A 288358-nucleotide genomic window follows, 5' to 3' on the forward strand; every position below is an offset into this window, starting at 1 on the left:
CCGCACATTGACGTTTCTCTCTCTCTCTCTTTCTCCATCCCTTCCCTCTCTAAAAATAAATAAATAATTTTTTTAAAAAAAATCTCTCAATTTACATGCTTGCAAATAGAAAATTGCTATAACAAAAAAGCCGCATATGTCACTGCTACAAGTTGAACCTGCAAGTTGAAACAGAAAACTATTTAAAATTGAAAGGGCCTCAAAAATATTCTTGGTGAGGGTTTGAAAGACAAGGAATAAATATAAGAGAGAAATTAGTAGCTAATTGTTCTGAGAAAGAGTACAATAGAGTAACCATGTAAAGAATAAATCTGAGTCTGACTTAGATAACAACCTACTGGAACTTGAAGCTGCTGCCATTGATGGGAAGATCTAAGGATCTTAAGAAGAGGTGCGTGTATTTTGTATATTGTGGAATGCATGTAGAGGTCAAAGGGCATACATAGGAAATATAATGATAGTCACAATTTCACTGACATTCTGGCCATCAAGACACAAACTGCCAGTATATTTCCCCAGATCTGCATGGACTCTGTAACTGCTATGACCAACAAAATATAGTAAAAATAATGTTGTATCAGTTTCCCAACCCAGACCTTGAGTCTTCTCTTCTCTGTGTCTTTGAATATCTGCTCTCAGAGCACAACTTCCTTGCTGTGTAAACACCCAAGCAGCCCTATGGAGGGTATCTTATAGAGACACCCTGAGGCCCCTCATTGACAACCTGGATAAGTGCTCACCAAGAGCCAACCCTAACTTGTCAGCCATATGAGTAGTCCATGTTGTGGTATACCATCCAGGTCCCATCTATGTCAAATCATCATTGCGTGACATTCCTCAAACTGTATGAACAGGATATATTACCTTACATTTACTATATTTATATTTAATGTCTTATTGGCTAATGCACTAGTATTCATTAGAATTAAATATGAAGCATATTTTAATTTGTGAATGCTTTTCAAATAAAGTGTGTTTTATATATTTTATGCAGAAAATATTTGTTTCATGGAAACATTTATTGCCAATATATTTATCATTTCTTGCATTATTACTTTTTATTTAAAGGCCTGGGTATGCTCATAATTTTTCTAGCATTATTATATAGTAATATGTCTCTTGTAGGAAACAAAAAAATGTGGGGTCTTAAGCACATATGAAAAGAGATACCTTAAATCTGTCTACCTTATAAAAAGATAAGCTATGAGAGCTCCTGAAACCCAGTAAGTTTTGTTTATATAAGATACATATGTTCTAGAGACCTGCTATACAACACTGCTTATATTTAACAATATGGTATTTATTGTGCACTTAAAAAATTTTGTAAAGAGGATTGTTCTCATGTTAAGTGTCTCTAACTTAGTTTTCAAAAGAAACCTAATTCAAATCTTACCTACTGCAAGAAATCTTTTTTGACTGATTTAGTTTCTGTGATTATATAATACTTATATATTACTCAAGTGGTTTAATTTGATACATTATTAAAAATATCCTTCAGGAATTTACTTTGTATTTCTAGTTCTTATGTTCTTCAGATTTTTAAACTTGAAGATAATGACAATACTGGCTTTTAAAATTTCATTTATGAATAAATATATATTGACCAGAATATACTAATCATAAATGGAAAAATCCATTTAAAATATTAAAGGGCCACTTTATTTTCATTTTTTCAAAAACTCTAATCAATGAAATCTATCCAATGATTCAATGATGAAGTTTACCCATGTGGGGGTGACAAAATATTCTAAAATTCATTTCAATGGTTGCAAAATTCTGTGGATATTCTAAAAAATCATGTAATTTTGCTCTTTAAATATAACCAAAATATGATATATGAATTTTATAGCAATAAAGCTGTTATTTTTATAAATGCATACACATTCCTCTGGCAGGTGGCAGAAGAGAAAATAAGAGACACAGTAGTTTGGGGGGCATTTGACAGACTACCTGTGGATGGAAGGGGGCACATGAGAATGAAAAGAAGGGACCTTTAGGAGTAAGGAATGAACCCTGACTGGCAGCCAGAATGGAAATAGAAACCTGAATTGAACCACCTTCATCTCACACAACTGACCACAACTGAGTCAATCACTTGCATGAGCTTAAAGGAGGATTCTTTCCCACACCTCCAGATAAGACCCTGGCCTGGCCAAAACCTTGATTTTGAACTTGAGACACCCTCATCAGAGACTCATTTAAGATTGCTTTAAATTTTAAGTTATGAAACTATAAGATTTAAAAAATGGAAGATGCTACAAATTGCCAAAATGTGGCAATTTGTTAGGTAGCAACAGAATAATTAAACACAATAATAAACAAAAAGGTTCTATGGTCCCAAACTACAGTAATTACTTGCATAATCATCTAAGTTTAAGAGACAACATACTAAGGGATGTTTATTTTATTGTCTTGCACAAATTAGAAAAGAAATTAAAATCTGAGTGAATTCCTAAAACATATTATAATTATTATCAATATTTTGTATGTAGGATAAGAAGAATCTATTATAATCTTTTGTTCATTTCCCTCTAAAAAAGAAAAGAAGGACTTTAATTTTTAAAGGGTAAAGCTAACATTACTAAAAGATCAAAGGTAAGATGTGATGAGAAAATATAAGAATATATCTAACTGCTTTATATTAGTTCTAAGGATTTTGCTTCAATAAATTATCCAATAAAAATTCTGAGAATATATCAAAGTGAGGTTGTTGAGCTACATCAAGATCTGAATCAAGAAAAAACAAGACATTTCTTAGAAAAGAGAAACACATTTTATCTGCTTAAATTAGTTCATGAAGACATTGGTGAATGGTTGAAATCAATCCCAGAAAGATTTCAAAACAAAAAATAAAAGTGTCATTAGTATTATAAGAGAGATTGGTGACCTCTACATTCTATTAATTACTAGTTATTTTACGTAAAGTATGTAGGATATTAGTGTTCCATTAATTGGTGGTTATATTGTTTTTCTCAAAGGCCTACTGAAAGGTTAAAACTAAATATATTTTTATAAAATGTCTCTAAGTGTATTACAGATAAAAGCAATTAGTGTGAATATGATATAATAACTGAAATACAAAATGACTACAAGACTTCAAAATCAGTTAAATAAGAGAGAGTGATATATTCAAATATCTTACTAACCTACTTACACGGCTCTGGTGAATACACTGTGCCTGGACATTAAAGCCTTTAGAATACAACATAGAGAAAATAAACTGAACGTATAGCTAAAATTTGGACTCCCATCTCAAACAAAAAATATTACCAATTTTAATTGTTATTTCCAAAAACCAAGGTAGGTAGAATGAGATTGATTCACAGGCCATATTGAACATAATACATAATATTCAAAAGCTTCTACACAGCAAAAGAAACAATCAAGATAATGAAAAAGCAACTGAAGAAATGGGAGAAAATATTTGCAAGTTATATAGTTGATAAGAGATTAATATCCAAAATGTGTAAAGAAATCATATAACTAAAAGGCAAAAAAATTAAAAATGGACAAAAACTGAATAAATGTTTTTGAAGGAAACATCCAAATCGTCAACAGGTACAAGAGAAGGTACTTGATATCACCAATCATCAGAGAAATACGAATCACAACCGCAATGAGATATCACCATGCATCTGTAAAATTTGGTGGGATATACCATGTGCAATCATTCATAGATACAGAGGACAGATTGACAGCTCTCAGAGGGGAAAAGAAAGGTGAAGGGATTAAGCAAAAATAAAATAAAATAAAACTCAGACACAGAAAAGAGTGTGGTGATTACCAGATGGAGAGGAGTTTGGAGGGAGGTAGAAGAGGGTAAAGAGGGTGATGGAAGGAGTCTGGACTTGGCATGGTGAACACACAGTACAATATACAGATAATGTGTTATGGAATTGTAAGCCTAAACCCTATATAACCTTATTAACCAATGTCACCCCAATAAGTTATTGAATTTATTAATTTATTAATTTAATAATATCCATTCAATATTATTATTCAAATGTTAAAAAAGTATGGAAGTCCTCAAAAATTAAAAATAGAAATATAATATAATCCAACAATCTTACTTCTGGATATGCAACTAAATGAAATAAAATCAGGATCTAAAAGAGACATCTGTTCTCCCATATTCATTGAAGTATCAGTCACAATAGCTAAGACATGGAAACCGCCTAAGTACTCATTAATGAATACATGGATTAAAAATGTGTGAGACAGACATGTGTATATATACACAGACACAATGGATTCTCATTCAGCCTTAAGAAAGAAGGAAATTTGGCCATTTGCAACAGTATATATGCATCCTGAATGCATTATGTTAAGTGAAATTAGAAAAATCAAATACTGCTTGGTTATTACTTATGTTTGGATTGTAAAAGCCAAACTCATAGAAACAGAGTAGAATTGTGATTACCCAAGGCTGGGGGTGTGGGACATGGAAAGATATTGGTCAAAGGGTAATAATTTCCAGTGATAACATAAATGAAGTACGAATGATATAAAGTATAGTGTGGTGATTGTAATTAATGATACTCTATTATATATTTGAAAGTTGCTGAGAGAGTATGTCTCAAATGGACTTTTATTATATATACACACAAGATAATTATGTGAAATGATGGAAGTGTTAGAAAACTTTATATTAAGCATTTCCTAACATGTATTAGATCAACATGTTATAAACCTTAAACTTACACTAGGTTATATGTCAATGTTACCTCAGTGAAGCTGAAAAAATACAGAAAAGATCTCAGAGACAGTTTTCAGGGAAAAAAATTTGTCATTGATAATCAAACATAAAATTTAATTCAAACATTGATATTAATGGGCTAGGCAGTTATGCGGACAGCAGATAAAAAAGCATGCATAAAATGTCAAAGGTGGTAGAAAAGGCAGCTAGATTAGGAAAAGAAGGTAAGAAGCAACTTCACGGGAGAGGCAGGGCCTGAAAAGATTTTCTGCAGTGCAGGAGAGCAGCCCCTGCTCACGTTTGCTGAGATGCCACATCACAGGCCTGATGCAACCTCACCAACATTCCCCTGCTGTTGTGGCTGGGAGGAGACTTTAGTAAGCCTAACTGAGACTGTCTAGGAGAAGCCAAGTTTTTGTTGCTTCTAAAGCCAGTATTACTTTGAGGTTTTTTTTTTTTTTTTTTTAAGAAGAAGAATACTGACATTTTCAATGCAAAATGAGATATAGACTGATCTGCTCCTGGCAGTGAATCATTTTTGCAAGACTGCTTTATCGGTATTGAACCAAAGAGAGTAAAATGGCAGTGCTGGCCATTTACTTGATACTGAGAGAGGATGTGGAAAATGGATATTTCTCTGTGTGACTGTCACATGGTCTCAGAACTTATTTCTTCACTGAAAAGCATTGCATGTATCTTCAGTGTGTTCTAACTTTTGTATATATTCTACAGGACTGAATTTTTATGCTTGGTGGATTTCAGGGCTTTTTAATGCTTTCCATTATGTGCCAGGCTCTGTCAATCTCCAGAAAGGGTTTAAGAGAGCAGAACTGATTCCAAAAAATTGATGGAACTAATTGTGCAAGAAGAGAAATTGGTTATTCTGAGCTTAAGCAACAATCAAAATCTTTCATGCCCACGTTGTGAGATTATGACAAATGAGTCCACCAAAGAAAAAATGAAAGAAAAAGTAAATTTTCAAGTTTTTTGGGGCTGTTAAAAAATAACTGCCATTCTGTCAAGACCACTGACTGCATCTGGCACGAAGAGCTGTGGAATTTAATAATCTAACTTGCTAATTATACATAGTCACTGAATAGTAGCAACTTATGTTTATTTTATTGAGCACCTATTCTTTAACAGGTGCTCTTTCAAGGGTTGTAGGAGGAAAAAAATGGAAAGTCCCTGTATTTATGACACTAACAAGGAGAGAGAAAGAATAAATGAGTTAGTAAGCTAAGTATCTACCAAGGCCAATAGTTATAGTTTCATTCAAGAAAAATAGAGCAGGAAAGAAAAATGGAGAGATCTGGAGACAGGTAATGTATGTGTTACAGTTTCAAAAACTAGATCAGAAAAGGCTCTACTGAGGGCACAGAATTTGCAAAAGGCTTGAAGAAACAGAAGGAATGCCTCTCGCAGATATTGAGAAGGAAGAGTTTCTGACTATCAAAAACAGGGACTACAGACAGCAAGGACCAAAGCTTCAGTTATCAGGTCAGTAATAGCACTGATAAATCTTACCTTTAACTCCTGCTTTGTGGCTGACAAGAGCTAAGCCTGTCATCATTCATCAGGGTTTGTAATCGTTCATTTACTTGTATGCAATTTCTACACTTCTTGAAGCCGGTAGTTTTTATATTTTCTTAAAATTTACTCTTTATTATTATATTTTTCCATTACCATTTAGTCCCCGTATACCCCCATCACCCCAGCAATCACCACACTGTTGTTCATGTCAATGAGCCCTTTTTCCATTTTGCTCAGTCCCTCCTCCCTTCACCACCCCCCACCAGCTGTCATCCTGTTCTCTACCTATGGGTCTGTCTCTGTTTTGCCTGTTAGTTCACTTTCTTCATTAGATTCTACATATGAGTGAAGTCATATAGTATTTGTCTTTCTTTGACTAGCTTATTTCACTTAGCATAATGTTTTCTGGGTATATCCACACTGTCACAATGGGTAATTTTTTTCCCTTTTTTTACTGCCAAGTAGTATTCCACAGTGCAAATGCCTCAAAGTTATTTTACCCACTTGTCTACTGAAAGATGCTGAATTTTACCAACAATGAGAGAACTAATATCTCTCCTTCTCAAACTATATTTCATAAAAGTCAAGAAGAGGGAAGGCTCTCAAGCTCATTTTACCAGGTCCTAATTCTAAAACTGGATAAAGACATGACAAAGAAAATCATAGGCCAATACCCTGATAAACATAGATGTTAAAATTCTCAACTAAATATTAGTGAACCAAATAGAGCAGCACATCAAAAAGATCATGCAGCATGGCTGAGTGTGATTTACACCAGTAATGCAAGGTTGGTATAACATTTGCAAATCAAAAAATGTGATTCACCACATAAACAAAATGGAGGATAAGAACCACATGATCATATCAATAGATGCAGAAAAAGTATTTGATAAAATGCAGCACCCATATATGATAAAAAAAACTCTCAACAAAATGAAATTAGAAGGAACATAACTAAACATAATAAAATCCATATATGACAAACCCACTGCCAGCATCATACTCAATGGGCAGAAATTACAAATGTTCCCCTTAGGTTTAGGAACAAGACAAAGGTGCCAGCTTTCACCTCTCATATTCAACACAGCACTGGAAGTCCTAGCTACAACAATCAGACAAGAAGAGAAATAAAAACCATCCAAATTGGAAAGGAAGAAGTAAAACTGTCATTATGTGCAGATTTCATGATATGATACATAGAAAAACCCATAGATTCCAACAAGAAACTATTAGTAAATGATAAGTAGTAAACTACTGACAAATGAACTAGTAGAACTACTAGTAGTTCTACTAGTTCTAAATGAACTAGTAGTTCTACTAGAACTGATAAATGAATTCAGAAAAGTAGCAGGATACAAAATTGATATCCAGAAATCAGTTGCCCTTTTGTATGCCAATAACAAACTAATAGACAGGAAAATTAAGAAAACAGTCTCATTCACAATTGCTACAAAAAATAAAATACCTAGTTATAAACTAACCAAGGGTATGAAAGACCTGTACTCAGAAAATTATAAGACACTGATGAAAGAAATTGAGAAAGATACAAATAAGTGGAAGCACATACTGTGCTCATGGATAGGGAGAATTCACATCATTAAAATGTACATACTACTCAAAGTGATCTATAGATTCAAGTGCAATTCCTATCACAATTCCAGTGACATATTTTAAAGAACTAGAACAAATATTTCAAAAGTTATAAGAAACCACATAACAACAATAATCCAACAACAAAAAGAATAGTTGGAAGAATCACACTACCAAATATCGAACTATACTACAAGGCCATCGTAATCAAAACAACATAGTCCTGGCATAAGAACAGACACATAGATCAATGGAACAGAACAGAAAGCCCAGAAATAAGCCCACACTTTTATAGTCAATTAATATTTGAAAGAGAAAGCAAGCACATACAATGGGCAAAGATAATTTATTCAACAAATGGTGTTGGGAAAACTGACCGATACATGCAGAGAAGTGAAAATAAGCCACCTTCTTATACCACACACAAGAGTAAATTCAAATGGATCAAAGACTTAATGTTAGACTTGAAACCATAAAAATCATGGAAGAAACTATAGGCAGCAAAATCTCTGACATTGCTCATAGCAATACTTTATTGGATATATCTCCCCAGGCAAGAGAAACAAAAGAAAAAATAAACAAATGAGACTACATCAAATTAAAAAGATTTTGCACAGGAAAGCAAATCATCAACAAAATAAAAGGACAACCACAGAATGGGAGAACATATTTGCCAATACATCTGATAAAGGGTTTATATCCAAAATTGATAAAAAAAACTTACAAAACTCAACGCATATACATACACATGCACACAAAACAATCCAGTTAAAAAATGGGCAAAGGACCTGAATAGACACTTCTCCAAAGAGGACATACAAATGGCCAATAGACATATGAAAAGATGCTCAATGTCACTAATCATCAGATAAATGCAAATTAAAACCACAATGAGATATCAGCTCTCACCTGTCAGAGTGGCTGTCATCAACATATCAACAAACAAGTGCTGGTGAAGTTGTGAAGGAAGGAGAACCCTGGAGCACTCTTGGTGAGGATGCAGACTGGTGTAGCCACTGTGGAAAGTGGTATGGAGACACTTCAAAAAATTAAAAATGGATTTTCCTTTTGATCCAGTGATCCCACTTCTGGGACTATATCTGAAGGAACCCAAAACACTAATTTGAAAGAACCTAAGCACCTTGTTTTCATTGCAGTGTTATTTACAACCTCCAGGATATGGAAGCAGCCCAGCTGATGGTTTTTACTCTCCCTATCTTCACCGTCTTTCACAGTTCACCTTGGGTCCCATATAAATAATTGGTGTATATTGTAGGTGTTTCAGCAGTTCCTATAAATGTAGGTCTATGTTTTTCCATTGTCTTCTCCAGTCAGTTTTTACTCCATCACTTTGCTCAGAATTATTAAGTTGTATGCTATAAACCTATCTCTACGCACCACCTGCTCTGCCTATCCCATACTGCTAAATCGGTCATGAACACTTGCACTTGAGGCTTAAAATGTATAATATCTGTAATATCTATATTATAATATCTATAATTAGCAATTAGAAAAATTAGTAGGTGTCTTTATTGTTTAAATACTAGTATATTTGAACAGTGACCCTATTCATATCCTGCTTAAAATTATTCAGAAATCTTATCACAAATAATCGTCTTCTCAAATATATTTCCCTGTGTGTATTGTGCATATTTTATAGTAATAAATTTCTATAAACTTGAATAACTAATCTATCAGCAGTAGTAAACATTTATCCTTTCTAAATACCAGGCTTAAGAATTTTCCTGTCCAGAATAATATGTTTGTTTGATGCTTTCGCTAGTATAAAACATCATGTCCAGAGGTCTGTAAAAGTTGAATATACAGCATTTAGGGCAACTTGCAAATAAACAACTAAAACAACAAAATATCCACCACAATTAATACATGTCTTTACAAAAATTTAATTTGAAGAATAAATGGACTCATAAAAGATATTTCACCTCTCTGAGATAACAACAGAAAAGCAAAACCTATTCCTGTCATTTCAAAACATTTACTCAGAAATTTGGGGAAGCAATCTTGACAAAACAGTTTCTATACAAATCTCTCTTAGTTTTTCTACTACAACTTCTGGTGATATAAATGGAGGCCACCAAAATAAGAAAATTTGCCTTAAGGGAATAAAACCTCAGGAATAAAACCTCATTAAAGTAGATAGATATTAGGTAAAAAGTGGGGGAAATATATGAATGCAGAGATGGGAGAAAAAATGATGCTAATTAACAAGAAATGTGATGGGAAAATAAAGATTTTTCTCAGAAATTAGCTGGCATACAATTTTTGGCTACTATACTATGCATTTTCAGGAAAAAAGAGAGGGGAACTAGGGAATAATTTAGTGTAAAGTAATTTTTTTAGTATAAATAAGAAATTTATTGGTAGTAGCTATCTTTGATTGAGGAGTATGTTTATAAGAAATGAAATTCTAAATTGCTTGCCTATTATGTATTAATTTTCATAACACCATGAGGTTGACATTATCTGCATTTGCTCTTGTGGTGAATATGTTATAATGAACAAAGACTACTTTTTAATGTATTCAATTTACTGTTAAGGAAAACAATACATTAAAGTCAAGGCACTGCTCAAGAAAAAGTTTAACAGTATTTTATAACATATAATAATTATAGACATAAAGGAATGACAAAAGAACAAAAAGAATATAAAGGACTAATAGAATTAACTATTGCAAATTTGTCACATGATGGCCATTTTTACTGTTTTAGTATTTATCTTATTATTTGAAGTGACACAATATTAAATATATATTATGATAATTTAAGGGTATATATATAATCCTTAGAGCAACCAGCAAAATCAAGAAAAAGCCCTAAAGGTTTTAAAAAGCAATGGCTCTAGTGGTAGAAAAAAATAAAATAAAATAAAATAAAATACTACATGCAGTTGTTAATGCAAAAAGAAAATTACACCATGGGGAATCCATGGATTAAAGAACAGAGAGAACAAATGGGAAACAAACCCTAACATAAGAGACTTAGAAAGGTATCAATAATTACATGAAATATTAATGGAGGACATTCTACAATGTTTCACAAATTTTTAAGGTGATTTTTGATTAAATAAAAAATGGGGGTAAAATTATCAAGGTACAGAGCTGTTTAAAGTAAAATAATGAAAAGAGATGTAACATAACACTAAACATAAGCAGCTTGTGAAGCTCCATTGTTAGCAGAAAATTAGTCAAGAAATAGTATAATTAGAAAATGTATAGCTTATGTTGTAATGTTTGAAAAGGATGGATTTATGTTTTTCAGCATATAGAAAAAGAAGGAATACTCATTAACTCATCTTACATTACCCTATATTACCCTACATTACCCTAAAACAAAACTAGACAAAAACATTACAGGTAATTAAAACTACAGACTAATATATGCAGTCTGATGGGAAAAAGTCCATCCATTGTTAATATAAGAACAGTTTGTGTGACATCAATATAACCTGGCAGCCAAGGAGAGAGGGCTGGAATGCACATGCGTGAACAATGACTTTCAGCTTCCCTGTACTAGTCAGTGGGGGTGGTAGATGCTGTTGAGTGAGCATGTGTACTGTGTGGCCATCATATTCAAAATGACTGAGTGAGTAGAGCAATGAATCTGTGTCAAATTTTGTGTTAAGCTTGAACATTACTCCACAGAAACTATTTGGGTGACTCAAAAGGCTATAGCTATGGACAACAGGTGATTGGCAGCTTCATCACAATAACACACCCACTCATGCATCATGTCTTGTGCAGAGATTTTTGGCGAAACATAAAATCACCCAGGTGATTCAGCATCCCTGTAGCCCAGGCTTTAAGCCCTGTGACTTCTGGCTTTCCCCAAAACTAAAATCACCTTTGAATGGGAAGAGATTTCAGGCCATCTATGACTTTCAGGAAAACATGACAGGACAGCTGATGGCAATTGGGAGAACTGTGTGAGGTCTCAAGCCATCTACTTTGAGGGGACTGAGGCATCATTGTCCTATGTACAATGTTTATTTTTTCATGTATTGTCTTCACTAAATGTCTCTATTTTCATATTACGTGACTGGATACCTTCTGGACAGACCTCATATCTAATGAACATGGATACAAAATTTTTCAAGGATATATTAACAAGTCAATTCAACAATATATAAAAAAGTAATTATATGACACACCCAAGATTTATCCCAAGTATGCAAAGCTAGTTTAATTTTTGAAAGGCAATTAATGTAATTTATCACATCAGCAGATTAAAATAGAAAAATTACAAGATCAGATCAACAGAAGCTATGAATGACCTGACAGAAACCAGTACTCATTCATGTTAAAATAAGAAAGTCTCAGTAAACTAGGAACAGAGGGTAATTTTCTCATTTTGAAAAAGAAAATTCTCCCATCCTGGTTGGGTGGCTCAGTTTGTTGGAATGCCATCCCATTCATTGGAATTGCATTGAGATGCAAATACGAAAAAATGTTCCACATCATATGTCATTGGGGAGATGCAAATTAAAACAGCAATGCAATATTTGTACACCCTTATTCAAATGAGCAAAACCCAGGACACTCACAACACTAAAATTCTTGCTAGGATGTGGAGCAACAACTATTCCCATTCAATCCTGGTGGAAACACAAAATGACACAAACACTTCGGAAAACTGTTTCTTGGCCTCTTACAAAACTAAATATTCTGTTACCCTATGATCCAGCAATCACTCAAAACCCAAAAGAATTGAAGACTATGTCCACTCAAAAATCTGCACAAGTTTTAAAGTGGTTTTATTCATAATTGCCAGAACTTGTGAGTAACCAGCCAAGATGTTCTTCTGGAGATGAATAAATAAATAAATAAACTGTTACACTAACATAATTGAATGTTATTTAACACTAAAAAGAAATGAGTTATCAAGTCATGAATTGACATGGGAGAACCTTAAGTGTGTATTACTAAGTGAAAGACACCAATCTATAAAAAGTCTGCATTCTTATAATTCAAATATAAAATATTCTGGAAAAGGCAAAACTATAGGGACAATCAAAAGAGATAATTGGTTGCCAGAAGTGGGAATGGGGAGAATGGACAAAGTGAGCACAGATTTTCAGGACATTGAAACTTATCTGTGTGATGGTATGATGTTGGATACATATCATTATACATTTATTCAAACCCATACAATGTACAACAGCAAGAGGAAACCCTAATGCAAACTTTAGACTCTTTGCGATAAGTGTGTGTCAGTCTAGATTCATCAGTTACGCTGCAGCAGTCCTGCAAATTATGTTGATAATGGAAGAGGTTAACCAGGTGCTGGAACAATAGTTACTATCTGCAAATTTTTCTCAATTGTGCTGTGAGTGAAAGGATTATAATTAGTGGAACAGGAAAAGTCAAGAAAGTTGAGCCCTTCACTCAATTTTCTTTCAGAACATCTTGAACCAAACCCCACGCAAACCTTTCTACTTGATTATGGAGTCCTGCTGGCCACGCCCATGGTTACTGAACTCCCTGGTCATGGAAACGGCTCAGGGTGCTTGTTCCACTAGGATGTTTATTAGTTGGACATGAAGTTTTTACCAGAGCTCAATAATAATAATTCAGATACTGACTCTCAACAGGTAGATGTACATCTGCATGTGAAGGCATAGATTTGTACAAAACCATCTCTGTTGAAGGAAGCAAGTGATTCTCGGAGTCCTCTGGGAAGCCAGTGTGAACCTCATCTGTTGGAAAGTCTGTGTCAGCCAAGTTACCTCTCGGCAACACCACAGCAGAGCGCTCACAAGCCACCAGAAATCTCACTTTAACCGTCTTCAAGGCTGGTGCCTACAACTGATGTAAAATAATATTGACTTCTCCTTCTCTTCTGCCTGAATACCATTATGCAAGACCTTTCACTGAAAGAACTTTCCCCAAAATCTAATCTGTAAGAGGATTCTAAAATGTAGTTCTAGACTTTGTCCTTGAAATTGGAGAAGTGGTGATAATGAGAATAGACAACTCAGGGAGTGCTGGGAACATCTAGATTATTGAACACCTTTTGTTGAAGGAGAATTATCACCTAATGTTTTCTATTCCTTTGAAATACCGAAATAGACAAATCCTCATTACCATAAGTGTGTCTTGAATGAGGTTTCTCTTTGAAATATTTCCTTTTACTTATTACTATAAGTAGTACATAACTTACTCCTTTAAGGTAGCTCATGTTTGAATTTTTAAATAATGGATTACAAATAACTTTAAAACATACTCAGTTTATTATACTACTACTAGTTTTTCTACTATGGCATCTCAGGTGAAAAGTCGAAAGAGATAACACTTCTATTATTACCTGAAGAAACTGTATACACTTTGAGTGGCATATAAATAAAATTGTTGTAATACTATGTTAGTCAGAATAGGTCAAGCCCCATGAAAATATAACTGATTTTAGTATATTTGCATAAAAAGCATATATAGTATACTATAATATTATAGTATTACATAACACAATGGAATGCTGAAATTACTGTCTAGTACAGGTTAATTGAATGTCGTTGGTGGGGCTTCTGTTTTTCCTTGTCTTGAAGCTCTCTCTTTCTCTCAATTTTAGGGGCTCTTTCCATTAAACAGACCACAGATAGAGAGTAAGGATGATGTGCCAGAGATGTTTTCATGAGATATCTGCAAGTTGTAATGCATCAAGTTTATCAAACATTCCATTAGGCTAAAATAAAGAACATAGCAAAACCTTAAAAACATGACTGGCAAAGATAAACAAACTTTGTATTTATGAAACAGAAAGTAGATATAAATATGGAAAAACTAGAAACAGATATTTATAGATTATTATTGAGCTATATATTGTTTTATGACAGTATGTACAATTATTAAAATAATGTAGATACCAATGCTCAAAGTCCACAATTTTTCTTACATGATTCATGTTTATGCATAATGCAAAATGATAACATGCATGCTGAATGTGAACCCTTTCACATAAATACATTTACAAACTGTTTTCTAAATCATTTCCTGCTCAGGTAATCAGTGGTTTCCAGCATATAAAAATAATTTTTAAGAAGTAAAATAAATGAATATGCATGATTTCTTTCATGTATATTTCAAAGGGAAAAGCTGATAATGCTACTTTGTAAAATAAGACTATCACAATTTATATTACATTCTTCTTATATACAATTTATATATTTACATATTTAAATTTTCTACATACATCAATCAATATATAAGATTTTAAAAGTTATAAGTAATGGTAAAATAAATAAGGAAATATGTCAATAAAAACTCTTATTCTTGGATGATTAACCAATGATTTAGATATCTAACTAATAAAAATGGTCACAACATAATACAGAGTTTAGGTTAAATTTTACAATAAAATGTGTTTTCAGTGAATCAGTATAGCATATGTATCTATTTATCTGACATTGACTTAAGAAAATGTATTCAAAGTGATAAAGCTCCCCTAGTTCTCAAAGAATTATGGCTATATCATAGTAGAAATTATGAATCAAGAGAGATAATAATGTGGAAGAAGTGTGAAGGGGATTTGCATATTATGAAAATAATCATATTTCTCTAAAAGACTGTAATGAAATTGCCTTCCTTGCATATATGTATGTTTTCATGTAATATTTTATCATTGTGAATGAATCCATGAAGTGTAAATCTCACTGTTGCCAGCCTTTTCACGACATAACATTCCTTAAGCTGTGATCTTGTGTTTAAATATTTTGAATTCTAGCTATGGAGCTACCTGTTTCAAACTTACTGAACACATTTTGATTGCCATTGAGGGGTTTCAATTAAAACAATGAAATAACCGTGCAGATTTTACTTTGTTCTCATAACAAATGTAATTAAATTAATATCAATAGTAGGTTATAGGAGAAGCATCAATTGATGATCTGAACATTTAATTCCTCAGATAGCAGGAAATTGATGGCACCAAATATACAGTAGAATGAGGAAGAAAAAGTATGTATGAGATATGGATGAGAGTCCTTCCTGTCTTTAGTGGATCGATGAACATTCTGTAGTCCATCCCTGCCTATCTGACACCTGTGGTATATCTGCCACCTATGGCCATATCCAATGTACATACTTAAGTGTATACTGTTACACTGTAAGTGTATACATTTGGGTTGCCTATGGCCTGGCCCAAGATAGAGAACAAGATGTGACCGATAGTTCAACTCCTCTGAATATTTTTCTGCAATTACTTATACAGTCAATTTCCCATTTACACTTTCAGTACGTTGACTTTGAGTTAGAACTCATTATTTTATCTACATGAATAATAGCATCTTTGTTCTGAGTATGTTTGGAACAAAATTTGTCTTGAGTTATTGAATTTTAAAACTCCCTTTATATTAAACTCAATGTGATCTCAAGATATTCCATGAAATTTTCTAGGGTGCTGATAATATTATTTTATCCTCTGTTAAATGTTTACAGAGTTATATTGAAAAAATAGTTTTTCAATATAACTCCGTAATAGTTTTGTTATGGGTTTGGAAATAAAGGGATGGGCAGAGGACCAGGCAAATGTGGACACTGGTTCATCTTGATTCAATATCAGATGCATATGTTGACAAAGATAAAATAAAAGTTAAGTTAAAAGGAATGCCATGTAGCATGTGTTTCTTATTATAGCTTCAGAGGCAGTTTTTGGAGATCTATGTTATGTTCATAAAGTATTACAGTGTGATTAAATTATTTGCCTCAAGTATTTATAACATCCTCTCTGTCTTTTATTTCCTGTCATTTAGTTCCAAACCAAAGTCAAAACCAACACTACCTGTTTCCAAGTGGGATTGTATTAGTTGTCATAAAAAGTAATTGGTAGTTCAGTTTCAGCTGATACTCACTGCTTGACCAGTTCCAGTACTGTACTTTGTATCTGAAAAGCAAATACTTGACTTATTATGTGGGTACACATTCCAGCCCCCTGCCTCATTATCAGTGTCTAAGTCTTTGTGTTACGTAGCATTGCTCTGCACTCTTTCTGATTTCCCTGCTGGACTTGCACTCAAAGGTCTATTTTTTATTGTTGTAGAATCAGAATGCCCTTTGCTAGTGTTTGAAACTCTAACTGTTATTTTTTCCTCAACTTCACTTACTTAAAAGCATCACTCTCTTGCAGAATTTATGATAGATTTTTTACCATCCAGTGACTCAATGCTTACTGCCATCCTCTGTTTATTTTGTCATATTATTTGCTATCATGTTCCCAGTAACTGATATTCCCCTGTATACTTTGATTCATAAATTATAGAAAAACTGTTTTTGGTGCATATCTCTGCTTATTCAGCCTTATTATGTCATCCTCTAATTATTTAATGGTATTCAAGACTAAAAATATATTATTAAATATTCTAATATTTTAAAAATACAAGTAATTGAAAAAATATACAAACATGCATGCACATTATATTCCATACATTTAAAATAATTATAATGTTTTATAATAAGATGTATTGTGTTTCTTGAAGCAAGAATTGCTGAAGAAAAATTTATAAGCTTTCTGTTAATTCAACAGATTAAAAACTGATATAATCAGATTCCATTCAAAATGTCTTCTTATATAAACTAGGGATTTATCTATTTTTCAGTCTAATTCTTCCCTTAACATTCAACCAGACAGTGCCTTCCTTCAGTCATAATTGATTTGATCTGGCTTACCCAGAATGGGTTTTATTTTTATTATCTTTTCTTTTGAAGTAACACAAAGTCTCTCTCTGAAGATAAAAATCTATTGCTGATTGAGTCAATGACCTTATTTTTCCTCATTTGCATAGTGGCTGTTCTACTCTGAGCATACTGTACTGTAATGTTACCTAGTCATGAAATGCATTTTTATGTAGCCAAAAAAAAAAAAACAAAGCATTTTTATTGTGGTAAGAACACCTAATATGAGTTCTACCCTCTGAGCAATTTTTTAAGTGCACAATCCAGTATTGTTAAATACAGACATTACATTCTCTAGAACTTACTCATCTTGTATAGCTGAAACTTTGTACCTCCACAACTTATCACTTATTTTATGGATACCAACAAGATATCAAACTCTTCTTTTGTTTTTAAACCTAATATTTATTTGTAGAGAGAGAGGAAGGGAGGGAGAAAGCGAGGGGAAAAAACACTGATATGAGTGAGACTCATTGATTTGTTGCCTGTCCAATGCATCCTGACAGGGGACTGAACCTGCAACGCAGGTGTGTGCCCTGACTGGGAATCAAATGCTAGACCTTCTGCCTCATGGATCCACACTCAACCACCTGAACCACATAGGTCAGAGCCAAACTCTTCTTAATAAGAGCTCATTGTTCCTCTGTGATTAATCCTTGAAGATCAGTGAAATTCTACTGCCTAAAAGAAGTCCCAGCCTAGCTGGTGTGGCTCAGTGGATTGAACACTGCAGTGCAAACCATAGGATTGCCAGTTTAATTCCCAGTCAGGACACATACCTGGGTGGCAGGCCAGGTCCCCAGTTGGGGGAGCACCTGAGAGGCAACTACACATTGATGTTTCTGTCCTTCTCTTTCTCCCTTCCTTACCCTCTCTAAAAACAAATACAATCTTAAAAAGAAAAAAAAAAGTCCCAGGTGCCCTCTAAGGAAGAGCTCAAAGCTTAGGTGATATTCACACATTAACTTTGAATAATGACCAAGGCAATCTTGTAAAACGTTGCAAATTGTGAAGAGACTCATGTTTTATGCTACATCTTAGCCTGTCAGTTGCATGAATGAGGACAGAAGACTTGAGACTCCTGGTCAGTTCTCACCATGATACACAGAGCATGACCTCTGTGATAATACCAGTTCCCTTGCACCTCAGAGGGTGAGGGTGGGGGTGGCATGCCCAGAATGACCAGGGTTAATGACATGCATGCCTTTGGTTTCAGTTGAAGAACCCCAAACTAAGGCTTTTGAATTTTTTATGATGGCTGCAAACAATTCTGCTTGACATTTGCACCAGAGGGAGCCATTGCCTTCATTATATTGAAGACTAAGCAATTCTTCCCTTGGCTCCACTGGAAACACAGTCCATGAAGATTCACTGTGCACACATGCTTGAAGAGCTAGATAGTCTGAAAAAAAGAAAAGACAGTTAATGCCATGCTTGGCTGACATGATGAAACACAAGAGGCTCAAGATGAACTGCCTTCCAACAGTGTGCATGTTTTCTGTGCTTCTACTGTAGCATATATTATCTTGTACTGTTCGTGTTCATTTATCTGTCTTCTTGATGCTAATGGATATCTATTCCATTATGGATTTTAAATCCTCGGCACTTAGAATTGAATCTTTTAAAGTGATCAATATTACTAAATGAACAAATGCAATTTTTCTAGTGAAATTAAAATGAGGAGCGAGAATATAATAATTTCATAATTCTAGTGGTTGACTAACCTAACTCTCTTCATCTAGAGTGAATCCTGGTCTGAAAGTACAAAGGAGTAGAAAAAAATAGTTTTTATATTAGAGTTGTGAATATGAGCAAACTTATTTAGATATAACAAAAGATCATGTGGATCTGAAAGTATGGGAAGTATGGAACAGCTACTGTTTGTAGCTGTTTTCATTCTGAAGACAGTGGTTGCTTCTGAAGCAGATGGGTAGCTGGTTGAGTGCTCTAATGACAGTGAGGTGTCATCCAACCATTTCCTGCATTTCAGGAGCAGGAGAGAGCCTACAGATGCTACAAATACCTAAACTGTATCCTCTCCGACAGGGGCACAGAGCTTTTCGCAGTCTTACCTTAACCTGACTAGATAGGCTTGTCTTCCGCCACTCCTCTCTATCTAATTGCCAGAGTTGAGTACATGCATCACGAATATAATATCCTTCATCTATGGCCTGACTCAGGCTTCTCCATTCACCTAACAAACTAACCTGTCTACCTCAAAAATCTAAATACTCCTAAAGGCTTAGTCAGAGGTAATATATATATTTATTCTAACTTCTCTGGAATTGATATATGAGTCCTTCTCACAGAGTATCTTAATACTGTCCTGAGTTATGAATATTTGTGTCATATTCTTATACATTAGGTGGCATATAGCAATGGTTCCAAAAATATGTAGTGAAAACTCCAGTAAAGTTATGCTCCAATTCAAAATATCTTCTTCTTTCTCCCACCTAACATAACACTAGGAAATGTATTCCAAGGAAATACCAAGGAAATGTGAAGAATCTGCCATCAACTCAATATTTAAAAAAATATTTGAATAAGCAGAAAAACACACCAGATTTGTAGGAAGCTAAAATGATAAAACTATAAATATAAACACTGTTAATTAAGCTAAATTATTCTATAACATTTTTGTGAATCCATTGAAAAACAGTACATTTTTGTAGCATTGTATCTAGAAAAAACAAGTTTAATGACTTTTAGAAAATAATAATCATTTAAGAAATGACACCTATTTTTGTCAACAGTGAAAAGCTATGGATTAGCCTTCCAGATATCTGAGTGTATTTATAAAGTACAATCATTTAAAAATTAAATGACATTTAACATTCATGGAGTCAGTATATTATATTGAGTTATTCAACAACTCAATAAATAATGATGCTTATTACATAATATTTAAATATATAAGAAATATTTATAGATAATAAGGTGGATTTCAGGTTAATTCATAGTACATAAATTGCTACTATTTGGAACTAATAGCAAAATAATGCTAAAGAATTACAATCCTATTAAATTCTTTACCACAAAATAAATTCCAGATGAATATTACATTTAAATATAAAATGTCTTTTTAAAGTAAGTCACATAATATATAATTCAAATGATGAAAAAATGTCTGTGTGAGGCACACATGTGTATACACACATGCATGTATACACCAAAAATAAGCCTTTGTGTTTTATAGGGAAAATACAATAAATTAAGAAATGACTGGGTACAGTGACAGCATATTTAAACAGGAACTCTTAAGGAATAGTGTTCAGAGCCAATACTACTGGGTTGTGTAATTAAAAATATGCTAAAAGGATAGCATATCTCTAATATAAACTCTTCTTATTAATAATCACAACAGCAGCAAATAAAGAGGGCGGGAGAAAAGTTTTGGAGGTGGTAGATGTGTGTACAGCATTGGTCGTGGTGGTTGCTTCCTGTACACTCAAGCTCATTAAGTTGGATTTGTTAAATATGTACAGCTTTTTGTATGTCAATCAAATATCAGTAAAGTGGATTTTTAATGGAGAAAATGATAAATGTCTCACAGTGCCAATCTGAGTTTCAAGAAGAGTTAGAAATCAGAGCTTAAGTTTCAGGGATGTAGCACACCCCAGATCTCAACCTGACAGGGGAGCTTGGTGTCTCTTTGTGATGCTCTCAGAGGGAACTTTCATATTTGGGACTAAGCAAATCCTCCAAGGGCCACATTCCCAGGAATCAGCTAGTGCAACTATGACATCCAAGAATCAATAAAAATATGTTTTATCCACTGTCTTATGCTGCAACTCTAGGTTACATCTTCAATAATCCCTGTCCTGGCATACTGGGGAGAAAGCCAAGAGATAAAGCTGTGTGTTAATAAGTGTGAGAGTTCTTCAAGTTTTCAGTGGCATTGATTTTTTGTTCACTAATCCAATATAAATATCTACTTGAGCTTTTAACATTCACAGGATGCTTATTTCGGTTCCATATGGCAGTGGTCAGAAACCACTTTCTCTGACCCCTCCTTATCGATTAGGAGGGTGGGAATCAGTGCTGTGTCTAAGTTATGGCTTAAAGAGAGTGCTAAAATGTATGGCTAACAAAGAATCACAACATTAGTCCTGTTTTCCTATAAATCAAGGGCCTCACACTCAAATGCAGGTAACAAAACAAGGCAGGCAGCATAAAATTAGTTCAGCAGATGATCCTTTATCTAAAGGAAGTTGGCACTGTTCAGCTCCAGCCAAATGTATCCAGAAAAACAATACAGGTCCAAAGTCACGAGATTGCCTTATGTTTGTTTGATCGTTTTGTTGTGTTCTTTGTGTAAAGGAGTGTTTTGCTTTGTTTTGTTTTGGAGATGCTTGACTTGAGCCTCACCAAGCACAAAAATGTTAGCCATACTCCTGGATTCTCATATATCTGCTAGATGAGTGCCTATAGACCTTCAGTGAATGCATAAAGTATCTAATAATAATGCTGTGAAAACAGAGACACTAATTCAGTTGACCTGGGGTGGCACTTAAGAGTCTGCATTTCTAACAAGATCCATCATGATGCCAATGTTGCTGGTCCATGGATTACATTTACAATTGCAAGGTACCAGTTCATCTAGAATTAATAAAATTACATTTCAACCTTCCACTTATAAAATGTAAGCTGTTATGTGACTAAAGATACATCTATCTGTTTAAAAATAAAGAGCAGAAAGGAGAATATTTTCTAGTTACTTGGCCAAGTATGTTATAATCTTATTGTATATCTATTTACAAAGCATATACTTACAACCATATATTTTATTTCTAATATGTCAATATTATTTTCTGGCCAAAATTCAACTTGAGTTTATATAGATTTAAAGAACACTCATATTGCTCAATACATAACCAAATAATAGAACAAATAGAATTTAGGGTGGTGCTTGATAAATAAACCAAAAACCACTGAATAATGTGTTAAACTGGATTGATCTGTTTCAGAATCACTAACCACATAAGCAGTTGTTGATGAGGGAGTGGGTATTGTTTCCAGTGTTCAGATACGTTGTATCCCGAAAGACTTATTTGTAGGATAGTCGAGCATCAAAGGCAGCAATGAGACCAGGGACATTAAAATTCCTCCTTGCAAATAAAAGTGGCTTGTGGACAGTGCCCATCTTTTTGTATGGAACTCTCATTCATGCTCCAGAGGCTCTGTTACAATATTATCAGGAGTCTTGGCTGTCCCTTTTAGGATGTCCACTGTTCAATTTGGTAAATCAATGAGTTTTCCTAAATGGTGACCGTAATATGTCAGGTTAGCATTTGAATACAAAATACTCCTTTCTACACATTTTTTCATTCCTAAAGTAAATGAAATGACTGGTTTCTCTTTTTGTATTCCTAACTCCTACTCCCATGAATTGTATAATTGTCTACCTGGTTAGGCGCATTTTGGAAAGAAAGGATTTTTGCTTGAGTGACTACTACTTAATTACACTTTGAAGACACATTCATTTCTTAGGAATCACATTCAATATAAATCCTCTAACTTTTGGCTTTTAAGAAATTAACAAAGTATAAGCAGATAATGATAGAGTCCTAAGAACACTTGCTTCAAAATAGCCTTTTCTGAAAACTGAAAAGCTTTCAAGACCCAAGGGATTAAATCGTAATGCCTATCATCATTTTAAGTGCTGTGCCTGAAATGAGGTGACGATACCGGGAAAGAGGCTACATGACGTGAAATACATATTTAAGACCAGAAAGCGCTCGCCTCAGGAAAACTGCTGCACGAGGTCTCCCTCTCTGCCGCTCCTAGCAGTGCCAACTGACTTCATTTGTGTTTTGTACACGATTTTAAGAATAAAATTAGCAATGAAATTGGGTTTTGTTACATGCTTTAAAGGAAAATTAGGAATGAAGATTAACATACTGATAATATATTTACATTTATCATTTAAATTTAACAAAAGTGACAGCTCAAATTAATGCCTTTAGTTGCTACCTAGTGAAAGCCTTTGGGATATCTATGAGAAATGGAAAATTAAAATGGAACACAGTTGAAAATTTAAAATTAGTACTAATTGGTAGTTACAAAATAAGCAGGGGTTTGCAAAGTAGAGAGCATAGGGAATATAGCTAACAATACTGTAATAACTGTCTTTTGTGCCAGGTGGGCACTTGAAGCATCAAAGGGAGCACTTTTTAATACATATGGATGCCTATCTGCTGTTCTGTATGCCTGAAACCAATACAAAGTGAGGTTGGATACAAAATGTAATCAAAATGGTCTAAATGGAATTCTATGCAGCAGAAAGAAAGAAGGAGCTCCTACCCTTTGCAGCAGCATGGATGCAACTGGAAAACATTATGCTAAGCGCAATAAGCCAGGCAGTGAAAGACAAATACCATATGATCTCACCTTTAACAGGAACCTAATCAACAAAACAAAGAAACAAGCAAAATATAGTCAAAGACATTGAAATAGAGGACAGGCTGACAGTGACCAGAGGGGAGAGGGGAGGGAATTTCAGGGGAATTTCAGGGGAATTTCAGGGGAGAATAGGGAGGGTTTACAGGAACAAATATAAAGGACACATGGACAAAAACTAGCGGGGAGTGGAAATGGGAGGGAGGTGGGGAGGGATGGGTGGGTGGGCTGGAATGGGAGTAAAGGACAGAAAACTGTACTTAAACAATGATTAAAATAAAATTAAAAAAGAAAAAAGAAATTAAAAATAGAAATAGATCATTTGAATTGTGTAATCAACCTAGTTTGTATTGTTTAAGTGTGACCTTAGAGAAGTCACACAGCGTTATCCATCTTACTGCTTTTGTCTGAGAATGATGATAATAGGAGGTATCATCCCTGAAATTGTTTTGAGGATTAAAGAGATAGTACAATAAAAAGAACCTTGCACTATATGTTATGTATTAACATTGTCATTATATAACACACATTAAGATAAATGCTCCCCTTACCTTATGATTAGTATATAATGCATTATGTACATACCACATATTTAAATATAACTATTATATTTTATATGTAACATATGATATATTTTTAAAATATTTATTTAATTACTTTTAGAGAGGAGAAGGGAGGGGGTAAGAGAGGGAGAGAAACATCCATGTGTGGTAACTTCTTTGCACCCCTCAACTGGGGACCTGGCCGACAAGCCAGGCATGTGCCTTGACTGGGAATCAAACTGGTGACCCTTTGGTTCACAGGCCTCAATCCACTAAGCTACACCAGCCAAGGCTGATATGTTTGGTTTTCTTTTATTTCATAGAAAAGAACATTGCCTGTCTGTTAGAAATCTTGTTCAGGAACACAAAATGAATAAATGATAGAGATACTATTATTGTCATTATAGCATCATCATAAATTATTACCTTAACTATTGTTGTTTGATGTATCATATATTATTTTATTGAGCATTTATTCAGCAACTATTGAGTGTACATTATGAGCTAGGTGCTGCTAATGTTAGTGCTAGAAATACATTAGTGAACTGGGCCATCACGTTGCTTACATACTGATAAGGAAAGACAGATACTTTATGATAGTCAATGTAATGCATCAATGCAACACATTGACTACTACATGTATTTGTTCCATGATGGTGCTAGATATTTTTCTGAATGCCACTCCATGCTTCTCCACCATGATCTTTGCACCAGGTGTCAGACCTGTACGAACTCATTCCACAATTCCCCTTAACCTTTTGGCTTCTGATAAAATTGAGTCAATGAGTAGCTCCTGCAGACACAAAGAAAGGATGAAGAACAGATAAGGCTTTTTATTAGAGATTCTCCCTCTGCGTCTGATTTCTTTACTCTGGCTATATCTTTTGATCAATAATCACTACTTCCACCAGCACAGTCTTCTCTACATGACTCTTGTCATAGATAAACAGAGACATGCTATTGATAGATACAGATATATAAATATAGACATAAAATAGGTGATGAAAAATGGGTGGTTAACAAAATTATTATTTTAATACTTAATGTATTTTAATATAGGTGTTTCTTATACATATTATACTTAATAAAATATCATTAGATTAAATGATGTCAAAACCAGCACAGCAGCTAGTGGTGTTCTTCTGTTTGGAAAACAAACAAACAAACAAAAAACTGAGGATGTGATAATGAGACCACTTTTAAATTCTTTTATATCTGAATATACTAAATTGCATATACTGGATGATTCACACACAGTTCTGATTTAACATGAACATTTTCAAATATGTATTTTATCTATTGATAAATGGCAACTAGCATGGATGTTTGATCTTGGTAAATCAGCAGTGGGGAGGCATTAACCTTGACAATGATAATATATACACATTATTACTTATTCCTGGTAGGCAGTAACCCTGTCTTTTGCATATTTGGATTTCTCAGGGATTTTCAAAGTAATTAGTTGATATCTTTAAAATGAAATCTAAATGAACTAAATTAATTCAACAAAAATTTATTGAATGCCTACTTTATGACATAAACTCTGCCAGGCAGCAGACATTCAACTGTAAAAATAACCAATATTTTTGCCTCAAGGTACCTTAATTAGGAGGAAACCCATGCATGCCATGCACTGGTATTGCATGTAACAGCTGCACAGAGTACTAGTAGAATGAGGTAACAGCCTTTTAAACCTGTGCTTTCAATGGAGTTGCAGCATGCAGGAGAGAATCAGGAGTTCATGAAGCAAGCAAAGGTCAAAGGACATTTCACAATGACTGGCTTGGAAGAAAGTGTGCCCAGTTTAAATCTAAAAGTATCATATTTGCTAAGGTACATTAGATAAAGAGAAAAATAAATGAGTCCAGAGCATAGAATCTTATAGGAACCTACATAATGTAAGTAGTAAAGATGTACAGCCTGGGCTTGGACATTACAGAAACCAAGACTTTCATCTGAAATTCTTGCTCACTCTCTTTGAATATTTATTTCAGTGTCTCCATTGCTAAATTGAAGATAAACCTTAGTGTATTGTGGCTTAAAGGACTAAATTTGCTATTAAGTGCATGGCTTTGTAAAGTGTCTTACTCAGACAAAAACCCAAAATTTATTTATTTTTAGTAATTTTAGCATAATTATTTTTGTTATCCCTTTAAAGTTCGTATACTAACAATTTGGACATTTTCTTCTAGAAAACATGAAGAAAGTTTCATGTAGAAATGGGGCAAGGATGGCTATATGTTTTCAATGCCAAAGATGCTTTTGGTGAAAAGAAACAGGAAATAGGTACATTTACAGGCTGTATCAGAAGATGAAAATGAAATTCTTTTCCAAAATAAGGTGAACTGTTTTTAAATAAATACAGATTCTTAAACTTAAGATTTTAAAAATTGTTGTAAAAATAATTTTGGGAAATTATTTGCAATTATAACATGATTCTAATAAAAAAGCTATAAAATGTATGACATCATTATTTCTTGTTTCACTTTCCTTTTATGCCTACTGCATAGTCATATTAGGTCTCTGAGGCTACACTGGAAAACCACTTTGTTCAGTGGATTATCTACTCTTCCCTTCAGCAATCTTCCACCTCTGAGTTGTCTTTTGTTTGATACTCAAACAATTTTTGTTCTACAGCATCATTTTGGCTTTGCCTCCCTGCCTACTGTAGCCAGACATGAAGCTTATTTAAAATATGACAAAATTTTGCTCCAGAAGTTTTGCTTTGAGACACTAAACTGCCACAGATAGTGAAGGTTGCTATCTGGTTTGAAGAACCCTGTGAGAGAGATCATGGACACAGCCAGACAAGTAGACCAACATACATACAAACAGATAAATTTGTACACAGAAAGTATATATGCAAAAGACAAAAGAATGATATGTTACTTCACATATATTTGTAGTTGTGTCTCTTTTTTCTATAATGTCTTTATTATATTTAGATAGGTATCTGAAAAATCAGTGGATTATTGATTGAATAGAAGGATGGAAGACAGATATTGGTATTTTCTCCAAGACTTGTACAGGACAAATATCCCAACATTTTAGCTATAAATCAGATTCTATAGCTAAATGTTTCACCACATGATATTTAAGTTTATGTTGGCATTTTAATATTTGTCAATCATAATGGTGTTTTAAATTATATTTTAACTTATAAAATAAAAGAGAACACACTATAAAAACTGATTAAAGTTATTATGATACTCCCCATTTTATTTTGCTCTTACAATTTACTAATCTAATGGACACATTCACATCAAACATTATGCTTATATAATGTCATATATTTATATTTTGTAATGATGTATTTAGTTATATGCACTTCATATAAAAAAATTCCCCAACTTTTTTATGAACATTTAATATTACTAAATATTGTACTATTAAAAGGTTATTTATATGTGCAGATTTGCTCACCATATGTATACACAACACATTACTTAGCAAACAAATATATCAGGTCTGTCCAGAATGTATCCAGCCATGCAATACGATAAACAGAGACATTTACTGAAGAAGATACAAGATACAAGAAACATTTTATATGGGACAGTGACGCCTCGGTCCCCTTCAAAGTAGGAACCTTGACAACTCACATAGTTTTCCCAGTTGCCATCAACTGCCCCATCGTGTTTTCCTGAATCTCACTGACAGTCTGAAATCTCTTCCCTTTCAAAGGTGATTTTAGTTTTGGGAAAAGCTAGAAGTCACCAAGCACCAAATCAGGGCTGTAGGGGGTTTAAGTCACCTGGGTGATTTGATGTTTCCCCCCAAAACTCTGCAGGAGAGGTGATGTATGGACAGGAACATTGTTGTGATGAAGCTGCCAATCACCAGTTGCCTGTAGCTGCAGCCTTCTGAATTGTCTGGAGAGTTTCCACAGCGGAATATTCAAACTTAATGCAAAATTTGATGCAGATTCATTGCTCTGGTCCCTCAGTCATTTTCAATGCAACAGCTACACAGTACACATGCTCACTCAATCACGTCTACTGTCCCCACTGACTAGTACAGTGAAGTCATCATTGTTCCTGTGTGCACATTCTAGTCCGCTCTCCTTGGCTGCCAGGTTACATCAATGTCACACAAACCACTCTCATTGTAGTAACAATGGCTGGACTTTTTCCAGACAGACCTCGTATTATTCATTGTGACCTCATGAATATACACTTGATTTGTGATAAAATTTATAATAATATTTTATCATATGTTTTCATAAAAAATATATGTATTACATGTATACTGTATATTATACTTTGTGCTAATTGCTTTCAAAAATAAAAAGTAACATAAAACATGAAACATCAGAAAAAATATCACATATATACTAACACAGACAAAAGACTAAATGAGAGTGTATATTAGTATAATATGGTGAAATAAGTGGATCAAAATCCTTCATGTTTTTAATCCAAATTTATTAAATTCATTACAACATATTTTTTCTTCACTGGCTATGAATAAATTCTTACTCATATATGATCATTTAAATCCATTATGACTACTAAATCTGGTTTATATAATCAATGCTGTTTAGAACAATTCATTTAATCCCTAAAATGTGAGTTTCTATTATCAATCACTTCTAAAGCATATTTCACTTGTAGGTTTATTTAATAACCATAATATTAATATATTTAAAGCTTGACAAGGAAAATATAAAAAATTATGGCACACAAGAGTTAGAAGCACAAATACATAAACTTAATCATTTGTAAAAATGTAAAACATATTCATAATATTAAAAATACCTTTAATTTATATTAATGCATTATTTAATTAACATTTTCCTGCACATCCTTTATATTATAGAAACTAATACAAGAGAAACAAATTATGCTTTGAAAAAATGTCAAATAAAGTTATCATTTGTTATGTTTTTTTGTAGGATTTCATCTCAGGGTAAGATAAATTACTCTATTGTGGCAAGAAACCATAATATGCTGGCTATCCTACAAAGAAAATTACACATTTGTATTTGTTCCTGACATCAAATAAGAAACATAACAAGAGTTCCTAGGGGAAAAAATGAGCAGGATGGTTATATCCAAGTCATTGCCGTCAGAATTCCAATTTCACTTCCTAATCTACTCATTGTTGTGTGGAGAGCTAATGTTCGATCCTAATCATCGTGTGACAGCCGTCCGGACATGAAAGGTTAGACACATAAAAGTTAAAGGGTAAATCAACCTTCAGATAATCTCTGTTCCAGGAGAGTCTTGGGTGAGACGACAAACCATGCTCTTGTTTTGTCTTCATTTTTGGCTTTAATTTTGTTTTCCTGTTGAACCGATATACTGTCTGTAATTGTCCAATACTTGAACATTTTATTAACATGAACAGAATGTTATTTTCATATTGATTTGGAGCACGTCACAGGTTTCCATGCATATAATGGTGCAATTTAAACCTCATCCATTTATTTGGTAATACAATTAGTATTTTCAAATGGAATTTACAGTATTTATTACTGTGTAATCCATAATAGTAGCATGTATTATTAAATATGTTTCCAGTTACTGTTTAAAAGTAATTACAGCTAAAAGCTATTTTAATTTTTATTTGTATATTGTCCATTATTTGTGAAATAATTCTTCAAATTAATTGAGACACCTGGCATTTTCTGTAACAGCATTGCTTTCAAATAAATATTTATAGTTATACTTACTTTACAAAGAAATATGTGTGCAGTAAGCAAAATATTCCAAAACTACTGAGTAATAAGTGGACATTTCTACTAAGGTAACAATAAAAACTAATTTTCTTTAATTGGTTTTACAAAATTACGCTCCAAATTAGCCATGGTTTGGAAATCACATACTCTCTGAATGTCTTTAATGGAAGTGTATAGATGCACAAATATTTGCAATATGCATATCTGTGAAAAAATCTACATATAATTTAATTTATGAGTTTAATAAAAAATAATTACTTTTTTAAAACACCTAAAAATATTACTAAACAGGATGTTTACTGCAGGGAAAATATATTTGCAGTTGAGAAGAGTTTTTGCTTGTCTGAGTGTCTGCTGAGAGAGGCTGGATGGGAAAGACCATGTGTAAAGGACAGTTGGGAATACAGCTAAAAATAAAACTGGATTCAGTGTAGCTTGTGAGTGAATGGGATGAACATGGGAAAGTGCAATACCTCTCCAACATAAAGAAGAGAGAAAGGACCTGATGGGCATGGATGCCAAGCACTGGGCAGATGAAGCGGAGTAGTCTGTCCATCCGATGCTTTATATTTGGTGTGTAATAGGTGGAGATGTCTTCTTTGTGAATAAGGAAGAAAGTAGAGTCGCCAAGTTTTGAAGGGAGTGGTATTGATTTCAAAAGCTATTTAGAAAGCTGAGTGTTGCGGGGAAGTGTCGCAGTGATTCAGGACGCTTTTCAGCGACCATTAGTGGTCAGTGTCTGTGAATTTATGATGGAGCCAATCCATGTAGATAGTGCTCAAAATCCTGCATGGTTAGAGATGGCAAATCATTTTATAAAGATTTCTGGCTTGCAAAGATATATGTTCTAAATAAAGAAGAATGCAGCAAGTTTCAGGATGCTATGGTGATAAAATTACAAATATTTGGAATCTAAGCTAAAAAGAAAGACACAAAAATGCAGAAATGTGACAGATAAGAGAACATAAGGGGCTTTTTTTTTTGTAAAATGATGGAGGAAATGAAAAAGCTTGTCCTAACAGCAAAGATAGTTTAGGAAAACTGGGATTTTCTATTATAGTATCCATGTATCAGTTCTCATAAATCTCTAGGTGGATGTTGAAAATATGCATTTCAAATAATTCAGTAGTACCTACAAGTTGAGGGTTAATTGTGAAGGATGGCCTAGTAATTTACTGTCCTGGGTATGTGTGTGGACCTCATCACTGTCGTTTGGCAGCATCTAGTAAACATAAGTTTTAAAATTTTGTGGTATAATGCTGGGTTGGTTTCTCTTTCAGGCAGTCTAAGAATGAAAGTAAAATTGTTTTCTCTTAAAATATCTGAGGGTTAAGAGAAGTGAGAAAGAAGTTGGTGAGCAGGCACCTCATTGACCAACAAACACTGGTGGGAAGAAACATTGTGTTTTGACTCCAATAATCTGCATCAAGACGAAAGACTGTTGCATTTATCTTGAGTTGGCAGCCCTAAATATTGCTGTTTCATGTTTGGGAAAAGCAGGTTCAATAAATTATGAGACTTCCACAGGAGGAGGATTTATGCAGACTTTAAAAAGTACATTTATAAATAGGTACTGACATGAAATAATGATGCACTGACATCAAATTATATTGTTATATTGTTAACCAGAAAAGAATGGATGAATAAGAGTATGTATTACATGATATAATTTTAAGAAAAAAATAATGATTTTAACAAAAGCAAAAAAACAAGATGTGTTAGTGTTGAGAGATATGTAGGGTTTAACAAGTAACCATCCTTTTCTTTACCCAAATTCAGAATTAGTTGTTAGACAGACAGACTATTTCCACAGTTGACAAATGAAAATATCAATGTTGCTACTGATAAAACAAAATGACAGATAGCCATAAATTTTCAGGGAGATTTGAGAAAAGAGACAAAGAGGAATGACGTTATAGGAGGAAAAAATATTTGTAAAAGGTCAAAACTGTGTGATATGTAGAAAAATACATGAGTTGTTTGTATTAGTAATAACTTATTTTCACCACAATAAGCAATTATGGAAGAAGTGAAAATGTCCTAAAATGATAGAGCATATTTGCAAACATATACACAACAGAGATTTAATATTCAAAGTATTTAAATAATTCCCAGAAAGCAGTAAGTACAGTATAAGATCCAACCAAAACACCTGGCTTCTAGTCATTCTAAGTAGACAATCCCATGGCTTTCAGTTGAATCTTAAAATATTCCTTAATTCAGTTATTATCAGGCATTTTAGGCTTCCATGCCTTTCAAATATGAAGTTTTCCAAATGATAGTTTCAGTCAAACCTGAAAAAAATTTTGCCAATGGACCCTCCCTAATGAAACTTCTAAATAAATGGCATACTTTAGGAGGGAAGGTATGCCGTAGAAAAAAAGCATTATTTCACGATTTCAAGAAACATAAAAGTGTAATTTTTAGATGTTTACATTGAATTTTTTCTTTAACTAGACTTGACAAAATTATGAATTCATTGATATCAAGGTTTGTGCCTTACTATTTTATCACCAGAGTCAGGAACATTGCTAGTATGAAGTGATTTGTTTTTTAAGATGTACCATTTTATATTGACACTTTTTGTCACAGCCTTCATAAATCACAGCTACTAAGAACTGTGGTAGTGGTCATTCAAGAGTAAAAGTTCTACTGAATTTAAAATGTTCATGTTAACCCATTCTCACCCTGTCCCCCCATTCTTAGTAATTAATATTTAAGCTAATTCAAAGCATGCTTTCTCCTTTAAAAGTTGTTTTAAATCCTTGCTACATTACTAGATAGAGGCTGATATCTATAAAAGATTTTACCCTAAGTGAAATACTACACAATATTCACTTAAGTTCTTTATTTATTTGTTTGATTTTATTTGTTTTAGTAAATGCAGTCATTAGTAATGAAAAGAAGCATTTGAAGTATTTGCTTGATAATTTTGGCAAAAAAAATTGTGAGGGCTCAGTATATTTCTTGAATATAGAAAGAATATAGGATGAAAATAGCGTTTTATTCCTATCAATAATAAACTTAGAGTCCAGAAGTGAAACAGAATTTAATTGTATAAGTTCAATGACATATTTTAAGTGCATTGTAAGGAAATAATTTCTTAGTCCTCTAAAGTCATCTACAAACTAAAATAACTTTTTGCTTTATATAGTATAATTAGATATAATCAACTTTGCCATTTTCTTCAACATCAGGGAGATTATGCCAACTCATTATTTCCAGAAAGTCAGCGCTCACTCAAAGGGTGTTTGCTTAAAACTGGAAAAACATATATTCTGCCAATTTTGCCATAAATGAAGGCAAAATTCTCCTTTAATGAAATTCAGTGACTACTTATCCTCTGCATGAAGGAATTTCAGAGAAGCTATGAAGTAATTCCTGATACAGCCACAATAACTGGATAAGGATTGAGAAACGCTTCATATTACTAAAGTGTATAAAAAATGTAAAACAATGTTGACTCAAATTCTTCAGTGTCATCAGATAGTTGCTGAGATTGCTGATTTTTTTAGATGAAAATAGGTGCCAAGAAAGAATTTTAGACATGTACGATTACTCGTTAAAACATGGATTAGGTGAGTGAATTCCAAACTCTCGGACAATTTATGGTAGAATTCCCAGGATACATTACACAGCACATCATTTGGCTTAGTTCCTCACTAAAACATCATTCACATTGCCACTGCTTCTCTTGCAATTGAGCTGTGAATTCATGAGATATCCCTGATGGAAGAATTTTGGACACTGTTTTCTAGTTTGTATCTGTTGTGGTTTCCGTGGTGGTAGTCTTGATTTTTTTTTAAGCGAATAACTACGGAAATAAACTAATCCGTCTCCTGAGTTGTCAATTGATGCATTTTGCAGGCGAAGGCTAGCAGTGCTGCAGCCGCCCTGATACCACTGGGAAGACCAAGATGAGAGTGGCTTAAACAGCATCCCTGTAAATACCAGTAGTACGCTGCGTGGAAACCTGCCAGGGCACCAGATTTAATGTTTGTGACTCACGTGCTTTAAGAACATTTAAACTAGGTTAAATATAACACCTGCTCATGTGTATTGACGTACTTTTATACCTCTGTTGTTCGCTGTCAAAGCATGCTAACAGGAATGTTTATGAGAAAATAGTGTTTAAAGGTCACTCTCAGGAGCCTAGTCTCTGGGGTCAGTTCATCTGAGGTCAGTCCCCTCCCCATCGTTTCAAGCTATGGGACCATTATCAAGTTGTCAATCTCTCTTCATTACCTGCACAATGAGACTTGTCAGGAAGATTAAATAAGGCAATTGCCGTGAAGCACTTTAAACACAGCTGAAAATATTGTAGGCAGTGTGTGTACATTAACTAATGACATCATTGTTGCAGATGTTATGTGCAGACTCAGGCACATGAAGATAACAGACACTGTGCACAAGTGCTACCTAAAGGTTTCCACAATATAAATATAGGGATTTAAAATTTATCAAATATAATTGCTGAGACCTTGTTTTTCATATCAACTAATCTATATATACTCAATGAAATATTTATGTTTATACATCTCCTCACTGGACTTGATAGTGTTCTATATAAAGGATTTCAAAAAAATCTTGGGAAAATTGTTCTTTAGACACATTAATTCACTAATAAAAAAGAAATGGTTGATTCTAGAACTGGAGCAGATGAAGTAGAAGATGAAACAGGAACACCTTGTGGTGCTAGAAAATAAGGAAAAGATCTTATAATGAATATGAATTTGAAGGAACAATCATCCAGATTGACTGAATTTTCAGTGTCCACATCTGGGAAAATTTGAGCAAAAATTATGTACAGATAATAACAGATTATAATACATAGATTAAAATAAATATTTTGAGTCTATACAGAAATAAACAGGCAACTGAATAAACAAATAAGGAAGATGATGAAAGAGCTCTTTCACATAGTAGAATTCATTACATAAATATAGAAATAATAACTGAAATAGAAATCAACATTAATCAACCACCAAAATAGTAATTGTTGTAGGCAAGGTTGATCAAAATTTGACAGTACATACTTCTCAGTGTAATATCCATGGATGAGCACATTACTTCAATCACTGTATTAGTTTCTTGGGCTTCCATACCAAAGTACCACAAACTAGAGGGATCGAAACAATAGAATTTTATCATCTCACAGCTACGGAGTCCAGGTGTCTGAAATTAAGGTGGCAGCAGAGCCATTTTCATCCTGATACCTGTAAGAGAAAATCCTTTCTTGCCTCTTCTTATCCTCTGGTTGGAGGCCATCAGTCTTTGGTATTCCTTAGCTTCAACTGCTTCACCCTAACCTCTGCCTTCAACTTCAGCTATCATTCTCCCTGTAAATCTGTTTATTTCCACAGTCTCCTTTGTCCCTTATAAGGACACCAGTAGTACTGGATTAAGACCTCCCCTTTAATAACTGCAACTTGAGTACATCCACAAAGACCCTATTTCAAATAAGGTTATATTCACAGGTAGCAGGAATTAGGACTTCTGCATTTAATTGCAATTTATAAAAGCTGTGTCCTTGACAAAAAGTACATATATTGAATGAAGCTAGAATGATATGATAAATAAATACAGTGTGAAAACCTGAATTGGGTAATAGAACTGTTGATGGTGAAAATTGGTTCTTGCAGCATTGCAAGAAAGGAATTTCAAAGGGCACGCATGTGGGAGAAGTTTAAGTGTCATGACAAGATTTATTGGGGAGCAGGGAAATAATATGTCCGTGGGGATGTAGAGGGCTGGAAAGCTGTGGTGGCAACTGCCCCGAGATCCTTGATAATCTTCCACATATTTTCATGGTTTTAGGGAATGAGCAGGCTTTCTCTCAAACTATCCAACCTACCCCCTTGGTTTTTCAGGGCTTGTCCTGGGCTCTCCCCCAACCAATTCCTTTCCTGGACCTTCCAGGGCTCAGCACCCTTATCCATTCTGATTCTTTTTCCAGAGTCTCCCAGACTTGACTCCACCATTTTATGTCCCATTTTGGCTCCTTCTCCTACTCCGTGTGCTTCATAGTGGAAGGTCCTTCCCCTGCGCCATCTCGGCTGTGCAGACTTTAGACTTTTGCCTCAGTATCGGCTTTCTGCTGCACGTGTACCTACCCACCCCTGCACCATCCTAGATTCTACCAGTCATGTGTCCAGCAGAGGAATTTCCCGTTATTGTTCATTCCTCTCCTGATGCAGGGGAGTAGACTGGTGTGTCCCCTGGGGGGGCTGGGAAGCTGACCCTTCATCCTTACAGCGGGGGAGATTCCCTTAGCAGGAACCCGGCTCTCCCCAGGAGTGTCTGAAGCTGTAACTTCCAGACTTCATCCTGATCAAGTGCAATTTACAGACTCAGTCAGGCCCAGCCAATTACTTCCCTAGCTGCCTATGTTGACAGAACCAGACAAAAGATGTTGGTGGAAAACTAATATTTGAAGTTTAGTTAATAGTATTATATCTATATTATTTTCCTCGTGTCTATAACTTTTGTTATGCTGCTGTAAGAGGAGAAGCTATGTGAAGAGTATGAGCGAGCTCTAACATTTTCAAGCCTTTATACATCTCAAATATCAGAAAATAAATAATTTTAAAGATCTTTGATTCAATAACTATTTCCTCAAAACAAACATGATCAGCATCTAAACTTGTAAATTGTCTGAAAACTAGTGGAAATTGGTATTATTGAGAAGGAAAAAAATGTGACCACTATAAAAATAATTGTTTGATTTCTCTGAGCAGATATAGAAAGATAAAATAGACTAAAGTCATAAAAAAGAAAATGATGCTTTATAACCACCATACTGTAGAGTTTTACTGCTGTAAAAATCATGTGTTTGTTCAAAGATCTACAAAGTACAAGAAATTGGCAGTGTAGGCCCCTGCATTGTTCAACTGACATTGAAAATAATCATGTGCTAAACAATTGACCTTACCCAAGATCAGACCTTTGTCCTTAGTTCCTGGGAGATAGTCCCTAAACCAGGGGTGTCAGACTCATTTTCACCGGGGGCCACATCAGCCTCTCGGTTGCCTTCAAAGGGCCAAGTGTAATTTTAGGACTGTGCAAATGTAACTACGCCTTAAAAGTTAAGCAGGAGCTCAGTGCTGCCACCAGGTAGACACAAGGTGCAGGGCTGGATAAAACAAGGTGGAGGGCTGGATTTGGCCCTTAGGCCACGTGTTTGCCACCTGTGCCCTAAGCCCTTGGAATAGCCTGACTGATAAGAGTATTTTGGGGGGGCAGGGGACCCCCCAAAATACTGGACCACCTCAGCTAGCCTATGATACAAAATTAAATAATTGAGAAAGCTTTGTGTAACATGGTATCAGCTCAACCAACAGACGGCTGGAGGCAGAGGTTGGCCATATAGGAGGTCAAGTATGTCTACATGAACAAGCCACAGTAAAAATTCTGAGCACGTGCATTCACATGAGCTACTCTGCTTAGCAATACCTTAATGTGCAATGCACGCACCACTGCTGGGAGAGAGGGGTGCTGTCCAGGATCTCGCTGTGAGAAGACCACTGGAAATTTTGTGTGTAGAAACCTTCCGGACACTTCTCCATGTGCCTCTTTCTGTGGCTGATTTTACGTGTATAATTTGACTGCAACAGACCAAAACTGTAAGCATGAGAGCTTCCAATGTGTTCCTCTAAGGTGTTACTCTGTCAGAAGTAAGGGTGATCTTGTAGATGTCCTATCTTTGTAATACACCACATTATTAAATAGTTTTAGAAGTTATTTTTTAAAACTTCTTTATAAGTTATTAACATGAATTTAATGAATAGATGCAATTGCAGTAAATTTATTAAAATTATGCTAAGATGATTATATATTTTAAAAGTTTAATACTCACAAGAAGCGTATTTAAATTCTAGGAAAAGAGAGTCATTTCAGAATGGCACAGTCAGAAATTTTGGCTACCATTTCCTCCATAAAACCAACAATACTATGAAATATTGTCCAAGTCAATATTTTCAGAACTCTGATAATGAACCAAAAGTTTACAAACATGAGAGGACAATTTATTCAATGAAAAGGGCAGAATATCAGAATGGACAGTGAAGTTTGTCATATTTTAATTTTTATTATTCCCACCCCCACTATTTTTTCCTCAGTCGCACAATAGCCTTGAAAACTAACAGCCTCATAACTAAGGAGCCGTAGATATTAGAAGTCTAACAGCCAGTAAGTGGCAAAAATGGGTTTGAAAGCTCCCAGATTCTCTAATCTTACAGAATCCTACATATGGTAATGTGTAACCTGTCAAGACAATCTTTGGAAATTTTTAATAAAAAGGCATATATGTATTTGAACAACTGAGAGCTCACTAAGTGTGAACAGTCTTTTTCCTGTGGAGGTTGTTTAATTCAAACAGCAGAAGTGAATTAACAATGCACTTGTCTGAGGCAGGGATAACAGCTGGGGAAAAAATAAGAAGCCAACTGAGAAATGTAAAGGAGGAAGCAAGGGAGTGAGATGCCTATAAGGTGCTTTGAAAAACTCTAACATCATCCTGAAAATGTAGAAGTCCACACATGTATGTACAGGGGTCTAAACATGCCCAGTAAACATCTGAGAAAACCCTTCTCTCTCCTCTGCCGCTGATCATGAGACTCCGCGCAAACAGAAAGTGAACACCAACGCAGACTTTGCAAGAGCATACAAAGAACTGGAGGGCATTATGCTGAGAGAAACAAGCCAGGCAGTGAGGGACAAATGCCATATGATCTCACTTTTAAGTGGAACCTAACCAACAAAACAAACAAGCAAGCCAAATACAACCAGAGACAGTGAGACTAAGAACAAATGGACAGTAACCAGAGGGGAGGTGAAAGGGGATGATGGAGGGAAAAGGGGGAAGGGTTTTCAGGAACATGTGTAAAGGACACATGGACAAAACCAAGGGGTATGGAATCAGGGGAGAGAGGTGGGGATGGCTGTGGTAGGGGGGAGTGGTGGGGAAAAAGGCAGACAACTGTGCTTGAACAACAATAAAATTAAATTAAAAACTTCAGAAAAACAAAAAGAAATTTCAGTTTTCAGTGCCTAAATTTGCACATGTTCTTGTCTATGCATTATCATATACATTATACTTTGAAAATTCATATTCAATGTATACATTGTTTTATTTTGTATTTTTACTTTGAGGAAGATTTGTCTTCTTCCAGAAATTGCTGTTTATTATGATATTGTATTAGTTATATACACGGCCAGCATCAAAAAAATTTGTTCCTAAATCTTCAAAATTTCCGTTACATGACATACATTATTATCCACTTAAGGGAAGTACAAGAATGTTGAATTAAAGCGAAGCTAAGTATTGAGAGCTTTGGAAAATGTCAAGTTGTTTTGAAGTAATATGCTCCTCACTAATGTTGTTTTATTCCCTACACCGCCATAGAACACAGTCAAGTTGTGGATGCTTTGCACAGTGAAATAAATAAATAACTACAAAACAAAAATACTGGCTTCATTTTTCGGTTACACAGTTTTAAATTTGTTTAGTATTTATTAAATATTTATTAAGGCAAACATTTCTTTTCCTTTGAATGTTGACCTATTATTTACAGAGACCTGTGTCTTATTAGTTCTTAATTCTCTGTAAACTGTAAGAGGAATCAGGATAATGCAAGTAAGAAAGATTAATGTTCATGATAAATCCAAACACTCATCAAACAAAACAAAACTGCACTTAGGTAAGCAGAGACTGCATTCAAAATCATAATAGCTAGCATGCTCAGACCCCAGAGTTTGCAAGCATCTCTAAATCAAACAGAAAGGGGCCTTCTTTAATAAAGCGAGAGAAGGAGACTGGCAGGAACATTGTGGGGAGTAGTGCAAGAGAGCAAGCAGGCTGAGCAGATGGGGAATAAAACGAAACAGGGCTTTTCCACAGGAGCTGCTTCTCTCTCGGGTCAGCCAGTTCCCAGGCTGAACTGTCACGTGGGCTGTTTTGCACCTCAGTGTTTGTTTAAAGTTCAGGTAGTCCCAATGCAAAGGCAGCGGCCTGTGAAGCATATAGTGGCCTCATTAAATTTCATCAATTCCCCAAATCAGTGGGTAAGTAGCGGATGATTGCCATCACTTGTTTGCTTTCAATTACGTTTGAAAGTAAATTGTGAAAGACAAACAAACATAGAAAAATAACAGTAGATATGCACTATTCCTTTGAGGCAATCTCTCCATTTATGTAACTGCACACACCCCAAAAAGTGATCTACATCTCTCTATTAAAATCTGCAAAATAAATTAGATGTTCTGTGGTTAATCTCCATAAGCTGACTTTTAAATTATCAATCTCTGTTTTATCACTGATGTATACTATGTATTCATCTAGTAATAATCACTATTATAGTCCTAAGAGTGTGAATTTGGAATTGAAAAGTCTATCTCTGTTCTGTTCAGTAAACATCATAAAAACTTTACATGCCTTGACTCAGAATCTCAGGCCCTAATTTCATAATTTTAAAATGACTTAACACATCTTTGATATAACACAAAAAGGTGAATTAAAAAACACACACAATATATTGGCCCTTAAAGAGAGAAAGACAAAGGACAAGACAGAGAAATTATAGCTTGCCCTTCCTTTTTTAGTCTTCATGAACAGCGAAGTCAGTATTTATTAAAGCAAACCCTGTGTTTACTTTGAATGTTATAGTCAAATAAGGAATTGCCACAGTGTGAAACAAGTACATACTCAAAGTGTTCATGATTTGTTTCTTTCTTTAAAAAATATGTTTATAATCTTTAAAGATTTTGAAAAAATATGTCCCAATACTTTAATCTTGAAAATTTAGTATTTTCATATTTAAATTTTCTGTAAAACATAGAGGAGTTAACATTGCTGCAAAATTAACAATAATTTGGTTTACGGTGTTATTATTTATTTTTTGCATGAGTTGAACAGTCCTGGAAAATAAAGTGTGTTGCTTCAAAATAAAGGGCTGACTTGCTTACTACCTTGAAGGATTAGAGATAATTGTATTTTTTTTCCAGAACAAAGGACCGTGACACGCACTTCCCACAGTATTTGGGTCGCTTAAGCCCAGGGTTCTTCTCCTGTAATCCCCACGGTGCACGCACAACGTTCACTTTGGCCCACATTCGTGGCCCTCCCTGGACTTTCATGTGGGAGAAATTGAAAAAGATACGTTGAATTTTATGTTTGTTCTGCAGTAATAAAGTCCTTTGTTTCTGTCCCCCGAGTCTAATGTATTCTAGCAGCATCTATAAAATTGTGTTAGGCTAACTCATTAGCTTTTAACTGAAAGGGTAAAATCTTGGAGGCTTCACAGTTCTTGACATTTACTAGCTCTGTGACTTTGGAAAGTGTACGACAGCCTAGGGCTGTCGTAAGGAAAGTACCATAAAATGGGTGACAGAAATTTATTCTTCCATTCTTCTGGAATCTGAAATGAAATTGTCAGCAGGGCCATGCCCCATGCTTCCTCTTCGACTCTAGGTCAAGTCCTTCTGAGCCCTCTTTGTAGCTTTTGGTGGTAGCTGTCCATCCTTAGCACTCCTTGGCTTTCAGTTATAGCACGTCCGTTTCCGCTTCCGACATCACAGGGCATTCTCCCTCTATGACTCTGGGCCACTGTTCAGGTTTGTCTCTTCTATCAGGACATTGGTCACGTGGGAGTAAAGCCCACCTGAGTCCAATGGGACTGCATTTCCGTTTAATTACATCTAAAACTACCCAGTGTCCACATATGGTCACATTCTCAGGTAGTGGGGGTCAGGCCTTCAACATATCCTTTTGAATTTTGAAGATAATGCAACCTGTTACAGACAGGTTATGGAGCTTCTCAGTACTTCAAGAGTCCTGTCTGTAAAGTGGGAATAATTATGATTCGTATGCTGGGATTAAATGAGTCATCGTAAGTAGAATTCTTGGAGGAGTACCTATGTTAGCTATTACAATTGCTGTTGTTATTGTGTAATAATCATTGTATACACATATAAACAGATAACTTTAAAAGAAACATTACCATTTCCTCATTTCAGAGGAGATAGTGAATGCTATAGTAATTTAGAATTTGAGTAAATGTTAATATATAAAGCTATCAACTGTATATTATCAATGTGATAACTTTGCATCATATCAATATTTTCACTTTCACTTAGTTCTGTTAAAACTATGCATGTACAAAGTGAAACCTCAGTATTTAACAACCTAAAAAGAAAATATGGTTTTTCAAGTCAAGTATGTTACCCATATGGGTAAGAATTCTGAGAGCTGTAGAAAATGTCAAGTTGCTACACATCGATTAAAAATTATTGATGTAGCTCTCGACAAAACACATATAGTAGCACTTGTCAAAACTCGTAAAATGTGTAATAAAACTCACAGTTATAGAAATGTATTCTGATGTCAGTATTACTTTAGAATTTTGTAAAGACATTACCTAGTATCTCTGAATGTTATGTAATGCCTGTTTCCAATTAATCATCACTGTAATCCCTGGGTCTCCTACCCCAGGCCTCGCCTTTTCCCCCATTTTAACAGCAAACCTGCATGCTATTCTGGAAGGGAAAAACCCTACTTTCCATACAGAGAACTTTTCCTAAAGGAATGCATATATTACCCTAGCACTCAATAAATGTTTGCCCAAAGTTCTGTTATGTCTTGAATTTCACTTTGGTTTTAAATATTATTATTTAATGAATTAAAGCATCGTCTGTTACATTTAAGGTGGTTATGATTCACAGATGACTTAAAATTGAAATATCAAGATATCCAAAAATATAATTATTTATTCACATTCCTGAGATAAATAATTGTGTATATCAAGATAGAATTCATTACCTGTATGTGTTGAATGGTTACAATTTTAATTCCATTAAATTTGTTAAAGGAAATCAATTAAATGATTTCTGACTACAGTAGGACTTTGGCAAATGAATTGTGTAGAGAAAATGTCACCCCCTAAATTTAATTAAAAAGAAATTGGGGTAAAATTTCAAACAGTCTTATCTATGTTATTGAACAAATGAATAAAATCCCTCCTTTAAGAGAGTTTCTTGTATCATATTCTGAAATTGGCCCTATACACAGCAACACCAATTATAACTCAATTATTTAATTAAATTTTTGTACATTTCTATTTCCAAATTTCTGTGGTTTTGTTTACTATTTATAAACAATCTTCCTTTCAGAAGTCTTTATTAATTGTATATATTTAAATTTTTGTTAATCTTTTTTATTGAACTGGATTATTTATTTTATTTATAGCTTCCTCTAAGATATATTTGCTGACTATTCTCTATGTGCCAGTCACTTCTTATTGCTGGGGTCACATGAGCCTGATTTATGGAACTTAAATTCTTGTTCTAACAGAACATAATAAAGAGGGAAAATAAACAATACAATCTCTTGCAATGGTCAGTGCTGTGAGGCAAAACAAATAATAGAATAAATAATTAGGGACACATGGAGAAGACCTGGTGTTTCTGATAATAATCACTAATTATCTTCTCAGGGGAGGTAACATTTAAACAAAAACTTAATTTGGGAATATCTGTAGTGAAAGCACGTCATGCCAGAAGGCAGCACGTACGAAGGTTCTCGGGTGACAGTAGTCTCGGCCTTTTCAAGGCAGAAATAGAAGCAGTGTGACTGTAGCTAATAGCACGTGGGAGAGATCCTTCTGAAGAGGGAGGTAAAGAAGATTCTAGCAACAACTTTAGGGACCCATGCAGTTTGTAAGATGCTAATCTAATGTGGCATGAAGGCATGGGAGGATTTTGATCAGAAGTGGGATGTGACCCGCACAACCCAGTATCACACACGTTGTTGCAGAGAACAGACTCTAAGGAAGGTAGAGGGGCTCCAGGGAAATAAATGACAACAAGGAATTGAAATACAAGTAAACAACCTGATCCAGATCAGAGATGCTGATGTTGTGAGGCTGATTTTTGCATTGGAGGTGGTGATAAAGTGTTAGATTGGGGAATGATTTTTAGTAAAACTGACAGAACTCACTGGTGGGCTGTGAAGTTAAAGAAATAAAAATCAGTGATGACTTCAAGGTTTAAGTTAGAGCATCAAGGTGAATGATAGTATTATGATTAAGAAGATACTGGAGAAAGAAGTTTGGGAGTGGACATGCCATACATTCTGCCTTGGTTGTGTTAAACTTATGATGTTTATTAAATAGGCAAATGGAGATGTTGATCAGTAGGTGATCAGGTAATCTACAATTGAAGCGTATGTTTGCAGATAGTTATATAGATTTTAAGGTCATTTGTACTTAGTATTGAAAGCTGCAGGAATGAATGAGATCACAGTGTTGCATCTGGAAAGACAGACAACCATGACGATTCTTTGCTTTGTCCATAGCATGCGATCATACATCATCAATTGAATCCACAATATCTTATATTCTTGCTGTCAACTTCCTTTTTTCTGCTGTGCTCTTTCTTCATTCCTTCGGCTGTCTGAAAGAATACTACCTGGATGATAATGCTTGATCTCAGGCTTTTCAAGCAGTGTTTGTTTTTTCTTATATACCACATATTACAAGTTTATGAGGAAAAAATAAACTTTAGTTTGTCTGTGATAAGTGTAAAAGAGGGTAATTACTGGGTGTTATGACAACTCTTTTTCATTTTAAAAGGAAATGCCAAACTATTTTTCAGAGTGGTTAATTATGTTACACTCCAATCAGCAATATATGAGAGAGCCAGTTTCTCTGATTTCTAACAAGCATTAATTATTACCACTACTTTTTAAAATTGATTAATTAATTATTTCCCCATCACCATTTATTCCCCCATACTGTCTTCTACCACCATGCACCCCCCCATAGGTGTGTAGTGACATCTCATTGTGATTTTGTTTACATTTCTCTACCTTTAGAGAAATAATGTTCAACATGTTTTTTTCTGTCCATATTGGCCAAACATATATACTCTTTGGTGAAATGCCTGTGTGTGTCTTCTATCCACATTCTGATTGATTACTCTTTTCCTGTTAAGATTTGAGAGATCTCCAGGTATTCTAGACACTTGTCTGCTATGTTCTGAATGTCGTATTCTTCCAAAATCCATATATTGAATCTGAATCCCCAAGGTAATGGCATTAGAAGGAGGGGCAGTTTGGAGGTGATTAGGTTATCAGGGCCTACTCAGAGATATTTGATAACATGATCCTGTTCTATTGGACAGGGTTTTCCTTTTCTGGGATCTAGTCAATGCTAACAGCCTTCAATTCACGTCTTTAGTGAGTCAATCAGAGTGCTCTCTCCAAGTGTTGAATATGCTGGTGTCAGAATTTAAAGAGGCCTGCAAAAACAAAAGTACTTCCTCTTCATTAGTAAAGGTTCAAATTATATTAATTTGTTCAAGACTTTGAAGGGATTAGTATCATGCTCCAAATCACAGTGCCCTTGAAAATACAACTGATGTTACAGTAAATGGTAAACCTTCTTAAGAGTAACAGCCCACCTTCTGGGGCCGTGAGCCCTACTAGGCCATTATACATGATGACACTGCTTTCTTATGCGGACAGATTAATATGACATCATCCCTTATTGGAGACCCATGTGATTTCTGGAGGATGTACAGAAACTCCAGGGTTTTTTGTACTAGACTGGGAAAGCAGAGTGATTAACATTTCCCTAGGGCCAAAATGTAAATCTGTACGCTTTCTTATTCCAAATGAATTTGAAATGTGTCTGTTACTCCTCTCTAATAGCAATGAGAAATAACAGATTACCCTGACCAATGGCCCCGTCCCATATTTCTAATGTCATGTCAGTCTGCTATAGATGCAAGTCAGCTATTACTTGGATATTAGAGGAACCATCTGGTTTTGTGGATTTGAGTACTGTGAATTAAATAGGAGTATAATGAGGAACACTCTTCATCTCTCCATTTCCAGTGAGATACATTTTTATGATTTTGAAGCACACTTTTGGTTGGGGTCGGGGTCTTCTGCCTGGCATTTGTCATTACAATAACTGTTAACCTGCAGACGAAAGATGCCAGTGGGAATCCTGCCGAGTACCAAATATACTTATTCTAATAACATAGCTTGTACAGTTCTTTGAACAATATGTGTCCTTTTCCCATCTTCTGCCATGACAGCACCAGAATTTCTACTTTATTTGGGGCAAGCCTTCTCTTTCACAAAGCATACAGGGGCCGTTTTGACTGTGAGTTAGCTCTGTCTCCTGGGGGTTTTGCATGTGTGTTGATAACTTTCGTGGAGAAATTCATGCACAGGAGTAAATACTTTCTTATCTAATCTTCAAGACCCTCCCTCAAGATTAAGTGTTACACACGATCTCCCAGGTCCTAAGGGTACACTGGCTAAGTCTTGCAGCTTCATCAGGGTGTAGTCCTTTTCCTCCTTTACTGGGTCCAGCAGGGCTGCAATCTTGCGTTAGTGGGGCCTAATCAGAGCTACTGATAAGAAAGAGAGGTAACAGTAGGTCTGGAGAGAGTGTGTGTTTCCGTACAAGGTACAGACATTTGTGGGGAAATGGTAATCTTTAACAGGTAGGAATAATTCACCTTTGTGAAAATAAATGGTTTGGAAAGATCTTGTTTCAAGGGTTTAAAGTGCACCAGCATCGGTTTCTTAATTGAAAGTTGCATAGACTCACTCCATCCCAATTAGGGTCAAAACCAACTGAGCCAATTGATATAATTAGTTCAAGTGGACAGAATTTACTCTTCTCTGGAGCTGTGCTACTTGTATAAATTACTTGTGCCTGATACTCCAATACTCCTTCATTCCATCTCTTCATAAGATGCCACAGCTTCCTGACTTTCACACTTAATCTTCTATTGGTAAATATTCCTCCTCGATCTTTCACTGTCTTTTCCAAGGCATTAATGGCACTCAGTATCAGGCATCTAAGTCCATTGAAGTGCAGATCATAAATAGTACACTTACCATAATGTATTTCTTCTACCTTCCATTAGTATTTCATACCAATTTACCAAAGTCGAATTTTTGAACAACTGCATTGCTCCTCTGTGTTAAGATATTTTGTTGATTCACCTACTACAGTCCACAGGATCCACGTTGCTACCACGCCGATGGGTGATCCAGCCTAAATTTTCGTCTAAGAGCCTGTTCTTTTCACATGCTGCTGGCAACCATTGTAATAAGCCTATCCCTAGGCAACAGGGACTGGAATAGCTATTTTGAACAGGAATTTTATTTCAGAGTGCCCTCAGTATCAACATTTATGTCTGAGAGGGAAAAAACAGTACAAGGCCGAATGAAAGTTTAGATTGCAATGTAGTAACTTTGTGGACAAGACAGTTTTCCCTTATGGAAACTGTCTGACTGTCCTCAACTGCAACACTCCCAGCGGCTAACAGAACATGTGTCTGAGGCCTGGAGTGCAGATATCCAGGTAAACCACTGCATTCACTCTCCCTATTTCTGTCCAGATCTTTTGTGCCTATTCATGGAGGATTTAGCCTCTTTCTCTCCACTCTTAGAACAGACATTATTCTGGGTTATCTCAGCATCTATGTTAACAACCCACTTGTTAATCAGGATGGTTCATGTCACACACAGTATGACCCAATTTCAGTGGCTTAAACAATTAAGGTCTTTCCTTTTATTTCTTATACTTGTCCATAATGGGTTGTTGGAGGCTTTCTCATCTTAATTATTTAAGGGCCCCAAATGAAAGAGAATTGTTTGCTTAGGATTAGGTTATTGTAACAGGAGGAGGTGGAAGATGGAGAATTGTGCATTGATTCTTAAAACTTCACTTTGAAATACAATGTGTTATCTTTGTATGCTTTTCATTGAACAAAATGACTTTCTCAGGGTGTAGAAATGACATCCTACATCCAAGAAATCATCCATGGATAGTCCAAATAACAGAAATACCATTTAACATCATTAGGACTAGAATCTAGTTTCAGTTTCTTTACCTTCTAATTTGCAATAATCTTTTCACCTCTTTAGTTTAACTGCTATCTTCCATGCCAAACATTCAAGTCCTCTTTGTCATTGATATTTGTATCACCTCCAAAACCTTGATTTTATCTCTTCATTTTTTTATACTACAACATTTTATCTTCAGTGCTCACATATTATGTGAGCACATCTCAGTATTCATTTACCCTATTTGGACGTCCAACTCTTTTAATCTAACTTCTTACCCAACTTGACTTACATGAAGTAAATCAATATTGTTTTTCTGGCATACAAACAACTATTTTGCTGCTGTTTTTTCACTAAAATCTCCTAGAAAAAAATACCATCTGCATTACTTTTCTAAAAGGGAAACTAAAGTTATTGTGTGAAAAAAAAGAACATTCAGAGTTCTTTTTATTTTAAAATATGACCACAAATTTCTATAAAACATATTTTTCTAAGCACTTTAAATATATAAACAAAATTTAATCATAACAAAAACATTATAATGTAGTTGCTTTTATTATTGTAAATTTACAGTGAGAGCAACTAGATATAGAAAAAATAAATAACTTCTTTCAGATAATAGTTAATGGAAAGGCCAAGATAAAAACACAATAGACTTCCCTCCAAAGTGAACAATCTAATCTTTAATCCTTTATCAACAATATATTTTCTTAATAAGTTCACTTTCATTTTCTAAATTCTACTTGTTGTTTTATTCTACTGTATTTATTGCCTTCTTTTGATTTTAACTTCTAACTTGCTGCTTCTTTCTGCAAGAAAGTAGATGTAATCATGTGAAAAAAACTGATATCAGATCTATGCAATTTATACGTGCTATTTGCTTCTGCACTGATGTTTATACATGCTCTTTACTCCTGCACTTACAGTGCATCTCCTATGTTGCTAATTATACAAGCCTTTTACCATCTATACCTAACCTTTCTTCAGTGAAATCTCATTCTCAATTCATAACTCAGGGAGCTTATTGCAGCATTTTCCTCCCTGTTTCTTATAATGAAATTATTTTTCACTTTACTAGATTATTCCATTTCAGCTTAAAAGTGAGCCCCAATATATCACATTAAAAGAAAAAGACATAGACATTTATCTTGATGATATATCCTTAAACAACTAACATATTATTTCTCCACTCTGATTTTCAGCAAATTATTAAAGCAGCTCTCTAAACCTATGACTTCCCAGTCTCAATATGCCAGGAAGGAAAAGCAAGAGCTGAGATGATTGTCCCTTTACGTTTTAGTAAGAAAATGAGCCTTTGTTTTCAAAAACATTAATAAAAGTTTTAAAGCCAATTCCCTTTATAAACATTTTCATACAATAATGATACAATTCTCTATCTCTTTATAAGTACAATTATAACATCGTTCCATGATCAAAAAAGTATTTAATAACATTATTATGAATACCATTCATTATGTTCAGAAAACATAAATTAAAAATGCCATTTTGTTTTCTAATCAAGATGCTTTTTATATCTTTTCCTTGGTGGGGGGGTATTATATCTTTTACATTTTGGTGTTATGACTTTGTAAATTTAAAATGGAAGTGAAGCGCCAGAATGAGAATAATAAAAACATCGAAAGAGAAATAGAAATAGAGATAATTATGACTCCTGGGTCCTGGAAGAAGTATATGCATGCCTGGGGGTGGCCACCCAAAGAGGTCAAGGCAGGATGCAAACAGGGAGAAGCCAGCACCCTGGGGCCCATGTCTTTATTAAGGTCCATAGGTGGTGTGCTTTGGAGTCCCTGGGCTAGGGCCAGATTGGTCAATTCGAACCAAAAAAGCAGTGTTTCAGTAAGCTCCACAGGGGTCTTATCTAAAGGGCATGCAAGGGGAACACTCTAGGAGATGGGGGACACTGTTACTCACATGGCTTTTGGGGACGTTCTCTCAGGAACTTCTGTTTGCTGGTGGCACTGTGGGCTGCTCTGCAGAGCATGTGTCCTCAAGGGGAGGCAAGGTCAGTCGTCTTGGCCAAATGAAATGGATGCCCTGAGAGCAATGCCATGGAGTAGTTTCGCTAAACTTTTGACAGTCGGAAAGACAGATCAAGCTACCACTTTGAAGAACATTAATTGCACCAAAGTTAATGAACATAGAATGAACCCACACTTTCAAAAGAGAATGAACAATTTTTTTGGATTCACGCATATAAGCAAGCAGTCAGTGGTCACTAAGCTCATCAGAAAAAAGATAAATCTGGATTAAAATCAACCAGATAAGACTGTGCACACAAAAGAATTTCAGTCCCTTTATTGGCACAGCCAATAAAGTTCATAAGACCATCAATCTTAGAAATAACATATTAGCACCTTAGAATAATTTATAATACTTGTATTCAAATAAGGGAAAGATAAATCCAAAGTGGCTAAGAAGAAGGACAATTATTTTTGCATACAAATTTAGTAGTGAAGCCAGTTATGTATTAAGCAGGAATCACAAGTTGGACAATCTTATTGTCTTATACTGTTTCAATTAATATATATAAATATGGACCAGGTTTAGATTTCTGAACATGTTGGGCATGGTAATCCCTAATTTAAGAACACATGTGGACATAGTCATGTGTAGTTAACTGGAGTAAATCAGCTGTTTTTAAAGTCAGCCCAGATTATGATTGACAGAATAGAATACAGGCAGATAGGCTGTGCTATCAAAGAAGCATATTCATATGTAACGATGATAAGACTTGAAATCAGACACAAGTTAACACTATATTTCAACTGAATATTTTTTTAAAACTTGAATATTGAACTAAAAAAAGGTACAGTATTTTAGCCAATTGGAGTCGACCTGGCATCACAAGGTAAGTGTAGCACTCCAGATAGAACAGGGCTGTGCTGCACTGTTAATGCTGGAGTTCGTGCCTGGTCTGCCTTTTGAAATGGCTTAATTTCTACTTTCAAGTGAGTCATTTTACTTTTAATGAATGGGTTTTCTTGTTCTCTTGGTAGGAAGACTGCTAAATTACATAATTGATTAGTTTTTTATAATTAAGAAATTATATCTGTAAATGTTTTAAAATCATCCTATCCATTCAACTCTTTACTTATTGATCATTTTATCTATACTGCCTTGGATTTCTTCAGACAGGTGATACTTATCTTTCCAACTAAATCCTAAGGTTTTTGAGAATGAAAATCTAATCATCTAGTCACGAGCCTACAACAAATACATGGTTATGCAGCACAGGCTTGAAAGCCAGGCTCTGAATTAGTTGCTGGGAACACAAGCTGAGACAGAGATATTAACTCTGCCTTTATTGGGACCACACAGAGGATACAGACACATAAACAAACAAGTAGCATGTGATACAGTACACAACATTGCAGAGTTGTGTGGGTGTGGGAAGGGAATCAGGTAAAGTTAGAATGGTTATAACATTTTGGAAAGATCCCTATGGATACATTGGGATGTGTCAGGTAGAAATTAAAAGTCTTAAACATTTTGTTATCTTTTATAATTCTCAGCATAGATTTTTTTTTCATTAGTCCTCACAAAGCACACAGCAATGGACAAAATATCTTTGTTATAAGTCATGGAGAAGAAGCAGATGCACACATTTCAAAATCCTGGCCTGTTTATCAACATCTTTAAAACATTAATGAAGATATAAATCACTCATGTGCCTGTACACAGCCATAGCCACTTACACATTTGCCTAAACATAAATTATCTTTCACTATGATTCCATTAGATAACACTAGTGTAGAGTTAAATTGTAAAATAGAATAAAATCAAGCAAAAGGTAATTTTATAAGTTATTCTAAGAAATTTTAGAAGCTTTTTTTCCTTATAAGAATGTGTTGTTGGCTAAACACCTGAAAAATGAGTGAAGATTTATATTGACCAAAGAAAATAAAATGTGATTTCTTATAAACCTGTCATATGCATTAAATATTTGATTTATAAAAACAAAACAAGCCCTGGCTTGCGTAGCTCAGTGGATTGAGCACGGGCTGCGAACCAAAGTGTCGCAGGTTCGATTCCCAGTCAGGGCACATGCCTGGGTTGCAGGCCACGGCCCTCAGCAACCGCACATTTATGGTTTTTTCTCTCTCTCTCTTCCTCCCTCCCTTCCTTCTCTAAAAATAAAATAAAATAAAATCTTAAAAAAAACAATAGAACAAACAAAGTTGACACAGCAAGTTAAAATGACAAGGTTGGCAAACATCTTTGTTTCCCAGCTGTATGTAACTTTTAAAAATCTGACCTACTCTTATTTTATTATATTTTTTATTTAAGGCATCAATATAAGTTTTATCTCTGAATGATAACACTAACTACTTTTATCTTATTGCTTCTGACAAAGTTTAATACTATTCAGGATAATAACTTTTTCTTTCTCACATAAATATAAATTGTGTTAAAGGCATAGCTAATAATTTGATGCTATTATTTGAGCCATTATTTATTTATGCTACAAAATAAATGGCTTCTTCATATATATTGTGGTCCTTAAAATATTAAACCATTTATATTTTAATTGCTTTTAAAAAAAGCTTCTTGAGAAAAATGTTACATTTTTTTACTCAGAAATACTTTCAAAGGCATTTAAAAATAGATGGTGAACTACCTATTTATCTGTTCCATATTTATTATTTTAATTTTATTTGAAATTTAATGATATAGATGAATAATTAAAAAGCAGTTTAGTTGGTATAGTTGATATTTGATCTATAAAACTTGACTGATGTTATGAATACTTCCATGTTATGCTGAAAATTTATATATCTATTTCATTGGCCGTTTAGTGAGGCTGAATTAAGGTGGGCCGTTATTACAGGAAATGATGACATAAAAGAACAAATCAAGGGGTGTGTATAAAAGGTCCATGGACAACGACAGTGGTGGGGAGATTGAATGTGGGAGGTAAGGGTGAGTAAGACAGAGGAGAGTAAGGGGGGGAAATGGGGACACCTGTAATTGAACAATAGTAAAAAAAAAAAAAAGAACCCAAATAAAAGCCAAACAAATAAACAGAACGTGAGGCCAGCTCCAGGAGTAAGGGGGCAGATACTGAGAAAACAAAGCAAAGACATTTTCTAATAGTTTAGAAATCAAGAGTAAAAGGAAGGAATTATGGCCAACTCACATCGTGGAGAAGTATCATAGGGAAATTTGCAGTCAGATATGTGGAGTTTGCAAGCTGAGCTCTAAGAGTGTATGCAAAAGATATGTAAATGATTCTTGGTTTCTCATCCAAAAATTATGTGTGATCGTTACCACTTCCTGAGCTATACCTTGCACAGTGCTGGATGCATGCTAAGTCTTCAATCACTGCTAATTATACCCATATCTTCACAACTGATGGTGCTGTACTCTTCAAAGGTTAAAAATAGTTGATACAATTTAAAAACCAGGTTTACTAGGAAGAAAAACATAGAAGGTATGAGTAAGATAGAATAAGGCTCTCAAAATTTAGGAGGGTAAAAGTAAAAAAAAATAATTGTGATGCTTACTCAAATGGTCCCAGATCAGAGATCTGGCTTTGATCTAGAGCAGTGCATAAGCATCTGCATTTTATTAGGCTATCAAGTGATTTTGCAGTATGTTTTTCAAGAAAATCACTCAGATACATACACAAGAAAAGCAACATTCAAGTTTTTTGGCTGTTGTAGCTCATGCTTCCTTGAAAGATCAAAACTTCACTCATAGGTGATGGAAAAGATTATTGTGTACAACAATCAAATATTTGACTGGACATAAATATTTCTCAATGATATCAATATCAATGTCTCTCATACTTAAATTACAAACATTTAAAACAAACATATTTTCTGAGAGTTTACCACCTCTATCCAAGATGGAGTATCAGTGACTAGATTTATTCTCCATATCAAATCACCCCAAAGCAACAGACTGTACCCTTATATCTGTATGACCTACATATACATCTGTATCTATAGCATCCATATCATCTATCTTTTTCTCCATCTATCCATGCCACCTGTATGAACATACACACTTGTTGTAAAGACACCAAATGAAAATGGGAAATGTTTTCTGAAAGATGGAAAATAAATATGGTACTTTCCTCACTGGCTGCTTAGAGAGAGTTCCCGGGCTGAGGCAGGGAAGAAGGACTCGAGACAAGAGGACAGGGAACTCCATGAGTTGAGGGGACAGAGCTGCTGAGAGGCCAAAGGAAAAAACTGTGGCTGGAGCTATAACATCTATTATGAAGAGATCTTCAAATAGATAACTGAATGTCTAAATAGTCTGAATAGTATTCAACAAAACTGTTTAAGTAACCTGCCAAAGGCTGAGTTTAAAAAAATCCAAAATTATTAGAGAACAGTGCTCTGTGTTCACAGGTCTGAGAAAGTGCCTGTTCCCACCAACCAGACCCCCCCCCAAAAAAAAACTATAATTTATAAGATATTGTATAGAATATCTAGGAATATCTTGTTTCAAAGGTTAGAAATAATATATCCTATATGGAGGGTTATTCTGGACACACCTAGAAAACCATAAAATCATGGTTACCCTAAACTCTAAATCAACTATATTCCAGGGTAAACCTCACAAATATTTATAGGAAAAAATCCTACTCAGACCCTAATAAGGTAAACTTCACATTTCTCATGTGACTTTTATTTATTCAAGTATCTGCCTCATTTTGTTCTTACAGAATTATCTGTGGCATCATGTAGAAGGTAGACATTTGATGTAATGAAGTAAATTGCATATTAATTATTCTTTCCAATTTTTTGCATGTATCAAGAGACAAATCTGTGTTCATTTTATGAAAGTGATTATAAATATGCTAAATACTGATATCACACAGACATAAATTGCATAGTGACTATCTAGATAATTATTCATAACATGTGTCTGTGAACATTGTCATCCAAATCAAAGCATACTTGGTCCTGCATGTTTAATAAATATAGCAACTATGGAAACCATCTGAGCAAGAAGTTAAAATAATCAGGAGATGTTTTTAGTGAAGAGAACTGTATAACCACTTCCGAGGACATAATGCTGTTTTTCAAGTGAAAGATGATGAGAACCTCATCTAAGAAATGGGCAATAGAGAAATTTTAACTTTTGAAGAGTGCTTGTAACTGTGACTCTTAGAGTGAGTGGTATAAGGGAAAGTTATTGTTTTAAAAGTAAAACTGATAAGTTCTTTCCTACACAAAGCAAAATGCTAAAATGATCAGTGTCTCCTTGATTTCTTCCCAAAGACATTTGGTGTGAAAAGTTAGTTGACTCAACTTCTTCTAGTGAGTTGTACCTCTGTACAAAATGTAGGAAGGCATGAAACACCATGTTTTTACACCAAGTATCACCAATGTGCAAATACTTAAACCCCACAGATGTAAGAAATGATCATGACCTTATTGGGTTATGAAAAAAAAACCCTAAATAGCCAGATAACAATCTAGTAAAAATAGGAAAAAAGGTCATCATCTAAAACAGAATAATGGGATGATTGGAGCACATGTTGAGCTATTTATAAGAAAGAAACAGAGGTACTAGTCATTAAAGAATATTAAAAGCTAACGAAGCAAACTTTAACCACCTGGTAGTTTTGGATGTGGTAATATGTAAATCAAATTAAATTAGCAATTGTAATAATAGTCTTGTCAAAATTTACAGAATATTTTTTAACTCTAAATTTGGTATAATAGGTAACTTGAATGAGATTCAAAACCACAATGGTATCTCCTGGAATGCTGCTGCTGTGTTAATCCCACTGGCCAGTTCGACTAAATGATATTGTCACCAAACTTCATGAATACAGCCAGTGTTTAAAGTACGGCCTTTATGCACTTAGTGTCTGTTATGTTAATATGAGCTTTATTAAGCTGCATACTGACAAGTTATTAAAATAAAATTATATAATATATATACACATATGTTTATATGCATACATATATATATCTGTTGATGTTGATGACAAGTGAGATTATGCTAAGTATATTGATAGTAATGTTGACCGGTGAATGCTAAGTATTTTGAACCAAACAATGAACAAGTTTTGACTGAAATACTGAAGAGCTTGACAGTTCTTTCAAGTAATATAGAACATTCTACTTTCTAGAATCAGAGGACAACATAAACATGATGCTTAAAGAAGGTTAAATATCCTAACATAGACAACATTGAGAAACTTGCATCATCAGTCAAGTGAAGTATACTTTCTTTTTCCTTTTAATCCACCAACCCTTTCCATAAAAGGAAACAATTTACACAGGCTATATGTTCTTCCTACTGGATGTAGAGTTATTTTGATCTGTAGGAAAGTGATGCACTTTTTTGATGATCCTGATAACTGGCTTGTGTAGTAATTTATTCAGAGGATGTACATGCTGTGACATGCTTATTGCCTGGAGTAACGGTAAGGAAACCAGATGCTTCAGGTATCTTGTACATCAAGAGGATTAAATATTTTCAAAGCTCAACAGAACTGCAGGGGTTTTGAAAAGTTTATAGCGTGTATGCATTTATTTTACTAAGAATCTTCAAATAACCACAAGCACACAGCAAGAGTCATAGACCTGAAATTATTTTTAAAATATGTTAATTATTGGATTACCTTTGTACCTTATTCATAACGCACTCGCAGCTGTGAGATGGCAGTATTTACCAACAAAGCCAATATATTTCTCCCCAGTTGAAATATAATGATCTTGTTTGGACCACCTGGTCATCTATCCAAGTCAGTATGCTGACTGTAAGATGTTCATATTTCCTATTATCAATACATTTTAAAATGTGCAAAAATGCAATACTTTAAGTTCTGAAAATGATGTCTGGCATCAATTCACAGACAGCTATGGATCCCGATGTCTTTAAAGACCAATCACTTTCACTATGAAATAATGGATAACATTGTTGATTAAGTATCAATTCAATGATGTCATTTGAGTATTCTTAACTATCACTCACTGAAGAATTCTGATAGAAGTTTCTTATAACATATCAATCTAATTATGATATATAAATCAGAGTCAGTCTCGATCCTTTGAAGTTAAAAATCTATTTTATGTGCCCAAAAGTTTATAATATAAGAGCATATGATAAGTGCTGCTTCAGTGGAGCAACTCCTGATGGCTCGTGTTTGGTCCCTGTTAAATATTCAATTGAGTTATTGTTTCAAAATATGACAGAAGGTTATGTAAATATCACAAAATATTTTGAAAAAGCCTAAAAATGTAAGTCATTAGAAATTTTTTTAAAAATGTAAGACTGGATTTAAGTTTCAAAAATGAGTGGGATTACTACTAGAAGATAACTCTGGAGAAAATTGAGGTAACCTTGTATGTGGTGATGACTTTTTCAATATAAAACCAAACACATAAATGATGAAAGAAATAATGAAAAATTTGGATTTTACTAAAACTAAAAACTTTTCCTCTTTAAAAGACAATGTCAAGAGAATTAGAGGACTAGCCACACTGGAAGAAAATACTACTAAAGATACATCTCAGTTAAAAAAAAAAGCAACTCATCAAAAACATACAAAGAACACTAAAAACTCAGCAATGGCCAAATGACTTGATTAAAATTGAAATTTGAAATTAACAAACATTTCAAAAAAGAAATGTGTGACAAATTAGTATGTGAAAAATGCTCAATATCATATGTCCTTAAAGAAATGAAAATTGAAACAAGATACCACTTCATACTAATCAAAGTGCCCAGAGAATGAAACCAGACAACCCCAAATGCTGACAAGGATGTGGGGCAATGCGGAATTTCATTCATGGCTTGTGGAACTGCAAAGTGATACAGGCACTCTGGAAGATTGGTAGTTTCCTACAAAGCTCAACATTCTTTTACCACATGACCTGGCAATTGCAGCCCATGGTATTTCCTGAAAGGAGCTGAAGCTTCTGTCCATGCAAAAAGCTACAGATGGATTTTATAGCAGTTTTGTTCATAATTGGCCCACTTATAAACAACTGATGTTTTTTGGTGGGTGAAGAGATAAATAAACTGTGGCACAACCAGAGAATGGACTGTTATTCAGTACTAAAAATGAGTTATTAAGCCATGAGAAAACTTAGAGGAACTTGAAAAGCTTAATTTTAATTGAAAGAATCCAGTCCGAAAATCAGGCTGCGTCCTGTGTGATTCCAAGTGTTTGACATTCTGGAGAAAAAACTATGAAGATAGTAAAAAAATCAGTGGTGGCCAGGGGCTAGGGAGGAGTGAGGGATGAGTAGGTGAAACACAGAGAATTTTTAGGTGAGTGAACATAGTCCTGTATGCTACCATAATGATTTCCACCTGCCATTATACATTCGTTCAAACCCATAGAATGCACAACACCGAAAGTCAAATGTAACCTATAGACTTTGGGTGATAATTATGAGACAATGGATGTTCACCAGTTGTGATAACCATCCCATTCTAATGTAAGGTATTGAAAATGGGGGCTGGGGGTATATGAGAAACCTCTACACTCACTTTTGTTTTGAACCTAAAACTTCACCAATAAAGTATGATTTTCTAAAAGTGCTCTAAATTAAAAATTGCACTTCTTTACTTGTTTCTGAAATATCTTTACTAAATTTTCAGTCATTTGTGCTCATATAATTATGATGAGGGCCTTCAGGGCAAAGACACAGTTTAAATTGCTTTCAGTTTATTAAGGCCAATTAATGAACACAGAAGGAAAGCAATTAATCATAATTAGGCTATTAGCAATTGAGACAACAGTGCAATTTACCTCAAATTATCAAATGGAGGCAAAAAAGGGAAAAATAAATAATCTAGTCCTAATTAATGATGACCAGAGTGACTTTTGTTAGTGTTGTGTTGTCTTATCTAGGACATAATTTCAGTACAGAATAGAGAACAAAACTCGACAGTGGTGTCAACAAAATTCACGTTAATTGTCACCAATGCAAGGTCCTGCCTTACTCTGCGTGGCCTCTTCAGCGTTTGTGAGAGGCCTCTGTGCTGAAACACAATCTAGTGCCCTGTCTCTTTCTGTCTCATTCATGCTTCGTGTTTACTGCAATGGCCACCCCAGCATTTTACAGAATAGGAGCATGTGAACCACAGTCCAGGAACTTGGGATAAAAAAAAGAGAGAAAAGAGTTCCAGTACTTTAATAAAAACAGCATGAAAAAGGTATATATTATTTCTGGCCACACCTTGGGTTGCCAGAGTAAGTAAATAATACAATGTAATGTAATATAATGTGTTGTAATAAATATAATTAATATAATATAATATGGTATCATGTATACTATATATGATTTCTATAAAATTATCTAAATTTCTATAGTTTGTCTGGCCATGTTACTCATATTCCATTAACCAGAATTTAGTTTAAAAATCACCTAGTTTTAAGGAAAATTAAGAAACGTGAGGTTACTTCAGGAGGTCTTGCAGCAAGCTAAAAACCTGTGGTTCTATTTTTATAGACATTGGAAACACAACTACAGTCTTCACACACAGTGCCTTCTAGGTCTGATATGGCCAATAGTATGTTCAGTCTTTTCTGTAACAAAAGGAAACAATTAATGATAAACGACAGAACCTACCCCCGAATACACCCATACTGATTATTGGTTTCCTATTTGAAAATCCCACATTTCTCAACAGTTACAGGTTCTGTCATGAGTTTCTCAAGGCTGGCAGCCAGTGAAGTTGCAATCATTTAATCCTGGAGGATTTAAAGGTGTTTCTCCTTTTTTTCATGATCACACTGGGCAAGTCTGGAACATAGATGATGGATTAGAGATAATAGATTCCCATCACACCTACTAAAAATTTAGTTTGTTATTCAATTTTAACAGATATTCTGTGGGGAACCACAAAAGTTCACTCAAACAGAGACCATAAGTCACTTTTAGTTTACCGAAATATAAGCAGAAAATGCAGAGTTCTCATAGTGTCTCCTCAGTCCCTGAGTATTCTCTCCCTCAATTTCTCCTATTTTTAACTTATTGTTATTGTGTGATACATTGATTACATTTGATAAGCCAATATTAGCACATTGTTATTAAATAATGCCCATAGGTTACTTACTATTCACTTTTTATATTTTACATTCTAAGAATTTTGACAAATGTAACTGGAATATATGGGTAACATATATCTAGTTACTCTCCCTCCATTTTAATTTTTTTCTCTTCTTTCATTTCTCCCACTAAGTATTTACTGGCTAGGAACTATGCCTTTAACAAAACATAAGCACTAAATAATAGTGACTAAGGCAACACCTGCACCAAACTAACTCTGATGTTTAGGTAGTACATAAACAGAAAGCAGACAATTCCATTTTGAAAAGTAAGCAGCATTTGTTATGGTAATATAATACAGGCAGTCAGCTATTTTTAGAAAGCTCAAGAGTTGATTTGGAAATGAGAAATTAGGGCATATCCCAGAAAGCACAAACAGTATTGACCATTCACTAGGAGGCGTTCTTATTGCTAGGAAGGGAGCAAGAGAAGCAGGGGCTATTCCTGCAGAGATGTGCGTCAGTGACGCTGAAAAGGATCGCATGTTAATGCCCAAAGTTTGGAGGTGGCTGAATTCCACACTGCTCAAGATGATTGGCTGGTGTTTTGGGTGAGAAACATAAAGTTTCAGTGCTTATAAATGTCGAAAAGCAAAAAGAAAAAGAGAAGTGTTTCTTTTGCCAAATCTTAAAAAATTTAGACAAATATGTGTAGAATTTATTTGAAGTCCCTGATCTCCTACTTAAAACTTGAAAATTCTGGTACATCTAATGTGAATGTAACATTTCAAACAAAAGCAATATTGCTTTCTGCTATGTTTATTAAGAATCTTATAAACAATTATCATTATACAGACCCTTTTTAATTAAAATTTGTAAGATATGTGTAACAGCCCTTTCAAGTAAACTGTTATGTCTTGTACTGCATTGCAGTTTGGGGAAATTTCCTTTCCCCTGCCTCAGATTGCCATGTGAAGAGGATTTGTTAGACTCAGCCTCTTGTTTCTGGTGCTGCATATTCAGTCTTCCCCGCTGTGTGACCTCACTGTGTGTGGTATGTGGTGTATTGTGTTTCTCTGTGTGGAACCAATCTATTACACAGTCACAAACACTGGAGATATTTTTCTTCTCTGTTCTTCCGCTACTCCACACTACTGTGAGAAAGCAAACTTACATAAATACATCCAGTCTTCCATGCCACTCTTTTCCTGGGATGGGCTGTCCTAAGTGTCAGGATGGAAGTGGGCATTTAGATCCTCAAATCTAGAACCACTTCCTCCAACTAGCCTTTGAAGGTGACACAATATGCCACTCCAAAATATTTCACTTCCCTGTAAGGATGATTTTGAGCTAAAAGCACTTGAGAAATAGTAGATGCAAGACAAGCATCCTAATCTCCCTTGTTCTTCCTGAAAGTAGGAGATAAAACTCCCAAGCGAAAGATACTCTCCGTGTACCAAGAGAAAAGAAACATTCTTCATTGCAGAGTTATAGCCAAGAGAAAATTGTGTACAAACAGACCTTGTTAAAATAATTATGTTCTTTTAGCCTCCTCACAGTTGACTTACTTTTCCATTAATGGCTTTCTCTGTTCAGCTTAGTATAAAAGCGTTTAGATTTTGCCATCTCTTGCATTATCATTTCCTTTCGAGGGCTCTCATGTCACATAAAACTTGAATTTGTATGCTTTTCTCCTATTAATGTCTTATGTCAATTAAATTCTCCAGCCCAGCAAACATCTAAAGAGGGAAGAAGTAAAAGTGGGCCTCTCCTACATCTATAGGCACAAAGCAGACATTTACATTTTTATCTCTGCTACCCACTCTCTGTCTACTTCATTTACAACTAAGAAGAGGAAGAAAGGGTTATTGGTCATTGAATCTCTAGAATACCATATTTTCTGGTGTGCTCATAAACATTATTTTTTGAAAGCTTACGGAAAGAGTACCCTTTGTTAGAATTTTTAATACATGCTTCAAGTCATACAGTTTTATTCCTTTTACTTTTAGCCTTGAAAATATTTAGGCTAATATAATGGAATATATAGCCATATATTTAGGCAGATGTAGTTCAGCTAATTTATTTATTTTTCTCCTTGATTTAGTATAGATGAAATGAAAAATAGATTGATATGCCATTCTGTCAAAACAAGAAACTGAATTTATATTTAAGAATTGGCTTACTAAAATATTTTATTATAGTGATATAAATACATAATTTCAGATCCAGAGAAATTCCTGGTAATCATCTGGAAGTCATCTACAGGTAATTTGAATGCCAGTAGAATTTGTGGCCTATCCTAACAGGGAGTAAAGATAGAGACTAAATGTTCAATCAAATCATAGAGACATGTTGCTGAAGGATTGTGTAAGTATAAAAAAGCTGATGGAATGATACCAAACTATTATTAGAAGCAAATAGAAAACTTTAAATTCTAACACTGGAAGATATCATATTTCTCCCAATTTAAAAAGATTATTCACTTATTTTAGTATATGTGTGTATTTGTGGGGGAGAGATTTAGACACACTTGTCTTCATATCCCAAACATAAGACTCAGGGACAGGGTTTTGAAGAGTAAGACAGCAACTGACTCAGTTAACTAGCAACTATGAAACATTGTGAGTGTGTATGTGTGCATGTTTGTATGAAAATTATTGCTCTTGAAATATTATCATCCTAACAAAATTACCTGTTAAATGAATAAACTTAGTAACCTAATCTGCTAACCTCTATTCCCTTGAGATAACTGCAATTTACATGAAATGTTGTAATTATATCCTTAAGATTGATTCTTTTTAACCCTGTATTTTAGATTAAAATACAGAGATTATAGAGTAAATTATACACAATAATATTTGGGGGCTAGGGATAATTTCTGTATTTGAAATTAATATGTACTGATTAAAATAATTATCTATATCAGAGGTTTTGAAATTTTGGTTTGGTAATTCTATTTAAAATGTGTAACTAAGTGATAGAATTCACCTGCTATATTTAAATTGAAAAGTTCTATGAAGATTTTACTGCCTGCCAAGAACATTAGAATTTTGGACAACTTGAGATGAAATCTATTTAAAAATAACTTTATTAGATTTACTTTTATGGATTAAATAATTAGGATTAAAGTTACAGTGATTGAGATTTAAGGAAGATACAGTGTTCATTAAGAAATACCAAAAGCTCTGGTCCTATAGAGTAAATGGTAGTAGTGTCTTACCCCTTTGGATAGTGTCATGTGATTCCTTTTTTTTTCCTGCCTGTGAATCCCATCCTCTTTCCCCCTTTTTTCTCAAAATAAAAGCCGGCATGTATGAAGTTGTATTCTATCTTAGGCTGTGCCCTGTGTTTGGCTGTGTCCATAGGGAAGTCACGGAATCTTTCAAAGCTCTAACTATATCACTTGCAAAATGAGATTTCTAAATCACATCTTTTTAAAAAAATTATTGTTGTTCAGCTACAGCTGTCCCATCTTTTTCCCCATTGCACTTTTAAGTGCCCATCCACTAAACATCAAAAACAACCAGACGAAAATGTGAAGATTATAATGCAAAGAATCAAATCTGTTAAAGGTCAAATTTAAGAAAAAAGATAAAATCATATGCTCACACATGGCTGAAAAGCGTTTGCTCTTAAAGAGATGAGAACGGAATGACAAACAGTTTGCAACGCTGGGAGTCCTTGGTGTCCCCACAAAACGAGGCAGGAGAGATCTCTCCAGGCACCTTAAGCATTCAACTGAGACCCCAGAAAGGCTACCCTTCACCTCACCTTTTTGTAGTTTGAAATGATTTCTTACAAGCGTATGCTGAACATTTTGAAGATTTATTCAGGCTGCATCTTTTTCAGATGGATTGTGATTGATTCACACTTCATTCCGTAAGGTAGATAAAATGGTCAATTTCCCCAGACTTTAGAACATTTAAGTGCCCATATCTGCAGCTGAGATTCTCTAACTTTACAAAAAAATTCTCTGTCCAAATGTGAATAATGATTTAGATGTATACATTATGTGTTATGTTTCTGAGAAGTTTTCAATTTAAATTATTACAGAAGATTTATTGCCACACTTTTAAAGGTATAAACTGAAGGTTAAAATTACAACTTAAAATCCATAAGCTAAAATAATATTTTACTACAATATTATAGGAAGTTTATATCAGTCACTGGAATGGTTTTAGTTTTACATCTTTGAGAAGCAAAAGAAAGCAATTACTCTTCAGGTTCAAACAAAACACACTCATACACTCAGGGACACAGTCATTACTGTTCATATTTCATGGGTCTGTGCGATCTAATATGAGTCCAAGTGTTTCAGGTTCCAAATGTGTAGGTAAGGCATTCTTTGGTGAGATTTCTCATTAATTTCAAGAGTATTTTTTCCTGAAAAGTAATGTATGCATTTTCAGCGTATTTACTGAAGAGAGCAGAGGTAAGTCCTCAAGTTTAGAGGGCCTATCGTCACCCCTCCAATTCTTTCCTCTTAAAATTCATGTTACTGTAACATTTTGCAATTTTTATTTCATTTCTATGGGTAATTTTTAATTTGCTAATTGTTAATATTTAAAAATAATATTGTTCCATAGTGATTTGCATTCATTTTAAACTATTTTTCAATATTTTATATCCCATTTTATAATAATTCATTTTTATTTCCTATATTTGAAAAATATATTCATTAAATCACCTGAAATTTGTGAGGAACCAGGAGATATTTATCTCCAATGAGACTTTTACAAAGAATAATAGCAGCTTCTCCGGTGTATCTTTGTTATATTTCAGATGTAGCTCAGATTTTTCACACTGGATTGAAGAAGAAACTATGCACAAGATAAATTGTCCCTGTGGCTTCCTGCAAGCACTTTCTTCATTAGCTTCCAACTGTCCGAACTACTTAAAATATAATTTGTCTTCATCGATCCATTTGGATGTGCTAAGTTGACTTTAGTCTGTGCTCTTTGGCAGAACATGCCTGCAATGCTGTGCAATTCTATGCCGGGCCATTTTTTTATGCTCCCTTACAGTGGTACCTATATTCGATTCCTATTGTGTTAAAACAAATTACTACAAATGCAGTAACTTGAAACAACACAAATTTCTTGTCTTATATTTCTGGAGATTAAAAGTCCAAAATTAGTTTCAGTGAACTAAAACCAACATGTCAACAGGACTGGTTGATCCTGAAGGCTCTGACGGAATAATCTGTTCCCTTGCCTTTTTCAGCTTCCAGATCGCTCCATTATCTGCCTCACAGGCCCTCCCCCCATCTTCAAAGTTCATAACTGCAGCCTGTGCCTCCACAACCCCATCACCTTTTCATCCCCTGCAGTTGGATCTCCCCTTGACTCCCTCTAATAAGGACAGGTGATTACATTTAGGAGGGCTGCCCGGAAACCCAGGATTTTCTCTACGTCAAGATGCTTAAAATATACCCTTTTTACATTTAAGGATGAAACAGGGATTATCATGATGAAGAAACCCAATCCTGGCCAGTACTCAGAGGTCTTGGCCAATGCTGTAAGGAAAGAAAATAAAAAACTAGTAAGTGTGTTAGGATGAGAAAGTGAGATAATCAGTCATTATTTGAAGAATGACTAAAACCAAGTACAGAATCAGTAATTTCCATTGCTATCTTTAAAATTAATAACAGTGTTCAAAGGATAATAGGTAAAAGATCAATTGTAAAATCAATATTATTTAACTTTATCATTAAAGAGCAAATGCAACATATATATACAAATTAGATACCGTAGTCACCTTTGTATTCAACCAACCTAACAAATTTGGGATCATATTTTGAAAAACTCCTACTTAGGTCTATAATATGCAAAATGATGATAGAAATTAGCATGAGATTTGGAAGGTTAAAGTGCCACTTTTTATGCTCTGAAATTTGGTGTCAGTATCCTCGCACAGTGATACCTCAAGCCCATAGTCAGTGATGTGCTGAATTACCTTGGTACTGTGGAGTGGCAGCCAGGCCCGCTGATACTCCAGCTACTGCTGCAACTCCTCCTATAGAATCTACGAGTCCTACACCAGGCGCATGGACATCTCCAGCTCCACAGCAAATGACAGCAGGATCTCTTGAATGTTACGTGTACCGTTGACATTGAAGGTAGTGAGAGACACATTCAGGTTTATATTTTCAGGTAAGTATGTTCTTCCTCAATCTTAAAAGCTTCATCTCAATCTTACTGCTTTTAGTTTGTCTTCATGAGTTTCAGTTTGTCTTCTTCTTCCCCGATTCACAACCATCCTTCCTTCACAGCTGCTCCCTGGGCTGACCTGTAGATGGTTCCAACCCAACACCACACGCAGAAGCAACAGCCACCTAGAGGCTTGTCACTCATCCCCCTAAATTTTGTAAAAGTCCATATGTACGATAAATCTCTTATTCTTTACCACTCATATTGGCTTTGATCTCTGATAAAGTTTTGATAGTCAAATATGCTACTTATTATTTTTATTATAGAACAAAAACAGTAAGAATCTAGAGCCTAAAAATTCACAATTACTCCATTGGGAAAACTCTAAAACATTTTTAAATAAAATACCAGAAAAACTGGATGACTGAAAAGATAGCCCCATGTTATTGAGTGGAATTACATGACATAATAAACATTCTATTCTTAAAAAGTAACTTTTAAATTCAATTATATTTAATAAAATTCAATTTGTATACATATTGAGAAAGTTGATATACCTTTTCTAAAATATATGTGGAAGAATGAAAATTCTCAAATATCCAGGTCAACTGTAGACATAAAATGTATTGGTAGGTAAGTTTTGTTTTGTTTTGTTTTTTTACCAGATTTCAAGACATTTCACAAAACCATAGCAATGAAAATGTGTTACCGATTCAGGATCACTGTAAAGACTTGATTGCCTGAATTTTGAGTCAAAGGAAAAGTGATGTGGACACTGTGTCTCATCAGTTTCACAAGACGGTTGCCCAATTTACATCTTCATAAAAATCCTATAGTCAGATATAGAGCAGTGATTGAGTTAACATAACATTATTAATCAGACCTAAAGTCAGTGTTTCTGATTTCATTCATTTTTATATTTAGTAGTTTTCATTGCTGCCATCTGAAACTACTATAAGCTTAGTACCTTCAAAAATCACAACTTACCATCTTACAGGTCTACAGAAGTCTGACATTGGTCTCAGTGGGCTAAAATCAAGGTTTAGGCAGTCCTGGGCTCTTTCTGGAGGTTTCTTGCCCTTTCCAGATGCTAGTGGTCACCTCATTCCTTCCCACACCTTCAAGGGCAGTGTCATTGCATCGCTCTCACCATTCCTCTGTAGTCACAGCTCTCTCTGCCCGTGGGCTCAGCCAGGGAATATTCTCCAATATGAATGATCCATGTGATTTGATTTAATCTCTTCAGACAATGCAAAACAATCCCCCCCTCCAATGTTCAAGATTTAATCCTATCTGCAGAGTCCCTCAGGGTCCAGGGATTAGACAAACATGTTTGGGGACTTTATTCTACCTAGCACAGACGTCGTCTATTCAAGTGGTAAAATGAGTGTGACTATATGAAAGGAAAACCACGTATAGAACATGCCCCGCTGCAATGCAAGTAGTGTTTTTACATCTCTAGATTTCCTCTCAGTGCAGGAGTTCATTCACTCTCTTGACCCTCCCAATATGTAAAGGTTAATACTTTTACTCAAGAGTGCAACCTTGTTTTGACCAAAACTCTTATGCCAGATGCCACCCAAAATTTTAATCCAGGCTGTATAGATTGATCACTGTAGTCTTATTTCCAGAAAATTTAAGGCCTAGTTGAGACTGATAATGAACAATTTAAGTTGCAGTTTTATTCCAGTTTATGAGATCTTGTTTTCTTTAGAAGCACCTTACTTCTTGCATATGGGTAAGACAGATGGTTGCCTTTTAATAGAGTTGATATAAAGATAGATGATAAAAGTGCAATATTTTGTGAGATAACCAAGTGTATTCAGAGTACATCAATAAAGGAGGCTCTTAAGAAGATAACCAAATAAATGGAGTTGATGATGGATAGGACATAACTAGCTATGTTAGAGGGTGGAAAACCTGATGAAGCACAGGAATAATTGAATGCAATGTACTCGAGTAAGCCTGCTGCAAGTGAAGAGGATGTTACTAGAAAATGGCTTGTTTGAGTTCGTGGATGGGAGAGATGACTCATGTTTAGATGATGAAACACCCTGACCCGAGGCTGCCTGTGGCTTATTGAAGTGGAATGGAAGAGATGCACTCTGACAGAGGGCCCGTTGACGTGGATATTTAAAGAGCATATATTAATGAGAGGAGTTTTCATACTGTAGAGGGAAGTAATGCAGGAGCTTAAGCTGTTAAAAGACTAGAGAGCTTTAACAGAGATAAATATATCATCTTTATTTGAAGGTTATGACAAAGCAATCAATACAAAACATGATACTCAGAGACAGCAGGATTTTTTACAAACAATAGAAATGCAGTATTTGGAAAGTGGTGTTTGGAAGCAAGGGTGGTGCCAGTGCCACCTCCATACACTGAGTTATATGTAGCATGGAGTAAAACTAACACTGTTGAGTAGTTTAAACATTAAAACCATAAGTGATAGTAATATCTCAATAAAAACAAGGAGTATTATTCAGAGGAGCATTTATTGACCAGATAGTAGTTTCAAAGAAAATTCTAGAAAAGTCAGACATTTGGAGGAAAAGGTGCTCTTAAGTAAGTCCAAATGTACAGATCATGATATAGGCAATTTATACTAAACACATAATTATTGACACTAGCATTGTACATGCACCAAACCATCAGAATAGATGCACACGAGATGTAACCACCAGAGCCACACCCATTGCTAGCAGCTAATCATCAGTGTCAGAGTTCTGCCCTACGGGTGACAGGTTGAAAGCACGCACTCAGGCAGTGTCATAGAAAGAAAGGGATGGCAGGCACAGCTGTTGTGGCAGAGAAGCGAACACGCAGGTGAGGGCCAATGAAATATGTATTAACTGCCATCCTGTGCTGCTGAGAGCTACAACGATGGGTGCCAATTCTGTCAGCAGCATGCAGACAGTAGAAACAAGTGGTTATCCGCTCTCGAGAAGCATTTGACAGGAATTCTAAATTAAACCAACCATACGTTTTTCTGGGAAAGCTATTCCAAGGGTTGTAGAAAGGGAACTTTCAAAGGCCTATTTATTAAATTATGGGGAGTCAGATCTGCTTCCATGATCAAAATAGGTGAGAGAATATCTTATCAGAAAAAAGAAGTGGGTATTTTCTTCAACAGAACCTCTTCTGTGTGGGTGTGTCTGTGTCAGAGAGAAAAACAGAGAGAAAGAGAGAAAAATACTGAGGGCATGTGTTGGGTGATTTTGTCTTGAGCTTTTTGTCTGATCAACATTGATTCTATATGCTCACACCTTTTATTTATATTCTTGGAATCAGCTATGATGACCTTCTGGTCCAAAAATGACATTCTGTACAGAAAATGACAGTCACTGTAAAGGTCAAGCCCTCAGAAGACAGTGGTGTTTTGGAAAAGTGCTTCTGGACTCTTCTATGTTTCTATTCTGTTTTGTGGGAAAGAAAAAGCAGCACGGATTTTCACCCTCAGGATGATACCTGTCCTCTATAATTTCACTGTTTTTAGAGAGCACATTTGAAGGAGGCGTCCTCAAAGGCAGGCACCCACTGAAAGCATAGCAAATGCAATTTGACCTATTACCTTTGATTCACTTCTGTTTCTTGGTCCTCACAGCTGGTGCCTGGGCCTGCCCCTGCTCCCAGGCAGAGTGAGGCTAGGAAAAATGAAGCTAAGTTTCGATTTACAATTTAGGACAACCCTGTATGGAGATAATCTTTACCGGATTCATTTATTTACAATTGGTATATGCTAAAATTGGCATATATCAGATGTTTGGTTAATAAAATGAGAGAAAATTACCCTTGAAAAATTCTAAAGTTTAATCAGCCTTGTGGTCTACCTTTTCTGCTCCAAGGGCAAAAAGTTAATAATGACTAGTGACTCCAGCGCCGCTGGATGATTTCAGAAGTGATTTCTAACCCAAGTAGGGCAATTAGAGCTATTCTTTACTCCTTTTGCTCTTTCCTGTATTTCCATGATGCTTGTGCATCTCTATTTTTCTGCTGATATGAGCACTTTCCTATGTAACTATGCTACTTCCTTTGAGAAAATGTAACCCATCGGGTAGGAACTTAAACAGTTTCAATATTTTTGCACTAAAGATGGATTCTCTGAACACACACCAACACACACTCACATGTGCACATGCATTCTCGACTCAGAGGACTGTCTCTTCTTTCCATGCCTCCCCTGATTTTCCGCATCCCGCCCATAACTATGCTCTTTAAAGCCTTTTCAATACTTTGGATCTACTGATATTTCATTGTTTAAGCTCATCTTGCAAGAAACTCAGGCTTTTCCCAAGAAAAACAACCCTCCCATATCTCTGTACCCTATTACAACTTTCTAGGAAATAGAAGGCATCATTTTATAATTTATTCTAACCTCTTAACATATTTCAATCTGAAGTCTTCTCTCTTCTCTCCGATAACATTTTCACAATGAAACCATTATGGATTTCAGGATTTGTCACTCCATTATCTACCTTTTTCTCTTACAGAAAAATACAGAATATGTTTTATGTTATCAATCATAGTCCCTGTACTGAATTCTTTTCTTCTTTAGATTCTTCCTAAACACATCTTACTGGTCCTATGCCTGCTTTTTTCACTTTCCTTCCAGATCGCTTATCAGAATCTTATTTAACACAACTCTTTGTCAGTCCTTCAATTTTTCTTCCTAAAATTCTACCCTCTATTTTTTTCTATACAGTTTCCCTAAGAAATTGATTTATTCTCATTGCTTCAACTGGACTTGTATTTCAAATGTGAACTAATCTCTAGATCTAGATTAGACTGACATTTTGCAGGCAAAAAGTTGAGATCATCACTGTCTTTTCATATCATATCTATCAGGATGTCTAATATAAAATAAGAATATTGTTATCTTTATCGAAAGTATTATTTCTACCTTCTTTTTATTGTTTTGTACATAGATCCACTTCAATCAACTTTAAAAAATCACTTTCAGTACTTTATTTTCTTCACTTTATTTCCAGGAATACTTGTCAGACAGGGTCAGCAAGCATACAAATCCCCAGCACAGTTTTCATAAATGTGCTTCAGGATCATATGCCCATGTTATTGCTGTGTAGCCCCGAGTATATTTATTTACCGCGAGCACTTTTGATTCTACACGTGCCTGCACCAAATCTGTCTTCTGTTCCATTCTCCATTTTTCAGCCTCTGTCTCTATCATTTTTCAATCTCTCAAGTCAGAAATTTATTTGTCTTTAACTCTTCCTTTTTTAAAACTTTTGGCATACAGTCAATTAGTAAGTCTTGCTTATATTGCTTCTTGTTAACCTCACCATCTGTGTTGGTTAACTTCATGTGTAGTAACAACCTAATACACCACCTGTCCTTAGTAACTGTGGTAAGTTTCTGTCTTGTCTGCTTTCCTCCAGTTTTTCCTCACTAGGTCAATTGATCTTGCTGCTAACAAAGTCTCTATATTAAACAAGTTCTGAGCAAGTTATTCCCAACTGGAAACTTCACTGGTTTTTCATTCCCTTTGTGATAAAATATATTCTTTTTAGTATGTTAAACTTGCGTCTACTTACATCTCTAATAGCTTATAAGTATATCTCTGTTTCTACACACATAATCATTATGTAACAGCATTTATATAATTTGCTTTCAAACACATACTGTCTGTGCCCTTTTAAAAAAAAATTGTCCTGTTTGTCTGACATCTCTTGTCCTGCCCTCAACTCACCCTGTAACTATTTTTTATTCCCTCTAGTTACAAGCATCCACATTATCCAAGGATAACTTACTGGGGTTCCTGTTGTGTGCTGAAGCAAAACAAATCATGACAAGCAAGTATCTTTAATAAAACTTATTAAATGTGTCTGTTCTAAATTTTTCTTTCAAGTAAGGACTCTGTCCCTTACCTGTAATGTCAGCATGCTTGTGAATGAGTTTTTTGTTGTTTGTGGGATTTGCGGTAAATATACAGGGTAAATCAATTGTCAAGTACAAAAGCAAAAACAGCCCAAAATATAGTGTCATCAAGTATATGAAAATGATCCTGAAGAATTGCTAAAAATCACAGTAAAAGAAAGAAAAAAATGTTGGAGAAAATGACAGGAGATGCAAGAAGTAAAATGGTGAAAACAGTTCTTTAGACAATGGAGGCATCTCCTGATTATTTTGGAGAAAAAGTTCCCTTATAACTTTGATGAAAAAATCAAATATGAAATGAAAGACTTGATAACATGGTATTATACTGAAGTGTTACAAAAAGTTCAAACAGATAATCACTACTAGATTCAGACTTTGATGCATATTTCATATACATACCAATCAATATAACCTATATTGTCAATAGTTTTTTACAATACTATTTAATTCATCTATTCATAATGATTGTTCAAATATATATTTTCACTATTTGTAATGAACTTCAGTTCCTCATTTTAGTTTACTTTAAAGAGTCTTTGTTTTTAGTTATCAGTAAGATTTGATACCCTCAAATTATATAGATATCATATATTTTTCTCAGTAAATGTGCTTTTCAGATAAGGTAATATTCTGTGTTCATGTACTGCCACCCCCTCAGATGCTCCATATATGTAAGCTTTTAGAAGATAAATTAATATTATAATTTTTCATTTTTTTTAAAACACAATTGACAAATACAGGACTTAGGACCCAAGAGCTAACTAAATAACATCCATGAGTGGTATCCAAAAATTCTGTATTCACAGAGTGACCAAGTTCAATAGTTGAGCTCATTTTCTAGTAGAGAAGAAAATGTTACAAAGAAAGTAGTATGTCACTCACCACTCACGTAACATGAGGACTTAAGAAAAATATAGTAAATGCTAAATATCAGGGAAATGGAAGAAATGGAAACAAACAATACCTTCCAGCAGGAGAAAAAGACATACACAAAGAAGGTTCAGTTGCTGATGAACATCATATTTTTGTTAATGGAGGGATATAGTATAGTCTATACTGCTTATAGACATCACATGTCTAGCTGAGTTACATTCAGAATACACATTCACATAAATGTGTATTGTATCAGATTTTTTCTTTTTTTAAGTATATTTTATTGATTATGCTATTACAGTTGTCCCATTTTTTTCTCCCCTTTATTCCCCTCTGCCCTGCACCTCCCACAACTAGTATTTCCCCCTTCTGAGTTTATGTCCATGGATCATACATACAAGTTTCTTGGCTTCTCCATTTCCTATACTATTCTTAACCTCCTCCTATCTATTTTTTTCTATTTTTTATTTTAATCATTGTTCAAGTACAGTTTTCTCCCTTTTTGTTGTATCAGATTTGATATGTTCATGAAATAACCATCTTCTTGAAAAAAGTTCCCATGGCATAAAATATTTTAATATTTAAGGTGCTGCAATGATTCCCAAAATAATGATATAAGAAATAATGAAGAAATTAACTTATTATTAACTTCTTATTAACTTATAAAACTATATGTTGAAATGTCTCAAACTTCACAATAAGTTAGGAAAAATTCCACAGAATGTTTATACAAAATTTAAAATCTCAATATAATAGTGGAACTATCTTTATGTATTAAATAACATGCTAATAAAGCCTATGTTTGCAATTTAGGAGACTAGAGATTTTCTTTCAAAGGATGATCATAAGCATAATAAATACCTGAATCATTTATGATAATATATCAATTGTAGTTATTGTATTTTTTATAATAAGCAATAATGGAAAATTCTTGTTGACACATGACTTAAGAATTTGACAGTGACACATCAGTGAACCATGTGTACTATGAACATAATTATGATGATAATGCTTCTTAAAATTATAGTAGTTACCTAGAGAGACAAGTACAATTATCATGTATTTTAGAAAAATGTCTATAATTATGATAAAAACCTTAGATTTTATCTAAAACACCAGACTCAGAAAAAAATAATCTATGTGAATAACTGAAGCCTTCAATTAAATGTTTGAATCTATTTGTAGTGTGCATATAACATATTTGTTCTAGAGATGATTTTCAGAAAAAAAGATCATACATTTGATGTCCTTAATTTTAATATCCACAACTATTTATAATGATCCACTTAAAATAAAAATAAATTTTTGAAATAATTATAAAACATAAAATGCATAAAATGTAAAGTTTTCACAATGTTTTTTCTCCTATAAATATTGAACTCAGATTAGGTTGACAATAATTTAACTACATTATTCAGGGGAAAGGAGGAAAGAGTAAAAGAAAGGGAAAGAAGGCAGGGGAGAGGAAAGGGGGAAGGAGGAAGAGAGAAAATTAGGAAGATGGGACAGGGAAGGGGAAGAGAGAGAGAGAGAGAGAGAGTGAGTGAGAGAGCGAGCGCCAGTTGGAGATGAAAGGAAGAGGAGGAGGTGGAGGAGAGTGAAAGGAGGGATGCTGGGAAGCCCCAGGAGAGAAAGAGAGAGGAAAGGAAGAAAGAAGAAAGAGCAAATCAAAACAGTTCTCAAGGTAGAGCACCTGGTGCAGAGAGTGGATGAATGTATTATTCACAAGCACTGATGAGCAGATTAGGATTCCTTCCTTGGGCATAGAATTTGAGAACTGAAATAAATGTTTCAGATTTTCAGTCACCATAACTCATGTCAGAAACACACTCAGACAATGTAGAAATGTCAAGTTGAACTTGTCTGTGTAAAACAGCTCCTTGGAAAGAGTTCATGTGAATTTCAAAGGTAAAGAATTTTTCTATTATATGCTTACAAAGAAAGTTTGGATCCATTCTATTATCCCTGAATATTTCTTCTACTAGTACTAAGTAAGGTAAGAGAAAGTCAGGCCCCAAGAATCAGTACTCCAATCTTTCATTCTATTGTCACTGCTGTCCTCTCCCCCCATTTCTCCCCTCTTCTTCTTCCCTTCTTTCCCTTAACCCTTCCCCTCACTTCTCCCCTGTAATAAGAGTTCTAAACTTTTATTTTGCAGGGGACCTTTTTGCAAGTATGGTGAAGCCAATGGACTTCTTTTCATAATGTTTCTAAAACCACAAAAATACATAGGATTGTAAAGAAAATATTCTGTTAACATGCAGGTATTAAAAATAATTACATGTAATATGGAAACCTATATGCTTCTATATTAGTATAGTTAATAACATATATGGTGTCATGTTAATAAAAAACTAATTTCAAAGTAGTGATAAGCACAAATGACTTTTAAAGGAAGTATGCAATAAGATAATATTTGTGATATCTCTTCTAAAAACATATTTGGTATTGCTCTTACTAATGAGGCACATGACCAAGATTCATACTTGAAATAAATGTTAAATTTCAATAAGAGGATGATAAAGATACAGAGGTATTTTTTTCTCATTCAAATGTATGAAATCTCCACATACTATCCAATAATCTCTTATAGGTGTTTGTGTGTCACGCTGGTAGCCAAAAGAGCAATACATATTCTATAGAGAAGAGCTGTGAGCCTTTAATTTGATCCCTCCTTGATTTGGAAATGGCCTTTGGGTAAAATCAAGTTGTCGTAAGTAAAGTTATGTAACATGGGGATGCAAAATTCAATTATCACAATGTTTACATGCATTGTTTTATTTTTATTGTTTAATATCGGGCTTGTATAATCCAGGTGTTTTCCCAGAGTACAGGTAACTAAAACAATCTCATGGCACTGAAATTCTGTTCTCCTTGCACTAATAAACACATAGTCTAAATAAAACATCAATTTGATATAATCAAAAGAGAAAAGTGTGAGAATTTAATGCTCATTCATTCTTAAATCAGTAGTGATTGAAAGAAGTAAAATACAATTACACACACACACAAATAAAGAAGCTAGATCAACTTGCCTTGAAATCACCTTAGTCATTGAACCTAAAACAGAATAAGAAAATATGTGTGTGTGTGTATTCCACATATCTGCTAATGTTTCCTTAATGCAATGTTTAATTTTATATACTTAAAATTGAGGAAAGCAATTCATTTTCATAGTACATATCATTGTTAACAGTCCACAATATCTGATGAATTCAGGTGAATGGAAAATAATAAAAATCACTAGATATATATGTCACTAGCAGCATAAACAGATTCAATCATACCCAGCCATGAAGTCTTCCTTGAACAACTGAAACCTCATAATCTTAGAGAAATAATTTCTGTCCATATTGTATTTGTACATTCTGCATCATTGTTTATCCCCATCATAGGGAGAATTCACTTCATTAGTGAACCTTGCCCTAGATTCATGATTAAAGGAAGACCTGTTTTGTTTTGTTTACACCTCTGCTCTGCCACCTGGATCTTGTCTCAAACCGTTCATCATCCCTGTCCCTTCAGGTTTAGATACAGGTTGTTCCACCCACTGAATCATGGCTGCATCCTTGCCTTCCCTCTGGGCCTTGATTCTGTTTCTCCCTGTGGCCTGGCTTGTTATTTTTAAACATTTAAAATAATATTTACTATTTAACCATTTCTGTGGGTCAACAATCCAGTCCTGGCTTAATTTGGTTCTTGAGGTTTCATCTGTGTGTTTGCTTTTGATTTTGTGTTTGTCTTTTTTAACTTTATTTGGAAGGAGCTCCCATTAGTGTTGCTAAAGTGCTACAGCCGTGTGAGCAGAGGCTGTCTGGTCTCTTCTCCTTGGTTGTCATGCATCCAAGCTACTGTCCTCTGAGTGGTCCGTCTTCTTATCTGGTTCTTCATGTTGTCATCAGCTCTGGAGTTTGCACATCCCCATCGTCTCCACATTTCTTTCATTCCAGCGTGTGCTGCAACATTCTGCTCATTCTGACTATATGACCTCTCCTTTTTCTGGCTTTTAGTTCCACACTCAGCCGACGAGAAAAAAGCACCTTTTTTTCCTCTTGTAAGGTGATACAGGGCTGTGCCTTCTTTCACTCCCTCTGCAGATACATTGAACATAACCTCTGTATGTAACCCACACTGTTTGTGCACTAGCTGGACACTCTTTCTTGTTAATGAAGTTCATCTCTTTTCTGGTACCTTACTGAGAACATGAGGTTTATCAAAACCACACTGAGCTTCTGGTCAAGACGGTGTAGTAAAAACATGCGGAACTCAACTCTTCCCACAATCACTTCAAAAATTAAAACTAACCTACAGAAAAACCATCCTGGAGACCTACCTGAAATCTAGCTGAACTAAAGTCCTACAACTAAGGATATACAGAAGAAGCCATATCAGACTGGTAGGAGGGGCTGAGGCACAGAACAGGCGGGCTCCACACCTACACGTGGCAGTTAAAAGTCAGGAGGGACATCTCGGCTGTGCATTTTCCCCCCTGAGTAATGAGGGGTCCAGCTCACACCAGCCTGCCTAGCTCAGGGTTCCAGGACTAGGAAGATAAGCCCCTATAACTTCTGGCTGTGAAAACCAGCAACAGTTATGGCTGAGTGAGGTGGAGATCTTCTGGAACCCCCAGGAATTACTCTTAAAGGGCCCACACATGGAATTATTCCCTGATGGACTTTCTAGCTCCAAATCTAGCACTGGGGAAGCAGCCAGAAAGACACCAGGGATATTCGAGGAAGAACTGAATTGTTTGGCTTTGAGTTAAGAGCTAAAGGTGCAGCTTTCTCCCAGACAGATGTGCTGGCAGAAGTCATTATCCTTTGCTAGGCTTTCCCTGTAGGCTGGCACCATATCAAAATTTCCAACAGCCTGGTTAAAACTGTTCACCCCACCCTGATAATACCCGAGAATGCACCCCACCTAAATTGCAGGCCCACTGGAGCCACTTCCAATAGCTTTTCTATATAAATCGTGTGTATAGGTTCATGCTCTGGACTTTCCTAAAATTTCTCCAAGGTTCACAAAACCAAACAAGTAGCATCTTGCTTCAGTGCCCTATATTTTTTCTTGCTGAGCACCTGCAACTCCTGCAGTAGCAGCAGCCGGCCTCAGTTCTAGCTTAGCTTCTTCCTGGAACCTCCAAGCCCATGACAAGTGGCGACCATCTGAAGATAACTCTGTATGTCTCCTACTAAGTGGTCCCAGTTAGGGCACGAGCAGCAGCTGACTTTAGTTTGTATCTCTCAACAAGAACCAGAACCAACAAACCCTTTGGCCAGCTACAGACCACAGCAAAGCACCACCTCCACAAGTGACATGCTCCTGTTCCAAGAGAAGAATTAGAAGGAGACAGAGCCGTGCTAAAACTAATCCTGCTACATAGGGCCATCCATTCACAGTGAAAGAGTTCTTCCACTGTAGACACAGCCAGTCCTTACAACCAATCAGCCTGATGATCAGTCTCTCTAAACAACAGTTGAGGCTCAACTACAATAGGGAGGCAAACAACCTACACAAAGGACATACCTGGAGCACCCAGTGTGATCAGTGAGACTCTGCCACTGGCCCAGTAGGACACCTACTATGTAATGCCACTATATCAAGACCAGAAAACATACCAGCGAATACTAGGTTTGAACACAAGGAGGCAGCCAAAATAGAGAGACAAAGGAATGTGCCCAAAGGGAAAAAACAAGATAAATTTCCAGAAAAAGAACTAAATTGATCGAAGGCAAGCAGCCTATCTGTTACAGAGTTCAAAGCAATGGTTATAAGTATGCTCAAGGAACTTAGTGATCATTTCAACAGCATAAATGAGGACATAGTAACAATAAAAAGGGCTAGTTAGAAATGAAGAATACAATATCTGAAATAAAGAATACATTCTGCATCAACAATAGATAAGGTAAAGCTGAGGATTGAATCAGTGATTTGAAAGATAAGGTAGCAAAAAACACCTAATCAGAATAGCAAAAATTTTAAAAAGAAAAAATGAGGATAGCTTAAGAAGCCTCTGGGACAACATCAATATACCAATATTTGTATCATAGTGGTATGAGAAAGAAAAGAGAGAGAACAAGAATTGAGAACATTTTTGAAGTAATAATGATAGAAAACTTTCCTAACCAGTGAAGGATCAGTAGACACATGAGCCCAGGAACCACAGAGAGTCCTGAAGAAAATGAATCCAAAGAGGCCCATACCAAGACACATCATAATTAAAATGCCAAATTTTAAGACTAAAACTCATTCTTAAAAGTGGCAAGAGAAAAGCAGTTAGTTACCTTCAAGGGAGCTCCCATGAGATTATCAGCTGATTTCCCCACAGTAACTTTGCAGACCAGAGGGACTGGCATGGAATTCAAAGTTATGTAAAGCAAGAACCTAAAGCCAAGATTACTCATTTAGAGTTATCAGTTAGAATCAAAGGAAAGATAAAGAGCTTCCCAAACCAGAAAAAGTTCACCACCACTAAACAAGTACTAGAAAAAATGTTAAAGGTACTTTTTTTAAGAAGAAGGAGAAAAACATCAAAAACATGAAAAATAAAATTGCAATAATTACATACTTATCAACAATTACCTTAAATGTAAATGGATTAAATGTTCTAATCAAAATACATATCGTGGCTGAATGGATAACAAAAGCAGACTCTTATGTATGCTGTCTAAAAGACACTCACTTCAGACTGAAAGACATACATAGAATGAAAGTAAAGGGATGGAAAAATGTGTTTCATGAAAATGGACACAAACAAGCTAGTGTAACAATTTTTTTTAAGATTCTATTTATTTTTATTTTTAGAGAGAGGGGAAAGGAAGGGGAAAGAGAGGGAGAGAAATATCAGTGTGTGGTTGCTTCTTACACACTCCCTACTGGGGATCTGGCTTGCAACCCAGGCACATGCCCTGACTGGGAATTGAACTCATAACCTTTTTGGTTTAGAGTCCATGCTCATCCATTGAGCTACACCAGCCAAGGCTGTAGCAATTTTTATATCAGAAAAATAGACTTTAAAACAAGGGCTACAGCAAGAAATAAAGAAGGACCCAGCAATTGCACATCTGGGTATTTATCTGAAGAAACCCAAAAGAGTCACTCAAAAAGTCATATGAACCCATATGTTCATTGCATCATTATTTACAATATCCAATATATGGAAGCGACTTAAGTTTCCATCAATAGATGAATTAAAGAAGTGATGCACATATACACTGGATTATGACTCAGCCGTAAATAAAAGAAGGAAATCTTGCCATCTGCAACAACATGAATGGACCTTGATTAAAATGCCATATGATTTTACTTATATGTGGAATTAAAAATAAATGTCACAAACAGAAACAAACACTTTGATACAGAGAACATTTTAATGGTTGCCAGATGGGAGGGCAATTGGGGGAATTGGTAAAAATGGTTAAGGGATTAAGAAGTACAAATTAGTAGTTATAGAATAGTTTTGGGATTGTAAAGTACAGTGTAGAGATTATAATCAATAGTATTGTAAAAACTATGTATGGGGCAGATGGGTACCAGATTAATTGGGATGATCACTTCATATGTTATATAAATGTGTAATCACGATATTGTACACCTGAAACTAATACAATATCATAAATCAAGTAATTAAAAAATAAAAATTATTAATAAAAAAACTTACCAACCAGATTTCCAAATAGGGGTCTTTTACTTGTACCACCTAAACTTTAGGAGCTTAGTGTGGAGATAAGGAAGCAGAAAGCACACTTCTGTTCAAGATCTACTGCAACATCAACGTGTTCTAATGTCCTACAAGACTTCTGTTCTCATTAAGATAAGAATTTTTCTCTTTTTAAAGCTACTTAGTGAGAGAGCAGGATGTCGAGGGAACTGTCTGATATATGAATTCTCCAGATTCTTAACGGTGGAGTATTAAAGGTCAAGAACTCACTTCTTTTATCCTCAAGTTACTGTCCTAAAGCATGAAAATCAATGTCCAAAAATTCTACTGATAGAGTAAAAAGAATTAATGAAAATGAAAAGCTTATTCATAGAGCTTAAGTTGTTAGATCAAAATCTTATTCCACTAATATGTCAAAGTAATTTGTGAACCCAAATTCGATATACACATAAACACTCTTACAGATGTACTGGACAAATAATATTTGCACTATTTATAGAATTACATATTACTTTCTAATTATTAAAAAGTACAATTAGTGGAAATTCTTTTCAGCAATCTTAACATTTAAAACATGTTTGTAAAATTCTAGTTTTTTAATTTAGATAAAACCTGTTTTTTTATAAAAAATTACCATGGTGTGAAGTTTATTGACTTTCTTATTTTATCTCCATAATTAATTATACTTCAACCACATATACACAATTAGAGCAATGAAATGATATTTAAATGCTATTTCAAAGAATAAAGACAAGCTTTGCATTCTTAACTGTTGCTAATAATATTTAGCAATGATGTCATTTTATTCAAATGTATAAACTGTCAAATAGATAATGAACAGATGTGATTGATTCTGTAAAAATGTAAAACTAAACAAGATATGTAAATATACCAAGTCCATAATAAAATATTATACCCATACAAAGTAGTAAAACAGAAACAAAATAATTACTTTCAATGCAATCTCATTTAATTGCAACTAAAGTGTCTATTTTATGATGCTGTAGTCTCATATTCCAATATGGAGAATGCCACAAAGTTAACATTTTATTATCCTTTGGACGTATATTTAGGTCAATCAAATTTTTGCATTGCCCTGACTATTTAAAACATCCATCTAAAGTTTTTGTGAGATGCCTCATTAATTTAATGAAAATTGGAAAATGTCCTAGACTAGACATCTGCTTCTTTAACTTACATTCTGGCAGCTGCTTTATTTCTAAAGAGAAAAATATCAGAATATTTAAATTGAGATTCTACCTTCCTTAGATATAAAACAGAACTCAGGAGATATGGTGCTTCCTGCAGAGATTGTACTCCACCCTTAATACAGTGCCCATGATTATCTCAGCAACAAATGGCTTCCTCCATGGCTAATTTGCAATTAAGGCCACGCTTCTTTGTAAGAGTAATCGCACTACATCCTGTGGAAGAGGACCATCATGTCCTAGGGAAAGAAGCTTGGACAGACAAGTAAAATTCACATAATTTACATTCCAAAATTCTATATGTGATACCGACTCACCACATTTTTTGGAGAAAATGTCATAGAGAATTACCGAAGTCCTTTTAACGGCAGCATATTATTACCCTTTATTATAATATTAGCTATAGTACAGCATTGTTTTAAAAATTAAACAATGTATTTATAAAATATCTAACAATAACTAATATTTAAGAGGTATGTAATATATTTAGCTTTCTTTCTTATTAATTTTCTTCTACTGATTTAAGTAACAAATTGTATCCTAAATGGGTAACAGTAGTTTCGAATGACAAAGTATTATTTCTAAAGGTCCAAAAGACAGAAAAGAGACATTCATATTTATGAGCACTTACTCTGTATTTGGCATTATTTCTTGCATTAAAATGGCCTTTTTTTTTCCTCCCTACTTTACCCATCACCAATTCTGAACCTCCTTCAGTCTTTGGGAACCAGGGGCCACATCTGCCTAGATGATGAATATAAAACTTCAGAGATGTCTTTTGTCCCTCTTTCCTTCTTCAACTGTGTCCCCTACCAACTAAGTTATCGATTCCTCACAAATCAATCCACCTTCATCTCCACCATGTAACTGCACGCAACAATTTAGGAGCATCCTTTGCCTGGACTATAACATCTATAACTACAGGTTTTTGTAAGGCAATCTTATAAAAAAACACTCAAGAAAGTGATTTTAAAAAATGCTTCAACATTTTTTTCTTAAAATTTAAACTCAGTTATCATACACAACAAGGCCTACAAGATCTGTGACCTGTCTGCTATGACTTTACTTCGTACCACTGCTCCCAACGTGAATAGGTGTTTCTGTTTGTGTGTATGTGATGTTGTCACTGACCAGCTCCCTCTCACATTCAGACCCTTTTGATTTTATGGTTTCTAGCCAGGGATGCCTTTCATTGAGTTTTTGAATGTCTGGTCATTCAGGTAGCGTATATTTTAGTTTAAATGTATACATGTACTCCTATGATGTACACAAATACTAATAGCAGCATTATTTACTGTTGTCTAAATTTACATAGATAAAACATACATTCATAAGATGAATAACTATACAGTAATAAAAATAAATAAAAACTGCTATAAATATACATGGGTGAAATTCACAAATGAATGAATTGAAGGAAGGCAGACATAAAATAATACACATTCTATGATTCAATTTCTGTAAAGCTCAAAGCTGGAAAAAGAGTATTAGGAGTTAGCATTGTGTCCATGAGAGAGAAGACAGAGCATAGTGAAGGGGAAGAGACACAAGGAGGTTTTATTGTTATGCAGCTGATGTTCTGTTGCTTGACTTGTATGGTGTTTATAATATGTTCACTTCGAGATAATTCATTGAGCTCATTTACCATGAGTGTGATTTTTCTGAACAAAGGTTTACTTCAATTTAAAAGGCTTATTAAAATAACTAGTGTGCAGGTAGTTAGCAAAGAGAATGAGGGTGTCAAGCTTGATCAAGAATACGCATGGCTTTGTAATTAGTCGATAGCTACAAAGTCCATGTAAAGGATAATAGGAGGACATATGTTTAATGAAAGCTGGGATGGGGTTGTGAAGAGCATGGAATTTTTAATTAGGGTAGAAGTTGTAGCCTACTCATGAAGAGCTACTGAACTTTTCATTCCATTTTGCTAGACTAAGGACATTATCTCAAACCCTAAGTTATTCCCTCCTATAGAAGATGGTTAAATAATTCAGAAATACGATTGATAAATTAATGATTATTTCAAAAGTCAATTATCAGGCCTGGTTTCCCTTTGCACAGGTGTCTCTGCTTCCCTCCCACCAGGGTAGGAAAATAGACAATTTCTGTTTCCACCTTTTACTAATTGGGAAAGTCGGCGCTGTGCATTCAATCTGAAATATGGCTTTTTCCCATTGCCACTCATGAGGAATTCCATGAGTTTTCCCACTCGGGGAATGAGCTACCGGCTCTCACTGTGTTGTGTTAAAGACTTTGTCCCCTTTTTATCAGCCTTTTATTTAATATATAGGATGCTCTCACGACTTTATCTTGATTGGAATCCCCCTAGATTCTCGGGGTTGCCCTCTCACCTCCTTTGCCACTTGTATTTCAACCAACCTCTTTCCAGGGACCTTCTCAGGACCCAGCGTGGAGTTCTTTTTTTCTCTTTGCACTTTCTGAGTCATCCCATCTATTCCTGTGAGTTTCACGCACAATTTCTATGTTGATCATCTCCCAGGTTTCTGGCTGATGCTTCACACTTGTAAAATTATAATCATAAGCTGTAAATATCTTTAATTTAGCCTTGATGAAATTTGATTAACACCATATGCCACATGCCAATAGCGGAAAACTTGACAGGGCACAAATGCTTTTGAGAATTCACAGCACTTAACAATTACTGTTTGTTTGGATAGAAAAAGGAAGAATATTAATGAATATCTACATACCAGTTACCATATAGTTTAATTTAAATTTAATTTTTGTCTGTTTTGACATCTAATATATATATATATGTATAATCTATTTTAAAAACAAAACAAACTATCCTATAATATCAATGTGTTCTTTTGTTTTTTTATGTGTAACTTTTTCTAAGAATTGTTGGTTTATAATCTTATAACAATAAATATTAATTTAGAGTTCACTTAGAATTGTATCTATTTACCTCACGGAAAATTTATTTTATTTACCAACATTATGGCAACAGTGCATTAAGTATAATCTTAAGAATCTATTGCTAATACAATTTTAAAAACGTATTAATTAAAATCAGTAACATTGCTTCAGAGAATTTGTCTTTTTAAAAATCCCAAATAAAATAAAATGGCCTGACTCATTAAATTCTATTCACAAGGACAGCTGTATATGTATACATGCTTCATATATGTGTGTGTTTATGTAGACATGCATTCACTTATACTTACGTGTATATATCCATTCAATAAATAAAAATATATTTTAAATATTTTATTTATTTATTTTTAAAGAGGGAAGGGAGGGAGAAAGAGAGAGAGAGAAACATCAACGTGCGGTTGCTGGGGGTCATGACCTACAACCCAGGCATGTTGCCCTGACTGGGAATCAAACCTGCAACACTTTGGTTCGCAGCCCGTGCTCAATCCACTGAGCTACGCCAGCCAGGCTCTAAATAACAATATTTTAATCTACATTCCCTCCAGCCCTAAAATAGTTAACCTATTAAAAATGGAAGTCTGCATTTTGTTCTCAGAACTGTTGTTTAGCAAATCTCACTCACATTAGTAAATTGCATTGGCATATATCCAATTAATTAAATTAAAAACTTAACAGTCACTCATAATTTCCCATTTTTCACCTCCCCCTATCCATTTCATTAGCAAGTCTTGTTGATCCATCTCATTTTTATTCAACCCTCTCCATTTTGCTGCGGTTAAACTAATTAAAACCATCGTATTTTCTCCAAAACTACTTTTATTCATTTTCCATCCGGCATTCCCCACATGCAAGCAATCATCTCAAAATGTTTATACTTGAAAATGTTACCCCTCTTACATCATTTGATGGTTTTCATTGTACTTTTTATAAAATCTGTATGCTACAACGTCTCTACAAATTTTCTGTTCTATGTTGAAAATATTATACAAGCCAGGGGCATAAGTTCCCACTTTGAATTACTTTTGCTTGGGTTTCTCCTGCATGAGGTGGACTGAATGTGTCAATAAACGGCCTTTGTTTTGTTCATGTATTTTTGCTAGAGAAGCTGCTGAAAACATAAGATGGGGGGAGGCAAAGTTTTGCCTTCCCCATAATATATGTAATAGTGTCTTACATCAGCTGTAAAAACAAACAAACAAACAAAAAAATGAATCCACAAATTTAGCAGCTTGAGATAAAACAACTTTATTACCTGATAATTTTAGAAGTCCACATATCTGGTTTTAGAAGTTCAAGATGTGTGGTAAAACCAAGGTGTCAGCAGGCAGGGCTGCCTTTTTTCTGGAGGCTCTAGGGAGAATCCATTCCCCAGACGCTTACAGCTTCAAGAGGTTGCACACATTCCTTGCTTCCTGCGTCCCATTTCTCCATCCACACAGCCAGCGACACTGAATGGAGTGTTCATCACAATGCCATCTCTCTGGTTCTTTCTCTTTTGCTTCTCTTCTACTTTTAAGGACCCCTGTGATCATAGTAGGCCCAGCTGGGTGATACTATCTCAAGGTCAACTAATTAGTAAAGTTAATTTCACCACAATCTTAACTCTGCATTGCAGTGTAGCTTTACAAATTCACATGTATTGAGAGTAAGATCCAAATATATTTGGTGCCCATGGGTCTGCCTACCAAAGGGAGTAATCATAAATATGTTGCTTTGTTTGTTTTTTCAATGCATGAATAAATTATCAATTTTATTTAAGCACCTGTCTTTAACTTATACTAAAGATGTCTGGGTAGGTGCTTTACGTGACATTGCACTACTCCTAAATATATATTCAGAATTAATAAAACATTTTTTTAGTTATGCATTTTGATTGGCAATACTCTCCCTCAAACAAGCAAACAGACACACACAACCAGAATTATCCTAACTACATAAAATAGCATATAGCTCTGGACACATTTGGGGTTTGGGGAAAAACAGCTGAAATTGAATTATGTCTCTAGAACTAATTGAAGTGATTGGTAAAATCATGGCCAACTTATATAACCTTTCCATTTCTAACTATTTCTTGATACACAACATAGGTGTGTTATGTTTTATACTTCAATTTATGGGAAGTATTTCTCTGAGGGTAGGTGTAAGTACTACTAATAGTTGCTGATGATATTTTGTAGTTATTATCATTGCAGAACACCTGCCTGCAGAAACATGTTCATAAGTTATAGATACAGTCATTAAGACTGTTAAGGTATTTCCACTCAGAGCAACGGTTTTCATACAGTCAGCGATTGGCAACTTGTGTCTGCCAAAAGTGGACTTGAAGGAAGGTCATGGAAAAGATTATTCCTGTTCTCTAATACCCATTCTTTCCCCCAAATGTTGGTTTCATTTCCCTTAAACATCTGCTCTGAAATAATTTACCATTTCAGCTCTGTTTTAACTTCCAGCATTTGTGATTCATTCTGCTTTCTTAATCACTTTCAGAAAAGTAGTCATAATCTTCCTCAATTGCACGGGGGAGAGGAAGCAGAACGCATTTAGTCCCTTTCATCGCTACTTCAACTGAGTGCAGCATTATGTTGAAAAGCGGATCACATCATGTTTATAAAAATAATGTTCAAATGACGACAGATTAAAACACTTATTTTCATATCTGCTCTCATGAGAATGCATTGAATCTATAAGGTATTGAAGATTTCAGCGAAACCAATGTTATAACAATTTCTATTACCCAATCCATTCTTCTTTGTTAGCCTTTCCGTGCGAGCCGTGAAACACCAGGAGTGCTGCAAGAATTGCTTTCCTGCATCGGCATGGATGCTTGCAACGCAAGTGGGCGTGTACATAGGTGTGTGTTTTCACTGAACCTACACATAAAGCTTATGTCACTTGATCTGTTCTAATCTTACTTATTTGATATCTCAGGCCCTCTCCTCAATTGTATTTTGAGTTTTGTTGTTTGATCAGTAAGTGTACATCATTTTTAAATCACACAGTGCTACGAGCTTATAAAAAACTAACTGTGGGAGTTGCGGGGCCTCTTCTTCTCTGAAAACCATCTCACTTCCCAGAGGCAGGACTTGTCATTCTTTCAACTGTTCTCATGCACGTTGCATCTTTATTTGCCATGTCAACCGTTATCATTTGGCTTCTTATGATAGAAGATGGGGGTTATAGTTTGCTTAGATTGCTTGCCTTTCCCCACCTTAAAATGTTAACATTTTTGCTTTAAAGGAAAATTGCTTCTTTCAATATTACCACTTAGTAAATAGTATTGACTTTTCATTCTCTTTATAGTATGATGTAAGTTGTTAAAGCTTGCCATTTACAAAATTTTTAAAAATATTTTGTTATAACACTGCTCACTCATCAACAATTTTCAGAAAGTTCTCAGATGGTCTGTCATCTCAATATTGGTTAAAGGTTTTAGGGACTTATATTTTTGTCTGTTTATTATATTAAAAAAAACTATTCTGAGCCATTTAGATTTCTCTCTCCAGTCATCTTGACTTTTGATAGGACTCCTGCACAGCCCTCATCTCACCACTTCCCAGGGCACACAGTGCTGAAGTTCTCTTATCTTAATGGTTGTATAGACACGCAACAAAGTATATAATAGCTGAATGGAAGCCTAAGTCCATGATTTCTTATTTTTTTCCTAAAAATAACCATATGCAGAATTTGCAAATCCATTTAAGGAACTTTATACTTTGTTGTTTTTATTTGAAATAGATATTGTTAACCATAGAACATCAACTTAATTATAAACTAGTAAATTAATTGCACATAATGATAGGTATTTCATAGACTGCATTCATGAGCAGGATTTAACCTGGTCACATTTTACCATTTTATAGTTAGAATCACCATGTGGCGTTGTTTTCAAATTCAAGTTTATGTAGTGTGTTATTTTCCATTTCCTTCAATAGCAAAACCAAATGTGCATAGAGGCAGTTCTTTCTATTAATCTTCTGAAGCAACTTCGAGTAAAAAGGACAAGTTGTTGCGCTACAATCTTACTTTATTGTCTAACTTCTTTCACACACCCGTTCTCTGACACAAACGTTTCACCTCCTCCCTTTTCAAGCCTTCAAAACCTCCTACCACCTCCCTTCTCCAAACCGCTGCCTTTACTCCTACTTCCTTCACTGAGATCCTTGGAGCCATGCAAGTGGCATTCCAGTACTTTACTCACCTGCCTCTGAACTATTTTGAAAAACTATGACTTTGTACCTAAAACTTTGTAAAATAAGTGGTTGCAAGTACACAACTATTTACATATTTTAAATATTAATGTAACAATATATTTTAATGTTTGGTGTTTTAATGCTATTCTCAAAGGGAAATGTAACAGAGTTTCATTTGGGATTGGTCAGAGGTACCCACTTTTATTAGAAAAGTAGAGGGTGATTGTGAAAGAGGAATTGGGACATTACAACCAGTGCAATTTCTCCATCATCACTGCATTTTAGATTCTTCAGTTTCAGGAAAACTATGATTCTGGATATATATTCCATCTTGTTATCCATACTACAGACATGTAGTGAAGTCTTGATAGACTTTCAGTGATATTTCTGTGCCAGCTTTTGAAAAAAGTAGTTCTGTAATATGGTGACTTCCTAGGGTCTAAAGAATGAGTAGTTTCTTGACTCAAACTGTTCAGGAAGAAGCGATGCCAGGAACAGAGTGCCAATAAAAGACGCCTTTGGTTACTCAACTTTGGGAAAATTTACCTGAAGTAGATGAAAAATTTTAAAAATGTCTGGGTTCCCAAACCTATCTATTAATATTATTATGGTCAATTCCTAGGTGGGCAATGATAACAAAGAAAAGTAAAGTATACACACAAAAGGTTTTAACAATCAGCTACTTTGTATTTTCCCAATTTTCCCAAAGCAGGAAATGGTTCCAGGTAGATGAGAAACAATACTGCATGATGTCAAGAGCAATATTTGGGCACTTCACTGCAAGGGCTTGATTTCTGCAGCAATAATGCAACAAGCAATTTTAACTTTCTATGTTAACAGGGTGAAAAAGAAATAGTATATAATGCCAAAGAGAATTTGATGAAACATTCTATTATTTCACCTTTTTTCACAAAAAAACACCTTTATTCTTATAAAGGGAATCAATAAAATAAATTCAACAAATAACATATTTCACAGTAAAACAAAAAACTGCCCTCTTAGTTCACAATCTTTGCATAATATCCATTTCTATTTAACACATTATTACAGATCCTAAGTAGTGTGAGAAAATGAGTAAAAGCAATAAAACACATAACATTGGAAAGGAGATAATAAAGCTGTCTCTGTCTATCTTGATTTGGCATACAGACTATTACATGCAAAAAATGCAGGTTAACAGAACCAATAGCTTAATTCAGCATGATTTTTAGATTGTATATTAATATACAAACATAAATTTTACATGTATATAGTGGTCTTTATGATTGTATTAAAACCATGTCAAAATATCAAATATTTATAAATAAAACTAATAATACGCCATGGTCATACTACTTTAAGTTGTCAATTCTTCTTAAGACAACATAGAGGTTTGAGGTTATCTTAACAAAAACTCCAACATTTACAAGTATATAAAAATGCAAATAATAGCCATGGCAAGCTTGAGACAGGAGAGAGTTGAAGCTATTTGCACAGTCATCTCTTGGTATCCGCAGAGGATGGTTTCTCGGACCCCCATGAATACCAAAATCAGTGGATGTTCAAGTCTCTTGTATAAAATGGGGTAGTATTTTCATATGACCTATGCATATTTTGAAATCAACCCTAGATTCCTTATAGTACCTAATACAGTGTTTATGCTACATAAGCCATTACACTGTATTTCTTAGGGAGTGATAAGAAAAGAATCTGAACATGTTCAGTAGAAATGCAACTACCATAGGTGTAACTACATAGTGCAAGTTGGCAACAATGTAGTATTTTTTCCAAATAGTTTCTCTCTGAGGTTGGTTGAATTCATGGGTGTGGAACATTTAAATATGCACTTGTTAATGATTTAAATACAAAGGACCTAATTATATCCACGTCTAAAACACATGGCATCTTCAGGTACAGTTGAAGAGATGCAGACTTAAAAGGTTTAGAAAACTTCCAGCTGTCATTGCAATAAGTGGTGGAAAGAGGAATTGAACAATGAATCATGAATCTCTCTGATTCTCTGGTGAAATTTTCTCAAAGTTTACACTGCTCTAATAAATAATTATGAATTATGGCTTAGAGCCTATGAAAAGTGGCCTCAAGATGAATAGTTTTGTGCTATAAAACATTCATGAAAATGAAAATGTCATAGAAACTATGATAAAGGCTTTAGGAATATAAAACACAATCATGAAACAATTTTAATAAAAATTTAAATTTTCTTTAAGTGTCTTTTGATTAAACAAGCAGATATATAACTTAAAATCTTACATTATAGGCTCATTTCACAGGCAAATTCTGAACTATTAAAGATATAAAGTAATATATATCTTAAATATAGTACATATGAAATATAGCTTAAATATGCTACATGGTACTATATATACACAATATATAGCTTAAATATAAGGGTATGGTGTTTTTAGCAAAAAATATACAGTAAAAATGATGCATAAAGCAAACTCATATATGGGTGGTCTGTTTACATCTCTGACTGATTTTGAATTTTCTGAACCAGTAGAGATAACTGAAAGTTCTGATTCAGTCCAATTCTGAGCAAATATCATTTTATTATACCCCAAGTCTGTGAGATGGGCCTTTTATGAATATTAATTCTTACTTTGTCTTCATTTATATTTCTCCCTGAAATTCAGGCACTAGATTAAAGGAAGCATTTAGTACCAATAAAAAAGCTAAGAATGAAAGAATTATACTCTACCTTTTTTCTTTTTTATTTTTATAAGATTTTTTAAAAGATTTTATTCATTTATTTTTAGAGAGGGAAGGGAGGGAGATAGAGAGAGAGAGAAACATCAATGTGTGGTTGCTGGGGGTCATGGCCTGCAACCCAGGCAGGCACCCTGGCTGGGAATCGAACCTGCGACACTTTGGTTTGCAGCCCGCGCTCAATCCACTGAGCTACACCAGCCAGGGTGAAGAATTATACCCTACCTTAATAGGCAGAAAAAAAATATGTCCTGAAATGTATGATATAAATTATAATTAAATGAAAAAATATATATATGAAAGAAGGAAGATAACTTTAGAAGGGTCTCTAATTTCAAGAATTTACATTTCCTTCATGTAAATACAAGAACCAATGAGAGTTTATAACCTCAAAGTAAAATAAAAAATGTTTGGAGCAAAATTGAACCTGATTATAAAATAAATTGTTAAAGGTAATTAAGTAAGCAGAGAAACTTTTCAGACTTAGTCAGAAATTAATTAGGTTTTTTAAAATATGCCTTTATATGACTTTTAAATATTCACTAGGCTGAAGCAGAACACTTCTGTATGAATTGGCCATCCAAAAGAGTTATAGCAATTTCATTATTAAATAAATTTTTAATGAAGGATACATTAAGTCTTTTCTAAAATTATAAATGAAATAAAACATTGGGACATAATAAATCAAAAAGAATAAAATTAAGCAATAACACTAGTTTTCAAATAAACAGCATTTGAATCATATTTTTTTCTGACTACAGAGCATAAACAGAGTCTTATTCTCTGTTTCTATTTTTTATCTGATTTAATTTTGTTTGTGTTTGGTGACTAGACAGCGTTTTGGTTTCCTAAAGAAAATCAGAAGGGATTAGCCATTTACGACAATAAAAATAGCAAGGTTTCTACTCAGAGAGGGTCCCCAAGTAATCATTCCTGCACAATTCTATTTTCCTCAAGGCAGTGAGAGTGCTATAATTGATGATATGGGTATGGAATTATTATGTACTAATAACAGCCATGGTCTATTACCATGTGATGTCTCCTGCTGCTTTATAATTAGCTCCGCGCACGGTTTGGACAAGTGGCTGTGCGCTTCACAGACCGTTCGCCAGGTAGAACGTAACGGCTCCTCGGGAGCCAATTAACCGGGCCTGTCAAGACCAATTTCAGCAATTTTCAGTTTGCGGATTGTGAGCCAGAAAGCTGTAATTGTGACAAACATATACAAGGGTTGATGTGCGCAAACGTAATGTTTGCTTTGACAATACAAATTCTTTCCCTTTCATGTTTGTTCATCATTATAACAAAGAATCCTTGCTTAGAATGGTCTATAATTCTGAAATTGCTGCAGTGTTTAGCCTATGAGAAAAAAAAACACACAGACAATTCTTACATTCCGCATAGAATCCACATTTTAAATGAAAATAAAAGAGCAAAAGGAAGCGAAACTTGACCTGCTAGCCAAGACAATGATAAAAATACTTCTTAGAATACTGCAGAAGAGTATATAAATTCAATCCATCATAAAGCAACAAACACAAAAATAAGTCATTTTTCTAAATGCATTTTTATTGTTGTTTTCTCATTTGTATTTTACGACTAGTATTTTGCACAAATTCAGGGTCAAAATGTTGCACAAGCCTGAACTAGAAGAACTTAGCAATTTATGATATAACAAGTATTTCTTAAACCCTTTCTGTTCTAAAATCAAGGAACTTATCTGTAAATGTTCCATGCCTATCCCCTTGTGTTGCAAAGGGAGAGGAAATACCTGAAAATCAAACTTCTCTCTGTTCATAGGCACAATATCAACACCTACATGGTGTGGATTTAGGGGTGCCAAAGGGATGTAGCCAGCACCAAAAACTCTTTTGTAAAAAAATCACCATATCTAGACTTTGGATGGTAAACACAATACAATATACAGATGGTGTATTACAGAATTGTACACTTGAAAACTATATAATTTTATAAGCTCACCAATATAACCCCAATACATTCAATAAAAACATAAAAATGGAACCAAAGAATAATAAAGTTAAAAGAAATGGGAAAAATATCTAAAATCTTCAATGTTAGGCCATTTTATAGACTAAAGCATTGTCTTAGCATACAAATAAGGCAGTAGATAGCACAGAGGAAGTTTCTTACACATATTTGTTATGTAAATGAAATAAAAAATTTTAGTCTAAACTGTTGATTAGTTAACATATAAAGGCCAGCTTTATTACTGAAATTATAGAGAACTCTTTTTCCACGTCAAATGTAAAGCAGGCACCAAAATGAGGTGATGTGATTCACATTTATGCGCAAAATAGTCTAAATGCGGATTTTTGTCACATCACTCATTCTGTGAGTTACTGAAATTGTGCAAATTACTATACTCTAATAATTACATTCTTGTCTAGCTGAGATGTTTATTGAGTAATTTTCTTATTCTAAGCTAAATTTACACAAATAAAAATACACATATTTGTTCAAATGTCTTCTACATAGCTGATAGCATAGCTATTATTTACAAAGTCATATTTTTTTTCCATTTCTTTCTGAAGAAAAAATCTGTAAATTATACCACACATTTTATAAAATTCATTGGTGACCACTTATTGTAGATGAGGGTGCAGGAAATATTCTAAAATTTTCCCCCATTTATCTACTCTTTAATTTCTTCATTATTAGTTTTTCAATCGGCTTTTCTTTCCTATAATTCATTGCGGTGCCATTGGGTAACAAAATTATACAGGTGTCAAGTGTACAATTCCATGAAATATCTGTATATTTCATTGTGTGCCCACTAGCCAAAGTCAAATCTTTTTGTGTCACCATATAGTTGCCCCCTTCACCCTACACATGCACAACGTCCCCTACAAATACTCCCTAGTAATACAGAATATTCTACAAAATCCAAGCACTTAGCGTGTTATTCATAGGCATTCATAACATAAGCCCTACTTGGCTCTGTATCTTCCTCATCTCGACTCCTTTCTCCTACTCTTCCACAAAGTCTGTCTGCGTAGCTGTCTTACTCACTGACTATGCGCAGCAACTGTGTTGTCTTATGCTGAGCAATACAGACTTCCTTCTCACGGTGTTTCTATGTCTGATACCTAATTGACTTTTTTTGTTTAAAAATATGGATGTTTTGCCCTGGTGGGTTTGCCTCAGTACTTGAGTGCCGGCCTGCTGATCAAAGGCTTGCTGGTGATTCCCAGTCTAGAATATGTGCCTGGGTTGCAGGCCAGGCCCCCAGTAGGGGATTTATAGGCATGACCCATGGACATGAACCTAACTGGGGACAATTGCTGTAGGGAATGGGGGTACCAGGTGGAGGTGGGCAAAGGAGAAAATTGTGGCAACTGTCATAACATAATCAAGGAAACATATTTTAAAAAACTAAAAATATTAAACCAAAAAAAGAAATAAATAGTACTTAAAAAAAACATTTAGACAAAAAAATCAGTAAGATTATGGAACACTAGCACAAACTATCAGTCAATTTAACCCAAACAAGTTTCTGTCAATTTCAAATAATTTAGAAATACAATGTATATATTCTGACCACAATAAAATTAGAGATATCAGCAACAGAGGTGGATAATTTCCAAGCATGTGGAAATTTAGTAACACAATTGGATATAGCCACACAGAGATCAAAGGAAAAATTACAATTGATGTTATTTTAGCAGAGAGATGGAATAATTATTATTCAGGAGTTGTGTTAATATTTCTATAGTGTTAGTGTAGAACAAATCTAATTTATAATACTTTGATAATAAGAGGCTAAATAAAAAATTAGGGTTGATTTTTAAAATTACATACAATAACAGAATGAGGAGTGAAGGAAGTTTGAGACAGGAATGGGGACACCTCTAGGCTTGAAAATCTCAAACGGAGTATTTTCTAAGTTTGAGGTATATTTCATTTGTTTTGAGTGACAGCTGAAATGTTTTAATATTGTAACTCTAAATCAATTCTTTGTTTGAAGTTAGACTTTTATTAGTGCTTTTATCATGTAAGTTGATATGGCTCTGTATTTTAATTGTTTCTTATTAGAAAATTTGTATAAAACTATGAGACATGTTTAAACTATAACGGCAAGAAAAACGTGTTCTGCATTTTTAATTTCAGAATATAAGTGAATCTTCTCATATATTCTTTTTTTATTTTATGAAGTTAAAAATGTTATCACAATTTAAAACAACGTAACTTTGATTTTGTGGACTTTTTCTCCTTTTATGATTAAACAGCTACTTGTTTAGGGACACTATATATCTATTGTGTAAACTTTGCATAAAGTATTGTGTAAGAGATGTATGTTCCTTGTTAGTTGATAAGAGGAAGACTATATTTTTTGTGAGTGAATGATTAAAAATAAGTAACTGGTACTCAAGTGTCCTGATCACTGTCTGAACAATGAAATGACACATGTACCTTACCCCAAGTCTTCTCTAGCAGCCTCGCACCTGGCATTTGAGACTTGTAAGTATCACTTCTAATGTGAAACTTGCATGGTAGCTTTAAATATATTTGAAATGTACTTTTGCCATATGATTCTCTAAGAATGCACAAATAACAGAATTAATCTTATAAGCTGATTCGAACTACCAGTAAGTGGCATACTTTTACCATCTACAGTCTTTTATGGGTAGATATGTTCATATTGACCTGTTGTACAACCATAAAATTTCATAGTCCTATTATCAATTTAGAATAATTGCAACATATCGATTAAACTCTATGTGATTGAATCAATTAGATTTGATATCATGATAGTAATCTTTGATACTTATTTAGTTCTATGTCTTACTGATTTTAGTAATCAGGTAACATTGATTTCACTTCTCTTTATTTTTTTTGAATGACACTGGGTGAATTTATGAACAAATTCAGTTTTAGGGTTAGGAACACCACTGGTAATTTAGAAGCAGTGAGTCTTTTTATTGACTTAGTGTTACTTGTTAAGAGCTGTTTTCCATTAGAGGAAAAAATCACTAAGAGCTGTCACTGGCAAAGACATCTGAGTAATTAAAATAATAAGACTGGAAACAACTAGTTACAATTAAACATCTTTCAATATGCAGTTAATTGTGGAAGAGTTTAGAGAGTTTTCTGAGACTTTTCCAAGTTTCCTTTAGTACTTGTACAACATCAATTTTAAAGATTGGTCACTTGTTGCCAGATATTGTAGCCCTATGGAAAGTTAGAACCTCACAACTTTGTGAAAGAGTTTGCAAATATAATGTCCCATCCAGCGGGAATGGAAGTTCTTGATTATTCTCAATGCAGAGATTTAATTATGTTTACATTTGAAATAATGTCTATGCAAGTTGTTTATGTACATGTTTCCAACCTAACACTTCATAAAGGTAAATTCGGGCACAAATTTGATGGTCTATTTCAACAGGATGAGATTGTTTTATTATCTTTGCTAAGTTTGAAAGATCTATGTGATAGTGACCCAGGTGCAGTCCCTGACAATACCCACAACTGATACACAAGTGTCTTGAAAATAATCTGAGCAACCCGTCCACTGGCACGTGCATCTCACTGAGGTCACTTCAAGCAGCACGGCCTCTGGCTCCTGAATCTCCGAAGTATCACTTGTGAGAGAATTCTCTCTCTCGTGCTGCCATCCGCCGACAACATGACCCCTAACAGACTGCAAGCCTCCCCTCAGGACCTTCACACAGATAGCTTACATGAAACAATGGAGAAGAGAAGTTCACGGCTCTTGTCTTCAGGCTACTTGATATCCAAGAGGTTTCCTGATATCTCTCTAGTCACTCAAACCAGACAACTCAAATCTAATGCCTCTGGAGGCCTCAGGTGGGCTAAAACTGACATGAAAAAATGAGAAACACGCATGCAACTAAGAGATGTTATCTCTAAATAGGGTGAGTAAAGAATATTCAAAGATCTGGACAAAATTGTTGTAAAAATAATAAAATAATATGTTGCTCCATGACTTTCGAGGCGTGCCCCAAAGGCATCAGAGAAGGGGTGCCTATCACTTTTATGTGCTGCAGTGGATTTTTGTGGCTGACCATGGTAATAAAATTGCTTCCCTAGAAAAAACCAAGCACCTCAACTAGTAATCGTTAAGAATTTATTCTCCTTATTTGTGTCTTAGAAGTAATAGAATACTGATACCACAAAATCCAGTTGCTATTTCGATCAAACACTTGTAGGATATTTGGTTTTATTAGCAGGGGCAGTGAAACTCTCAGAGGCTCACCGAGAATTTTTAAAAGATAAGAATCTCACAGGGTTAAGATATGTAGAATTAATTTGAAAACCATAAACTTCTACAGTGTGTTTAATGGTGTCATAGTACCACTAATGCTAAAATTAATCAAAAGAAATGTGAGCACTTATTTACATTGACTCTAAATATATAGACACAATATAACCATTCATACTGATGTGCAGTGCATGTCATAATGCAGAAATAAGTGGAATAACATTAAGATATTATAATTATACTTTGGGAAATGTATATTTAAATGGACTTAAATTTTATAAAAATAATTTTTAAGAGTTAGACATGTTTGACTACAAAATTTTAAAATTTCCATTTGCTTAAAGATAACATAAAATTAAATATCATAGACATAGTTATAGAGATTTTCAATATGACATATGACATATAAATGATTTATAGCTATATGAATGTAAAGTTTTTGTATTACAATTATAAAAATTATAATTAATTTTAAAAAGTAAGCAACAGATTGCAAATAGTAAATCATAGTAGAGCTGCAATAGTTAATAAACATATTTAAAATATGTTCATCTTACATATAATTAGATTTTAATGAAACAGTATATTGTCCAATCTTTAACCAATCATTTTGAAAGAAATCACTTACAATATTTTAACAACTTGTGTTGGCCAAAGAAAAGTAAACTGGTTTATTGATTTACATTTTATTGATAGCTAATTTAAAAAATAAGGAACTTTAAAAAAACAAATCACTGCCACTAATCTTAAATTCTTTCCGAGGAGGACAGAACACATCCAAACATCACCAGGTCAGTGTAACACTGATACCAGCACATAAGACCAGCAGAAGAATAAAGATCAATTCAGAACAGCATCTCCAAAAGATGTAAACCTAAAATTTTTCAACAAAATAGAAACAAAACAAACCTAATCATTTCATATAAAGAAGAATAACGTGTCATGAAAAAGTAGAGTTTCTCTTAGAAGTGACAATCTGTGATAACTTTTCAAAAACAAAATAGAATTCACATTTATAAAATGAAGGAAATAATCATTTGATTCTTTCCATCAGAAGAAAGGGATTACTGGGCACGATTCCACATGGATTTGGATTAAAAAGTCTCTGTTCACCAGGAATGGGCCATTTACCTAATCAGATACAATATGTCCATAAAAAGGCTACAGCTGAGGGGTCATAACAGTGGAAGCCTAAATGCTTCCTGTCTAAGATGCAGAAAAAGAGAGGCTCAGCTCTTACTGCTTATATTCAATATTACATTGAATATTTCAGCTCATGAAACAAGATAAGGAAATAAACACCATGAAGATTAAAAGTAATAAACTGCTAGCAAAATAATGAACTTTAGTAAAGTCATGGAGTTAAAGCCAATGCAAAAAATATATATTTTTATTCTACAACAAATAATGAGAAAATTAATTTTTAAAAGAAGTTACAATAACATAAAATGCTCAAAATATATTTGGCAAAATCAGTGTAAGATACAATAAAATTGTAATATATTGTTGAAAGAAATAAAACAATATATAAATAAATGGAGAACAATACAGTCTTTATGTATCAGAAAATCATTATTTTAAAAGTTTTTTAAAATCCTTAGTTTGATGTGTAGATTCAACACGACCTTATTTAAAATTTCAGCAATTTTTTTTGGTAGAAACCAACAAGTTGAAACTAAAAGTGATGGAAAATCAAGGGACTTAAATAGTCAAGACTATTTTTTTCTTTCAGTAACAAATGATTAAGTTGGAGACTTCAAACTAACTGATGTTAATAATAACTCTAAAAGTAGAACAATTGTGCTATTACGCCCTTGGCGTAGAGAGATATATAGATCAGTGGAACAGAATTGAGAACCCAGAGGTGGGCTTACACATATTTATGGAGTTGCTTTTAAAGATATATTTCAACATGATTTAATGAAGAAAATTTTAGTCATATTAAAAGGCAGTGAAGAAAATTTAGATGTATCATGGGAAACAATGAACCTCAACTCTTACTTTACATCATACAGGAAGATTAATTATAAACTAATCAAACACCTGAAGATAAAAACTAAAATTATGAGTTTTTTAAAAAAGTTTAGAAGACACCATTACAACATGTAAGGTGGGAATAGTTCTTAAAAAAAAGACACAAAAGCATTAAGTGTAAATGAAAATAAAATGGTAAACTGGATTTAGCAAAATTAAAACTTTGACTCTTTATAGCATTCTATTAAAAATTAAGAGAAGACACACGCTGAAAGTATTTGCATGATGCATACATAGCAAATATATTCTAATTAAAATATATAAGAAAATTTCACATCTCAAGGAAATAAGTAATTCAGTAAAAAATTTGGCAAAAGATTTGAACAAATCCTTTACAATAAGTGCTCAACACCACTAGTCATTAAAGAAACAAACATTAAAATCATAATTAGATACCATCATATGTGTTCTAAAATAGATAAATTTAAAAGGCTGAAATACCAAAAGTTGACTATGTTGTGTAACAACTGTACTCTTCGTACATTGTGTGGGAGAAAGTAATTTATAACATCCAACATATCCTTAATCTATAGCTAACAATTCTAATTCCTAGGTATTTACCAAACAAAGTTGTATATAAACATTAATAGTATATTTACAATAACCCAATATTGAAAATAAACAATATATCCCTCTATATTGGATCAGTAAATAAGTTATTACCATTTTTATAAAAGATTACTGCTGGGCAATAAATTTTAATGAACTACTACTGATACACCAACTTTATGGAGAAACCTCAGAATCTTCATAGTAAAACTAGTGAGACACAAAAGGGTCCATGTTACATGATTCGATAGATTTGAACTTCTAGAATAGAAAAAACAATCTGTAATGACAGAAGTCAAATTAGTTGAATACTGGAGTAACACAGTGCGGGGGGGGGGCGGGATTTGCAGCATTGGAGGGAAAATAAGGGAACTTTCTGTGGTGATGAAAATGTTCCCCATTGGGTTGTGGTCCCATGAGTATATGCATTTATAACAATGCCTCAACATGTACTGCATATTTAAAATGTGCACATTTTAATGTAAATTATAACTTAAAGTATTGATAGAACATAAATAAAAGCATTAAAGCAGAATTTGTGGTTTGACCCCTCCAAAGTCATTCATGGTCTCTTTCTCTCTTGATTTTATCTGCCATCGATGCCGAAGCAAAACAGACTCCCTTCTTAGAATGCCTAGTAGGTAGGGCTTGCCTTACAGTCCAGGACTGACAAATAAGATGGGATCTGAAGTTAATGTTGACTTCCAGGAAAGTTTATTAAAAGGAGAAACTTACCCTTTCAACCCTTCAGCATTTATTGCTGCACCCTTTGCACTTTTATGCCTTTCAAATGGAAATACCATGACTGACCTGGATGCATCACCCCAGACCCACGAAACAAGAAGCACATGCCAGAGGAGGGGGAGACAGAAGAAGGGTCATGGAAAGCAGCCCACAGGCCTGATAGGCTTATCTCTGGATTTATAACATGACTAACAAAGTTTCTATTGGTTGAAGGAATTTGATTTAAATGTTCTTTTGCTTATTGAAAGCACTACTTCCTGTGTAAAGAATGTGATTGATGACTCAGTAGTCTTCTTACTGACAACTCATATAAAGAAAGAAACTAAAATGGAATTTTGTGTGTTTTTCTGTAATCTAATTTTAGTGAAAGATGTATGGTGAATGTATAAAGAGAAAAACAATAATAACAAATAAAAATATGTTCAAATGACCATTAAAAATAGATTTTATATGATTTAGAACTTGAAGATATTCACTGAATATTTTAAAGAGTCAGTTGCCCAAAAAAAAGAGTAATCTTATGGGAAATGTATTTAGATTAAGGTATTCATAATTAATTATCCAAAAAATATGCATTTGTAGCAAAATATATCAAAGAAAAATTGCATCAAGCATGTTAAGCTGGCAAAGAAGAATTTATTCAAGACTTGCAATAGGGGAGAGAGATTGAACTTCATTCCAGTGTAATGAAAGCTAACAGATTTTTTAAGTGTTGGGGTGATCTAGAGGAAATGTACTAGAAGATATTAGGATGAAGTCGGTCAATGAGATTAGGCCATGTGTGTTTGCTAATTTGTGCAGAGACAGGGAGTTTGGACACTATTTTTCTCAATCATTATATTGGAAAGGAATGACTCCCAGGTCCTAGATAAGTTATTCCAAGCTGTAAAACTGACATCAGATTGAGAGAAGGGTTACATCTCAAAGGGGTAGAGAAAGAATTTTCAATTGCAAATTTCCAAAAGTAAATGTTCTAAGAAAATGTGGCCAGGGGCCTAGAGTCAATAGAATTTTTGTCTAAAGTGTAGTGAAGCTGAGGGGAACACCGAGCTGTGTTAGTCAAATTCAACTCAGTGTAGCAGTTGCATATAGCTCGTAGTTCTGCCATCAGCTAAGACATTCTTAATGAAATGTGAGTAGAGAAGAGTAAGGGTTGTTCCTCATTTACTCATAGCCAGTGTCTGCTTCTTACCAGAGCTGAAGCTCAGCTTTCATGCTGGCCAGTCACTTCTGGTTTTGAACAGATTTAGGGAACAACTTGGTCTGTGACAGAAAGGCATCTGAGCATCATCCCTCCTCTTCCCAACAGCGGGTAACTAAAGTTTTACTTTCAAGCATTTGTTTTTATGTTGTATGTTTTGTGTAAATATTTATACAATTTAGGAAAAGCATAGACCATGAGAGTACTGTGGGACTGAGGAAGGAGTGGAGGGACAAGAACATACAGGCTGGTGGGGGTCAGAGGAGGGCATAAAAGCAAACGATGGTGATTAACTAAAATTAAATGTTTTGTGGCCCCTTCTTGCTTGGTAAAGAGTATCACCCTTGCATGGCAAAGCTTTGAAATAGGTCCACTTTGAGTCATATTAAATAGGGTTCAGATTATCTGGATTTCTGTCAGACTTGGCAATGAGGCCTCTGGTACCTGACCTGCACTCACCTTGGCTTTCAGATGTTCCATCTTCTTAGAGCCCTAATGCGTTTGTCCCTTTCAGTCATGATTTATTCTTCGGTTTAATTGGTTTGAAGTCGGGAAGGTAGGCAAAGTCTTTTAGTTGTCAGAAATACTACCGAACTGTTCGTAAAGGATTTTGAGAATGTCTTTAATGGGGTGGTGAACTATATCATGAGGGTTAAGAGCATGTACACTTAGGTAAGGCTTGCTGGATTTGGATACCTTCCCAGCTACTTCAGAGTTGAGGAACTATGAATACATTAATTCAACCCCCCTTTGCGTGTTTCCTCTTTTGTACATAGAAAAAAATAATAACATGTGCCTTATCAAGCTTTTGTGAGTATTAAATGAGCCCAAGACATAATGTGCACTGTATGACTGTTTATTAACACCAATTTCATTAGTACAAATTTAGTACCCTATGACTAAGAGCCCACCCTGGTGTGCAGGCGTGAATATAATTCCCAAAGACATTATGTCCATTTGTTTTCTTTTGGCAAAGGAAAGATGTGTAACACAGAGAAGGCAGCTTCACATGTTTGTGATAATAAAGGGTGAAATCATGCTGAAACAGCATTTATTGAACTCTGGACTGAATTGATAGTCTCAGCCAAAATATAGAGATCTTCTTCTTTCCAGGAACTCATTATTTTGAGCACTGATCTTTGCATGGCTAAAGATATGCTTTGTTGTCTTTGTTGTTGTTATTGTCGTTAAGGTATGCATAAATAATGGGATAACACTTGCAGTAAATACAAAGTGCATAGCCTTTATCATCATCTGTCTTCTGAGTTTTACATGATGCCCCCTTGCACAAAGTATTTTTCCAGGCCCAGGAACTATCAAATGTTTAAATATCTTACATAGCACCTAACATAGTTAATTTTAATGGTCACTCTTTTTGAAAAGATTACCATACAAAGCTATTGAGTCATGTCTTTTGCTCTCTGCCTCTCCTCAATAGCCAGCTACTTAATTTCTTCTCTTGCAAACAGTTCAACAGTTTCTAGCTATTACTCTCACCAATTTGTGCATATACTTTCATAGGTAGTTGCACTGAGGCATATTGCAAACATTGACGGCCTGTATCTTAAGAATCTACCTGATGATCTTTCCTCTAGAAAATTTCAGATAAATAGGAAGGAAACACACAGAGAAGGGGGGGAAAGCTACTCATTGTTTAAAGATTATCTCAGTTTTTACCCCCTAAGTTTTAAAGCTATTACAAATCACTGTAATTGCCAAAATGGAGATGAGGTCATTACCTTTTAAACTTAGTAATGACAATATATTGTAAATAAAATACATTGGTTTGCCAGTGATTATGATCTTTTCTATTACTGTAGTGTTTTTACCTGCTCATTGCAAACTAGTAGGCTTTTAAGAGATGCATTAAAAACACACAAATCAAACCTACTTCTTTTTTATAATTTTACTTATTTTGACTTTGGTGGTAAAAAAAGTGATATTTTAAAAATCCTATTAATTTACTTATTTATTTTAGAAAAGCAGACCTGGAATTCCTGAAGTTCTATGTGTCTCTATGCATATATCCAGTTACTTTTGTTTTGTTTTGTATTTTTAACATGGAATAAACTTATTTTCAAGTAAGATTTGTAATTTTAGGTAAGTTTCAAGGATATTACAGAGAGATCCCATATATCATGGTCAGATTTCCCTATTAATACTATTGTACATTAGCCATAACTAATGCACCAATGTCACTGTCCATTTGGATTTCCTTAGGTTTTACCTAATGTCCTGTTGTTACAAAATTCCATCCAGGGAACCATGTGACATTTAGCAGTTATGTTTCCTTTGACTTGAGTGTGAAAGTTTCTCATATTCCTCTTGCTTTTGATGACTTTGACCATTTTAAGGAATACTGGTCATCTATTTTGTAGACTGCACATCAGTTTAGGTTAATCTGATATTTTTCTCATGGTTCTACATTGATTGTGGGCTGTGGGATTGAAGATCACAGATATTAAGTGCCATTCTCTTCATTTGATATCAAAAATATATGCTGCATTATCAACATGGCTTATTAGTGGTGCCAGCCTTTATTGTCTGGCTGAGGTAGTTTGTCAGGTTACTCACCTATCAAAAAATTACTCTTTTAGAGCAAGTTTTGATTTTTGGCTTACTTGATACATCAAGTGTGGGGGTTATGCTCCCTCTTCTGGGGGGATAGTATGTTTATAAAAGTTTTGGAATACTTATGTGCAGGAAATTTTATGTTTCTTATAGACTTAGTTATTAATTTATATCAATATAGACTAATAGTTATGTATCCTATATTTGGGGTTGTAATTCAGTGCTATGTAGTTTTTCATTGCTGTTGCTCAAAGTTTTCAGGCATAGGAGCTCTCACTTAGCTATTATATCTCTTGGTGTTATGTATATATCTGGTGTGATATATCTTGCTTTTGGTTTTGTTGTTAACCGTTTCCTTATTTCCTGGCACTACAAGATGCTCCAGGCTCCTGTTTTGCCTTCTTCGCCTTAATACTAGAGTCAGCCATTTGTCCAACGGCTGTATTCCTTTTATTGAAAAATGTTATTGGAAATCACGATCTGGGAACCAGGTGACCTGTTGCCGCTGGGGTGTCAGTGCTTTTAGGTCTTTCAGTAGACAGACCTGGGAAGTATCTGTGTATACTAACCTGTCTTAAAAAACACCTGTACTTATATCTAGCTAATGTCTGGGATTCCCAATTTTATGTACTATGACATAGTTCATTCTAGCTGTTGTCCTTTTGTCTATAGCATCCCCTTTAAACAGTGAGAAATTTGCTGAGTTTATAATCATACATCAATGCCCAAATGCCTTTTCACTTTCATCTTCCTTTGGTGGTGGAGATATAGTTGCCTTTTCTTACCCTATAAGCCCCCAAATTGGTAAACATTTTACTCAAGTTCATTTCTCTTCTGGTTATAAGTCAGTAATTCCTTTCTGTGCTTGTCCTTGTCCTTTTTTATGGTGACCTAGCACACATAACACATAGTAACCCACATATTTACTGTTATTCTGTCTTTAACCTTCTTCCTGTAGCTACATTTTTATTTGGCACATGAGCTAGCTTCCAATAAATCACAGAAAAGTTTATTCAGTGTTGCTCTACCACCTATTTAAACATCCTTCTAACCTTCCATTTCTGTTTCCATAGACCACTCAGAAGTAATGTCTTATATAACTTACTGTCAAAGTCCTAAGATTTTGAAATAATATTTCAACAACTTAATTTTCCAGTAATTATTTATATAATCTCTCTCCCAAATGCTATCACAATAAGAGGTGAATTTCATGGAGAGGTGAAGAATGAGAAAGTCCTTCTGCCTTCTCCCATACAAAGCACATGACGTGCAGCAGAAAAGGAAAAGGCTCACCTGGAAAATGCATCGGGAGGAACAATATTCTCAGAAAAAAAGGAGGGTCTCCTCAGGGCACTAATGGGAAGAAAACATTAAGAGGAGTGGCTTAGGACCAAGAGTAGGTGTTCTGATACAAGAAACACAGTTCAAAAGGAAAATGGGAGTCTGTAAAAGCAGGAAGGGTTGAGAGATGGATTCTGATTAGAATTTGTACAGAGAAGCAAGAAAATGAGTAACTCCATGGAGCACAATGATGAGTAATCTGAGTCAGCCCTAACAGTGATGCAGGTAAATGAAGATAAGATACATTTTGAGTTAAACAACACAAGAACAGTACACTTCGGGACACGTATTTTTGGCCTAAATAGAAATCCTATGCCTTGCATGATGTTTGGCATGTAACCTGCTCAAAAAATGCTTTTGGATAAATACATGGGATCACAATGCAGAATGACACATCAAGGACAATAACATGACATGGGAAGAAAAGACAAGTGTTGACTTTGCTAAGGAAATCAGGTTCCTGATCTCAGAGCTCTGGCTTCTAGGCGTTCTGATGTACAATGTGTGACTATACCCTACTAGACCCTTTTGCTGTCTGAAAATGTGGAAAGGAATTAAAAATACAGAAGGAATTACAGTGTCTATAAGCTTCTTTTTTTTAATAAAAAATTGTGCAATTTCAAAAATCCTCCCTTAATGGTCACTCACAAGAGAATGACTTTTCTTCTTGTTCTATATTCATGTGTAGAAAAGAATGTGGGGAAACATGGCAAAATTGGCACCTTTTCCAACCCCAGTTTGCTGCCATGCGTTTCTCAATCTATCATGGTGCTCTGTACCCCAGCAGCAATTATGTTTGAACTAGCAAACCCCACTGTTAGTCTGGCATAGAGCTCCTCACCTACAGTGCTTCTAATTATTGATGCATTTTCCCTTTTCAAAATGTCAGACAGTGTTTATGTGTAATCATCTGGTTTACCACCTGTGGCTACTCTATCCACTAGTACAAATATGGATAATTGCAAATCTCCCTCATTTCAGTTGAGCCTCAGAGTCCCATGAATTCTTTGAGCAAAAATATGGGGACTCTATAATATTTAAATTGTGTTTCCTAATTGTCTCAATGAATTATGCAACTGGATGTGATTACTAAGCCTAGGAGGATGCTGTCTGATTGGTGATTATATAGCAATGTCATATTTTCCCATTGATTATGCTAATTTTCTTCATATTGTACTGCATAAAAATTGTCAGCACCTGCCTCTCACATCATGAAAGATACTTGGCAAATATTATTGACCCAGACAGCTTATTTTGCTTGCAAATTTCATAGAAAGCTGTTTCATATTACAGTTTTCCATAACAAAATTGTTTTGTCCTTTGGCATTTTTCTTCTATGTAATTTGCTGTATGTATAATTTTAGGTTATGATGTTCAGAGATGAGAAATATAATTTGGGTAGAGTAAATAAGTAGTTCAGAACTATGTCTACTTTTTGTATTTTTCTGGTATACAGCTGTTACACAGCTGTTTCCCTAGTTTTTAGTTCCAAAGAAATACCTTCCATTATTTTTCCATCATCTTTTCATGGACTTTTTAAGTAAATAATTACAGCATTATCCTAAAAATGAACTACTCTATCTACTTATGCTCAATGAATTGTTTTCATATTTTAATTAATTCACCCATTTGTCAGTTTTCTCTTACATAAAAAATATTCATGAAGCTCTTAAAACTTAATTCAGTATCTTTTCCCATTGTTTATGTAGCATAAGATGCTATACTTGGTAGAGACAGAATGTCCAGGTAGAGATTTAGGTTTTAACACTATGTGATCTTGACCGAGGTACTTGAAACTTTTCTGCCTGCCCTTCCTCTGTTCAGGAAACACAATAGTCATCACCTAGTAGGACTAACCCCAAAATTAAGGAATGTGAGATTAACTGCATTAAAATATCTCTGGCATATAACAGCCACATAAACAATTTACCAACACTTAAGTTTTCAAAATCAGTTTAGGCCATAGATATAGATAGATGGACAGATAGATATGATAGATACATTGATGATAGATTTTTGTTTTGTTTTGTCTGCCATCCCGCTTAGTAGAAAGTTGAGTTTAAGTTTGCATCTTTGAAAATGGACACATAAGACAAATTCCCTTTGGAAAGTGACTATAGATGTATTAAAAAATGAGAACTCTCGATGCATATATCAGTTACAAGTTTCCTCTAAAAACTGAAATAATAACTACTTTTGTCAGTATTTTTCAGATAGAAGTGCCATAAAATATGATAATATACTTGAAATATTTCCATGACAAAAATTTAAAAGCTCCACTTTATGAGACCAAATGTTTTCATGTATGTGTTCATGTCTTTCAGCAATATCAGGAACACCAGTCATTTCTACAGTGTTTCCTTCGCTTCTACCTGCACCCAGCTTCCATCACTGTTGTTTTCCCTGAAGCTGCATTCTTCTGCCAAATCTGAAACTACCTACTTTAAGGTTTAGCCATGCTCCAGCTTCTAAATAATCATTCTCCAAGGTCCTGAAGCTTCAGGGACAACATGCTTGAAAAAGCCATTAATATTAATATAAAATAAATTCCTGAATCTACTCCAGACCTACTGAATTAGAATTTCAGCCAAGGATATCCAGAAATCAGCAACATTATAAAGAATCATAGATGTTTCTTGGGCACAGAAAAATCTGAGAACCACTGTTCTATGCACAAAGGCTATATGAAGAGAGACAGTGATGCACCTAAGCCCATGTTTTTGGATGTGCATCATGATCTTTGTTGTTCAAACAATCTCAAACTGGTCTCATGATCAATTTCCATTATATACTCCTGTGTCTCAGACCTACTTTCCAAATTATACCCCAAATATAATAACAGAATATTTTCGTACATGTTAATGTTTGAATCTAACCCTCTTTTACATTGTCTGACACTTTTTCTACTCAACTAAGGGCAGCTGGTGTTGTCAGTTTCAGTCACTAGTAAGATCATTTCCGTTCCTCGGGTCTGCATCAACTTGCAAGATTTCTATGACATTATTTGGGTACTCTTTGTGGATTCCCTATCATTCACAAAAGTCCCTTTGTTGGGACTTCATTTTATGTTTTCTTTAAATTTCTAAACCAATTGTTTTCCTGACAACCTTCTACTTATTATTTTATACAGGCCTTTCCACCCCCACAACATGACCTACTTAGGGTGGCTGGGTTCCCAGCATTTGACCTTTCCTGCTCTCCACTGGGCAGACACTAGACTTCTCGGTTTTCCCCCTTCTACAGAGTCTTGTGTGTATGATACCATTAGAAAGATATGTGAGAGTTACAAATTACATTTCAAATATAATTTTTACATCTCCAGTTTTAATACATTTACCTCAGAATTAATACGAATATTGATCAGCAAACGAAGAAGAGCATTTATAAGAGTTATTTTTGAATACTGATTCTCTCCTTCGGTAAGGAAATAGGACAGAGAACAACACTGACTTGTAATTCTTAGGTTTTCATCTGCAAAAATAGACTGCTGTCCTGAACAAATGCCCCTAAATGTTTGAACATCAGTCAGACTGCTACACAGTAAAAACGTGTCCAGTATTAGGATTACACAGGACTCATTCCTGACAAGGAATGGTACAACTACACCAGCACCTTGCTGGCAGTAATCTATCTTCCCACCGCCCCTCCCACCCCACATGCACACAAAACCTGGCTTCCCTACAGATGTGTTCAGGTGACTTCCAATTTGTCAGGATCAGGGTGACCCTGAGGTTTGTTATTAAGCATGAACACGTGCCATCTCGAACCGTTAATTGTAATTATTTTTCTTTGTTTTGCTCTTTGTGTAAATGGATTGTATTTATTTAATAACATATGGGAAATTTGCTATTGAAGAAAAGATAAATGATTGAAGAAAAATGTTATCTTATATACATAAATAAAAATTGATTATATTAAATACTATTTATTAAGATCATCTTAACAGATAAAGTGGCTGGTTGTTTTTATAAATTATCTTGAAGGATCTTCTCCACAATCTCATAAAAATTATAGTTTTATTCTTAAGTTATACATGAAGAAATTGAGCTTTATAAAGCTTAATAATATTTTCCCCAAATCACATGATAAATTAAAATCCAGTTTTCTATTACTCAAAATATCTGCATTTTGTACTCTGATGTGTTATTGTTTTTACTCTGCTGTGTCATTCCATTCATTTTTGCTATTGTTAGAATCTAAGGAGTAGTTCATAAGAGCATGAAAAAAACTAATTAAAAATCTCATAGTGTAATAAGAGAAATGATTCTCTATGAAGACACATATAAAAGTTTACCATTATAATAATGATAGTCATCTTTGGAAGCTATACAACTAATTAAATGCTTCTTCCTTTACTTACAATATTTCTGGAACTCTACTCTGTGGGTCATTATTCTCAAACAATTTTCAGTACCAAATAAAGCAGTGTCATAGCAATTCATTTTGGTACAATTCATTGTTTTGCTCAACATGATAACCATCTTTAAAAAAAAAAACTATTATTACTCAGCTGTGATTGACTGTGGGTGACTTGGAAGTAATTTTCTGTGTTGACTACAGGTGAAAGCCAAACAGTAATAACCTTCCTCTTAAGTGAGAATGAGACTTTTAGTTCGCAGATAGCATTTCAGAAAAAGGACTAAAGAAAAAGTTCAGGCAGTATCCATTCCTAAAGAAGTGAAAGCAGATTGAATGTGGTCTTGTGGAATATAAGAATGACAAATCTCAAAACTGGGACCAAGAATTCAAGAGTGGAGCAATAGATATTAATTGGAGGAAACCCCTAAGGGATTTTCCCCCAGTGTTGGAGGTATCATTTATATAGAGTATAATTCTTGCTTTTAAAAAGGACTAGTTCATCGAGTTCTAACAAAAGAATTCAGTCAGGTAGGGGCCAATGCAATCATGGTATAAAACATTTTCATCAGGCCTAAAAAGGTTTTCCAATGTGCCCATTTGTGATCAATATTATCACTCCATCTCCTGATCACCACTGATTTTGAGAGTTAAAATGTATATAGTTCTTCCTCTGAAGCATGTCCCTTTTGTGTTTGCCTCAAGTATCTAGTTATGTCTCTTGATCATTCACTTTAAAAGAGAAAAATCTTTCATGACCTGTAGTGTATAGCCAAGTCCTGTTGACAGTTTTTAGTATAGCTCACTTATTAATGTCTCTCTTTCCAGAAACTACTGAGTAAATGATCCTGATTTTAGAATTTTCTGCCTAACATATTAAACATAGTTGAAGCTCTGGTGCTTGGTTCTGTTATAAACATGTGACAAAATAAAAAATAACATTTATAAATTTCAAAATCACACTAATGATTACATATATTCATCAAATACTATAAAAAAGCACAGTTCAAAGCAATATTTTATAATAGCTATGCACACAGTTCTCTCTTCTTTGAACTTATGTGTCCTTTGAAGGGACATACTGCATAAATGGTACAGAACACGGGCCAGGCCAGGGGGAGTACAATATACTATTACCGAAAGGACCCCACTACTAGGTTCGCATTGTCCACCACCAGAGGAAAGATGTCTCTCAATGCTAGAGATTCATGGAAAGGAAAGGAAATGTTTATTTAAAGCTATACAGACTTAAAGTAGTGACCTAATGTCTTCATTAAGATACCAAAGTCCTTTAGGATACCAAGAGAAACACACAGTCCTTCCTTCTCCCTCTTCCCTAATTTGGGGTACCACATCTCAGGAAAAGAAGTAGATTCAGGCTTTGGACACCATCAACTGGGTCGTCCAGGCCACGTGGTTCTCCTCAGCAAAGGTGTGAGGGGGTATACACACTGGCTAAGCCCCTTGCTCCTCCCCGCAGTGGCTGCCCTGTCTCGGTTTAAATCCCCACGCAATCCTCCTCTGCAGCCCCATTTCCAACTCCTCCCACGATCGACTACACCTGCCAGCACTCCCATATCCTTCCAGCTTTACTGGGCTGCCTTAGGGGGTCTAGGCAGGTGTGGCCCCACGGTGTGGAGCCAATCATCGCCAAGCTCTCACACAGGAGCTTTAACCAGGGGGAGTTTTCTCCCAGTTACGCCTTGGGTGGATGCCCCTCCCTTCTCCCTGGCTCAAAGCAGGGCCACAGCTGTTTAGCATATCTATGCAACCAGTTAAAAGTTTGCATAGTCACAAAGATGTTGCTATGCAAAACAGCTCTGCATGTTCCTGCTCCATGTGTCCTTTCCCCCAACTCACACCTGTGCTGTGGGGGAAGGGGTGAGGATATCCTAATATTTCCTGGACACCTTGAGTTTTGGACTCCATTCCAAATCCCTATTTGGGGCCACCCTCTTGGCTACACACTATTTCATAAACACACTGTGAGGCATTTTGTGACCACTATAGGGGATGCAGCATTAAACTGTAAAGACAAAAACCAATGCCCTCAAGAAACAAACATGGTTTTGGTTCAAATACTCTGTTTTCAAAGACTATAGGGTTTGTGTCAAAAGTATGTCTGCGTTAGTTTCCTGACTTCAGAATTTGTTGATAACAATGTAAGACACTGCACAGTCACTTATTCTTTGAGGACTGCAGGTTTCTAGTTGTAAATCAGGGCCAGAAATATTGCTATTGTGCCACAGAGTAGAGATATAGTATAAAAAGTTGTTTGCATGATGTTAGAATATATGCATGTGTAATCAAGCAACGGTTGTTATCATTTATTTTCTTAAACAGACTATATCATTTAATACTCAATAAAATACTAAGAAGAGTTCCCTAAATTTTGAGTTCAAATTGAGAATTTCTCATGTAAATAATCTGAAATATTTCATTGATAATAAGAGTGGGATCTGTAATTGCCTTTAAAAAAGCCCACTCTCGTAGATCACATTGTCTCTTGTAGAGCATGGAATCTATCTAAAGGAATTTATGTCTATATTATCATGCATTAAATTCTAAAATGAATTTATAGTATCCATGCTTTTCACTGTGAGTTATGAGTTAAAAAGGATAGTTATCCTATCAAAACCAGAATGCAGACAAGCAGCAACACATTTCAAGTATCCAATGCATTATGTCTGTGGCATATAGTAGATTATATATAAGCATATAGGTTTTATTCACTTCTGTTTATATACATATCATTTAATCTTATTTTTCAGGTTTATTGAGATATACTGAAAAATAAAATTGTAAAGTACTTAAAGTGCATGTCATGATTTGATATACTGGTACATTGTGAAGGGTACATTTTCCCTTCAGAGAGTTAATGCATCCATCACCTACCTCACCTGTGCTGTGAAATCTTTCCTACAGGAGGTCAAGAACTCACACACTGTAGTTAGCTCTAGGCAGATCCACTCAGGACCTGGTCTCTGTCCAGCAACAAGAACACTTGAGTTCTATCCTTTCAGGAAAATGTAATTATACAATAGAGGATTACCAATTACAACCATTAGTTAAACAATGGATCCTCAGACCTTACTCGTAACTGGAAATAACAGGGGTCTGGCAGAAGTAACACCTGCTTGAGTGTGGTTGGTAGGATAACAATACAGGTGTAATAATTTGTAGTTTTAATTTGAAAATTTCACCTAAAATGTCATACTATGCGCTTTAGTGTGGTAGTGTTATGTTACAGAATTACAAGCTTATGATTTTGTAAAAAAAAAGATGTTGCAATAAAAAGGGGCGTTATTTGTGCCGAACCCTGCCCTAGCACCTACACCTCCCCACTCTCGCACCTGCCAGTCATTGGTTAGCACTCTTCTACTCCCTGCTTCTGTGAGCTCAGCTTTTAGAGTCAGTGAGACTGTATAATATTTGTCTACATTCTACATTTGTCTACTTTGAGCTCCACCCACGTTTTCAGAAAGGCAGGATTCCCTGTTTTCCATACTGGCTTTACCAGTCCACGTTCCCACCCAAAGTGTGGAAGGGCCCCATCTTCTCCACATAACACCAGCACTTCTGATCTGTTTCATAAGACATGCTAGCCTACGTGAGGTTTTATCCTTCAGAATTGAGCCTTGGAGGCATGGCAGTGGAGAGTACTCATCACCTATTAAGAACTACTTCTTTGTCTGTTACAGTCTTGCGGGTCCCATGTAGGGTTTCAGAGCTGGGCATTTTGGGTGTACACCTCTCAGGATTCAATCTTAACAGTTGGGGTGCAAGATGTACAGTCTTTGATTCTCATGGAGAATTTGGGATTTGGGGGTTCCAGTTGTACAACTGGGGGATTCCCAGTTGTACGGCACAGTGCTCAGGGAGAGTTTTACAGGGAGAGTGTGTCTCAGCCTCTTTACTACCTATTTCATGTGGGTATTTTCTAAGTCGCCCAAGCTGTAGGAATCAGCCAGCTACCATTTAGAGTTCTTTGGGATGGAATTATTCCATGGGCAGCTATCCCTTTGGTGCATCCATGGGAGAAAAGAAAATCAAGAGCCTTCTAAATCACCACCTTGGTTTGTTATCACTCATTTGATAAGAAACCATTACATAGAAATGTTACTAAAATTAGCTCACAACCCAGAGCCGACCTAATAATTTAATGTATACTTTCCATCTCTCAACTTGTCTGTCTTCCTATCTTTTGGCAATTTAAATTAATTGTATAAATGATAAAGACAAAATTTAAATGTAGCTTTAGAAATGCTCTATGGCTGATAAACTCAAAAATTCGTAAGAAACATGATACCCGTGTATCCCCAGTATTTACAGTAAATTGAAGGGAAATAAATATCTGTAGAATAAATAAGAGTTGTGAGTCAATCTATGGAGATTATAAAAATGTCATGATAACAAACATTACTTAAATGTAACCAATTTTTGGTTCATTCATAAAGCTTTAAGAGTTGGTTGAATGTTCTAAATTATATAAAGCACCTTTTTCTAATGTTGCTTTGTAAGCTAAGTAGAAAGCCTTTCTGTAATTATTTCAGGGCAAAATAATTTAAGAGGATTAGGAGGATAACTAAAATTAAACATATTCTAAAATACGCACCCTGAAGTAAACAGATTACATATGTATGTCAAGTATTCCAAATGAAAGCTATTAAAGTCTTAAGTGGCTTCTTCCCATTTACTTTAAATGAGTGTGACCAACCATATAAGAAATCTCCCGGTGACATCCCAGCACCGTTAGGAAAGGAAGGTCGAATGTTTCACTACGACAGTCGAGGTTCTAAAATACCTTCCTTCTGGCTCTGACCTCACTTCTAACACTCTCGTCCCCGACTCTCCTCTGTCCCCCTTGGATACATACACTCTATTGTCCCCATGCCTTAAATTTCCCAAATTACATTTTTCTCAGGAACTTAGGTTTTTTATCTATGTGCCTGGAATTCTCTTCCCATGAAAATTCCATGGAATGGCCTCCTTTTATTCATTTAGGTACATTTTTTTCTATGACAACACTCTTCAGGGATGCTTTTTTGACCAATTCTAGGCAAAATGGGTACCTCCCCTCTCAAATTTCTCTGCACTTCCCTTGTTTTATTTAAACAAAATAAAACAGCAGCTGATATTATATTGTATATTTATGTGGTTATTTGCTTAATGTCCATTTATCCATTAGAATATAAGCATTAAGAGGTCAGGAATTTTGACATTTCAGAATGTTAACAGAAGCTCTGAAAGTGTGCACAATAGATGGAAAATAATTATGTGTTAAAGTGAATAATGGAAATTTTTAAAAATAATTTTGAATTGTATTTATAATTATAATTTGTCTTGTTTTTATATGTATCCTTTATATAAATTTGGATACTAAATAATATTTATTCTAATAAGGAAAATAGTAATGAATGCAGAAGCATATACACTCATATATTTCAGAGTCATTTTTAAAAATATATAATCTTAAGCAATAAAGTTAGCAAATACTCAGAGATATGCTTATCTTTTTAATAATGAAACTTTGATTTGAAGAGAAGACTATTTTAATATTTATAAAATCTCTGATAGTTTCTCTTTTACTTATGTATTAATCATGTTAGTTTATTAAAATGCATAAGATGATTTCTATGATAGGAACCCTTTGATAAATGTGAATATCAGGTCAAAAGTCCCGTGACCATTGGCAGAAATAATGGATTTGAAAAATACTGTGTTATGAAATAGAGAAGAAAGATTATTATTATATCAGCATATAGGAAAAGATAGGAAATATTTATCGGGTGTCATAATGATCATTTGCTTTCACACTTAAATATTTTAGCCCTGGCTAGTGTGGCACAGTGAGCTGAGTGTCAGCCTGAAACTCAGTGGGTTGAGTTTCCTGAGACACAGAGAAGTAGAAATGTTAGCTGGTCATTCACACAGAGTTGCAGGTAGAATCCTAAGATTATGAAAGTGACAATATCAGCCCTGTATGTGAAACTAGCCAGGGTGCCATGACTTCTGGCAATACAAACATGGAATATAGACATTAGCACCAAGTTGCATGATTTTCCTTAAAAAAAAACGGGTACTGATATGAATTCACTTCCTAAGAGCCCCTACTATAGGAAAAAACCTTCACAGTCATGCCCAGTCCAATGTAAGTTCTTTGAGTATTTAGTTCTTGTGCTTCTACAACCTACAGGGCCAGGAATACAGAGGTGTAGGGAGTTGTATAAATCAAAAGTAGCCTTTGTGTAAAGTTGTGTCTTGGGGAGGTGTTCACGCAATTATCATCGACAGGTTCTCGTCATTAATGGCATATTCTGTTTGGAAACACTTTCAAGTCTCCATCTGTAAACTTTGTTTGTGTTTGTGATTTAAGTTTGGTGGATGAGCCATAATAAAGCAAGTCTTAGAATGTTTCCATGTCATCATTTTGGCTTATAAGTACTTTTGTCAATTTGACGGCACCTATTTTAATGTTTTATGTTGCAAATGTTCAGCATTTCAGAAATGTAAGTTAATGGCTTTTCTGTAACTAAACTGGGATAATAGCCAAAAGTTATTACACTTTTCCCCACCTTTAAATAACAGACAGACACATAGGCAGTTTTTCGTATGTATGTCCTCTTTGATTACAGGGGATAACTTTACTCTTAAGCATTGCTTCAGCCTCTCAGATTATTAATATAAGATTTAGGAAAGTTAATTTGCCCTCAAATTTGTGATGTTTTTCTCTAATGACAGATTTTATTTTATAGCACAAGTTATAATTATTTAGATAGAATACATGCAATATATTGCAGGCACCCCAAATAGCCTTCTACATTACTAAAATATTAAATTGGACAGGAAACCTTAAGTCATTATATGGGCTGTTATTTGTATGCGATGCTAAGAAAGACTGTAGATCATATCTACATATTTGGTTAAAATTATGCCCTTACTCAGAAAAAAATCTCCTCAATTGTCTTTTAAACAGACTAATTACATAGGCAGTAATTAATATGATACTGTACATTATTTAGCAGGAGCAAATATTAAATAGCTAAACAGGATTTAACTCAATTATAGAAATTCAAAAACCCCACATAATGTGTTTTTTGTGACATTTCAGTATTTGTGCTAAATAACTAATATAAAATTAGCTATCTTTGAAATTAAACTCTGCTGTGAAAACATTTGAAAGTTTACATTTAAAAATCTTTGCATTTAGTACTGGATCCATTTATTTCTTTGTGCAAAGGAAATTATCATTATACCACCTCATAACATTTCCTTGCTTTCAAAATTATTGAACCAAAATGTAATAGATCAAACTACAATCTTATTTTCTGCTAAATTTCACATGAAGTACTAGAGGAAATTGTTGGAACAGTATATCACTTTTTAGTATTTTGATTTACACATAGGCAGTACAATTATTTTTATAATATAAATTCATAAAAATAACACTGGTCCTTAAAATGCAACAATATTGGATTCCAAATAATTAAATTTAGAATGAATATGCATATATAAATATATATGTATAAATATGTGTACATATATATGTGAAACACATACACATAGTTTTGCATATGTAAAGCTATATATAAAATGTATTTCATTACTCTAAATATATAGCCATCTGCAAATTATGGCTTTTAACTTAGTTATTTGTGAAATTTATTCAAGTTCATCTGTACAACACCATTTTTATTCATTTTAACTCCATGCATTATGAAATTGTAAATACATATCACAAAATATCATTTCACTTTACTGTTGATAGACATGTTATGTTTTTTAATATTCTGCTATTAAAATCAGTACTGCAAATGATAGTTTTATCCCTCATTTCCTTGTGTCTTGGTGTGAATTTTTCTGAGATACACATTCAGAAGTTGTATTATCTGAATGGAAGGTGTGTGTTTTGTCATTCTTCCTACATGTTGCCAAAATGCTCTCCAAACTGATGTAGCAATTTACAGTCCAATTGACAAAATGGAGTTCCAACCTTTGACAGCCTCACCCACACCTGGTAGTATCATGTCCTTCCATACATCCCCCCTCTATCCATCTCTCCATTCCTACCATCATTCCATCTTTGTCTTCTCATTTTATATTACATCATACCACATTCCGATGTATGTTAAAATGTATCTCATTATGGTTTTAATTTTTACCCCTTAATCTATAGTGAGTTAAAGTATCTTTTTACTATTTTTCTATCCATTTTTTCTCCTCAGAAAAATACTTGTTCACACCCTTTGTCATTTGTCATATTGAGGAATAATGACTTATCATCTTACTTACTTTGTAATGGATTTTCATACAATTTTCACTTTAATACAGTAAAGTTTATTATTTCTTTGTGTAGAGTTTGTACATCTCATCTTGTTTCAGTAGTTTTGTTTGTCCTTAAGGTCTATGAGAAGCCTCTATATTAGAAGTATCATTTTAATGCATTTTACACAACAGTTCTTGGATTTTTTAGTAGGAGATTTCATAGCTGCTAAGCCCACTGTATTTTTTTAACAAACAGTCTCAGAATCTGAACATAACAACAACAACAAAAAGAACTTTGTTATAAATTACTCTTGACTATAAAAGAAAGTGTTGAGGCTTTTATTTTAGAGAAAAACCCTAGAGAGTTATAATTTGACACTATGATATTTATTGTTCTCTACATGTGTAATTTCTACTATAATAGAAATATATGCCAGTTAAGCATATTTTGTCCACCAAAGCATAAGGACTCAGTTGAAACATTGTATTTATTAATAAGCTCTTATCTTTGATATAAAGTTTTTCTCTCACACTCTGGTAAAATATTAGAGTTTCAAGACAGCATTATTCCTAAGGTTAAAAATGCTTACCATTTAATTAAATCTGATTTGAGTATATTTTTCTTTCTAGCTTAAACTAAGAACATATAAAACAGTTAAAAATTCTCACTATGCTGTTTGGAAATTATTAAAATACATTGAATATTCACTGAAAATAAATTAAGGTCCTTAAACAAAAATGAAGAATTAATTGTGAACTATAAAAGCCACACTATTCCACACATCACTCTTATTTACAGATGGTTGCTGAAACATCATGCATATTTATAATTATAAAGTAGGGTTGTAAGACAAAATAAAACTGGAAATTTTGGAGATCTCAATAAAATATTCACTGAACTAAGCATAAAAATGCCTTCTTATAAATTCTATTCATATATATTTTTATGTCTAATGTACATTAATGATTTCCTAGCCTAAAAAAGGTATTGGTGCGGGGACATATGAATTGACATTAGGTTACTTAGAATAAAAATGCATTAGAATAGATGTATTATTAGAATAAAGGACATTAGAAAAGATTGCAAAATCAGAGGCTATCTTAGTAAGTTAATGGAAATGCAATCTTGTTTTAGCAGTTCAGTATTTTCTTTCCTGGTTAAAGATTTAGCCCTGAGAATAGTCAGTATGCAGAGGCCAACAGAGGAAATGTTAATGTTTAAAACTTGAGTAACATAATGGACAACTGCAAGGCTTGCTGCTGTATTGCTAAATACATTTTTTAAATGATTGCTTATTTAAAGGTATTCATAGTAAATTTAATTAAAATTTAGGAATTTGAAACAAAGGTGATTAACCTTAGTTATTTGTGAGATTTATTCACGTTCAACTCTGCATAAATGTGAAGGTATATATGAGCTTTAATTTTATTATAATTAACTTGTAGATTTCTAACCTTATTTTCAAAACAATGACTGTCTTTTATCCCACTCTCCAATGTCAGGGTTAGAATATTGCCAGTAACATGTAAGTGCCTGTGTGCTCCTCCTCTAGGCTGCCGTTTTCCACCTGTGGTGAGCGATACCTCGTTTTCAGTTTTCCATTCCTCGTTTTGTTTCTCAGCAGTCTTACCACGTATGTAAGCATGCTTATGCAATATTTTGGTGACATATGTATAAATATGAAACCATATCCTTGAGAGAGTTATTTTATTTACCCAATACTTGGTTCTTGAAGTCTAGCCATGCTGACGCATGTTATCACATCTTTTGTTTTTATTACTGAATACTGTTTCATTCTTTAAATATACTGCTCTTTCTCATTCACATGCTGAAAACTAGAGGTCACATGGCTTTTACAGTTTCCTGTTATGAAAAGTGATGCTTTTAAAATTCTGTCAATATCTCATTTTTAAACATTTTTGTTGTTGTTCAAGTACAGTTTTCTGCCTTTTCCTCCCACCGATCCCCATTACCCAGCCCTCCCCACCTCCCTCTCCTTTTTCCACCCCCGCCTTGTTATTGTCAGGAGTTCTTTGCAATTGTTCCTGCAAACACTTCACCTTTCCTCCCTGTAATCCCCTCCTCTCTCCCCTCTGGTCACTGCCACAGCCTGATCTCAATTTCAATATCTCATTTCTTAAATGAAGTCTATTTGTCTGCCATCAATGTCGCTATGAATAATAATGCAGAGAGATAATGCATAGATATTCTGAGTACCCATCACTTCATTCTATTGTTCATATAGTAAATATTTACTTAAATTTATATCAATGTCAATATGGATTAAGAAATTTAACTTCAGCCCTGGTTTATGTGGCCCAGTGGACTGAGCACCAGCCTGTGAACCTAAGGGTCCCTGGTTTGATTCCCAGCGGGGGCACATGCTTGGGTTGTGGGCCAGGTCCCAGGTAGGGGCTGTGCAAGAGGCAACTACATATCGATGTTTCTCTCCCTCTCTTTCTCTCTTTTTCTTTTTTTTTAAAGATTGTATTTATTTATTTTTAGAGAGAGAAGGGAGGGAGATAGAGAGAGAGAGAGAGAAACATCAATGTGTGGTTGCTCGGGGTCATGGCCTACAACCCAGGCACGTACCCTGACTGGGAATCGAACCTGCGACACTTTGGTTCACAGCCCGAGCTCAATCCACTGAGCTACTCCAGCCAGGGCTTCTTTCTCCCTTTCTCCAAAAATAAATACACACATACATGCATATATACATAAAGCTTTAAAAAATAAAAAACAACTTCACTAGCCACTTGAAGCAAGGAACTATTGTAACTAAAGGTAAAGTTCTAGAAGGTAACAGGAGAAAATCTTGGCATTGACTAACATTTTTTAAATTGGATAAAAAAACATTTTTTTTGAAAAAGAGAAAAACTTAAAAGATATATTCTATTAAAATTGAGACCTGTCCAAAAATATTTAGTATAGTTAGAACAACTGAAATATTGAGAAAATATAATGATACAGATATGTATCATATGTCTTTTATATATAACCCATATATAATTCTATAAGTTAATTATAAAAGAGATGCATAAAATTAAAAACTGATAAAAATACTTGGACATTTCATAGTAGTTATGCAAATGGCAAAGAAACATATGAAAATATGTTCAAATTATGAGTATTCGATACAAATTTGAATCTAACTTACCACGAAGTACTTATAGTGCCTACCAGCATGGCTAAATTAATTTTTTAATTACCATTTGTTTTTAAGAATGTAGAGCAATTTGTTATTATGTATTCTATTAATGGAGTATAAGTAGGTATTTCTGCATTAACAGAAATTCCTCTTGTGGTTAGGCAGATGAGAAAATGTGTACATATGTGCAACAAAATGTTTAAGGGTGTAAGTGGGGTCTACTTATAACAGCTACTACAATCCAAATGTGAAGCAACAGAAAAATGTATAAAGTGGTATATTCACATGGTCGTCTATTATGCAATGAAATGAACGCATTAGAGTTATACACAACAGTGGGGTGAACCTCACAAACCTAATTTTGAGAGTAGTAAGTCAAATAGAAAAGCATTTGTGCAGTGATGCCATTTATTTAAAGTTCAAAAAGAAGCAAAATGAAATGACACTTATTTATCGGGGTATCAGTTGCCTTGGTGGAGGAGAGAAGGGACTATGGTTGAGCCAGGGCAGGAGGGGTCTTCTGACTCGCTACTGCTCTCCTATTTCGTGAGGGCTGCATTTACAAAGATGCAGTGGTGGCAGGCCATTGAGCTGTGAAGCCGTGAATTGTGCAGGTTTCTCTTTCTATTCCATACCTCCAAAGTGTCCTGTGTTGTTATAAAACAGAATTTATAAATGAGAATTTTAGAAATTCTCATTTTTCACATATGCAGTACTTTATAACTAATAACTGTCAGCATTAAAGAAATGACAATTTTATGAAGAAGTTGAAACAATCTATAATCACACAGAAACAATTACATTATATCTCTCACTATGCTTGATTTTAAAAATAGTTGTGTATCTTACCTTTATTTGCACTTACCTGATTATCGGTAAAATTTAGGAATGCCTTCATCTATTTATTTTGCAACTTGAATTTTACAATATTCTAAATATTTAGCAGTTACTTGAATATATATATATATATATATATTCGCCTGTCTAGCTCTTTCTCTACGTATTTATTTATCTATATCTTTTGTATGAAGTGAACTTTGTAAAGGATAACTCCTTTTAAAATTTAATTTGTGAATATTATAGTTTGGTTTTGTCTAAAATTAGCTTTACTACCAGAAGTGTTTCTTTACTGGTAAAAAATATTTTCTCTTAAAAATATTCACCTCAGAGTTGGAGATAAGTTATAATAAATATGTTTGAACAGTATCAGGAGATTTTAATATGTATTCATAATTTTTATATATGTTTCATAAAACAAGGTATATGTTAATTATATAACTTTGGGAGGAGCCAACCAAAATATTGCCAATCCAACTTCACACTAATAAAATGCAAAGTTCCCAGGACTATTGTATTTCACATGTAATCCAAGCCAACCAAACTGATAAGGAGCCTCTACTCCCTTTGTCTTTCTGGAGTGTGAGCTGAGCTTGCTGCAGACAAGCACGAGCTGATCACAGGAGATTCCAATGGCTCAGAATGACAATCACAAATGTTCCTAGATTCAGCAGCTGGGAGTGACTAGCACTCAAAACAGAAAAGCCGATGAATTCTTTGTTGAAATTCATACCTTGCTGTACGAAGGAAGTCAAGCCAGCTAAATGGTGTTTGCTTCTTATTTGCAGTCATCTCACCCCCAGGCTTCCGGTTGACCCGATTTGTTGTTTCACAGAATCACTCAGTTGCCAATGAGATGGAGTGTCCTCAAGGGAGGCTCATGAGAAACTGATCCCAAGCGTGGGAGAAATGGGACTTTACATATTACTTCTGCTGCTGGATATGCTGGAAACACTGAAGAATTGGTGTAGAAATGTAATCTCTGTTTTAATAACAAGACCAATGGGAGAAGTTTCTTAGAAGTTAACCCTTGGTACCCCATAAAAACTTACTAAAATATTATATTCAAATGTCAAATGTTTTGTGGAAAGAATATCATAAAAGCATGAAAAATTTTGAAGCAATAAGATCAGAACACAGGGCTCAGAGTAAATAGGATTAACACTAGGAGAACTGTTAGAAATTATAATGTGGTATTAATTATGGAATTAAAGAACCAATCAGTGTCTACTTAATGCAGTGGATAATGATTGCTTTACAGCAGCTAAGGCTCTTGTTTTCAGAGCAAGTAGGAGAAAATAAAGAAAAAGAAGTTATAGGTCTAGAATATATATCAGGCAGGTTTACAAGATCTGAGAACTATGTGCTAAAACTCAAGAGGGAATTTCAGTGACTTTTGACTTTATAAATAAAAGGCAGCTGATATAGTCTTTAAAATATCAGTACTGGAAGTTATTGCTATAAGAAATATCACCAGAAATAAAGGATTATTTCAGATCCTGAAAGCAATAACCACTAGGGAGGAAGATACAAAATCCCTTTTAATTTAGGTATTTGAAGCATGGAAGCATTGATGCCATACATCTAATTTGAACTGCAGAGCAGTTAGACCTAGAGAAAAAAAATATGAAAGGTTATCTAAGATTAACCAAATTGGATATGATTGAATGGAAATACAAACCTTAAACGATGCCAGGAAAGCATATATCATGAACAATACAAAGATTTCAAATAGTCATCAGACTGGATCTCCAACACATGAAAGAAAATATATGATCGAGTAATGCTTATTCCAGGTTATAATGCTGCTTTAATATTCAAAGACTAAATTTGGTCTCCATGGCCCTTTGACTTAGGCAATGAGGCTTCATCAAGATAGAGAAATGGTCGTGGATGCAGATAAGTTTGATTCATAAGCACATAAAATTCATTTATGATTCATTCTATTTGACAAACATATTGATTGTGTCATATGAGATGCCGTCTACACCTGGGCCCATGCTTAACTCTGCAAATTAATAACTGGCACTACATTAAATCAAAAACTCCATTGTAAAACAAAGAGAGTATAAATCATTCTTGGTAGTGTTTTGTGTAGTAAAACAACTTTACCATCTGCCTTCCATTAACTGTGTGACATGAAGATTATTACATTATTTTATATTATTGGTAGTAATATTATACACATTTTTCAGCTGTCCATGTTGACACCAACCATCAGTTACTTGACTTGCAATTTGTTCCTTCACACTCAGTGTTAGAAATAGACAAGAGCACACACAACCCAGACATTACCAACTTCGAGGAACTCTATTTTGCAACTACATAATGAAACATGGAAAATAGTTTACGATGCTATAGCTCACATCCCCAAAGTAAATTCTTTCAATGTTTCTCCCAGTTACAGTTCATAAAGCACCTTTACATAAATATAAAATAAACAGACACAATTATTATTATATTCTTCATAGAAGCAGGCCCTGCTGCCACTGCTGTATTCTCAAAAACTAATAAAAACTTGTCATGACATTCCAGTTTCTGTGCGTTTGCATGTGTAGTTGTGAATGGAAATGAAGACAATAATTAAAAAAAAATTCTAGGGAGTGTTTGAGATCTTCCCCCCACCAGCATATGTTTAGCTCAAGCTAACTCATAAGAATTACCTAGGAAAATTATAACTGCACTACAAAAACCATCATTCATAGCCACCTGAAATCTGCCTGGATGGAAGTCTTACAACTAGAGAATTAAAGAAGAAGCCACATCAACACTGGTAGGAGGGGCAGAGACATGGCATGAGTTGGTCCCACATCTATACATGGTAAATAAAAACTGGGGAAGTGAGGGATCTCAGCTTCACACCAGACTCCACCAACCCAGGGTTCCACTGCCAGGAAGAGAAGCCCCCATGACTTCTGGCTGTAAAAAACAGTCAGGATTGAGGCTGAGGGAGATCTGGGGTACCAAGAAGCTCCTCTTGATGGGCCGGTGCAGAGATTCATTCCAGCTAACACTGGGACAGCAGCGTGAAAGGCACTAGAGACACATGGGGTGAAACAGAATTGTCTAGCATCAGGGCAAGTGCTGCAGACACAGCTTTCTTCCTGACAGAAATGTTGTCAGACACCATTGTTCTCTTAATGAGCCCTGCCCCACTGAGTAGGCAGGACGGTGCCATATCTGAGACTCCATCAACCTGGCTCACGTTGTTTGTCCTGTCCTGGTGATTCCCTGAGGTCCAGCCCTACTGAACTTTCAGGCCCCTGCAAGCCATTTTCCAATGGATCTTCCGTAGGAATGAACTGTCTTGATTCATGCTTCAGGTTTTCTTAAAATCTCTCAAACAAGTGGCATCTGCCCTAGCATATCCAGTGAATCTTGCTAAGTGTCTCCAGCTTCGGCAATAACAGCAGCCAATCTTGCTTCACGTCTTGGCCTCACCTGGGCACATCCAAGTCCAACGCAAGGAGTAGCCAACTGCAGATTGCTTTGTAAGTCGAGTTGGGTGGCTCTGAGAGACATAAAGTGGCAGCTAAACTTGGCTTGCATCTTCAGGGAGGTCCCCGAATTGACAGCTTCAGGCCACATCAAAGCATCACCACCCAACCTCTCCAAATCAACGGACTCAAAGAGTGGACTTAGGGGGCACCAGAACCCTGCTGAAGTAGACCCTGCTCAGTGGGGTGAGCTCCTGCATAGCTGATCCTCCACAGTGATCGGATGTCAGTGGTTGGTGGATGCAGCCAGTCCTTGGGAGGCAGGATAGTAAAAAGCTAAGGACATTCCTTTACAAGTGGATATAGAACCTGAGACAAAATAAGTAAACAAGGCCAAACAATTGGAGTAATTTACAGCCAGCTGATGAATTACATATTTTTATCTTCTTTAACCAAGGACACTTGGAAGCAAATGGTTTACACATTCCAGACCCTTCTGGGGCAGACTAGCCTTAGTTCTGGTCCCTCTTTAGTGATGCTATTTGAAAATATGATTAACCAGAAAATAACCCTGACCTGTCTATACACATTTTGATGAACCACCATATTGAAGGACATACCTGGACAGCTAGTGACTATTCCGTTGAGACCCTCCCCTGAGAACTCACATGGGATTCCCACTGGCAAATGAATGCCTCAAGGAAAAAGGCCCACAGTGTGTGTTCTCACTAGAGTATGCCACATCTTACATTTATGTTCTCCTCTTAAACTCTAAAGGATCCCATGAGACTTGCCACCAGGGGAGCAGCCTAACTCAGGTTAACCCCCCCAAAGCTGCCTCAAGGCCCCCCTTTTCTTTGACTTTTCAGTGAGCTGACGGCAGCCCTGCTTGACTCCATCCTTTTACTGTGACTTTTATTCCTCAGTGAGCCCAAGCAGTTCTGCCTAGGCTCCCCCCTCTTGCTTCTTCTATGTTAAACCTTTCTTTCATTTCACTGTCTCTTGCTTTAATAAACATATCCTCAGTATCACCTGGTCTCGTGCTGTGACATCTTTCCTGCATGAAGTCGAGAACCCACACACTACTGGCCAGCCTGGGGCAGACCCACTCACTCTGGGTCCAGACTCTGTCCTGTGACACTTGCAGCTATCGGGCTGGGGGTAAATTGTTCCCATTGAGGTGCCAAGAGCAATTAAGGCTCAACTACAAGAGGAGGGTGCACACAGCCCACACAGGGGTTCAAACATGAGTGCCAAGCTTAAGTGAGTGGGGAGGCTGTGCCACTGGACCCTACAGGACAGTCGCTGCCTTAGTCCATGCTACCAACCTAGGAGACATAGCAATTCTACCTAATACATAGAAACAAACACAGAGAGGCTGCCAAAATAAGGACACAAAGAAATATGTTCAGAATAAAAGAACCAAAACTCTAGGGAAAAAAAAAGAATAAATAAAATGGAAACCAGCAATCCACCAGATGCAGAGTTCAAAACACTGGTTATAAAGATGCTCATAGAACTTAGCAAAAACTTCAAAAGCATAAAAAGGACCAGTCAGAAATGAAGAATACAGCAACTGAAATGAAGAATAATACACAGGGAACCCACAGCAAAATGGAGAAAGCCTAGAATCACATCAGCAATTTGGAATATGAGGAAGCAAAACAAATAAACAGACAAACACCCAATCAGAACAGCAAAAAGAAAAATGAATCCAAAAATGTGAGGGCAGTGTCTCAGACAGCCTCTGCAGCAACTTCAAGCACACCGCCATTCACATCATGGGGGAGCCAGCAGGAGAAGAGAGCAGGAAATTGAAAACCTACTTGAAAAAATAATGACAGAAAGCCTCCCTAACTTGGTGAAGGAAAGAGATATCCAAGTCCAGGGCAAAATCTAAATGTGGAATGAATAAGTTTCTATGTAATGTTACAGTTTTACTTGCTTTGGCAATGAATCAGAAGATTAAGATGTAATGATTGGGTGGGTATAAAAGTATTTCTGTTATGATCAGACATTCCTGAGTGTTGTTTTAGGCAGAGGTATCGAAAAAAAAATTCATGTCAAACATGCACTTTGGAACTCCAGATGCAGGAATAGAAAAAAAGTAGGAAAATGTTAAAACAAACAAACAAAACAACAAGGCAAAAGAGGTGTAGCAGGGACGGACCAGTTAATATCGCTGCCCATGAAAGCACACAGTATTTGATGACATTCTCACAGCTGTACTTTCTTATCTCTCATGGGTTTCCTGTCAGCAGGTGAGCAAGGATTCATCTGGACTCCTGGCTCAGGAATTCCTACGCAGGGATTCAGATGGAGCTGGGGCTGGAGGGGCAGGGGTCAGGTGCCATAGATGAGCACAGGCTGGATATGTCTCTCTCTTCATGTTACCTTAGTTCTACTCCCCACATTTTCTTCTCTCTGCTGTCTGGGAATTCCTCACAGCTGAATCACCTGTCTTGACTGAGACTGCTGACATCACAGGGCAGCAAATTCCAGCGCAGGTAGCGGGATTACCACACACACTAAGACACTCAGTTAAATTTGAATTTCACATAAACAAGAATAAACTTTGTATCTAAATATGCCCTGAACAATACTTGGAACCAAATTGCATTTTGAAAGGTATTTGTTGTTTATCTGAAATTCAAATTGAACTGGGCATCCTTTTTTTTTTATTTACTAAATCTGGCAACCAGGAGCCAAACCTGGCTGGCTTTCTGTTCTTTACAGAGTTTAAGCAGGACACAGCCAAGCTGAGCCATTTAGGTATTATCTATGGACACTTTACCACCGCAACAGCAGAGCTGAGTAGTTGCAACAGAGATCACATATTGGGAAAGGTCTAAAATATTTAGTATCTGACTCTTTATACAGAGCAAGTTTGCCTATCTCTGCCTTGTAAGTCAGCTTTACGGTAAGGAAGGTCAAAGCTAATTCTGCTTTCATAACTAGACCTGGGAATTCTCCTAGCTCATAGCTCACTCGGCTAGTCATAGCTGCCAAGATTCAAGGTGAGAGGAACTAAGCTTTATTTTTCAAATAGTGAAAAGGGAACTTTCCAGAAAAACATGTGAGATAATACAAACTTCTGCTGACTAGATTGTGATTCATTGTCTAAGCAGAGCACTACTCTGAAAACAAATAAAGCAATTCTCGAGCAAGAAAAGGAATTTGTATTGAAAAGTTTTCCACCATATAAATTTGAAGGTGTGTAGATTAGAGGTGTGTTCACTTAATACTATAATTTTTTGAAAGAAAATAGAGTATTGCTTGCTAAATAAATGCTCAATCTAAATTCTGTTTTAAATTGCGTTTCCACTTTGTACCAGGCTAATATTCTTTTTCAAATAAGTTTCTAAAAGAGAAGATGTCAAAATATATATTAATACAAGTCAATGCAAAAAAGCAAGGCTAGTAAAGTCCCATGCATGGCAGTCTTCGGAGTGTCTGTTTCAGTTTGCCAGGCAGTTTGCTCTAGGAGCAGAGACGGTAAAGACACATTCACAGTCTCGAAAATGTCGTTTTTAGAGCTGCCTGTTTCATGACACTTCTAATTTGCCTGATTAAGGAAAATTAAGTCATATCTTAAGATCCTCGATCATTTAGATTGGATTTAATTCAAAATGTATAAAATGAATTTTAAAAGACTATTTTTCTGCCTTTATTATATTTTCTAAAGTAATATGTTTATGAATTTACCTTCCTTATATCAAGTTTAGATCTCCATCAATCCACAACATGTGGAATTTCAGAAACCACTAAAATAGGTATAAGACAATTTAGTTGGTCTATAAAACCAATGAAAATGTTGCCATAACATTTTAAAATCAGAACAATATCATTTCCATATGGATATTTAAAGTTTGACTTAATCCACTTGCCTTTTCACTGTTTTTAATGTTCATGTAAACTCCAAACACTGTATACTGAAGGTAAATATTCACATTAAGCATATAACTTCATTTCAGTATTGTTTACTAAATATGTGTACATAAGCAGATTTAGAATCTTTATATTATTGAAATGGTGCAGAACTTGAATGCATTGCTAGATCATGTGATTAATAGCAAATACCCTATATAATTCATGCTCAATTTTACATATGCAGCCTATCTGCTAAATATTTAATGCAAATTATTTACTTAACAAAAATAATATTTTAAAAGTTAGTAAATAATGTAGTAAGAAAAATAACTTTGGCTGCTGTAACTTGTAGCAGGTGTTGATTATTGACAAAGAGAAAAATGCTAAGCTGCAGGTGTGTGTGATTATCATTTTTATTCCTCAAATCAACTAACTGACCAATTTCACAAAAATAATGAATTATCTGGAAATAAAACATTCAGGAATATTGTGTGCTGTCATTATGTTAATTGAGTTACATACCCAGTTGTTTAGGAGGGAGTATTGCAAGATTGTAATAAAGATTTCAAGGTCAACACCCTGCTGGTGTGGCTCAGTGGACTGAGCACCTGACTGTGAAGCAAAGGGTCGCCAGGTCAATTCCCAGTCAGAGCACATGACTGGGTCGAGGACCAGGTCCCCAGTAGGGTATGTGAGAGGCAACCACACACTGATGCTCCCCTCCCTCTCTTTCTCCCTCCTTTCCCCCCTCTAAAACTAAATAAATAAGATCTTTTTAAAAAAAAGATTTCAGGGTTAATATCAATTACTCATTATGTACTCACTAGTATAATATATTCCTTAGAAATGTCATTAAAATCCAACACTGAATTATTTTCTAAATACCTACACTATTAAGCTATAATTTAATTTTATTTAACTGTAGGAAATACATAACTTTATAATCGAGGTTTCATTCTTTCAGGGGTTTTTTGGCCACTTATAGATAAGTTTCACATACATTCATTAGAAGTAGTGCTGATCTTATTAGCATGTGATAATAGTAGCTAACTACCATTTACTCTGTACTAGTAATATGTTAAGCAATTTATATGTACATAGAATATCTATATAGTACAGATATAAAATCCTTTCTTAAAATGTAGAAACAAAGTCTTATCTAATGTTAAACAGTTAGCAAGTGATGAGGCTAATATTTGAATTCTTGCAACATCGCTCCAACTCATTAGTACTAAACATGTATCAATTGCTGAGTTAGCATTAAAATCTCAAACAAGAAAAACAAAGTTCTTGACCTCACAAACTTCCTTCATATGATAGTATTAAAGGTAACACTGGTGAATGAGTTATTTGCTAAAGAAGAATGAACAAAAAATTAGGAGATTATAAAGAGGAATCGCAGAGGCCATCCAAACTAAGTTTTAAAGATTAGTATAGTTCCAGTAGATAGTGGAAAATGTTATCAGAGACAGAAGAAATAACATGCACACAATCAGAGAAGCACAGAATTCCTGATTGGCCCTACTTTTTTTTAAGATTTTATTTATTTTTAGAGAGAGAAGGGAGGGAGATAGAGAGAAACATCAATGTGCGGTTGCTGGGCGGTCATGGCCTACAACTCAGGCATGTACCCTGACTGGGAATTGAACCTGCCACACTTTGGTTCGCAGGCCGTGCTCAATCCACTGAGCTACGCCAGCCAGGGGCCCTACTTCTTGCATTTGCCTCATAATTGGTTGAGAACACCTTCTACCACTCTGAGGACATGCTTGTTTATTTTAGCATGCATAAGGCAACATTTTAATTGTGCATTCAGTGGTTGAAAATTGTTAAATAAAGACACTAGGATCTATACCTTAGTTATCATTTCATCTTAACTTATAATTTAGTGCTTGACTATAGTAAAGATGCTCAAGAAATGTTTATTAAATAAGTGGAAATATTAAAAATGGAAACAGACATATTTAAGATGCCTAGGTGTATCATTACTTTAATAAAACTTTGTATTTAATGGCAATTATTAAGGTAAAAGATATGAGAAAAAGAGACATTTGTAGAATCAAGATTAATTTATTTTAGTGGAATATAGAATATCTTGATGGCACATGATGTTATAAAGTACTTTTCTAAATTTTACAAAGAAGAAAATGAAGATAGAATCAGTAACCTATTGCGCTCAAACTCTGTACAGGATTCAGCTTCTTGACATTCATTGATCCAAATCCACTTCTTAAACTGATTAAATCTGTGGATCTATTCTCGATGTACTATTTTGAAATGTTTAAAATTCATCAAAATTGAAAAGTAAACAAATTATGTTGCAATATAGTTATATACTTGTCAAATAGACATGTATTTTATTATAAATTCTGTCTTATTAATGTATTAAGTAATAAGACCTTGTAGCCAACCTAATAATTATACTTTCAAAATGCTAGTGAGTATAAATATATTTTGACATATCCACAAATATTATCCGCTTCATAATGGAAAGAGAAAACATAAAACAAAATAAATAAAAATAACAAACTAAAAATAGAAAAGAACAGGAAAATTCTTTCTTATGTCATCTAAGTAATTGATTTTGTCAGAAACCCATGACCTTGTTGATACTATCAATCAACAGCCATAAGTAAATTATGTGGGACTGGTGTGTTTCAGAAGACTGCAGTGATGATCCCATTCTTCATCACTCCTCTTGCCATATGGCATTGAAGTGCCTTCCCACTCTGACAGTTGCCTTGAGCATATAACTTACTTTAGCCAATGGATTTTTAGGAATGTGTTAAAAAGAAAGGCTTTTAAAAGCACATGAACTTGCTCTTTTCTGCACCTCTGCCATTGCCATAAGAAAATCCAGATTAGTCTGCTAACAGATAAGATATGTCATGCAGAATAACTTGCTTCAGTGGTCTCAGCTAAGGATATCTTAAATAAGCAGACAGCTGGCCAAATCCCTGTATGTAAACTAACCAGGTGAGGTCAGCAAAGCTGATGTGCTGACTCCTAAATGACCCCAGAAATGTGAGTTATAAACACTATTGCCATATGCCAGCATCATTTGGGCAAGGAAAAGAAATCCCAGACTACATACTCATTTAATATTGTCTGTTAATTTGAGAAATGGAATAAAATAGAATACCTTTATTTGAAATATATATACATATATACATACATTTCCATATATTTCAAATCAAAAGTAACCATATATATACATGTATGAGAACTTTTAACCTGCTAGTTTTCATGAAATTTTATTATGCACATAGTGATTAACAACTAATGAAGCTAAATCTGCACATAGCAAGTACGGAAAAATACACAATTCCTAATAAATTACAGAATCACTTTTACAATAAAACATTTTAGAATTCATATGAAATTAATGATGAAGAAGGGCAATTAATCTTGACATCACTGGTAAACTTGATTAATCTCTCTTTTGAGGAATGAATTGGTATAAGATTGTACACTTAAAAAAAAGTATAGAAGAAAAAAAGTAGTAAAAAAGCCACTCATTTTCAAGGAGTTAAGTATTTACACAACGTACAAATAACATTTAAAAGTATGTAAGCCTAACTCATATTTATTCACCTATTGTACCACCCACTTACAAATAATTTCCCTAATGTCCACAATTTATAAATATGTCTAACTGCTAATTTATTTAAATGAACTTCACATGTGTTATTTGATTTTTAATTAGCAACACCTTTTGGTCCAACACGTTGACTTTATTTTAGAAAGAAAACCATATAACAAATAAAATACAGTGCATGCCATGTCAAATGTATCTGCTCCACATTTTCCAAAGAGCTTATTATTGATCATCACATCTGGGAATCATGCAAAAGGAAACATGGATTAAAATAGAATTGTGCCTAGTGTCCTAAAGGGAAGAAGCCAGTCTGGGAAAGGTAAAAATAAAACTTCAAAAGCACAAATTAAAGTTAAGAAATGATAAAAATGGTATTATATAAAACACACCTATGAGCATAACAAATAGTTGGAATGTTAACCTGCTTCATGCACAAAAGAATTCTGGAAAAAAAAACAATGACTAAACTTTTCTCCTAATCAAAGAGACCTACTGAAATAGTTTTAACATTACTCAACACAGCAGTGTCCTTACTAAATTACTAAAATAATGTCCTATTTTATTCTTTTAAACTGTCATTACTGAATCAAGCCTTGCTTCGTAGAGCTTTATTATGAAGATAATCAAAAATGCAATGAAGCATTTGATTAAATCTGTAACCAGGTTCCCCTTATTTTGGTTTTATTTGTTCAAAAATTCCATACATATTTCCTAACACCTACTGTTTCCAGGACTGCTCAGGTTGTTCGGGACAAGACAGACAACAATATTAACAACATATTATCTCCAAGAGACACTATTCAGTGCATACACACAAGAAATAGTTTAATAGGCAGAATCAGAAATAAATATTTTGTCAGTTGAGCATAAATACCCTGAAAAATAGACAAGGCTGAAGGCATAGAATACAAAGACTAATTATAATGAATCATTTGGCATGACCAGTCTGATGAAATATTTGAATAGAGACTGCAGGTATAACAGAAAAAAATTATGTCCATAGTTGGGTGTTATGGATTGAACTGTGTCCCAGAAAAGATATATTGATATTCTAACCCTTGGTACTTGTGAATATGACCTTGCCTAAAAATAAGGTCTTTGCTGATGTGATCAAATGAAAATGAGATCATCAGGATGGGGCCCAATGCAATGTGATGAGGGTCCTTAGAAGGACAGAAGACAGAGACACAAGGGTGAGAATGCCATGTGACAGTGGAGACAGAGATTGAAATGCTGTAGCTAAAAGCCAAGGAACCACATCAATTGTTGGCAAACCACTATACGCTAGAAAATGCAAGGAAGGGTGCTCCCCAACAGGTGTTAGAGAGCTGAGGCCCGCGGACATCGGGATTTTGGACATTAGCCTCCAAAACTGGGAGACAATGAATTTCCGTTGTGGTAAGCCTCCTGTTTGTGGCATTTTGTTGTGGCAGCCCTAGGAAACTAATGCATTGGGAGAGCACAACTGCAGATGGAAGAAACAAGAAGGGAAATGAACAAATTATAAATATCCTAGCATAAAGAAGAGCACAACTAAAGCAGCAAAGGTCCCGGAGAGGGCTGGTGATTCCAGATTACAGATGTAATTAATTTCTTTCATAACCCAAAAAGTTACACTATAATTAAAACTTATCAATTTTAGAAATAATTAACATTGTACAAAAAATGAAGCCATAAGCCCGCCTATAAATTTGAATGTTTTATTTATTAAATGTGACAATAAAGAGAACTATAAAATTTTGGGAGGGAGACAGGAGGGATGGGCAGGTGGGCTGGGATGGGAGTAAAGGACAGAAAACTGTACTTGAATGACAATTAAAATAAAATTTGAAAACAAATTTAAATTTAGATATTGATGGCACGGTTCAGGCTATTTACATACCTTATCATGTAGAACAGTATGTCTTAGGTTAAAGAGTGTTACTTGTCTTTTGAAATAAATGCATCATTTTAAAAGAGAGAAATATAAATATCTGAAAAAAAGAAAAGCTGTAAAAAAGATAAAAATTAAATCTGCAAAAACAACAAAGACATTTCAAAATATTTTTCAGTGAGATTAAATCAGCAAGCAAAATATATATATATATATATATTTTGTATATATTATACAAATTATTATATATATAATACCTTTTATCTGGGGAAAGTTATAAAATAAAAAATACACTGTCCACTTGAGGTAGAGACTCTGCTTACTGACATCCAGTTTTCCTTAGTTACCTGGACACGTGACAAGTCTAAACTGGTCCAAGGGTTAAGCAAGTGACCTAAATGAGGTAAAACAAAATCAATCATTAAGATTTTTCATTCAGACTTTGGGACAAAATTTACTTTCTCCTTGTTAGAAACGTTCTAGAAAATAAATAACTCCTATTGATCGTAAATGCATTCCGTTACTTCATTTCCTTCATTATTCTCATTAGCACTTATAATTTATTTATTTTGTGTATTTACTGCTCCAGTCATGAAAATGTAAGTGTATGAGTCGAGTTTTATCCATTTTGTTCATTGTCGCATCCCTTCCTGCTGGAAGACATACCCTACTAGGACTAGTAAAGGATTCTCAAGAAATGTGTTTTAAAAGAATTCACAGTACAGCCTGTATTGTGTGTGTGCATGTGTTCAATGTATATAAAAGAATAAATGTATTTTAATGTTAAAAATACATAGGAAATAGTGCCTTAACTACCCTTCTCCTTATTTCCCCTGTTATCTCCCTTTCCTCTTCCCCTTTGTTACTATCAGTTTGTTCTTTACTTCAGTGTCTCTGGTAGTATTTTGCTTGCTTCTTTGTTTTGTTGATTAGATTCCACTTATAGGTGAGATCATATGGTATTTGTCTTTCACCACCTGGCTTAGTTCACTTAGCATAATACTCTCCACTTCCATCCATGCTGTCATGAAGGGTAGGAGTTCTTTCTTTTTGCTGTGTAGTATTCCATTGTGTAAATGTACCACAGTTTTTTGATCCACTTATTTACAGAGGGGTAGGACTGAGGGAGAGACCTGGGGTGTAGGTGGAATAGGGGAGTGTAGTGGGGGGAAAATGTACTTGAACAACAATAAAAAATGCACAGGATATTGTAATAGTCTTTTTCCTTAGATGTCATATATCTTAGCTACTGTTACTCATAGAAATTATAATGTTCATTCCCTTCTTTTAGGAAAAAAAATGCATCTCCAAAACATTACAATAAAAATTGCATTTTATTAGGAACTTTCTTTTACTACCTTATCACAAAATTTTTCAGTCATAATATTTTTTTGTATTTCAATGAAATTATATTAGAGAGCCCTGGCTGGCATAGCTCAGTGGATTGAGCATGGGCTGTGAACCACAGCATCACAGGTTTGATTCCCAGTCAGAGCACATGCCTGGGTTGCAGGCCAGGTCCCCAGTGGAGGCCCCATGAGAAGCAACCACACATTGATGTTACTCTCTCTCTCTTTCTCCCTCCCTTCTCCTCTCTAAAAATAAATAAATAAAATCTTAAAAAATTATATTAGAGAAAACACTCCATAATTTCTTGCACGCACAGTTTAGAAAATATTGCATATACCATCAGGAGTGGTGCCCCTGAAGTACTAACAGGAATCGGTAGGGTGTGCTAGTTTTGAACATTTATAGGCTATGAAGCACTGCTTATCTACCTTACCATGCGCTGCTTATAACCCAACCCAATTAACAGCTTAAAATTATTTTTTCAATCTTTTGCAATTCATTTTTTCCCAGCAAATAGCTCTTCTGCCACCATTTTCGGTTATTCTTTTTGTAATGAACAGGTTAAATATTAAAAAAACTAACAAGACTTATTTTTATTCAAAGTACGATTCAAGCAGAAGCCATTAAATAAATTGAAATGATTATTATTTTAGAGTACTACAGAATAATGTAAGCAGAGAAATACTTTGTCAAAATCTTATTAATTATTTTGGATACTACATTTTCTTTAATCTAGAATATATTTGAACCTCTCTTAGATTTTCAAGCATACTTTAAACTGTATAAAAATAAAAATAATAATTTTGATTTAGATAATTTAAATGATTAAATTCAGCATTCATCTTTATTCCTGAAAATAACACCATGGTAAGGGTGGATAATGCCACAAGACTCCTACATGGACAAAACCACAGATTTCCAAATGCAAGAAAGGTCTAAAGGTATACTCAGAGTAGACTATAATAATGTACTAATTTTTAATTGTCTTTATTTAATAATCATCCTTAAGAAACTATATTTTTCAGCATATTGACAATTACAATATTTGTGGACATATTTGAAGATAAAAGCATTTTTTTGTTTCCTTGTTTTACTCAGAAACACTTTCAGGCTTTATCACCTTTGATAACAGGGACATGCCTGTGACGAGTTGATGAAGATGTACACATCTCTCTGACTCAGCATATTTTAAACAACAACCAGTTCTGAAGGCCGGTACCCTGAGATCGAGGTGTCGAGTTGCAGGGTTCCTGGTGAAGGCCCTCTTTCTAGTTGACAGAAAGGCCCCTTCATGACATCTGCTCACCCGGTAGAAAAGAGAGAGCATATGCTCATCTCTCTGGTCTCTTCTTATAAGGGCACTAATCCCTTCACGGGGGCTCTGCCCTCATGACCTCAACTAAACCTAATTGCCTCCTAATTGTCCCAGCTCCAAATATCATCACTCTGTGGATTCGGGCTTTGACATGAAAAAAATGGAGGGGGGACGCACAAAGATTCTGTTCGTAGCATTAAATCAGTTTTTTTTTCTTCCATCCTTTTCAGTGAGGTCATGTCATGCATTTGTTGCTTGATTATCATTATTATTTATTAGAGGGAGAAGAAGGCAGAAAAAAGCATTCACCTGCATCTTGCACCAGACCGGGGATCATACCTGCCTAGACTGAGGACTGAACCACAACCTAGCTGTGTGCCCTGACTGGGAATCAAACTCTCACCTTTTGGTTATGCGATAACACTCCAACCCACTGAGACACATGGTCCAGGGCTGTTTATTTTTATTATTTTGTCACTGTTTCCATCCTATTCTGGGGTGCCCCATATCTTAGTTGATATGTTGTTTTTGTTGTACTGTCTGCATTCAACAAAGTTCATTCTGTGTGGGTTTTGGCAAACATATGAAGTAGGTATATAGCATCCATGCAACATACTTATTAACTCTTAAGAAAAACCCTGGGTGGCCTCTTTGTACTTAACTCTTCACTCCCAGATGCATCTGTTGTCTGTCAATAACCTTTCCTTCTAGAATTCCATGCAAATGGAATCATTCAGTGTAGAGTGTTTTCAGTCTTTTTCATTACACTGAACAAAATCCACTTAAGTTTCATCATGTTTTTATATGAATCAATAACTTGTTCCATTACCAGTTGATAGTATTTCACTTTATGGATGTACCACAGTTCTATCGACGTCCATTCAAGAACATTTATACAAAAATATCTTGGTTTCTTCTTGTTTTTGATGATTAATAATAAAGCTGCTGTAAGCATCCACAGGCAGATTTTTATGTGGACATAATTTTTAAAAAATTATTTTAATAAATACCTAACAGCAAGATCGCTGAGTTATTTGGTCAGCACATATGCAAGAATGATTTAACTCAGCAAATCTGAGTTGCACAGGCTGTGTACATTGCCCTCAATGGCCTGTTTCTCTAATTGCCTCTTGCCCTATTGTCGTGAAAGGGGGGCAATCCTCTGATGACTGCATCTCTCAGGAGCTTCAGACTCACTCTCGCCTACAGCCAGACTCCAGCAACATCTCATAATTCCTAATTTAAGGGCCTTACAGGTTTATAGGACGTCTGACAGCCTCCTGCCCAGGAAAGCAAATGCTTAGCGCCTGTGTCTGCCTGCCAGGGCCCCTCTCCCTTCAGACTCTGGGATGACTCTCGGTCCTGGGAGCTCACTCTGATGGATTTCACCACAATAGTATTAATTTCAGGCCTGCGTAACTTTGTTTTTTCTAGTAACGATGGGAATTTCTTTCTTTTGTTTTTCATTTCTTTATGTGCCTGTGTAGAAGACAGAAGCCTTTTTATTCTCTGTTTTTGATTACCTCTGCCTGCCTCTCTGCAATGATTATTAGAGCCCTCAAAGAAAAAGAGTGATAAGCTAAGCAATATAATAAACATCAGAGTGTGGTTGTCCATATAGTAAGGCTTGACTTGTTCATGTTTGTGGAAGCCGATACAGAAATACATTTCCGTCTTCACTTGCTTTTAATATAAAAGGGAGGTCACTTGATATTGTTTCCTTCAAAGGTGTTCTTTTTTTCTCTACCCGTTTGGCTTAGAGGAAATTTGGTATCTTCAATAACATTGCCTCATTCCTTTTCCTTTGCAGTGCATATTATTACTTCTGGGGACATACTATGATTTATTTGACCAGTTTTTCTTCGCTGGATATTTGGGTTACTGACAATACTTTGCTGTTTCAAACAAAGCTAAAATGAATAAAGCAGTACATATATCATTTCACATGTGCAAGAATGTCCATTAGATAGCTCCCCAGACATAAACATGACTGGGAGAGACTATATATACACACACGTGTAATTTTGATATATACTGGCCTCCAGGAAGTTTGTGCCAGTATGCACTCCCAGGAATAATAAATATATCAGACTTAGTGTTTCCTTAGTCTCACAAAAAGAGTGTTATCAATATTGCCTTGTGTTAAATGGGTGGATGGTACTATATCATATGACAGAATACTTTGCTTTTTATCAAGGCAGAATTTACACATAATAAAATATGTAAATCTTAAGTGTGGAGTTTCTGAATTTCCCCATGTGTAACTATCAATTTTCACGTGTGTTCACCACGGGAACACCACCCTGGTTGAGATACAGCCACTCGCAGCATCCTGGAAGGCTCACTAAATATCCCCTTGGACGAACACACCCTTAAGGAGAACAACTATTCTGACTTAAGCGATCAAAGATTACTTTCTTCCTATTTTGCATTTAATATAAACATAGTAGCATTAATGTTATGATATATGTGGCTTTTCCACTCAGTATTATGTCTACAGTATTTACTCATGGCAATGTACCTATAAAATTTTTATTCATTTTCATTTTTATGGTATTCCATTGCATGAATATGGTACAACTTATCTGTTTGATAAATAAATAACACTTGACTAGTTCCCACTCATTGCTACTAAACAAATCTCATAGCCATGTTTTATCTTCATTCCCACACAATTTAACATGCTGACTTTCATAATTGCATTGAAAATGTTTTCTCACTCATATTTGATTACTTCTTTGACCCCTGGATTATAAAGATTTGTGTAGTCAATTTTATTTGGGGATTTCCAGGTTAGCTTTCTAACGTTGCATTCTAGTTGTGTTCGGTAGGATAGATAGCAAACCACTGTAAGGAGGCGGTGGTGGACAGGTTCCCCCCAGTAACTCAGCAGTCCTGTGCCTGGTCTGATACTTTTGACAGGTGTTTCAACATCACAAGAAACACCAGGCTAACATGGGAGGAGGGTAGTCCTCTAAATTCTTTGTATCATTTCTGCTATCTGGGAAAGAAAGCTTTTGAAACTGGGCTTTCATCCCAAGGCCTGAAAAGCAAGAAAGGGCCCATAGTGCCCAAAGGAAGAAGCACATAAAGAAAACTTTGGTCAATTGCCTACTTCTGGTCACTATCTCTCCTGTGAGAAAGGCCTTAATGGTTACAGGAAGAAGCCCATGAATGACTTTGGGTAACTGCTCCAACTTTAGTTAACTGCCTCCTGTCATGTATCTGTTTTACAACAAGATGAACAAATAAGGTCTGAAGCAAGATAAGGATTAGGGCTAACACCCCCCCCCACACATATATGAGTTTGGGTGGTCATGTCCCCCAGGGAAAGCTGGCACCACCTTTACCCAACAATCAATATGTAACTCCCTCACCCTGTCCTGCCAACAATGTAAGTCCTCAGAGCAAAGGACCTGAGGCTCTTGCCACCCCTGCCCTTGCTACCCTTGCTGTTGCCTTTCTCCCCCACCGCAGCAAGGCCATGAGATCATATCATCAATAAACCCTGCTTGCACAATAGGATTTCTGATCTGTAATTCTTTTTTAAAATATTTTATTTATTTTTAGAGAGAGGGGAAAGAAAGGAGAAAGAGATAGAGAGAAACACCAATATGTAAATTGCCTTTCACAGCACCCCCCCCACCCCGGGGGCCTGGCCCACAAACCAGGCATGTGCCCCAACTGGGAATTCAACTGGTGACCCTTTGGTTCACAGGCCTCAGCTCAGTCCACTGATCTGCAGTCCACTGATCTGGGGCCTGATCTGTAATTCTTAATATGTCAACAAGAAGAACCAAGTTTCCCCGTAACAGTTTGATTCCATATACCTAGAGAACATAAACCCAAATGATTTCAAAGCTTTGACATTGGTGGCTACATGTGTTTTGGTGGAGCTTATTAATTTCAACACACACTTGAAAATATTTTATTTTGCAGATGTTGAATGTGGTATTCCACACATCTCAACTACACCACTCAACAATATTATTTAAAATTTTATGTTTTGATGATTTTTTTATTTGCTGTGTTACCAGTTCTTGAGAGAGGTGTGTTAAAATTCTGATTGTGGATTTCTCCATATTTATTTATTTATTTATTTATTTAGAAAATTGCTCTTATTAAGTGTACAAAATTTGGGATTGTTACATTTTCTTATAGAAGTAATATTTTAAATTGTAATAATGTATCTCTTCATCATCTGTATTTTTTGTCTTACATCTTATCTGGCCTCAGGACAGCCATCTCTGCTTTCTTTTGGTTAATGTTTGCATGAAACATATATTCTATATCATTTCGATTTCTCAGTATCTTAATATTATACATGTCTATGTGCTTTATAAATAGCATGTTGTTTACTTTTTCATTATTCCAGTCTGATACTTTCTGTACTTTATGACAGGTTATATGGAAAAGTTACATTATTATATATATTGTCTGATGGACATGTGTTTAAATCTATTTTCATGGTTTTTTTCTAATTTGCTCATATGACTTTTGTTATTGCATTCTTTTGTTCCCATTTCCTTCATAGTAAATACATCTATATAATATGTAATTTTATTATCATATTTTAATTGTTTTAATTTTTTCTGTATACACTGAATAGAATTATTCTGGTGTGCACCCTATTAATTTGGTTCAAAATCAGCTTAACAATATTCTGATAGGTTTAAAATATTCACTTTTGTGTGTGTGTTTGTGTATGAACTGTCTATTCACATCATTTGGCCATTTTTTTCTGTTAAATGTGGACTTTTCCATTCAAAATCAGTAAAAGATTTTCATCTGCTTATGGAGAAAAGCCTTTTGCAAAGATGTATGTTTTCACAGGAAGTTTTCTCTATCTTACAGATTTTCAGCTGAATTTCTTAGTACATTTTTAAAAAGTAAGTATAAATTTATAGGTAGTTGTAACAAATAATACCATATACACCTTTCAACCTGCTCCCCCAATGGCAACACCTTGCAAAACTTCTCCAATATCGCAGTCATGACCTTCACCTTGATACCATCCACCTATCACATTCAGCTTCTCCTAGTTCCCTGCCTTCCCTTGTGTGTGTGTGTGGTCTTATGCGATTTTATAACATCTGCAGGTTCATTTATCCACCACCACAGTCAAGGCCCCGAAGTTCTACTATACAAGAATCCCCTGTGTGTAGCTCTTATAACCACACACAGTGCTCTTATCCACCATTATCTCTCCATGAATTATCTTAACCACAAACCACTAGTCTGTGGTATGCATCTATGCTTTGGTCATTTGAACATTTTTGAATAAATGGGATCATACAGCAAGAAATATAACTTTTGCATTTGCTTTTTCTGCTTAGCATTATTATCTCATTATGATTTATCTAAAATTTTTGTGCATGTCGAATGTTCATTCCTTTTATTTATTTATTTTTTGGCTAGGTAGTATTCCATAGCACATGGGGACTTACCACAGTTGCTTAACCTTCAACCAATTAAAAAATAACTGGCTTATTCCCACTTTTTGAGTATTACAAATGAAACTGCTATCAACATGCATGGGCAGGTTTTTGAGTGAATATAATTATTCATATTTACAGGATAAATACTCATGAATACAGTCATTGAGTCATATGGTCTGTGGTATATTAACTTTTAGAAAACTGCCGAATTGTTTCCCAGAGGGATGACACATTTCGCATTCTCATGAAGAGCGTATGAGTAATTTATCTTCTCTGCATTCTTAATTGCATCTTGTGCTGCCACTATTCAGTGTCCACACTGACAGGAATGGCGGGAGGGGGGTGCTAACCAGGGAATTTCAAAATAGCAAGTGGAGTCTGTGAAATTACAGAGAAAAGAAATCGAATGTAAAAATGCGAATCCGGTTGATAGGTTATTTCCAGCATGGATGTAATTTAACAGTTCTGAAACCACTATATGTGATTCTCAAACAATTAAATTAATGAATGGTGCATTGTTTAGCCAGGATTCTCACTGTTGAAGTAGGATGGTTAGAGATGAGCAAAAGGAGAAGGCTAAAATGATTTGTATGGGAATGGATTACGGTGGGTGGCTTCAGCACGAACTCGTGTTCAGCTTAGCATAGATACAAATGGGTACATGTAAAAATATTTATAGAGGTGTGTATATACAAGCTGGTGTACACCCACATGTTGCCTTATGCTGTCAGCTGAAAAGGTAGAGAATTCATGCCATCCCAAGAGCACAAATCACACCTAACACTCAGAAGATGCTTTCTGAGACCATTTTCCAGTAAAGGAAGTCAGGGTTCTTTTGAGAAATGGCTGATTCTAGGACTGGGGCTGGAAATACGCAGGATGAACCTGGAACATCTTATAGTGCCAGAAAAAAAGGTGATACTTAAACAAATCTCATAAAAATGGTGCATGTCAATGGGACACACAAGCCCAATAAGGAGATTTCAACAGGTAAAGCTAGGAATTATTAAACAACAACATAAGTATAGTAGTACCTCAGCCAGATGGTCAAGAATTAACATAACAATGATATCATGTTGACAGTATGTTCCATTGACATGATGTAATGAACGTGACATACCACCTCTAGAAAAATCAGATAAACCCTATTTGGGGGACACTCTAAAAAAATACTTGCTTGGTACATTTAAAACCACATGTTCTTAAAAATGAGAAAAGTCTGAGAAACTGTCCCAACCAAGAGGAACCTAAGGACAAACAACTACAATGTGGTACTGTGGTTGAGATCCTGAAATAAAAAAAGGAAAAAAAAGCAAAAATATAACATTAGTTACTATTAATGTATCAACCTTGGCTCATCAATTGGAACAGATGTAACACGCCAATGTAAGATGGTGGCTACTGAAGGCATTGTGTGCTGGGACACAGTAGGGACTCTGTATTGTCTGTAACTTTTATGTTAATGTGAAACTTATTATAAAGTAAAAGATGATTTAAAATAAAACAAAAAAAAATCTTCCTTGTGGATGGCAGGAGTGTCAAACAATTTGTAGCCATTTTTAATTCATCACATGTTTAACCCAATGATCTGCTTAAATACCGTTCTATTAAACAGAGTCAAGTCCAGAAGAAAAAAAATGTAACTGAAGCAGAGGAAACACTTGCTGTACATATCATTCGAATTGTTTAGATCGTCAGCCTGAGGCAGACTCCTGTTCACAGTACACACTCTACCATCTCGTTATTCATAAGTCACACACACTGCAACTTACTAAAAATGCAAAAAAATAGTATTAACAAGGGAAATATATCAATAAAATGAATTCTAATGAATGAAATGAAATTAATTGCTAATACCTAACATCAAAGTTAAATGTTTTACTGTGAATTTAATCAACTTGTTATTACAATTCTACTCACAAAATAGCTAAAAACCATTCACCTTGCTTGCCTCACCTATCAAACCTCTCGTGGTCAAATAAAGTTTATTGTGAATCTTGGTTTCTTAACAACTTTCAGCCTTTGCAAACATTTTGATATGGGATAAAACAGCCACACTCAATAAACACAGTGCCCATACAGAAGTGGGTCAATTAGTCCTCAGGCTGAAACTTCAAGTGTGCAGAGAAAGGCACTCCTGAAAGAATATTGGGATATGACAATAGTAGAACATTTCAACAAAATGAAAAGAACATTTTGTTTGTGAATAACACTCTTGTGAATTCTGCAGACGAAATTGACTTAATGGCTCTTTACAGTGTATCGTTAATTGAGTTACCATGCAGCTCTTAAATTCGCAATGCTTGCAAAGTCATATTTAAAAGGAGAACATGTTAAATGTCTCACCTTTGTCTACCCCAACCTATAGGATCAGAGATTACACTAGTGTTATGGCAGTAGCACTTTTAAAGTACCTCTATAGCTCTGGATGGTGTAGCTCAGTGGATTGAGCAAGGGTCTTCAAACCAAAGGATTGCTGGTTCGATTCCCAGACAGGGCACATGCCTGGGTTGCAGGCCAGGTCCCCAGAGGGGAACGTGTGAGAGGCAACCACACATTGACATTTCTCTCCTCTTTCTCCTCCCCTTCTGCTCTCTCTAAACAAATAAAATCTTAAAAAAAATAAAATAAAGTGCCTTTACAATTGGAAAAAGATGTATTTAGTGGACAAAGTACAGCAAGAACCTTGAAATAACATATGAAATCATACCAGTTAACTTCATATATTTTGGAAGAAGCTTATTCTAGATCAGAAGAAATGACCAAGCCAAGAAAGCAAAAACTCAAATGTAAAAGTTAATGACAATCTTGATAGTAGTCTTAAGGATAAGTAAATTGGAGAAAGCACTCCAATTTACTTCAAAGCCAAGTAACAATTGCCTTCATCCCCCTAGAAAGAAACAGGGAGAGAGAGAAAATAGAGAGAGACAAAAACATATTGTATAAAAGTCATATATAACATATATATAAAATAAAAATTTATATAATATACAGTAGTCTCTGTTTTTCAGATGAATATTCTGAATATTATGGCAGTAAAATATTTAGAATAAACAGTAGTTATATCAACTAAATAAATTAATGAGCAAATGAATATATAAATAAATGAATGAACAAATAGATCAATTAATAAATGATTTGGAGAGTATATAAATATATTATGATATAATACATTTTTTGGTACAGATAAACAGATGATACATTATGCTGTGGGTTAATCTATTCCTGGGCAATGAGTTTGAAAGAATAATTTGCCTAATTTACATGCATTTGCACCAATTAGCATGCTGAATTTGTCTCAAAGTCAATATTTACTGCAGAACACAAATTAAGTCACCTTTGAAACCAAGAAATTCCATTATGTGCTTAATAAGAAATTCCTTCATAAAGTATTGTTTACAAGTTCTTACTTTAATGCATCTAGATGAACTGATCGGCTATTTAAAAAATTTATTATGTCGTAAGTCTTAACTGCCTTTGGTCCTCACCCATAACTGAACAAGATGAACTAGTTAATTGTACTACTTACTTCCTTATGAAGTGTCCATCTGGCAATATCTGAACATAATTACTCAAACATCACCTGGTAATTTTCTTCCTTGCATACCTAAAAAACAATAAGATTAAATTAAACACCTATGATATAAAATGGGGGCATTTTCAAAACACAATTCATATAAAATATATCATCAAGAACAAAAGCAACCACCCTTTTTAATCAGATACGTGGTTAGAAGTACTTTTATTATGCCGCAATATACGGTGACTTCTCTCACTGTACGCTATATTATAAATCCATAGAATAAATGCGCTTATTTTTCTTGGCTTTGTATCTTCTACATCTGGAAACTGCCTAATCCAAAGTCATAGTTTAGTAAATTTTAACACTTTTATTGAGAGAGTATTCACATACCCTAACATTCACCTCTTTTAAGTTTATAACACAATAAACGTTGACATTAACAGCTATGCAACCATCATAACAATCTAATTTTCAAACATTTCTATGACCACTATGACCCCTTCGTTTCCTTCCCGAAAAGGAAGGCTTGTGCCAACTGACAGTCACTCTTCCTTCTCGCTGCTAGTCATAGGGAAACATAGTTATCTGTCTGTACGTAATTAGCTTTTTGGATATTTCATGTAAATGAAATTCTACAATTCATACTTTCTGTGTGTCTTCCTTCTTTCAGTGATCGCATGTTAGTGAGCTTCATCCATGTTGTTACAAGTATCAGTTCTTCATTCCTTCCTCTTGAGAATGGTCTCCCACTGCAGGGATGTGCTGCTGGTGGTTCATCACCAGTTGCTAAAGTTTCAGATCGCACTCACTGCGGGCTGTCATGGGTAATTGAATAATGCTGCCGTGAACGTTGCTGCACAGGTCTTTGCGTAGTCCTCTATTTCATTCTTGTTGGGTAAACGTATAGGAGAGGAACCTCTTGGTCGTAAGGTAAATGTATTTTTAACTGATTAAAAGTGGTCATAGTGTGTTTAAATAACTGCACTATTATAGTTTCTACCAGTGATGTTTGGGTTTCCATTTTATGCATTCTTGCTAACACTTGTTAATGTCTGTCAATTCTTTATTACAAAAAAAAAACTTAGCAAAATAGGAACAGAAGCAGTATTCTTTACACTGAGAAATCTGCCAGTACTACCATAGCTACAGATGAAAGGCTAAATTATTTCCCTTTAATAACGAGAACATGGCAAGGGTGTTTTCTCTCATTATTTCTACTAATCATTTCACTGGAGAGTCTGTACAGTAGTATGATAAGTTAGGATAAAGAGATCAAGGTACTCAAATAATAAAGGAAGAAATGAAATTGTTAATAGTCAGAAGAAAATATCATTTTTGGATAAAATCTTATGAAACCTTCAAAAATCTTTAAGTAACCAAAATATGAGTTCAACAAGTTTACATCAAGTTTATAAAGTCAATATGCAAAATTCAAATTTTATAAAGTGTCAGTGAAGAATCATATATGGAGATTTTAAAAATCACTTACAGTAACATCAAACTATGAAAAATTATGAAATATTTAAGGATGAATCTGACAAAAGACATGTAAAAATTTTGCTCTGAAAATTATTAAACATTGCTCAGAAACATTAAAAGTGATAAATATATTGAGATAAATTGTTCATAATAAAAAATATTTCATATTGTTAATATATCGATTTGCCTCAAATCAATCTGTAGTTTTAAAGTCATTCCAATAAAAATCTATGGATTTTTTTGGTGGCAGTTAACAATCTTATTTAAAAATTTACCTGATAATCATAGAACATAGGGTAGCCAAAACCAATTTTGAAAAGAAGATTCTTGCCGGAGGAATGACTGTGATAACAAGGTCAATGTATTTAAAGCTTCAGTAATGGATAATGCAGTATTGACATATAAATAAATAGATCAATAGCATGGAAAAAAGCCTACAGATAGGCCCATGCATATATGCTAAATTGATTTTTGAGAAATTACAGAAGCAACTCAGTGGAGAAAGAATGGACTGTTCTACTAATACCACCAGAAAGATTGGATATCCACATGCAAAAATACATACATCTGTCCATTCTTTACAAAATATACAAATGCTAATTTAAGTGTAGCAGAGACCTTACCATAAACTGTAAACTTTCTAGAGGCAATCAAAAGGCACACTCTCTGTGACTCTGAGGATATCTTAGGGACAAAACAAAAAGTGCAATCCATAAAAGAAAATTTGATAAATTGGACTTCATCAAACTAAGAATTTCTGCTCACAGGTATTTTTTAAAAACAGTATAAAGACAAGCCATTGACTGGAAGAAAATCTTTTTGAATCACGTAGCTGAATAAGTACTTTTACCCAGAATTTGTAAAAAATTCTCAAAAATCAGTAAGTAATAAAATGCATTAAAGTATCTATGACAACAGAACAGAAATAAATAAATAAATATTACTAAAGAAGAAAAACAAATAACAAATACTCACAAGGAATGTTAGACCACATAGGGCACTGGGAGTTTTTTACGATCTGAAAGAGAAGAAAGTTTACTCTTTTAGAATTAAATTAATTTGACACTGTTTTAGCATTTATTTTGATAAACAATTATGCTAATGTTATTCTCAAGCATTATTGTGTTACTCTTGTGTGTTATGTCCTCTCTGTATGAATTTTAATCATATAAATTTAAAAAATGCCATGATTTGCATTGTTTTCATGTCTATCAGCATGAGGAAAGAGATAGCGTAGGACAAACTCTGAGACTGTGCTGCTGTTGCTGGCCAGCATCTAGTGTCCTGGTTGCCAGGAAACACCTTTTAGCACCTAGGTTGATTGGGTGGTGAACCAAGGCAGGGAGGAGGAGGAGACATGTGTCACCCCTTAACTCAGCAGTCCTGAGCCTGGTCCAGCAACATTGCCCAATGTTCCAACATCACAAGAAACACCAGGCTAACACAGGAGGAGGGCAGTCCTTGAAATTCCAAGCAAGGTTTCCACTATCTGGGAAAGAAAGACTTTGAAACTGTGTTTCCAACCCAAGGCCTGGAAGTGGGAAGAGGAGGGGGACCAGTGTCCAAAGAAGAAGCCCATAAAACAACTTTGGTTAATTGTCTACCTCTGGTCACTATATATTTTACCAGGGGATCCCTAATGCTTACAGGAAGAAACCCATAAATAACTTTGTATAACTGCCCCAATTTTTAATTAACCACCTCCTGCCATATATGTGTTTTACAACAAGATGAACAGAGTCTGGAGCAAGATAAGGATTCAGGTTAACAGACCCCCCGCACATACCTAACTTTGTGTACTCACATACCCCTTGGAAATCTGGCACCACCTTTACCAGTCAATCAATATAACATCTTCACCCGAATCTCAACAACTATGTAAGTCCTCTGAACAAACGACCTGGGGCTCCTGCCACCCTGGCCCTTGCCACCCGCACCCTTCGCTCTTGCTGCCCTTAGCCATGCCCTGCCCTGAACCTCTGCCTTTCTCCCCTACTTTGGCAAAACCTGTTCTCCTTTGTGGAAATCTATCACTCATAAACCCTGCTTACTAGACTTGCTGACCTGTACTTCTTTAATGCATCAGCAAGAAGAACCAGGTCTTTCCCGTAACAAACACAGTTATGTAAACTCTTCTCTTCAGTGTAATACACACACGCACCCCTAACAGCTCCTATTCATTTTAAGTCCTTTTATTTTCTGTAGGTTGTCTACAATCAATATATTCAAATAAACATACTTGTTAGCATGTTAGTAATTTCTAAAAAATAATATTCTAAGGTAAACTTCAAAGTTGGTAAACTGAGTGATATTTTTGCATCCTAATCTGCTATCTACTTTGAAATAAAAATTTTTCTTTAAAACATGCCCTAATATTTTCTTATCTACAAATTAACAAAAATAAAACTTACAGTTTCTTATATGAAGCATTGGTAGCATAGTATCTTCATAAGCAAAGGCATAGACAGTAAGTAATAATTCAGGGATGTCTAAGTATCTCAAATTTTCTATTTTTATTCTAAGTAAAGGAACTTTGTTTCATTTTTAGTAAACAGGTTTTCAGATGTATAACTAATAAAAAAGTTAGGTTGATACTGTCTGTCACATTCATCAAGATCTTATATGAACATATGTCAGTTTTTTTTAATTTCAGTATGAACAAAAACACTCTGTTTCAAATGAGTCATATTAATTTTAGAAAGTAATCATCAGTAAAATCAGAGCTGTGGGATCTATTTTTGGATTGTGTGCCATTTCAGAACTAATGAAACACATTTACTAGGCAGACCAAAGTATAGCAATTATAATGCTGGGCAATGCATTCTGTGAATTGCAATAATAATATTACTTTCTACTTTCATCAATAGCCTGAAAACTAAAAGAATCTTTTCACAAATACGCATTGCCATATATTATACTCACTGAAAGTCTGTAACATTTATGATAGCTAAAATTTATATCGAATGGTATTTGTTTCCTCTTTGCATTAGCAACTCAATTAATCGGTCATGAACAGACTATCATTCCTTTACATGCTTGTAATCTATTTTTCTTAACATCAGCTCATGTTATTATAATTTTAATCTCTATTTAAACTATGCTAATAGAGAAAAGAGAGTTTCAGGCAGAAAAGAATGCTAATTATAACAGTGTCTAAAATTGCATAGATGTTAGACTAACTTCTTCTACCCATATATCATTAGGAATTTAATGTTAATTTTGTGAGATTTCAGATACTTTTTGTAAAATAATCCCATCTGTAACTGAGCAGTTAAAGATAAATTAGTCTATTATAATTATAGTTCATGAGGTAATACCTGTATTTACTGGATAGTTTGTAAAAATGTTTCAAAGAGATTTTGGCATATTATTATAGTGGTTTTTTTTCTTTATTGCTTTGCCAAACAGGGCTAGGAGCCACCAAATACTCAGGTAATAGCTGTCATAGACATCACTATGCATCATGAAAATAGCCCAAACTTTAAACTGTTTTTGGGAAAATGTGAAGTTGCATCTTTTAAATACGTTAAATTACCATACGCCATCTATTGAGTATGCATCAAAATTATTCCATATTCTATTATTGGGTTTAAGACCTGCTTTAGAAGCAGTTGCCTCGATACGGACATGCTGTTGGGACTTTGTGGTAGAAATTGCTTCTGCTGACTTGATCCCATTTTAAAATCAAGACTTGCGTCGCAACTGAACGTCGTCATCAACCAATGTTTCCAGGCTTTACCTAACATGTTTTTGAAGAATGAATGAAGTGAAGTGAAAGAGCCTGAGTAATTGAATCGGGATTGACTGGTTTCATCAGTCAGAAAAAAAAAAACCCGTATATTATGACAACTCGATTTAAAATTGTCGAGTTAAGTGGAATGTGAGCATCTCTATTAAATATCCTATTTGCAGGGCTCATTGCAGCTTTGTAGAAAAATCTTTGGAATAAAACTGGATGGATATTTTTGATGAATTTGTTAATTTACTATTATTCAATTTAACAAATGAGTTTCATGTTAAGGATCAAATTTAAATAACAGACTTAAGGATTATTTCCACTATCCTTTTCTGTACTTCTTTTTTTAAAGCAATATCTCAGCACTGAATTGCCAAGTGATGTTGTGAAGAAGAATAAAAGCCTCAAGATGGAGAGTAAAATATATTCAGTTCCTTCTAAAATAGGCCATACTTTAGAACGATCAAATCTCCGAAGAAAAAATGCAATGACTACGATGTAAAATTGGCCTAAATTCCATGTGAACATTAACATTATTTTCTCACCTCTCTGAATGGATCATTATTTTGAGGGTAATAGTTGTAAAATTCTCAAGAATACCATAGAAATTGATTTTCCCCCTTAGATCCTCGTTTGAATAAAAATGATTCATGTATAATGATACTTGTACTTCTTTCAGGTCCAATTTAACTTTAAGAGGAATTGATTATTCAGTGTATGTAGTGGGTTTCATTTAATATAGCAAACCTTCTATTATAAAATAAAATTTAAGCAGTGTCTTATCTTCTCTCTGGTGTGTGATTTTTTTCTCACAGAACAGACCTTATTATTGCTGTTCACTAATAACTAGATCTTAGTGTCTGCTTTGATTCTAAAATGTCATAAAAATAAAACTCAATTATCTTAACTGGGAAATAGAAAAAACTGAATTATATATAAAATCAATTACATGTAATCATAATCATAATTGGCCCTGGTATGTATTACTACATAACAAAATAGCATGTGCGAGTCACCCAGTATAACACAGCTTTCAATATAATCTCCATAATTTTTATTCCAAACTCCATTCAAGCACACAAAGATTACTTGAGGCTTCTTAAAAACTATTACTTATTTTACTATGTATGATTTCAGTAGTATTGCCATTTTATAAACAAAAGTAATGATAAACTTTCATTCATGATATTAATTTACCAACATTTTTACTTATTCAAGTATTTGATTTTATCAGAATTCTGCCAGAGGAATTTTAAATATGCATTTAATTTAGATGTATATTTTTTTCACTCCAAAAGGCAAATATGTTTAAAACAATTAAATGGCAGTTAGCAGAATCCTTTATTTCTGTATTAATGACTTTAGAATTATATGAAATTTAACTTGCTATGTTTATTCAGATGCATACAGATCTGACTCAATAACACTTCAATTTACTATACCAGATGGCATTTTGCTTAGAACTTAATGCCTAATTGTTGAAGGACTGAATATTTGTGCAAAATTTTAACCACATTCCACTAATATCTTGTGTTTATATATATATATAAATATTTCTAAATATAAATATATATAAACACAAGATGTTATATATGTATATTATATATATAATTTATTTAAAACCTATCTATCTTTATAATCATCTACCTTTCTTTTGGGCAGAAATCTGATCAGGTCACAATAAAATACTAGTGATATATATGGTTTATGATCAATAATGTATTTCATTTGATAAGCCACTTTTATTCATATCAATCATTCATTTCTAAATCATTAATATTGTGACAAAGCAAGGAAATTCTACTGAAAATTGGAAATATTGAATAGTTATCATGATTAAAATAAGTTATCCTGCTATTGAGAATTAGTAGAAGTAAATGTTGTTAGTGAAATCTGACAGACTTAATTAGGGTACTGCATTTGATAACATGAACACTCCATGAACAATCAGTACATAGTATAACATACTGGGTCTGAGGAATGTGAAGCTAAGATTTTCAATCCATCAAGCAAGACTCTAATGAATAATTAGCATTGGTGATCTAGCATCTCTGATATGGACTAAATTTTTGTGCCTCCCCCACCAGAATTTCTATGTTTAAGCCTTAACTCTTTGTTAAGAGATAAAATAAAAGTCTACTAAAGCATTTTTTATCTGAGCAAAAATAAATTCAAATCAGGCATCATTCAACCTAGCAAAAGTCAGCAGGAACAAAGAAATTACTAGGCAAAAAGGTGGGTTGGTAATTGAAAGTTTACTTTCCTCGTTTGTTTATTGTCTTAATTAGATTCCTCTTACAAGTGAGATCATATGGTATTTGTCTTTCACTGACTGGTTTATTTCACCTAGTGCAATATTCTCCATTTCCATCCATACTGTCCCAAAAGGTAGGAGTTTCTTTTTTCTTTCTGCTATATAGTATTCCCCTGTGTAAACGTATCATAGTTTTTTGATCCAGTCATCTATGAGTGGTGCTTAGGCTGTTTCCAGCACTTGGCTATTGTAAATAGTGATGCTAAAATAGAACCAGAGGCATGGAAACATGGAACAGACTGACAGCGGCCAAAGGAGAGGGAGGAGGGCGATGACGGTGGAAAGAAGGAGAGGGACTAGTCAAAGTATGTGTATTAATGACCCATGGACAGGGACAACTGCATGGGAAATTGAATGCGGGAGTGGGGGTTAGGGCATGGGCTGGGAGAACAGGGCAAAGGAGGAAAAATTGGAACAACTCTAATAGAATAACAATTAAAAGTTAAAAAAGAAAGAAAGGTTACTTTAGGGGATGTTTGGGGTCCATCACACAGATTACTTAACCAGTGCTAATCATGTGATTCCTGATTGAGTGGCTTAAGGTTTTAATTTCTGGAAGAAATTAAAGAGCCAGAACTCAAATTAAGTCTCAGTTTGGTGATGCTGGGCTTAAAATTAATACAAGCAAGTCCATTTAAGGTATATTGCCTTGGTTTTTAACACTGTAATGTAATGACACCTGAGTTAGGGCACTTTGAAGGTCATTAAACGAGATCTTGAGGTTGGAACCCCCCAACGACATTAATGTCTTTGTAAGAAGAGGAGAGATATGAGATCTCTCTCCCTGCCACCTGAGGGCATGGGGAGAGGGGGCCCATCTGCAGGCCAGGAAGAGAGCTTTCACCTAGACGTGAGCATCGTAGCACCAGGGTGTCCAACCTCCAGACGTGTCCCAAATGGTGTTCTGTTGCTTTAGCCACCAAGTCTGTATCATTGTGTTGTGAATAGCCCAACCAAAGGCAAACTCCAAGAGTAAGTTTTTCTTTAACTTTGATATTATGTCTATTCCCCTGCCTCCCTTTCAGGAGTTGTGTTACAAATTTCAATTTGATAAATGTTTGAAATTATGAAGTCATACACACTTTTGATTGGAGCCTCTTAGTACTATTTCAAACATTGGTTAATGTGCTGGAGAGATGGAAAGGGGTCTAAAGGTAATTGTAAAGATTTGACATATTTATTTATAAATTCATTTGGTCATGATATTCTGTAACTTATTTCTCTATATAATATTCTCTATTCTCAGTTTCCCTGATGATTTTTAGCCTTCCTCACCCCATATAAAATATTGAAATATCAAAATGAAATATATGGCCAATTTTTCTATAAATCTGAAGAAATAGAATAGACAACATTAAAAAATTGGATGACATAATTAGATGATATGTGTTTGGGTCCATTGTAAGGTTGCTAGATTAACAAATAAAAATGCATACACCCAATTAACTTTGAATCGCAGATATAGAACAGATACTTTTTTAGTAAATTATGCCCCACATAATGGTCATTGTTTAACTGAAATTCAAATTTTCCAGGTATATTAGTCTGCTGCAGTTGCTATAACAAAATGCCGTGGATGGAGTGGTGTAAGCCACAAACAAATGTACTTTTCACTGTTCTGAGAGTAGAGATCAAGATCAAGATCAAGGTGCTAATATCAAGGCCAGGTAGATGTTGTATAAGCTGGGGGCTCACTTTGGGGTTCACAGAAAACATTCTTCGTGTTCCCTTGCATGGTAGAAGGGCACGAGAGTTCTCTCTGGGTCATCTTTTTTAAGGGTGTGAATCCCGTTCACGAGGACTCCACCTCCTGATCTAATCACCTCCATAAGAATGCATGCACCTCCTAATACCCTCACACTGAGGATTCAGCATAGGAATTTAGCTGGAGGGAGGGGAATGAACATTCAGCCTATTGCACCTGGGCACGTTGATATTCTATATTTTAACTGGGAACCCCAGTAGGAGATATCATATCTGTCTCTTCTCATAATGTGAATAGCCATTAAAGTGTCCATGCCACAAAAGAGATGCTAACGATCACAAAAGTTTGCTAGCAACCCAGTAGAAGTCAGCCCGCCTTTTCATGAGCTCTTCTCTGTGTACTCTGGTGAAAATGCGGTCCTGATTATAGTGACAGAGGCTCTCCAAGACATCAGTGACGACAATGGAACTCACCAAAGTTCAGCAGGCTGCACAAGTAACTGATGCCAAATTAATTAAAATGAACGTGCTCTGATTTCCCCGCTAATATATAATTTCTCAAGTGAACACACCAGTTGACTAGGCAGACTGATTTGATTGATTCCAGAATGATGGAAGCAATATTGTCCTCACTAAAATAAGGTTTTCATGTTGTTTCACTGCCTTTAGTAGCTCTTCCTGTGCCAGCTCCTGTAGCTCTACAAAGTATTTTGAACAACTTCATGATATTCCAACATTGTCCCTTACTATATAACTTGAGTAGACTGTAACAAAAATGGCTTGATTTCTAAACATTTAGCATCATTCTATATACTCCAACATGAAAAGAAATTGGTCTTAAGATTGACTAGATTTACTATAGAAGGTTAATTTATGATGACAGATATTATATAATATCTTAAAAATCTAGTGTGTTTTCCTGTCCAATGTTATATTTCTGTACCATGACCAAGAATGTAAATGTTATACTGTAATATACAGCTAGTATATATAATTTTTTGGTTGAAAACTCAGGCTCCCTTCATTTTGGGAAGACTTTAAATAATGGATTCTTTCTATATGCCACTAAGGGGCTGAGGTAGCATATTAGAGAAAAAAATGGTTAAAAAGGGCTTTTTCCTCCTTGTTATCTCTTTAATTTAATACTGTGAAATAATATTATCCATATGTGAGCAGATTTTATTCTTAAGGTGTTCTTTCCTTCTCTGGTGAAGCCTTACTCCCCACAAACTTTGTTATATCACTCTAATAATTTGAGTCCTGTGCTAAAAGAAAAAAGAAATAAGCTGTTATCTGATCTTTGCTTCTCCTACAGTTGAACCTCTTCCATCCTAAATAATCAAAATCATTATAGTAACATTGTTACCAAATAGGGGGCTGGCCCTAGTAGGGTTAGCCTAGGGCCAGCTGTAGCATGTGGGTCTTCCACTTTGTGGGGGAAAGATTTCACAACACAAATCCAGGTGACTATGAAGATGCATTTGTTAAAGATGGGCACAGTGATACAAACAACGGTTTGGCAGAGAGGAAGCAACAGGAGAGCCCAGTCTGGGCTGCCTTAGCCCAATGGGAAGTCAGAGACTTAAGTCAGAGACTGGGAAGTCAGAGAAAAAGGGGCTTTGGGGAAAAATTCAGGGGATTAGCTTGGGATAAGCCTTCAGCTGCCCATTGATTTAGAGTTTGGGAGACACATGCTTGTGGGGAAGTAGGTGTGGAAAACAGAAGAAAAGGAAAATGGCACGGGCTGCTCCCCAGAGGGAGAGCTCTAGCTGTGTCTTTGTCTTAAGTCTTTATCTCTTTCTTAAGGCAGGAATCTTAGGGGAGGCCTTAGGGGAGGGTTTAGTAGAATATTCATCACTTTTCCAGGTGTGTCCTTTCAGGGTCCTGATCTCCACTGACTGGCCAGTGAGAAGGCAAGGGTATTTAGTCATTGCAGTGGGTCCTGGTGTCGCCCACCTGGTTTGCTGCATTTCTGGGCCTGGACCTGAAATACAACTGAGGCCTCGGTGTTATCTCCAGGGAGGAAAGGCCAGCAGGGGAGAGGTTACCCAGGGGGTGAAGTCCTTGTTGTCCCAGTTTTGCCCCCTGCCAGACACTTGGGGTCTTCTGCCTTGGTGACCATCTGCACCTGGCTGTAAATTGCTCACCATTGTGTTCAGCAGTATGTCTGTTTCCTTATTGCACTGTACGAGAACTTTTCTTACGTAACTTCTTACTATCCTGGCTCAACATCATCTAATTGCATTTTGCCTTTCCTACTTGAGGCATCAGAGACAGGGTTCCATTGTTGTCTCATATATATATATACACACACATACACACACACACACATAATGTGTGTATATACTGTTGTATACACACACACCGTATATATTTATATATGTATATATGTATGTATACATGTTGTTATACACATACACACACACATATATATAACTGCCTCCATCTTTATACTCAAAACCATTGCAAAAAAAAGATCTGTTTGTTATATAATTTTTGTTCTTTGAAGCATGAGAGGTAGGCTTCTTTTTTTCTCTCATATAAATATATACAGATTAAAGAAGCAAATGTTCATTAAGTTAAACAGTTTAAACAGTAACACTTGCCTGCAATCTATTTATTTTTTTACAACTTAAATTATCTCTGGGTGATGTAACAATGTAAATCTCCGTGTACTGTTGTTTCTTAAATTCAAAACATCATAAGTCAATAATAGACCTGGTAAAACAGTAGGATTTTTTAGCAGGATTGTTCATGAATTCCCTGGAGCCGCTAATTTGAAAACAAAGAGATGGAATTGGAGATACTACTCTTCATAATAACCTGAATGACAACTGGTGGGGGAGGATGTTCTGTTCCCTGCGATTCTGTAATCTGCTGGAAGTGAAGGGATTAGCTGCCACCACTGAATTACTGACTAGAATGATTAATGTTTATCTGGGGCTCCTTCTGCTCCTGAGCAAACAGGCAAAGACAGGCCACTGTGTTATTAGGACAATGGGTCTTAATTATTGAGGGTAAATGGTAATCAGGACCATATATAGGACCGGAGGGACTCTTTGTAACACTCCTTGTACCCGTCCACAGGGTTTAAAATAATAAAGTGTTACTACATCTCCACACAAGCATGACAAAACACAACCGCAAACACCTCTGTTTCTTTAAGAATAAGATTTCAGTCAACTATTGGCAACTCACAGCCAAAAGCAGAGAAAGAGAAATCATGTGAACAGTATCCTTGTGATCAGTTTTAGAAATAAAAAATATTGAACTCTTAAAATGCATTATATCATTTATTGTGCCATATGAAGTTAGATATTTTAAATATAATTTTTCCTGATTATTTCGTGTCCTGCTATTATATATAAGATGTGATAATGGACTGCAACATTATAGATTGTTTCAAAGGTTATGACATATTTTTATGGGCAGAACACCCAAAAAAGGAAGAAATAGATATCAGAGCCAGTTATCTGAAAAATGAAACTAAATGATGACTTATCCGATGTTGGAACTGGTGTCACAGTGTCTTCTTTCTGGGATTGGCTAAAATACTTGGGATTTTTATTGTAGAACTTCCTTGGGTTTGGAGGGATCATTTAAAGCGTACCAAAACTGGTTAAACAGAGGTGTTTGTGAGTGTGAGAAAAGTTAGAAATTTGGACTACAGAGGACCTCTGCAGTTGATTTTTCAATCTTCCTGAGGCTATACACATTTTCCTTGCTCTAGAATCTTTATCTCCCCCCACACCCAAAGGTCATTTACATTTAACATTTTCCCCACTGGGGACCCTCTTTGGGGAATTTTGAAAATACCTTCGTTTAGGTCTCAGCTCAAATGTTACTACTTCAGAAATAACATCACTTCATTAAAACAATAATATTTATTTCTTACTGCTATGTTATTACCCTTTTATTTTCTTCATAGAATGTATCACAGACATAAATGATTCTTCTTATTTATTTTCTAACATGTTTGCCTGCCTTTGCCCATAACAAAATGAACTCAAAATCAGCCTCTTTGTCTCTGTTATTCTCTATAATAATCTCATTGCATGAAACACAGCTGACACTGAATAAATATTTTTATGTTGATACAATACATAAAAGGAAGACCAAGCTAAATTTCAATTAGGAATTTCAGTATGAATAATATACATAAATTCTAATACATTGATATTGAGTATAAATGCTTAATATGGCATTAAGTCTATTTTAATTGTATAACTAAGCACACTGCATATTTGTGTTACAGAGTATCAGAAAATTTAGTGGTAATATACTTTCTTAGAGTGGAATATATACTTGAAGACAGACAGAAATTATTTTGCATAGCCAACACTCATAAAACCAGTATCTATATAACCCACTTATTTATTTTAAATTGGCTTCAAATTCAAGGTGGAATTTAGGGAAAACCCGAAAGTAGGCAAAGTTTCTCCAACTAAACTTAGTTTTATTCTCATGACAAAATAAACTTCATTTTAATTCACATGACTTTAAATACCATCATTGTATCAATAAATATTCCAGCTTTCAATTTATCTGGTTACTGTCTTTTTTAAAAGGTATGCTTTAAACACTTGAAATTTATTTTTGAATTATTGTACATAGATGCTTTCTCAGATTCTTTGTACCTGCCATGAGAAATCCTGGGATTACGTGGGATCCTGTAACAGGGTGCTGAGCTAGAGATCCCCAATGGAGAAAACCCCCACAGCTATCCCTGGGGTGGGGGTTGGGGGAGTGGGGCAGGGCCACTGAGAGTTACTTTGCATATCTAAAGAACTTGGCCAGTGATTTAGTAACATAAAAAGCTATGCTTGCTCAAAACCTGGGAGATGGGTGTGACTCTAAAACCTGTGCTGTGATGTAGCCAGGAGGGCTTGCTGCAGCTACTGGACAGCAGTGTGGCAGTTAGCTCCATGTCCTGGGGCCACACTTGCTGGACTAACTATAGCAACCGAAAAAGGCAGAAGAGACCATAGTGCTGGCAGATGTAACCCACTGTGGGAAGAGCTGGAAATGGGGTTACAGAGGAAGATCCCTGCAGGGATTTAAACTTAGGTGTGGGGCAGCCAGAGGCACTCTCCTAACCATGCTAAGGCTCTGGACCATGTCGGAAGGAAATTTGGAGAGCCATGAGAGACTTTCTCTCTCTCACTCTTTTGACCATGAGGCTTGGGAGCAGAAAAAGGGGGTCTTGGCCATGTGGGTTGAAAGGATGCAGTGGGATCTTTCATGCCTATCATGAGAATGCAGTTTTGGATTAAGAGCAGGAGCCTAGCTAGCTGAGCATGGACGACTGAAAGAAGCTGGAATACAGACTGGGATCTGCCCAGTGAAGCTACAGACTTCGATTTCTTTTCCTAAGAGATGGCACCTCTGACTGGCCTGGTTTGGCAAGGAGAGGCAGGACTGTGTGTTTGCCAGAGGTTTTTTTTTTCCTTTCTTTTTATTTGTTTGTTTCTAAATAGCAGGGGATTCAGCCTTGGCTCCTGTGGCTCAGTGGATTGAGTACCTGCCTGTGAACCAAAGGGCCACTGGTTCTAGTCTTTCTATTCCCAGTCAGGGCACATGCCTGGGTTGTGGGCCAGGTTCCCAGGAAGCAGGGCACAAGAGGCAACCACACAATGTTTTTCTCCCTCCCTTCCCCACAGTCAAAAATTGAATAAATGAAACCTTTAAAAAATGAAAAAAAGATTTTTTTCAAAAGAACATGGGCTTTAGCAGCAGAATTCTGCCATTATCCTAATAATGTAACCTTTTGAATAAATAGTTCTTTTCCTTTTCATAAGACTGGCTTTGGGAGTCATGGTTCTTATCAACAGCAGACAACAGAGCCCAAAGCATTAGAACCCAGGGGTTCTGTTACAACACATCTGTGTACAGAAAACGGTGGTATTTTAAAATAGCCACTTTAGGTAAACTTTATGAAAATAATCATTCTCTTGGAATATCTTAAATATGTGCTAATTATACAAACATAAATACTAAAAAACAAACTTAATACTTAGACACTAAAACATTCAAGTGTCTAAATTTAAAGCAAAAGTCGAACTTTTGCCAGAAGACAATAGTGTAATTTCAAACATGCCTCCTGCTTTTGAAATATTTTTTCATGCATCAGTAAAAATCTTTTCCACAATGTGATAGAATAAAACATAATTAGAGAATGGCAGTCAATTATTTGTGGAAGTATTCTGTTTATTACCATTAAAATAGTTGCTATGCCTAGAGACAAATGGCGTGTGAGTGTGCATTTGTCAGATAAATATTCTGAATAATTAGTGCCTGAGATTAGCATAAATAGCCTAAAGGAGTATTCTTACACAAAATAAGTCAAGTCTGAAAAAAAAAACAGAACAAAAAGTGAAAAAAAGTAAAATGATATTACCAGGCTAATATTCTCCATAATAGTTTAGAATCCTTTCTCTATTTTTCTGTTTATAAAAATGAAAACCTACAACAGATCCTTTTCTCTGACACCACCTATTGTTACTCCACATAACGTAATAACACATTTTAACGATGTTCCATTCACTTACATCATGATTTTGAACCAATATTGATTATTTTTTTAAAAAATTACCATACCCATTATAAACATTTTTAGTTATCCACACAATACCATTAATACCCAAAGCAAAGCAGATTTCAATGCAATCAGAAAGCAACAGCTTCCTCGCCAATCTGACACAGGTGAGACCACAATAAATTTAACTCTTTCTGCATCTTTTCCAACAAGAATGTTTCCCATTTTTTGTTATTTTGCAGTTCTGAGTACTTGTTCTGTCACGTGGCTGACCGACGCCTGCCTTCCTCCCCCACCACCACAGGAACGCGTCTTCGGTCTTATCCCCTCTGAGAGTTTCTATTTTCTAAATATTAACTTTTATTCTTTCCTCACCATTAAAACTACTAATTCTTTAGGAAGTTCGTTTAGCTACACCTTTGAAGACCAACTTATTTATTTCATATCTGTTACAGAGCTTTAACCCTGCCCACTTAGGGTTCCTAGTTTTAATTAGCAGAAGCTCCTTCACCTGTTTTTTTAACAGAATATAAATTTATTTAAAAAAAATTAGTTCACAAAATCTCCAGGACCAGAAACTCCAGATTTAGAAGCTTAAAATACTACGTAACCAAACCAGTGAAGGTGTTTCTCCAGCTAATGTGCCCCTGTTGCCACTCGCTACCCAGGGGTCAACGCTGCAGCGTGAAGAGTCTCCCAGCTGCGCTGACTCCCGGGACCCACATCATGGATGTTCCCGGGCAGAAATAACACTCAACAAAGAGAGGGCTGAATGACTACTTCTCAGTGTCATTTCCTCATGATGCAGTTGTCCTTTGAGTGGTGTTGATTACGGGCGCCCAGTCACATCCCTGTGACTTAGGACTAAGGTGAAATGTCTGAATTTTGATGGGAAAAAGGCAACACAAAAATAAGGGAAATTTTCATCTGCTGAGTATTTTAAATTATTAAGCAAAGACAGTTGTTTCTGACAGCTAAAGTTCTTCTAGGAAGCTTTTGTTTGTTTCTTAAAATTGTTACTGAAAAACAAAACAGTCTTTTACTGTGTCATAGAAAAATAAATCAGCAACCACTATTGTATTCTTTGCTTCCATGGGTTTGACAAGTTTTAGTACAGCATGTAAGTGGAATCATGTAGTATTTCTCTGTGGCAGGTATATTTCATTTATGATACTGTTCTTCAGGTACATGCATGGTATTACATGTGTCAAGATTTTGCCTTTAGTAAAGCTAAATGATATTTCATTGTTTTCTTCTTCCACATTTTCTCCATCTGTTCACCTGTGGTATGAACTTGGGTTGTTTGCATATCCTGGCAATCATAAATAGTGCTGCAATCAGCATGCGTCCCCAGAAGTAGATTGTTGTGCTATATGTCAGTTCTGGATTGAATTTTTTATGAAACCTCTACTCTTTTCTGAAACTGCTGCACCATTTTACATTCTCATCAGTAGTATATAAGAGTCCCAGTTTATCCACATTCTCACCAACATTTATCAAAGATGAGGGGTGGAGGGAATAAGAATTTAAAGCTCAGTGGATATAAAGTTTCAGTTACAGTAAATGAGTGAGTAAGTTCTAGAGACCTTCTGTAGGACATGGTACCATGGTCATCAATACTGCTCTGTACATTTGACACTCCTTTAAGGTAGTTCTCATGTTAAGTGTTCTTATCCAAGAAAAAGGAAAGTACCCAAGTAAACCTGGGAAGTGTTAGATATATCTGCTACTTTGATTGTGGTGATGCTATCATGGATATTTGAATAAGTCCACACTTTATAATTTATATATATTATATATGTGGAAATCTTTTAATGCAAATTATACTCCATAAAACTATTGATGCTTTTTAAAAGCATATCAGAACTTAGATAAGGAGATTTTAATTGCAAAGACTATCGCAACAGGGAGAATGCTCCAGTTTCAGAAATCTGCAGGAATCTCTTCACAGGTATAAAGCTTCCCTTTCATAGGTTAGGCAGAGGGGAGGAAACATTTTAGCAGAAATCTTTAAGGGGAAATTGGGTAAGCAAGAGGAAATGATTAGTGGAGTCTGATAGGAAAAACATCTCACTGCGGTCAGCTAGTTCTTAGGGTAAACTGATAAGGAAGCTTGTCCCACTTTTTAGTGATTGTTTAGACCTGGGAGGGTCAAGAGAAACTCTAGGCCCAAAATGGTGTCACTCTGCTAAAGCCCATAATCCCAAACCTACATTTAATCCCTAATCTAATTGCAATTTCAACCCCTCCCAGAAATATGATCTCAATCAGCCAGTCTGGAGCCTCCTGGGGAGTTCCAGCGAGCTGATCTATTATTGGGACTCTCCACCCACAGAGGAAATAGTTTGCTAGAACTCTTGCCATTCCTTTCTTCCCAGAAAGAAGGTGTTCTGGCCTAAAGGTAATCCTTTCTTATCTTTCACTGAGGACTTCCTTGCCATGCTCTTCTCTCTATAAAAGCCTTGCATAACTCCACTGAGTTTTCCTCTGCTTGCTGGGTGGGATGCTGCCCAATTCATGAATCATTTACTAAAACCAATTAAATCTCCAGATTTACTGGGTTGAAGTCTGTTGTTTAATAAGGGCAGAGTTTCAAAAAGAAAGGAGACTGATTTCGTTTTAGTCAAGAGAAAGCAAAGGATAAAAAAAATGGATATTATAAGGGAAAAAGTCATGCAAGCTGGAGGTTGGTCCAAGTATTTTTCAGAGGTGGGCTGTTCTTCCCATTCTTGCAGGCTCTTGAAAGAGCAGTTGTATTATCTATTGAGAGTGCTATTGAACAGACAGCTATTTGGAAGGTCTTAGGAATCAAGCATTTAATGAGAGGCATACCTAGGAATATAAAAAGAGAAAAATTATTAACATTTGACTAAAGGAGTAAGAACAAATATTTGTAGTTTGGGTGTGGGGGAGCCAGTTAAGAAGATTCCAAGATATTGTGCTTAAAAAGTCTGTAGATAGTAGAGTGAGTATAGCAGTGGCAATAAGATGAATATCCCAGGTTGTAGTGTAAAAATGTATGGTGAGGGTGTAGACACTAAACAGATTTTGTGGGGCACATGCACAGCACTCAATTTACTGCACAAGTACCTCTTTGGAGAGCAGAAATTATGACCAATGCCAGGTAATTGTAGAGAACCTCTTGCTTGCTTTCTCCTAAGCTCCAAGGGCCCGACTTTTGCCTCTAATTTGTTTCCTGAGCTCATAGAATCCAACTGGCTCACTTCTTCCATGAATCACTTCTTCTACCTCTGTGATTCTCTAAATAAACTTTTGCTCACATTTGAGTCTTGGCTCTGAATTTTTTCTCAGCTGGAACCCAAGTACCAAGGTTGCTGAACCCAGGTTAAATTGCTGGTAACATTCTGGTGCTGTTTCACCACCAATAAGGTGAAGACACCCTATTTGTGTTTTCTTTTTAAAAATTTATCTCTAAATGTCTTTTTAAAATTCACCTCTTTCTTTTTAAAAATTTTAATTTTATTTATTGGGGTGACATTGGTTAATAAAATTATGTTTCAGGTATACAGTTCTAAAATACATCATCTGCATATGGTATTGGGTATTCACCATCCAGAGTCAAATCTCCTCCTGAATATCCAAAGCAATCTTGTGGGAAAAAATGTGATGAAGCCATGGATATTACAGTCCCTGACTTCAAATTATAGTGCAAAGCAACAATAATCAAACAGTATGGCATTGGCCAAAGAACAGACATACAGAACAATGAAACAAAAATTCAGATTCCAGATATAAATCCACATGGATAGGTAGGGAGAAATAATTTTCAACAAAGTAGCCAAAAACATACAATAGAGAAATAAAAGGTGTTTCAATAAGTAACACTGGGAAAATTGGAAAGTCATATGCAAAAGAATGATATGAGACTGCTGTTTATCACTAGATACAAAAATTAACTCAAAATAGATCATAGACCTAATTATAAGACATGAAACAATGAACTACATAGAAGAAATCACAAGAACTGCCCTGGCTGAATGGCTCAGTGGTTCAGTTGGTTGGAGTATTGTCTCCTACACCAAACAGTTTTGGGTTCCACTTCCAGGGAGGTCACATACATAGGTTATGGGTTTGATCTCCAGTAGGGGCATGTACAGGAGGCAACAGATCAATATTTCTTTCTCACATAAATGTCTCTCTCTCTCTCTCTCTCTTCCTACCTCTCTCTATAATCACTAAGCATATCCTCTATTGAGAATTTTTTTTAAAAGACAAAATATAGGTATTAAACTTATGAACGTTGACCTTAGACAGGATTTTTTGAATTTGACCTCGAAGGCAAGGGAATCAAAAGCAAAAATAAATGAATGGGACTATATCAAACTAAAACCTTCTATACAACAACAAAAAAAATCAACAAAACAATAGGGCAACCAACCAAGCAACCAAATGGGAGAAGATATTTGTAAACAACAGCTTTGATAAAGGATTAATATCCAAATACATACAAAGAACTCACATAACTGCACATCAAACAATTAAATTAAACAATGAGAAGACATTAACAGACACTTCTCCTAAGAATACACACAAATAATCAATAGATATACAAAAAGATGTTCAACTTAACTAGCGATTAGTGGAATACAAGTCAAAACTACATTGAGCGAGTACCTCACACCTGTTAGAATGACTGTTATCAACAAGACAAGTAATCACAAGTATTGGAGAGGTTTGACTTGGACTTTGTCCTACATTTTCCTCTTTCTCACTCTTGATCAAACATTCATTCTACATTACAATAAAATTACTTTTTCTTCCCCAACATATTTGGCAAAGTTGCCTCCCTTTATCATTATACAATTCCTGTGAAATCCATCTATAGTCATACTTGGGTACTTGTTGGCTTTAGAAATTGTCAGACCCTGTAGTCATCACATTTTGATGAGAAAAAATGTTTCAGCACTTGGCCCTTGCTTGGGACTTGTCCCACTTGATAGAACTTGTATGGATCAGTGATGGCCAGCAGGAGAAAATGCTTCATCGCTCATCACTTGAAAAATCCGTTTGGTACTCTTTGGTTTCAGCACTCATCATGAGTTCCAGAACGAATGATAATGAATACTGAGGTACCCCTGTACTTGGTCTATGTATTTCTACCTTTAATTGCACTTGAAGATATATTGAAGGACCCCAGAATAATAGTTTCATCAGTTAGGCAACTGGTAATGTTGTGGGAGAAATTTTGCATCAGATGCTTGTGGCAACTTAATTTCATTATGAAATTTCATGTGAGGCTTTGTCATTTTTTGTACAGACTGATAAATAAAGCTTCTTTCTTAATATTTATTTAATAAAAATATTTTTCATAATACTTATTATCTATCAGTATATAACTAACTAAACAAAGGTGTTTAATATTTAAGAGTTTTAATGTTTAATATTAAAGCTGCAATCATAGTTTTATTTACTAAAAATGAATAATTTATTAGTGTCTATTTGATGTACCATATCTGTTACTTTGTTTTTACTAACTTCTTTTCTGACAGCACATTGCCTTTCAGGCACTGCTTAATTATTAACACAGAGTCTCTCATGAAATTTTACAGGATATTTCATCAACATTTTGTTGTCTGAATATTTATTTTAATTTCTGAAATAATTACAAAGTTGGTGTTACGTAATAATTTAATGAAATTAAAGAATTTTTATGCATTGCCAATATAATTAGGTAATAGTAGTATTAAGGTTTCCTGAGGTCCATTAAGAGCAATGTTTACTATGTGATCACATTGACTCTATATTCTAACAAAGAATACAATTCCAAAACATATTTGGCATTTAAACCAATATGCTCTTAGGACAAAATAACTTCCATCTTTCTCTTTTCATCTCAGAAGAGGGATGCAACTCCATTGATCTTTTAAGGCATCCACTCTACTCTGATGACTTCTGTAGAGATTTAAACTTTTACCCTTATAGGCTTCTAAGGTAGCAAGCATAGGTTCCTAACTACAACAAAATGTAATTTTTGCTTTGCTTGACATTTATAAGCTTTTAATAAATAATGTTTCAAATCTAATTTAGATGAATATTAACTAAACTTAATTACAGAATTAACATTATCATATATTTTATCAAGGGGTATGTTTTCTAGTCAGCATAATTTCATTGTAAAAATAAATATTACTCAAACATATTCCTACCATTTTGACATAGCAATCTGCAAAATATTTGCTATATTCAGCTATGCTATTTTGATATACACAACAGTATTAAATTTTAAACTTTCATTCACTGCGATTTTATTAAACAACGTGCATATTCTGATAACCTCGAATTCATTTGTTTATCTCTGAGTCAAGTGATGTTTTGCTTGTTTTGGCTTACATCTTTATCCAAGGCTAAATCCATTTGAGAGTCACAGATGAGTGATTAAAAAATAAACACTGAACATAATTAGCAAATAATTTCTGTATTGCAAATTTGAGGTAGATTAAAAGAACTTTGAATTCAGTCAGGATTTTCATAAAAACATATCAACATTGTTTTTTATTTATTTGTTTTTTAATTGCTTTCCCTTCCACAAAAGTCATGTGAATATGTTTAAATCCTACATTTTTCTACATTTATAGCCATCATTCTTCTAATAAAAAATACTTTTCATTCTTTATCTGGGGTTATTCAGTTGCCATCTAGAAGAATTCTTTGTAGAAATGCAAGATAAAGCGTTACAACATTCTCATTATTTACTTACTTTCAGGTAAATGATGATGTAAAAAACTATGTCAATATTGCAAAATGAGACTTTCAGCTTTGCTTTGTCTTTCTGTAATATTACTGCAGACTCATGGATTTCTTTGCACAATGTATTTCGAGTGTTTACATCTTTTTTTAAATATGAAACCTCCTCTAATTGAGCTGTGAGAGTCACTTAAACTTGCTTTTATTATGTTGACAAGTGCTCATTAGTTTCATTTCCTGGCACAAGATTCCCTTGATATATTTCTTCCCCAAATCTACACTTAGTCATTTCTCTACAGAGCTTGGAGCACTTCAAATGTATTTCTTGCAGAAGCACCCCACTAATGATAACATATTCTTCTCATTAGGGTAGAATAGAGAATCTGGGAGTAAATTCTCAATGACTTACCATAACAAAGGCTTATTTTTAACTCATTTCTTATGTGCTACATAGTTCAGCAGCCTTTTGTCTACAGACTTGCTTAAGTACCCTGGGTGATAGAGGCTCTGAAATTGTTTAGCTGTATTATGCAGAAAATAATTTCTCCACAGGCACTATGACAATTGAACAAGCTATTTATTGTTTCTCCAACAAACTCCAAAATGTGTCTGCAGGAAATTATGCACTCCACTTTTGCTCAGAGTTCTACGGGCTCAATTTGTTATATGGCCAACTAGATTCAAGGTCAGGAGAAATGCAAGAGAACAAATGCACATTATATGAACAGTGCTCATACATATTTCTGCCATTTGGAATTTAGCTTTAAATCCGCATAAGTGAATAAAAGTGCTGAGTTTGAAAAAGTCATGGGAGAATTACTTTGGAAATAATTGTGGGAGTGCAATAAAGCACTGATTGGGCTAGTGGGTTACAAGTGTGCAAGAAAAACCGCACAGAACATGACTTGTGTTCCTTAGATTTGGGTTACAGGGAAGACTGGTATTTGGCTGATGCTGGAGAAATCTAAAGCTAAAAAGCTTTAGTTAGTGATTAAAAATTTTTAAATACAGAGAAAGAAGGCTTCATGAAGAATGACATGTGCCTTCATTTAATAAGAGGGCCAAGGATACAAGAGACATTCAAATCGGTATAAGTTTTCTGTGTTTATATTGCTATATATTTTTTAATTTAAATTATTTTTTAAGAAATTTCATTTACAGTTGACTGTTGTTATATTTATCTAAGAAAATATCAATTTATCTAAATTTTAAAATTTATTTGTTAGTTTATTTGTAATATCTCTTACATATCACTTTACCCAATACAGTTCACTTTTTTCAAATATCAAATATTTGGGTATTTGATACTGATTCATAAGAAAGTCTGTCTAAATGAGAATAAGTCATGTGCAATGTATGATGTCAGTAATATGATTTGGGAAAGAGTTGTATAGATAATGTTTTTCAAATTGTCAATTTTATGTTTCTCTGAAGAATTGATGAGATTTCATTGAAACTACCTGTTTCTGTTAATTCTATCCCTAAAATATTGTTAATAAATACTGACTTGATAAATCAACCCTTTTTCTCAAACTGATACATTTGATTTCAAATGTGTTAAAAATATTGTTATATTAATGTTAATATGCATATCTAAGTATGAGTATACCACCTGATATGAGTATACCATTCTGCACTTGTGCTATTCCATTACTGATTTAATTGCTTTAGAAATCTACTATTTTAATGATTTTCTTGAGACTGATCAACAGTGTGTATATAGCATTACTTCATTTTAAGTATTGTTAGATTAAAACCAAATCATTAGATTTGTAGAATTAGATTCCAACGTTAACCATTTATAAAATATTTAGGTTTTAGTCCTTAAAAATTCTTGGATGTATCATGTCTACTGGTTGGGCCAATTTAATGGTATAGAAATGTTTTCTCTCATCATGTGTCATTTTATTTACAACCAGGCTATTAAGACTGTGGCCACACACAAGACCACACTAATAAAGCATGTCTTGGAGCAATGTATTTGTTCTCACAGGGTGAAATCAATTCACCTGAAAAGAACTGCTAATATTGGATGAATAACTGGAGGTAACAAGATCTATCCTATTAGCAATGAAAAAAATAGCCACAGAGAGTTATAAATTTAAGACCAAGCATGTTTGTTGATATTCACTGCCTCTATACCTTTTAAACTGGTTTGGCTATTAGTATATTAGATGGCGAGTAAGATTCTTTCAGTGCCAGAGAGGAGAGAGTGCTGGAAAGCAGTGCAAGAGCAGGAAAGTTCCATCACACATGTCAATCAGGGCACTGAACAGAGAAACATGTGAAATTTTACTTATATGAACCAAAATGAAAAAAACAGTTTGACATTTAGAAATAACTTCATGCACAAATTAGATTCAATAAGAATAAGTGTGCAGATTGTTATTGGAGACATTTAAGAATACTTTTTTTTATTTCTTTTTACAGTCTTTAAATAGAGTCATGAACAACATCAAGGTATCTACTTAGCACTATCTTGAATATTTCAGCTGGAATATTACCATGTAGTCACGTATAGATGGTCTTACTTCCAAACAAATGTAATCATTTTCTTGATTTCTTTCCCTCTTTTGATTATTCCCCCAAAGGCAATATAACATTTTCTTAAACAAATTTAACTAGAAATCCAGTGAAATTAACACTTCAGGTGGGCTCCCACACTCAGATTCACTAGTACCTAGATTAGTGTAGTAATAATGTTTTAATAATAAACTAAATTTGAATGAGAATTAAACCTCACAGAAAATAAGTTCTAATGCCATCGAGTCATCTGAGCTATAATGTTTTTAACCATCTCAAATGCAGTTCCTACCCCACTCCCCCAACCAGGAGCATTAACACCTGTGTAAACCAGAATTTCCACTATGTTTTTATGAAACTTTCGGAAGAAAACCCAGAATTGTAATACATTCCACTTACACTAATATAAATATGTTTTTAATTCTTTACCATAGTAAATATTCCAAAACCTGGAGTAAATGATTTAAAACATATTCAAGTTTTCAATACCTCTGATAGATACTGTAAAATTGCTGTCCTATTATTTTATTGAAATATATTAGAATGAATAACCCTTCAAAGTCCTTATTTCACATCATTTTAGTATAAACAAACTTGGAATAGAGGCCAAAGTGGGGAGAATTTTACAAAGAACACCATTTTGTAGCCACCTGGGTTCTACTATTATAATATCACTACACTTGGTTTAGCAATTATTTAGCCATCTATTCTTTTTATCTCTAGTAATATAACTTTTTGATTTATTTAAAACTAAAATCCATAGATTGTATAATATGTTTCCAATAGATCCTTCATTCAATTCACCAAAGCTCAAGTTTTAGTTTCTATTGTTAATATTTGCATGCAATTAAATGTACTGTGTTTTGATGATTGTATGCACCTATATGTCGAGAACTGTCAAGAGTCTCAGATTGTACCCTAACTGCAGGGCAACAGGTTTAATGGATGCTAGTAGAAAACATTATAGTCATTAGGTAGAAAAACGCATTGTTTATTAGTCACAGCAACAACAGCATCTAGGGTGACATTATTTGTTTTGGTCCCTGAGCCCAGATTCCCTAACGAAGGACAGGGAGGGCCGGTGGCTCTCACAGACCTAGCAAGTTGCATTAAAAGAGGGGAACCCTGAACTCAAGAAACCTCAAACTTTTAAAGGGGCTGCTGGAAAATGTTTTGCCAATTTTTGCCAGAGATGGAGATATTATGTTATTATGCTGGACAGAAAACAAATCTATCTTCCCTGAAGATGGAGATATTATCTCTATTGTCCAAGACTGTTTACTATGTGAACATTCTTGAAAAAATGGTATGTAACAAAACATTATCAAAACCTTTGCTCAGAAACTACAGAGAAATGGGAGGCATCCAAGGAGAATTCTCTCTTATAATATGGAATCTTTGGCTGCTCTTGTGCACTGTATTGATTTCCAATGAATTGCTTTTTATACATATTTACATATGCCATTTATCAAACAATCCAATTAATCTGGCCAACATGATCTACGATTTAAAAAATGTTTGATTTGTGTTATGCACCATTTAATTATGTCTATCGTCGATAGACCTAAAAGCAGCGTGAGGAGGCCACTTTTGACCTTCTCCATACCCCTCAAGGTCCAAGTGAAAACAATCCCATAAATGCTCAAGACCTACTTTCAAAGGCTAGGTGCTTTCTTTTTCATTTTCTATATGGACTTTTTCCATTTGACCCAAGGCAATAATTCAGTTATGGCAGGATGCATTTGTAATTACTTAGGCTTCATCTTGGCCCACAAGAAATAAGAGTGGGGTACTTCCATCATCCGTAACTCCTCTGGCGAGGGAATTGAGGCTGAATGAATGCCTTCCAAACTGAAGAGGTCTTTAAACACATTTCTTTCTCTTATGTTCACTCCTTAAGTGTATGTCACTGTAATTTAGGGAGGTAAGCAAGTTGAATCCTGGATACTGGAAAAAAAATACAATCCTGAAGATGTACATAACATGCTGGAAAAGAAAGTGTCTCTATTTTTTGGAATCCAGAGTAGGGCTTAGCCACACTCATGGGAAAAAGACCCTAAATGCCTTTGATTTCTGAAGGCAGCTAAACCCAACTGTCCTGGATGGATTCACACCACCAGTCATTGCATTGTCATTTCAGTTTGTGTGCTCCTAGCAGACACTGACAGTCCTGGTGGCTTCTTTAGAACAGGTGCTCAGGAGAGACAGGTTTTGTTAAATAGATAGGGGGTGTCAAACTCATTTCCACCAGGGACCACATCAGCTTCACAGTTGCCTTCAAAGGGCCAAATGTAATTTCCACTCCTTAACAGTTAAGGAGTAGTTACATTGATACAGTCCTAAAATTATTTCAGCCCTTTGAAGACAACCTCGAGGCTGATGTGGCCCCCAGTGAAAATGAGTGTGACACCCCTGAAATAGATGCTTTGACACAGGGACACAAGGAGCTCATGTTTTCTCAACTTCTAAGTAGTCAGTCTCACTTCTTCAAAATGTCCCCAAGCTGCCATACCTCAGCACAGGCTATGGAAAAAAAGGTGATTTTTGAAACAAAGAAACAAACAAACAAACAAACAAATAAATGGTATGTTTTTGAAAAAAGAAAAAAAAACAGAAATTAACTTGCAATTTCTAAAAATGCAAAACATCTAAAAGATTCTATTAAAGAGCTATATGTTCCCATTAATCTCAATGTGTATTTATTTCTTTATAACTTTTATTACATTTTTACACATGTCAATTCTGCATATATTGTATTATAGTTATACATAACAAATTCAATATTCCAGGGAGGAACTTTATCTTACTTGATGATTTCTGAGATTTCTTGAATTTGTGGTTTGATCTCTGCCATGAATACTAGAAGTTACCAAATGTCATTTCTTCACATAAGTCTTTTGCACCATTCTCTCTATTTTCTCTTTTGTTAATTCCAATTACAAGCATGCTGTCATGTTTGATAATTTTCTATAGCTTTTGGACATAATGTTCTGTTTTTAATGTTGTTGTCTTTTTACTCTTTTAATCTTTCTGTTTTGGAAAAATAATTTATTTTGACGTATAATCAAGTTCACTGATTTTTCCTTGGTTATGTCTAGTCTACTAATGGACCCACAAAACATAGTTTTTATTTATGTTACTTTGTTTTTGATTTGTAATAATCCATTCCATTTATTTCTTAAAGATTTTGTATAAAAAAGACACACAAACCAATTGAATAGGATTGAAAGCCCAGAAATAAAACCATATGTTTATGGACAAATAATTTTTGACAAAGGTGCCAAAAACATAGAATGGAGAAAAAAATACTCTTCAATAAATGCTGTTGGGAAACTGGACAGCCACATGCAAAAGAATGAAAGTAGACTGCTATTTTTCCCCATATACAAAAATTAATTTATAATGGATCAAATACTTGAACCAATAAATTACATAGAAAAAAACATAGGTACTAAATTTATGGACTTTGGTCTTAGTAAGGACTTTATAAATTTAAACACAAAAGCAAGAGAAATAAAGGCAAAAATACGTGAATGGAACTATATCAAACTAAAAATCTTCTAAACAGTGAAAGGAAACACCAACAAAACAAAAATGCAACCAATCAAATGGAGAATATATTTGCAAACAATAATTCCAACAGAAGATTAATAACCAAAAGATATAAATAGATCATGCAATCAACACCAAACAAACAAACAATGTAATTTTAAAAATGAGAAGAGCCCTGGCCAGTGTAGCCTAGTTGGTTGGAATGTCTTCCCATAACCAAAAGGTTGCAGGTTTGATTCCTGATGGGGCACATACATGGGTTGTAGGTTAAATCTCCAGTCTGGGAGCATATGATCCCTGGTTTTGTGTGTATGAGAAGGCAGCCAGTCCACACTTCTCTCTCATATTGATATTTCTCTCCCTTCCTCTCTCTAAAAAAGAAACTTTGAAAAAAATGTCCTTGGGTAAATATAAAAACATTAAATTAAAAATGATCATGGATGAAAGTGGAGAGTATTATGCTAAATGAAATAAGCCATGTGGTGAAAGACAAATACCCTATGATCTCATCTATATAAGTGAAACCTAATCAACAAAACACACAAGCAAGTAAAATAGAACCAGAAACTTGGAAATAAAGAACAAAGTGACAGTGATCAGAGGGGAGGGGGTGGGGCTAACGGAGGAAAGAAAGGAAAGGACGAGTCAAAGAACATGAATAGAGGCCTTGTGGGCATGGGCAGTGGGCTAGGGATTGACTGTGGGGGTGTAGGGCAGGGGAGAGCAACTGGGAAAAAGTAGGGGGGACGATAACTGAACACCAATAATAATTTTTAAAAAATTTTAAAAAGGGAGAAAAAATGAGCAGAAGACCTGAACAAACACGTCTCCCAAGAAGACTTACAAAGTAAAGATGTTCAACTTCACTAATTAGGGAAATGCAAATCAAAACTACAATGCAATACCACTTTATACCTTATTAGAATGGCTACAATCAATAAGGGAAGTAATAACAAGTGTTAGAAAGGTTATAAAGAAAGAGGAATCCTTATTCACTGGTGGTGGGAATGTAAGCTGGTACAACAACTATGGAAAACACTATGGAAGCTCCTCAAAAAATTGAGAAAAAAGTTACCATATGACCCAGCAACTTCTCTTCTCAGTACCTAACAAAAAATTGAAAACTTTTATTTGCAGAGATATATGCACCCTTGTGTTCATTGCATATTCACAGTGGCCAAGACATGGAAACAAACTGTCTTACAGTAGATGATTGGATAAAGAAAATATGATACATATGTATAATGGAGTACTGTTCAGCTGTAGCAATAGATGCAATATTGTCATTTGCAACAATATGGATAAATCTTGAGAATATTATACTCAGTGAAATAAATCAGACAGAAAGTCAAGAACCATATTATTTCACTCATATATGGGGTATAAAAACTCATAGACACCATTAATGGTATGGTGGTTAGCATAGAGAAGGCAGGTGTCAGCGTTAAAAAAGGTGAAAGGGGTCAAACATATGGTTACAGAAGTAGATCTGACTTTGGTAGTGGGCACACAATGTAATATACAGATAATGTATTACAGAATTGTGTCTGAAACCTACATAATTTTATTAACCAATGTCACTCCAGTGAATTTAATGAAAAAACTGATAGAGAAAAAGAAACAAGATAAGATCTCTACTGATAGGCATCTGATTACATATGTCATGTTCTTATTCCATCAGACATTTTCATACATTATGTAGTTATTTTAAATTCCTCTTCCAATAAGTCCAACATATAAATGATTCTTATTCTGGTCTGTTTTTGGACTACATTTGTTTCTTTTTTGCTTTATGATAAGTATTTTTCTTTATAATTGTTTTTGTTTTGGAAAGCTTGGAAAGTTTTATAAAATGAATGTTACTGAAGTTAATAAATGGACTTAGAGGAAAAGATCATGTCTTTCTTTCATGAGTATCCTCAGTTTACGGTGCTGGCATTTTTGTTAATCAATTCAGGAGACTGCGTGAGTTTTAATCTTATTGTTGCTGTGGTTACCAGGTGTAAAGTTTATTGTTGGAATGGGCAGAGTGGATTCAAATTCATCTAATGAAACCACATTTTCAAGAGGGATAAAAGGTAATGGAAAAAAACACTGCACTTATAAAATAAGTGCATAAAATACTTATGAACCATTGTTTTCATTTGTGAGCAATTTTCTGTAATGTTTTCAATTATTTTAAAATTATACTTTATTTTTACTTAACTATTGATTTATTCTTAAATTTTATATTTCTTCCTCTTATTATTTTTGTGATTACCAATACCATAACTGAATCTGTTTATTTTAACCTAACATGTATAATACAGGTGATATAATTTCAGGTAATTCTTCATACTCCTTGGTAATAAATTTAATCTTCTTTATAAAAACAATTTCTTATAATATTTTGTATTCTCTAATACCTCTATAAAGAATAATCTTTTGAAATATAAATAACCTCCAAGTTATTTGGAAGCTTAATATTTTCTGTTGTTTATATGAACGCATTATAACTTTATGGTACTACATCTAAAAGACGAAATCCTTCATGTTGCCTTCAGGTTTATTCACATATATGTTGATCTGATATATTAGCATTTTACTCAAGAGCTATATATATTATCATTATAAAATATTATCTCATATATATGTTCTTATATTGTATATATGGTTGTATTTATATTTAAAAGTTGAGACAATATTTAAGCATGTATTTTGCTTTTCCTTAACCTGAATAATATACATTTATTCAATATAAATTTATATATTAAAAGCTTTACATCTAAATTATTTTTAATAGTGCTGTGTTGTTTTATATTTTAGTAAATTTTGAGGCACATATGATTTTTATTTGTTTATAAGGCACTTGGTATCAAATTAATAGAATTCTTTTTATTTTAAAAATATTATTATTGCTTTAATTGCTCATTTTTATTCTACTTTTTCAGTTACCATTTGTTCTCCCATACCCTTTTTCACTCCTACCCAGCCCTCTCCCCCAGCAAGCCCCACACCGTCATCCATGTCCATGAGCTCTGTTTCTGTTTTGCTGGATCCCTTGACCCTTTCAAATCCCCCTCAGAGCTGTCAGCCTGCAAATTTTGATCTCATAATTTGCCATCTCTTTTATAATAAGCATATTTTAAACTAATTTTCAATGGTTTTTAGTTGAATTTTTGAAAGTTTCTTTTATCATTGAGTTCTGTCTCAGTTCGACTTATTCTTTATTCTATCTTAATGCAATATACAATTCTTATTTGGATATGTGCATTATCATTTTATATGTCTCTTTAGGTTGATCACCCAGTTCATGAGAAACATTTTCTAATTTGTACATATTTGCAGGTAGCAGTGTTCTTGAACATTATACCACTGCATAACAAGCATTTCCCATAATCCAATGTACAGTAAGATTTTTTTCAGTTTCATGTAAGCTTTTAAAAAGCAGTGTTCCAAAATCCACAAGTCTGTTTACAGTCTGTTCAAGGAATGTAAACCTTCACTACCACTTCCTCTGTTCCAGCCCCCACTCACTGCTTGGTCCCAAAGCCATTCCAGTATTTTAGGCAGTTTTATGCTAATAAAATCTGTATTTGATGTCTGTTGATGCACCGTGGTCAACAATAAATACATAGTGTCTTGCGGTTTCTGGGAGTCAAGGCTACAGAGTCACTTAGTTGGGAGTCTCTGACTCAAGAAAAACCATTAAGTAGAAGTCCAGTTGTCAACTGCAACCGTAGGTTTACCTGAAAGTTTGCTTGGGGAGGGATAAACATCCAGGCTCCTTTACATAGTCATTGGCAGGCCTTGCTCCTTTGCCAGGTGGCTTTTTTCCCAGTGGTACCTCACAACCCAGTAGCTGGTATCCCTCAGGGTAATCCGAGAGAGACTGAGAGAGTGCACACAATCAAAACTCCAGCCTTTGATCACCTAACAGTGGTAGTAGCATCTCACTGCTTCGGTCCTGTCATTTTGATTAGAAGTGAATCATTAAACCCAGTCTGTACTCTAGAGGACAGGATTATATAAAGTTGTGAATACCCGAGACAGAAATTCCTGGGGGCTATTTTGGCAGCTGCCTATGACTTAAAAAAAAAGGAAGGAGGAAAGAAATTGCTCATTGTACAGATATTTCCTCTCTACATTAGGGGACAATGAAAGAGAAACAATATTCTTGTAGCTGTAAGTCTTATAAAAGAAATTTATTCTTCTTCAATTATCCAGTGAGAGTATGCTCCTAATTATTTCTCAATTGTAAAATATAGAAATGTAGGATATGAAGAAATTCATCTAGATTTTCACATTGTGAAGACACATTGTTGCAGAATTGTTTAATTTCACATACTTTATAAACCTTTCTATTCATTGGTATGTCTTAGAGTAGCAAGTAGAATTTACATTAGTGATGACTAGCCCAATTCTGTTTTAGATTGACTTGTTTTATGCTGGAGAAGAAAGTAAGAGAGGAAATGCATAAGTAAATTATTAATTATATTGTCTTTGAAGTATTGAAACAATTTTTACTGTTATAGGTTTGATTGTGTAAATGTACTACTCACAAAGTAGTAAAACATATTCCCAAAAAGTTATAATGGAATTTATTTAAGTCATCACAGTCATTAAAAATCTATTGTTGATTTCTTTGGTAGTAACCATTTCACGTGTTAATTTGATGAACAAGCTAATTTTTTTTGTCATGAGAATTCTGGTAAGATACATAAATAATGTCACCTAGTCAAACATTTTGATACTTTTTAAATATATTGCTTGAGGTTGACAAGGTCATTGATTACCTCTATTTAAGTGGGACCCTCCTGTGCATATTCTACAATTTATCAAGTATGCTGATGAGAATAGCATGTGAGATGGTGCCAAAAGGTCTTAGTAAAATACGGTTTGGGTGGATTTTTTTTTCTTTCTTCTTATCTCAGAAACCTGTCATTCTGTCATCTTGTATGAGCAATGCTTTCACATTGAATGAATTTGAGATAGGAAGAACAAATACGCTGCCAGTAGCCATACTTTATAGAAGACTGTCTAATGCTTAATGCTGAATGTAGTGGACGGATTGCTGACATGACCTATTTTCACCTTGTAAATTTAATTCTTTTTATACTTTTTTTTGTCCTTAGTGGAAATGGAGAATGAAATCTTCATCCACAGAATACAAAATTTACAGTTCCTTAAGCAAAGGTGTTGACCATAAATTCTTTCCTCATTACTCTTTCGGTTCCAATATCCTGGTCACTTACATCTATTGAATGCATTAGGCTTTCAGTATGATGCATATTGGTGTTCTCATTTGACAGCTAGAGCTGACATATTAGGACATTCTGGACACCGTTCAAGGGCTGGTGCTCTTGCATGAGGCTGAGAGGTACATGATTTGCAGCATGTGGAAATCGGTTTATACTTCTATTGGAGACCATGGAAATAACAGTACCCTATCTTCGTAAATATCCCATTTTTCACCAGTGTAACGAACAGACCAATAATTAATAGCACAGGCTAATTCTCCAGCAGGACATCAAACATCTAAAGAAGAAAATGGTGTTCCAAGTTTTTTATTCCTCCATGAGTACCCATATAAGATGACTCAGCAAATAAGACAGAGAAGACCCCTGCATGGCTAAAAATCTGATTGGAAAATTTATCTGAAAAGAATATTGACAACACCAGCACACAGTTACACATAGTTTGAGGACACTACAAGAACAAAATTAGATATATTCTTTAACTAAAATGCCTTATTTCAATTTTTCACATTATGAGTAATTGTTATCTGAAAAACCTTGAGACTGTTCATGGATGACTTATTTTCTTAGCTTTTTATATAGTCTTTTCATATCTCAATAAGCCTTGTTTCACAAACATGCCTAGCTAGTACTTTCACTGTATCATTGCACTTGTTTATATTCCTTGGCTTGTAACAGCTGATCTACTTTGAATATCCTCTTCTTCCTTTATTTTACTGTTGTCCCAGCAAAATTCCTCATTCGAGTTGGGATTACTATTCTTACCTAAATGTCTATGTTTATATGTACGTGTAGGGGTAGCATATGATCTTTTATTAATATGCAGTATTACTGGGAACAGAACATTCATAGTCTCTACACTACAGAGGAAAGGTTATAAGCTATGGTCCATACACTATGCATGATGATTTTGTTTTTTATGTAGTTATTAAAATAATGATTGTGGGTTTCATAATTTTTTTGCCCAATTTCTTGTCTAAATATAAATATGTGAATAAAGGCATTATATGTTGAAACTTGTTAACAGTGGTTTTAAAGAGATGTTTAAGACAGATTTTTAAATAAACAAAGGATAAATAACATAACTAAAAGTACCTTTGCCATCAACATTTTGGTTATAGATAAAAGCTATTGTACTAATATTGATAGAAGTTAGTATAGACATTATTTTATTAGAAATATTTAATTTTGCTGGTCATCATTTATGAGTAACACACAAAGCTATTAAGTTAAAATTATTTTTAATATATTTTAAACAAGTATGAAATTGCCCAAAATTCTTTAGATACTTAGGATTTAAAGATAAGAGGTGATATTTAACAGTATAAGCTATTATATTTATTATATATTCTAAAAGGTATATTCAGTGAAAACACTGTTCAACTACAGAAGTCTAGTAATTAAATTTTGGAACTATATCAACTGAAGCTTTAGCTCAGTAGGGAAAAATAAAGTTCAACTAAAACAAAACAAAACATTTAAAATCAAATAGGAGAACAAGTCAAAGTAAGGAAGTTTATCACAATTCAGTGGCTTTTAACTATTTCACTAAGAACTAGGATTTGGGCCTCAAGTTTAATTTCTTTGAACCTGTAATTGAAGAGTTCAGATTGCATAAAGGTTGAGGTCTTCCTGGTGAAAATTGTCATAACTGGTACTTGAAATAATAGTAAATTCAAGAACTGATTGTTTTTGGTTCTTATTTAAATAGATATGGTCTCACTAGTAATACGAAAGTGAAAATCAGCATGGTCAACTAAATATCTATATGGCATTTCTGTCCTATTTTCCTTAAAATAGCTTTTGAAGAAGTTTTTGTGAGGGGAAATGTGTTATTTTTTCAGTAGAATCCACTATCTGATACACATAATAATGAGCAAAATAAAACTAAGCTTTTGAAAAGCACTGTTCACCTTGAAAGGTTTTATATAAGATACAATCATACATCAAAAACTAAAAATCTAGTAGGGTCAAGAAAACCTGATTCTAAAAGTCCTTGCAATGAAAGTAAATGAGAAGTACACAAAAACAGGATATCCACTTTGAATTTATAATGTGACAAAGGAAAAGATGACTTCCATAACCTAGATATACCTCTTGGTAACAGAGAACATGTTCCCAAACTACACACGTTTTAACTTGTTATTATTTTTTTATGTGAATTAACAGGGTCTTTCAAAGAAAATTAAAAGTGCAACAACTTTCCACTGTGCTTTATGTGGTTCATGAAGCTGCTCAGGAATGATGAAGAATAACTGAGTCACATACATTCATTAAGAAAGTGGTCTTTCTAAGAAAAGCTAAATAGAGTAGAGTTCATTGATGTAACAGAAAAATACTTACAAAACAAAGTGAAAAAATTTTTGAAAATTAAATGTGATCAAAGCTACATCCTTAAAAAGATAGAATAGATCATGCATTATTCTTTAAAAACCTTTGATAGTATTAAAATGATTCTATTCTCAGTCTTCAATAAATAATTTCTGGTATTATACACCTTATGATTGATAATATAAAACAGGGTAAAAGATAGTCATTAATGAAGCACTTCTTTACAAGAAAATCCTAATGTATATAGCATTGTGTTTGTGTGTGTGTATATTTAAAATGTGTGATAAAGCCATATTATGAACAAAAGGTTGGGTAATATATTTTTGCATGTGATAACTAAATGCTCTCTAACATATTACCTGTAACTTAAAAAAATAACTATCATTAAATAAAAGGAAAACTAATATAAAAATTAGAGATATGCAAAAATAAATGGTCAACATGCCCTGAAAAGTTGTCCTAAATAGTAGTCAAGGCAACAAATTTTATATAAGGTATCACTATGTGCCATTAAGTTGACAAAAATAAATCTATCTGTCTATCTAATTTATGTATCCATATATATATTTCTGGTAGTTTCTAAGCTAATGAATATGAAGATGAAGTGGCAAATGAATTTTGATAAACTTCTACTGAAAATAAGAATAGTAACAACCTTTTTGGAAAGTTATTGGGAAATAACTATTAAAACATGATTTGGTACCCCTGTTTTGTATCTTATTTTATAAGTATAAAAATATTTGTAAAATATATCATTGCATCTAAGGATATTTAAGATAGAGTATAAACTACTATTAAATCCATTTAGCATCATCTTAATAGGTATTACAATAGTTATTTCATTACACGTAGTAAATGCCTTTATAAAGAAAATAATGTTTTGAAACTCTTCACATTTTTTGGATGATTTTAATGAAAATTTGAAATCATATCAAGATTTCATAAGAACAACTACCATCATGTGTAACAACACAACATACAATAATTTTAAAGCATGAAGAAACAAGAAAAAGTTGGGAAAAATAAGCTATTCAAAACATATTTTGTTTTTAGAAATAAAAATATAAAACCCAAAACAATAAAAAAATTATTTAAGAAGGTAGACCATAATGTATTTTTATAGCATAAATCTAAAAATGTGCACACACACAATAGTTGCCCAAAGGAACATTACAGACTGCAAATTTTCAGTAATTCTAGAAGAAGGGTTTTTATAAATTCTCTAAGTCATAAATACTGTGAATAAAAGACTCTCTAGAAAAAGTATTTTTAGAAAACTTTTCTCTACCATGGACTATTGATTAGTGATATTGATAAATTGCTACTTCTAAATAAAGTAATACAGATGAGACATCCAGAACATTTAAATATTTGCATCACAGTGGCCATAATAATGTATCAAAACATGATTTCTTATTAGTAAATGGTTTCTACTTCCTACACGTTATATTCAACCAAACTAAGTAAATCTATAGATTGCGAAGGCAGTAAACAAAAATGCCATGTATTGTCATTGAAAACACAATGAACATGGTTGAAGACATGTGTGATTTTAGGAATCCCAATGTATGATCTTTCACTTAACTACTTTATTTCTTTCAGATAATAATTATAGTATAGAAAAATGTAACATAATTAAAGTTTCAAAAATAAAGAAATTGATTTTTAAATCTACTTTCTTCAGCCAAAATTAAGAAATAGGACATGCAATCATTTTTTGGAACTATGCAGAGGCTTTATGAGATGTTCAAACAAGACAGAACAACTAAAATATATCTCAAGTCTTCTGTGAATAAATAATAAACAAAATGAATTTCAACAATGAACTGCCTGATTAACAATAACAATATAACAGAACTTACTGACAATCAACAGGTGTTTTCAACAAAAGCAATTTGTAAGTCAGCAGCTGCAGAAAAGTAACCAAACACATCACCTTGAAAATACAATAATTTCTGAGTTATATCTGCTTTGGATTCCTCCCATCATTCTCCTCTGGATAGAATGCTGGGACTGGTATGCAGCCATTCATTGGTGACATTAAAAATATTTAACAGGTCATACAAAATTGCCCCAAACAATAGGGACAAGTTCATAGTGCTGCATCAAATCAGTTACCAGGTCCCGAGGAATCATGGGAAAGAGACAGGGAAAAGTGGATATTTTTTCAACCAAGGAAAGTGGTATTTTCACTAATTCAAAAACAGAAAGAGTCAAGGAAGTCCCAAATTGAATGTTAATTTTGCAAAATTAGAATAACAAAAGAAACTATTTTATCCTGAAATCCAATTATAGTGATATATCTACATTTATAGATCTCAGGTATAAAGACAACTTTTCATTCAAGTAAAAGTCCAAAAATTATGTATATTAAAAATATTATAAACATGTACCTTATTTTTCAGACTATAAGATGCATCCCTACAAATTTGGGAGAAATAATGGTTGTTAATGCTGCTGTTGAGTTCTCTTTACATTTACATTGGTGAAATATTATGTTATTTATGTTATTAAATATTTTACCACATTTTGCTTCAAAAATATTTTTTCCTATTTTCCTCCTCTGAAACCTAGGTACATCTTATGTTTGGGAAAATACAGTAAGTATATGGGAGAATAAATGTTTTATCATTTTCAAGAATGTACACATAAGCAATAAACTTTATTTTTGAAATTGTATGATAAAAATTATGAAATTTATCTACAATGTTTTTAAATTCAGAAGTTGTATATACAAAATACAACTTTAACTTATAGCACCATCAAGCACAGCTGCAGCACACCATACTGGTAAAATTAGCCAAAAATATCTCTTCAGCCCACCATAAGCTAGGATTTGTCTTCTACCGAGTGCTGAAAATTTGCTGTAGATGACTTCTGCATCAGCACAGGAGCTAACAGTGCTAAGAAATTAATATCCCTGCAACACAATGCCAAAGTTTTAAAATGTTAATAATAAAGTACAGACAATATTTTGATAAAATTCACAGTCAACCTCATCTATTTCAGCAGTTTGTTCTAGGATGTCGACATCTGACTTGTGCCTCGGCATCTGTGAATTAACAATCGGTCATTTGGTGGTTCGCCACTAAGTACATTGAAGAGAAACTTTCCTATAATGTATTTTTAAGAACTGAATCAAAATATGGAAAAGTATATAATATGTAATCTACTTTTAAATTAATATGTTATAATAACATCAATTGTTCATGTATGCATGGAGAGTTGGTCCTCCAGCAATGCAGGGTTAGGGACACTGGCCCTTGCATGGTGGAAAATGCATGTATAACTTTTGACTCCCCCAAACTTAAGGTGTCTTCGGGATCAGTGGGGACCTGAACTGTACTGGTCCACTTACATGACGTTTTTAAAAGATAAATGCATACTGTTTTGGGCCCACATTTGGGAGTTGCAGATATGGAGGACTGACTGTATGCATTGATCATGACATTTTCTGAGGAGGCCATGAACATGCATGGATTTTGTTATACATGGGAGATCCTAGAACCAGGATCTAGGATCCTGGGTTTGGGGAGCCAAAAGTTACATCCACATCTTCAATTCTCTGAGTGGGGAGGAGTGCAGTGCCTCTAACTCTGCATTGTTCAAGGGTAAATGTTAGTTCATTGACCTAAAGAAAAACCATGTTTCACCAATTCAACCCTCCTCCACTTCACAAATCAATGACATCTATTTATATTTTTTATCATTACTACAGTTTTGCCTTTCCTAGAATGTCATAAATTTGGAATTATACATGCATCCACTTCAGACTGGCTTGTTTCACATAGCACTATGAATTTAAGATCCATCCATATTTTTAATAGGTAGATAGCTTATTTTTCCTTATTGCCTAATAATTTCTTTTTGTATGGATACACTATAGTTTATTTATCTATTTATTAATACAAAGACCTTTTGTTGCCCTGATCGGTGTGGATCAGTGGGGTGGTATCTCCCACAAACCAAAAGGAATTTCAATTCCAGGTGAAGGTGCACGCCTGGGCTTGGGGCCAGGTCCCTGACTGGGGTGTGCAAGAGGCAACCGATTGATGTTTCTCTCACACGCACCAATATTTCTCTCCCTGTCTCTTCCTTACCTCCTTGTAAAAATTTAAAAAAATAAAAACTTTTTCTAAAAAGATCTTTTTTGTTGCTTCCAATTTGGGGCTATAATATACTAAATTGTTATAGACACTAACGTGCAGATGTTGTATGGACATAAGTTTTAAATTCACTTGGAGAGTCCTGGCTGGTGTGGCTTAGTGGATTGAGTGCCAGCCTGTAAAACAAAGGGTCTGCAGTTTGATCCCCCCTCAGGGCACATGCCTGGGTTTCAGGCTAGGTCTCAGGTGGTGGGTGTGTGAGAGGCAACCACGCATTGATGTTTCTCTCCCACCTTTTCTCCCTCCCTTCCCCTCTATCTAAAAATAAATAAATAAAATCTTTTAAAATAAAAACAAAATTCACTTGGAGAAATACCTACAATTGTGATTAATTGTGAATTCATATGGAAAGACTATGCTTAGCTTTGTTAGGAGCTGTCAAACTGTCCAAAGTGTTTGAGGTCTATATTTCCACAAATAAGTAATGAGAGTTAGTATTGCTCCATACAGTCTCCAGAAATTACACTCTCAGGCTTTTTTTGTTGTCGTTGTTGTTATTGTTCTTGTTTTAATAATTTTAGCCATTCTAACAAGTGGGTAGTTTTATCTCATTGTTATTTTAGTTGGCAAATTCCTAGTGACAAATGATACTGCACACCTTTTCCTGTTTCTGTTTGCCAACTTTTTGTCTTATTTCATGAGGTGTCCAGATCTGTCACACATTTTAAAGTTTAGCTGTTTGTTATTTTATTAATGTTCTATAGAATTCTCTGTGTTTTAAGAGTCCTTCAGAAATGACATATGGGACAAAATTCTTCCTAAAAGAATGCATGTTGACATCTTATATAAGCATGTCAATGGGGAAATATAATATTTTCAAAGGAGCAGAGACAACATTTCAGAGTAAGTAAATATGAGCTGATTTGATGAAAGTGAAGTGTTGAAAGGAGGCTGAGGTTTGGTCTTGACACCATGAGCAGAATCGCTCTGGCATCAAGGAACACAGACTATTAAAGGTACGAATAAAAGCCCACGTGTCTACAGCATAGAATGACCACAGACAAGCACGCATAATATTACAAGAGGGTTTGCTGTGGACTATTTTATCACTTTAAAAGCAATGAATGGGAGATCAGCATGATCAAATTTGTTCTGGAAAATGAATTTGCTATTTTCAATTTTAACACTTAATTGATTAAATAAAGCATGAATGCAGGAAAACTCACTAGAAAATCATTGAAGTTTCTCAGGTATGACAGGATAATAGCTTGGATGAGATTTTTGTAAGAATTTTCAATTAGTGAGACAAATATATGTGTTGTGTGTATGAGAGAATAACTTTTCTCCATTTAGGGCTGGAAAAATCTGATGGCTAACCTTGGAGTTCATGGTTAAACGGTAATATTGAAGAAGCACCAAAAGCAGTGGTAGGTGATGAGTTATGTCATAGAGGCAGGGGTCAACTAGAAGAACATGGTTTGAAGAATTCCAAGAAAGGGAGCTTCAAGAAAAACACCACAACGAATCATGTCTGTGTTGTTTAATAGGCATACAGAATAATTTTCACAGAGGCTACGTTCAGAAATGTTTTATATGCTGTAAGTCACATCAAGAGGAGTCTGCGTGCAGAGCGTATGAAACAGCAGGTGCTCAACAACTATGTTTATTTTAATACCTTATTTTGCTTTGAGATAATCACTAAAGACTGGGGAAGGGGTGGCTGTGGCTGAATTTTGAAATTCCACTTTTCATTATTGAGGGCTTTTCCACATGTTGAATCCTAAATTCCTTCAAAAGCTGCAGCCCAAAGTGGGCTATTTCTAAGGAAGTTATACAGAGCTTCCAGAACTTGGCTGCATTGCTGTCTTTATTTTGGTCTGTATTCTTACTTATTGGGGAAAAATCTAGGTGTAGAAAGAAAATGTTGATCTCCTTCACAGAGGGCAAGAATCACCTCTGAGGATAATGATTCTAACCCTAAATAGAAATTGTTCTATCAAGTAAATTTTTGTGATCTTATCACTGTCCAAAAGTTGATAAAGAGTTTAAGAGGCTATTATTGCACATAAAAAGAAGACACTTTCTACCTGGGTCAGAAATGCACTGAAATAATTTAGTTTTCCAGATTCTTTGCTTGTTATTTATCTAACGCTACATATTCACCTTGCATTAAAAGTCTGGATTTTTCTCATAAATTTTCTTGCTCTGTTATGTGTTTTTTTGAAAAGGTACTTTTAAAAACTAAATGCTCAATAAGGTTTTACAATGCATTTAGTAGTAATGGAAGCTTGTTCACCTATTAACAGCTTTATTGAATGTGAGTACAAAATGTCACCACTCTATGTTGCCATGCATCATCCAAACTCAGGAACCATTTATATGGGATCCAGAAGCAATTGGTTTAATACTCCTGACATATGAATAAGACTCAGGATAAATCAGGCTTGAAATACATTAATGCAAAGTGCATTCCTCACAGTGATGTCTTGCTCCTTTTGTCACTATTATTTTTCAAGCCTCTACAGTGCATAAACACCATTATGATATACTGGGCAATGAAAGTCAGGAGCCATCAACATTCATGCAAAACTCAAAAGAAAATACTCAAAGAGAAAAACAGTATGAGAATGTCACCAATTAACCTAATAGAATACTATATATCAGGGGTGCCAAACTCATTTTCACCGTGGGCCAGATCAGCCTCGCAGTTGCTTTCAAAGGGCCAAATGTAATTTCAGAACTGTATAAATGTAACTACTCTTTAACTAGGGGCAAGTTAAGGAGTTAACTACATTGGGTCCTTCAAGGCAACCATGAGGCTGATGTGACTCCCTGTGAAAATGAGTTTGACACCGCTGCTATATATGCTTTTAACATTTTGTTAAACATTGATATATCAGTCTATAGGATTCCTCTATGAATAATCAAAGATAACTCATGCTAGATGTGTGAAATAGAAAAATGAGAGGCATTTTCTTCAAGCAGACTGATTAGAAAAAATCATCCTACCTGGTAAGTGAGTTTGGGTTGGTGAGCCTTTGTAGTGGCATGGTAGTTACACTTTGTGAAACTGCCACACAGTGTCATACTAGGGGCTCTGGAATACTAACGGTGGCAAACTCTTCTTACTGTAAATCTATCTGCAAATTTTTTTTTAGTTAATCATCCAATGTGGAAATGCCAGGAGCAAAATTTTCAACTGGACAGTCCAATTTTTTTATGCTGCTTTAATTTAGGAGACTGATTATATAAAATGTCAACTTCTTAGAAAACATCAACTAAATTAATAATCATGTATATCTTGTGGGAGAAGAACTGAAGGTTTCTCTCATTCCTGGCCAATTGATTGAAAGACTACAAGGTCCAGCACAAATAACGCCCCTTCTTTATTACAAAATCTTTTATTATAAAATCATAAGCATTCTGTAACATAACAATATCACACTCAAACACACCATATGACATTTTAGGTGAAATGTTCAAATTAAAACTATAAATTATTACACCCATATTATTACCCCACCAACCACACTCAGGCAGGCGCTATTCCTGCTGGACCCTGTATTTGCGCCATCGCTGGAGCTCTTGTTTGCCGGGTTTAAGAAATCCCAGACTTAACAGTCAATTGGGAAAGGTACGAAACTGTAGTAGGTTAGATGTTCATAAAATATATTTGAGAAGTGAGACTAAGAAGTGGTGCTGTGGTGTTTAGAAAGAGATAATTGAACATTTTTTTTGCTACAGTAATGTTATCATTTCTTGTATGATTTTAAGTGAAACATTGCATGCCAGAGATAGATATGTTAACTTTCTCCATATACTCTTAACTTACTAAAATTTGGCATGATTCACCATAGCTATATTAGTTAAATTACAATTTCAAGAACAGAGAAGTTAGCCTAACAATTCTTTATTTAAAATATACATGTATTCTCTTCACTTCTGAATGTAAAAACTTTAAAATATAGTGACATACCAGAGTATATCTAAAAGATTTCAATAAAGTTTTTGACATATCCATAAACCAACAAATCATAAACAATCAAGAAAAACTATGCATTTCTCATATGGGATAAGAGAAATATCGAATACAGGAAAGGACAGAATAGAAAATTCACTTACAGAGAAAAGCAGTCATGCAGATAAAATGAAGGGCAGACAAGAACAAAACAGTAAAAATATGTGTGTCTGTATGTGTATTTTGTCTGGAAAAAGTCCAGCCATTGTTAATATAAAGAGAACGGTTTGTGTGACATCACTGTAACCTGGCAGCTAAGGAGACTGGACTGGAATGCACATGTGTGAACAATGATGACTTCATTGTACTAGTCAGTGGGGACAGTAGACACCATTGAGTGAGCATGTGTACTGTGTGGCCGTCACATTCAAAATGACTGAGTGAGCAGAGCAATAAATCTGCACCAAATTTTGCATTAAGCTTGAACATTACTCCCAAGAAACTATTTGGATGATTCAGAAGCCTGCAGCTATGGGCAACTGGTATTTGGCAGCTTCCTCACAACAACCTGTCCGCTCATGCATCGCATCTTATGCAGTGATTTTTGGTGAAATATCAAATCACCCAGGTGACTCAGCCCCCCTACAGCCCAGATTTGGTGTCCTTCAACTTCTGTCTTTTCCCAAAATTAAAATTACCTTTGAAAGGGAAGTGATTTCAGACCACTGTGAGTTTCAGGAACACACGACAGGAGAGCTAATGGTGATTGGGAGAAGTATATGTGGTCCCAAGATGCCTACTTTGAAGGGAACTGAGGCATCCTTGTCCTATGTACAATGTTTCTTGTATCTTGTATCTCCTTCAATAAGTGTCTTTATTTTTCATATTACATGGTCAGATACATTCTGGACAGACCTCATATATCTGCACACTTGGTAAGTATATTAATAATTTCTTAGATATTGTCCTAGCAGGATGCCTGCCTTAAAGAGGCTCAAGTTTGGTCTTTTTCTGACTCTCTTTCATTTCTGACCCCCTGATTCAGAACCGAAGGCTGTGAATAACACCAGGCTTCTCCTACTCCAACAAGCACATATTGAAGTCTGCTGAGTGCAGATGCATGTGGTTTCACTCTAATATCCAATATCATGTTCCATTGTTATTGTAAGCCTCTTTAGAAAAGAAACCATAAAGACTAGATTATATTTGAACATTACTTGATTTAAATAAGGACCACATCATTGCTTTCTTATTCTTCCTTGAATTTGTCAAGATCATTTTGCTTTAGGCCTTTGCATTGCTCTTCTCTCTGCCTGGAATGCTTGATATTTTTTAAAAAAAAATTCATGTTTGTTGCTTTCTCAGAAGCCTGCCTAACTTCTACCCCTGCCCATTAAGCTGTATCATACTCCTTTGTTATATGTTATTCACATGTAGCCATCAGAAATATTTTGTTAATTTGCTTATGTGTGTTTTATACATCTTCAAGATAGGATGCAAAGGCTAAGAGAACAAGGACCTCATATTACCAATTCACTGCTCTTAATCCCAGCACTGTGTCTTAGAAGTGAGAAGTGCACAAAATTACTGGCTAAGTAAAGAAAACTCGACACATGTACTAATTAGCTTATAAGCAATTGTTTTAAAAGCGATTAAAGGAGATAATTTAGGTAATGCAAACAAATTGTACAAACTTTTCATGAAGTGGGTACTCCTTTCAAAGAACTACAAAATGGGGCAGAAGGCATGGAGCCTTTATGGGATAAAGAATAAAGAACAATGTACAAAAAAGAAAATATCTGATTGGGTGGGGTCCCATAGTCAACCTTGATAGGGATGCGAAGTCCCAGAGTTGGCTTGTGTTTGGGGATGGACTGACTGAATGTACCACATTTCTAGTCAAGGGGAATGTTTACGGGACGTGAACGTTACCTAACTTTTGGTTTGCTGAAGTGGCACCATGGGCAGATGTGGCTCCATCTTGGGCTTAGAAAGTTAATTCAACATCAACATAGTCTGTTTAGTAAAACTTCTTTGAAGGGTAATTTCTATCATTGAGATGCTCAAGTATTAAAAGCTTTCTTCAGAAAGTTTTTGTCTTCTTGGAACAGCTTCTAGGAACTCAGTATAGAAATCTTAATGGTCAGTACATAAATAAGTCTATGTAAGCATAACTAAATAAATATTCCAGGCCTACAAATGTATCTTTGTTAATAAAAGTTTATACCATCTGAACAATATTTTGTCTTTTCTAATTTTACAAATAAGACTTGTTACACAAAATATCTACCAATGAAAATATGTTTCAAAAAATGAGAGGCATTATTATCATACAATCTTTCAAAGAGTGAAAATGAAGCAAGCTATTCATTCATGTTAAATCAACATCAAATTACCGTTACTAACTTTCTCTGGCTAATATTTCCATGTATCTCTGAAATGAACTATTCAAGGTCATTTCATAAAGTTTCCTTATTCTGAAAGTAGAGTATATTTTTAAAGGGAAAGCAATGTCAAATTCAACTAGAAAATTAATTCATTTCTCACCTTCTTTATGTATTGAAAGCTTATTGAGATCAAAGCATTATGCAATTTGAATAATAGATATTTGTTTTCTTAAAATATTTCTATTTCTTTCTATATCCTAGGGATAAAGTTCAAACATATCAACAAAGTGTGAAAGACTATTAATATCACCCTTGTCTACCTTTAGTTTTCATCCCTTGGCATTCTCAGCCCCCAAAGCCACGCCCACTCTGTTCCATTCATACTACATTATGCCAAGTGTTATGAACATGACAATAATCATTTGCACCCTTGCCTGGATGCCATTTTGACTAGGACCACTTTCCTTCCTCAACCATTCATTTTTTAAGACTTAAATCAAATTAATTATCATCTATTAAGGCCTGCCTGATCTTCTCATACATTTGTTTGTAAGCTAGAACTTTAGGAAAAATTATATGAAATTGATTGCCTACAGATCAACAGTCTGAGCTTTTGAGAGTTAAAGAATTTGTTATGATCTTAATTGAATGTTGAAGGGTTAGGATAACACTTTGTAAATAAAAGTTATTAAGAGATGAATAGATAGATGGTTTGGCACTATGGATTCAAGAATATAAGCAGGTTCTCTGACCCTTATGGGTTTGTAATACATAAGAGGAAATAGAGATACATGAAAATGTATAATGCAAACACAAGATGTATTATATGTGATGTATTAGTATCTGATTTAGTAACACAGAAATTCAAAGAAGTATATAACAGAGAAAATAGAAATTGATTTATGAAAGAACTATGGCTTATCTGTCTGGAAGGAAAAATAATTTTCCTTCTCACCTTCTAGATTCCTGGCTGAGACTCTTCACCCTCATAATATATGGCAGATTATCAGGACCAAACAAAAATAAACAATTTAATTACATGCATACATTCATACACAGGGGAGTCTCCCAGTGATATGAAACTCAAATGGCAGCCAGACCATTAAGGATTAGAAAAAGAACAGGGTTCCTGCACTTCCATGCAGCCAGGTGACTGAGGAGTGGGGGCCATCCTCAATTGAAATAAATGATAGGGTTCTAGGGATTTGAACTCAGGAGACAGGTTATTTACGAGAAGGTGATAAGAGAAGATGTTTGTTGAACAAAAGTTGTGCAACTATGCACATAAATATCTATGAAAAGAAAAGTGACCTCTGCTACCAGCTCCCATCCTGGGACAGGTCCCCTTCCAAAAGGGAATTTCCCTTAGAGAAGGGTGACTTCTGTGTTTTTAGAGCTTCTCCTGTGTCTGCAGATTCTAAAAACAATCAGCTCAACATAATCTTTCTGTCAAAAAGGCATATTTTGGGGTGGCATATTTTATAACACTTCATAAACAAACAAGAAGGAGTGCATATCAGGCATGAATTAATAGGGAAGCATGAAGACGAAATTTGATGTAGAGAGTTTGTGGATAGATGACAATTTGCCTGGGTAATAATGATGAATCATCTAAATAATAATGAGAAATTGACCAGACTGAAGTGTTTTGCATAATAAATTAAGAAATTTTTAATTAAAACTGATTGACTACTTATTAATAGAAGGCTGATATTGACTATGTAAAGCTTTGTGAATTGTGCTTTGAAGAGTACATATCAATTACTATTATAAAACTCTGTGTATCTATCTCATACCTATCATCTATCTATCTATCTATCTTCACCTTCACAATATATTAGATGGATCGTCCTTAAATCCCAGTTACCCTCGTAAAGATTGAGAGCACTCTGTTCACATATGACAGCCCTGAAAGTTTAAGTCAATGTTATCTGCATCCAAAGCCACTGTAAATAAAATTTATCTCAGGGCAAAGACAATAAGGACTTCTATTATCTGTAATCTATAAATTAAGTTGGGCAATTTATTTTTGCTTTGAAATAGGTTAATTAAAAATGAGCAAAGCTATTGAAACTTAGTGTAGTTTACTTTTAAAATTATGTATTTACTTAGGGTTTTTTAATTAGGCAAATACAATCTTATATAAACAAGATGAAAGGTTTTTGCCAAATAATCACCATGAGTATTCATTATGTAAATACACAAAGATAGGGTACACTTTTTACATAAGGGAATTTTTCTGTTATACCTTTATTTTATAAGAAGATATTAATTTACTTTTCTATACTTTGAGTTAACATATACATTAGTTACAATCCATATCTAAAATTTTTGTTAGCATAATATAACCTCAAACATAGGGAGAAGCAAGTTAGCATTTTGTCTTAGATGTAGAATAAAGTAGTTATTAATTCATTAATTTGCTGAGAAACTCTGTCTTGAACAGGGAAAAACATAAAGTAGATTTTTACATGTTTTGTGGCTTGTTGCCATGTTCTATTTTATGAGAGGATTTTAATGTAATCACTATAATAATTTTCTAGGGCTAGCATAAGAAAATATCATGTACTGGGCAGCTTAAACAACAGACATTTATTTTCTTACAGCTCTGGAGGCTGAAAGTCTGAAACCAAGTTCCCAGCGAGGTTGTTTGCATCTGAGGCCTCTCTTCTTGGCTTGCAGATGGTCTTCCCTCGCTGTGTACCCACGTCTATTGGCTCACGTCCTCCTAAAGGTACCAGCCATATTGAATTTGAGCAAACACAAATGCCCTCATTTTATCTTAACTCTCTAAAGGTTCTATCTCCAGACACAGTCACATTCTGAGTTACTGGAGATTAGGTTTTCAACATATAAATTTTGGGGGAAAATGATTTGGCCCATTACACTTAACCCTTTGGCCCCATAAAACTCATGTCCTTCTTGTATGTAATATATATTTACCTCACCCCAAAATTCCCTAATTCCTAAGCCATTCCAGCATCAACTCTAAGTGAAAAATCTCATCTAAAAATCTGTCAGGTATAATTGAGCCTTGAAGTATGAACTCATCCTGGGACAAAATTCCTATTGACCTATGCATCTGTGAAACCATGAAAAATTAGATTTCCAAAACAAAATAGGCATAAGATATACATTCCCATTCCAAAAAGGGAGAAATCAGAAAGAAAAAGAGGTCACAGAATCCCCAGCAATTTCAATTCTAATAGGGCAAATTCCATTATATTTTTTAGGTTATTAATTTTATTCTTCATTTGCCTTATGATGGCAGGAAAACTCCATTTGAAAATGTATTTTATTGATTATTCTGTTACAGCTATCCCAGTTTCCCCCTTTTATTCCCCTCCACCCTGTACAACCCCTCCCACCCCCATTTCCCCCTTTAGTTCATGTCCATGGGTCATACATACAAGTTCTTTGCCTTCTATATTTCCTGTACTATTCTTACCATCTCCCAGTCTATTTTCTATATACCATTTATGCTGCTTATTCTCTGTACCTTTTCCCCCTCTAAAACCTGTGAATAATTCTCTTTGGTTCAATAGTCTGTCCTCCAGGCCCACCTGGGTGGTAGCATTGCTTCTGCACCAGCAGGGGCGGTGGCCTTACTCCCTTAGCCTTAAATAGAAGTGTGGTCCCTGGGCAGTCGCTGTGCCCTGAAGGCCCTGAATGCAAGCTCTGCTCTAGGAACCAAGGAGGAGACAATCCTGTCCCCTACAGGGTTTCCCTTATGAGATCACTGCTCTTTGGGTAATTTTTCTCTCTTTTTTGAACAATAACATGTTTAAAGACACCTCTGTTGTCCTTTCCTGTAGAAGCTCAGAGATCTAACCACCTTTCTTCATTTTCTCTTGTATCTGTGCTCTTTAGTCAAAGCATTTCTACTGTAATGACTGATTGGACCTGCAAGTTGCATCCATCCATGAGTTACATCCATCCATGAGTTTACAGCAGTTTTTTCCCCAGGCACATTCTTGACGTTCTCTGCAGAACATGCTTTCCATTTTTTGCAATATGGTTAGGTTGAGAATGTTCCAAATCTTCAAGTTCTGGTTACTTTTTGCTTAACAATTCCTTCTTCAATTTATTTCTTTCCCCATATGTTTTGCTATAAAGCAAAAGGAATAAAAAAGTAGGTAGTGCCTTCAACACTGCATAGAAATTTTCTCAGTTAAACATCCAAGTTAATCTCTCATGAGTCCTACTGAATGATCTATATCAGTGAAAAAGGTGGGAAGTGATTGATTTAAATGTTGTAAAGGATTAATAAGGATCATATTTTTACTAAATTTGCTCTATAAACCAAATATGTCTCTGCTACATTGTCACTTTTTAATTTTCATTTGTTTATCTACTACTTGATTACTTCATTTTTATGTCATTTTAAGTATCATTATTTTAGGTTTTATAATAATTTTCTTTGATTTTTATAATTTCATCATTTGATGTTGACAAGGTGATGACAGCAGTTACTGGTATTTAACACATATTTCTAACATGTCCCTCATTATTTTTACAGTGTGTTCTGACACCTGATAAATGCAAAACAACTTCAAATGCACTTTGCCGCATAAATAACAGGGATAACAACATTAAAAATTGTAAAATTTAGAGTTGCTTGTAGTCACAACTACAGCAAGCTTATCATCCATACTCAGCTGCTTGTAAATGATGACTAACCAAAAATTAATTTTATTCTGGAAAAAAATTTGCATGCAAAAGCAAGTTCTGAGTGTGTCTCATAGATAGGCGTGGTTAAACCTGGCCAGATTGGAGCTGAGGGAGGAGCTGCAGGAAACTGGCCAGGGCAGGGACGGCATTGCACTGCCCACATAACAAAATCTGCGTGAGGACAGATTTTGCTACTCCCAGGAAAACATGGGCCGCTGATGCAAGTCATTGCACCAGAACAGGAAAAGCTAGTGGGGTGATTGGCTAAGGGAAAAGCTCTCCTACTTCCTTTCATCCATGGGTCGGGGTGGGAGCAGAGGACACAGTTGCTTGTGGCTGTACAGATCAACGTGGTGTCAGGGGGAGGTGCTATACGGGATAGATAACTTGTCGGTCTAGGCCAGGGAAAAGGATTGGTAGGGGGTGGACTGGACCCTCCCAGGCTGCACAGAAGTTTGAGCACCTTGCCTGGCCCACGCAGGAAGCAGATTTAAACAGTGGGAAGAGAGAAACATGCTCTCTTTTTTTCCCCATAGTGTGGACCAGCAGGCTGGGGCTTTGGGAGACCTTGTAGGCCCTGGAAGCCACGTGACTGATGGCTGTGCCGGCCCCACACAAAAGATCCCAGGAAGGAACTTAAAGCCAGACTACAGCCGGGAGCAAGCTAAGCCACGTGGATGAGCGTGGAGCAGCAGCCTGCGATTGCCATGGAGTAGTATTTTTAACTGGGAGATGGCATTCTAGGCGCAGCTTTGAACTCATCTGGCAGAGGGTAATGGAGTTTCCTGGAGGGGAGGGGCTTTGGGGCAGGAGCCTGCCTTCCTCCCACGTGGTGCAGCTTTTGAGTAAAAGACCCCTTTCCTTTTTTCACCAGACCTCTGCCTCCAAAAGTTGCCTATGGGTGATGATGGGCAGCCGAACTCCACTTTTGTTGGGTAATGGGTGTGTGTGTGTGTGTGTGTGTGTGTGTGTGTGTGTGTGTGTGTGTGTGTGTAGGGGAATAATCAAGATAAAAATAACTGAGACAGAAACCAGTGTCAGTCTGGGGTGAATTTTTATTGAAAGTAGCTCCAGTGTCCACCCACAGGGCCAATGGGAAGCTTCAGGCATGCACAAAGTAAGGTTTACTTCGTGTAGATTACTACCCGTACAGCATGATCCTAAGGAACAATTACACCAAAAAAGCAGACAAGTGTGTCCAAATAGAATCAGAATATAGAATTAACAGATTTTTTCTCTTAATTAAAACTTAATTCATATTAGCATTTGATATGTGAATGAAAGTTGTTTATATTAGAAGGCCAATAAAATAATATACTTATTTCTGACTTTCTAAAATAATATAAATCTATTCATAATATAGCTGCAGTTGGTGTAGTGCTGATGTATTGACAAGAATGATTTGACTGTTCTCAACAAAACCTTTGATAACACTGGTTTAGATGATCAAATGGGTTGGGAGATTTAATTAAAAGCTCCATAAAATGTTCATCTAATAAAAGCTAATTGCCCAGGAGAGGGAATAGAGTTATTTAACAATAAATTAACTATTGACTCGATCTGTTAATACTTTTAATAAAGTCCAAATATCAGTAGTGAAAGGAAGTAAAAGAGCTTACAAACTTAAACATGATTATGAACAAATCTGTGCCAGAATATTTGGTAAACTGAAATTCTTCAAACCAGTACATCATTGAACAATACAGATGATTAGCATTTTGCCATTTATCCTTTTACTTCCTCTGGTCTAGAAGTGATCATGAATGATTCATAACTGAAAATGCTGAGACCAGAGTCAGAGGATAGACTGCAGAAAGAGAGTGGTTTTACATCTCAGTATCTGTGCTTAGAAAATTGTTAATGTCAAATAAGGGCATCATTAAATAAGTAAAGAGTACCCTAACTTATGAGCGACTCCAAATGTGAAAATAATGCAGTTTTTCAGATGGAATCTCCAAAACAAAAAAAAATGTGTAATTGTCTTTAGGTTGGAGAAACAATTGTGTAACAGCATGTAGAAAACACACTGCACTTATGCTGAGACCATTAGGAAGTGATATTGTCCTTCAAACCCACATTTTAATGACATAGTATAGCATCGGGGTTTTGCAGGTTTACTGTTCTATCTGCGATAAATATATGTGTCTATGTGTATGTATATAGTCATTCTATTGTAAATATCAGATTTTGCTCTCCAGTATTGTAGCCATTACCCACATGTGGCTATGTAACTTCATATTAATTAAAGCTAAAGTAAACAATATTTAATGCTGTGCTTCTACAAGCCACAAGTCACATGTTCAATAACCACATGTGTCTCGTACTTACATGTAGTAGATAGAATTGATTTACAGGTGGACTAGAAAAAGTATATTGATTTTAGGGGATGCTAACAAGCCTGTTGACTCTTGGCCAAGAGAAGATCAGTGGAATTTATTATATGTTGTTTAAATAGTGAAACTCCCCTGGTAGTCCCCAGACATATATTGTTCTTTTGTTTGTTTTTTCAACAAAAATGATTCCACTGTCTTAACTTATTTATCAAGTGGGCCAGCTTAAGTGCCAGGACAATAAAAAGCCCTGCATGGAACATATGATATGAGCTCACAGGAAATTGTCTACAGACCACAGTGGCCCATTCCAGTCACAGAGTGCCGTCGATGTGCAAATGAAAACACTGAGGAGCTGGCACGGAGGTGTCGCTGAGCACACCGATGCTCGCCTGCATTCTGTTTCTCCCGCTGTAGGCGCCACATGCTTTGTCTTGACATAAAAATCTTATGCTCCGGGGGATCCTTTCAAATATCTCAATTTGAATAATTTCTGTACTACAACATTAGCCAGTGGTTATAGAACAATTCTGTCATTACAGGAAGTTCTAGTAGATATTTAGATCTATGTTAACTTTTCAAATTTAGGAACAAATTCATAAACTAATAAAAACAATATTTACACATATTAAAACATAAAATAGCAATGAATTACTGTTTGAGAGAAGTATAAATTTAACATATTTTCTCTTTTATGATGAAACGCAAGCAATCTAAAGTGAATAATAAAATGAATGAGGTTTAAATATAAAATATAATTTCATAAAGATAAAACTTAACAGGGAGTCAAAGTAACATATTTGGAGAGAACATAGATTGCTTAATTTATTAGCTCATGAAATAATTTGGCCTTTATGTAAAGTTATAACAACTGCCAGAAAATTTAAAACATTGCATGTTTTACCTTTGGGGAGGATGAAGGAAGTGGGAAATAAAAGGGCATCCAGTTGTTAAGTTAGATGCTATAAATGACCTGAGATGTTGCCTTAGTGAAAAGGTGGGCCTACCACAGCTTCATTATCTACACTACCAGAATCGCTAGAACTCTGTATCAGAGAATGAGCATTTTAATTGCTCACAGAGTAACTTGGTAGTGCTGGCTCCCCATGCCCCAGTTCCCCGCGTGGCAACATGGTGATGATGGATGTACCTGCAGGTCCCTGCATGTAGGTAGGCCAATCAGGCTGCAGAAGAAGCTTCTTCAGATCTCTAGAGCAACTCACTGTCTTCAGCTTCCCAGGCATCTTTACTATTCCATCAACCATTACCAAGCCAGATTGCTTGCACTCTTTGCTCAGAAAGCTCAGATTTTGCAGAAATGCGAAAATGTTTATGGAACATTGTTTCCCAAGAAAAAAAAAAGAGTACCAAAGAGGTTCAAACATGAAGTAGACATGAAGTCAATTTACAAGATTTCAAATTTTATGAAATTATTCTCAAAAGGAACATGGTGCAGCAGCTGAATTCACTTTTGTCTGGAACATGCTGTATAGTTTTAAATCTCTGACTGAGCTTTACGGAAAAGTCAGTGTTTATTAAGATAAATAATTAAAATGGGCTCATTTAAATATGTATATATATAATACCACATCAGAGCAGTTTAAAATTGAAGCTAATAAACCACTCTGGGGGGACATAATTTTATTATTTAGAGTTACAGGCTCCTGGTGACAATTAAAAGCAGAGCAACTTCTATTCACTTTTATTACTGATCATAATTTCTCTAAGACGCTACATATCACTTCCTGCATCCAGTTTGGACCTCTCCCGCCATACTACCCCGTGCATGCCAGGAATCAAGGCACTTGCCAAAGCAGCTTGAATTAACTAATTCGATTCATCTCTCTCTGACTTCCAGATGCATGAACAAGTTCAGCAGATAAGCAGACAGACTCAGCTGCACCAGGTCAGTGGGAATAACTGATGGAAGTCTTAATTTGCTATGATTTAGGTGGTGTGTTATGCAGCCAGAGATAATTTATACATAAAAAATATTTTTTAAGGAAATGAGAAGTTAATTTTTAGGCATTTTGTGTTTGAATTTGTATGGTGATTATACCTCAACCCCAGGTAGATAAGGATCTAAAATTCTGAGGGAAACTCTTACTAATGAATGGATTCCATGAATTTACATGGGAGAATTGGATTGGATTAAAAGCAGAACTCTAACAGACACAAACATTATGTAGAGGAATGCAGAAGAAAAAGAATCTACATGGAGAAAGAGAAGAATAATCAGAGAGGAAAAATTAAAATGTTATACAAATTGCCCATTGAGAAAAAAAATGACCTCCTTTAGAATTTATCAGATGATATCATGTAGGCCAACAGGTCCTACAATGCAAACTTTAATTTCTGTAGTAGTATTTTTAAAGGTAATGATTCTTTTCTTCATAGCCATATACACATCTTTCTCTTATAATTTTAATACTCATGAAAAGAGATAAATGCAAAATATAGAGTAAGTAATCAGTACAAAGTAATGACTACATACAATAAATAAATGCATACATAAAATAATACAAAGATAAGTGAATAAAAGCTTGCCCTTTTAAGAAATTAATTGTATTTTAGAGTAGTATTTGTTAAAAAGTCATGTATTTACAAATGATTTCTTATGATTATTTTCAGATTTTAATTAGATAGTATACAATTATACTAACTATTCACCAAAATGAATTGTAATGAGCTGAAATTAGTGTCAAATTTAGAAAAAACACCAAATACCTGTTATTATAGATATAATACCCACATTTTTATAAAATATATGAACTCATATAGATATTACAGTGTATCTCTTAGATTATGATTTTATTTTATCATTTAAATTATCATGAATAATATTCAAAATATTAATCAGATTACCTATGCCAGATTACAAGTTGCTGATAATTTGCATTCCATTTCTGTAAAGAATTAAAAGCTAAGTTACTAAATAGACGTTGATTATAGCAATATTAAAATAAAGTCAGATTTGATTACAGTTTATAGAAATAGATTACAGATAAATGGGGGTGTTATCTATTTATCTTATATGAAACTTCATGTAATTCTCATACATTTTTCCCAAGTATATTTATGAATACTTAATTAGATGGGAATGAAGATGGTTTTATTTATTTATTTTTTTTAATTTTATGGCAGTACCGCACTCTCTTGAATATGGTAATTGTATGATGTTTCAAATAAAGAAGTTTGAATCTTTCAGCTTTGTGCTTCTTTCGCAGAACCGATACCTCTTACAAATGTATTATCAACTTCTGCATAGAACTCAGGTAGGGTTTTACAGCAATTGTGTTGAATCATTGATCAGTTTGGGTGTGTTGCCATTTTAAAATGTTTTGTCTTGTGATCCATAAACATGGATGACTTTTCATTCATTTAGGGCTTCTAAACTTTCAACAATTTTACTTTATAGATTATAGTTTTATAATCTTTTAGATCAACTTATTGATCTAAAATGATCTATTTTATTTTTGATGCCATAGCTACTACCTTTACATTATTGGGAATTTCTGTTCAGAATGGCACTACCTTTATACCATTATGAAGCTGGATAAGAATAAAATTGCCTCTATATAAAAAAAGGAACAACTATTGTAAGTGACTTGTTGAGGATAATGTAGGAAAAACACTGATGACATCGGGTATGGTCACAAATTTTTAGATGCAACACCAAAGGCAAAGTTCATGAAAGAAATAATTGATAGGGTGGATTCCTTAACATTAGAAACTTCTGTTCCATGAAAGACAATGTCAAGAGAATAAAAAGACAAGTCACAGACTGGGAGAAAATATTTGTAAAATACCCATCTAATAAGGGACTATTATCTAAAATAGATAAAGAAATCTTAAAACTAAAAAACCAAAACAAAACAAATAACCTCATTAAATAGTGGGCCAAAGCTCTTAACTGATACCTCACTGAAGAAGATACTCAGAGATGAAGGAAGCCTGAAAAAAATAGGCTCCACATAGTATGGCATCAGGGAAATGTAGGTCAAAATGACAATGAGATGCCACCACACAGCTCTTTGAATGGTCAAAATCCATTACTTTGGCAACACCAAATTCTGGCAAATACGTGGAACAAAAGGAACTCTCACTTAGGGCTTGAAGGAATGCATAATGCTAAAGACATTTTGGAAACCAGTTTTTTTTTTTTTTTTTACCATATGAACTATGATTACCATTTTGTAAGTAGTTATCTTTCCATGCCCCCCCCAAAAAAAAACTGCTCTAAAAATAGTGTTTATTTAAAAAAAATCAATAGGGGGAAAATTATTTTTGTATTGAAATGAAACGACTGATAGGAAAAAAATTTGTTGTTTTGGTGAGTCTTAAAGTATAAGTAACTGACATCTGTTTTGAGTCTCATTTTGCTCTTACTGCTATTTAAAATATTTTGAATTAGCTAAGCAAAACAAATCCACAGCTAGCACAATGTGGAAAATCCCCAAACAATACAATCTCTTGGAAGTCTGCTATTACAAAGCCTCAGAGGATTTACTAAATTGAAGTGCAAGTAGAAAGGGACAAGAACACAAAGCTTGCCAAATTCCCACTTGGGGAAAAGGATCAATGGTTTTACAAATTGCTTAGCTGTTCATGAGGGAGAAACCAATACTTCCACCAGTCCTTCCTTGCTAGAGCGTGGAAGCATTTTCATATGATGCTGTAGGGATTCTCTGCCCTTTACCCCATCCCATAGTACAGAAATGGAACGAAGGATGACTCTTAATTAATCTCTTCATTTGACGTGTTGAAATGGGTGTTTATATTCATGAAGTCAGACAGATATCGTAAGCAGTTGTGGAGACAGTAGATTCACCTTCCCAAAACCACAAACTACTGCTTTAGATTTAGCTTAACCTGAATAATTATAAATATTACTCTTAACAATAACAACAGCAACAAGAGTACTGATCACTGATATATAATTTTGGGGGAAAATGCCTAAAAATAAGAATTTTTTTCATAGTGCATAAACAAATTAAAACAGTTCAGTTTTCCCTAATGAGCTCCATAGGGTGAGGAGTTACCCACTTCGGTTTACAAGGAGACACTATGACTACCATTTTCAAACTTTTTTCGTCTCAATACCTTTAAATCTTTAGAAATTACTGAGAATCACACAGGTTGTTTTTATATTATCAGTATTTACCATTGCAGACATTAAAACAGAAAATTTAATATATTTACTAGTTTAGACATTTAAAAACAACCGAAGTCATTCAGTCTACTGCAAGATAACATACATATAATATTTTTTAAAATAAGTATATGAATGAGAAAATGGCATTGCTTTCCAGTTTTGTAAATTTCTAATGTTTGCATTAACACAGATAGATTTTCGTATTTGTTGTAATTTATTCCAGTAAGTTGTTTTGCTTTAAATAGATAAAGAATATTAACCTTGTACAGGTATTTAGATGAAAAAGAAAAATCATTTAAAAATCATTGGCTATTGATACTATGCCAAAGCTCAACAGGTGGTGGTTCTAAAGGATATTTGTCAAGTGGCATTCTAAAAACATATTAAACTTTTCAAATTCTGTTAGATTATAACCTGTTAGTTCTTCTTGTAGTTTAACTAGGTCATTCATTCATGCATGATTTTGTAAAATTATGCTTTTGTTATGTTGGAACTACTGACTCACTAAATAATAGAGATTTTCTAAATTGTGATAAATTTACAACAGATTCTGAGATTCACGTTTGTTAATGTCATCAGTGATCTTATGAAAGGCCAAGTATTGGGGATGTCTGAAACTCAGGGGCAGAAACAAGTTTTCAAAACCCCAGTATTTACTTGAAAATGAAAAATGTTATCATTGACTAAATATATATTTTTATTAAAATTACAGTTTAACTTCATTTGCTTTCAGTATAGTGTATGAAAATTATTAAATCCAGGTAATTATCATTTTGCTGTGAGGGGTTCTTCAAAGGACAAGGTGGTATTGTTTGAAAAAAGCTATATTCTTTAACTTCAGATAACTATCGTACTACAGAGAGCAGCAGAAGTGATTTTTACATACTACATATTTATCACACTGAATATTAAAAATGTTTACTCAAGGGTCACAATTTAATAAATTAATAATGTTTACTGCTTCATCCAGGATGTTATTAAGTGAAACTGCTGTACTATGCACAAAACCTTTCAATTAGCATATCTGAAATTTTTATTAATTAAGGGCAGAGCAAGGTTGAATGCAAGAAGCTAATTTTGTGTTATACTTGTAAGCAGAGAACATCATAGAAGCTGTTTGCAAGGACATTGTGAGGCCTGTTAATTGCACTGAATAATCTAAGAGTGACATTCATTTGTGCTGTATTTTAGCTTGAGGAGTTTACCTCACTTCTGGCCACTCCAATTCACTTGAAATGATTTTATGTTGGTTGAGACTAAGATGCTGCAGTCAGAGGTTGCATTAGGTAGGTCATAAAAAGACTTTTCTCTCTATGAACATCTTCTACAAGGAAAAGAATTATGGTCCTCAAGCGTATTTGACTTTATTCTTTTAGTATAAAGAATTTTTATACTTATATAATCCTGTATATGGCAAGATATTTTTGTTGTTTAATTTCTGTTGAAGTTTTATATTTTTCAGTGTATAATACTTTTATTACCTCATTTCTAAGTATTTTATACTTTTTGATGATGTTGGAAATGAGATTGTAGATCTAATATATTTTTCAAATAATTCACTGCTAGTCTATAAAATACAGCTGAGTTTTTTCACATTGCTCTTGTGTCCCACATCTTGACTGAATTTGTTTTTTAGGTCTAACAGATTTTTTTATGTAAGCTTTAGGATTTTCTATATACAATACTTTGATTAATTTGTTTAACATCTTAGTTTCTTCCTTGTTAAAATGTTAATAGTTAAGGTCAGTGATAATCTCATAGACTCTTTGTGATTATTGGCTTATAGTGGCTGTCGTACATTTACTCCCGTACCTAACTCTTAGTAAGTAGTCAAAGAGTTTGGCAAATATTAGTGTTTTTGTAAGTTGCCAAATATTGTTAGTAGATCAATGCCTGTGTTCCCAAATTCATACTCCATCAGTTTTCCCTGGATGAAAGCAGATTGCAGGGTTTTAAGCAAAGGCTTGGCCAGATGGCTCTTGCATTTCATTAAGATCACTTTGGCTCTTGTACTAGAAATGGGAGAAGTGTGACCTGCAGGTTGATTGCATGTGGAAATATTAGTAGGAAGAGACTGCAACAGTATTGATAGGAGAAGATGAAAATGTGAAATATGAAAATACATCAGAGATTTAAAATGTAAGTATGTTTAATAAGCATTTATGTGTTTCGAGCTACCAGCATGGTGAGTGACCAGATACAGAGTCATAGAAGTAGGAAGTGTCGATAACATCTCTTTAAATATGGCTCAATAGGATGACTGACAAAGGCCTTGACAGAAGAAAGCCAGTATAAATCAAGATTTTAAAGAAATAGTCTTATTTTTCATTTGTTTATTATTTATTGATTTTAGAAAGAGGGAGAAAAAAAGAGGAAATATCAATTTGTTGTTCCACTTATTTACACATACATTGGTTGGAACTTGTATGTACCTGACCAGGCATTGAACCCACAACCTTGTTGTGTGTGGAGGACACTCGAACCAACTAAGCCACCCACTCAGGGTTATTTTTTATTTGTTTATTTATTTATGTCCTTATTTATTTATTATTTCCGAATCAACATTAAGTTGTTTTAAAACATCCACATACTTATATGACTTCATTCATTGGAAAAATAAAGGTAGTGCTTTGAGGTGTAGTATGTACTGAAATTTATAATTGATTCCATCATAAATATAGGGGGATTAAATATAAGTACCTCTGGTTAAATTTCCAAAGGAAAGAATGCACAATGAAAAAAGCCATCATTTAGTGACTGATAGGAAGACAGTGTGGATGCAAGGGGACTGAGAAATAATGGTAAGAGAGGAAGAAAAAGTAATAATTAGGGTTAACTTTTATTGAATAATTAATTTGTCCATGATAAACACTTTGTGGGCTTTATCTCATTAATGTGTTTTAATCTCATTCTTCTAAAACACAATTTTAAGCAGTAGCTCTTATTGTATGACAAATCCTCCCTTTAATAATGATGATACTGTGGTTTAAAGAGATTAAGAACTACCCCAGGGCATTGTGCTCATAAATGTCAGGCACAGAACCCAAATGACACTGTCTGAAAACAAAGACCAAGTTTCAAGTAATAATTTTGAATCATCAAAAGTTAGTATAGCATGGTCTTAAATAGGTATATTTAAATCACAGATTACACTTAATTTTTGCTTTTGTTTTTAAACTAAGTCGCAGCTCATATAATCAAAATAGCAGCGTTGTATCATTTGTTTCATTTATAACATTGCTTATATCCAGATACTTAAAGGAATCAATTGAAATATAACTGGGCCAATAAAATGAATCAACCTCAACAAGACAAGTTAGAACTTAGTGTTTAACAATCTCTTAATTGTTGACACAATTAAGTGAGCAGAACCATTAAAGACACTATTCTGTAAGTTCTGATATGAGATAAAACTAAAATACTCTTTTCCTAATTAAATGGCTATAAAGTACCAATCCACTCTTTATTGGAGCAATTTAATCAAAGAAGCAGCCAGCGTTCTTTTTTTTAAGCCAGTGTGCCCTGACCTTCTTTCCATTTTGGTTTCACAACCCTCAGATTTGAGTATGTATAAGAACTAAAGAACTGAGAATGCTGCAATTTATGAAATTTATTTGCGAAAGGAGAAATTTGTAAGGGAATCTTGATTCAAAGAATATCTATTCTTAATAATATATTTAATAATCTATAGGGAAAATTGCATGGGAAATTGTTATGAAAGAGAAGTAGAGTAGTTTATTTGCATAAAATTCTCAAGATTCTCAGGTTCTTTATTGGGGACTAACATAAGTCATTCTCCACCTAGTGTATACCAAAATTCTCATCTTTCCTAAGAAAAGCAGGAGTTACAGCATAAACCATAGCATTTACGCACCATGTTTAGGCACAGTAAACCATGCTTAGGGAACAGCCCTAAAATAAAATACCGTGCAGAATAATTAATGAGTGTTAACAATTCACCAATGAACAAAATGACTCAGGCGATGTCGACAGACGGGCAGAATAGGAAGCCCCAGGCCTTATTCCTTCACAGATGCTGATGCTAACCGTGGTGTAAAGACCAGCTTCCAGGGGCGATTTGCTTTCTCTGCTGTTGTACATCTCAGCCACTAAGAGAACATGACATTTTTAAACTAAATTCTTGACTGGTGCTTTTTAGAAAATTTCCTAGTTACTATGAATTTGTACCACAAATCTGGTTGAGGCCAAGCTAGCCATAAAAACATCTCAGGCACTATTTTTGTTTTTCCTCCTGTGCTCACTGTTAAATAACATAAAGCCTCTTGAAGTTTGCTGGGACTCTAGGAGTGGGGACTATTTAATTCTGGTTTACTTTCAGACCGAGGATTTTTTTTCAGTCCTAGTTTTACTCAGGGAAGATTTCCTACTTTCTGGTAATTCTCTGTTGTCGGTGACCCAAGGCTGCGTCCTTTGTTTCTTGTGTAAAGCTCAACTCAGGTGGGCAAATTCTCTCTGTTCAGATCAACTTTAGAATTCAATGTATATTTATATATCTTCTTAACTTAGGGTTCTGAAATACTGAATAATTAATAGTTTGCCAGCTCTTTAGTACAAAAGAATTATCCTTTGCAATGTTTGTTGATTTGCTTCTTGTGTGTGCTTATGCTTCACAAAAATCAATGCAGTAGTTTTAGTTGTTTCCAGTGGAAACATACATTTATCTGCCTGACTTTTCATATTGAAGGGCAGGCTCAATCCCGTGACATTTGTCCTTGTTCATTACCTGTGCCATGCATTTATACTTGACATAAAATATAAATCTATCACTACTGAAGGTTGTGTTTCTCCCATGAAATTAATCTCCTAGGCTCTTAGTGTTAAATCTTGCTTATATTTTTGATGTCTTCCTCTTTTTTATACTTCATTTTAGTTTGAGTTAAACATGTTTCAGTGGTATCTCTCCCACGAAATACTAAATGCATGCCTAAATCTGTGTTCTCGAGATCTCAAGCCACTATTTTAATAACAATAACAACACGGAAAAGAGTGCACTGTTTAAATATATATCTCCAATGACAAACACCTAAAATAGGCTGGAAAAATGCTAACAACTCAGTGCACTGATGATCTGAGTGATCTTGAGATAAATACCTTCATTTCCGGAGTGTTCAGATTGTTTTCCCTGAAAGGAAGATGGTCCTCTGGTGCCCCACCATCCTCACTGCTTCTGCTTCGCTTTTACTGCTTTCCCCGCCCTGCTGTTCTTCCTGGTCACCAACCAAGTAAACCGAGGGCCCAAGCTTCAGAAACGTTAGTGCAAAACATTATATATAAGTGGCCAAGAAATCTCCACGAGCTAAGGATGCCTTCCATCAGAAATGAAAGATAAATTGAACTGGTTTCACGGCATTCCTGACCTTTTTATAAACCTCTCATCATCCTGTTCACCCCAGAGCTCTTGCACTGTGGCTCCTCTGCCATCCCATCTTTCCTCTAAATACCTGCAAGCAGTCTAATATTGCGTGGCAAGCGTGACCAAAAATAAATTTCAAAATAATTACTTCAGACAGAACTTACCTGTGCTTCCCATACATTTTCTGGTTCTAGCCAGTCAGAAGCTCTTAGTCATTACCATTGTGTTCATAAAACAATAAGTAAATGAATGGAAACTTTTTAAAAAATCAATAAATCGGGGTGTTTTTTGGTTCCATATAAATTTTTGGACTATTTGCTCTACATCTGTGAAATATGCCATTGGCATTTTAATAGGAATTGTGTTGAATCTATAGATTGCTTTGGGTAGTGTGATGTTGAACCTCTTGGGGAATCAAGTAAAATGAGCGTGTGTCTCCCTTGAAAAGTGCCCCCAAACACAAAAACATGTACATTTAAAAAACTCAATATAATATATTCTATTGCTTTAAGATTTAATTTTCTTTGACAGAATTTGAGCATAATAATAAAATATTATTTAATTAATTTGAAATTTGGAACATCTGGTGAGTTAGAAATAGCTGAAATTGACTGAACATCAACCATAGGTAAGATACATTTCTAAATATTTTTTAAATAGTAAATAAAACATATAAGAAAACTTTGCTTTCTTGGATTTATCATTTTATGGGTGACAGAAGCAGGTAGGGACACTAAATAACAGATGCTAAACAACAGATATGAAAATTATGTAGTGTCTACAAATGACATGAAATTGGGAAGGGTAAAGAGATTAGAAGTTTTGTGGGAGGTGGAATTTTAAATAGAGGGTCATGGTAATATTTATTGTATTATTGTGTATCACCCACAGAATGGCCCCAGATATAAAATACTTAACTGGCACTTTTTAATTCTAGATGCAATAGGAAACATTCTTACCACTATGACCAGGCTTAAAAATATTTTACAAAGAAACACACACTTCCAGATGAAATGTATGGGTATATCAATGGCTTACAAAAAGACAAGAATGCCAGTGGGGAAATGTTTCCTTCCCTTTGTGACAAGATCACAAACAAGGCCAAAAGGTTGGATGAGCAACTTGCAGCCAGCTGGTGAATTCCAAGACCTTATCTCCCCTAACCAAGGAGACTTGCAACAAAGGAGCTCCAAATCAGGAAGAGCTGCTTAAGTGTTCACTATATTAAAAAAAAAAAAATCAAGACAAAAACCAGGAGGACTAGCACGTGCAGAAATGCTGTTTATTACTCACATTACAGGGGAGTACACCAGTGGCTGCGGAACTGTGTGAGAGCCCTTGCCTCCCCAATCTGAGGCTCTTTATAAGGGGTCCTCAACAAAGGGGTCACAGGTCCTATGCGTGACTCTGAACTTTATTACCTCACTGTGTACTTGCAGAAAGAAAAGGTCCAGAAAGAGTCACAGGATGAGAAGTCCCTCCCATAATGTGATGAGGAGGGAATTACAAGTCATTTCCTCAGGACAATACACATTCCTTCCAGTCAGGGGCCCTCTGGCCAGCCCTCATCACAGGTGGTGCTGGAGCCATGTGTATCATTAGCCCTGTAACACCTGAGAGTGAATGGTTCTCACTCCTCCTCCTTAACAAGAAAATACATAGCTTAAATCTCCCTGGTCTCCAAAACAGTGAACAGAGACCCAATTAATGCCATTTTTGCCAGCTAAACCCAAGGACAGATGACACCAGGGGAACAAATAACAAAAACCCCATTAAAAGTCAGACAGACCCAAGATAAAAGTAAAATAGTATATCAGACCAAAGAATATTCCCAGACCCCACTGTGTGCTCATTTTGATGCATCAGCATATCAAAGATGCACCTGGAAGGCTGATGAATATTCTGCTGAATGTCTCCCCTAAGATTCTCACTCACAGAAGAAGGGACAAAAGCCTTCAGGACAAAGAGTTAGCGCAGGCTTGATAGAGCATGCCTATGCCTCTCGCTGAGCATGAACTTTTATTTCTTCCTAAACTCGAAGAGTACGAGTTAAACATAGAACCAGGGGAGCAATGGGCAGTGGCAGCTTGACTCTGACATACCCCTTGATCCTGTCTCCAGGGCCCCCTTTTCTCTGACTTCCCAAGGAACTAATAGCAGCCCCATCTTGGCTCACTCTTCTCCTACAACTTTTCTAGGAGCCAAAGCAGCCCTCCTAGGCTCTCTCCTGACACTTTTTCTACCCTAAATCCTTCCTTTGTTTCTCTGTCCCCAGCTTTGATAAACATACTATCAAAATCAACTGGACTCATGTCATGAAATCTTACCTACACAAAGTCAAGAACACACACACTATAGGCTAGCCTGAGCCAGATCCACTCTGGGCTGGTCCCTGTCTGGTAGCACCTTTTTGTGTCCTTGTTTAAATGGAAGTGACATTGGTTAATAAAATTATACAGGTTTCAGGGCCAGTACATCATTTGTATGTTGCATTGTTTGTTACCAACCCAACTCAAGTGTTCTTCCATCACCATTTATCACCCTTTTATACTCTTCCACCTCCCCCACCCTCATACCCCCTCCCTCTGGCACTCTTCATCCTATTAAGTTGAGGGCTGGGTGAGAAGGATGAAGGGAATAAGCAAAGAATAAAAAGATTAATAGTCTCCTTCCACTTCTGGTGAGGGGTGTCTTTAGCTTTTGGACACCTCTAAGTCTTGAGCTAGCCTTTTCAAATGATTGAGAGCTCCAGTCTAAAACATGTTAGCAATAAAAGAGAGATCAAAACCAAAAATAAAATGAAGGAAGGTGGGGGGGAAGGAGGGAGGGAAAAGGAAAAGATAAATAAATATAATATATTCCCTCTTGATAAATGCCCCATGTCAATCTTTGACAAGTTCTGATTACAAAAATTGAGCACACAGAGATTTCACTTTACTTTCTTGGTTGTAAGTGAAGGAAACCTACTAAGGCATTAAACTGAGTGTACTTTGATAGGATTGATTTTAAAGGCAGTTGAGCTGCCAGGCAAAGAGCAGTCATTAGTTCACTGCAAATCACAATGCATTACCCAGAAAGTATGTGGTGTTAACCTTTCACTTCATCAGCTACTGGCACACAAATGAGAGTCCACTCCCCCGAAGTCATGCTTTGCACAGAAATCTTCAGAAAGGTTCATTTTGGCAGAGGTCCCTAAGAAATTGCAATCCTTGGGTTCTTCTCTTTAGACAAAATTGGTTTGTGCCACATTCTTTTAATTTTTTTCATAATGTATATTTTTTTCAAAACTGTCAAAATGGCAAAAAAAGGAAGATAAGGGAATTAAAGAGATGAAAATATAATGAAAAAATATACAACTGGGAGCAGAGCCATAGAGTTCAATAGTTTAACTTTAGAAATACTGCATATGTTTTAGCAGCTTCAGAGATTAATAATATAATAAAACTACATATTTGAAAAAAGCTAACATTTTTGATACGTTGCCTTGTAGTATGGATGACATGTTTTTCTCACATAAATAGGAATTGCTAAATCCCATATTCAAACCTGAAAAATTTCAGAAACTCTCTCCCTGAGGACAAAGAGTGTGACCATGTTTTATGATTTCAGTTTACATATGTTAGAATCACAATATGAAGAGTTCTAGTACTTTCTCTGGCAGAACCATTTTCCTTACAACTCAAATGAGAAATTCAGTATTGTTGCTCTTAATAATTTCTGTTTCTGTGCAAGACATAATCGGTTGGGCACCAAATTCTCTGCATTCCACTACTGTAAGGAATCTAGTGTCCAATATTTTCCCATGGTCACTTGTGACCCTGTAAAGCAAGCCATTAATTTTCAGTAGTCTGATAATATATTTCCTAATTAATAACTTCTTTAAAGTCTCAACTATCATACCCTGATTTTATACATAAATACCAGAATAGGTTTCCTCAAGAAGCATCATGGTTAAATTTGCTTCATATTGTTCTTTAAAATGGCCATGGATGAGATTATACTTTCAACCAAGAGTATATAAGAGGAAATACATACAACATCCTACCACAAAAAAGTTAGTCCCAAATTATTACACTTCAGCATGAATCTTTTTAACTGGTTAGTGAAAATGGTAAGCTGTTGACATACATTTTTATTCAAATACTGATTACCTTAAATATCTTTTAAAATATCTATTGGGATTGAGATTAGTTATTCTGTAAAATGCCTATGCAGAGGCAAGACTTATCTTTTTATTAGATTATCTGTGTTTTTCATATGGATGTGTATAAATCTTCATATGTTATAAACATTACAACTTAATTTCATATGTTTCAGAATAACATCTTTCTCTGTATCTTTGGGCATTATTTTATGTACAAAGTTTTGTTTTTCAGAAAGTCTTAATTTTGCTGCTTTAATGTTATCAGTTTTTGCATTGCACATAGATTTTTGTTTGGACTATGAATTTTGAGTGTTTTTTTTTGTCTTAAGGAAAAAATATTTTCCTATATTTTGACACTATAATTTTTCCCTTCTTATATCTTGCTATTTGATTTTGACATTCATTTATTTAGCATTTACTTTTGCATATGGCCTGAAATAAAAATTAATTCATATTTTCACCCACGTGCTTCTGTGTTCCAACAAAATTTCTTATGTAGTCCTGTACTGTTGCAGTAATATGAAATGCCAACCTCATTATATACAGACTTTTCATATATGCATAGCTATGTTTATAATCGATGCAATCTATTTTATGTTCTGTTAGGCTATTTCAATAATAATATTTCTATCTCAATTATTATTTATATATAATATATCTCAGTATTTTGTAGAACCAGGTAGCTCTCTGGTTTTGGTTCTTTTATATGAATAGCTGTTTTTCTCTATTCTTTAACTGTGAATTTTTAGATGAAGTTTTGACTACTTTCATGAATAATCCATTTAGAATTTCAATGGAAATTAAATTCAATAAATAAATTAATTTGAAGCATATTCACATTTTTCTAATTCATAGATAGGATATATCACAATTTTAAGGTCTATTTTTAATGTGTTAAATAATGTCTTAGCATTATAACAAAATTAGTCCAGATTTTCTTCAAATGTCAATATGTCTTATATACTTTTACTTTATTTTTGTGTATTTTATCAATTAAAATTACTAACCATTTTTTTTTCCAAAACACAGCCTTGCTGGTGTGGCTCAGTGAATTGAGTGCTGGCCTGCGGACCAAGGTGTTGCCAGTTGAATTCCCAGTCAAGGCACATGCCTGGGTTGTGGGCCAGGTCCCCAGGAGGGGCGTATGAAAGGCAACCACACACTGATGTTTCTCTCACTCTCTTTCTCCCTCCCTTCTCCTTTCTTTGGAAATGAATAAATACAATATATTTTTTAAAAGATTACATATTGTATTTGTCTTTCTCTGACTGGCTTATTTCACTTAGCGTAGTGTTCTCCAGATCCATTCATGCTGTTGAAAAGGATAAAAATTTCTTCTTTTTTATGGCCAAGTACTATTCCATTGTGTAAATATTTCATAGTTATATTATCCATTCATTTACTGACAAACATTTGGGCTGCTTCCATATCTTGGTGATTGTAAATAATGATGCAATGAACATAGGGGTTCTTATGTTCTTTCAAATTAATTTTTTTGGTTTCTTCAGATATATTCCCAGAAGAGGGATCACTGGGTCAAAAGGCAGATCCATTTTTAATTTTTTGAAGTATCTCCATACTGCTTTCCACAGTGGCTACACCAGTCTCCACTCCCACCAGCTGTGCAAAAGGGTTCCCCTTTCTCCACATCCTCACCAGTACTTGTTGTTTGTTGATTTATTGATGATAGACATTTTGGCAAGTGTGAGATGATATCTCATTGTGGTTTTTATTTGCATCTCTCTGATTACTAGTAACATTGAACACCTTTTTTATATGTGTATTGATCTTCTGTATGTCCTCTTTGGAGAAGTGTCTATTCACGTCCTTTGTTCATTCTTAATTAAATTTTTTTTTGTTATTGAGCTTTATGAGTTCTTTGCATAAAACCCCTTATCAGATGTATCTACAAATATCTTCTCCCATTCCATGGATTGTCTGTTTGTTGATGGTTTCCTTTGTTGTGCAAAACCTTTTATAGTTTGATGTAGTCCCATTTGCTTATTTTTTCTTATGTTTCCCCTGCCTGAAGAGATAGATCAGATAAAGTATTGCTATGAGCAATGTCTGAGATTTTACTGACTTGTCTTTTTATTGTTGTGCTTTAGTCTGGGGTTGCTCTTACATGGCATTCTTGTTCACCCACATCCTGACTGTGATCTTCAGTCCTTTAATCCAAACGTTCTTTCAAAATTCAGTCTGCACTCAACATTGTTATGTAGTTTTCTCTAACTCCTCTGGCTGTCATTTATATAACCTTCTTATTTAAATCCCTCTCATTAACTGATAAGTACGGAATGTCTTTACGGGAAATATAAAGCACTTATAGACGTTGATACGTGGCAGTACATCGCATACTACAATACATTTTTGTTCAGTATTTGTTCCAGTTTTCATTCCACAATAGCAATGATTTAGAAGGCACTGAACTCATTTTTATTTTGCAATAAACTCTTCCTGCTTTTTATTTTTACCTTAAATATAAATGTAGTAACAAAAATCAGTTTCATTCTCATGATTAAAAATTAATTGGGAGTTATGTGAAAAGAGAAATTACCTTTAAATTCATACATATAAATCTCACAGTCACATTATGGATTTGAAAATACTAGCATATGCATTAGGATTCTGTATGAAATAAGAAAAAAAGGAGCTGAACATGTATTTTACTGACTTGTATAAATATTAACTATTAATATAATCAAGTTTTTTAATGTTTCACTTTTTTTTCTGTTTGGCTTTTTATTGTCTATACTATGTTTTAGAATGTATCTCAGTTTTGTTCAGAAAAAGCCAGAAAGCGCAGGCCAGTGAACAGAGCGTAAGAGTTGGTCCAGAGCGCCGAGTAAAACGGAGTGGATTCAATCACGTTTCCGTCCTGTGCCGCGCGGCCAGTTCCTCAGCAGGGAGATTCCTCCTACAAAATGAAATGATAACAATCCTTCTTTATCAGTGTTTCTGTGAAGATTTCTAAATATCATAAACTAAAAAAAGTCTCTAGCACTGGTAAATATAAAATGTTTTGGAGTATTTTTATTATGTTCTTAGAAATTGTTAGATTCTGAGAGATAATAGATACATTTATAAAAGTTATCTCTTATGGTAAAATAATATGGACTATTTTTTCAACACAGCTCACAATCTCTTGGTTTTAGTGGATTACAGTGAACATTGAGGTGTAAAAAGTCCCAGTAATAAAAAGAAAAAAAACAATTGAAAATGGATTTTCAATTCAGTGGGAAGCTCCAAATTTAAATAGCTGATTTCTATGTATATCCCCTATGCAATGTTGTGTAAAATTCATTGTGAATTTTGCATGTAATATTTCATTAGCAAAATGTAGCTTTATTGTGCTAAGTTGGCAATTCAGGAAATTGAAGGAATCAGAATTATAAAAGCCTCTTAGATAAATGGAAGAAAGGAAAAATATTTCCCTGAAAGGTATGTTTTGTTTGTCTGCAGAACAATCCCGTTATCATAAAGCCATTCCTTGTTGCCAACAAGTCTGCATCAGTGACCTTTGGGGCTCAAATAGAGAGCAGGGCAAGCACTCAATGGTGCAACATGAGTTTTAGAAGACAAATGGCAACATTAAAAAGTCAAGCACCAGATATGAAAGGTTAAAGGTAGGAGAGAAGACAGGGGTCTTTTCAAAAATCAGGTGGCTCCCAGGGCATTTTGACGCCTCTGTCTAAAGTCGAGTATGTACTTAGAGTAGTACCTGACCAGGGCATGAATGGAAATAAATAGCCTGGTGAGTCTGTAGCTGAGACATACTGGTGGGTTTGAGAGTGTGTGTGTAACGGACTCCTAAAAAGCTGACAGCTCCAGGCGCTGGAAGGTGAAAAACTTTTTTGCTTCTACATGACTTCCCAAGGATGGCATAAAAAGTAAAACTGTGAACAAGCTATGGAGATTTAAAGACTCTCACTAACTTAATATTAATAGATAATATTTGCCTTACTTTTTATATTTAAATGATTTTTTCTTTTTTTATTGTCGTTCAAGTACTGTTGTTTCCATATGTTCCCTTACTTTGATCTCACATTATTTCTATTAAACCTCTGGACAGTCGTGGGAAGTAACTTTCATTATCGTACCCACTTCCAAATGAGGAAACAGAGGGACAGACTTAACTTCCAAAGAATATTCAGTTATTAGGTAATGTGATGTGTATTGCATTCAGATACTATGTCTAAACTGATGTTCAATATAGATCAGAACAAAATTCTATTTTAAGAGTACCAGTCCTTAAATATTGGGAGTGTGTGTGTGTGTGTGTATTTACCAATTGCTCTTAAATGTTAATTCATAGAATGCTTACATTGAATTTAAACATTCCAATATAAAATTCTTTGGAGAATAAACAAAAGTTGAAATAATGCATAGGTAATAGGGAGAAATAAAGGAAGTACAGACAATAATGTACTATGTATGAAGAAAATAATAAAAATAAAGTAATTGCAGTTACAAGACAAGAGTTGATCAATCTTAATATGAAAATATGAGTAAAAAACCACAAGTCCTCAAAGATAATGCACACTCCTTACAAGGTCAATTAGTTTCCTCACGTGTGGGTGCTCAAGGGGACCCTTAGGAATCTTCGGATTCCCCTGTTTGGACTGCCGCAGCTCCCAGGTGCTCTGTCCTCAGAATTCCAGCTGCTTTGTCTCCTCTGGGTTCTCACTGCACTTCTGTGAACTCAGTATCTTACTTGGTGACCTTCTTTCCTTGGCATCCTATAAACTCTCTGTAAACGGTAAGCTGGGGAAATCATGATACCTTTCACTTGCTCCTCATCTCTCACAGATCACAGTGCTCGATCTAGAGTGTCTTGAAAACTGATCTTTTCAAATATTGTGCGAGAAGATATGTATGGCTTCTATTACTCCATTTTTATTAGAATCTGGAAATCTCCTGTTTACTAAGGGCTGTCCAACCGGCGGCCAGCCAGCTGCATGAGGCCCAGCACAAAATCGAAAATTTGCTTAAAACATTATGAGATTTTTTGGGTGTGATTACTTGTCACAATGTATTTAATGTGCAGCCCAAGACAATGCTACATCTTCCAGTGAGGCCCAGAGATGCCAAAAGGTTGGACACCCCTGCTTGGTGTTTTGCTATTTGTTTTTTGTATGGTTCTTTTTATATTATGATTGTTCTTAAAATTCGATTGAAATCCAAATACTTATGCCTAGAATATATGCTTATAAGTTAAACTCAGCCATTTGCTGGAAAAAGGAAGTATGAGGCATTTTCATTCAAACAACACTTAAGTCCTACTCAGTGCTAAAATTTGGACATCCTTACTTTCCCATCCCCATGGTTGTCACCCAGTTTTTCTGTACTTGTGACAGCAAGTTTTAGAAAGACACTGTGTAGATTAATTTTTACAAATGATATTGTATGAATACTTTGGAGATCTCAAATAGGTATTTAAATTTTCAAAACAAATGTGTCATCTCGAAATCTAGAACTTTATATATGCATCTGTTTGTTCATTATTTCCCAACTATCTTTAATAGGCCACTTGGAATATTTATCTCTCGCATAGTCAAAGTTAACTTTTTCATGCAATTCAAAAAATTTAGAACCCATAGAAATTTCTCATCATGCTTCACCTTGTTTTTAAATGCCTTGGCATAGTGATTGTCTAATTTACATTATCCCCCAAGGTTATTAGATAGCAGATTCTCTTCCTTTATTATAACATGGACTTTATTGTAACATTATTTGTTCATCATACTTAAGGGCCATTAATACATAACCTGCACTGTGTGTCAGGTTACAGAGATAAAAGCCAAACTCTTAAAAAACACAACTAATTGGAGAAGAAAGACAAGTATGCTATTTAAAAGGCAAAAAAAAAAAGGAACCAAGATTTAAGTGCTAGAAACATGAATTCTTACAGAACCAAACAAAAGTGATTTTCTGCTGCCTTTTAAAAAATGGGTATAATTTAGCCATATTGAAAAATAATGTGGCTGTACATGTGCATTCATGGGTAAGTGTTGGTATGTGTATTTTTATATAAGCCTGAGTTTGCTTGGACTGAGAATTAGGGCAGCGTTATGAACACAATGTTTTATAAAATGGAATTTAGAAAATACTAGTAGTTGGAAATATGAAAAAAACTATGTTACATTGGAAAATACATATATGTATATTTCATATCCTATATTAAAGAAAACTGATCAATACAGACCCTAACTCACAAAGATAAAGGTTTCCCTTCATAGGTGAAGGTGAGACAGGACATGTCTCTGAACCCTGTAGACTTAGCTAAGATTTCAGGCACTGGATTGAGTTTTCTTTTTCTTGCTGTTTGAGTCCTTTCTCTTTCATGGGGTAACCTCCGTTTTCAGATTTGTTTTGTGTTACAGTTTCATCAGAAAGGAGTTTTTTCCAATTTGTTCTTTCCTGCCCAGGTATGACCCTTGCTAATATCGTTTGGGCACCCGATTCCCATGCAGCAGCGGACGAGTCAATGCTCAAACACGGCAGCCTGCCAGTAGTGCTTCTGCTGCTGCTGCTGCAGTTCACGCCGACGAGAGAGCACAAAGGGCAGGGCAGAATGTGGATCCAGAAATTCGTTAATAGGGAGGCTATTTTGCCCACTGAACTTGGTAGCATTACATAGGATTGGTCAATGTTTTTAAGGTACAATAAAAGTAAAATGGATATATATGGTATTCGGCATCTGAGGTCAATTTAATATATTGACCTTGATGTATTTCTTTAAAAAATTAAGCCAGAAAGATGCTCTCATATTGATAAATATGTTTTGTTAGCTTAAAACTAATTATATACAATTAAAACTGAATAAACTATGCATATTGTAATTCATTTCATATAATCAGGGTGGGGCAAAAATAGGTGTACAGTTGTTTGAAAGGAATAAATATAATAATACATAATTACACAAAAATAAACTATGTATTTTGTATACTCACAACTGTAAACTTACCTTACCCCTCCCTGTATAATCTTTACTATATTTAACATCATATTAAGAAAATGGATTATTTGACATTTTAAAATATGTTTAAGAACAATTTGTTTTATAAGTGAATATTGATCAGCAAAGACAAATGTGAATCTTAACCTACTTTTTTCTTCATTGTAAAAAAGTTCAGTTTATATTAACAAGTCAGGTATATACCAAAGGTAAAAAATAGTGATTCCATAAAATAAAAATGAAAATATATATCTTTATATTATTATGTATAACTTTATCTTTTCAATATAAAATCATTTGCCATTGAGAGTAATCACTTTCTTCCTAATATGATGATTTACAAATGCACTATAGTTGGAAAAGTAAAGGAGGGGAGAGTTGATCAATTATAATATTCACTAGAAAGCCCTGGCTGGTGTAGCTCAGTGGATTGAGCGTGGGCTGTGAACCAAAGTGACCCAGGTTCAATTCCCAGTCAGGGCACATGCCTGGGTTACAGGCCATAACCCCCAGCAACTGCACATTGATGTTTCTCTCTCTCTCTCCCTCCCTTCCCTCTCTAAAAATAAATAAATAAAATCTTTAAAAAATATATCCACTAGAATAAACAAATATATCTGCTTAAAATAACATTTAAATATTTAAAAGTATATGCATCACCATATTTGATTTTGTTACCTCTAATATTTAAAAAGAGGTCATTATTGTATCATGACATGTTCACTCAAGTTATCATTTAGAACTGACTCTGTGGATCCTTTATAAGGTTTTATGAACAATAATTGGATTTTTATATTTATTTTTTATCTTTATTTTTATTGTTGATGGTAGCAGATGCTCACATCTCTCCCCATTTTCCCGCCTCCACCCAGGGCCGCCCTCCCTTCCCTTGGCTGTCCCCACGCTGTTGTCTATGTCTCTGGGTTATGCATGTATGTGCTTTGATTTTTTACTGAATATTTGAAGTTGTATATTTTAAAACTGTTTAAAATATTATTTTTTTAAAGATTTTATTTATTTTTAGAGAGAGGGGAAGGGAGGGAGAGAGGGAAAGAATCATCAATGTATGGTTGCCTCTCACATGCTCCCAACTGGGGATCTGGCCTACAACCCAGGCATGTGCCCTGACTGGGAATCAAACCTGTGACTCTTTAGTTCGCAGGCCAGCACTCAATCCACTGAGCTACACTGGCCAGGGCTAAAATATTGTTTAAAAACATTAAGATAAAATGTTTCATCATATCCTGTCATTTTTATTTTCTGCATAGTCTGACCTTATAAAATTTTCTCTAATTTTATTTAATGTGCTACTCCTTAAACAGTGAGAATCATAGCCTATTTATCCCCACCAACTGTTTGTAAGTACCTCTAAATTTACAAACTCAAAGATATTATACCCTAGAAAATATTGAGAAATTTACCACTCATATTGAGGAAAAATACGTTTAAGAAAGTTTTGCATCCCTGGCTGGTTTGGCTCAATGGATTGAGTGCTGGCCTGTGAACTGAAGGGTCACCGGTTCAATTCCCAGTCAGGGCACATGCCTGGGTTGAGAACCAGGTACCCGGTAGAGAGCACATGAGAAGCAACCAATTGATGTACCTCTAGCACATCGATGTTTCTCTTCCTCTCTTTCTCCCTCCCTTCCATCTCTCTAAAATCAATAAACAAAATCTTTAAAAAAAACAAAGAAAATTTTTCATCGCATGTATGTGCACTTGACAGTGTTTATCCTTTCATATGCTAATAAGACAGCTGCATTTCCCTTCCAGTGCATTCTAGTTAGTATTTGCCATTTTCTTATATTCTTATAACTGGCACATTACAAGTATTTTTGTTTAATGAAAAACACCTTTTTAGCCCTGGCTGGCGTAGCTCAGTGGATTGAGTGCAGGCTGGGTACCAGAGTGTCCCAGGTTCGATTCCCAGCCAGGGTACATGCCTGGGTTGCAGGCCATAACCCCCAGCAACCGCACATTGATGTTTCTCTCTCTCTCTCTATCTCCCTCCCTTCCCTCTCTAAAAATAAATAAATAAAATCTTTAAAAAAAAAGAAAAACACCTTTTTATTACATATATTGTAAATATTATTAAACAATTTTCATTATACTTTTGTGGTAATTGTTCAGGCAATCTTAACTTATTACTTTGAGGAAGAAAGTATTATTATTCTTTACTATCTCAGGTATTTGTAAAATTTTTGTGAATTATCCATATTCCTGATATTTGTTTTAGGAAGGGTCATTATCTTAATGCACTCTTCAATTTTTCTTTTGCTCCTTTCTAATCATTCTGTTTTTTAAATCTACCTACCTATCTATCCACAACCAAATTATTATCATCTATTTTCTGATTCGTATACTTATTACTACCGTGTCATTTATTTGTTTTTCAATCTCTTTGGTTATGCTTTTTCTTTCCAACAAAGGAAATTTTAATTCTCTTGTGGGGTTTTTATTTTCCTTGTAGTAATTTCTAATTTTTTTCCAATTCCCTTTGCATATCATATTGTGTAATATTTATCCTACATATTCTGTCTTTGTGCATTCTGTATTTACTTAATAGAGGCAATATCATCTGATTTATATTATATTTAATTCATTTATCCATTCATTAATCATTTCACTTTTCAACAAAATTCTATTAAATGCCTCATTTGTTTTTTCAGCACTATGACAAATAACACGTAGAACCTGTGGAGAGATAATTTGTAATAAAAAGTTATAAAATATGAGGAGCAGCTTGAGCTGGCACTGATGTGTCTCAGTTGGTTGGGTGTCATCCCACAAAGTGAAGGGTCACTGGTTCGATTCCCAGTAGGGGCACATGATTGGGATGCGGTTTGGTTCCTGGTGAGGATGTGTACCGGGAGACAACTGATCGATGTTTCTCTCACACAGATGTTTTTCTTCCTCTCTTTCTTGCTCTCTTCTTTTCGAAGGAAGGAAGGAAGGAAGGAACGAAAGAAGGAAGGGAGGGAGGGAGGGGAGAGAGAAGAAAGAAAGGAAGAAAGGAAGAAAGGAAGGAAGGAAGGAAGGAAGGAAGGAAGAAAGAAAGAAGGAAAGAAAGAAAGAAAGAAAGAAAGAAAGAAAGCATGAGCAAGCAGTTAAAATATTAGAATTGCTACAAATACTATAATGAAGTGACAACACAGGAGAAGCTTGAAAGAAGTGACGAACTAACCCAGACAGATACTTTAGAAGACGTCAGTCTCTGGAGAAGGACCTGCCAGGGCAGATGCTAGGAGATAAAAATAAGCTCACTCAGTCTGAAGGACAGCCAGTCCTGCAGAGTTTTAGAGCACTTCTCAGTCGACTGTAACATCCTTTTTAACCCACTCAATGTTAGTACACATTCATGCCATTTCTTACTTTTTCAGCATTGTGAAGATGGCTGTTATAAATATCCTTTCACATATTTTCCTTTCTAAATGTGAGAGTCCTTTTGAGCTTATTTTTGGGGAATAGAATCAGTAGGCCACAGAGTATGTGAATATCCAAATATAATAGATAATACAACATACATTTCCAAAGTGTTTTACATCATTTTACACTTCGACCAGCAAAGCATATAATACACAATAGCTCCACATATGCTACAGCAATGGAAATTGTCAGATTTTTAAATGTTGAACTGTAAATGTGAGCAAATCGGTTCCTTTCTCACCTTTATTAGATATTAAACTTAAACATAATTTATGATAGTGTTTATACATATATTCAATAAATTATAAGCAGTAGACATCATAATGATTAATTTAATAGTTATAATAATCTTTTCCCAAAAGATATAAAATCATGTTTTGTTTAGTATCATTCCAATGATTTCTGATTTCTGTCTTTCTTGCGTAATGTCACCACATATTAATGTTAAATTTAAGTATTTTGCTTTATAATAGCTTTAAGTTCCTTGTTTATATACATAGCTCTCTAACACACAAATGGCAGAATATGCATACATATTCACAAAAATATACATTGCTGCTCTTTAAATTTTCCTTAATAAAATGCCTTATGTTTTCACTGCAGGCAGAATTTCTCAGGCTTTCCTGACTTTAGCCAGAAATGCCAAATATATTAGAAGATGTTGTTATTCCTTCATTTAGAAATCCTTTCCATTGTAATTCCGCAAGTGCATCTGGGAGGACATTAAGGTGCTTCCCGAGAAAGGACACAATTACCTGGATGGTAAAATTACACACTGCCTCTCATCAGGCTGGAAAAAAAGACACAGGAAGAAGCAGCTGCAGAGTGGACAGGGAACACTCCTTCCCTGAAGGGCACACTGTAACTGTCATAACAACCTTTTTCTCTGAGAAAGTCTACTGCTTTCTTGTCTGAGGACGACTCTGTTCTCTAAAATCCTAGACTATCAGAAGCTGTGTTGTTTGAAATGGTATCAGTAAGAATGGACTACTTCCATACCTAAAGGATCTACAGTCCTTTGGCACAGTCAAGCATATTTGATTTACAGTCCAAGTAACCCCAGCTTTCTGGCCACAACACTACACATCAAACTTGACTTTCAAGTCTCCAAGGTAGCAAGACACAGGACCAATCTACAGCTCAGATCTAATGCTAGCCCCTTTATTCACAGCTCTGCTTTGCTAGAACCTCTCAAAACACTATTTCATTTCCATGTCAGGTAAACTGCACTCTCCCTCCAAATCCTTTCAGATCTCCGCTGTTTCCATTCTTTGGGAGAAACACCATAGTTCTCCTAGTACAGCCCCCCTCACTGCAATGACTTAATATGAAATAGATGAGTTCCTGATGGTTTCAGCACAAATTGAAGGCTCCAAAGAGAATTGACGGTTGTTGCCATAGACAGGGGCCCTCAGTGAGTATGCACACACAACTTGAGACAAATTTGGCAGGAACCAAATGTGAAAAATAAAAAATAAAAAAAAATCAGTTTCCCCACAAAGAAATTGAATTAAGCATCATTAAGTAGGCATTTACAATTATGAAAAAAATTACTCAAACATTTATTCAAAAACTCAGAAGGAAATGAACTACACAAAAGTAGAAAATGGTGAAATAAAATCAGATAAAATTCTATAAAGAAATTGAAAGACTAAATTTTCTCGCAAATGTAGACAACTGCTAGGTAGCTAAGAGACAATAGATGTAATTTAAAATTAAAAAAGCAAGGGCAGAAATTATCATTTATAATGTTAGGTGAAGAGGGTCATGTATTCTGTCATCACAAGAAAATCCTCCCTACTGTCATACTTGTGAATAAGTGGGTACAATTTCATTAGTCAGTGTTCCCCGGAGAAATGACCAATAGACTTAGAGGTTGATATTGATATTGATTATCTATCTATCTATCATCTATCATCTATCTATCATCTATCATTTATCTGTCTAGACTGATCTGTTTCTGTACGGATTAGGCTGGAGTGACAATAGGCAAGCTGGCAAGTCCGAACTCTGCAGGTCCGGCCAGCAGGCTTACACTCAGGTAGGAGTCCACGTGGCAGCCTTGAGTCAACATTCTGTAGGACAGCCGGCTGAGCTCGGGCAGAGTTTCTATGTTGCAGTCTTAGTTAGAATCTCATTTTCTTCAGGAAACCACAGAGTTTATTATAGGTTGCTCCTGACATATTTAAATATGGAAAATTCATAATGCAGTTAAATGAGTTACTAAGTGCAGTTTTTATAATTAGAGGTCTATTTACATGAAAGGTTTTGTACTTTGTTAAAAGCATTTATTAAAAAAGTGTGCAGCTAATTTGATGTAATATTTTATGCAATGAATTAACTTTAATGGATATTATGTTTTTAGATTATCCATCCTTACTTTCACATTCTATTTCTACTTTATATTTAATGTTAGTTCAATTTTGAATAAAAAGAAAACCCAAGTAGTCCAAAAGATGGATTTGACTACATCAGCATATCTGTTTTCCATTTCTTCAGAATCTTAATATACTGATTTTTGCAAAAGTCTGCTTTTATGATTTTACTTCATGTTTGCTTTGATAACTGAATTCCTTGCTGCTCTCCAGTCTGCAGACTGAAGGTCAGTAGTCCCAAATCAGTCTCTGACAAAGGTACTCAACACAGAAAGATAACTGTGTCAACTAAAAATCTTCTACAGTCAATTAAATGTGTCTTGCATCTATCAGATCTTCAGTCTCCACATAATTCATTTTCTGTCAAGAAAAAATCCATTATAATTTAAGAGACAGAAATTTTCTCAGGAGATTACACTCTATATAATGTCAGGATTTGTTATAGTCATTTTTTCTATCTTACAAAACAAAATGGCAAAAACTGAGTAGTTGCTTAAAACAAATTTATTTAATTAATTAAAATCAGTATTTAAGGGAACTCCTTAGTAAGGTAATAGGCAGAACATTTTTGTCCAGGAGATTTTGTGTCTCATTATGACTACATGTATATGCAGCATTGTGGGGGGTTGTGTGATAACTACTTTATGGCAAAGACATTAAGCATTTAATAAATAAATGCAGCCTATAAAGAAACAAAGCACCTTAATCTATTTTTCTGAAAAATAACCAAAGGATTTTTTTCATTTTTATCACCTTTCCATATTTTCTAACATTTAAATATTGTTCTTCTTTAAAGCTAATTTGCTATGATACATATCACATTAAATAGTTGTTTACTATGATATGTATCACCTTAAATATCACACATGATGCCAATTATTGTGTTCAGTCTTCTCCGGGCAACAAAAGTATTTCTAATTTTAAACTTGACATTTTTAAAATGTACTGTTATGATGAAGCATATTAAATATAATCATATATATATTTATAATAGCTATATCATTTAACCTGGTGATAAGCATATTAGTTTCATATGGAGAGATTGTGAATAAGTTATTTTTATATGAAACTTAAAAATAAAAGTATAAAGAGGAGACATTTTCTGAATGGTTCTTTTTAATATATCTACTAATTATATTTGTTAACCTATTAACTTTTCTCTTTCCCAATGAATTCATACAATGAATTTCTATGTCTGTGTGTCTTTTTACTCCAACAACAAAATGGATGAACATAGGAAGTTGTAATATTTCAACACTTTACTTGTCAAGAAAATAGACTTCGTAATTCTTCCATCCTTTCCTTCATTGAAATAAGATGATTGCAATTGCTCCAGCCATTGTCATCCTGTCCCAGAGAGGAAGGACATAGATGTAAACCACACAGATGAAAGCCTCAAAATCTATTTCAGACAAATACGCATTCATATAAATCACTAGAAGAATTCTTTTTGTGTTTATTGATATTGATGCCATTGTTTTCTTGTTGAAACTGTTGGACAACCTTATTTCTAAGATGGACAAGTTTATTTGTAAAAAAGAATAGAAGTACATTTACAGCTAGATATATTGCTTTCCCAAAGCAAACAAAATTGGGGTTCACTTTTTATTGGATAAGGAAAGAATGGCTGTTGTGAAGGCAAACAATAAGATATTCCATATGTTTTCAATAAACATATAGCCATATACCACTTAAGGGTGAGGATATGTTCTGAGAAATGCTTTATTAGGTGACTTCATCATTATGCAAACATCATAGGGTATACTTATTCAAATCTAGATAGTATAGCTTACAGTACACCTAAGTTATATGGCATAGCCCAGTGCAACCCTATAGAGCATGTTACCTTAGCAAAAAGGAAAAGAACAAAGATGATTAAATCAAGCACAAGAGAAAATAATGCAATCAAGAGAGGTGGTAATCCCCAGATCCATGAGCATTTAGCACTTTGTTCTTAAAGACATTAGAGTTTAGATAGTTAATCTACTGATTCTGTTCAAAGGTTAAATGAAATGTAAAGAGCACTTATACTTTAAAAATAACATTGAGTAGTTATCATTTTGTAGAACTTTTTGGAGACCAAAAAACTCTTTGTATTACTACACACATAGCAAACTCACATATGTATTGGTATGAGCATACTGTATACAGGATGCAGCAAACATTGTTTATGTGTAGAGATAGGACAAAAATCTCTGCAATCAATGAAAATCACAACAGCCCTGAGATGAGAAAAAGTGAGTGATATCATAGTATCAACCGACATAAGGCAATGAAATTCCATGGCAATAAATTCCAAGGCAATAAAATTATTCTAAAATAATTTTAGGAGAAATTTTCCTCCTTCTCCTGAACTTTCCAAGATATATAGGTAAAAGAAAAATTAAAATACACAATAAAATGTTTGCATCTAATATATAGAAGGAGAAAGCATTTCTGCATATATTAGCATAAAAACACTTATAAAAAACATAAATAAATGCGGCCAGACTACCAAAGAAGGCAGTATGAATAGGCAGCATTGGGGGCAACACTCTTTGCCATATATGTTTTCATACTTTCCATTTTTCAAACTTATGGTTTTATTTACTATTCAAACGATATTTTGTTACTGGAGCACTTTTATGTAAGTTATTTACATGAAACATTTGTCAAGTGAAACATTTCATTTTATTCACCTTTTTCATGTACAAAGAATTATGTTTCATTAGATCATTTATTCTAAGAAACACCATAAGTAAATATAGCTTGGTTTAGTTAAGTAAATACTGTTTTATAATTTTTCTCCTGAGTAAAGATTTTTACCTAATCATTTGTAAGGAAAAGAAGATAGAATCAAGTTTCTTGTAAAGTAACTGTACTTTGGTTTGATAATCATGATTAAATGAACCTTCTGAAGATGTGTATTCATATAAGAGCCCTTTCATGATTTAATTTAAATTGCTCTCAACTAAAGTTAAAAAAAGAACACTAAAGAGTCAGAATTATTTTTTTCTTATCTGTGCTTTGTAGGTGCTCCACCATAATTAGGCACATATACTCACACAAATAATTAAGTACATTATAAAAAGATTATTTTTGGTATAATGAATTTCTGTCTAAGCTTACTAAATTCAAACACATTCGTGTTTGCATGATTAAAATGTGAAAAATGTAAGATTAACACATTTCATACAAAGTTCAAGTAGTTGTTTGATACTCTCTAACAAATGGTTAGGGAGTAATTAAATGGTGTGCCTTCTCTTGTTATAATTACACTTGTCCACGAACTCTCTATATAATCCTGAAAGACTTATGGGAGTTTCTTACTCTGTAAGCCAAAGATTTTCTCTTACAATAAAATGAAGTACATTTGCTGGGACTGAGTTCTTTCCAAATTCATTTTAGCAGTTTGAACAATTTGCAGTTACCCATTATGAGAAAGCGGGGTCAGGGAACTGCTGAGATACTCAGTTCCCCTTGAAACAGTTAAATCACCTGGATTTATGCATGTGGTCTGCTGCCAACACAGAAAAATCTTTCAAACTGGTAAATGCACATCATTTTTCAAATAGGAGGAGGTTTGGGAGACAGGATGAACTGTGTCACTTCAAAAATCCTAAGGATTTGTCTCTTTTTTAACCTTCTAATACCTATGTTCTTCAGATTTTTAAAAGTGATTCTTACATTCTGTGTAGATGATACAGAACCTGTAGTACTTTGACCAGCATAGGACCCTTAACAAAATTGCTCGGGTATGATACATTCTATAGCATTAGAATCAATCAATCAGTTAACATTTTAACTCTCTCTGACTTACCCTGTGTAAGTAAGGCACATGATAATTCAACCAATAAAAAAGATACTGGTGCTTAGGAAATTTAGAGACATCTTTCTGGAAGCAGTTATCCAGACTATCAATATAACTATAAGGTTTATAAATATTTACTAACCTTACCCAGTTTGAAGTAATAGCAAAAGTCTAACTTATGGTTTAAATGAATAAAAATGCAGTGTAAAAAGAATAAATAAAAAAAGCAAATGAAGTACTTATGGAAGGATTATATGTTCATTGAATGATGCCAATTTTCTTGTATGATCAACACTTTTATTCTTTCATTCTCAAAAGCGTCCTGAACATGTTGCGAATTCAATGCATTTTGATAAAAGAAGGGTATCTGGGGGCCCCACTATTCTCATGGATGTTTTTGTTTTATTTTTACCACTGGAAACATGAATACGAACACAAAACTGATAAGAGAAACTTGGTATGCTCCCCAGAGTCTATTTATTAAAATATAAAGAGTACATAATATAAAATCAGCCACATAACTTTCAGTGTTCTCTGCTATCTAGGAATAAAGGACCAAAGTAAAGGTGTTTTCACAGCAAGACAATCATTGCAGTCTTACTAGCAGAATCAGTTCATGCTTTATTCAGTTCTCAAACAATACCAGCACATCCATCTTGGCATTTTTTCCAAATGTCAGACTCAAGAAGATAGTAGTGAAAGGGGAGAATGTAACGATTTTACTTGTCACAGCAAAATGTAATGAATGCCTGGGTTCTTATGTTTGAACTGTGAGGATGTTACCCTATTTCATTTTTAATTATTTTATTTATTGATTAGTGGGGAGCGGGGAGTTGAGGGGAGAGGGGAGGGGATGAGAAGCATTGATTTGTTGTTCCACTTATTTATGCATTCATTGGTTACTTCTCGCATGTGCCCTGAGCAGGAATTGAACAAAACTTTAGCATATCTGAACAGCTCTAATCAACTGAACTACCACGCCAGGGCTTTAATTATATTTTAAAACTTTTTCCTGAGCATCTTGTTATCTTGTATACATTGCTGATTTGACTGCAGCAAGTTTCAGCTCTTTGCTCTCAAGCATGATTCCCTTCCTATTTTTCTTGTTGCTGGGTTGAGTTTGCTAGATCTGATAGAAAACAGCCAGCAGGAGAAAGAGGAACCGGGGAAGAGACAAGCAGAGGGCAAGAAAGAGGTAGGGTGGGGAGCAAAAGGGGAGAAAGGGAGACAGAGAGAAAATAAATAAATTCCCTAACATCCCTACATTGATCATTTTTACACTTAAGTCTCATTTGTTAGAATCTAACATTCTATATGAAACTATGTTTCAATGATCTCCTCCCTCAATTATCTGATACCTCTCTCTGTCTCTCTTCCTGTCTCTCTCACCTTAAAACAACTAGTTCTCTTCACCCTCCCCAGGTTGTTTAGTTGGTTACAGCAACATCCCAGTATGCACATATGCCAACTTTGTGGGTTCAATAAAAACTTTCTTCCTCTTGTTTTTGGTTGAATTGTTTTTATTTTTTTATTTAAAAATATTTTATTAATTTTTTAGAGAGAGGGAACGGGAGGGAGAAAGGGAGAGAAACATCAATGTGTGGTTGCCCCTCACATGACCCCTTCTGGGGACCTGGCCTGCAACCCAGGCATGTGCCCTGACTGGGAACCAAACAGAAGACTCTTTGTTCACAGTCCAGTGTTCAGTTCACTGAACCACACCAGCTAGGGCTGGTTGACATTTTTTAAATAACATGTTTTTTCTTTCCTATCTTGTGAGACCCATATTTCTTTAAGATTCTTTGGGATAACCCTGGCTGGTGTGGCTGAGTGTATGAGCACAGACCTGCAAACCAAAGCATGGCTGGTTTGATTCCCAGTAAGGGCGCATGCCTGGGTTGCAAGCCATATCCCCAGTAGGGGGTGTACTAGAGGCAACCACACACTGATGTTTCACTCCCCCTCTTTCTCCCTCCCTTCCCTTCTCTCTAAAAATAAATCAGTAAAATCTTAAAAAAGATTCTTTGAGATAAAATTATCTTAATAATGTTTTGATATATATATCATTTATCCTATTTTAACTGTACTACTGATCCTCAATTAATTAGTTTTTTTTCTTATTTTTTATTTCTTATTTCATCCTTTCTAAAACTTGGGTTTTCTTATGTTATCATGAATTTCCTGATTTTACAATTGCTAAGGCCTAACAAGAAAGGTATTATTCTTTAGGCTATATTTATTTTTTAAAGCAAAAAACTAAGTTTTATTAGTAATAATAAATATACACAAGGTAGGCCTTCTGGAGATTTTTAGAAAATGTGTTGAAAAATCATCTAAAGTTTAAAAACTAATTATCTTCCACATATTTTCTAATATCATTTATTAAACAGAAGTCTTCTTATAGTAAATATGGGTAACAATTTTATTTTAAGAACTCTTAGTGTTCTCTTCACCTTTAAACACTAACCTCTTATGTAATTTTTCCTTAAATCTTGAAACAAAAATCCTTTCTACTTTTATATTAACCTCAGAAGCAAGATTTAAAATATCTTTGACATAGGGGTATAAAATCCATATTCAGAATCGAACCATTTTACCTTGGGAAAAGAACTATTTGACAACACATTCCAAATGAAATGTTTTACAAATGCAGAAAAAAAATGGGCTAATTAAAGTTATGGGAATTATCAAGATCGGTGGATTAATTGGCAAAACATTAAATTAAATTATGCATTAGGTATACAGCCAATTATTTATTTAGGAAAACAAACTACTGCTCAATTCAGTCAAAGGGATTTACCTACCAGGTCTTTATTAAGAAAAAAAGGAAAGGAAAAAAAAAAACAATGAAAGCAATTTTCCAGATGAGGTCTAAAAAAAGAAAGTGATCCGCTGCATAGATAACTTTTTGTCATAACAATACCTTTATTAAGCTTATAAAATATAACAGTAATTTTGTAGGTTTATATTCAGTCAACTAAGTGTATTTTATTTATTTTACAGAAACTGTTGCTATCATTGTCAAAAGTTATATAAAAACATCAATGGAAGGAAAAAAAGAAAGGAGAATGCACTCACATAGATATGTATGTGTGAATATTCATATAACTATTAACTTCTAAAAAGCTTTAAGTTTCAAGATTTATAACATAAACAAGGACACTCATAAAAACTTGGGTAATGTCATTTCCAGGGTAACATAAATGTGTAACATAAACTTCTTCATTGGCTCACTCTCATTACTTAGTAGAGTTGAGAATTCTTAAGTAGTTTATAAACAATCATAAATGTAAATGATCTGGAAATAAGCAACAACATCATCATTTTAGGGGTAAACAAAGGCAAACTGGCCAGACTTAATATCCTTAAATATTTACAGCAAATGTATGAGGCATGTGTTTATGAGTGTCAGTGCATGATGTGGAAAGTGAGAGAAGGGAGTGAGACAGAATTAAAGAGAAACTTTTAATTGATAATATTGTAAAAATAGATGAAAAAGAGACTCTATATGCTTTTTACTGTTTATGGCTCCTTTAAGTCCAAGATATTTCATTTTTAATAGTTCATTCTGAAACATTTTCATTTTTACATTTATGATTCACATAAAACTTCTTGTATATGAATTTCAATGACTTCTAATTATTTCCAAAGAATGTCATTTGCTCTTATTTTGAATTTTTCTAAAACATATGTTAGGAGGGATGTTGAAGAGAAAAAGAATAGCAATAGATTGTGTTTTCTTTGAAATATGCCAATCAGACCTAAAATTAATACAATAGTGTTGTTTGTTTGGATTAACATTCTGGCTTTGGGTATCAACAGTTCACATCACAAAGCGATCCCTTTAAAGAAATAACTATAAAAGTCAGAGATTCCACCAATGCAATCTGTATACAAGTGTTCTCAATTATAATCATTCACCTTCCTGTTCCTTTTCAAATGTTATCTCAATCATTTATTTTTTAACTATGATCAAGACATAATTTGGGGGGCAAAATATAAATAAATTAAAACTGTACATGTGCTCTAAATATCTCTTCCTTCTATATTTTAATTTTTAATTAAAAACTAAATTTAACTCCTAAATTTAAAGGCAAACATTTACATTTTCATTTTAGGCTAACTGGGTTTTCACATTTTACTGCTTCACCTGCCTTTCCTTCTGTTCTCAGTCACAGGACCGTGGTTTTAGGGTTGCATCAAGATATTGCAGAGAGAATTCTGAGAGGAGGTTGGTCCTGAATTTAATTTAGAACGGAGTTTAGAGTCTGACTTGACACTTAATAATCAGATGACTTAATCAAATTAGTTAGCTAATCTGAGGTCAAATGCCTTAATTTGAACCTTGTCAACATTGAATGTAATACTCTATTATTCAGCTGGCATTCAGAAAGAGTGCTGTACAGTCAAAGCTCTTACCATTCATATGATTGTAGTCTAATATTATATTGAGCATAAATGTAAATGATCCTTAGTAAACACAATCATTACAAGCATATATTGGTTTGTTCTCAAGGAGATTTGTAGAAGTATATAAAAAGTAAAGTGGAAAGAATAAAAAGTTAATTAGTAGTGATCCATATATATATGAAATTGTGAGATCAAGATGTATTAAAGTCTAAAGAAGTGAGGTTTTCATAAAGGAAAGATACTAATTGTTTCAAATGGTGGTGAAGTGTCAAACTTTCTGAAGATTAAGAAGGGCCCATTGGAGTGAAAAACTGAAGGTCCCTGGTGGGAAAGCAGTGGGAATATGTTATTGGAACAGTAGATCACAGATGCAGATTGGATTGGACTGAAGAAAGAAAGGAAGATAATTCCAGTTTCCAGTTAAAGTGGATTTAAAACTGAAAACAATGGATAAAATGTAAATCAACCATAAAAAATGTTATTTAGAAAATATTAGTAAACTTGGCCTGGCTGGCATAGCTCAGTGGATTGAGCATGGGCTGCGAACCAAAGTGTCGCAGGTTCGATTCCCAGCCAGGGCACATGCCTGGGTTGCAAGCCATGACCCCCAGCAACTGTACACTGATGCTTCTCTCTCTCTCTCTCTCTCTCTCTCTCTCTCTCTCTCTCTCTCTCTCTCTCTCTCTCTCTCTCTCTGTCTCCCTCCCTTCCCTTTCTAAAAAATAAATAAATAAAATCTTAAAAAAAAAGAAAATATTAGTAAACCGAGATGAGGGTCAAAGAGATAATAATATACTCAAAATATCATTCTAAAGCATTAATATAAGGATAGAGAAATATTAAAAGGAAAAGGATGAGAAAAAATGCATGCAATGAAACTAACCAAACCTAAGCTGGACTAACTATAGTACTATCTGAAAAAAAAATATCTTAGAGCAAATTCTGTAAGAACCAATATGTATATTTTGTAATAATTTAAAATAAATGGCAGGACAACTGTAACTGAACAACACTAAAAAAACTTTTTAAGGTGAAAAAATAAAAAAACTATCCAAGAAAATTATATCATAATTTTAAAAATGTATGCACCAATAACATACCTAAACTGTATAAATAAAGAATGAAATAAAAGGTAAAGAAATTAAGACAAACCACTGTGACATTAGAATATAACTTACTCACTAAGTATACTATGTTTAAAAAGATAATAACCAAAAAGCATATAGATTTGGAAAACATGATTAACACAATTGCTATAAAAGATGTACATTCACCTTTCAAAAGAGCAAGATACATAGGCACTGAAGTTCATATAAAATCCACAAAATGATTATTCCCTGGCCCGTAAGATAACTCTAACACATAGCAGAGGAGAGACTGAAATAATGGAAATATAGTCCCTCACCAGACTGGAACTGAGAAGTAAAGACTAAACAAACAATTAATATGCCCATTTAAACTCCCACATGGAAGTTTTATGAAAAATTTTATGAACACGGGCTCCCATAACAACATGTTATGAACAGCATTGCGACAATAAATTTAAAATTTTAGATGAAATGAGAAAGTTACTAAAAACACTGATAAACATAGCACACAGATGTAACCTCATATATTAAATAAATTAAAACTTTTATGGACACTCTTCCCACAGAGGGACTCCAGCCCCTGGTGCATTTGCCAGCGAACCATCATATACACTGAAGGGAAAAATCTCCGCCACCGCCACAGTCACACAATCTATCAGGACATGAAAGACAGCAGAGATTTTGTCTCACAAAGCCAAGACTATCGTCATAGGAACATTAAACAAGGTCATTAAATCAAAAAGTAATTTTAGGTCACTCCATGCTATTTTGGGGTCCCTGCTATTTATTTCTGGAAGTGCAGTGGTATCAGTGTGGTTTTCAGGTTGGGCATACTTTTTAATTTGTTCATAATGTTGGGATATGCCAAGAAATTAATGGGCCAATTCCAACAGCTTTTGTGAGTGCATTGCTTACAATAAAATATGGAAAAACAAATGTTCAGATAGATGACTTTGTGCGCCTATAAGAAACTGGCTGGGGAAAATTTGACTTTTTCGGTTATTTGCTAAAAATGAATCAGGTTGAACATGGTGTTACAAAAAAATGTCCTGGTAACTTATTAATGTTGACAATTTTATGAAACTCAATTATCCCTGAATTTTAGATGCAATTATACTATAAGTAAAGAAAATACCTTCTTTTTTCTTTTCTGGAAGGAGTCTTAAGTACAAATTAGTTACAGCAGGGATTCTGTTTTACAACTCAGTATAATCTGCTCCACTCCCTTCCTGAAGGAAGAGCCTAAGCCATTCTTAACAATTACACATTAGAAAACCCTTGTTTTCTGTGTCGGGTGCCAAAGGGTGCTATAAAGCAACAGTGCTGAAAATTATTGCAGTGTCTTATCTTGTGCTTCCATCACCTACAGTTAAATCGATGCCTATCATTTGTTTACTGCATTTTAAACATAATTGTAGCTGGCCCTAACTGCCAGCCACATTATTCTGTCCTTCCACTTTTCTGGTTTTACATGATGGCAATGTTATTCACCATAAGCTGTCTCTTTAGTGTGGGTATTTTTAGGAAAAAAATGGAATATAGGTAGATTTGTGTGTTCATTAGAGTTGATCTTAAAGCAATGACTAAACAAAGATATAAAAATTGTCACATACAGAATTTAACCAAGGAGGTGAAAGACCTCAACTCTGAAAACTGTAAGGCGCCAGTGGGAAAGGACACAGATAAGTGAAAGAATATACTCTGGTCTTAGATCAGAAGGATTGATATTGTTAAAATGACCATATCACTTAAAGTAATTTACAGATTTAAATAGCATTCCTATCAAAATAGCAATGTTATTCTTCTCAGAACTAGAACAAATAATCCTAAAATGTATATGGAACCACAAAAGACCCTGGACAGCTAAAGCAATCTTGAGAAAGAACAAAGTTAGAGGTATCACACTCTCTGATTCCAAACTACACTACAAAGCTACAATAATCAACACCATATTATAAGGTCACAATAAACACATAGATCATTGAAATGGAATAAAGAGCCCAGAACTAAGCCCTTGTTTGTATAGTCAACTAATACAGGACTAAGGAGGTAAACATATACACTAGAGTAACCACAGTCTTCAACAAGTGGTGTTGGGAGAAGTGAATAGATAAATGCAAAAAAGAAACTGGGCCATTCTCTTACATTACGTACAAAAATAAAATCAAAATGGGTTGAAGACTTAAATGTAAGCTCTGAAACCATAAAATCATAGGAAAAGAAATATAGAAAGTAAAATATTTGATATCAATCTGAGTAATATCCTCAAGCAAGCGAAACAAAATATTGACTAAACAATTTGGACCACATTAAACTGAAATGTTCCTGCACAACAAAAGAAACCTTAAAAAAAACTACTGATTGGGTGAATATATTCTAAAATAATATAACCAATAAGGACTTGATATCCAAAATATATGAGAAACTCACACAACTAAATAGCAAAGAAGTGATCAATCCAAAAAAAGGGGGGGGCAGTGAAAAGACATTTCCCAAGGAAGACACACAGATGGCTAACAGATATGTGAAACTCACATTTCTCACAGCTCAGCATCTATAACCATCAGGGAAATGGAGATCAACATTACAAGGATATCCCTCCTCACACCAGTCAGAATGTCAAGTTTCATAAAGCCAGCAAATAGCATGTACTGATGAAGATGTAGAAAAAAGGGAAACCTTGAGGACTATTGGTGGGACTGCAAACATAGATGCAGCCCCTATGAAAAACAGTGTGGAGATTCCTCAAAACATTAAAAATAGATCTATTATAAGACCCAGCAATTTCACTTCTGTGTAAATATTCAAAGGAAGCAAGAACACTAACTTTAAAAGATATATGCACAGCTGGGTTCATTGCTGCATTATTTAGTTGAGACATAAGGATAACCTAAATGTCCATCCATAGGTGCGTGGATAAAGAAGATGTGCTATAGAGATTTTAACTGCATATATCAATCACATGGTTATTTTTATTCTAAGAATATGACAAACTCTTTACCTGTTGTGTGTTTATCAAATAAAACAATAAACAAAAATACTTATTTTAAAGTTTAGGGCATTTTTAAAAATGAGCAAGAGTGAATGATCTGATTGTTGCTCCTATAAAGCCATACATGTCTGCTCTCCTAAGTACATTTTGAGGTCAGTGTCTACAGCAAGCAGTGGTAACAGCGACATCTGATTGCAAGCAACTTATATTTTCTGTACAATAATTTTGTATCCACTCTCATTTCATTATCATGTAAAAATGACAAGGAATCAACCTCATCGTACTTAGAACCAAGGATTTCTAATTTACACTCCTTTGTGTACCTCAGTATGGTATATTATAGCAATATAAATTAAGCTTTATATACCAGTAGAGTAATAAATGTGATTACTTAACTGTTATGCAATAATAATCATTCCTAAGAAATGTGAATCAAACCCAAAGATCACATATAGCACATGGTCAAAAAACTCCATTCTAAGAAAAACGTAAAAAAGTATACATATGACTGTATACACACACAGACACATACATGTGACATGATATTTAATTTCAGTTTCTTTGTGAGAATCCTTCACTTCTCAGAATGTATGGGGATGACTGACTTTGCATTAATTAAGGGACAAGCTGTTGGAACAAGAAAACTGGAATCACAATTTAGCAGACGTTAGTTAGAAAATTATAGTGTATTGTGAGAATAGGAAACAAAATTTGGGGATAAGGTATGGGAAGATCACCATTCAGAATATTTAGTAATGAAGGGCTTTTACTGTGACATGTGCCCGATCTCTCTATGTGTGTTGAAATTGTTCTTTAGGAAATGTCAATTGGATAATGCCTCATTGTTTTTTTTTCTTTTCTCTATGGGTCTCTCCTTATGCTCTATGATATATCAATATATTTATAATATGTAACTATGTATATGTTGGTATTTGTATTCCAATGAACATACTACTCCTCTTTTAAACTGCATAGACATAATTTCTCTACCATATAGAGTTTTTAAATTACTGACCAAGACTCTGCGGCCCCTGAAAGACTATGCAGTCACTACTTGTTTCCTTAACTGAGGTCACCGACCGTGGTGACAAAGGTATATCGGCGTCCCGGTCTCCCCACTTTAATTTCATTATGCAAATAGCATTAGATTTAGTCAATCTGGCAGGGTAATTTAGTCAGATTGAATCAAGCCAAGTTTCTTCCTACAATATCTAAATATAAATTAGGCATGAAAATATCAACAATAAAGACTTTTAGAAATATTTGTTTTAATGACTGATTTCATTTGCCAAGAATTAACCAACATTGCAATTAAAGATGATTATCTTAATATCCCACTGGATTTCACATTATAATATTTTATTTAAGATTTTAAGGTGTTTTCTAAAAAAAGATTTTTCCCTTCTTTGAAATTCATAGCCAAATGGAGTTTTAGGTTACATTGACACTGGAGAACATTATAAAACTTTACATTTCATTTTTTGAAATACTATATTTCATGTAATACACTTAATTAGATGTTGCTTATTGACTTGTTAGATTTCATTCATAGAAACTTATGACCTAATTATAGCTTTGGTAGAGAATTTTTTTCCAATCTTCTATAATTTTTCTCTCAATCATGTTTGATTCATTTTCTCAAATCTATGAGGAACATTTGCTAACAGCTATTATTTCTGCTAGACCAGAGGTTGAACAGATCATTTTCTGTAAAGGCCCAGAGAATAAAATTCTTCAGGATAGCTACTCGGCTCTGTTCTTATAGCACACATGTAGCCATGGGTGGATGATCACAGCTGTTCCAACATAATTTAACTAGCAAACCATGCAGCAAGCTGTAGGTGGCCCGTGGGCCACAACATGCCTATCCCTGTGCTGGATATATGTGCATTCATAAAACTTTCCATATGTACTGCTCTCATGTTTGTATCAACTTGACTTGATATGTCCATTTTCTCCTACTATTGCTAATTGTTTACTTTCAGACCCTATGCATTTAAAAAATCATAATAATCTGAAATTTGTCCATATAATACATGTATATATCTGAGTTCTACAGCTCCCACAAAACCACTTTTGTCCACAAATGAATGACAAATGATCCTTGTTGGTGATTTTTTTAAATATTTTACCTATTTATTATTAGATCGAGAGGAAGGGAGGGAGAAAGAGAAACATCAATGTGTGGTTGCCTCTCATGCATCTCCTACTGGGTTATTACGTACCAAGGTAACCCAGGCATGTGCCATGACTGGCAATCGAACCCATGACACTTTGATTCACAGGCCAGCACCTAATCCACTGAACTGCACCGGCCAGGGCTAAATGATCATTGTTGAGAGTGGGATGCATGTGAGAGATGTTTTTATTTGGTCATTTGGCTGAAGTCCTACTTTTCTGTTACAGAGAGAAGAATGCAGAGTTAGAAAGAACCAAGCATGAGGAAGTGGGAAGAAAGTTGTGTGAGGACAGATAGCAGATCCGAGAATTTTTACCCTGAGGCAAGCCCATTTTTCAGCAGAGGTCCTAAGTTAAAACTATTATAAATCAATAGTGCGTTGGCTTAGGCTAAGGATGTAGGCTTAGGGCCAAAGATGAGGCTCGGGGAGCAGGGCAGAATCCAAATTGAAGTGTGGTTACCAAGCATTTTGTTCCAAATGATCGGTGGGGACAGGAGTCCAGCCAGTCATTGAGAGGCACAAGCAGGAATCTGGAGGGTCTGTGTCTGGCCTTGCCATGGGAAAAGGAGGGGTCATCCATGAGTTTTACGTAAGTCACACAGGCATGGTGGCTCTTGGCAGCAAGCCATTTTCTGAAACACAAATAGTGGGGAGATTTTAACCTACACTCTTTTCCACAATCTTAGGGCAGTTCAGGTAAAGTTCAGCATTTTCTGCACAAATAAAAAATACCTTTTACTCACTAGAATCTAATGTTAAAATCAATGCTGAGGTCCAGGCCTTCTTAAATATATATGAGTCATAATACAAAAGATCATATAATTTTCAAATTTTTATATCTAAGTCTAGATAATTGATCTATACCTACATCAACAGGTACTTTACATATGTAGACTACTGGTTTATGTAGAACACCAAGCTGTATGTAGAACAAAGAGCTATTCTTTAAGGAACTGCTTATTTCTTATTTGATATTTTAGCTACAATTCAGGTCACTGTAATTGTAATTATTTATTTTCAGATGAGCCATCTTATTGCAGTTTTACTTGTCATATAAAATTTATTTCTGTTGTTAATTAATCTAAATTATTTAATCAGTAAATATACCCTAGTCTCCCAAAATATTTAACATTCCATCTACATTCAAATAACAAAAGAACTGAGAATATTTTGAAAATAAAGAATGTAGTTAAGTCAAGTATGTTTGAACTATCTTCAAAAGTTATAGATCTACTTAGTTAAATATTCTACTTTCTTCATAGATTTAAAAAACCTTATTTGTTTTTTTTAAGACTTTATTTTCAGAGAGAGGGGTAAGGAGGGAGAAAGAGAGGGAGAGAAACATCCATGTGTGGTTGCCTCTTGTGTGCCCCCAACTGAGCCCCTGGCCCACAGTCCAGGCATGTGTCCTGACTGGGAATGGAACCAGCAACACTTTGGCTCACAGGCCGGCACTCAGTCCACTGAGCCACATCAGCCAGGGCTAAACAACCTTATTTGTTAAAGAAGTTTAGCATATTACTTCTCAGGATTCTATGGTTAACTATAATTCCTTGAAATTTGTCATTTGTTATCAGAACATTTGTGATACTACTAACAGACATTTAGAATCTATGCGTGCTCTTCTTCATATTAAATGCCGATATATTTTGTCCCTCTAAATTACTCCTATCCAGAGCACAGCAATATGGTAATTATATCCTCATTTTTTCAGATGAGAAACTCTAAAAGCCAATTAAAGTATAAAATTAAAGACAGAAGTAAAACTTAAGCTTAGTTCTTTTGGAAACCAATGTGGGTTATGTTATTCATAACAATTCATAGTACTAATTAAAAACATTTCTGGTAATTGTATTTTCATTCTAATCTAATGAGTAGGTTAGTGATTTTATACTGACTGTTTATACATATCTATAAAAGTTCAGTGGGGTCATTCTCTGCATGGTTTAAAAGCAAAGAACAATGAAAAGGTCAACTATAGACAAATAATGTGTTAGGTATTTGAAGGTTACATAATGTTTAGGGAGTTTGTGAGCAGGTAAAGTAAGCAGAAGTGTATGAGGTAATCATAGTACTAGAAGATATTATGAAGCTGACATAAACGAAGTATGTGGAAGAGTGGATCCATCACCATAAGTGATTCATGGTGGCAAAAGTAGGGCAAATATTTTATCATTTCAAAAGTATATGTTAGATACAAATTCTCAGAATTGCCCAAGGTTATACAACTAATGAAATGTGTAGCTGTTACTTCAACCATATGACTGACTTGTTGAAAAATCCCTGTGCCCTCTCCTCTGTTCAGTGGTCGCTTCGCACAGATTCTCGGGGTTGTGACAATTATTTTTCTCTCAGGATGCTCACCCAGCGATGTGGGTTACTCACCTCACATACAGCTAGGAACTGAAATTGCACAGTTGATATTCATCACTACTTTAGAATTAAGGAAACACCTAACATGGTTTTCAAACATCTCCATACTAGAAACTTGATTTAATTTCTTAAAGTCATTAGCGTATTTTTCTTCCAGTTGTTAAACTCAATGGTTTTAAACAGCAAAAGGCTATCATTCACTATTTCTTAATAATGCTTAATTAAAAAAACATTACATTTATCACTTAGTGAAGAGTCTTATTTTAGTAACGCTGTCTAGGGCAAAGTCTTGAGAGCTCCTTTGTACCTCCGACACTACCGGTGTGGTCAGTGCAGGGTAAAAACACTGAGTGCACAAGCCTATGGACTGAAGAGACTCTTTAAATAGGTTTAATTGTCATTCAGCAGTTTCAGATATTTTACTTAATACAGTTTGTTCCTAACCCAGTTCCAATAATTTCTATAATGTCTCGTAGTCCAAACACTTTTGGCCTTCTTTATCACCCCCTCCCAACACTATTACATATGTTTTTATACAGCCAGGTATAAATTGGTAAATTAAGTCCATTATCCTCATAAATAACACCAAAACATGTTTTGAATAAAACCCGAAAAGAAGCATTTTTAGTTGCCTTTTTTGATTACCTTAGCTGATGTATTTTAACAAAGAATTGTTAAAGCTTTCCTTGGCTTACAATACCTTCAAACTAAATAATCACTTTCTCTATTGTAATGGCATAATCGGGTTTGTTTCTGGGCCAAAGACATGGATACAAATCAGAAATACTTTGGATAGGCTACATGGAATTTTACCCTGTTTTAAAGTTACGGTGTCACAGTTTCATAGATTCGGACGGAGCGCCTAAGACCCCTGGGTCACAGACGAAGGATTTTATCACTCACAGTACAGAAAGAGGCCTTAGCTGCAATTGTCCAACACTTACCCCTCTGCCCCTCAGACCCCTTAGTAGGAACATGGAGGAGGCCCAGGTGGACATTACACATGTGATGATTTTTTTTGTCACAATAAGAGAGCCTGAGAGCTGGAAACACCCATCTTACAAGGGGTTGCTATGGAACTTAACCTTTGTTTAGAAGGAAGCCATTATCCTTATTATCCTGGTCAGGAGAACATCTGTAGTCCCACTCATCAATGTCCCAAAAATATTTCGGTTTGCTTTGAGCACTATACATGGCCATCCATTTTGCTTAAAGAGTTTTCAAAGTAAAGATATACATGTAATCACAGATATATTTAAATGCTCTGGTTTATGGGCCAGTAATCAGGAATGAGAGAAACTGGGAGATAAATGCCACTCAGAGATCTGGGAAAGAGGTACTGTAAATGTGTAGACCTACAGTAATGGGAATCCAGGGCATATCTCTTGTATTACATATCAATGCCCCAGCAAAGCACTTAAAACAGAACACTAGTGAACTATGTGGCTGCAAAAATAATTCTTCCAGAAACTGTCCTTGACACCGAAGAGTTTGTGGAATATATCCGTGAATCAAATAGTCACGGTGGCAGATGTAGTGCTATATGTGAGCTAAACATTAAAGGCTCTTGTTCCCTAAGGCTAATCTAAATATCGCCACTGCTGGATGCCCCCACTCTCAGAAGAGACCGAAGCTGAAAGCATAACCTAGCACGTACCTCTCTCCTTCCTTACCAGATAAATATTAATTACCTTTGCTCTCATCCTGTAATACATTCTGGCATATTCTGTTCATATAATTATCAGATAGCTTTCCTATTAATGATTTCACAAATATGAATTGATCAGCAAAAATTAAAGAGAAGTTTAAAGAAAATGTAAAACTGAAATAACAGATAAGAAAATATATTGAGGTCATTTAAACTATATTTCTGTCTTTAAAATGAATAACTAAATATTTTTAATAAACTCTAATTTGTGCCTTCAGTAAGATTTTGTAATACTATAAATCCATAGGAGAGAAAAGTGAGCTAATAGAAAGTAAACAAAAACTAAACACTATTAGATTTAAAACATAATTTCAAAAAATCCATGCAATTTTAAGAAAACACCATCAATATTATTTCATAAACGGAGATGACTCCCTACAAAAAGAAAGAGGCAAACACAAACGCATGTGAGAGAAAGGAAAAAATCCAAAAGGGGAATTTGTCATCCATCCTCTGATAGGACTTGCAGGTAGAGAAAAGAAATTGGGTTAGAAAAATTATTAAAGCACTCAGAAGGAAACATAAAGTGTCTTTAAAAAATATAGAAACATACACACAGTGAAAATGTTAAATATAGACAACAGGTTCCATTTGCCTGTGAAGAAAGTTTTGATTTACTTTAGCAGAAAGATTAATTATATAAAACGACCAGCCAGACTACCAAGGAAACTGTCAAAGAAGGCAAAACTGTGCAAAATAGTGAAGTCAATAAATGATAAGTCTGTGAGTGTAGGGAAGCTATATTTTAGAATATAGAAAGTATGAACTCAATTTATCTTAACTATATTATTATACTCCTAAATTAATTTTGCTAAATATAATGAAGAACATTTTTATTTTTACTTGTTGTTTTAGAGTTGATTTAAGCAAAGTTTTGCATATTATAATACATAATACAAGGCAAAGATACTTTAAAAAGATCAAGCTTTTAAGAATCATTATATTCAATCAATGTGATTTTGGTAAATAGGTCTTGATGCACATTATTTAAGTGACTTGTTTTTGATATTGTTTTAGGTGGCATTGAATTTAAATCATTATGTCTATTTCCAATCATCCCACTTACAGGTGAACTAATCATAGCTATTGGCTAAACTGTGGGCTGACGGGCTGATGACTCACTCAAAATAGGGGGAAAACATGGGAGCAGCGTGGATGTACCACATTTTAATTGAGGATGACCAAGGAGTATTTTCCATAATTGTTGGCACAATTCTGAACATAATGAAAATAATTCTTTTTTACCATGATGACTTGCTGTGGACATTCCTGGTATATTATTTGTAAATACTCACAAAATATTTCTCTCATGCATTTATAGTGGTAAAAATATCATTGCCGGCCTAAATGCTAAATGAAAATAAATGATGTTTATCGTCACTCTCTTAGAGTCAAGTGCAACATTACAATGGCTAAGGAAAATATGAAGAATACATATATAATTCACTGACCAATTAAAAACAATACAAAATAAAACAAAACCTCTTGGATTTAATCAAAGCATTTCATGTCCAAACCTTGAATTTATTGATTTACTTAAGAAAAAAACACTATTTAAAAACTGCTTTTAAGGTACGTAGTTAGCTATTTTCTCAGCCAAAATTATTTTAGAGGGCATGTTAATGCACAGTCTCTACGTGATTTTTATATCTGTAAAAGAAAAACAAGTTTTAGTGACTAATGAACAGCATGAAAAGCTGAAATACAAATAGGAAAGAAACACTTTAGAAGCTAGCACAGTTTATCAAGTAGGAGTACCAATAAATATAGAATCATTGTAGGAGGAAGCCCAGGAACAGTTAAAGAAAACAGTTAAAGAAAAATCAGTTAGGATCTTCAAAATAAAAACAACAAAGTATATTTCAAATATTTAAATGACCAAATTAGGGTAAACACATTTGATTTTCCTTTTTTTTAAATGAGGGCACCATTCTGCTAAGATGTTATTATTTAGCCCACTATGATTCTGACACTAGGAGGGTGTTGTTTATTTTTTTTCTTTTTTATTCTAATGTGCAAAGAATCCTATTTGGTATTGTGGGCGAGTGATATAAAATAAGTGCTGGAAACGGTCTCCCCTTCCTTCTCCTCTTGCTTCTTTTATTTCAGTCTCTCTCTCCCTCTCCCTTCCTCCCTCTCCCTCTCTCCTCTCTCTTCTTGTCAATCTTATAAATGCAGTACTTTTCTACCTTCAGGCATTACTCTGAAGGTTAGATGTTATTAAATGTGTCTTAATAACTATTCTGCTATTCATTTGGTTACTAAATGACTACAAATAACACTAAGAAGGAATATTTTGATTTTTCAATGAGTGCTTTGATGAAGAGACACATGATGTTTTGTCTTGTTTTAAAATAATATTTTAAGAATACTTTTGAAAGCAATATCAACTTTGTCAGCATTATTTTAAAATAAGTATTTATTGTCTTCAATAAAATTACTCTTTTTACTTAAGATAATAGCATTTTTAATATTACCAATAATAAAAACACCAGGACTTTTATTAAAGTTACTGTTATTCTGACCTTACTCTTATTATTCCACCATTTTTCACCTCATAACTAGGTTTTCTTTTCCACAAATATATCTTATGCTAATATCAATATCTCTTTCAAATTTTGGGATATGTATGATTTTCAGTAAAAATCTCATTTAAAAATCAATTAAAATGATAACACCCAATATAATAATTTTATATAATGTATTTCTAATTAGTTAAAGTTAAATTTAAATAACATATTTTCAAAAATAATGACAAAAATCTCTTTATAATTTATAAAACAGATCTATAACCAACTTGTTTGAGAACATCTGAGTACCATGAAGGTAGCCATACTTTGAAGGGCCTGCATCCTGTACTTCAGGATAGTTCTGTGGGACTGAAGTTAAAGAAAAATTGTAAAGGCTGATGAAGAAAAATACTCTTTGTTCAAAGAAGGCATGCAATGTGTCAATCCTTGGCTTTTTTTAAATTGAATAATCATTGACTTTTGAAAAGGTATAACGAAGGTTTAATAACAACTGAATGTCATCATTAACATGCTGAAAAAAAAAAAACCCTGCCAACTTAGAATTGCCAAACTCTGATATTCATCTAAAAAATCTTGCAAACATAAAGAAGAAATAAATTTGTGTTCAACAAAATTATATTCTAAAACATGAAAGTGTGTTTTTCAGAGAAAAGAAATGCTAATGCAGTGAGAACAGATATTCAATGAACTCAAAATTAAATTAAAGTAAAAAAGAAATTTTAAAAACAATAAAAAGATTACTAAATTTAAATGAATGCCAACTAAAAAAAGTGTTTCAAGACAGTATGATTTCAAAATGTTTGTCAAATAAAATGTGAGGTAAAAACAAGTAGAAGTAATGACAATATGAGTAAAAGTACCTTAAATTTAATAGAAGTAATAGTTAAAGAGGTCTAAGTTTGATAGTAATGAAAAGAGAAGTAAATGCATAATAATTTTGTAAGATTTTAACAAACATGTCTAATAACAGACAGGACAAGTGTTGAAAAATAGTAAATTTATAGGAATTAAAAGCAATGTGCCCACAATGACCACCTAATAACTACTTTAAAGAACATATACAATACTTAGCAAAATTGATCATAATTGATACATAAAGAAATATGAACAAATTTCAAAACATGTGTATCATAAAACACATATGTTCTAATTATAGTGGAACTAAGCTAGAAATCAGTAACAAAAAATGAAATGAGTAAATCCTTTCTGAAAAATAATCAACATGCTAGAAATTTTCATAGATAAAAATAAATTTTATTGAATTCAAAAATATTTTAACAAAATGATGATTAACATATGCCACATAAAACTTATTAGAAGCACCCAAAGCCATACATAAAAAGGGATTGTTATATATTTTTTAAGATTTTATTTGTTTATTTTTAGAGGGGAAGGGAGGGAGATAGACAGAGAGAGAGAGAGAGAAACATCAATGTGCAGTTGCTGGGGGTTATGGCCTGCAACCCAGGCATGTACCCTGGCTGGGAATCAAACCCGGGACACTTTGGTTCCCAGTCCGTGCTCAATCCACTGAGGGATTGTTATATTTATATGCATAATGAACAAAACAAAGCTTGAAAATCAATTACACAAAAAATATAGTTCTTGAAGTTAAAAGAATATTAAAGCCATAGAAAATTAATTAATTAACAAATATGTATAAGACAAGAAATTAATGTGACATGATGCAGATACATAATAAAGAAAAAGTCTAAAAGTTATTTTCTAAAAAAAGAAAAAAAACTAGTGTGATTAATAAACCCATGGTGAAATTGATCAATGACAAAAATAAAAGACATAAAGATAAAAATTAAGACCATATTAACATAAAGGTCATAACATTATATGAAATATTAATTATTTGAAAATAAGTGAGATGAATTACTAAAAATACACAACCTATGAAACAAACATGAGAAATAGAATAATGCACAATTCCAGAATTATAAAAGAATTTAAGTCTAGTGTAAAAAATAAAAATCTCTGGCTATATGCCTCACTAGTTAATTCTTTCATACAATTATTCAATAAATTATATCAAGGTTCTATAAACACTTTATTACTTGTTTCATGAGGTCACATGACCTACATATCTGAACCTGACAGTATCCTTACAGGAAAGTGAAATTTCAGACCAGTATCTCTTTGAATATTGATGCAAATAACCAAGAAATCATGTACACTTATATCTTGTGACATATATATATTAAAAATACATTTAATAAACTCTTTGCATTCATTCAGGACAAATATTGGTTTGTTGTTAATTTCAGTCAATGTTGTCTATAAAACTGATACAATATATAGCATATTCCTTGTACGTAAGTGGTTGTAAGACTCCTAAGCAAGCTAGGGGGAGGCAACACTCTCACACAGAAACAGTATTTACAAATGAACTCTGCCACGCCTTATGCTTAAGTGTGAAATGTTGAAAATCTGAGATTTAGAATAAGAAGCCAACGCCTACTACCACAACATGTATACAACATTGTACTAGAAACTCAAACAAGTACAAGAAAGTATACAAAAGGAAAAAACTGTTGTAAGACTCATGGACATGGACAACAGGGTGGTGATTGCTGGGGGTGGGGATATAAGAGGACTAAATGATAATGGAAAAATACAATAAAGATTAAATTAAGAATTTACATAGGATTAAGTAAAGTTGCCTTTATTCACAGATAATATAAGAGTGTTCACATAAAAATAATATACAGATATGGATTTATCAAGGCTTCAGGATATCAGGTCAATATGCAAAAATAATTTATATTACTACATTCTCACCCAAAAGAGAATAGGAGTTTGCATGGATTAAGGGTGCACCCTACATTGAACCTCCCCAGTAAGTCATTTGCTGTAAAGACTGAGGATGTACATATTTAGAAAGGTTTCAAATCAAAAAGATTGATTAACACTGCCTTGGTCTCAGAGCAAGTTTTTTTTTTTTAAATTAAGGTGAAATTTTTTTCAGTTTTTAATGCAAGGATACCATCATGTTCTCAAACTTCTCAGTTCAACTATTTTATGTGAAGATGGTTTATCAACTGCTAGTATAGTTGATTACACATTTGCTTATGATTATCTGTATCCTTCTTTACTACCTTACTCATGCTGAGTGGAATGTTTTACAAAATAATTCATTTGCAATAGTCTAGATCACTTGCTTTGGTTAATAATTAATGATTGTATTTTACTGTTTTGTTATGTCTTGTTTTACATCAACATATAAGGAGCTTGCTTTTATGCCATGCACTATAATCAGAAACCTATCCTAAGATTGTAACTCTCTGATTAAATGGAGTTAAGTAAACAGAGTCACGTTGAAGAACTGCTTTAGTGACTCACGACTAGCTGTGTTTCACCACTAGGAGAATAGCTTTCCCCGAGGGAGGATGCTGACTTCAGGAGGCGTTTTATACAAATTGCTACCTCTGATTCCTCCTACACCCACTGTGACTAAGTAGTGTTACCTTCTACAACTGGTTCTAAAAAGAGTACAATAAATTAGTGTGCTGAGTTCACGACATGTGTTTGCATCCCCCGTCCCCTTCAAGTTTTCCCCAGAAACTTGGCAATAGAGAAAAATCTAATTATAACATATATGTGAGTATACGTATTTACTTTTTCAGCCATAAGCCAATGGAAACATATTTTTAGTATGGTACTTTTGTGTATAAAGCTATAAAGTATGACACTAGTTTCACGAATTATAATTAACCTGCTGAATCACTGAATGCTGAAAGTAGCAATGGATTCCCACCCTCAAAATATATTTTTCAAATGTAAATGGTCTAGAGCTGATCTGGCATTCCTAAAGTCATCAGAAATCCTGGCGACTTTCATTATTAGTGCAGCCTGGTAAACAAGATCCTCACGATAGCCATCTAAAAGAGCTAGGTGGGGAAAAGAGGCCAGGAGCAGTAAGAGTTGTCTCTTTCTACAGTGCCTAGAAGCTGGTAACTGGCATTTTCTTCACATACGTCTCCTTGATTAGAAACGTAGTCCTGGATTCATTTTTTTTTCCAAATGGCCAGGCACCACTGGTAGAAACCTGGAATTCCGTTAGTATGTAAGAAGGGAAAATAGGGTGCTAGAACCAAGCAGGCATTTCTGTAACAGCCTCACCCTTTCACCATTAAATGATCTATGCATTTCTTCTGAACAAAGACCATATTCAGCCTTTTTTAAGAAAAAAAACAAACCTGTATTAATTTCTATGTCCTCTTGTCCTTTGGTGATATACGATCCTGTCCATCTGATGCAAAAATAATGTGTGTGTACATACATATACACATAAACATATTATGTACACATATACTATATATAATATATACTATATTATATGTTATAGTATATATAATGTATATAATATATATTATGTACACAATATATATAATATAATATGGTATATATTATTTGGACTGGGGTTGACCACCAGTAACTGAAACCACAGAACGCAAAACCAAGGATAAGAGAAGAGCTATTGCATTTAAACCAGGCCCCAACATATAAGACCTATTAAAAATAATTCTAGGCAATTTAATTAGACTTCCAGCCAAGATGGAGGTGTAGGTAGACATACTGTGCCTCCTCGCACAACCAAAAGAAGGACAACAACAATTTAAAAACAAAAAAACAACCAGAACTGATAGAAAATTGAACTGTATGGAAGTCTGACAACCAAGGAGTTAAAAAAGACACACTCATCCAGACCAGTAGGAGGGGTGGAGACAGGCAGCCTGGCCGAGAGGACTCCTGGCAAGGCAGCGGCTGGCTGGCAAGGCAGCACTACTGACCGGGAAGTCCCACATTCACGCGCAGATAGACTGGGAGGAAAAACTGGGTAGCAGATCTATTACATAACCCAGGGCCCCAGAACTGGGAATAAAGCCTCAAACCACCAACTGAAAACACCTGTGGGGGTTGAGATAGCAGTAAAAACTCTCAGCCTCACAGAAGAGTTCCTTGGAGAGACCCACAGGGTCTTAGAATATATACAAACCCACCCACTGGGGAATCAGCACCAGAAGGGCCCAATTTGCTTGTGGGAAGTGGGGGAAGTGACTGAAACCTGGCAGAGAGCAAAGCAAACATCATTGTCCCCTCTCAGACCCCACCCCCACACACAGCATCACAACCCAGAGACTGAGTTGCCCTGCCCTGGTGAACACCTAAGACTCCTCCCCTCACTATATAACAGGCAAGTCAAAACAAAACAAAAAAAATGGTCCAAACAAAAGAACAGGTCAAAGCTCCAGAAAAATTACAGCTAAGCGATGAACAGAGAGCCAACCTATCAGATGCACAGTTCAAAGCACTGGTAATCAGGATGCTCACAGAATTGGTTGAATTTGGTTGCAAATTAGATGAAAAACTGAAGGCTACATTAAGTAAAATAAAGGAAAATGAGTCCTGGCTAGCGTAGCTCAGTGGATTGAGCATGGGCTGCGAACCAAAGTGTCACAGGTTCAATTCCCAGTCAGGGCACATTCCTGGGTTGCAGGTCACGGCCCCCAGCAACTGCACATTGATGTTTCTCTCTCTCTCTCCTTCTCCCTTCCTTCCCTCTCTAAAAAAACTAATAAATAAAATCTTTAAAAAATGTAATGGATTTCTCTTAAAAAATTAGTTTCTTTCAAAAAAATAAAGGAAAATGTACAGGGAATCAAAAGTGATGGGAAGGAAACTGGGACTCAAATCAACAGTGTGGACCAGAAGGAAGAAAGAAACATCCAACCAGAAAAGAATGAAGAAACAAGAATTCAAAAAAATGAGGAGAGGCTTATAAACCTCCAGGACATTGTTAAACGTTTCAACATCTGAATTATAGGGGTACCAAAAGGAGAAGAGGAAGAGCAACAAGTGGAAAAGTTATTTGAACAAATAATAAAGGAGAACTTTCCCAATCTGGCAAAGGAAATAGACTTCCAGGAAGTCTAAGAAGCTCAGAGAGTCCCAAAGAAGTTGGACCCAAGGAGGAACACACCAAGGCACTTCATAATCACATTACCCAAGATTAAAATGAAGAAGAGAATCCTAGAGGCTGCAAGAGAAAAGTAGACAGTTACTTACAAAGGAGTTCCCATAAGACTGTCAGCTGATTTATCAAAAGAAACCTTGCAGGCAAGAAGCAGCTGGAAAGAATTATTCCAAGTCATGAAAGGCAAGGACCTACATCCAAGATTGCTCTATCTAGCAAAGCTTTAATTTACAATGGAAGGGCAGGTACAGTACTTCTCGGATAAGGTCAAGTTAAAGGAGTTTAACATCACCAAGCCCTTATTTTATGAAATGTTAAAGGGATTTATCTAAGAAAAAGAAGATAAAAAATATGAACAATAAAATGACAGCAAACTCACAATCATTAACAACCACACCTAAAACAAAGACAAAAGCAAACTAAGCAAACAACTAGAAGAGGAACAGAACCACAGAAATGGTGATCACATGGAGGGTTATTAACAGGAAGTGGGAGGGGGAGAGAGGGGGAAAAGGTACAGAGAATAAGTAGCATGGATGGTAGATAGAAAATAGACGGGGGAGGGTAAGAATAGTAGGGGAAATGTAGAATCCATAGAACTTGTATGTATGACCCATGGACATGAACTAAAGTGGGGGAATGTGGGTGGGAGGGGGTGTGCAGGGCAGAGGGGAGTAAAAAGAAAATGGGACAACTGCAAGAGTATAATTAATAAAATATATCTAAAAGAAAAAAATCTAGGCAATTTAATTACATTAGACACCCAGTATGCAATAAAATAACAGGAATAGAGTAACTGCAGCCTATTTTTTTTAAGAGAATGTAAAGCATATAATTGAAGACATTGAATCCTGCTTGTTTAAAAGAGCAAAACCTTTCTCTTCTAGTAGTAAAATAAATTAGTTGGTCATCCCATATTACACCTGTTAACATTCAGTTCTTCTGTGATCCTCTCCCTTTACCCCCACCTTCCCACTGTCCTCTGAGACACCGGGCTTTCTCTGGACATTCTTTTCTGGATGTTATTGCAGGATTTACTACATTATGATATCCAATAAAGAAATATATATTAGTTCATCGTTGAGGGCTTCACATTCTTATAAATTTTCTCCTGGCAAAGTAAGATTGATGGTGTAAGAGTGTAGCTTTTTGATTCTTTTAGATATAAATTCCTCTCAGAAAATAAAGCTTTTCTAATTTAAAAATTGTATGTAAATTTTATGTGCAAGTGGCAACATGCAATGATTTTATGTGGCTATAGCTATAGGTATCAAGACTTAGGTATTTAATTTAATTTTTCACTATTTAATAAAAAGAGCAATCTGATAACATATGCTTGCAGGCCAAAACTATAAAATTGAAAAAAAAACACTCATTACATAGAAGGCTATAATAATATATGTACCTCTGGTTATATCTAGACCAAGCCTCATATGGAGTTTAGTTTCCAAAATCAGGACACCATACGTATTGGTAGACGGAAGAGAAGCAGATAATATTAGTGCTCCTGAGAGTTAGAAAAATTCCATTTTTATACATGCATTTCCCATCAATGACTTTTGGTATGGTACACATAGAAAATATGAGAGCAAATTAGGCCAAAGATGAATTAGACTTTTTATAAAGGATAATGAAAGTAAATAAAAATAAGTAATAATATAGCACATAAGGTGGCTGGCAGGATAGTAAAATTAAATAACAGTAAGTATTAATATAACACACTAGTTGGCAGGCTTTATTTGGTTTAGTTTGAAATAATTTTTGGTTTATGGTTGCTGCTTTCTCTTCTGAGTAATAAATCACCCTGAAACTTGTAATCATTTTTCCTCTTTTATTGAGGTCTAATTGATGGACAGGAAACTGCACCCAGCGAGAGTCAGTCTGATACAGCTTGGAGCAGTGAGGCAAAGGAAGGGAGGGCCCCTGGGGACAGGACCGGGCGGTCAGCCCAGGACAAGCTGCTGCTGCCCTCCGCTCCCCTCCGCTCCCCTCTGCTCCCCTGGCTGCAAGAGTTGTTGGGACCTGTAGAGTGAAGATAAAGAAGCAAACTACATTCCTAATAAAAAAACACGTTTTTTTATTAATATTATTTTCCTTAGGCAGGAATTTTAGGGGAGGTCCCAGGGAGAATGTCAGCAGAATAATCATTAGATCTCCATGTGTGTCTTTTAGCATGTCCATGTGTCAACATGAGAGTGTAGTGGGGTCAGGGCCATTCTCTGATTAGCTTCACCTCTATGCTGGATAGGTCTGGTTCCAATTGCCTGTTCAGTTATCTGTCTTTTTGTCTAGGGTGATTTAAACCACCGGCTCCCAGATGTCATTTGTTAGGAGGATAGAGGCAGTTTGTAGCCATTTGTCTCAGTTTCCTCATTCTACTTGCCAGGGAATTTTTCTAGTTTATTTCTAACCTACCTCATAAACACTTGCAATCTAACGAAAAATATTTTGGAGTACATTTTAGTCTGTTTTGCATATTAGAAAAAATATACTTATCTTTTAAAAATTTACCTAATCGCTTAATATTAGTTTGGAATTGTTTTCAAAATTACTTTTGATATTTTTTTATCAAAAATGCTTTGTAAATTCAGTAGTTGTGGTTTTCAACAGGTTATTATTATATGAAATGTGAAAGGGACTTATCTAAGAAAAAGAAGAAGATAAAAGCTATGAACAGTAATATGACAATAAATTCACGACTATCAATAATTGAATCTAAAAAACAAACTAAGAAGACAGCATAACAGAAAGAGAGTCACAGATAAGGAGATCATTTGGAGGGGTAAGGGGGAGAATGGGAAAAAGGTGTGGGAACTAAAAGTACAGATTTATAGGTACAGAATAGACAAGGGGATGGTTAAGATCAGTACAGGAAATGAAGAAACCAAAAAACTTATATGGACGATCCATGGACATGAATTAAGGGGAGATTGCCAGAAGGAATGGGGGGTACTTGGTAGGGGGAAAGGGGGGGAAGCTGGGACAACAATGATAGCATAATCAATAAAATGAAGTTTTCAAAAGAAGTATAAAAATCCTTTTTATTCAAAGGTCAGAAACATAAAAAATTATTTGGATTATTGTCCTAGCCATTTGATACCAATTTCTTTCTATTTTGTCATTATTTCACTAGGCTTTTTTTCCTCATTTTTGCAATTAGTGTAATTGCTATAATTTACCATATTGCTAATCTGATTTTAGAAACTCACTCCTTAGGGTATTCATTAAATATTTATTGTAAGCATCAACATGGCCTTCAAAGCTTTTTTCTGAATGTGAAGGTAAATATTAATCAGATAAATGTTACTGACAGATGTCATACTCTACATGCGTTATCACACGTACAAAAGGATAAAGTTTATACTCTCAGAAAAATAGCTAAATTCCTATTCTAATGCCAAAATGAAAGCTGGCCTCTTTCCATCTGCCTTTAATTGAAATTAGATCATTAGGATTACTGGCAGAATACAGTTTAACCACAGCCCTCCAAGAAAGGACTGTGTGTTAGAGCAGAGGACACTCAGAGGGCTGTGTGTTCACGGGGAGGTTACCTGTGTGTGTCGGGGGGGTTATTCCTGAAATGAAAAGAGTCTGATGCTCATTTACACCAGCAGAAATCAGGGCATTCTAAAGAGAAGAAAAACAGATGCCTTTATCTGAATCTTCTTAGTGAAAAAAAAATGTGTTTTCAAGCACTAGTTGGTATTGAATAAAGTATTTTAACAATTCTGAATCTACTGCCTCTTGGTTGACTTAGGCTAGAAATAAAATGTCAGTCCAATTTAAATTACCTAACAGAAATTCTTCCATCAGAATGAAATAAAGGTGGGACATTTTCTTTCACGTGGCCCATTTTTAAAGCTCACACTTTGTGAATGTTGATATTATTATTCACTTCCCAAATGTAGCACCTTTTATCTAAAATGAATAATACATTTTCAAATTCTTAACAGCTGTGTGAGTTTCAGGGAAAGAGGCAGTGACGTGACAATCAAACAGTACAGTGAGCACCCCAGTCTTTCGAAGTCACTTGCTTGTCAAACAGCGGGTGACCCATGTGTCATGTATGCACCGTGTCTTATAAGAAATGTTTGGGGTTTGTCATTTAAGCCCTGGGTTTGCCGTCTCTAGGCTCAAGGAATTTAAGATTACTCTGTCAGCTGGCTTGAATTTGATTAATGTTTTATTGTATTTTTAAAGTTATAATAAATGAATGAGACAGTCAGTTGTTCAACATCCATCAGAACATGCTTAAAAAAGAGTTTGCTCTATTTTAAGATGTAGTACACATTGTAACTTTTTTTTCCCTTAACATTTTCCCATACTGGGGCCATTTACTAAGCATTGCCATAAAATAAAATATCAGTCAGAGATGATTGATATATGTCAAATAAATTAAGTTTAATTTTCTGTAAAGCAGTGTTTCTTTAATCAGCTGCAGGTTTTTCTAAAATGCTTGGACATAAAATTCCACATTTCTAGTAAACTTGAGGGCCAGGGTGTTGGTCTAAAACTGACACATTTAGTAACAAGATTATACAAAGTGATTCTATTATAAAAATGTTTCTACAGTGACACATCCCTGCAGGACAACTATAATAAATGTAGCTTAAGGAATCGCAAATAACAGTCATTCGTGAAAAGCTACTTTTCATTTAATGTTGTAACTAAAAATAAAGTAGTTTAAAAACAATTTTCCTTGAGTTTGGAAAGGATGTTTATATGTATTTTACTAACTTTGGCTACTGAGGATGGAGTCATTCGACTCCCTCTGTGTATTGACAAAGGCAGGAGGGAGGATGTGATGTATCCACCTATTCAAGTTATTGGTTCAGAAGGAATATGGATTTTAATTTGTAATGATTTAGATGATTCAGTGGATGGTAGTTTGTCTCCTGGATTCTCCTCCCCATTCCTCCAATAATGTATTAGGATCATGTAATATTTATGAGCAAGCTGTGTTAAAGAGCTGGCCTTGCTATAATCTGCCAGGTTGGAGGATCTCCCACATAGCCAGAAATTTGGGGGAAATTTTACCTCTGGATATATGCTTAAATTGGTATTGCCTATAACTCATGTCATTTATTTATTAAGAATGCATTTTTCATAGTGTCCTATAGATTCACATAGGTACAAGATTTCCCTATATATGGGCAAGAACTGCAGAATTTACCCTGGGATACCAATTCCCTAATAGCATAAGGGGATGAGGCTCCCTGTTTTTATCTTTCAGTATGACATTTATTATCAAATGATTGGAAATGTCTGCCTCAGTTTGCTTTACATTGAACTATTTATAAAGATCAACTTCCTCGATGTTTCTGTTTCTATCGAATCAAATTTCAGCATGGAGAAAGTCATGGTGGCTGACAAATACTGGTGGTGACTAAATTTTCCATCTGTTTTCATAGACTGGTGTATGTATACACAGTATATTAAATGCTATGTTCCTTTATTTAACTTGGTACCAGTCATCCGATGGATAATGAACTCACTAAGGCTAGTTTTCCCAAGTGTTTTGTTATGTAAGTTAAGTGTCATATATCAGGTGCCCCAAGAATGGGAACAACAGGACTCTAAGATATTAGTCAACGCATAGAAGAAAGCAGGACCATGTTTTCTAAGTATATGAAATTTGTTTTCCAAGGGATTTTGCTTTTAGAAGCAGATGGAATGTGGGAACAATCACAGAAAGGCTTCATATCTTTAAAGCATAAATCTGACATTGAAAATAGATCTCTTGAATGGAATTGCAACAATAAAATTTTCATAGTTAAATAGGTTATTTAAATGGGTTAGAGCTATTTCCCCAAACTTAACTACACACTTTTATTCATAACTAAATGTCTTTCAGTTTTGAAAAACAAATCAAAGATGGAGGATAGGGTTTGCGGAACAGAAGTGAAATAAAAATACAGCTAACTATGTCATTATTAAAATAGTAAATACATACTAAAAGTGAACCTTTGGGTTTAACTAATTTTATTTTAATACATAATATGCATTGGTGTAAATTATGAAAATAAAGTATTAGTACTCAGTGACATGCCAGCCTGTAAATGAAAAAAAAAAAAAGTAATAAAATCCAGTAAATAATCCAGATTTAGACACGTGTCGTGAGCACCTGCCCAGCCCTCATGTACTTTGTTTTCAAAGCCTTACAGCTTTCTGTCATTGCTCAGGGGGAAAGCCCTGTTAAGGTTTACGTGTATGTAAAGAGGATTGGGAACTAATCGTGAAAATGATGTCTTTATGTTCTAATCTCAGTTATGTACTAACTTTAGGCTAAATATTCAGATTAGTTCACCCTTAGGTCCTATTTTAGGCTTTTACTTTCATGTTAATTAATCAATCTTAACATAGATATATAACTATATCTGTAGAATTTACAATAAATCAGGATTTCTAATGTTACAGTTGAACTAGGAGAAGTGACATGGCTTTCTGATCCTTTGCTGTTACTTTCCCTTAACACGGAAGGATGTTATTCAATACTCAAAACAAAACAGTTCAATTGCTTTTCAGAGTTCAGAACCAAAGCGAGGTGCAAGATCCATCAATTTTGCACTTGCAGATGTCTCTGCCTTTAGATAGCCCCTTAACTGTGTCTTCCATTTTTTGAGCTCTCTACTAAAAGTTCAATTTCTCAAGAAGGCTAGCTTGGCCATTCTAAAATTGCAGTCCTGTTTCCATTTCGACAGCTTATATTTCTTTTCCTTGATTTATTTTTTAGCATCTCAAAAAGTTATGGACATATGATTGTTGTCCACTTCCTACTTTAAAAAATAACCACTATAAAGAAAATAGTTTTTTTAAGGTTTTCCTATTGTGTTCACTGCACTGTCTAACACATAGTATCTACTCAAAAAATAGTTGTTTGAGTGGATGAACAGTTCCAACCTTAAACCTCACCTGCACATTACTTTTCCTTGTTCTTCATGTCTGATCTTCCTCTGCATCTTTCTTATAAGGATATTTGCGATGGCACTTAGAGCCAGCCTGGATTATCTATCCAGTATTATGTATTCTTCTCAAAATCATTAATGTAACTACATCTGCAAAATGAAAAGGTTATTTTTCCAAATAAGGTATCATTCATAAGGTCCAGAAACTTGCTATGAATATCTACACACACACACCAAACATATACACACCACATACCACACACTTACACACACAGGGCTTGTATAGCTATAAGGACAACTTGGAGATATAAAGAATGAATACATTTAACCCAAATCACACAAACCTATACCCAGAGCTCAATTCTAAACAAGTATAAACAATAGTGACTTCCACTTCCCTTCTTTCCTTCCCCTTCTTCCTACCTCCTTCTTTTTTCCTTTTCTTCTTCCTATTTTGCTTCTTTATTTCACTGTTCATTTCCCTTCTTTTTTACCACTAATGTATTTTTAAACTCCCTCGATTGTCCTTTACTTTAAAACTTCCTTCTTAATGTTATGAGGTGGAGCAGAGCAGGTTAAGCATCCATGTGAAAAGGAGGGCTGGCATGTGAAGGGTCATAGCCCACAACGGGGGAGGAGGGCATCCAGACATGGGCGAGTCCTGATGTGGAGTGCTGGAGTTGGAGCAGGACAAGGAGAGTATGCACGCAGAGGCAAGGCCTGGTATGAAGTTTCGGAGTGTGAGCTTGGAGGTTATTGGTGACAGAGGCAGTCCCCCATGGGCCCTGAGCCTTACAGCACATTCTTCCTGAGTATGCCAGGCTACAGGTCTTGTCCCTCTCATGATAAATCATTCTGTAGGTAGTGAGAGAGGACTATATAAATCAAGCAAGTCACAGCCTATAAACCAACTACTCAGTTCTCAGAAGGAGGGAGACTTGTTTTGCTTGTTTTAACTCTACAGTGTTGGCTATTTGCTCGATAAGGGCTGTTTCCTTAAGCCCTTGTGTTCTCTCTGTAAAGTAATCCATTGCATGTGCATTTGTTATCTGTTCCCCTGTGCTACTTGTGGGAAGTGGGGCTTAGAAAACTGCAGCTTGTATGCTGACACTCTGGCTTCTGACTTGCAGTGTCTTAAGTTTTCCTTCTCACATCCAGGAGTAGTATGTCTTCACTCAGCATCTATAAAATTGGACCAGGTTAATTTCTTTAGCTTGCAAGAAAGGTATGTTCTCAGACCCTTCACATATCTTGATAGAGCATTTTCACATATGGGTTGTCCCATTATGAAGGATCATACTTGAAACTGAGTGAGGATGAACTAACACAGTGTTAGTGTCTGGAATAATATGACAGAATATAGAGAACATCCATAAGGGCACAAGTCATATCAAAAAGTATTGGTGTCTTCACTGGAGAAGCTGAGAGGCCAGAAACAGGTATTTGGGGTGGGGGTGACTCTGGCAGTGGCCAAGTGTGAGTGAGGGCCTAGTGAAGTCAACAGTGTGTTACCAGGTGAGACAGTGGCAGCAGTAATGGCAGATTGGTTGAAAATAAGGACATTTACCAAATAATTGAATTTGGTTGGCCAGGCTGGCCATGGTGTACCAGGTGTGACAATAAGAAAAGGGTGAAAATAAGAATAAGTAAACCTTGGGTGGCGTTGCATTGGAATGGGACACATTGAAAATTCTTGGTTTATAAATGCACATAGATAATTATAGAAATGAATATAGATGCAAGTGTATGTTAATGCATGTGTGTGTTTTCCTGTGTGTATCCATACATCCTCCGTCTCTGTGCAACAGAGAAGTTTGGATCAGTGAGCTCCAAATGAATAACCATAAACATACCTAACACCATGGTTCCATGAAAAGAAACCATAATTCCTTGGAAAAACAACTCATTATTTGGAAGTGATATAGAAACTTTGTAAGGCACAGTTGGCAAACACAAGGCCCGTGGGCTGAATCTGGCCCTGCATCTTGTTTTATCTGGCCCGCCACCTTGTTTCTACCCAGTGGCAGCACCAAGCTCTCCCTTGACTGTTAAGGAGTAGTTACATTTACACAGTCCTAAAATTACATCGGGCCCTTTGAAGGCAACCACGAGGTTCATGTGGCCCCCAGTGAAAATGAGTTTGACATCCCTGGTGTAAGGTAAAACTCTAACTTCCTGTAGTATCAAAAACAAAGAAATATGCAAAAGATGAGGAGATATCAAAAGTTTGAAGGGGACCCCACTGACCACGTTTGTACAATTTGAGCCTCAAAATAAATGACTGAATAGATTAGAACCTATTGAACAACTAGAAAATCAGGAATGTATACTGATATAAGTAAGTAGTGCATATATTGAAAGTGAGATGGACAAGATATTAATACAATATGTCATTGTCTTCTATATAGTATTTAATTAAAAATGGGGGCAACATAAATTTATATTGAGGAATCCTATCAAAGTGATCAAGTGATCAAAATGAGTTATCAATAATAGTACAAATAAAAATTGTATTTCTTATAGCATGCAAACTGAGGAATGTAACACCATGCCTACAATACTCCAAATATGTATAACTTGTATTAGTTGTGAATCATCACCTGCCAAACTCAGTTTCAAGGTCATACCACTAACTAATTGGCCTATACAAATCAAAAGGGAAAACCCTATGAAAACTAAAGAAATCAGAAATGTTTCAGAATAAAATAGACTAAAGATTCATGTTTATTAATTCATATAATTGTTTATCTCATTGTCTTTCTCTCCTACTCTAAAGTAAGCTACATGAAGGTAAAAGTATGACCTGGTTTACTCCTCTTTCCTCAGTGTTTGGAGTGTGTCTGCCTGATAAAAAAAATAATAAAACAAAACAGACTAGGAAATCTAACAACATAATGCAACATATGATTCTGGACTATGCCATTTTTCTAATTAAAACATCTTTAGCACGACTGGGAAAACTTGAGGAGTATATATGGGCTAAAACATAATAGTATATCAATGTTGTCTATTTCGTGATTTTTTAAAAGATTTTATTTATTTTATTTTTTAGAGAGGGGAAGAGAGAGAGAAAGAGAGGAAGAGAAGCATCAATGTGTGGTTGCCTCTTGCACTCCCCCTACTGGGGACTTGGCCCACAACCCAGGCATATGCCCTAGACTGGGAATTGAACCAGTGACCCTTTGATTCTCAGGGTGGCACTCAACCACTAAGCCACACCAGCCAGGGCTCTTTCATGGTTTTATAGGAGAGTATTTGTCAGAAAGAAATTTGTTGGAAGGAAATTCAGGGTCCCTTCAAATGTCAGAAACTATTGCTCATTAAGATAAAGATGAAAAGATAAATGTATTTCTTCAAATAATAATAAAAATGTTGTACTTTTGAACATATGCCAACCCCTAAAAGAGAATTTTAAAATATTTTAAAGAAAACCATGGAAGGAGGGGGAGTGATTTTGCAAGTAAAACAGAATGAACAGAAAGTCTTAGAGAGACATTTATGAAATCAAATTTTGTTAGAAAATAATGTGAAAAACTCAGATTTATTTCATGTTTCTAAATGTTTATTATCAAATAGTGTAGTGTGCAATTTTATATTTTTAAAGAAATGCAGTTCTCTTTGGGATTTGACTAAATATTTGTGGTGGCTGTCATTTGGAGCCTCTAAATGTGGCTTTTCAATTATCTACTTTGTGCTGATTTGCAAATAATTTTCAGACTCTTTCTTCAACATTATTTCTTCCTACATTTTTCTCTTTATTTATCAGTCGAAAGCTTCTTTTACCCCATGTTATTTTCAATTATATTAACTTATTAATAATCTAATTAGGGTACGTCTACATTAGTGATTACATTTACAATTAAATAAATGTTTATGTAGACTTCTGTAATAACATCTAAGTTCAGTAGTCTTATTTTAATTTCACTGACATAACAAAGTTGAAGATTTCAGTGGAAAGAGACAGGACTATGGTGATGCTGTGTAAGGTTAATGTATTTTAGCTGTTTTATGAGATGTATGTCCTTAAAAAGATAACTTTACCATGTCTGAGCTATTCTTTAGTTAATTTAATTATTCTTTTTTTGCAATTAGGTTGACTAAGTTCACCTCTTTAAAAAATAATTCTCATATTTTATTAATTACTTTAAAAAATATGTCATATAATTGTACTCTTAAAATGAAACAGACAAAATTCAATTATTAAAACAGAAGAAGAAGCTTGCTAAGTGTTAGGAAAAGGAATGTGAAATTAATTCTCCACAATTTATTTTAAGAAAATCATATGTATTAATAAGGGTCAAAATTAGATTAACTTTTGTGTTGCTCACATGAAACACATTGTAAAAATATTTTATGAATCCAAACATTTTTCAGGTTAATTAATCATTTTGCTTTGCTTTAACCTGTTCCAAGTTCTACTAAATTTCTTTGGACTCAAAGATAGAATGCAGGCTGACATCTCTGGGGGAGGTCAGGGCGGGGCGGGTTGGGAGGTGCAGGGTTCAGGCCAGAAAGAAAACGGCCCCTGGGCATGCACAACAGTGTGGGGATTGCAGGGGGTGGACAGTGGAGGTGAAAGAGGGTACAAGGGAGATACATGGTAATGGAAAAAATACAATAAAAAAATGAAATGAGTGAAAGTTAATTAACCTAACTGAAATCATAACTAAATATGAGGACAGTAAATCAGCTGCAAAAGTATACTGTAATATAGGGATTGATCATCAAAATACACATCATTGAGAATGCATTATCCCATATTTTTTCTCTTCAGCAGTACATATAATTGATCCTGACTATTCACATAGGTGAATAAATTATACACTTCTTTAATATTCATAAATAGTAATTTTCACTTTTAATAGTACTAAAATCACTAAGATTTATGATGAATGGTAACTTTAATTTATATTTGCCTTATTTGTCTTGGTATATGCTAGTTTCTAATTATTAATTTCTGTAGAAATATCTACAGTAAAATTTATGACTAATATTTTATACTATTCAACATAAAACTATATTTAAAATATCTCATCAAAAATACTAAATGACTCAGTCATGGAAAATTTTGCATTTGGAGTTTAATGAACTGGTCCAGACCATGGATCCTTCACAGAAGTGCCAAGTAAGCAAATATATGGTCAAATAAAAAAAAACATTAAACATTACCTTCAGGTACATTAGATATCATTTTAGTTTAAATACACAGATAGCCAAGGACCCTTTCTCCAAACCTGTATCATATAGAGAAGATATTTAGGGTATTTTAAATAACCTGTATGAAGAATATATAATGAGTCACAATTTACATTTTCCCATCTGCATACTGACGAATTTTTGCTTACCCTATATGTAATTTTGTTTGGATATGATACAGCAAATATTCATGAAATAAAATGTGTTAATGAATGAATGAAGTTACTTGCAGATACATATCTCCCCATTATGCTAATGGGGATATATATATGTGTGTGTGTATATATATATATATATATATATATATATACTATTTCCATAACTTAGACTTGAATAAAATATTTGAGAAAAATTTAAAAATATATTCTCTCTTATTTTTTAAAAAATGTCAAACTGTAAAGAAATAGTGAAGTATTAGTGATGTATGAACTATACCAAAGCGATTATACTAGGGTTGTCAATAAGGAATTTGAAAATTAGTTTGGTAAGATTGTAAGATTATACAAAGCCATGTTGAAAACTGTATAAAAATATGTGATATATTAGAAAATATTCCAAGATCAACCAATCCATGCATGACATTGAAAAGACACCCAATAATTTTTTTTAAAAGGAGCATGATAATGTAAAATTGTTATTTAGTTAGATATTTCAACAATCAACTCACTTTTATTCCACTTCCCAAATGACTCATTTTTAACAATTAAGGAGATAATGATAGGAGAAAGATCAGTTTAACAACAATCTGTCTTTAATAACATGGTGCTGTTTTTTGCAATGAGAAAAAGATCATACAGGGAGATGAGAGCTGCTGCAGGCCGTCTGGGCAATACTAATGAGAGGTTAGTGATTGTCAGAGAGGCAAAAAAGGTCCCCCCAAATAAATCGTCCCCCAGTGGAAAATTGAGTTACATGTTACATTTGGCTTTGACTAGGAGAAGCTGGCCTTGACATCTGCTATCTTACTGAGCTTATTATAACTCCAGATGGCAACTTCAAATGGTTCTCTCAGTTTCACGTCTGAAGAATAACAATTTTGTGATTTCAGGGCACAGATCCTTATCTTCATGCCATGGTTTCCATTTTATTCTGTTTCTTAAAATATTTTATCAATAAGATTTAATGATACAAGTATAACAGGGGTGTTTATAAAACTTTTGTTAAATTATATGGATAATCATAAAAATAGCTAAGAAAAAATGTTAAAAATAGAATAAAGTCACATTTTACCTCTTTTAATTAGTAAATGACTTCATCATCTCCCACCCAATGAAAGACAGTAAAACATAATTTAGGAGACATTTAAAGCACAAACCGTAAGTATGAAGAATTAATATAGCAGAATTCATAAAGACTGTTAGCAAGATGACTCAGCCTTCAAGTTAAAATGGCCCATGCGTAATAGCTCAGGTTTAGCCAGTTGATCACAGTTTTTCAATTAGTTTTTCATCAACTAACAGCAACTTGATTCTTCCAAGAAAATCATGAAATGCTGCTCCTGTACAGAAGCTTTGTTTGGGAAAGAGGGCAGTTATGGAATGAGGATGAGAGGATGTAACAGGTCACGGAATAGTGCCTAAAGCAGCCTGTTGATGAGTCAGGGGAAGGAGATAGGGACTGGATGACTGTTGGCTGGGGGTAAGTAAATTTAATCTGAGTAATATTTTTAAAATCCCTGACATTTGCACAACTGCACTATGAGTAATTATTACAATGCTTCATCATGGACTGGATACTCTTTTTTCTAGAAAAAAAATATATATATAAAAGTAAAATGAGTGAAAGAAGTACAATTGATGTTTGAAGAACTGACATTCTGACATTTTAGAGGCAGACAGCAAGACCAAGCCATGGGTGGGCCATGGAGGCTTAGGGTAGGTAGAAGCAAAAATAAGGAGTGTCCTAGAAATTTGCACAAAGCTCCCTGAGACCGTTGTTGAATAAAAATATACCAAATTTTTCAGACCCTAAGATACACCTAGGTTTTAGAGGAGGAAAATAGGAAAAAAAGTTTTGAAGCAAACAATGTGGTAAAATATTTAATCACATAAATAACACAGGTTGCCACGTCTCCTCCCGCACAGCGAGCCAGGTAAGCTACATTCAGACCATAAGACACACCCCCATTTTCCTTCCAAATTTGGGCTGGAAAGTACTTCTTATAGTCCAAAAAATATGGGTATGTATCTGCAAAGGCCAGCTCCACAAAATTAGGAACACTGCTACTGGGGAGGTGTAAGGTGAACATTTCCAGAACCCACAGGAGGACATGAGAATTTCAAGTCTGAGTAGACACAGTGGAGTAATCTCAGTGAATATCTGTGATATTTAGCAAAGACCTTAGAGAGGTCACACATTAATACTAAGCGCAATCTATACCTAGAATTAAAGCAACTTTAAAGAGACCATAATATGCCTTAAAATGAAGACTTAAAAGGAAAATGCTAATCAACAACTCAGTGGCATTCAAACAATTGTCAATAATCTTTACATAGAGACAACAAAGTCCACACAATTATAATAGAATATTCACTTATATTTAGCATTCAATCACAATACTGCAAAAAAGAAAAGTCTATTTATAGCCTTGCCATTGATTAGTATGTTTTTGCCATGTACCATATAAAAAAGGTTAAAGTAGAAAACTTGACAACATCTATAAAAATAATACTGTTTTTGACATTGAAAACCATGCAACACAGGTCAAAACAGTGAGCTCTATGAACTACCTAGATTTTTGCATGGAGTGAGTTCTGCATGGCAGCACAGGAGCTGGGAAGCCAGTAACAGCCCAGAGGTCTTGCAGGCTGAGGAAAGAAAAAGAAAAAAAAAAAGGAAGCCACAGCAATTGAAATCTCTGAAGAGCTTCAGAGGAAAGGAAAAAAAAAACACTGAAAGATCTCCAGAAATATGCAAATTGATTCTGCTGAAATGCTTTATACTAACCTGTACATAAATGGTGTGAAATTATGAGTCCAGGCAATGAAACAGTGCTTGGGAGTGATGTTTAATTACTCCTAAAATTCATGCTGAGCTGAGAACCATTCAGTTTTGTTGTTTTCTTTTTTAACAGTAAGAGTAGGGAAATTTCACTTAATAGCTATGGCATTGATTAGTGATTCCATAAATAGCCTGTCTTAATAGTAGGTCAAATACACTATGTATCTATATATCTATATCTCTCTCTATATATATAGCTATATAAAAGGTCACAAATAAATGACCTTTGAATTGTCAGTCAGTGGTCATAGGTGCTAATTCAGTGCCAACAGGAATCCCCAATTCAAGGTGTGATGGAGAAGGAAACTGTATTCAGTCCAAATATCTCAGTTGTGGCACAGCGTGGGGCCAGATAATTCCTGGGCGAGGCCCCTGCCTGGGCAGACAGCTCTGCTCTGGTCTGCTCCACTGCCACATCCTGGTCTGCTCTGCTGTGGCAGGATGTCGTCTTTGTTTTAGCTCCAGCCACAGAAACGAAGTCTTCAGTTGAAAGGTTAAGTGCATTCTCCAAACCAGAGGGTTGCTGAACTCCATAAACAGAAGTCCCAACCCCTCACCCTTGATTGACCCATCCTTGTGCAAATGAGGACTCCAAATCCTCTCTTCTTTCTCAGGATTCACAGAATGAATCAAATTTATCCAGAAATAACTTCAATGTCTGGCAAACAAACTTTAAAATTTCCCAAAGAAAATTATAAAATGCTAACCTAACGCCACAGTGTCTGGCATCCAATGAAAAATTGGTAGACATCTGAAGTGGGAGGGAGGGATGACATAAACAGAAAATAAATCATCGTATAGAAACATCAGTAGTTTTGGAATTAGCTAGCAAAGATCCTAAAATTATTGTATTTAGGAATAAAATCTTAAAATAATATAAAATATACCTAACATGATAAGAATGGAACTTATATATTTAAAAATATATTTTAGACTTTCAGTGTCTGACCATAGGGGACTTAGAAATCACCATAACATCCTAACAAGTGAAAAGGTGAACAATCTCACAAATCAACAACTCTTCTGCAACCTGACAGGGAAGTGGGTCATGGGGCAAACCACTGCTCAAAAACTCGGGGAGACAAACGCAGGCAGGTTAGACAGAGAGTCATAATTTAATGAGGTCTGGGAAAGAAAACCTAAACCGTATTTCTGAACTGCTCCAGGCTCACTGAGGACACCTCTGACCGTTAAATGCACTGGGAGACCCCACCCATAAAAGGGCTTCCACACCTTTCTCAGTTTTGCCTCCAGAAACTGGAGTTGAAACTTGTACCAGGTCTTCACGTTAAATATCACAGGAAAAATCCTCTCATACTTCTAGCAGGGGAGGGGGAAGGAGTCACTTTTAAATAAACCAGAGGCTTCTGTCCTTCTTAACAAAGCCATCCCTCAAGAAAAAAACATTTCAGCAGAGCATAACCTGCTGGGGTTTGAGCACAGACTCTTGTCTGGGTGAAACAAAATAACCAGCTTCAGCCTGGTGGAGTCATTATGTCCCACTGAAGGTGGGAGGGGACTGAAAACTGCCCCCTCTGTGAAATTCACTGTCTAGAAGCAAGGGCTCAAAAAGCTCTGAGAGCTAACCATTAGACCATACTGAGACCTAACCATTACACCGTAGAATACTTCGTTCCCCTCACTCTTCGTCACCACTACATTAAAATGCCTACTACTGCAGCTCCTCTGACCTGGTACATGATGTCCATCGTTAAACAAAAAATCAAAAGACATACTAAACACAAAAACATAATTAGGGGAGACTGCACAAGCATCAGAACCAGAGTCAGATATGGCAGACATGTTAAAATTATCAAAACAGGAATTGTTAAAAACTATAATTAATAAATTAAGGGCTTTATTGAAAAAGTAGACAATAGGCAAGGAGACATCATTAATGTAAACAGATAAATATATTAAGAGAGAATTAGAAAGAAATGCTAGAGATAAAAAAAACTGTAATGGAAATGAATCATATTTTGATGGGTTTATTTATTAGTAGACTGGATCTGACTTGGAATAGAAGCTTGGAGCTTGAGAATATGACAAGAGGCTTTGAAAACTGAAAATCAAGGGGAAAAATTTGCAGAGGGAGATATCAGAATACCAAAAACTGTGGGGAAATTATGAAAGCTGTAGCATGTGCATAATGGAAATACAAAAAGAAAAAGAAAAGGAAAGAAAAAAGAAGCAAAAGCCATATTTGAAGCAATAATGACTAACAATATCCCCCAATAATCTCTGGTATCAAACCACAAGTCTAGAAACCTCAGATAAGCAACCAGAATATATTTTTTTCAAAAAGGAACTTCACATAGGTCTTTCATATTTAAATTTGAGAAAAATCAAAGACAAATTAAAAGATCTTGGAAGAAGTCAGAGGCAAAAATATACCTTACTTATGGAGAAACAAAATCAAAATTAGATCCAGCTTCTCAGAAATATACAAGCAAAACCATAGTGGAACACAATACTTAGTGTAGAGACAAAAAACAATGAACAAACATAACCTAGAATTCTATACTTCAAATGAACCTTCAAAATTTAAAGAAAACATTTCTTCAGAAAAACAAACAAAAAACGATGGAATTTATTTGCCAGTAGAACTATCTTGCAAGAAATGTTAAAATACCTTCAGAGAGAAGGAAAATGATATAGGTGTATGTATCTATGTATATTTACTCATATACAATTAATCTGAATGGTAGAAATGATGCAAGAAACAGATAGGAGAATAATTTTGAGATATTTTGTTATTATAAGGACTTATGCTCCCCGTGATGTAGTATTCTATACTGGAAAGTGGGCTTGGGTAGGTTAAAAATGTATGTAGCAAACTCTAGAACAACCAGTAAAAAAAAGTGTAAATATATATAAATAGAAATGGATCCTAAAATGTTCCAGATGCTAACAGTAAATAATCCCTTTAGAAAATATAATAAAGATCCTAAAGGAAATATTAGTAGTAATGAGTGAAAAAATCAACCAATTGGGATGCAATGCATTAATTTAAAAAATAGAACTAAATTGAAAGACCGTAAACATAAAGCACAAGAGTTAAAATGAAAAATTTACTGAATGAGTTTAGCAGCCAGTTGAACACAGAAGAAAAGAGAGGACTTAGAGGCAGATCAAAAGACCTTAGTCTGAAGGGCAAAAAGAAAAAAATTGAATGTATCCCTAGTGATCTATCGGAAATATCAATCATCAAATATGTTATAATTGAAGTTGCAAAAATAAGGGAGTAAATAAGGGAAAGCACTTGAAGAAATAATTGCTAAATTTTTCTCAAATTTTGTCAAAAAATATAAATTTAAGGATCCATGAAATTCAGAGGATACCAATTAGGATATATTCAAAGAAAACAATACCTAGGTATATGAGAGTCAAATGGTCGAAAAACAAATATAAAGAGAATATCTTGAAATCTTTTACAGATGAAAAGACATGCAGTTTTCCATGGTGGTTTACTTTAAATAAATTATATAGAAACCAGAGAACAATGGGGCAACATCTTTAAAGTGTTTGGATGGGGAGAGGAATTCCAATCAAGATACCTATGTTCAATGAACGTATCTGTCCAAAAGCAGAAGCAAAGTAAAAACTTTTTGGATCAATTAAATATTTGCAAATTAATTGCTAACAGAGCCACTATATAAGAATGGTCCAGGTGAGGAGAAATTACACTGAAATGGAATTTGGATTTTCAGGGAGAAATGAGGAATGAGATCAGAAATGGTAAATATCCCCATTACATGCCTATTGTTCAGCTGTAAAAAGGAAGGAATTTCTGACGTACTCAGCAACACTGATCAACCTGGTGGACATTATTGTAAGTGAGTAAGCTGGACATGGGAGGACAAATACTGTCTGACCTCATATATGTATGCGAATCTAAAAACAGAAAAGGTCAAAGTCATAGAAACACAAAGCAGAATGGTGGTTGCCAGGGACTGGGACTGGGGACGTGGTCAGATGTTGACTAAGGGTACAAACTTTCATTTATGAGTTCTGGAGTTCAAATGTATGGCATGGTAACTATAGCTATTAATACTTTTTATGTACTTGAAATTGTTAAGATAAAAGTTTTATGTGTTCTCACCACACACACACACACACACACACACACACACACAGATAACTTTGTGAGACGGTGGATGTATTAATTAACTTGATCGTGCTAATCATTTCACAAAGTATAGTATATCAAATTCTTATGTTATATATTTTAAATATATACAATTTGTTTATCAATTATGGCTCAATAAAGCTAGAAAAAAATAAAAACCAAAATAAAGAAAACTATGTAGAGATATAGAAAATACTATGTTTCCTTCTCCTAATTTCTTTAATAGACAATTGAGTATTTAAAATATGTTTATAACACTGCATTTGAAGAAATAGCTGTTATGGAATTTACATTTTCTGCAGAAGGAAAATCTATGGTAACAATAGTGGAAGAACTAGGGGGTGTAAATAAAACATATTTTGGATTAGCAAGGTTCTATTCTGATATTTTTGATAAAAGCTATTTTACTTTATAATTTACTTTTTGTATGCTAAATGCCATCTGTTGAGAGGGTAAGTTAAAATCTCTCCTAATGAGGTATTTTTCGATTTCTTATACTTTTACCAAATTTCCTTATGTGTTTGAGAATAATATTTTATGTGCATAAAAAGTTTACTTTTCATATATAATTCTGTTGAATTGGCAGTTTTATGATTACACAGTGACTCTCTTGTTCCCTAAAAATCTGCACTGCCTGAAAATTTCTTTTATCTTATGTATTAAGTTTTTATTGAAAAACATTATTTTGTGCTTGTCCTAGAAAACAAAATATGTTTATCACAGAGGCTACTGTGCTTTTGCTTGCAAAGAATATTAAACATCTTTATAAAGACAATGCAATATATATTCCATCATAATTCAGCTTTTCAGATATTTTCCACTGTTTTAATTAGCACTATTCTCTGTTCTAATTATCTTACTCCTAGATGCATTTGTCCTAATGCACGTAGATGTACAAAATATTTTAAATGAGTATTATGTTTTGTTTCTATTTATAAAGCTTTGAGTCATCACTATTTTAAAACTTTGTAAGTTAACTCAGTTTTTCATTTCTTATATGAGAGATACAATGTTACTCTGAGCAGTGCAAATAAAACACGCAGACAATGTGTAATTATGTTCTATGATGTGCATAATATTTTGTTACTAAACATTAGATGAAACTGTTGAATTATGTAGTTTTTCATGGCATATATTTTTTTAAGGAAATAAATGTTAATAAGTAACATTTCTATAAGATCATAACTAAAATGTCAATTAACATGAACAGCATTTTATTGCTTTTCTCAGTGTTTTCTGAGACCACTTGAATTACTCTTTCACTGTGTGAGCTTATTTTTAGAACATGGTATATAAGAAGCAAAGTGAAATTCAATTTAAAATAATTATTCACCTATTTCAAAATTGTGTAATACATGTGACTATTATTTTGTCATGTTTTACTTTGAAAACACCACATCACCTGAAGTTTGTTTATGAGACTGCTGAGAACCAACTGTACATACAAACCATGATTTCGGAAGCCCTGTTGGGTATTTACAAAAAGCATTGGCAAGAAACTAATAGATTCCTGAAACTGAGCACAAGTTAGTTCATTTTCTTCTGAAGATAAAACAAGATGCACATTTTATTCCAAATCTCTGATTTAAATATTTTGTTTCCAAAGCAGGTTTTTCGCTACCATCAGTTTTGAGAATGATTCTGATCGTCTTGTATTCTAGTGTAGTTAACTTATGCACATACACCAAGCTCACGTCAGTTTCGTGATCTTGAATTGAATGGCTCACATAAAATTGTATTCTGCATTATGAAAGACTTCCAGGAGTCAATGTTAGGAGCTATTGTTTAATTGCTACTCAATCTGTTATTTCATGAGGCTTTATGATCAATATGAATAAACCCTGTTAAATCAGCAATACCTTGAAGGTCCTGGCTACACGACTGTATGTAAGACATTAATTTGTATGCACATTCTCTGCTATCAGTTTTACCAAAACAATATTTTGTGACAGTGACATATGGGGCTATAAGAGAATACGGAATAAGATAATATCATACTTTTTATCCATTTTGAAGGAATTCTAGAAGGGCTTTACCTAGCAGACCCATCTTTCAAACACGTCTTTGGTAAGGATTCGACTTTAAGATTGTTAGCCATACAATTATTAACCTTTTAATGTACAATATTATAGTTTTTACATGTGAAGACTCTAGGTCTTCATTAAGTTATTTTTATACATTTGGACATATTTAATAAATAAATTAAATTGACTTAAGATATACTACCCAACTGGCATAAAAGCTAGAATGACTCATTATATTTTTCTTTTCCAAATATTTTACCTCAATCTTAGAAAATTTTTGAAAAGAAACCTATTTTAAGTTTAATTTTTGTTCTAGTCAAGGGAACAGGTTTTTATTGAGAGATAATTGTAAACAAGATCTTTATACAACACTGGGGATTTAAAGGTGAGAAATGATCAGATCCCAATCTGGCAGGGTATTCAACATGTGTGCAACTAAAAAATTGCACAAAGACTAAAATAGGTTGTCCAAAATAAGACAGGCAAAAAGAAGAAGTGAATAACTTTCTTGTATGAGCTTAGAAGATATTAAATTGACATTAATGGGATAGGATATTTCACATTGCACGAGTGTATTCTATTTTGAGCTTTCTTGATTATATATATTTTAGAAAATTACCTACGTGTTCAAATAACACTGTTGAACTGGAAAAGTAGGACACCCTTCCTAAACATAAATGGAGTGGAGAGTTTTAATAATATACACAGTGTCCCCGAACCCCACAGCCATAAACCCTGTGAATCTATCACTGAATCATACCCTCAACTGCATCATTGAATACCAAGTGAGAGAAAATATAAACATTTGAAGAGAGAGAAAAAGTTAGCAGAGGGATATAATATGAGGCTAGTTGATTTAGATCTTAAGTAGAAATAGTGGCCTACATATGTTAGTGTTATCTTTGGCAAGAAATTTATGAGAACAGAAATTTGGGAGCAGTGAAAACTCATTTGGTACCTGGATTTTTTAATAAATGATGAGGAGAGAATTGTTGTACTTGTTCATTAAAACATTTCCTAGTTAATTACCTGTGCTACATTAGACTGACCAAGTATTTCAACATGCATTTAATAAAAACTTTTCAGAATACAACAACAAGCTCTTGATTTCAAGATTGTCCTTCCTCAGTAATCTTCATTACAAAATTGTGAAGGTATATGAAAATCTTTAAAAAATCTTCTATGTATTCAAAATATCGTCGCCTCCAGTTCCTTAATTAATTGTGCATTTTAATTAAATCTATATCTCATCTCCACAGATCCCACTGACTTTAATTTTTCATTACTTCTTTTCCTAAAATTAAATAGATTTTTTAAAAATAAATGCAGAAATTTAAAGTGAATATTGCAAATTTCCTGCTATTTGAAGAGTAAATAACTGTGACTTTTAAGATATTTGCAGATGATACCCTAACAGATAGGAAAGAGTAGTAACTTTTCTGAAAAACAATAAAGTTAAACTGATCCTAATTTACATGCTGTAGGTAATGGATCTTCTGATCAAATAAATTATCCAATAAGTTAAAAAGCAAGATGAAAACTATCCCATCAATTCACAGAAAACATGGTGGAAAAAAAAACTTGATCTTCATCATCCACTGTACTTAAAGAAGTGACAGAGGAAGAAGTGGATTGTTTTATAAATAACCCAAATGGGATTTGGGTGGAGTTAAATATGGAACAGTTTCTGAATTTGAGTAAATGTATCTTATAGGAACATTTTTACAGGACTGTTTTAAGACAGTTTTATTTTATTTTAAAGATTTGTATTTATTTGTTTTTAGAGCAAGTGGAAGGGGAGGGAGAAACAGGAGAGAAATATCAATGTGTGGTTGCCTGTTGTGTGCCCCCTACTGGGGACCTGACCAGCAACCTAGACACGTGCCCTGACTGGGAATCAAACTGGCAAGTCTTTGGTTCTCAGGCTGGTGCTCAATCCAATGAGCCACATAAGCCAAGGCAAGACATTATTTTAAAATTTATGTTTGTTTTTTAAATATGTAGCTGTATGATTTAGGTTAAACTAGGGAGTTTTTGAGGGAATATAATTATCCAGTCTGAATGTCAGTCTGTGTTTGCATCATACTCGTGGGAATAATTTTTACTGATGGGACAATAACCAGTGCCCATCTGGGGGAGTAAATAGAAGAAAAGACTGTGCTTTCACTTCTTTGGTACTACTCAGTCAATGTGCCACTTCAGATGTTGCCATTTATGAGCTATGCTGCATATATGCTTTTAAGCATTTAATGCATGGCTTCTGTGCCCATTTCCATTTTACTGATTTTATTACTTTCTCACACTAATAACCCCGGCCACATTATTAATATGTTCTTTTTCACTCTTTCTTACTTTGAGAATGTGGCCATCTTCAGGTGAATCAAACAAGTTGGCTGGAAGTTACTGAGCTGGAGTAACTCCTCTTTTGCTCGTTCCGTTACCCACCTCCTCCATGCTTCTGTGCTGCAGGGTTTCAGGTCAGAGGGAGAGCAATGGATAAAGGCATCATTCTCACAGTTCCTCTTCTGTTGCATATCTTGTTGTGGCTGTTATCCCCTCTCAAGGTGGTTCTTTCCATTTAACTTTCTTCTTCCGGGTTCTGCTAATTGCTACTGCATCTATTCCCTTCTTGGCAAAGATGTTAACAGAACCTGCCATTAGTATCTCTGATTAACTGTGGTATTATCTCTTTTAGGGAATCAGAATTTCAAAATTAGGACCTTTATTAAACCTTCCTTGAATTATCTTAATCTTAGTTTATACTGGGAACAAAATATGCACGTTTAGTCCTTGGTCCAATACATTGAAACTTACATGACTGTTTATAATAAAGATAACTTTATTCGTATACTGGTTATGCTGCAGGAAATAAATCAATGACTTAGCATGTTACTGTTTCATTCATTGTGGACTGGGAAGTAGACTTTCAACATCAGAGCTTCTAAGGGAGATTGGGAGTTCCATAGATATAACTCCAGAATTGCAGAGGCAAAGAAAAGATGAAGGATCAGGGCCTGGTTGTGTAAGATTGGAAGGTTTCTCCTAAAAGGTCACTTCACTCACACTCGTCTGGCTCATAAGTCAGATGGCTTAGTCTGAATGACAGTATAATATTTCTATGGGAATGGGCGCAGCAACAGAGTTGAACACTGGAAGTATAACACCGTTTGTCATTTCGATCACCGAATACTGGGTTTCTTATTCCATGTGTGGAACAGTCTGACCAACCCAAGTGTCCTGCCCAGTCACTGTTTCTAGCATGAGGGCTGAGATCTGGTGTTGTGTGATTTTTCTCTTTATCAGACCAGTATGTAGTGTCTTTTCCTCTGGAGAACTATGGTCTCAAAAAAATAGTTACCCCAAACTCACAATGTAAAATGGTGGACTTAAGTAGGATAATCATCGTAAAAGATATCTCAGGGGAGAAATACTGTAGTTGTAAAGTATAAAACAATAACAGACTACAAAAATGCAAAGGAGTCAAAATTAACTACAGTGTAGGCACATAAGAAATGTATATTGGTTTTCTTATTATTTTAAAATGAACCTCATCAATTAAACAAACATCTTACTGGTTAAGAGGTTAATACCTAATTAATAAAACTAAATATATGAAATAAAGATAGTAGGTAGGTTTCCATGCTTCATTATTAATTAACTAAAATATTCAAAATAAATTAAGGTCACTGGATACATACAAATATGAATAATCCTATTTTATTATAATCATACTATTTTATACTTTATATGTTAAACTTAATCACTTTCCTGTGGAATAATTCCATTTGCAAAAAAATGTTAAGGATTTAAAGTTATTTAAATGCCAATAAAATGTTAATTAGTGACAATTTTACCAAACATAACAAAATAATTCAATAATTTCTCAAATCCTGCTATAGTCATTGATTTTCAAATCTACTTTATCTCTTTCATCATCTAGACAAAAGATGTATTTAAATTCAAGTTAATTTATTTTAATTACTTCATGGAAGAAATGTGTATTAAAATATAATATGACATTTAATAAGCATTTGTTGTCAAACTAAAATTTCCCTTATCTTTAATTTAATTTGAAAAGAGTGATGTTGTTTGATATTCTTGAAAGTTTTTAATGTTTTCCTAAGTCGTAAAAGGTTGATTCTTGAATCTACTTCTACATTAAATCTGTTGCAATAAAATGTTTTAGTTTAAATATCTGAAGAAAATACTGCCTCATATAGGTATCTGGTTGGGACTAAGAGGAATATTTTATGGTCTTTTGAAGAATGTGTGGATATTCCTCTCTGGTGTGCTTCTAGCACATAAGAAGTTGAAGTGTCATGAAGACTAGTTGCAATATGAAACCTGAAACCATATTAATGGTCTTGTATTTTGTTGCATTAAAACTCAGTGACCTAACTTCCAATTTGAATGTATCTCAAACACATACATGATTGTATAACATATACTTCCATCATTTGGTAAATACTTTTAAATTTAAAATTGATACTGTCCAAAATTCTGCTATGAGTGAAAATATACATCACATGTAAAATGAAGCAAAGTATGAAAGAGTCAGTCAGCCATTAATAGAATTTAAATAAACACACAGGTGCACCTGCATTACAGACACACACACAATCGTGAAATACATAATCTACACTAGTTACATAAATGCACAAGTAAATAGAAGAAGGGGTCTCCCTTGCTGTTAGGATTTTCTTAACATCATGCTTCCTGCTATATAGTTCACTAATAGATTAAAACCCATTATGCTACTGGACAATAGGGTCTGTGAATCATACTTTCATAGCAACTTAAAGCTGAAAAAATATTGAAAAATTTGCCATATAGTGTTGGGGAGGGCAGAGTGGAGAATGAAACAGAGCAAAGAAATGATTTTTTTAAACCATTGTGTAGTGCAGATTCTCCCAAGAATATTTTGTCAGAGATGTATCAGTAAGCATTGCTAAGTCTGGGTTATATTTTTGCACTCACGTGATTTCTGGCCAGTACTGCCAAGGAACAAAACAAAGGGACCCAGCTGAGACACATGCACGTTCAATATTAAATAAACTAGAAAGAAATTGAGACATGAACTGGCCAACGCTTGCAGAACATTTCCAGATTTTATTTTCCCATTTCGAAAGCAGCCTATGCCAGGAACTTCCAGGGTTAGTCCATTGATATTTTATCTTATCTTTCTAGATTTTGCTACATTAATTTAGGCTGAACTTATCTCGACATGGCTTTTAACTGTAACAAACAACTTTTTTGAAATTTATTCTATTTTTTCCTTTTATTAGTGTAATCTGGTAGCATCTGTTTAGTCCATTGTGCTATGTTAATTAGTACATCAGTTGAATCACTGATGTGATTAGTAATGTATAGAAAATAAAGTTTGCTTTTTGCAACTTATTTAGAATTTTGCCAATATTTTAGACAAATCAGTTGATGGTTAATTTCAAAATTAAGGCATCGTGTATCATTTTCTCCATTTTGTAGGTGAAAAGTACAAATCCAGAGAGTAAACTGATCACTAGAGAGCACACTGGTAATACGTCTGAGACTTCAGTTTGGGAGATTTGAGGCGTGTGAAGTCGGGACAAAACCCTTGCTCTGCATGGGTGTGAGAGAGCAGGAGAGATATATCGAAGCATGGTTCCACAACTCCAGTCACTTTTGTCACATAAAATGCATTCTTGTGATAATTTAAACAATGCATCTTATTCCAGAACTCAGGAACATTTATTCAGGTAGTCTGTTGATGACAAACATGGGGAATTGATTTTAACATATCCAGTAGGCATTACAGAATTGCCTAATAGTTCAGGGTTTCTGCATACAATATAATTCATTTCATTTCACCATAATATTAACATCATGAAGAAATGCTTTTTAAAAAATATGTTTATTGATTTCAAGGAGAGAGAAGAAGAGAAACATCAGTGTGAGAAACATCCACTGGTTGCCACCCATATGCCCAGCATCACTGGGAATCAAATCCTCAAACCAGGTATGTGTCCTGACCGACTAGAACTTCTCAATAGCTATAAAACCAAGTACGCTATAAGAAAATTTTCAGGATTTTCTAATTCTCATATCACTAGATTAATATACTGAACTTTCTTTATCCATAGATATGCTATGGATATGCATCAGTAGATATGCTACTACAAAATAATTACTTTCTACTACAATATCACTCAGGCAAAAATCAGGTGTTCATTACTTGTTTCATACTAGTTACAGTGCTGGTTCTGAGTTAATAGTTTTCATTATGAAATATAGTGCATCCTAATAATAGTTTGTCCTATTTGAAATAATATCTGATAGTTATATTTTTGTCCTATTTTGAAATAATCTGATACTCAGTCATGGCCAAGCATTAAGCCTAGGATCTGTCTGCATTGTCCAGAAGGGGCAGGTTCTTTTCCTAGAATGTGCTTTGTGCTCTGAATTCATTCAGCAAACATTTGTTGCCAAGTGTAAAGGACCCAGACCTAATTAGTCCCAATTTCTGTTCTCAAATTACTTAAAATATACAAAAGGAGTCAGATAATAAAATGACTTAAAATTATTGTTAAAAATTTGGTAGGTTACTATAGGAACACAAAAAGCTTAATCCAATCAGTAGTTCAGAACTGGCTCCATAGAGGAGAGGTTAACTCTCAGTTGTCTCTTGAAGAGCAGGTATTGAGGGAAGTTCATGTCAGACACGAGAAGTATCATGAACACCAAGAAGAAAACATACATTAGTCAGGCGTTTGAGAGCCGGGTATGGTTCCAGGTGCTGAAGAACAGTACAGATGGAATTTGCTCTTGCACAATGTAAGATCTTAGGACTAGAAAACTTAAAGACATTCATTTCTTTCTAGGACAAGATATCATTGAATATTAAAATTAGTAATCCATGTGCCTTTCAGTGCAGAATTTCTGCTTTAAGTAATTTATTTGAGAAAAATACATAAAATTCTTATGAAAGCATTATTTGTATGGGAATACAAATTAAAATGGAAAACCATTATAAGTGAGTATTATTATGGAAATCCATAAAAATATGAAATGTAAATGCAATACAACACTGAGAAGTAATTTAAAAATCTAAGATATATTATCACATGCATTATACATATTAGGATGCATGCTATAACATGTATATAATCACAGAATGATAAATATGTGCATAAATATTTGCATAAATATGATAAATATGTACATAAACATGCCCTTACAGTAGTTCTCACCATAATGCAGTCCATCCAATTAAAGATAGCGAGTGTTTTATTTTCTGGAATACAGTTATACCTTTGGATTTCTAGGAACCTTCCCTCTATTTGAGAGGCACAGTGACACGAAGTGTGCCAGATTGCTCTGTATTTCGTGCACACGCCCACCTGTAGCAGTACGGGTTTGCCCCTTCAGGTCTCGGGGCATCAAATGAGTGAGCATAACTTCTGCTAAATCAGGCACTGACAACAATTAGATTACTGACACAGGAACGATTTCAGAAGATAAGGAGGTTACTGCTTTGCACTGGTGATGTGAACTTTTATATTTTTTTAAGAGTTTATTTATTTAGTTTTGGACAGGGGGGAAGGGAAGGGGAGAGAGGGAGAAAAACATCAATGTGTGGTTGCCTCTCACGTGCCTCCTGCTGGGGACCTGGCCTGCAACCCAGGCATGTGCCCTAACTAAAAATGAAACCTGGACCCTTTGGTTCACAGGCCCATGCTCAATCCACTGAGCTACATTAGCCAGGGCCGTGAACTTTTATCTTAAAGGTGAGGCTTTTGCCTTGACCTAGCTCCCTCCCAGTTTCTAGGAGCGTGCAAAGGACAGGAGCAAAGGTGCTGCTGCCTCAGGGACTATCCATGGCTTTCCCTGCATGGCTGCCCCTTGTCCCCAAATGCCTATGATCTCCCCAAGTCACAAACTCCTTCAGTCCAAAACTAATTTTTATTTCACCTGTTCTTTTCTCCTCACAATAGTGCAGACTTTGTTTTCTCTTTGCAATCATGTAGTAGTTGGAATTTACTCGGCATTACTTCTGTAGTAAGAACAAAAGTTAATAGTTTACCACAAAGGTTTACGTCTTGTTTTTTGGCTATTGAATTGTATGAGTTCCTTTTATATTTTGGGTGTTAACTCCTTACCAGATATATTTTATAACCTTAAAACCCTAAAGTAAACAATAAGCCTGTGGAAAGCATAAATGAATGTTAAGCCTGCTTATGTTATGTGTGAGGAAAAAATCAGTCTAACATTCCGATTCCTACCAGGTAAGGAATGAAAATATTCTGATATGTTTAGCTTGAATTATATGCTAGTGACCATGATAAATATTTTTATACTCATTGTATGCCAACATTTCTGTAACGTATGTACAATTTGGAGCCAGATTTATAAACAAGGAAACTGAAGCTAAAGTGGTGGTAGCTTGCCAAAATCACACAACCAGTAACTATCAGGGTCTGCCCTCGAACCCATTTCTTTCCCTGCAGAGTCAGATTTACTACTGAATTCAATGGGTTTTCTAATAGGAAAGAGCTAGAATCATTTGACGGAAGGGTGGGGATATGGGGCCGGGTAACTTACCTGTTACTAGAGATGGAAGCTATTACATCATATGTTCATTTTTTCACTCAATAATTATTTATTTTCTTACTAATGTGCTGCTTCTTATACAGTGATGACTGAGAGATAAGAAGTCACCTCACTAAATTAGGTGTTCCTTAATCTAGTAGTTACTGTTTGAGTTGTCTCTAGATTTATTAGTTTCATTGGCTACCGTACATGTTTTTTAAAATGGAAGTCCGGTTGACTTTCTAGGCATACGTTGATAGGGAAGTATTAATGAAAGGAGCTGTGAAGTGCCCAGTTAAAAGATGATCTATGATTCTAACAAGGTAGAAAGACAAAAGATTTCATACAGCCCAGCGCCAGAATGTGAGCTCCTGAAAGAAGGCTACTTGGAAGGAATTTCTAAGGGAAAAATTTGAATAGGATCTCTTGAACAATTGATGTATTTTGTGGAACTGAAACACAATGAATTGTCAAGCCTCACTAAGAGAACTACACAAATCTGGAGGCGTATTCCAGGAGCATAAGTGACTATGCTCGCAGAGAACTAGGACGACTTGGAAGCATGATGTCTGCTGTAGGAAAGAAGTCCGTATTACAAAACGGGTTGTGAAATCTGGCCAGGTAGGAAACTCCCATTCCCGGTCTTTGATTAATGTTATCTATGTTAACTGTTCTCTTTCCTCCTGTGAGGCTATTCTGCACCCAGGAGGGAAGGGAATAGGTATCACATGCAAAACTCATACTCACTTCAGGATTCTTTTGTGCTGCAAATGCAGGGGTCAAAGCAAAAATACAAGTTAGATACAGTGTCTAAATATATTAGACACACAGCTACAGTCAAGAAAGAACCAAGGACTGAAAAATTCATTGTTATACATGTCCACATTTTATCAGGAAACACTTTTATTTCAAGTGGTCCAAACAAATGAGTCTATTCCATCCTCTGGATTCTTCTCCATGGTGAGGACAGAAATACCACAGTGAAACTTAAGAAAATAATAATTCTCCAAAATCCTGTCAACCTTTTATCTGTGGTCCTAGCATAACTTGAGTGAACTGATTATGTGTATAATGTTGACAATGAAAGTTTGAAGTGTTTTTCTTAATGCTGTTTTCTTTTTTCACTTGCTAATTTCACACACCAAGTAATGGCAACATGAAGACATGTTTTTTGCTTAAGGTAAGTTAGAAGGGATAGTAGATGGCCCCTATTGAATTCTCTTGAATCTTCAAACTTTCAAAAAGTGCAATACATAAAAGTCTTGGAGTATTCAGACACTCTATGTTTAGAATTGTTAAATAAGCTATGTCTGTTCAGTTGGCAAAACATACAGGCTACAGTTGCTGAAGAGGAAAACTTGAATGCAATTAGACAAAATGGCAAAACCTGGTGAGAATGGGCAATTGCAAGGGTTTTAAATCCTTCTGTCTAATTTCTTATGCTCTATAGCAGTGATAATATTACATAACTGGCACAATAGTAGTTTCCTTATCAAGTTGCATAAAAAGTCACCTGGGGCATTTTAAAAATACATTGTATCTGCTCAGATTTACTAAATCAGACTTCGAAGAAGGAACATAGATAGAAATGTGTATTTTTAAAAGCACCTTATTATGAGATTTTTATGTAATCAGTCTACTATCTTTATTCATATTTCCTCCTGAGAAAAATATTTATTCAATTTTATTTGTTTGTGGCTAAAAAGTGAAGAATTTTCCTTTAATTGTTCTACTTAAATCTCCTAATGGAAATTTAATAACAGATTTGATCTGATATTTGTTTTATATACAGCAGCTTTTACCATTTGCACTGGGTTGTTTGAGCAATGCTACCAGGTCATGTCAGCAAATTATCTTTATTGGTGAGTTTGATTGGAAGTCTTAGTGTAGCTCAATAAAGAGATAGCCTAAGGGGTAAAGTATTGGCCTAGTTTGTAATATGCTTTTGGTTTCAAAATTGACTTGACCTATTTCAGAAACACGATTGTACACATGAAAAGATAATTATTATACAGGCTGATCTACACAGGTTACTGGTCTAAGGAATATATATTCCTTATACATATAGAATACATATGTATATATGATATGCAGGTATCGATATTCTATATATACATATATAGATAAATGTATGTATATGTAGAATCTATATCTATATCTAGTATATCTATACCTACTATATCTATATATGTATAGGTATATATATATATCTATAGTATGTACATATATATAATCTACAACGAGAGAGAGAGCAAGCATGCACACCTGTCTGGTGAAAGTCCAACCATTGTTAACATAGTGAGAACAGTTTGCAGGTGTGTTCATCAATATCATCAATATAAACTGGCAGCCAAGGAGGGTGGACTGGGATGCACACATGTGAAGAATGACGACTTCTCTGTACTAGTCAGTGGGGGCCGTAGATGCCGTTCAATGACCATGTGTGTTGTGTGGCTGTCACATTCAAAATGTGACTGAGTGAGTAAGGCAACGAATACCTGCATTAAGCTGAGCGATAAGCTTGAACTTTGCTCTGTGGAAAAATTTCAGATGCAGAAGGTTGCAGCTCTGGGCAATTAGTGATTGGCAGCTTCATTGTGACAACATGTCCGATGTACATACACGATGTACATCGTGTCTCGCACGGAGTTTTTTGAGAAACATCATATTGCCCAGGTGACCCAGCCTCCCTACAGCCCAGATTTGGCACCCTGCAACTTCTGGCTTTTCCCAAAATTAAAATCACCTTTGAGAGGGGAGAGATTTTAGACTCAGTGAAATTCAGGAAAATATGACAGGGCAGTTGATGGCAATTGAGAGACCTGTGTGGGGTTCCAAGATGCCTACTTTGAAGGGGACTGAAGCATCGTTGTCCTATATACAATGTTTCTTGTATCATGCATTTTCTTTAATAAATGTCTCTATTTTTCACATTAGATGGCTGGATACTTTCTTGACAGATCACACCTACATACATGCATACACATATGCACATGTGAATGTGTGCACATATATACATGTATATGCACCTATACATATGTGCATGTGGGAGATGTGTGTGTTTGTGTGTGTGTATAATCCTCATCCTTAGGAAGAAATAATAGATAATTATAACATTGGAATTCTGCAATACTCCTTTGATTTTTCTCTCCCTTAGTGCAAAGTCACCAAATACACAGAGGACCACAGGCTAGGTTATTACTTGTGATTTTTTATTAACAGAAAGAACAAAAAGCATGTGA

The sequence above is a fragment of the Phyllostomus hastatus genome, unplaced genomic scaffold (genome assembly GCF_019186645.2).
Source record: "Phyllostomus hastatus isolate PE091 unplaced genomic scaffold, TTU_PhHast_1.1 phas_contig_29, whole genome shotgun sequence".
NCBI classification, from domain to species: domain Eukaryota; kingdom Metazoa; phylum Chordata; class Mammalia; order Chiroptera; family Phyllostomidae; genus Phyllostomus; species Phyllostomus hastatus.